Source organism: Falco cherrug, chromosome 16 (genome assembly GCF_023634085.1).
Source record: "Falco cherrug isolate bFalChe1 chromosome 16, bFalChe1.pri, whole genome shotgun sequence".
NCBI classification, from domain to species: domain Eukaryota; kingdom Metazoa; phylum Chordata; class Aves; order Falconiformes; family Falconidae; genus Falco; species Falco cherrug.
Genome location: NC_073712.1, coordinates 5,563,915 through 5,838,325, shown reverse-complemented (window position 1 = coordinate 5,838,325; position 274,411 = coordinate 5,563,915). Strand labels below are relative to the sequence as shown.

Sequence of the window (274,411 nt, the reverse complement as noted above, 5' to 3'; positions counted from 1 at the left end):
TGGGGAGGAGCTGGCTGACCTGCTGGAGGATCCCCTCGTGGACTGCTCCTGCTGCAGTAGGGATACAGGGGACACACAGCAGGGGGTGGCTGGGACCCCGAGGTGCCACAGTGGGTTTCAGGTGCCACATCACCCATCAACAGGGATGCCCCTGTGAAGACGGTGTTCAAAGCATCACTTCCAATACCCGTCTGTTTTCCCATCCTGCCATGGAGACGCCTCCTTACGTAAACCCTGTTAAGTAGGACGGCCTTTTATATCTCTTTCTGCCATCACTGCCGGTGGCTGTGGAGGCTCCAGGCCTTCAAACCATCCCCACTGCCTGCTTGGCAGCCAAGGAGAAAAGCGATCAGAGTGCAGGCAGCTGGTCTGCCCTCAGGGCTGGCTCTGTGCCGTGATGTGCCAGGGCTGGAAGGGGCTGCACCCAGCCCAGGCACCAGCCACGGGCGCCGTCTGGATGTATCCAGCACCGTGGTGGGTCCCGGAGGGTGCTGGGGTGGCTTTGAGCCAGGAGCAAGGGATGGGGAATTAATGGAAGTGGCTGAGTTCATGCAATGCCCTCCCTGGGGCAGGGTTTGTTGTACAAGCACAGATGGAAGGGGAAAGCATGAGATGGTGGCACCATCATGCTCAGATGCCTTTTGATACCCCTGTGCTCAGCAAGGAGGGCTCCACCACTGGGGCAGCCCCCTGCCCAGGCCAGCAGCTGCCCACAGACCATGGCATCCCCTAATTCACCATCATTTATGGCTCCCTCTGGCCAGAGCATCTCTTCCTTGCTGCCCTCTCCATGCCTCCCCACTGCCTTTTCTCCAGCCCTGTCAGACATCTAAAATGATGGCTTTAACAAGGGTAAATTTTTGATGAACAAGCTATAAAATATTTGTGGCTGTTGCATGAGCTTTCAATTATTCAGCATCAAAGTACAAGCAAGGTGTAGGCAGCTCTGGCAGCAGTGTCCTGAGCCGCCAGGCTCTCCTTGTGGCAGTGTGGCCACGTGGGATGGGGATGCTCTGGGGAGCTCAGGCAGAGCCAGCCAGAGACCTGCCACCCCGCAGTGTGGGGAAAAACCTCCAGGGTTGAAGGTTTGGACACTTGTCCCTCCAGGGATGATGGATGATTTTTGTTTCACTGGCAAAATCATAGAATCATTTAGGTTGGAAAAGATCTTTGAGATCATCAGGTCCAACCGTGAACCCAGCGTGGCCAAGTCCATCACTAAAACATGTTGCTCAGCACCACATCTACGTGTTTTTTAAACACCTCCAGGGATGGTGATTCCACCACCTCCCTGGGCAGCCTGTTCCAATGCAATCATTTTAATTCCCCTGAAAACTCTCCCAGGGATCAAGAGGCCACTCAAGCCAGCTGAAGCCTTGCTAGGGTGGAGGCAATGCTCTGACATCTTGCTGCAAACGTAAATTTGCTGCCTGGTTTCCCCCGCTCCTTGGATTTGTTGCTTTGGCCATGGAGTTGCTCCTGGCAGCAGAGCTCTGGGCTCACAGTGTGTCCTCAGCCCCAAGGCTTGCTTGGAGTGGGATCTGCGGGGATCAGTCCCCCTGCTCCCAAGGCTGGTCAAGGTGAAGATTTCCACTGCTCTCATCTCTGGGCCAGTCCTGCAGAGCTGGCAGGCTGGGCAGGGGTCTGAGCTGTCTACGAGGAGAGGACGGACATCCCTGCTCATCTCCTGCCTGGGGGAGGTTTGGGAAAGGCAGGAAAAGCAGCAACATGCTGGACCCTCGGAGGATGCTCGTCACGTGCTCTGGATGCCCAGGGCCATGGTGACAGGGGCCACAGCCTCGTCGGGGCACTGGCAGAAGCTGTCTCTGCCCCTCTGGCTCCTTCCTGCGCTGGTGGGATGGGGTCTGGCCAGGCACACGTGTGGCTGGCTGGTGTCACCCGCCGAGATGGCACCGGGCAGGTCGCGGAGGGATGCACCTCAGGCCATCCTCAGGATGCCAGCAGCTCTGTTGGGTTCCCAGCTGACAATCAAACCCTGAGCATTGTTTGAATCAAAATCACATTTTCAAATGCCATCGTTTCCCACAACAGAGCGATGCGGAGCTGCGACCAGCTTGAGCATGGGAACACCCCAGCGCCGCATTGTTTGCAGAGGCAGGGGCATCCCACCCCGCCTTGGCCATGCTCCAGCTTGGGTGTTTCTTATTTCCCTACTGAAGCTGCTGCTAGCATTTCATTCCTGTTTGCAGCAACACCACCGAAGCATATTTAACAGCTCCTGGGTCTCACCCCTCCTCTGCGCTTCCAGCTTTCAGCAGAAGGGGGTCAGCATCCATGGGGAGCACCGGGGAGGTGCAGAGCACCCCCAGTCCCCCCATCCCTTGCTGCAGCCTGCAGTGCTGGGGAGAACTGCTGCTGCTGCAGGTTTGGCTGCATGATGGAGGGAGCTCATTCTTGCACTGAGGCTCCATCAGGATGCTGGTTTGTGAGCTGACATCGGGTGCAGGGACACCACCCAAACCTGCACCCTGCCAAACCTGGGTATCCGCTGTCGCGGGGCTGCTCCTGCTCGGTGCTTTGCAGCCAGCCAGTCTTGGAACATACCTGAGGGAAGCAGCCAAGAGGCATAAAATCTCTGCTGAGCCTCTGCCAGCCAGAGGAGCAGCAATTAAAACAAAATGATTAATCACAAACAGTGAGTGGCTATAAAACTTTCCAGTAATAGGAGTGCGAGTGGGATAAGCAGCTCGGGAGCTGTAGCAGGGGAGCAGTGCTGTTCCCTGCAGGGTTTAGGAGATAAGCACCTCTCCTGCCGAGCGGAGGGACGGTCCCCAGTTGCTCACAAAGTGCTGAGTTCCCTTTTGGCTGCAGAGAAAGACGAGCTGCTTGGCTGGAGCTATCCCCTTGGCCAGGAGACGGCGATGCTTGCTGGGCTGGATGCTCTTCACCACGGCACCCACGACATTGCCGTCTGCTCGTGCTGGGGCTGCTCTCCTTTGGCTGGGGCAAGGGGGAAGGCCAAGGGCAGGATTTGCCCAGGGTTTTGTTTTCCACCGATAGCAGATGCTTGGGCACGATGTATTTTGGATCGCATTTCCCCAAGTATCACGTTGGCTGCAGCCACCTCCAAACTGCATCCCTGCTTGTGGTCTGCTCGGAGCCTGGGGTCGCATCTAGAGCTTAACCCTGGTGCTGCGCCCGCCTGTCCCCCTCTGTGGTGGGGAAGGCAGGGATGCAGACAGGGATGTAGTGCAAATAAATAACTAGTGATCACAAAAGGAGGATCACCCACCACCACATGGCAAAGGAGACCAGAAGCAAGGTGCCCTCCCGCTCCTCAGGATGGATTCGGTTTGCATTTACTCCAGCGTGTACGTGCGTGGGAGGGCTGGCAGCCAAGAGAGCCAGCATCCCGCCGGGCTGCTCATGCCTGCAGTCAGGTATGCAAACTTTCTTCCCTTTGAAGAAAGGAAACCCAAGGATTAGCCAGGCTTTTTCATTGCCATGACAACCCTAAAACATTTATCAGAGATAATTGCTGAGGGGCTGGATCCTGATCTACTCCGGGCACAACGCTGCGGCAGGTTGCCTTCTTGCCCGACTGCTCCTCTTGTCTTTGAAACCTGCATCTTTTGAGCATCGCCACCTTGGTGCAGCTGGGCTGGAAACTGCACGCAGAGGCTGAGGACGGTGTCCCCAAGACCCTCCTGTCCCCAGGAGGGGCTCCTGAGGGAGAGGGGTGCTCTTTCCATTTGACACACTGAGTTATTCATTCTCCCTGAGAGCCTGCCCCTGGCAATCGAGCCGCATCACCATGGTGGGAAGGAGAATCCATTTCCAACACTTTATTATTCTTATTAATAATAATTTTAAAACTTGACTTAAAATGGCGGTGCTGACCTTGGCACAAAGTGTGTGCTGGGACTCAGCACTAGCTGGGGTAAATGGGATTTCTGGATTCGTCTCAAGTCACTAACTCCTCCCAGCCAGTCATTAATCCCCAGGAAATGCCCTGCGACTTGGCTCATTGCTGCTTAATTAATACAAACTCCCATCCTCATGAGCCCGGGGCCAAATCCTGAAGTCATTCTGGGCAAAGCTTCCCCTTGGCTGCAGGAGATGCTCCCCAAGCCCACGGTGGCTGTGGTGCCAGCAAGAGCCAAGCTGGTGCTGAGGGATGTGGGTGCTGTGGGATGCGGGTACTGCGGATGCTGGTGGGGCCAGCAGAAAATTACCCGCAGACTGGGGCCTGGGATAACGTTTTGTTGGGGGGTTGTACAACACCAAGCACCACACCATGGCCAGACAACCTCTCTGGGGCATGAGCTTGACCCTGAGCAGTGTAATATACTGTCTTAATAATGCAGAGTTGTACAGTAAGCCTTCACGCACACTCGTGTTCCCTCCATCCCCAGCAAGGGATATGCAGGGAACACTTGTTTCTTCCCCTCTCTCCTCCAACAGCTCTCATGCAATTAGCTTTATCCCCTTCAACGTGTCAAAAATAGAAAATGCAACACCTCCTCTTCGCTGCTCTCCCCTGCCCTGGTCTTTCATGATGCGTCTTCTTAAAAGAGAAGTAAAACCCCATTCATCACAATAATGATTTTTATTTCCAGGCGTTGCTGGTGATTTATGGACCTGCTTCCCGAAGCTGGTCTCTCCCACTGCAGAAACACAGATGAATGTGTTTAGGGATGAGCTGGGGGTGCCAGTGGGGGAAGGGGGACATGGAGACACCGTGGGCGAGCATGTGCCAGTGAGTCCCATGGCAGCACGAGCTGGAAAAAAGGCTTAAAATAAAAGAGGTGGTCTGCTAGGAAAGGAAGGTGTCACCCACCCAACAGCATGAAACGAGCCCCTGGTGCCATGCGGAATGCAGGAGCATCACAGGATGCAGCAGCCCGTGCTCTCCTGGCCATGCCCTGCGGCACATGGCACGGGCTGGGCAGCATTGCCCGACCCCGCTGGCATTTGAGGTGGTGGTGACAAACCAACGTAAAAGCCTGAGTGATGCGGGGCCATAAATCCCATGCGCACATCCAGGTAGGAGTGATGCAGAGTGCGCTGAGGAAGGTCATGCTGCCTGGCATTTTCCACCGCAGCGATTACTGGTGGGCAGAGGTGATGCGGGGTTGAAATATCAGCAGGATTTCGGTCGTGGAGTAGCCGCAGTGCTGGGCAGCTGGGCAAAATCCCACCAACCCCATCCCGCAGCTAGTGCCACTGCTGGTCCTCAGCCCCCAGGGCCACGGGAAAGCCTTTTGAGAAGCCCCTTTTCCAGCCCCGTTGCAGATTCCTTCAAACCCAGACCCTTCCCAAGAATCACTAGTAGCTTTGCAAATTTAGGCTGCCTGTATACTTATTTTTGCCTGCATTTATTTGCCTGCATCTCTCTTTTTTTTTTTTCTGTTTGTCTGAAGTTATGGCTCAATTTCAGGAGTTAAAGAAAACTCAGTTTATAAATAGTTTGCTCAAAGCGCTGCTTTCCAGAAATGACAGAAATCAGCTCCCAGTGAAATCTGCTTCCCCAGGGGAGGGTCACCTCAAGGGAGGGGGGGGGGGATTTTCCTCTTTCCCACATCATCTCCACAAACAACCTCTAACCTTCCTGAGAAAAATGGTGAGAGTATTTTGGGTGGCTGCTCCCCAGTGCCGGTGTCGCAGCCAGGACATTTCCCTGCTCCGAGAGTGCCGGCAGGGCTGTGGTGGCTGGGGACAGCCCCCCCAGAGCAGCACCGTCCCTGCTCTGTGCAGGTCACATCGCCCTGCTTCGAGCAGGGGACATGTCCCCCAGCCGGCACATGATGCTGATGTTGGGAAAGAGATGGTGAAAGGAGGAAATTTTTGGGGAATTGTCGCTGTTGGAGCGTCCTTGCTTTTCCTCCCAGCATGGTGCTCCTACTTGAGCCTGAGCCGGTCACACGAAGGCCAGGCTGCTGCTCCTGTCACCCCTTTTAAGGCTGTCACTGTTGTCCCCGGAGCTCCCGTGCTGCAGGGCTGGGACCCGCTCCAGGCGGCTGGAGGAGGGAGGCTGCGTGCCCACCGCTCCAGCTGAGCCCGAGCCGCAGAGCCAGCCGCTGATGAAGTGCAATGCTGGCCGCAGCGAGACGCCCTCCATACCCTTGGGCAAAGCCTCCCCTAGACCCAGCGAGACTAAAGCACCCCCAGATGCTGCAGGAGAGTGAGTTGGGGTGGAGGAGCCTGGCTTGCTGCTGCCTGCATCCCAGCCAGTCCCTTGCAAAGGGTGAGGAGTGATGCAGCTGGACACCAGCCTCCCAAGGAGGCAGTTTCTTGCAGGACGGAGTTTTTGGGTAGCCTTTGGAAATGAGCATCTCCAGCCAGACTATGTCATCACACCATGTGCTGCTTCTTGAAGCCATTCCGAAGGATTTGGCATTGGGAGGCTGGGATCCATCCCACTGCCCCCACTAAGTGTGCAGGCAGGGTCGCCCAGCTCCTGGAGCCCTTTAGGGACAAGCCAGCAGCGGCACGGCTGCTCTTTACCCTCTTTTATTTCTTTTCCCCCTTCATGGGCTAAAAAGCAAAAGCAGGTGCATCATTTTAAATTACTGGGAGGGCGGGCTGTGGAAAAGTCACATCATTTGGATGGGGTTTTAGGGACACGAGTCATCAGGGCTGTGCAAAGTTGATGAGAAACATATAGCGTTTTGTCAAAGAATTTATGTCAGTGTGACTAATGGGAGCAATAACGAGGGTGTTTGGGATGAATCATTTAGCAGAAGCAGGACGGAGGGCATTGCTAATAGGAGGAACCTAGAGCTGAGTTTTTGGGAAGAACAGGTTCATCAGAAAAGCTGATTGACACTGGAGAAAGACAGGCAGATCCAGACAGCCCGGTGCTCTGCCAGCCTCTCGGCTGCTGTCCCGGTGTGCCAGGACACCAGCACTACTTGTACAGCCCAGTTTTCCTTCTGACCCCTTTTCCCTTCCTTAAACTTACTGAATTTCTAGGGGCCAGGCTGGCATTTCTCTGGGCTGAGGACCCCAGAGGCATCACAAGAGCAGCAGCAGTGACGGGCAGATGCTAGCATTGCAGCTGGTTTTATGTGAGCCAGTGAGGTGACCTCAATTTGACTTAGCTTTTTTTTTTTTTTTTTTTTTTTTTTTTTTTTTGTAGATGCTGTTAATGGGCACATCTGCACCAGAAAACCACCCAACAAACTCACTGAATAGGGTTATAACGTCAAAAAAATGAGGGTCAAGGAACCAAGCTCTGTGAGGTGCCCTGGAGCAAGCTGTTCCCTGGGGGACTGGCTCATCACTTCGGTGCGTGGAGAGCCAGCACTGTGGGACAAGGACCGCCACCCCCGCACGCATCCAGAGCCTTTCTCCGTGCGGCTCTTGATTCATTGGGACCTCTGGTTCCTACTACGGTGTGGGAAATAGTGCTGCTGATAACCAGGACTACTGCTTTCCAGGCAGCAGAGATCACTCCCCAGCATCCTACAGGGCCCCGGACCCTCCCGCGCACCCCTCGGTGCACCCCTGCCTCCAGGCAAGCACAGGATGCTGCAGGGCAAGCAGGATGCAAAAAACCCTGGATCTGAACATCTCTCCCTTCCTGTGCAAAGCTTCAGAGCGTCTGGCAGGTCTCAGCTGATTTCCCAGCCCCAAAGGCAGCACCTGATGCCTGTCCCTCCTCAGCCAGGGCTTCACTGCAGCCCCAGCTCCCAGCATCTTGAAGCTTCATGGGGACCTTCAGCCTTTAAACCACATTTCTGGCTCTCTGGCCATTGAAGCAAGCAAGCCAGGAAACTCACACACACCAGACAGACAAGAAAACCCCCCAAACACCCATATTTCAAGGTGCTGAACACAGGAGAGCCAGCGGTGGGCAGCCGGCAGTGCCAGGGCACGTTCTCACGGCAGGGCAGGATGGCTCCCAGCACCCCTCGCACAACCGTCCCGCGCAGCAATTAAATACACAAATATTTGCTGCAATCTGTTTTCTATCTCCGCGTCCCTCCTGGGCTCAGCTTGCCCCTCCCGGCCCGAGGAACGCAGGCATCTGCTCCTGCTTAAAACACACTTCTGCAAACTTGCTGGCTTGTTCCAAAAAGGAGGGAGATGGGGGAAAGACAGTGCTCGGCTTTGCTGGCTTTTGTTTTTTGTTAGGGTTTTTTTTTTGTTGTTGTTGTTATTGTTGGGGTTTTTTAAAGGAGGATTCGTTCCTTCTCTCTCTTTCTGTTCCTGCTCAGTATGGAAAGTTTTGCTTCAGCTCGCCCTTGTGACTGGAAAAAGAGCCAGTTCATTGCAGCAGAACAAGGGGGCTGTTTCTTCTTTCTTTTTTTTATTCCAGAGTTCTTAGGAAAGCGTTTTTGCAGAGAGGCTGCTGGGGAAAGGCAGGAGCGAGGGCTCTGGGGAAACCCCTGACAACAACCCGGGCTCAAGAAATGACGAGAACCAAGATGTGGTGGGGTTTGGGATCGGCAGGTTTGGGGGGTACGTGGGAGACAGAAAAGTGCCTGGGAGAGGGGGACAGAGCCACCGTGGAGGGGAGCAGCATCCCCCCAGCTGCGGCAGGACCACTGCCCTCCCCAGCAAAACCCAGCGCTGGGGCTGGCGCCAGGGATGCTCTGCCTGGTGGGGGGGCCTGGATCAGTCCCTGGAGTGTGGGTCCCACACAGAACTGCCAGGAGGTGATTGCGGGTGTCCCTGGGTGTTTGCTCATGTGTGGGAGCCCATGGTCTGACACAGGCTGTGTCAGAGCTGGAGCAGCTGCTCCGTCTGCTGAGATCTGGTGCAAGGCTTTAACCCTGGCTCCATGTTTCTTCCCTTGGATTTCCCAGGATCGCCCGTGGAAAGGTGACGTGCCCTGGTCTTTCTGCACCCAACATTCCTGCTTTGTCTCCATCCCGGGGCTGCAGGCAACCCTGGCAAAACCCAGGGAGAGGCAAGCTTTGCAGCAGGACCAAACCGCCACGCTTCCAGCACCTCGCTTCGTGCTGATGGGGGGGTGTCTAAGGGAGAAGGCAGAACCAGCATGTTCTCCCCCACCTCCCCTGAGCCCTCCGGGGCCAGGTAGAGATGTCCATCCCCAGGACAGGACCACAGCCCTTCCCAGGGCAGCCGGGGCTCATGACCAGCCAGCTTCCCACTGCGGGCACAGACGCTCCGGCCCCAGGTGCCTGCGCTTGCGGAGTCAGAGACTGTCACGACGGCAGGAGCTGGCACAAGCTGCTATATGGGGACCCCGGGGGACGGTGACACATCTGCGTCACGGATGACAACACTGAACAGCCTCAGCATCACTGCTCAGGTCCTCCCCGCCCCCAGAAAATATCCCAGCGGCTACTAGAGGCCACTTGAGCCCTGTCAGGTTGCCAACGCTTCCCCTCGCTCTGCGAAGGCAGGAGGAAGGGGAAACCAGGGAGCACAACGGGATGCTTGTAAAACTCTGGGCTTTGTCCTTAATAGACTCTGCCCCTTCTTCCAGCTGCCTCCCAAGTGCCGAGCATCTTTGTCCCCCAACATCAGACTCCCCTCCATGCCCCTGAGGGCAGGGATGCATCAAGCCTCCTCTCCCAGCTGTAGGAGACCCGACTCGCTGTGGGTGCACAGAGGCACGGAGCAAGACAGCATTTTTCCAGCGAGGCGGCAGAAAGCCAGCGTGCTGCAATTATCAAATCCGACAGCTATCACTGAAAAGCAGCAGAAGGACGTGGCAGAGTCTGCCAGGGCTCTGCTCAATGAACCAGCCCGTCGCTCTGAGCGGGATGCGTTTGTGCCCACTCCTCTTCCTTCCCCCTGCAGCCACTTTAGCATCAAAGGGATTTCCCTGCACGGGGCAGGGTGACGATCTGCTCTCGTGCTGCGTGCTCCGAGCATCGCTGGCACAGCTCCCTGTAAAGCATTTGTCAGCACTCAAGTTGGAGCAGCAGGAGGAAGGGGGTGGCACAGGGACCTGAAATAGCTCCTGGCTCTTCCCTGCATCCCTCCACCCTCCTCAAACCTTCCCCGGCTAGGAACTGGATATCCCACTGCCAACCCATCGTAGGCTCTAAGAGATGCATTTGTGGGCTTGTTATAATTTTAGGTCTCCATTTGATTGCAAGGGAGGCATCAGACCCAAAGCCACTGACGGCCACGTGGACACCAAAACCCAGCCCTAGGTCAGCTGCAAAGGGCCCATCCCCATCCTCCTGCAGGCTCCAAGTGCCACCAGGCTCGGCAAGGAGGGGATGTCCCCTCTCTGTGCCCCTGCACTTTGCTGTAAATCCCTGCACTGCTCCAGCCAGGATCCAGCCCAAACACCCCTGAGCCTGGCCGCTGGCTTTGATTCCCTTTTGTCTCAAAAAGGAAAAAAAAAAAAAAAAAGCTTGGAGCACACTTGGAGCCTGAAGAAGTTTGCAAACAACCCAGCCACGTTCTCCAAATCCTTTCCAGCACTATGAGGCATTGAAACATGTATGTAAAGTTGTTGCATGAGCTTTGAGTAAAGAGTTGCATGAGCTCTGCAAGCAGATATAATAAAAGAGAAAATCAGGTCAGATTTTGGCCACTCCCAAGGAAAATCACCGCAGTGCTGGGGCTCTTGGCGTGCCCTGGGCTTGCCACACCAGAGGCTGCATTTCCAACCCACAATTGCAATGCCTCGGATAAGACTCAGACTCGTATGGATGGAGGTGGTCCCTATCTGAGATGTCATCCCGTGCCTCATTGAAGGGAATTACTGCTGGATCAGTGCAACAACAAAATCTTCCAGCGGTCTGGCCACAAAGCATCACATTTGGTACCAGAGAAATGCCTGCAGTGGACCAAACCACCCACCAGCATCCTCTGGCTGACCAAAGCCAGTAAAAAAGCTGCAGAAGTAGGGTGAATGAGAGAAAAACAGCACAAAAATGAGCTATTCTGCCCTCGTGTAGGGTCCCTTGCCAGCCCTTAATATTTGATGCCTATAGATGAAGCAATTTCCACACCAGGAAGGAATTGCTGGTATTAAGCATCCTACAGCAGGCTGAAAAACCATCGTCGGAAAGAAAGGAAGAAGGACATTGTTTGAAAATCCAGACCCCAGGCTGGAATGAGTTAATCCCAGTCTGTCGCTGAGATCCTCCCCAACCATTTCAGTAGGATTTCAGCCCCCTTTCAAAAGGGGATTTTGCAATACATTTACTTACATTGCAAAATGAAAAGTAATTTGGAGCTGAGAAATGGATTATGCTCTGCCGAGAAAGTGTTCAACTGGGGTCTTTTGACAATTTGGAAAGCTTTCCTTTTTCTTCTAAAAAACATGTTGAAACAGAAATCTGTTGAAACCAATGTTTTTCTATAAACATGCCGGGTTTCAACAGACCTCCATTTTTCAAGCAAAACCAATTTGTCTAAAAATTACCAACGGGTTCTTCCTGGGACTGGTCTCATTCCCATGGCACGAGGTTGGATATTGCCCCCAAAACGTGCACAGCCCCCTGAAGCTCCATCACACCATGCCCCTGAAGGCATTTCCATGGCCATAGGCTTGCAGCAGGGCTTGGCCAGCAGCTTTTTGGGTGTTTTTTTTGCAGTCAGAGGGGACGAGGCAGCCACCATGGGCAGGGAGCATCACCCCAGCTTCTCAGGAAAGTCCCAGCAGAGAGGCAAAAGCATCCCTCCTGCAAAGCATGTGCTCAGCCCCATGGCTTCCCCAGTCCATCCCCCCACCGCTACTGTGGTGCTACTCTACTTCGCATTTATTTAAGGGAAAATTCCCCAGTTTTCACCCGAAATGTGAATTTAATACCCCCAGCTGCTGGAACTCTCTCATTTGTGACCATGAAAACTGATCAAAGCGCAGCGGAGAGCCGCAGCGGCGGAGCCACAGATCGATGGGGCCACAATTACATATTGATTTTTATTCTTTTCCTAGGCAGCTACTTTAATGCCACTGGCCTTCCCCTCCCTCCCGGCCCTTGCCACCCTCTCTCTGCAAGACAAATCGGCAGGATGGGTCGGAGCAGGAATTTCCCTTGCCTGACAACCTCTCCTTTAAATTTTCTCTAAGCTTTGGGGCAGGATAAGCAATCCCCCTGGCTGCACCCAGCCCTGGCCCCTCTCCCACGCTGGGGACACATATTTCCAAAGACCCAATAATTAATGTTGCAAAGCCAAGTTTCCAAGCCGGGGCACACAAGGCATGACGGCAGCAAGAAGCGGGGGTTCTGCTGATGTTGGCAAACAGCAAGAGAGCTGTAGTCCCTGCTGCGGCTCCAGCTGATCGAAGCAGATTCGTGGCATTACCATATTAGCAGCCCCGCGCTCTCTCCCCTATTTGTTATCCTAATGGGGGTTATTATACTTATTACAGTCTCGGCCGCCAATGCTTATTGATTTTGACACTGCAGTGGTTTTAATCAGGGATCTGAAACATGCTATTATTGGTGCCATAGGGTCATCAACGTGCAAACAGAGCCACGGTGACAAGGACAGAAATCAACCCCCGGCAGAAGGCGATGCTGGGTGGACGGGGAGCTAGCTGGCAAGGGGGACAGCCAAGTGTCCCCAGGTCAGGGTGCCGGTGGTGACGTCGGGGAGGGCAGTGGAGGGGTGGGTGGGTGGGAGGGAGGTTTGCTCAAGAGCAAGCTGCAAAGCACGGAGCACCTGAGCGGCTGATTTTCACACCTCACACGCGCGCAGGCGCAGCCGGCCGCCTCCGAGCCACCGTTCGCCTCTCTCCCCCCAAACCTGGTGAGTCACCAAGAGGTTCTTATGCAATTGTGGGGAAAAAAGCTCTAATTGCAGAGATAATGCCATGGGAGTGACACATGCCAGCACCGAGAGCTGTGGTGTTCGATTAGAAATTACCCGCATACATATTTATAGAGCCTGCCTCTGATTCAACCTCTTCCAGCACAGAGCCGAGAGGATCGGCCCTTTCCAACACGCCCCCCTCCAAAAAGCAGCAGCCCCCTCCCCATAGCATGCTCACACCAAGCCCCTTTCGTGGAAATCACCTGCTCTCTGGGAACAAATATGCAAAATAAATAAAACACAAATAAACAGAGATGCAGAAGGCGCTGCAGCAGCACATCGCTGGCCCTTCCTGCGCTCCCACTGCTGGTGTTCATTAGCAATACAGCATGCACGGGGCAGGCTGCATCGATCTGCTCAGCGATCATTAATTCATAAACAGAACCATCGATTTTTGCGCATGTCCTCATGCAAGTTTTATCAGCGGAGCCATGTGAGCACTCGCCAGGTCCGGGCATCGCCGCGCACGGTGCCAGCAGCGGCGTGTGGAGCAGCCGACCAGGGAAGGGCAAACCCAGCTCTGCTGCCCTGGGGATCCTCCCAGCCTAATTAGCCTCTTGGCAAAGCCACCTAATGACCTGCTGGAGACCAGCTCCCTCTGCTTCTCCTTCTCCACCTGCTTACCTAAGAGATGCCCCGCTGCAGTCCCATCCGTCTGTCTGAGATATCCCTCTGTCCCCAGTCACCAGCGTGTGTGTCCTCTGTCTCGTCAGCAGACCCGGGGCATCTGGATCCAGGCAGCAGGTTTGCAGACAAATGGAATAATTTGTGTTTGAGCAGGCAGAGGAGCATTTAAGATGCTGAGTGGCCCCCTGACCCAAGTCATCCCACCCCTGCTCCACAGCCCCCACCCATGGAGGACTCTGGCATCCCCAAACCCCTGTGTAAGGCTCTCCATCCCTCTGCAGAGCCACAGTTCACTGTGGATGATTTCCTGGTCTGTGGGGAAACTGAGGCCACAGAGGTGTGCAAGGGACTGGTGTCCTCACCCACGGCTCCTTGAGTCCTTGGGAGATGCCTCTTTCCCTCTGTGCCTCAGTTTCCCTCACCTATGGAGCCCTCACCCCCTCTTTGCCACAAGCACTCAGAGCTGGGGCGAGGGGGACCAGCGTCTGCAGCCGCAGGTCTGGGTGCGTGACCAGTACATCTCGGACCCCTTTCAGAATCCAATTCTTCTTTCACTAACAAGAAGGTAAATCAGAATAATCTCTTATTGGAGCTGAAGGAAACTGCCACAAGATAAAAGCCCCCTCCCCAGTTCCCCCCCAAGCCCCAGGGCTGCCCCACACCCCTGCAGGCAGGGCAATCCCTTTTACAAATGCCTCTACCTTCTGCAACTGAGCCCACTGTGCCATCACGGCTGTTCCTTCCCCCTCCACAGACAGAGGCTCTGGGAGGTGACAAGTCCCTGGTCCTCACAGAAGGGACCGTCTAGCATCCCTTGTGGAGCCACTTGAGATGCAGAGTCCATCCCTGCTCTCACCAGGGTAATTTTTTTTTCTCCCCTCTCCGCTCGGCTGGCCCGTGCAGACACTTGTCACCCAACTCCAACCACAGCGCCTGTCTGCTGCCTGTCCCCAGGGGGACAGCGAGGGCGTGCAGCCCACCTGCTTCACCTGGAGCCGATGGTCCAGCCTGGTGGGTCTGGGGTGGGGACAGAGCTGTCCACTGCAGCCAACTGGGGGGAACCGTCCCTGGTGACCCTCATCACTGGGGTGACACTGGGAGGGCAGAGCTGGCACAGAGTGGCCCTGGCCATGCTGGGGAGGGGACAAGTATGGAGACAGCCGGTGAGTGCAGGAAGGTGGAGGAGAGAACGCAGGCAATCGGTTGCGATGTGCATCGATTCCTAATGTGCCCGGTAGCCTGCCTAGCTCTTCGGGGAAGCATTAGGAGACGATGCTTAGAAAAGCTATCCACGGCCCACTGCAGTAAAACCCTCTATTACCTCACTGCCATGGCACGGAGCCCAGGGGGACAGGGACAGTGGGCACGGGGCTGGGCGTCCCCAGCAGCCAGCATCCCTCCAAGTGCCACCCATCCCAGGGATGGGCATGGGGGGGGGGGGGAAGGTCAGCATCCTGGCTGCTTGCAGGAGTCTCTCCACAGGTCCCTGCTACCCAAGGGGATGCTGCCCCCTCTGCAAGGGTGAAGACATCCTGGAAGCGGTGACCCAAATCCCCTTCCCCTGGTCTGCCTGCCTGGGTGCAACTATGGTTGCAGAAAGTGATGTCTGACAGCCCCCACCCACGGAAAAAGGCAGCAAAAGGGCAGCTCCGGGGCTGGGGTGGGACAGCAGCGAGCCCCAAAGCCTTGCAGGTAAGTGCCCTCCCAGGGGCAGGGCTGGCTCAGCTCTTCGGAGAACCCAGCAGCGCTGCACAATGGCTTTGGCTCTTAAGCAAAAAGGCAAGGGAAAGTAAAACCTCTCCATCCAGCCGAAAACACCAGGGGAGTGACAGGTAGGTAGAAATAATTACTCAAATTGGAATTTGGGATAACTACATTCTACGTTCCTGCAATTTGCCCTGTGGGGAAGCCTTTTCACAACCCCCTGATAAAACAGATTTATCATCGACTGAACACCAGGTCCTTTCCCGGCAATCTTCAAACTCAAACATATATTTCTCTGATCATAAATTAGCAATACTTGCACTCGCTCTCTCAAAGCTGTTTCTCTCTTCCCCCTCTCCAGGTTTTCCACATCCTACAGAAATGGAAGATCCAGGCTTCAGCTGGTTATTTTAAAAGACGGCGATCAATCAGGCATGCCAAGCTCAGCTCTCCTCCCCCTGCTCGGGGTCCACAGCACACTGAAATGCTGGTTGCTGCTGCACCCAGCTCCTCCTCAGGGATGCATCACCCTAAACCAGCGTGTGCCCCCCCCCAATCCACCCTTGAAACAGTTTGGCTTAAGGTAATTTAAAAACAAAATAATCTGAAGCAGAGTGGGGAAACCCTGAGGTGGGGAATGAATCCCCACTGGGGGAGACCCGCACGCCCAGCAGGGTGCTGGTCCTTGTCCCAGCAGTCCTGGAAAAGCCTGGCTCGCAGCATGGAAGAGCCATGCTTATTGGCATTTTTCTCCATCATTTCTCCCTGGTCAGACGGTTTGGCATCCTCAGATGGCGGACGGGAGACGTTTGCAGGAACAGTGTCACCTTGGAAATGATGCTGGAGAAACTCTTCCCTCTGCAGCAACAGGCCAGGACTGCTCAGGGGGGGAGCATCCAGGTGCCCTGAGGATGGGAGCCGCATCAGGGTGGAAATGTCCCCATTCCGGGGAGACACCAAGCAGCTTTCACCCCCCCAAGGAGATGACACTGTCACCCCTGGCTGCAACAAGGGCATCAGCTCACATGCCACAGGCTCAAGCATCCTCCAGACCAACCACATCTCCCAGGGGAGCACTCCCCCTCCTTGGCTCCATCACCCCCAGCCCCCCCCCAAAAACCCAGGTCCCTCTGAGCTCTTCCCTCTGCAGGAACTGGGTTAAGCTGGGGGGGGGGGCTTGCAGAGGACACATGCCTCCCATCACAGAGCCTTTCCCAGGCGGCAGGGCTCCTGCTGACAAGACCTAACACAACGTTGCTAATAATAGCTGTATCTTGGGCGCATCTCCCATCCTGGAGCAGCTCACGGCAAGGAGTCCCGCTCGCCCCGGAGTGTGGTGGAGGAGGAGAGACGGGAAAGCCCCAGGGTGCTGCAGTGCCTCCAGAGCCCCACAGTGTGCTGCAGGGAAAGGGTTGATTTTCTAGATTATTTTTATGCTAAACATTCACAATTGGGGGGGGTGGGGGGGTGTAAAGAGGGAAAGAGTGTTTTTTCTTCCTTCTCTTCCTTTTGCTGTGTTTTTCCTTCTCCTTTTTCCAGTGGCAAAGTGGAAAATGTGGAGAAGAAAAGCCCAAGCAGCCCCCCCCCCCCCTCCCCCCACCCCCACCTCCATTTCCATTGTTGAGTTTCCCTGAAGGGGCCGGGGCAGCTGTCTGCACCCCCGTGATAATTCATGAACAACGCTTTCATCTCCAGAGCCCTTGCAGCTCCCATCTAATGAATCCCAGCACTGGGATCCTTCAGAAAAAGAGGACAGATCTGGAAATTGAGCAGCAACGCAGCTGTCCCCGGGTGGCTGCTATTAATTACTCCATTAGCGTTAGGGATGTACAGCCTCTCAGACCCTAAAGGTACCCACCAGGATTTCTCCAGGTGAGATGCTGTATAAATATAGGCAGGAAAAATGAGTTTCTGGTCAGTCTGGGGGAGCCTGGCCCTGCTCCAGCTGCCTGGGTTGGGGACAGGGAACGGGACACGTTGAAGCCAGGGAAATTCCTGCCCCAGTGCCGGGTGGTGGGAGCTCGCCGAGGGCTTCGGCGGGGCTGGGCGAGAGCTCCAGCCATGAGCTGCACAAACAGCCGCCCTAAACGATCGCATGCTAAGCACAAATCGGTGCCTTGAGCCAACAGCCAGTTAAGTGCTATAAATAAAGCTGTTATCATCCATGCCTCACTCGCTGAGCAAGCCGGGCCACAGCGCTTCCTCCCCAGCAGTGTTTAAGGGTAATTTCTAGCCTGGAGGAGGCCTGGAGCTTGTCAGCATCCACAGTTCAGTGGCCTTTTTCCATCCCATCATTGATTTTGTGCTTGGCCAATATATCCACTGGTTGCCTGCCCTGGGCACAGGTGGGGGACAGAGCTGGCAGACACAGCCACTGTCCCAGACAGGGAGACCTGTGTCATCTCTGTGGCCTTTTCCCAGCTTTCCTGGGTTCCAGGAGGGCTAAAAGCTTCCATCCTTCTCCTGCCCCGATTCCTGTGCCAGGTCCCTGAGCCCAGCCACCACCGCTCAGCTCCTGACCTGGTCTCCCACCCCTGCAGCAAGCTGCCTGCGCTGCTCTGCCTGAGAAGGTGTGAAAGGACAGAAAAGGATGGCTCTGTCCCCAGGTGGTGGCCAAGAGACATGGCCCAGCATGGCACAGGTTGCTCTTGGTCATGCTGGTGGGAGGAGAACAGAGAAGAAACCCGGGTGAGGGTTGGGGGGAAGCAGGAAGGGGGATGGACTGATTTTCAACCGGGGAATGAGGACCTGCAGGAGGAAGCTCAAGCAGAAGAGGATGCACGCAGCTCACGGACAGGCATAGCAGCATCCCGAGTCCCTGCAAGGACATCACAGGCTGCCCCAGCTCCTCCTAAATCAATCCAAGGGAAGGAACATGCTCATGTCATGGTCCCCAGGAGACAGAGAGGCAGAGGAGGGAGAAGGCTGCTGCTCTCCAGGGCTGGAGGACATTGCCGTCTCTGTTTTGGTGCTGGTTAATGATGCATGGCCGGAGCTGGGAAGAAAGCGTGGAGGGGGAGGGCAGGATGGAGGAGGAGGGGGGCCCATATGGAGATGCTTCTCTCAGAGAGCAGCAAGATGCTGAGCTGGCGTGAGATCGGGAGCTCACCGAGACGTTGGCTGTTAGAGCCAAGCAATCAATATGTGAAAATCCAGCCCAGGCGAGGAAGGTGACCTTGAGCAGCAGAGAGACGGAGGGAGGAGAGCTGCATGAATTACACACAGAGATGCTCTCTGGGTGAGGGAGGAGGGATGGAGGGGAACGAGAGGGACAGGCAGGATGCAAGCCCTCTGCCTGGCTGCTGCAGAGCCTGCTGTGTGCCTGGGGAGAGAGGCTAGTGCCTGGAGTTAGTCTGCTCATCCCTGTCCATCCCTGCACATCCCGTACCGGGGGGTGCACAGCTCCCTGACATCTCTAAAGCAAAACAGTCTGGGAGCAGCCGCCTGCCTCACCAATCCCCTCCAGCCAGGGCTGCCCCCCGGTGCTCCCCCTGCCCCGCATCATTTTACCATCTCCAGCAACAGGGATGCCACTGTTTCTCGTCAGAGATACTCTGAAGCCCTGCAGCTCCTGCTGTTACTCAGCAAATGCTCCCGAGATCAGAGCGGTGCTTTGCTCGTGCATAGCTCCAGCTCACGGCTTCGAACACGGGCCCTGCACTAATTCCTCCCTCTGGCTGCTCTGCTCCTTCCCCTGCTGCCGCCTGGCCTTGCGTGCCTGCGGCAGGTCTGCTCCTCTGCTGTCTGCTGGCCCCCTTGGCCGGGCTCAGGCGGTGCCCGTGGCAGGCTGGCAGGAGCAGCACATGGATCTCAACAGGGATGCGCAGTCCCTTACACGCACGGGACAGGCTGTGCGAGCCGATAAAGCCTCCGCCACAGAAATGGCTTACAGTGCAGGCAGGTCCCCGAGGGCAGGCAGTGACCCTGGCCCTCAGCAGCAGCGTGAGCAGAGGCATCAGCTGGGTAGAGCTGCAGACATCAGGGGATGGAGAGGAGCCAGCACTCCCAGCTACCCAGCCACAGCCTAAGGGACACGGGGCAGCAAGGGTGACAGAGGCGGGGGCCAGGTCTCAGGTACGCCACCAAGCCAGGCTGAACTGGGACAGGATCGTCCTGCTGGCAGGTGGGCTCAGGAGAGCCCCTCTAACCCTGCTGCCATCTCCTGCCCCTGGGAAGGCTCTGTGCCTCCACACTGCTCCGTGACAGGCTCCATCCAGCCCCTCTGGGACGCTCAGGGAGATGCCTGTCCCCACGGAGGGGATGAGGCACGTCAGCAGGGTGGGAAAGGGCCGTAGGGCCAGCAGCGAAGAGGGTTGCTGCACCCTGCACCCTACTGCAAAGACAAGCATTCCCCCCCCGCCACCAGCAGCACCAAGGACACGAGAGCATAGTTAATATCAACACCAGCAGAACAGTGGGGCTGAGCCCCCAGCAGCCCCCTCCCAAAGACAGCCCCAGCCTGGCCCCCTCCAGGGCTTTGGGGAACAGGACGTGCTGCCCCAGCCGCCCCCTCCTCCCCGTGGGTCTGAGAGCCAGGCAAGACAAGGCAGCACTGCTGAATCCCCACTCTCCCCCAGCAAAGCCCCCCCTCATCACTCTTCGAAAAGTTGGGGCTCTGCAAAGCCAGCAGCCCCATCTCCCCCGGAGGCATCCCTCCACCTACCTCACTCTCATCCCCAAGGAGCAAACCCTTCTCCCCTCTGCAGCTCCTTTTAATCCTTCCTTGGCCAACACCCAGCACCTGGGCTATTGCCCAGCTGCCTGGGCATGCCCGTGAGAGGACCAAGCCACCCCAGAAGGGAGGTAAACAGCAGCGAGGGAGTTTGTGGTCCAAAGTTAAGGTCAGGCGTTTCCAAACACTCTGCCTTGCCATCTAGTGGGACGAATGCGAAGGACCGGGGCTCGCTGTTGGGAAAAGTTGGCCAACACCATCCCGCTGGAGCCAAGCCTGGTTTGCAGCAATACTTCATCCCACGGGAGCAGATGAGATCACCAGGGATAAAGGATGGTGTGAGGATGTCGGAAGGATGGATAGGGAAGGAGGAGAGCTATGTGGATAGACAGGGGATAGATAGATGGATACAGCTGTTTCAAGGATGACATGACAACAGTAGTGATAAATCCTGTCATTTTAGATCTAGCCTGAATGGAAAGGCTGGAATAGCTCCAAATTCCCATTTACCAAGGGCCCTGGCTTTTGGATCAATATAATCTATGTCTGAGTCGGGCTTTGCATGGAAAAGGAAGGCAAGGGGAGAGAGGCGGTGCACACACGTGCTCTGTGCCACCGGCACGCTTGTGCCCGTGCTATGCCAACGAGGCAGGCTCGCAAGCATGAGCGCCCAGCGGCGCTTGCAGTGTGCCTGCGGATGGGAAGCTGGATCTTCTTGCAAGGTTTTCTCCAGCCGCCTCAGTTTGCCTCCCTGGGCCTGGAGGATGTGGGCTGAGCTCAGTGGTTTCAGTTCAGGATTTTGGATTCTCCAGGGATGTGTCATCCCTCTCACGGTATGCGTGTTTGTTACATGTGTATAAAAATAAAAGACGATGAATACATTATATTTAAAATATCTCACCACTGGGCAGCTCTTTTTGGGTGTTGAAAGCTGGGATGAGACAAGATATTTTAACTCCCTCCAAGTGACTCTCCCCTGCTGGACCTGGGGCCCTTTGGCTCGGAGGCTCCGCTGGTGCCCCAGGCTTTCCCTGCAGCTGAAGCAGACCCAAACCCAGGGACACCCTCCCTCTGGGCACAGCTCGTGCTAGAGACCACCCCCCCACAGGGCTAGGACAGCACCCAGTCCCAGAGCAGGGTCACGGGACTGCAGTGGGTCTGAGGTGGGGCGGTGGAGGACTCCAGTTGCCCTGTGCTGTCGTTTCCTATTGCATCCCCTTTTGGAGCACACAGGGACAGCCCAGCTGTGGCCATAGCTCCACAGACCCACCTGAAGGACCTGGGGACTGCCTGATCAGGTAGGTCAAACCTGATGTGGCCAAAGCATCACCTCTCTGGAGCAATGCAGCTCACAATCTCCTGGAAATTCTGAAAGCAAACACAGAGGGGTGCTCCCAAGGCCCCAGGAGGGAACTGGGGAAGAAGTGGGACACAAGGAAGCCCCCATCTTTGCGAACAGCATCATTCACAGTGCAGCTTCTGGGCTGGGGCTGGGTGAGGACTTTCTGCTGCTCTCGCTGTTTAGAACGTGACACTGAATGCATTTTTGAAGTCTTCATTTTATTAGAGCTGCCCATCCCCTGCGCTGGTTGCCCCAGAGCTGAGTTCACCCTACATGGAAGCTCAGCTCACACCAGGGTTAAATGCATCTGCTTTAATCCCATATTTTCCATGGGGCAGCAGGGTCCCAGGGGGTCTGGGGTAGGGGAATGGTGGGTCCAGGAACACTCGCCCTCGTTTCCCAGCGCTGGGGCCGTGGGGCTCAGAAGAAGCGGCCTGTGGGCAGGCGAGGCAGGCAGAAATAGGCGTTGGGGAAGAGGCTGAGGTTGATGGGGTTGCCATCAAGGCGGATGTCCTCCAGCGCCCTGCGGATCTGGCTGTGGTCTCGGCTGTCGCAGAACGTGTCCTCGTGCATGGTCTGGATGTTATTGTTCTGGCCAGGGAGGCAAAGGGCAAAATCAGATTCAAAGGGATGGGGAGGAGGAGGAGATGGTGAGCTCTGCTAGACACAGGTACAGACCCGGGCTTGTCTCACCTGGAGGTGCAGGGAGCGCAGGCTCTCGGGCAGGGGTGCCGGGATATAGTCCAGCTGGTTATCGGACAGATGGAGAAACTGCAGCTGCTTCAGGTCCTGCGGGAAGAGGGGAGAGGTGAACCTCCCTGCTCCCAGCCCTGCTCCGGCCCTCTGCACCGTCCCTGCTACCCCTTGGCACAGCAGGTCTGGGTTAAAGCCAGCCTGGATTCAGCCACCAGGCTGGTAGCCCCAGCACCCAGCACGCACCTGGAAAGCTTCAGGCCGGAGGCCAGTGCTGGGGATCCTGTTGAGACGGGCATCCAGCCGGACGATGCTGTGGGGCAGGTCAGGCAGCGCCGTCAGCCTGTTCTCGGGCAGGATGAGCTCCTGCAGGCTGGGCAGCCGGCGGAAGGCATCCACGTCCGCCCAGGAGATGAAATTGCTGGTCAGGTCTATTCGCTTCAGCTTCTCTGGTGGGAGAGGAGGGAGGAGATGAACAGGGACCCACGCAGAACTACTTAGTGCCCGCCATGCCCCATTGCGGAGCCTGACCCTTCCCTTGCCTGGACGTACTCAGCCCTGTGAAATCGCTGGCCCGGATCGTGCCGATGCGGTTGAAGCGGGCATAGAGGTAGGTGGTGTCTGGCGGCAGCGGTGGGATGTGCTCCAGGTCAGCATCGTCGCAATAAACAGAGATGCCAATACACAGGCAGAGCAGGCAGCTGGGCAAGCCTGGGGGTGTACAGGCAACCCTTGGCATGGCATGGCATGGCATGGCATGGCATGGCACAGCTCCCCGGCCCCCCCCCAGTACCCCAGTGTGCAGGGAGATGGGAGGATGTGCCCACCCCTGCCCACGCTGTGGGTACATGAAATCTTTAGCATCCAGAGCTGCCACGGCCCCAGCACCTTCATCAGTGAAACAGCCCAGGCCACCTCATCAGGGGAAGCGCCAGAAACTCCCAGCCAAGGGAGCTGCTAATAAATGAAGCTCCTCAGGGCCAAATACCTCCTGTGGGAGAGGGCGAGATGTAAGGTTGCCAAACACAGCAGTGTTACACCCAGAGCTCACTTGGCCCCCTTAGTTTTTCCACAGAAGGAAACAGAGCAAAGGATAACAGTTTTGCATCGAGGAAAACATCTGTCTCGGCTGGGTGAGGGTCCTGGCAAGCTGGCCAGGGGTGGCAGGAGGGGTAAAGCCATGTGTCCCCCTCCACGTGCTCCCTCTCCTCTCCCCCAGCGCCCGCGAGACACAGCATCCATTAGTGGGGGAGTTCAAAGCAGCAAGGCAACAATTTCCCTTTGCCTCCCACTTAATTTGTCCCAGTCCAGAGTGACAGAAAATGAATAAAGATATTTATCCCTCGCTACAGGATTTTAATTGTCACTAATCTAATTGCTACTCTGTCCGACTGTCACAATGCCTCTGCTCATTAAAGTGTTGCTGCTTTGCTGGAGCTCTTGTTTCCCAGAAATGTCTCGCTGCAGCCCTTCTGCCTGCTGTGTGATAATACGCACCCCCAATACCCCATCTCCTCGCTGCCCAGGCAGAGCAAATAACTGCTGCTGTCTGCTGGTGGCAAAAGGATTTGCTTCCTTTTCTCCAAAGCATCAGCCCTGCCACCCCTTGGGACACGGGGCTGCATCCCATGGGAACCAAACCCCGCTGACTGCACCTCTGCGCTGCACCCAGGGGTCCACACTCACCCTGCGCGGGGATGGGTGCTGGGTGGATGGGGCTGGCAATGGTTGGAGGTTTCAGCTCCGGGGTTTCAGCCGTGGCACCCAGATTTGGGAGAGCTGCGGGGTCCTTGGGGCGAGGAGCCAGGGTGCCGACCTCAATCTGCAAACACAGCGTGGGCCTGAGGTCTGGGGTGGCCAAGCATGTCCTCCCAGTCCCCTCCAGAGTGGGCAGCACTGGTCAAGGGGCCAAGGGCAGTTGGGTAGGTCTTATTGAAAAGCCAGCTCCTCCTTGGAGAGCTCTCCTAGCTCAGCATTTCAGAAATCCGCCTGCCTGTTTGCCCAGAGGGATGCAAGAAGCCTCATATCCTGGCTTCCTGCAGTGATGCTCTGGCCAGGAGCTGGCAGGGGACAAGGAAGCTGGCGGAGGTCAGGGTCGGGTAAAGCTTTTCCCACCACCAGCAAGAGTGGTGGAGGAGCCACCAGGGCTTGTAGGCTTGTGCCAGAGGCTGGTTCTCCAGCTGTGCCCCATCCATCCCTTGGACCGAGCCCCTTTCTCAGGACGCACCCAAGGAAGACCTGCCCCGTGTGCCGGCTGCTCTCCTGCATCCCCCTCACCTTCGGAGCAAGGTCACCGTAGTCATAGAGCTCCTCATAGTTACTCAGGTCAAGGATCTCACCATAGTTGTCCAACGTCAGGTCATAGTTGTCCAGGTCCAGGTTTTCGTAGAGTGCAAGATCAGCTCTTGGCTTCTCTGCCTTCCTCCTTTCCTCCTTGGCTGGGACAGCCCAGGCTCCCCCCAGACACAGGCTGGTGATGGCCAGCCAGGCCAGGGTCTTCATCCTGCACCCAGCCGGGGTCACTACTCTGAGGGCAGCACTGGGGACCACAGTCCCGAGGCGCACAGGGCTCTGACAGGGCCAGCAGCGCAGGTCAGGATGGGGCCAGGTGCCCTGAAATGGTTGCAAAGTATTGAAAGCAGAGAGGGATGGGACGGCAGGACTGGCACGCTGGCTGTGGCCAGCCCCGCTCTGCAGCTGTGGTGGGGACTGTGGCCACCGTGGGGGACAAACAGCCTCCACCCCCAGCCCGAGGAGCATTATGCCGTCCCTTTTCTTTTCAACACATTTCACGCTCGGCTGGACGGCTGTGCAGGAGAGGCCCCGCGGCCATGCCGGGCTGCCCTTGCTTCCCGGCCTTCCCAGCCCCAAGGAGGCAGTGAGGGGGTCGGGAGGTGGTGGGAGGCTCAAGGTGACGGGTGAAGCTGGTCACTGGCCCAAATAAACCCATCAGCCAAGCAGAAATGACCCCAGGAGCCCTGGCACTCTGCTGCTCTCCCCTTCGGTCTTCCTCACTCCTACACCCACGTTTAGAGCCCAGGATGCTGTTTCTCAGCCTGCAGCATCCTGATCCAGCTGGTGCTGAGGGCACCAGAAGCCACAGGGACCCTGTGACCCAGCCCTGAGCACAGGGGCTGCCTGCACGGGGACACCCCTGGATCTTCAGCCCAGGCAGGGTGCATGTGGCAGCCCCGCACCCAAACCCGCCGGGGTCCATTCCCGAAGGGAGCTCACTCCCACCTGCAGCTGGCCCCGTGCATGGGTCCCCAGCACCCACCATGCACCCTCGGCTGCAGCATCGCCCACCCATCGGGCTGCACGCCCACGCGTGCACCCACGGCAGAGCAGGTGGAGGGGCGCAGCACCCAGCAGCCTCCCGCACGTCTTTCCCAAACCAAATGCAAAAGCAACAACCCACCCCAGAGTTTTTGTACCCCAGGCTGAGGATGCTGCTCCCTAATTTCTGCTGGTTTCACTCATCTCAAGCCTTTACCAGTGCAGTGAGCCCCTCGCACCCATTGCCAGCCCCTGATCCTCCCAGCCCCACAGCTCACCCCAGCCCAGTGGGGCTCTGTTTGGTGCTGCAGCAGCAGAAAGATGATGGCATGGACGTACCCCCTTTCCCCTGCTCCTTGCTGTGGGAGAGCCCCACTCCGGTCCCACGGACTGGTGCACTGGCCAGGGAAGGGCTGCTGAGCTTTTAATGCACAGAGGAGGGGGGTGGGGGGTGGCTGCAAGAGGGGCTTGGCATGGCTTCTGCTGAGGGGAGAGGCAGGATGCGGCCAATCAAGCCAGCAGCCCCCCACTGGGACCTTATATTGTCCCCAGGGGTGAGCCAGCCCCAACGGTGGCTGTCCTCCAACAGCCCTGGCTTGTGTCTGGGGCTGTGGGGGCTGGAATGGGATGGGCCAGGATGGAGCTCCCTGCCCTGCTGTCCCCATGGGCGATGGGGACACACAACTCTGGGCAGAGGGGACAGAGCCAGCTCCATCCCTGCCCTGACCAGCCCAGGTCCTGCCAAGCTAGACAGCGATTTCCAGCTGTGGCCATCCCTGGGGATGCAGAAATGGCAAAACACCAGGTGCAGCCCCCTTGCTGGTCTGGATCTCAACTGGGGGGGGACCCTGGGGCCCAGTGAGCATCCCAGCCCTGGTGAGGGTGTGGAGGGACCCACTGCCCCCCAGAGTTTGGGGGTCTACACAGGCCCACCTCAGCAGCCAGATGGCTGGTGATACTTGGCTCGTCCACCCCAACTTGCCTCCTACGGGGCTCAGTGCCACTGACCCCTCTGGACACCATCGCTTTGGAAATGTGGGGGTCGTTTGGGGGTGGGGGGACAGGTGTGGGCGTGGCAGGGGACAGCGCTGCTCCCCTCACCTAGGGTAGGATGGGAAACATCCTGCATCTCCCCCTGTGTGCATCCACATGCTCTGGGGCAAGGGGGCTGCTTGATACCCCCCATGTAGGGTTCAGCTCCCCTGCTTCATCCTCTGGGGGGGGAAAGTCATTGCCAGGGATGTGTGCTATGGGGCTGGGACACCCCAGGATGGGCAGGGTGTGCACGGCAGCCCCACGGGCTCCTCGCAGCGCTGGGCAGCCTTGTGCACACACAGCCACCCACTGCTGTAAAAATGTTCTTCTCTCTCACAGGCAGATCGCAGCCCACGCACTCACCCACCCGAGACATCACACCCATCTGCTGGTGCTTGCTGGGCAGGCAGGGACACCCTGGCAGCACCCCCACCAGTGGGCACGAGCCTTGTCCATGCACCCACAGTCCCCTGGCCCCCAGCCCCCAGCACCCGTCCTGCCAGGGCAGCCCCAGCCCCGCTCAGCATGGAGCAGTTAATCTTTGTTAAGCCCCTCATTAGGCAGCTTGGCAGCCACCGTGATGGAGGTGATGTGGCAGCTGTGGGGGGACATTACCCGGTGCCTTTGCTGCTTGGAGGGGCTGCAGGCGCCTGTCCAGGGTTGGCTGCTGAGTCCCCCCTCCCCAGGGACCTGGGGCTTTGGTTCAGCATGGCCAGAGGGGACACAGCCTTGGGATGGCACCTTCTGCCTCAGCTAGGGGGGACCAGGGGCAGCCCAGCGTGGGGGGAACTGATGCAGAGTAAAGCCTGGGATGAGGGTCCCCAGGGCAACAGGGTCCCTGGGGCAGCCGGTTTTCTGCCCTGGTGTCTGTCCTTGTCCCCCCTTCTTCCCTTGTCCCCAGAGGCAGCGGCAGTTGCACGGCATCGCCCCAAGGGTGGGGGCAAACCCTCACAGCAGGGGGGGTCCCTGCTCAGGCACCCACGGCTGGGCTGGGGGAGTCCCCATCTGCAAGGGGGCTTGATCCAAGCAGTAACTCATCCTGCTCCAAACCCCCTCTTGCTGCATTCAGCAGCCGCTCCCCAGTGGGCCCGCAGCCCCCTCCCCGGCACCGGGAAGATCATCACCCCCCATGCTGAGGAGCCCCCTTTGATGCCCACCCAAGCAGCCCCACTCTGCCCCCACTAACAAGGGGTTTCCAGCTTTCCCTGTGATCCCACAGCACAGGCGGTGAGGGGAAGGCTTCCCTCGCCGATGGATGGCCCGGGTCCTACTCCCCACGTGGCACAGTGACTGAGGAAGAAATGAGCCCCCCCCCCCCCCCCAATTCTTTTTCAGTGCTCAGCTCCCCCAGGAGACAGGGCTGACTTGCCCGGGGAGGCAGGCAGTGAATGCCCACCCAGGAGTGCATGATTCACACCCCAATGACAAAATACAGCGATTTTCTTCTCCGGCACAAAACCAGAAGGGGAGCTCGCTCTGCGCACACACACGCACACGCATCCCCTCCTGCCAGCGTGCACGCTCCCGTGAGCAGCCCCACGCCGCAGCCCATGCGTTCGCACCCGCGCCCACAGCCGTCCTCCCTCTCCGCTCATGATTCACGTGGGGAGGGAGAGCAGCAGCGAGAGGAGATTTTGGAAGCTGCAGCGACGGGCAGAAGGAGAAGTCGCTGCCTACACCCATTCTGCTGGTGTGAAAACACGCGCGCACCCAGCACGGCCGCAGCCCTGGGGATGGACCTGGGTGCGTTGGTGGGGGTGGGAGACTCTCCTTCCCCTCCAGCTGCCCCATGCATGCCCCGTGCGTGCCCTGAGGCTGCTCCGTGCAGCTCCCCAGGGGCAAACTCACCCTGGGGACATTCATCCACCTTCCCCGGGCGCATGGAGGTGACGCGGGGGCAGCTCAGCCCAAGTTCACGCAGCCGTTGGCTTCTCCCAGCTGGCTCGCAGGGACAATAACACCCATCAGCTGCAGCCACAGCCCTGGGAGCTGCAGCTCAGGTCAGGCTTTCTTAATTAGCAGCGGTGCTCATTAAGACAGGCACATGCTCCATAGGGCTGCCCGCCGCTGCTCTGCAGGCATGCCTGCTGCTTTGACACTGGTGCTGCTTTGCCAGCCCAGCCCAACCCCAGTTCAAACCAGGGCACGCCACAAACAACCCCTGAGCCTGCCAGCCCGCCGCTGCGGGGACCCCCGGGGTCTCCTGACCTCCAGCTGTTGGGAAAGTTGGCCTGGAGGAAATGTGGCTCTGAATGAAGCAGCAGCTGCAGCGCAGTGAGGAAGATGAAGATGGATCAGGGGGAGGCAGGTCCGACTGCAGCTCTGGGTCCCTTGTGAATCATTTTATTTTCACTGCTGTGGAGAGTAGGAGTGAAAATACCATTAAGTTGAAATCAGTTGAGAACTACATATGTTTCTAGATATATCTGTACAGTCTACCAGTATATATACACATTATATATAAATATATACATAGGGTCTCCGGGTTTAAGGTTGAAACCTGTTGAACCCAATAAAGCCCACTGGAGGAAGATTTGGAGAAGGGACTTTTTATCATAAGAAAACAAGCCTGAATTAGCACAGGGGTTTAATGAACCTTCCAGCACTGGAAAGCGGGGAGCACCCAGCCCATAGGGTCACCGCTGTGTCCCCAGGCTGCCGGGAGCATCGCTATCCCATTCCCAGGGAGCAGGGCACGGTGCCTGACCATGCCCATCTCGGAGAAGGGTCAGTTTTGGTGGCTGAACGCAAAGGAGGTAATGGGTGGTTTCTTTGGTTTAGTGCTTTAATGTTTATTTGAGTTATTTGGTTGTTTGGGTTTTTTTTTTTTCCCCTCTAATGCTCAGCCTTAAATCTAAATCCTGAGAATCAGGAAGAAAAAAATGAGAATAACCCCCCCTAAACCCGGACACCCTATATATGCAGGTACAGCTATCAGAGAGGGAAGTGATACATGTGAAAACAGGGAGAAGGGGGGATAAAAAATAGCTTTTCCAAAAGAGTAATTCTTCGCTTTTCTTTTTTCTTTCCTTTTCTCTAAAAAAAAAGGCAAACCCAGTCATGTGTGCTTGGTTCAAGAAAGCACCCGAGAATAAAATTTCTAGGAGGTGGGAGTCAAGGCAGGAGGACAGAGGGACGGAGAGCACAGTGGAGATCTCACGGGTCAAGCCAGCCCCAGCAGAGCCCAGGTTTACACCCACATCAGGATCTGGCCCCAGATACCTAAATACGGGGGCGAGCATCCCACTGGCATTGCTGCCAAGGCTGCTGGCATGGGGGTCCCGCAGGCTTGGGGTCCTGCCTGCAGCGGGGAGGGCAGGGTGTGCTGGGAGCAGTGGAGTGCGGCCGATGCATTGAGCCCTGCATCTCCCGTCACAGGGCAGGGGGAGGATGCGGGATGCTGGGATGGGGACCACGGACTGATGCTGCCGGGGGATGGGGGAGCTTGGGAGGGGTGAAAGTCAGGGAGGGGGCTGGTCTTGCAAAGGAGGGTGCCTGACGTATGGCTGTGGGGAAGGTGCAACCCACACAGGGCACAGGAGAGCCCAGCTCCGGCCGCAGGGGCTGGACACCCTCCCCGCTCCCTCCTGCCAAATTCACACCACCGTAAGGGAATAAGCCCCTCGGCCTCCAGAGCGATGCGGAGCTAAGGCTAAAGCCCCCCGGGAGGGTCCAGGCGGGAGGAGCGTGTCCCTCACCCAGGTCCCTAGGACATGACTCTGGCCATGAGGTGCCGTCGCCTGTCCCAGCCACCCTCCTGCACACATCCTGCTCCCCCAGCCACCCGCTGCCGCTACGCATCGCCCTGCACCCCAAGGCTGCGGGGTGGCCATCTGCACCCTTGGCATGCCAGCCCAGGACATCCCTGCTCCACCTCCATCACAGGGGATTTTTCCCTAAGGACATCACGGGCTCTCTGGGTGCAACCACCTGGAGCAATGATGTGACCCAAGTCCTGCAGCGAGGTGGCCCCTGGGCTCCCTCATTAGCTCCATCCAGAGATGCTTGTGGCTGGGACCGAATCCAACCTCCTGAAACTCTGCTGGGTGGAAGGGGAGAGGCAGAGACAGCTCCAGGGCTGGCCTGGATGAGGGCAGGGAAGGCAGAGCCCACAGGCAGGGAACTGGGGTGAGCGTGGCTGCTCCCCCCAGGCTAGTGCTGCAACCTGGGATGGCTGCTGTGATGTGGTGCTGTCCTGCAGACAGTGGTCCCCAAGGATGCACATGCCACGTGTGTCCACGGCTGCTGCAGAGGAGGAAAAGGGGGAGAGAGGGATGGAGGTGAGGTGTGAGCAGGGGGAGAGGGAAGCAAAGAGGGTCCCACGTGTCAAACACTGATGGGGGTCAAGTCTCTGTGCAAAGCCAAGTCCTGGGAGAGGCACGCTCTAGAAAACCACGGACTGCAGGAGGCGGAAACACATCATCAGGTCCAAAGGGATGGGGGGTTTCAGGAGGTTCCCGTCCAGCCGCAGGTACCGGAGCCGGGGCACGCTGTCCAGGTCGGAGGGGGAAAAGTCCTGGATGGACATCAGCGAGGTGGGGCAGATCTGCGTCCCATTGATCTCTGCAGGGAGGGGAGGACAAGCGGGGTGCAGGTTAGAGGACGGGGAAGGCAGAAAGGGATGCTTGAGACCCCCCCTCCCCGCCTGCCTGTCTGTTGAACCCCAAAATGGGGTTGCTTTGCCACTGAGGGGAGGAATCCCCAGCCTCTTCCAGCTAGACAGAGCAGCCCCAGTGAGAGGAAAATCTTGGTTTTGATCAGAAATGAAGTAGGTCACGTTCAGCCAAAACACGGTGAGGGATGCAGTGTCATTCGAAAGAGAAAAGGGAACATTTTCAAAGATGAAACCTGCCGACCCAGCCCTAAGCCTTCAAAGAAACATCAAGGAAACATGCTCCAGCACCGTTACGCTGGAGATAACGTCAGTAACCAGCTCGTAGCTCACTTCTGGAGTTCCACGTGTTTCTCCCCACCCCAGGGCCTGCATTACCGAGAATAAACCTGAGGATTCTGATGTTGTTACCCAAAGCAGGGACTGAAACCTTACAAAAGCTGGGTGCAATAGGCAAAGGGAAAGCTGGGACATGATGCGCACGGCCAGGGGAGCATCCCTCCATGGAAAGCCCTTAGCAGGGCGTGGGTACCCATGCCTGTGAAGCCAGCAGCAGTCACCATTGTCACCCCAAGGTCCCTCTTGGCTCCAGTTTGTTGGTGTTTAAATAAAATGCAGGTTAGCCAGCGTTTGAACCAGGCATTAATCGCTGCATCATTATTCCCTGGGAGCCGACTCTGGCGATGCCCTGAGAGAAGGGACGTGGCTTGGTGAGGGTTTTGTCCCCCTCCCTGGCATCGTGACCCACAACACTGTTAAGGCTTGCCTGCAAGGAGCAGCTTTCTTGCTCGTCCCTTCCTGGCTCATGCTCAGTGCCATGTCTGGGCAGGAGCTGGGATTTTACACCCCCTCTTCAGCCCCCGATCGCTTTTGCAGATAAAGCCACACACCAGCACTGCACGATCAATACCGCAGCGTGCAAGTGTTTGTGTCACACACCCCTTGTGGGGACCAGCGGTTGCTTCACAGGTGAGTAATGCCCTGGGTGGGTCCTGCAGCCCCCATACCCCCCACCACAGCCAGAAATAGGGGAGCCCAGCGTGCTTTTCCCAGAGCACATGGAGGGTTTCTGGCAGGAGCGCCGCATTCTTGCTTCCCCGTGGATAGCAAGGACAGCAGGTTGCTGGACCTCTAATAGCAGAAACATCTGGAGTGACCAAGAATGGGTCCCTGTCTTCTTCTCGAATGTGCGAGCTGTGTTTACACGTTTCACAGGCCAGCACCTCTCCCCTGAAATTGCAGCACTCTGCCTGGAATGGTGTGAAACTGCCCCAGTTGGTTTGCCAAGGCAACCTCCATCACAGCCTTGTTCTTCTCCCTGTTCCTTCCCCTGTGAGGCTCAGCTCAAGAGCTGAGCTGGGTTATTTCTAACCATCTTGCCTGCGTTCTTGGCATCTGTTCTTAAAATATGTGCACAGACTCTCCCTTTTCAATGGCCCTATCTCTGAGCCCGGCTGGGGAAGGAACTATTTGGATGGCAGGTGGCCCCAAAGAAGAGCTGCCCATGACAACCGACAAGAAAAGCCCTGCAGCACCAGGGGGATTTTAGCTCTGCTCCTCAGCTGAGATGTGAGCCATCCTTCCCCACACACAAATTCATCCCCCTGACAGCCTTCTTCACCTACAAGGAGCTCCCAGCTCATCTCACCGCTGCATTTCCCTTTGAAGGGTTCACATCCCACTGGGCAAAAAACGACCTTTTCCAACAAAACACCACCCTCACGCCTGTCTGCTCCCCGCCACCCCAAGACCTCCCCCCAGCCTCCCAACCGGGCAGTGCAACTCACTTTCAATGGAGTTATTATTCAGGTAGAGGTGCTCCAGCTTGGGGCTGATGAAAGGAACGTTGGTGAGCTTGTTGTGGGCCAGGTGCAACACCAGCAAGTTGGTGAGGTTGAAGGAGTTCTTGGGGAGCCCCTTGTCAGAGATTTGGTTGTAGTTGAGCCGGATGAACGCCAGGTTGGGGAACTCCTTGAAGTAGTCACTGGGGATGTCCTCAATGTTGTTCCTGTCCAGGAAGAGCTGATGGATGGCATTGGGTACCCCGGGGGGCATTTTCCTCAGGATGTTGTGGGCAAGGTTGAGTTGCATGAGGTTCTTGAGTCCCTTGAAGGTGTTTTTGTTGAAGACCCCATCGCTTAGCTTGTTGTGGTGCAGATCCAAGAGCACCAGGTTCTCCAGCTTGTTGAAGACCCCAGCAGGGATTTTGGAGATCTGGTTCCTGCTCAGGCGCAGCTGCTCCAGGTTGGGTGGCAGGAAGGAAGGGACCTCCTTGAGCTGGTTCTTCTCCATGTAGAGGAAGATGAGGTTTTCCAGCTTCTCCAGAACACGCCTGTCCACCTTCCGGATGCGATTGTTGTCTAGGTTGACCCATTTCAGCTCTGTGGCATTCCTGAAGGACTCCTCTGGGAGGTCATCGATGAAGTTGTTCTGGAGGTAGAGGTAGTGGATGCGGGACGGGATGATGGGGACCTTCCGCAGGTTGCGGCTGTCACAGTAGAGGGCAGAGGGGAAGTCTGGAGGGCAGTAGCATTCCCGGGGGCAGTCCGGGAAGATGGAAGGGGGACCCGGTGGTAGGGGCGGAGGCAGCTCTGTGGGCTCAACAGGCTCAATGAACTCAGGAGGCGGGCGGGTGGGTTTCCGGGGAGGCTTCCTCCGCTGCCCGCTCACCTCTGAGATCAGCACAAGAACAAGCGGGAGAAGCAATCTGAAGGCCACCTTCATGGTCCAGATGTTTGCCTGAGGGAGGCAACAAGAAGAGCTGGGTTAGGATGTGCCTGATTTAGGTACCGCCTCATCTCCCATCTCCCCCATCACTGACAGGCAGGAATTTACCCCATGTCCCTGCCAGCAAGCTGCTGTTATCCCTCCTTCCCCTTGGATGTTATCTTTAAATCCAACCCCTCTCTAGAGCATGAGTCACTGAGGTCCCCTCTCTCTGGTTCAGTGTTACGCCAAGGGGGTGGTGGAGGTTCATTTGTCTGGGAGTTTTCTGGGGACCATGACACCTCCAGCACTGCCCTGCAGAGCCTGGACCCACCGGGACCCCAACACCACTGTGCCCTCTCCCTGAAGGATGGATTGCCCCTTCAGAGACCTTGATGGATTAGGCTTAATTTTGCACTTGAGCCAAAAAAATCAATGATTCAGTAGCAAATTGGCTGAGCAACAGTATCGGGAAGCCAGCGGCAGTTGGCAGGGCAGCAAAGAGGACAGCCCATTTGCAAGGCCGTGTGATAAAAAGGGCATTTGCAAGATTATGCATGGGCAATACCGAATGTTTATGGCTATATGGCTCCTCGTGCTGCCCAGATAACCGATCCATCACCTCCAGCCCCACTGCACTGGGCTGAGCTGCTGATTTGGGGAGAGTCCCAGTAGAAGTGGGAGACCTGGAGGGCTCAGGAGAGGTCTCTGCTTGCCCCTAGCTAGAGTGTTTCTCCTGGACACCAGCCCAACACCTTACACACACCACCTCTCCCTCTTCTCTGGGTTGTTATCACCCGTGAAGGCTGCCTGTCTCATCTCTGCCCTCCCTGCTGCTGCCTGGAACAGCAGCCGTCCTCCTTCAGAGAGTGTTGCTGGTAACTCTCCAGCTGATGTCTTGGAGGATGGAGGGATCCAGCTTGTTGCAGACAAGCTCCCCAGAAAGCCCGGTGCAGAAGGTGCTTTGGATGCTCTGACACTCCCCGGGGCCAGCTGGAGCAGCCCAGGCTGTGGGCTTCCTGGGCAGATACCTGAGGGTGTTCGCCAGGCTTTTCCCGGCGGCATTTGTCACCCCAGCAGGAACAGAGCCGAGCTGCAGGCACAGCGAGGCAGATGGAGGAGCTCGGCAGAGGCAGGGTGGGAAAGAGAATCAAGTGAGATGAGACAGGGAAGAAGACAGGGAGGAAGATGAGGAGACTCAGAGGAAGATGCATCTCCTGGGGAAACAGTATCTGCTGTGGGAGCTGGCACTGCTGGGACTGGAGTGTGGGGCAGGAACCTTTGGTGACGGATGTTGGAGAGAAATTGAGCTCTCCCAGCTCATTGCTCTCTCCCACACAACAGGACGGAGCGGAGCTTGCGGTGCTGGCACGGCCGCAGGGGCCAGGGCATCGGCACAGCGGGCACAGCCACCCCGCTCAGCTCAGCACCCCGGCTGAGCCGGGCACATGGTGTTTGCCTTCAGGCAGCAGCAGGGAAACGTCCCCAGCCCCCACCTGAGCAGCAAGCAGCACGAACCCACACTGCTGGGGTAGCCCCCCGCCACATCAACCCCCTTTTCCTTACACTTCTCACCAGGGTCCACATCCCACCCTGGGATGCTCTGCGGGCCCCTCAATGGGCCACCGCTCCCTTTGAAGCCATCCCACGCATTCCTGGGGCTCCAAGTAATTGACTTTCTCCAAGAAAAGATCCTGTTCTCGTCCCCCCCCTCCAGGCCCAGGCTGTTACTTTCCTTTTTGTCTCGCCCTGCTCCCATCTGGCTCTGTTTAACCCTACGAGCCTCTCATGCCTGCTGTTTTCAATCAGAGCTCTGGCATCTCACTGGGGGAAGGGAGGAACAGGGAAAAGCGACGGGGTCCAAATGCTGCCAGATACTCAGCTCAGCAGTGCTGCAGCAAGTCCCCATCGGGGATGTACGTGCGTGCTTCTGTGTTGTAAGAGTTCAGATTCAATGGTGAGCTGCAGAGAACGGGCAAATTCGTGACAGGGAGCTGCTGTACGTGCAGTCCCCTTCTTGGCCTCACAACACCCCACGCCTTTCGCAGCCACGTCTCCCCCTGCACATGGATCTCCCCCCCAACCTTGTCCCAGACCTTGCCATGAGATTTTGTCTGGGCTCCAAAGCACAGACCTGGATTTTAACGCCCACAACGCCCAGGGAGGCGGCAGGGGCTGAGGTCTGCAGCTGGCCCCTCGCAGAGGGGAGGAGGCAGCTGGGACACGATATTCCAGCCAGCACACGCTGCGGTCCGAGTGTTTGGCTCCCTCCGCTCGCAGGGAAACGATCAGCTTGGGCCACCCGGCCGCTGCCCTGGGCAATGTCACATAGAGGGTGGGGGACAGGGCAGAGCTGTCACCCCATTGGGCTGGGGAGCTGTCTGAGCTCTCAGCCCTTCCAGGAACGACCTGACCCTGCACAGCCTGCGCCAGCCCCTCCGCATGAGGCTCCAACACTGCAGATGTTTAGAGACTCGGCGTATAGCAGAAATAGTCAGCGAGCCAGAAATTCAGGCTGGAGAGCAGCAGCATCATGTGGCATTTGTCAGCACAGAAGGAAAGTGTCAGGAGGCAGATGCAGCCCCTTTTATCCACTGTACCACCTGCAACCTGCTGGCATGTCCCCATGGGACTGCCACAGCCCCTCTGTCCATCGCAGCCAGGCAGAGCCAGCACTGCCACGACCCTTCCCCACCACCCATCCCCACCAGCCTCTCCCTGCAAAGCTGCAGCTCCCCGCGGAGGCTCTGCCCGGGGAAAGCAGGACCCACTTCCAAACAATCTGCAGGAAACCAGCTCACAGCCCGTGGTCCCCACAACAGCCCTTCATCCAGAATAATGGGGATGCAATGAGCCTGAGGCCACCACAAGCTTTACAATTGCCTCCAACATGCTGGAAGGTTCAAAGCCAGCTCTCCCTGGACCCGCCACAGTCAGCAGTCTGTTCTCCATCCAGTTTCATGCAGTTGAATTTACTGGCACGAATGCAAGAAACTGAATTTCCAAATCCCACACCCTGATTCTACATGGGCACCAGCTGTCAAATCCGTGGCCAGAGCCACAGCAAAGCGCCTGCTCTGCAAATGCCTCGACCTTTCTCACCACTCCCTGACGGACAGGACAGCTCGGATCCCGGGTACCCACAAGGAATCCATGCAACTGGAATAAAGTTAAATCATGAAGCAATGAATGCATTCAGGAAACCAACCGCCTGGTGGGCAGAAAAGGCTCGATTCACGGACAAAAGCAATTCTGACACCTCCTGAGCTGCGGGCTGGGCCAGCCAGCTTGGCCTGGGTGCGGGATGAAGGCACCCAACAGATGCCAGCCCAGAGTTTTTCCCAGAATGAGACAGCTGCTCCCTCAGTCATCCCATTACAACTGACAAAAATTCAGCACCACAGCTGGAAATTCCAGCCCCAAATGCCACTGGTGTTTGCTTTCCAAATAGTTTATCATTCTGCATCTCACTAACCCACAGCTCCCAAGCAGTGCTCGCTGTCAGCCCAGCGACTGGTGCCAAGGGCAGGCAAAAATCACAACCTCCAAGGCAAGAGTGAGCATGCAAAGGTCACAGGGGGATTTGTCATGGGCAGAAGTCCCAGCGCTCTCCCTCGGGTGCCTCCTGCCCTCCCCATCTCTTCTTGCAGCCGTTTGACATGCAGAGACCAGCAGCTGGCTCTGGCCAGCTAGCACCGATATATCCGGGACCCCCGCGCATGTCAAGGGGCTGGGAGGGATAAAAGGAGCTTTTAACACCAGGAGGAGAGGGGAAAGCTGAGATGGCTGGACCAGGGATCCTTTCCAGCCCATTGCCCATAGCCCTGCTAGCTCCCTTCTCAGCTTTCCCGCTGGGACCCCCACTTCCCATCATCCCTGCAGCCCCCCAGGCTGGAAAATGCTCCCACCCAGCCTGGGAACCCGCACATTGGAGCAAACCAAGGAGGGCAAGCTAAAAATAACCGAAAGGAGCCAGCAAAGCTCCCTCGTCAGCCTCCTTCGCATCCAACCACTGCAACAGCTTGTTCGTGTCTCTGCAAGAGTCTGGGTCGGATCAGCTGTGACCGAAACAGGGAGCTCTTTATCCAGCTGCGCCGGAGAGCTGGGAACGGCGGAAAAGGGCTAAATTCAGTGCAAGCCTGTCCTCCGAGGGGAGGGCAGACACGCCGTCACCCAGGCGTCCCCAGGGTCCCCTGGGGAGCAGAGCCTTGATGCAATGACCTGCTCTTGTCGCCCTTTCCCAGCCCTTTCCCAGCGAGGCGGAGGCGCTGGGGCTGGCACAGCACCGGGGTGGCCGCAGGGGCTCAGCCCCACTGCAGCGCTTCTTGCAGGGATAGTGCTGTGTCCGGGCAGGGGGTGGGTGTCTCAGGAGACCCTGATAGAGAGCAGCTCAGACACGCTCCTAGGCTCTCAAGCAACACTTTTGGGTCAGCCCGAGGACTGGGAGACGTGGGGACAGCAGAGCATGCCTCCCGCATCCCTCTGCGTGCCAGCAGCATTTCCTCACTGTACTACAGTCACCAGACTCATTGCGAAAAGCTCGTTTGTGTTCACTGCTCCCTCCAGCAACCTCCTCCCGCAGCAGGGTCCGTGGGAAGGCAGCCTTGGAAGAAAACACCTTTCTTCTGCCTTCTCTGTGTCAGCAATTCCTCCCTCCTTCTCCTTCTCCCTCACTGCATGTCCCGACCCTTCCCAGGGCTGCTCCTGGCTCAGCCCGCCCGCAGATCTCTCTGCCACACACAGTGGAACTGGCTGGGCACAGACAAAAGCAAAATGTGGGAGAAAATATTGCCAAAGCGACTTCAGCCTACCCCCGTGCCTGCCCCCCACGCACACCCTGCTCCCCTCCAAGCCGATACCTTGCCTTGGTCCCCCCAGCTCTGCTTTCTCTAAGGGTGGGAAACCGCTCTGATGGCTCATCCCTGCCTTCCAGCTGCTTCCCGAGGGCAGAGGAAACTTCCCACAGCTACATTTTTGTCTCTTCCCAGGTGAAAACACTCAGCCTCTCGCCCTCCCCCTTCCCCAGGGGAGCAGGGACACCCAGCACCCTGCGTTTCTGCTCCGCGCTGCCTGTCCCGGGCTGGCCAAGGAAAGGGTGCTTCCCGGGAAGCATCGCAGGATGCCGCCGGCTGAGCACCACATAAGGCAGGCCCTCCATCGCAGGCTCCCAGGAAAGTTTCCAAGCTCTCATGTGCGACATGCTTTGCATTCAGCTGCCAAGGGGATGAATTTCCACTTTCTGCCCAGTAGATGCTTTTCCTAAAATTTTAAAACAGGCGGGGAAGGGCAGGTTTGGGATGAGCCTCTTTCACACAACAAAACCCTTTCCCCAGGACTTCAGCGAACATCGCTGCCCTGTTGCTTTCTCCCATCATCTGCCGGAGCAGAGACAAAGAGCCGGCTCCAGACAGGACCCACACGGCAGCAATCCAGGCAGTGGGGTGCAGGAGGGGGGTGCAGGAGGGGGCTGCACCTCTCTGCCTGCCTGGAGCCGGGCTGGCTCACATCTCTGATGGAGGCAGCAGAAGTGGTGTTACATGCCCTGGGAAGGGTCTGTGTGATCCAGGCAGGGCAGGAGGTAAGGGCTTTCCCACCTACATTTTAGGCAGAAAACCAGCTTGCTGGAAAGTGCCCCTGCAGCACTGGGGTGCTGCTTGGCTGCTCCCTCTCCCCTCAATCCCCCACACAGGGCAGGGAACCCCCTGCTCCCCGCTCCGGCATGGGGGCGAGGGGCTGCACGCAGCCCCCGTCCCACAGGAGCTGGACCCCCCAGCCCCCCCCCGGCTGTTTCCCCAGCCCCATTTGATGGACCTTATGCTGAGCACAGTGTTACCGGAGGCTCCCTGGTAGCAGTCCTAGCTCCAGAGGTGTCTGCTCCCCTCTCAGCCTCTCCCCGCTCCTTGCACGCTTTCCCTGCTGCTTTCCAAGGCAGGGGGCTGTCCTGGGCATGACTGGGGTTGTGCACCCCCCCTCCGACACCCCCAGCTCTGCCCCCCTGGCTGCAGAGCCAGAGCCGAGCGTGCAAGGGGTTGTGAGCGTGTAAGAGCACAGGTTGGAGGGGGGGCACACACAAGGGGGCCCTTGCTTACCCCCACAGAAAGCGCCTGGCAGCAGCTGCGGGTACTATCACACACAGGACTTTCTTCTGACTTTGCAGCCTCAAGTTCCCCCACCACACCCCCCAGCCTGCCCCATGCTGAGAAAAACTCTTGCAACAAGAGGAAAGGGAAGGAACAAAGACTCCAGCTGCTGAAGAACAGGAGAAGAAAAAAAAAAAAACCAACAAGAGGAGAAGGGGAAAAAAAGGAAGAGCAGATGCTGCTTTGCATGTAAGGGAGGCTGGAGAGGGCAGGAGCATCATGGACCAGTGCAGTGTCCTGAAGGCGAGAAGAGCCTGGGGGAAAGCACCTGCCCACAGCTTACCTGTGTGCACCTCTCCCTCCTCCTGCCTCTTATTAATCCCCAAGACAAGTTTCTCTCTGGCTGTCTCCCTCCTCCTCCTCCTCCTCCTCCACCTCCTCCTCCTCCTCTCGGCACCACCAGGAGCCTGGGCCGAGCGCGGGGGTTTTGTTCCTGGGATCCGCTGGCCGTGGGTGGGTGGGAGCCGTGGGTGGGTGGGAGCAGGCGGAGGGCTGGGACGAAGGCACGATGACAACAATAACGTCTTTATCTGGCAGCCAAGCGCTGCGGGCTCCGCCGCGCACACATGGCCTGCCTGCCGGAGGGCTGGCGTTTAATAACAATTCCTTCTGCTGCGGAGGCTGCTCAGAGCCCGTGTTTAAAAACAAAGCTAATTAATAATTTAAATAAGTCCTTCCCTTGCCACGGCCCCTGTTTTCCAGAAGCGTGTGTTTGGGATGGTGCTTTCCAACCACGGGGGCTTGGCGTGTGGCATCAGACAGCCTGTCCCCAGGGCTGTCCCCCCCGGGTCGCCCCCCCTGCTCCACAGAGTGACTTCCAGCTGCCCCCCACCCCGCTGAAGGGACCCAGCCCTGAGCTGGGGTCTCTGCTCCTGCCTGGCAGATGGCACCCCGTCAAACATGATGCAGGGTTCGTTTGCTCCCAGCTGGTGACAAGCTTTAATTTAAATCCTGATGGCACTTAATAAAGAGAAGGGAGGGGAGCCACGGCGGTGCCACGCCACGGGCAGGGGGCCACTGCGTTTTACATGGAGCCTCAGCCAGGTCCTGGGCTGGAAAACCACTGTGTACCAAGGGGACACAGCCAAGGGACCCCCAGGGCTCTGGGGTGCCTGCTGGGGCAGGCATGATGGGGGATGCTCAGGGGGGACATCTGTGCTCCAAGGAGCTCAGGGACAGCCTGAGACCTGTTGCATATTCACAGCTTTTAGACACAGCCCACGAGCGTGGAGTCCTGGGGGGCACAGCACTTATGGGAATCTCCCTCCTACAGGCATCCCCATCCCGGGCATCCCTGGGCTGCAGGGTTCAGGGGGGGTCCTGTCCCTCCCTTTGAGCCATCCTCTCTCCAGCCAAGCTGATCTGCAGCAGGGACCAGGAAACCTGAGCGGCTTTGGCTCATGGAAAATCCAGTCCAAACCCTACCACAGGCTGGCAGCTATCCAGCAGGGTCCAAACCTGAACTTCCACACTCGGCTGACGGTGGCTACCAACAGCGGGTTCAAATAGCCGGCATCAGAGCCTCCCCCAAAATTCCCACCTGCTGGACTCCCCCATTTTGCCCCAGGCTCCTCACAACCCTTAAATATAGTTGTTCCCAACACGGTGCCCTTCCCTTTCCCCCAAAACTGGAGTATTGCTGGTGAGTGCTGCTCGCTGACTGGTGGGAGCAGGATGGTCCGAGGATACAGCCCTCACCCTGCCGCGAGCTGGGGCACTCGGATGCCTGAAAACCAGCAGGTAGCTCAAGTGCAAGCCAGGAAAAGGAACAGACAGAAACCACATCGGCATTTCACGTCGTTTAAACAAAGGGTCTAGGTAGGGACATGTGTTTGCCAGCTGGAGAAGGATCAGAATCAATAAAGAAAGAATATGCTGTTTGGAGAGTCTTGCCAATCACTTTAAAAACTAGTCAAAAGTCCCCAAATCCATGGGGATGTGTTTCATGTGTTGTTTTTTTTTTTTTTTCCTGCTACCTAACATGCTCAGCTGGGCACTGAAAGAGGCGGTTGCTTGCACAAAAGCCACCCTGCAATGGCAGGCATGGAAAGGTCTCATATCCTACACCTTACCCACCATGCTGCCCGACCCACGAAGCTGCTAACACAGCTCCCGTTGCTGGGAAGCACGAAAACCTTCAGCAAATTTGGTGAATATAAATTTTGCTCTCAGCCAAGGGACTTTGTTTGTTGAATTTTCTTCCTGCAGGAATTTCTTTCGGTGTCCAAGTTTCGAATCCACCTTCAAAGGCATCCTTTTTAATTTTCTAGACGCCACAGGCTGCAGCCTTGAACGTGGCTCTGGGCACCACGCGCTCGGTTTATTCTACGTCTGGAGCAAAATCTGGCCCCGCTTTTGTGGGCGAAGGGGGTGAGGGAGGGTGGCCATGGAGCAAAGCTGCACTCATGGCTTTTTTTTCCTTGGGAAGATCCCAGCTTCAGTGCCCCTGCTGTGGGCTAGCAGCATCCCGGCCATCCCTGGTCCCCCAGTGCCATGCCCCTTCAGTTTATCCCTTTTCCCAGCGATGGTCTGTTTGTTCTGCAGAGGTTTGTAACAGAAATACCGCTTTGGTCTGGCGGAGGTAGGAGAGGAAATGTTTGAGCGTGAAAGCACCAGAACACAGAGCCAGGGCTGCAAGAACGGCCTGTCTCGACCAAGGGCAACATAAGGGACAGCTGTAGAGTGGGTAAACACGGAGGAATGTGGTCCCCGGTGAGCCCGGAGGCTGTGTCCCACCAGCCCATCAGGCACAGTGAGGTTCTGGCACCCAGCCATGCCCTGGTCACTCCGGCCATCCCGACAGGGAGTCAATGGCAGCCGTACAGACACCCCAAATGAGGCAACACGGACTGGAGGCAGCAGAAGGTTTAAGGGAAAAAAAGCCACCCCGTTATAACCCCCATCATCTCCAGCTGGGAAACGTTAGGCACAGCGAGCACCCTCATCCCTCATTCTCCCACACCCACCCAGGCAGACCCCTCAGGCACCACCTCGGTGCCCATGTGTGCAAGTGGTTCATACTGGGTATGGTTAAAATAAGCATCTCCTTCCCCTGGCAGAAAGTCCCACGCTGAACCTTATCACACCGATTTCCAACAGTGCAGCCTCCCCTGGCTGTTTGCAGCTCAGGCTCCCCCAGCATCTCCCTTTCCTCCTGGCCAGGGGCAACACGGAGGGGGACAGTCCAGGGGACATCACAGCACACCAAGGGCTGGCGGTCCCAGCCCCAGGGGTTTCAAGAAGGAGAATTTTGCAGAGCAAAGCAGTGCAGGCGGCTTCTCAAACACAGCTGAGCAAAGGGCTGTCCTCAAGCCAGGCTCCCCTTCCTCACACCACGAGCTCCTCATCACCAGCAGCTTAAAATGTTTATTTGGCCAGAGGGAGATGCTTATTCTTTACGTTATCCCAGCATCAGCCCCCCCTTCCCAAGCCGAGCCTCCACTGTGCTCCGTGCTGTACAAACATAGCTGATTTACAGTGCAGAGGTTCTTTCTGACAGCCAGACCTTAAAGCTCCCTTTGGAGAGTTAAAAATTTAATTTCAGAAAGGAGATGGGGGGGTGGGGGGGGAAGCAGCAAGAAACCTGAGATGCTCCTGTGGCCCTTGGTCAGAGCAGCGTTCGCTCTATGCAAAATGTCAAATCTCAGGCATCGCAGCAAAGGCTCCCAAGCCAGCCGTGCTCTCCACCAGCAGCCACCAGTGTCATGGAAAGGGACCACTGAGCAGGGCCAAGGAGAGCCCAGGGGTCCCCCAAAAATGACAGCTGGCAGTTTGGGATGGACCCATTCCCCTGGGAGCACGGTGGAATGGTGCTGTGCTGCCCTTCAGGGGAGCCACAGCTCTCCCAGGGCTCCACGCGCCTCCCCAGCACGGGCTGTTCCCACTGGTGTTGGGTGGCCACCAGCCTGGAAAATTAAACGCCGCTTCCCCCAAAACTTGCTGGGAGCTGCGGGATGCTCCTGCCCATCCCAGCCCCCTCCACCCTGGGGGGAAGCTCACAGCAGCCTCCGCACAAGAGCCAGTGAGTGGGAGAGCATCACTGTGAGCCTGGGAGAAACACTCGGCTCCCAGCAAAGCTCCGGGGGGGGGCGGGGGGGGAAGTGAGCGAAGGGGAAAAGTATGTTGCTTTGTAATGCATAGATGCTGCTCTCATGTTGCTGAGACCTGCATGATGTGCTTCCTCCCACCCCCCTGGCTGCAGAGCATGCCTCCTCCATGCCCATGTTTCCATCTCCAGCAAACATCTGAAAACACCTGGGAAGGTGCGCCATGAGAGGGGACATGTGGAAGGTGCTTGAAGCCCCCCCTTAAACAAAACAGCCCCCAGAGGCACGAGGATGTGTGGGTTCAGCTCAGCGCTTGGTCGGGGAGGGTGTCGGTATCACTTGGGTCACCCCAGTACACAGCAAGGGACAGAGGCGAGAGGAGGAGGAGGACGACTGCATCCCTTCTGTGCAGATATGCTCACACCAAATACCTGTTCCTGCTCCCCAGGCATGGCCTGGCCTCTGAATCCCCGAGCATCTTGCACTGCTTGAACGAGGGGAGCAAAACCCCCATGGACCAGGACACGCAGCTTCACCAGTCCAGATGGAGAGGGAAAGGGCCAGGGTGGAAAGAACGAGCTGCACTCGCTCCCAAGTAAGAAACACAGCTGAAAAAGCAGCTGACCTCTGCCCCGGCCAGGTGTTTAAAAGCAAAGAGAGGGAAAACAAGAAATAACCCCTGTTTTGAGCACAGCTGCTGCTTTGGTCATTAAACCTATGGGCAAATGTCCCCTGGAGAAGAGCCTCATGTGTTGGGTGCCCAAGCCCAGGCACTGCAGCAGCCAGGGAAGGGTTAGGGAATGGAAAACACTTCTCCGGCTCCTGGTGCAGATGCAGGGGAGGAAGGCAAACCCCGCCGCAGCGCCTCAGCTTCCCACCCGCAGCCATAAACCCCTTTCTGCTCGGGTTTTGCCAGAGACGTGACGCCGTGTGAGGAGCCAGCAAGCGCCACGAGCCAGCCTGGATCAGGATGGTCCCAGCGGCTCCTGCCCCAGAGCCAGGCACGGCTGGTCCTGCCCCCCATCACGGTCTGAGCTGAGGATACAGGCAGGGGAGAAAGGGGAAACCGCATCCCCCATCATCTGCAGGGGAAACTGAGGCAGAAGGGAGCTCTGTGCTTGCAGGGCCACGGAGCCAGCTGCCTTTTTCTGTTCAGACAACCCGTAGTATTTTCAGCGTCATGCAAAGCTTTTATTTTTATTCTTTTTCAGCCTTGGCATGGAGAGGTTGACGCACACGAGCCTGAGCACTGGGCTGACAGCACTTGCATCTCAGCCCTGAGGATTGTCCACACCCCCTCCCCAGCCTGATGGGACCCACTCCATCACCCCCATCCTCACAGGAAAGAGGCCAAACTGGAAGCAATGACCTTCCCATAGGGAAGCAGCAGTCCTTCCAGGAAGGGCTGAAACCCAGCAAACTCCTTGCCGGGGGGAGCCTTGGTCCCTGCCACGCGAAGGGCAAAGCAGAGAGAGGGGGCTGGAGCTCTTGGCCACAGGGACCAGCCCCGTCATGGGGAACTGGCATCGTGGGACACAGGGACCCCATCCCCACTGCCTGTCACAGATGGGGTGACAGCAGGGCAGACCCTGTCCACAGGGATAGCTGCAGCATGGCTGCCAGCTCCACTCACCCTGGGCCACAGCCCCCGAGCCCCCCAGCATGCCCCCAGCCCCTTCCCCCCTCACGTCCCACCTCCTGTGCTATACTCGTGGCTGCTTTAAGCACAGGGAGGGGATACAGAATTCATCAAACCTCACATTTCTCAAGGATTAAATCATCCAACGCATTGCTCAGAGGGAGAGAAGTCCAAACCCCCCCCCTTTTTTTTTTTTCCCCTGCAAGACTCAGCAGCCACTTATTAGCTCTTGGCAGTGGGGCCAAGGGCTGCTCAGCACTTCAGCTCACGGTCACAGAGCTGGGGCTGAGCGTCACAGTGGGGTCCTGGGAACCAGGGACCCCTTCTTCCCTGGGGGTACCCCCCCAGCACAGCCCCTGCCCTCTCTGCCAGGCTGTAGCCCCCAAACTCGGAGGCACCAGCACCCAGCGACACCCAGACTGGCTTCTTGCACCACATGCCCCCTGCACCCCCAGAGAAAACAGCCCCCCATTATTCCCCAGATGGGCACTCCGGGCACAGTACGGAGATGCTGGGAGAAGTCCTGGCTCTCTACTCACATAACGTTAGGGCTGACATTTTAAATAAGCAAAAATAAAGTGATTCCAAGCTCAGGCTGTCCAGGGAGGCTCCCAGGGTTTGTATTTCACTGTGGGGCTGTTCTCTAGGAAGCAGCTATTTGTACCCTCCCCTGGGAACGCTGCTCCGTGTCGGAGGTCACAGCCCATCTACTGACCACAAAGCTGCCTCCAGCACCCTGCCACCTACTTTGAGGAGGGGGAAACTGAGGCACGTGCCCAGGGAACAGATTTGGGAGGGAAGAATAGGCCTCCTGTGCCCACCCTCCCCCAGACTCTGCAAGGAACCCAGCAAGGCTCCAGCCACATGCAGTTCTCCCAGCTCCAGCTGCTTTGCTCCAGCCCTTGGAAGGAGAGGACATCATCTCCCTGCTCCTTACTAGCTCCAGCAGTCAGACCTGTCACTGAACCAGCTCCTGTCGGTGCTGGGTTTAGCAGCACATCACGTTAGGAACAAAACATTTTGGCACCAGGTGAAGGAGCTTTCCTGGCTGGCAGCTTCCCTTGCCCCAGCACGAAGCAGCAGCAGCATTACCCCATCCCCAGCATGGCCAGGGGTAGGGGACCCCCTGCTACCCTCCCTGTGGAGCTGGGGATGGGAGAGTAGCCAGGGCCAGCACATCCAGCACCTCCCAGCCAGGGGCTGCAGCTAGAGCAGGGCTGGGATTGCCTTTGTCCCCCTCTTTTTTCCAGCCACGGACCCCTCACACCCCCCAGGGGAGCAATTTACACCATGGGTAAACGGTGCCAATCCAGGGACCCACTCTGCCCCCCACTCCACCCTTCTCATGGCATGAGGATGGGACACAAGGGTGACACCCCCCCCCCCTTCCCCACACAGGGATGGGGCTGACAACATCCTCCAGCCAGCAGCTCCCCAGTGCCCCCCAAAATGAGGAGGACACCCCCTGCACAGAGCCCCACAAGGCTGGTGGAGAGGGGAAGAGCACACGCCATGCCACAGCCCCACGTGCTCTCTGCGATGCTGGGTTCACTTCTTGCAGCTGGCCCCGCACTGGCACCCCCCAAGCTCCACAGCTGGCTGCCCACCAGCAGCCACACTTTATTTAGCTTTCAGCAATAGCTAAAAGGCAGTTTTTCCCCCTCCTCCTCTATTTTCCCCTCTCTTTCTCCACTCTTCACACAGGACAAGGGGTAACGGCAGCCCCCCAGCATGTCCCCCACAGGCTCAGCCAGGCACGGCACGCTTTGGACCACTCTGTCCTCTGGGATGAAAGGATCTCGTGCCAGAAAGGCTTTCTCCAGCCACGACAGCACTTTTGCTGGTGGAAGGGTTCTTGGTGTCAGCTCAGCAGTGGGAAGAGCTGCCAGTGTTGGTTAAAAGAACAAGGGGGTGATTCAATGAAACTCTGAACGAAGGGCAATGGGATCCATGAAAGCAAATATTTTGAGTCAAACACACAATTAGCTGGGGGGACCCATCACCACAAGATGCCACTCAGGCCAAGGGTTTAGTAGGGTTTTAAATAAATACATAATAAAATACATGAAGGTCTGCCCACACGTAGGGAGAGTGGGGACATGGGGGTGACAAGAATCAATGAGGACAAAGACTTGGACAATGCAAAAAGCATCAGGACCACAAAAGAGAAGGAGTCACCAAGCTGTCACAGACATCTGCCCTGCCTCCCTGGGTGACACGTGTCTGCCACTGCTGGCTGGGGCTTGCTGCGCCCCTGGGGAGCCCTTGTGGGGTGGAAGCAGGGGGTGCCACACAGATGTCCCCCAAGCCCTCTGGATCCCTGGCCGCTGCAGCAGTGCCCTGAGCCGATGGCCTCCATCACCTCCCTCGCACTGTCTGGGCTTCGCCGCCGAGCTGCTGCTTGCAATGGAAACACCTAAGCAGTGTCTAGTCCTCCCTTGGGTTTGGCCTTCATCCTTGCCTCCTCCTCCTTCTGGTCCAGTATTTTTCCTCTCCAAATGCAGGAGCCAGCCGGACGCTTTCCTTGCATGACATCAGCTGCCTCAGGAGCCCGACTGCTCCCTGGGCAGGGGGTACCCACCACACCACAGCCCCGGGGGCTACTCCGTCTCTCAGGGGCTGCTTTCCCTTGGATAAATTAATTGGGGTGCTCCTATTTAGAGCTAACAGACCACTATGTCAAAGCCAGCCCCATCCTGGCCAGCAGCCCCCACTGGGGAAAGCATGGTTGTGGAGACCCTGTAATTGCTCTTTTCTATTAATAAATATTTTCCTCCTGTACAAGAGTGAAACAACATGGAGAAACTTCTCCAGCAAGGTCATAATAACAGGGCGTTATCCTGGTGGAAACACAACGCTGTCCCTTCAGCCACAGGAACGCTTACAGTGAGCCTCTTGCCTGCTCAGCTGTCCCCAGGAAAACCTCAGCCTGGGGACAGTCACCTCCAAAGGCATTCCAGCCACAGCTGCCACAAGCACTCGAGATGTCCCGAGCTGCAGACGGAGCTACGCCTCGGCTGGGGAGTTCTCCTACGTGGAGATCGTGGAGCTCGCACTGAGCAAGGGGCAGTGGCAGTCCCCAAGGTCCCTGTGCCCACATTGTCCTCTGCTCGTGATGGGGAGATGAAACTAGAGAGCTCAGAGGGGCCAGAGGGACCCAGGATGATGGATGCACAGGTCAGAACTGAGAAGGAACCTCCACAGCCCCGGTATATTATTACATATTGCACGCAGTGCAGATTTGCCTATATTGCTTGGCAGCACGCGAGCCGAGAACAGGCCCCTGTCAAAACCCCAGAGATATTCAGAAACTGCTCCAAATATTACAGCTATAAATTCAGCTCATTTTTCTATGAGCTGCCAGGGTCTTTGACTCAATCCATCTCTCCCCAACCTCTGTGCCAGACCCCTACAAACACCCGTCCCTCTGCAGTTGCCTGGAGCAGCACAGACCCTGCCTGCCCCTGTCCTGGGCAGCATCCCACCCCACCGAGGTTCCATCCGCACCTTCCAGGTATCCTCAGCCGCCAGGGTCTGCCCTCACCCATCCTGCAGAGTTCCCCCCTCCGTCCAGACCCACATCGCAGCACTGCTGGGGCTGCTCAAACACAGGCAGGCTGCAGCAGCCGGTCCCCAACTCCTTCTGCCTCCCTTGCTCTCACCACAAAACCAAAACCCATCTGCTCTGCCCAGCATCCCTTCTCCCCTGCAAGCAAACGATCCGTTTTCTCATCTCAGTGTCTTTCAAGGAATAAAAATCCCACGGGAAATGGGTCTTTTCCCTCCCCAAGAAACACCTGGTGGGGGTTTCCCCCTTCCCTGAGCCAGATTATTTCATTCTCATGCTTGGCCATGTCCCACCACTCAGAGTGCCCAAGCAGGAGCGGGGGCTAATCCAGCCCCCTCCCCTCCCCTGCAGCAGGATGCACAGTGCTTGCAGGGAAGAGTTAACTCTTCCTTGCAGGCGCTGCACATGGATCAGCTCTCAAGTAGGGAAGCCTCAGAGGCAGCATCAGATTTCCAAAACCATTCCAGGAGTGGTCCTCCAAGGGCTGTATCCTCACACCCCTCTCCCCATAAACACTTTTCTTCCACTGTGGGGAAGAGCAGGGCTCCAACTAACCCGGTATCATCTCCAGGGTTGGTAGTGCTGGGAATCATCCAGAACATGGACTCATCACCCAGCCCTTCCCCTGACTTTGTCTGGCCACTCATTACCCAAATATTTGAGGCTCGGTTGTGCAAAGAGCTCATTGTGCAAAGGGATGGAGCAGAAATCTGTGCAGCCATTTGCAGGGGGAGGTGGGCACCTAACTTCAGCCTAGAGGGGGGGTTCAACATCTCCCATGTAGGAGAATGGGCAGCACCAGGAGCGTTGCCTTCAGGTCTGGGACTCACTCCTCCCATTTCGGGGGCATGAGCCGGCAGCACCCCAGTAACAAAGGGGAAAAGTGGGAAGAAAAGTGCCTTTGCCTTGAAACGGGGCAGCAGCTTCAGGGGGACAGAGGTTGGCCAAGCCCCCCAAGCCCCCGCAGCACCCAGCGCGCATCACCCCGAGGAGCCCAGCACTGCAAAAACTATCAAGAGCAGGTAAAATCACATCCCCATAAACAGTCTCAATTTCCCATTAAGGACTTTACTGAAGGTAAAAATAGGAGTGAAATATTTTGATTGTACCGAAAAAAAAAAAGTAATGTTTCCTTCAACTGCAAGGGAGATTTTTCCAACAGTTCTGTTTTACTGGAAATGTCTTATTTTTGTTTTTATATTATTTTGGAGTGGAAAAAAAAGCAGAATATGGGGCCTTTCCAGTGAAACTGAAACCCCTGGCCCTGTCCAGCTCCACTCGCTACTCTCACTCTCTTTTTTTAAAGAGAGACCAACCAAGGCTCAGAAATGGAAAAGGCAAGGCACCAGGAAAGGCATCTCATCAATGAAAGTTGTCTTGGTAAAAATCCCAGCTTGGTTTAAACAAACTCCAGATGCCCCGATACAGTCAGGATTATCAATCACAGCTCAGGTCAGGCTCCAGGTTTGTTTTGCTGGTGATGGTTTTGCTCCGAATCTGTTTCGGTGTGGAGCTGGTCCAGCCATTGCACAAGTTTCAAGATAAACTCTTCACAAACCATGATGAAAATTGGAAGCAAAGGAGATGAAAGGGAACAGCAAATAAATCAAGCTCCTCCCGTACTTTCCACCTAGGCAACTCCATCCTTTATCGCCCCAGCTCTCCCCAGTTGCTCCCAGCCCTTTCCAGCCATTCCCTGGCACTGCTGCATAGGCACAGCCTTCACATTGCCTCCTGCAGCAGTTTCCCCCCTTCGCTAGAATATCCTTCCCCTCTTCCCTTTCCCGTTTTTCCAGGTGATTTGGGGTGAGATGGAGCAGAAAGTTCCTGATGCTGGTGTCCCTCCAGCCCTGGCCCTCCCACTCTGGGAACTGGGGGCATCAGAGCCTGTGCCCATCAGCGTCTCAGGCTCTGCCCCATCTTTTCAGGCCAGGTTAAGTGAGGGGGGAGGCAGTTCAGCCACTCTCCAACCAAGTAGCTCTGCACAGCAGCAGCCTGGTTCCAATTATTCCCCCAGACTGGTATAAAAGGACAAACCCGAGCCTGTGAAGGTTTAACCCCTTCAAGGAAGGGGAGCAGGGGAGGACGGGGGCTCTCCAGAGGCTGCACACAAGCCCTCCATCTCCAGAAGGCCTGGCGATGTGGAAGGCAGAACTGGGGCTGGGATAAAACAAGGGGGTTCCTGGAGCTTTGCAGGGAGGATCTGGGAAGGCAGACCCCCTGTGCAGCCTCTGGGTGACCCCCTGGGGCCACCCAACTCCAGGTAGCTCCCAGGGCTCTGGGGAGGCAGGTGAAGGGGCAAGTGAGGCACGTTTGCAGAATTTGGGAGCCGGCACTGCAGTGGCTGGAAGGGATGGACCTCATCCCTCCACCTCCATCCTCACCCCTCCACCTCTCCAGTCCTGGGGTCCCCGTGCAAACCCACCACGTGCCCTGTAAAGCTGGGGTGGCACCTGGAGCCTTCCTCACCTCGAAGAGGATGGGGGCCACCTGGCAGCCCCTTGCCATGCCCCTGCACAGGCAAGAAGCCGGAGCAGCCACCTCCCTGCATTCCGCCAGCGGTCTGCCAGCACAGCCCGACATCCAGGGGTTAAATCCCCAGGCTGGTGAGTCAGAAAATCTTTGATGCAGCCAGAAGGAGCTGAGTAATTTGTGTATCTGCAGAGGTCACATTGCCTCCTCTCTTTTTACGTCTGTTACTCATGCTGCTCCTTCCCACTCTCCCTCCACAGCCCGGACTCTCCTCTTCTTTCTCCCTTTTCAACTCACCAGCTCTTTTTACTATTAATTATGGATATTAGAGGAGCCCCTGGCAGCCCCTGCCCATTCCCATCGAAGGCAGAGCTGCGGTCAGTGCCAGAGCCTCTGCTCCTTTCATCTCCCTCGCTCCTCCCGGGATATCCGTCGCTCTGTGGTTGCAGCTCAGGCCCGCATGGCAGCATTTCTATAGGAGAAACCCTGCCACCAGCTCTGGAGCTTATTTTCCACAGTGTCACTTAACCCCCGAGCTACGAGCCGCCCCAGGCTGAGAGGCACAGACTTTTGCACCTCTGGTTTCAAGCGCATCGCCTTGGCTGGGCACAGAGGCACACGCCTGGGGCTCTCCCACACTCCTACGAGCCAAGTGACAACCACCCACCACAGCAATTAACCACTGCAAAAATCAGAACCGAGCTATAGTTAACAAGGCGCATCTTAAAGCGCCTCATCTCCCCAGTAACAGTTTCAATAAACCCAGGTTGCTACAGAGCACCAGGGCAGCCAGAAAGACTTCCCTGCGTTTAATCAAATCACTTCATTAGGTTGTTTAATAAGCAAGGGAGCTCTGGGAACACCGGGGTTTCACTGCTCTCAAACAGCATTTGGAGAAGGAATGTATGGCAGAGCTATTAAGGCCCAATAAATCTGCCTTTAATCCTCTCACAGCATCCACCCCGTGTATGGCTTCCCTGGTCCCACCGCCCCGGCTGATGCTCGGACTGCTCCGCTTCCCTGGGAGCTGCTTAATGGGATGGAGATGGTCCAGGCACATCGTTTAGTGTACAGTTCCCCAGTCCCACCGCCCCAGGTGATGCTCGGACTGCTCCGCTTCCCTGGGAGCTGCTTAATGGGATGGAGATGGTCCAGGCACATCGTTTAGTGTACAGTTCCCCAGTCCCACCGCCCCAGGTGATGCTCAGACTGCTCCGCTTCCCTGGGAGCTGCTTAATGGGATGGAGATGGTCCAGGCACATCATTTCACCATCCCCACCACCAGCACCTCACCAAGCAACAGCAGGGTCAGGAGGTCCTGCACATGAACCGGGGACTCTGCAGCACATGAGGGATCGGGGAGGAGGAGTGCTGAGCCCCGTGGGATGCTAGGGCAGTGGAAAGGGTGATACATCATAAACCACAGGAGCATGTCCCGCACACCCAGGTATTTGGGCTTTTGCCCAGGGTGCCAGTGCAAGAGCAGGTCCCCCCTGCTATCCCCACCGCCAAGAGCCGGTTATTTTGCCATATCATTTCACTGCACGACTATCACCCACGGTCCCTGCCCCTCGTACTGTGGCACTGTGGGCCAGTTCCAGCAGTTTAGCAGGGGGATGGTGATGGACAGGCAGCAATCACACCCGAGGCACCAGCGAGGTGCCTCTGTGGTCCCAGGGCTGGGCTGGGAGCCCAGGGATGGCACACCACAGCTGAAGGGAGCGCGTTCGGCCCGGGGATTGCAATCCCAGCCGGCGCCCGTGGGATAAAGCAGATACAAGAGCACAAGGCTGTGGCCAGAGACCTGGGTCAGCTCGAGGGGCTCCTGCCAGCCACCGCTCACTGGTCTTGCCGAGAGCTCAGCGCTTGCTAAGCCACAGGCATTGCCAGAAGCTTGGCTCAGGCGGGAGCTGAGCTGTTTGGACAGCCTGACTAGCAGGGATTAAAGCTAACAAAGCCCCTCTGAGCTCCTTCCTAAAAAAAGGAGGGACACTTGAGCAGGCACCTTCTGGATGCTTTTCCCAGCTCTGCTGCCCTGAAGAGCTCACAGCATCCATGACATGCTGCTGCCATTGCCCCGTCCCCTCCAGATGGATTTGCTTTGCATTTTCCAAATTGGACCTTTGTGTTTCCTGCAGATTTTTCTAACCTCTCTGTCCTCTCTGGTATTTGCAAATCCTCCCAGTTCTGCATCCTTAGAGGATTTTGTGCATGTGTTATTTCCTCCCTCATCCAGAGTGCTCCCAAAGCCCAGTAAACACAGCCAGTCCCCACAGACCACCACCGGACCTGCACTTTCAATCTTCTCTGACTCGCAGAGCCCTGAAAACCCTCAGATGAAGACACAAACATTTCCACAGCAAATTCAAGCCCATGAACCCCAAACATCTGCCTGGCACAGCTCAAAACCTCTGTGCAAGACACCAAAGCCCACCTGATGCAGTCCACCATGGGCCCAAGCCACCCCGTGGCTCCCAGCGGCCAGTGTGGTGTGGAAGCGTGACCTTCACCGGCTCATTCCCCAGCACCTCCGTAGATTCCCCAGGCTTGAAAACCAGCTGGAATTACTGGCTGAAGGTGCAGACTTTCATTCCTCCATCCAGAAGTAACTGAGCTACTGCTAGCAGCTCAGGGCATTTGATAACTCCCAGGCCAATGCAATCACTTGCACTCAGTAATTACAGCTGCTTCTCATCCCGCACCTGGGAAGACCCGAGAAATCGCTCGGAGGTCAGGTGTTCGCAGGCAATACCAGCTCCAGGTATCACTGTGCCTTTCCTTTGATGTGTCAGACCGCAGCCTGATGTGTCAGCAGCTCACATCCCTTTTCCCAGCCCCCTGCTACCCTCCCTCACCCCCTTCCCCTCTCCCAGCATCGCGCCAGGTGATGGGAACCCCCATCCCCAGGGAGGGTTTGTTCCCACGGCCCTCAGCCTCCAAAGGAAACGTTGGGAAGCTGTCAAAGCAACACGCCTCAGCCTCATCTCGTTTCTTCCATTTCTTTTTTGCCTGCTCAAGGGACAGTCCCTGCAGTGGCCGTCTCAGCCTGCAGCCTCTCCTGGAGGAGCCGGGCAGGATCTGGCTGGAGGCATCTGCCCTGTCCCGGTGTGCACCGTGGCTGGCGAGCTGTGGCCGCAGAGCCCTGCCAGGCCTTCCACCCCGACAAGCACCAACATTTCATAATAAATACAGAGCTCAGGGCTGGAAAATAAACGTCTTTCTGTTTCTTTCTGCCTGGGGAGTTCGGCTCTGATACTTTAAAATTGCACATTTATTCTGATTGAAGCAGAAGCGGACAGAAGGCTGAGCCAAGCTGCCAGCACTGTAAAATCAGCTGTCAGGAGCCTTCCCAGAAGCTGCCGTCCTCTGGCCATGCCCAAGATCGTGTTTTCTGCGGAGGGACAGGCTGGAGCTGAGCCAGAGCAAAGCACAGGCAGCTCTGGAGGGCAGGGGGGCTGCCCTGAGGCACATCACCCCCCCTCCCCCCCCAACATCTTCTTGCTGCAACAGCATCGTCTGGAAGGACTGCCTTCTGTTTGCAAGGGTGGGTGCTAAATTGCAGCATGACTAAAAAACAATGAACCCCAAAACGGTGAAAATTCACAGCCCTCGGGGGTCTCTGCTGGAGCTGAGCTGCAGCCCATGAAGGACCAGCACGACGGGCACGGCTGCCCCCATGGAGGCGTCCCCCTGGGGAATTCGGGCTCAGGGAAGGAGGCTGGGCTGGGATCCAGAGCCAGGCAGCTCAGCTCTGCCCCTCCAAAGCCTGGTGTGTTGCAACAGATCAACTGCACAAAGCTTTCACCCCTTGCCCAGAGACCTCTCCCGTGGGTGACACATCCCATGGTACCCATCAGAGCCATTGGCAATGGGTGCTGAGGACCCACCAACTCAGTGCACCCATGGAGCCGGTTCCCAGCAGGCCAGCCACATATCCTGGGCTGCAGACAACCCACCCAGGTCTGGTCCGGGATAAACAGCCAGTTCCCCGGACAACAGCCTGGGATGGCTCCGGCTCCGCTCCAGGCTCTCTCCCGGAGCCAGCGCTGCCCCACGCCACCGCTTCACGCCATTCGGCATGATGAGCAGCGTGTGTAATGGTGTAATGGCTCCGATTAAGAGAGCCGGAAAGCTCCAGAGAGATGCGGCTCTGCTTTCCCAAATGTCAGGTGGAGGTGGAGCGGCAGAGGAAGTGTTTTCATCTCGAAGGCATCTGCGCCGCTGCTTCCAGCTGAGGCAGATGCTCTGGTAGCTGCTCCCATAGCCTCTGAGGATGGAGGCTGCAGATGCGGGGGGACTGAGAGCTCCAGGCCCTTTCCTGCCACCCCCAGCATCTTCCCAACATGGCAAGGGGACAGGGCAGCCTGGAAAAGCGTCGCTAGTTCCTCCTTTTTGAGCCACCTCCAAACCTTGCCCGAAACAAGGAAGGTTCCTGGGAGGGAAGGGGAGGCACAGGGCAGCAAACGGTGCTGGCCCGGCGGGTGTCTGCAGCAGACGCTGTCCCTCAGCCCCCGGGGAGGGAATTCAGAATCTCTACCCTGAGCCGACCCCAGCAGCGGAGGCCGGGGGGCAGCGGGGGCCGGGGGGCAGCGGGAGAAGAGGGGAGAAGGTGGCTGCATCCCGCACAGCCTGTTTATTTTTGAGCGCAAACCGGAGCTTTGCTGGAGCTGGAGGAATTCATCTTGCTGAAAGAGCCTTGTTTTTCACGGAGGAAATGAGACAACGTGCTTTTAATAGGAAATAAAAACACATAAAATAAAGAGAAACTGAGACACAGGCCTGGAAAAAAGCGGAGCCATCCAGCTGCGTCTCGCCAGCAGCACGGCCCCTGCCAGCAACCCCAGCGGCTGCACTGGTGTGCACAGCATGGCCACAGCCACACCACGCTTGCACCCCCAGCCCCTCGCTCCCCTCACCCGTCCCAGTGGGTGATGAGTGCATCCAACCAGCGCATCCTGCAGATCTCCATCATCTCCATGTGGAGCCACCTCCTGCCCTGCCCCTGTGCCCTCCTCCTGCACACGCAGGGTAGCAGGGGTTGCTTGGGGGGGCTCTGGGTGGATGCATGAGTGGGTGGATGGATGGATGGGTGGGTGGGTGGATGGATGGATGGATGGTTGGGTCCATGGAAGGGTGGGTAGATGGATGGATGGATGGTTGGGTCCATGGATGGGTGGGTAGATGGATGGTTGGATGGGTGGATAGTTGGGTGCAGGGATGCGTGGATAGATGGATGGGTAGATGGATGGCCATATCAATAGATCCAGCTGTTGTCCTCCAGGGAAATCATTGATGCTTCACAAGCAACATCCCTGACATTTGCAACAATGAACCGTTCAATAAAGCCCCGAAGGGTTGACTCTTGCAAACGTGCCACCAGGATTCAGTAGGTTTCATGCAGGAAATTCACATTGATACAGCTCAGCAGTGAAAGTTGGGGGTGTTCAAGCCTGGCCAACCCACCAAACATGAGCAGGGGCAGTGTGCACGACAGAAACAATACACAGAAATAGTTATGAAAGGTGTGCCCAGCAAGGAGTGCAGGGAATGGACCGTGCAGCACCCGTGGCTCTGGGCAGGGTGGAAGCTAAGGACATCGGTGGGAGGCAGGTGAGGGCAGAGCCGCACCGCCGTGAGGCTTGCACAGAAGAAAAAGCCCTGATGATTTTCCAGCTGATGGGGGCACCCAGTGCCCTGAGTCATGCGCTCCAACGCTCCCAGGAGAGCTCGGCCAGCCACCCTGTCATGGGTGGGATTGCCGGCACCCTGCGGACAGACGGAGAGCCCCCCCAGCAGGTACAGCCTGCCTCCCAGAGGTGGGCAGCATGTGCTTCAGCAAACGCACAAGGAAAACCAGCCAAAGGCTGGGAAAGAGTTTTTCCAGCTGCATGTTTTACAGGGATTTGCGCCGGGATCAGAGACCACTCATGGCTCGTAACTCATTTGCATTGATTAAGTGAGGCAATTAAACAGCAAGGGAAGGGCTTGGTGGTGGGAGATGGTGGCAGTGCAAGGGAAGAGGCTGGGGAATAGCCCTGGAACCATCGCCAAGAGCAGTTCACAGCTTTACAGTCTCACAGTAAATATCGGATTAAATAGGAATGAAATGCACATCTGGAGGTGGCGCTGGGGAGCATCTGTCCTCCTCTGCCTGGGAGCCCGGGGCCTCATCCTGACAGCATCGCGCTGCCCCATGTCCCTCGGACCTGTGCCAGAACTGTCCCACCTCGGCCAGCACGGGCAGCAGGACATCCCAGCCTGGTGGCTCCTTGGACCATCCGCCAAGCCACTGCTGGGGCTGGCACCATCCTCTGCTCAGCAGCTGGGAATTGTCCCCGGGGCCCAAGATGGACCATCCTGAGCAGCAGCTTTACAGCCTGCAAATGCAGGCTCCTCTCCGAGCAGGCAGCCGGTGGCCAAGCAAACCACGAGCCACACGCACCGGGTCAGAGCTGCCGAATTCAAGGCTGAGCGTTCCCCATCGCTCCGGCGTTGCTCACACACCCGCCCAGCTACTGCCCGGTTTCTTTCCATCAGACACCATCCTGACGTATGAAATCAAAACTCCTCCTTACGTTGCTGTTGGCTGTTGATGAAAATAGCCGTAGCTACGGATGCAAACAAGTGATGTTTCCATACGGAGCTGGCTCCAGCCTTGTCCTGGTTGTCTGCAGAGAGCCGCACCCAGGGCTCGAGCCATGCACGAAGGGCTGGGAAATTTGGTGGCCCTGACCTGGCATTTCTTAAAAACCTGGGGACAACGGTGCCTTGGGCTGTGCTGTCCCCATGCCTGGGTCCCTCTGGCTGCTTGCAGCCACCCCAGAGCTCCAGCAGCTCCCGGCAGCAGCACGGAGCCCGTATCAGAGAGTGGTTAAAGCCTTTGAAACCACTGCTCAGAGGCAACCTGCCGGGGATTTCTGAAGCTGCAGACACTTCAAGACAACCTCACTCGGAAACATTTAATTGGGAGGGCTGGGAGGGAGAGAGGAGGGAGCCCAGGGCATATGTGGCCCGCAGGGAGCGGGGAGAAAAGCTGGGAAGGAGTTTGCAGCGCAGGGGCTTGGCCTCCTGATACCTGGATGCTCCCTTGAGCCATGCGGGCTGCAGCCGTGGGGCACAGCTGTAAATCCCCCAGGATCATCTTTGCCAGCCAGGGAAAGGTTGGGAGAAGGAGGCAGGAAGAGAAACCTGGAAGGAGTTTTCAAATGACTCTTGCAGTCGTTTCCCCAACAAAAGCCCCTTCAGTCCCAGGGTGGCCAGCCCCGCGCGTGCAGCCAAGGGTAACATTTGTGCATGCGGAGCTATATGGAAACGTGTTTATTTTTCAGCACATTTACTGAAACGCTGCATGCTCGAGCGGGGGAGAGGCAGCGACCCAGGGGCCAGCTCCTCTGCTGGTGGGAGCAGGCAGAGCTTTCCCTGGGTCAGTGGGACCGGTGCCAGCTTACAGCTCCAAAACCCAGCCCGGAGCTCCTGCGTGATCCCGTCCTCTCCCCCATGACACCCGCACCCCTTCTCCCACAGCGATGGCTGCGCACCAAGCGCTCCATCCGTTCACAGCCGCACCAAAGTCAGCCGGGAGCAGGGGCGGTGGGAGCATCCCTGGCGCCTGTGCCAATCTGCTGAAAAGCCCACGGTACATCCCCTCCCGGGGAGCACCAGGAGTGGGAAGACGAGTGGGGGTCCCCACCACACCCCCCCGGGGCCGTGTCCGCTAGAGGGAGAGCATGGCAGCTGGTTCCCATCTCCAGCACCGCTCAGCACCCTGGCAGAGCCGTGGGGTGCCCCTGCAGCCCCCAGGAGCCGGGATCCCCCCGCATGCAACCCTCCATCTCCGGCCACGCATGCACTGCCCACCCAAGCCCTCCCACCCCCGTGGCCCCCGGTAGCCCCGTGCTGTGGGGCAGTGGGTGCTGTCCTGCTTGGGCTGCAGAGTGCTGGGCGGGATGCTGAGCTGGGGGTCTGTGGAGGAGGCGGGGGTCTGCTGGAGGGGTCGGGAGGGCCCCCCCCATGCACCCGCCACGTGAGGCTGCAGCTGCTTCCTGGCGAAGGGTATGTGTAATCACTACCAGACCTCGTTGCGCTCCTTGCTAATCAACCCCAGGCTGCTGCGGTTTTCCCTGCAAGACCCCCAGCCCGTTGGCTCGGGGGGGCAGAGCTGTGGCAGCTGCTGCAGAAGCCCCCTCCGTACCCCCAGCGCTTGCGAGGTTAAACAGGGAAGTGAGGGGAGCTGGGGGGGGGGGGGGGGCGGGCAGCAGCAAAGCCTGGGAGCAAACAGCACGACCCCCCCTGGAGTCAGACTAACACTGCCCCTGGCACCATACATGGGGTCAAAGCTTTTGTTGAGTTTAAAACCAAATAAACACGTTCCCACCCCTCCCGTGTGGCAGCTCAGGGAAGGACCCCGCTGGGATCAAGGCCATCTTTGGGGCTGAGTCCCATTTAAATACCTGGGGGGGCTCCTGGAGGTTGCACCAGCAGTGACAGTGTTTGCTCATGGTTTGCTGTTAAACACACCTGAATGGAGACATTTACTTAGGATTTCACATTATTAACAGCCACAGCAGGAAAAGGTCGGGGAAAGAAAAAGCCGATGTTATTTCCCCAAGGAAATGCTTGGTGAGAGGATGCTGCCGGAGTTTCCTCCAGCACCTCCATAGCAAAGGGGAATTTTCTCCTTTAAAACACCCAGAGAAAGAAGCATCCAAAAAAATTGCTGGAGGGAAACCCCCTCGAGGTGACCAGGATGCCAGTTGCTGGGACTGGGATGCCCCGGAGCCAACACCGGGTACCGCTGGCAGCCCAAACTGTGCAGAACCATTCATCACCAGCCCTCGGGGGCGTTCCATGAGAGGATTAATTAAATTTTACACACAGAACTTAGCGCAGGGCTGGGTGTGATCATGCATTATTCATACGTTCAATAACACAGCTGATTTATTAATGAAAAGGTCAGACTCCCTGGAAGTGAAGGCTTGTTGTAAAATTGCTTTGAGCTGGGATGTTTCGGAGAAGCTGCTGGAGCACTGCCGGCATGGGGCTCGGGCTGGGACCGCGACGGCACGGTGAGAGCTGCCCTGTTCCTCACAGCCCATTAATCCCTACGGAAGCACGTTCCCACTCCAGCGCAGGCAGACAGCAGTGGAAATGTATATGCAGGAACCTGGAGGAGTATAGCAGCATCTATAGGGGTGGCTGCCCGGCTGTCTCCTCCCCGCAGCCGCTGCTTCAGCCATGGAGGACCTGGGGAGCCAAAGAGACCCAGAGCTTACACATCAGCATCTCGGTCTTGCAGGGAAAAGGGAGAAAAAGCCACAGGCAGCCAACCCCTCCCTCCAGCGCGGTGCGGGCCGGGAGGGAGCTGGCTGGCGGCAGGGAGAGCAGAGGCAGGAGCCATCTCCAAAAAAAAAAAAAAAAAACGCAAAAAGGAAGGAAATCCTTATAGCAGGAGCTGTTTCCCCTGGGATTACTCTTGGGGACTAATAGGCCATCTACCCCTCAGCCCCGTATTTAGCTTCGGGCACCCTATTTCTTCTCCTCACCTCTCTTGAGGAGGGCAGCAAACGCGGTGCTTGGGGCTGAGCTGTGACCAGCCTGGCTCTTCCCAGGGTAATACAGGAACCAAGAACGTCTCCAGCGTTTTCACGCCCCCGGTGCTGTCCTGTGTCCCTGACACGGTGCGGTGCTCACACGATGTGCTTGCATGTCATGGCCAAGAGGATGGGTGCCTGCAAACAGCAAAGGGGGCAGACTGTGGGAGTGCAGAGACACCCCCAAAACTGGGTCCGTGGCTCAGGCTCAGCCCTTCCCATCGCTGCTGAAGGCACCAGCTGCCCCCTTTCCCTGCACCCCCTGCACGGTCCGGCAGCAGCTGGGGCCAGCTGTCAGGCTCAGCTCAGCAGCAGTTTCCTTCTGTCTTTGAAGGCAGAGACAAAACCGAGCCCCAGAGCCAGGGAGAGGTCCCGGGGCTCCCAGACACAATGTGCTCCATTGTGCAATGGCGAAGGGAAGGATGAAGAGGAAAAAAGGGGGGAGAAAAACACCCCGGGGGCTCGGGGGGCCGTGCAGGTAGGGACGCAGCCAAGGTGCAAGCCCTAAGCCCTAAGGAGTGGAGAGGGTCAGAGGCGAGCAAGGAAATTGCTGGAACCAGTTGGGGGGGGGACGGGGCTTTTCCAGATGCCTCTGCTCGGTGGGCTGAGGCTGGGAGGAGGCCAGGAGCACTGGGCAGGCATTTGCCACGGATTCCTGCTTGTTTCTGCAGAGCTGAAACCCCCGGACACCCCCGGAGCCTCCGCAGGGGAGAGGTGCTGGGTCCAGTAACCAGCTTTTCCCAGGGCAAACAGGCGCCCCGAGGGCAGGAGGAGAAGCCACTGGTGCCTCCGCTGGGGACGATGGAGTGGAGGCAGCTGGCAGCCGTCCCTGCTGCGATCAGCCCTCACACACTGTCCTCAGAGACGGCCAGCGGAAAAACGAAGGAAAACAAAGCAAGAATTTATCAAACCACATGTAGCGCGGCTGGGGCACATCTCATCCAGCCCTCCCGCTGCCGGCACCGCCGAGGAGGGGAACGCAGCAGGGCACGGGAGCAGAGGTCTGCCAGCCCCTGACATGAGCACAGGGGGTTCGTGCCAGCTCCGGGCAGTGACACATGCCGCTGGGATAACCCGGGTGAGAGCCTGCGGCAGGGACACGGGTGCCCCAGCTGTGGGGACAGCCCCAGCTGGGTGCAGGAGGGGTCGAATCTCAGGCTGGGGTGGCTCAGCAGCTGCACCATCACACTTCTCAGCCTGCTCCTGTCCCCGAGGAGCTGCCAGACTCCCTGTCTGCCTTCACTCTCTCTTCTCGACTTGCAGAGATGCAGTGATGGAGACCTGGTGGCTGCCAGGCTGGACGCAGAGCTCCCCCATGCTCTGCACACCGGTGGCCCGCGCACAGCTCTGCCCATGGCAACACTCACCCCCAGCCCCCCAGAAGTCACCCCACTGCTTCTGGGGGTGCTGGGGGCAGCTCAGCCCCAGCAGATACCTGCCTGCACCAGGCACTTGCCCACAGACAGGAGCGGGTGTTGTTTTCTCCCTGCCAGCAGCCAGAACGCTCGCCGAGATTTCCAAGCATCCGTATTCAGGGCTGTCGGGAAGAAGCCGCTTTGATCATTGCTAATTATTGCTCACGGGCTGACAGCACCCGCATGAGCTCTGCAGCACCCAGCCCACCCCCAACTCTGCCGCATCTGCCCACGGACCCCCGGCAGCCCCTCGCCACCTTGGCCCCTGCCTGTCCCACTCCATGGGGCCGTAGCACCATGCCCAGATTATCCACATCCCAGCGCCCACCCTCTGGGGCAGAGGTGACCAGGGATGTGCCCCAGCACCCAGGGCATGGAGAGAGGGGCACTGCCACCCCAAACCCAGGGGGTTGGTCCTCTCCCTCCAACGCCACCTCCTTCTAAATGCTCTTTTTATTCCCATAAATTGCAAAGGTGCTGCCAGGACCCCAAGTTTCCCCCAAACAACTCAATTCAGCTGAACAGCAAGTGAAAGCAGTGAACGCCCACGCCCTGCTTCTTGCTCCTGTTTATCTCCAAAGCTTTTTTTTTGCCTTTTTTTTTTTTCTTTTATAAAAAAGAAAGCCATGCCTGCCCTTAATCTGGAGGAGTGTTTGCAGCTCGGCAGAAGGCTTGGAGCGCGGTGATGGGAGCCAGGGCAGGGGAGGGCAGGGGCTCGCTGCAGTGACCCCTGGCAGGGCGCAGCTCTGCTCTGGGAGAAGCGATGCCAGGGCAAAGAGGCTTTGAGCACCAGGACAACTTGATTTGTTTGCTAGCGCAGGAAGCCAGGTGGCAGGAGCAGGCAGGAACGCTAATGGGTTTCCCAGGCAGCTGATGTTTCGCTTTTCTTTTTTTTCTTTCTTTTTTTTTTCTTTTTTCTATTTTTTTTTTTTCATATTTCAGATGCTTTAGAGAGAAAAACAGCCCGCGCACCATTTGGACAGGGAGCTCAGTGCCATGACCTTCCCAGAGCTGGGGGTACCTGGGAATCTGGAGGGACCCACGAGGCACTGGGGAAGGGCTGAGCGTGCCATGGGATGGCCAGGCTGGGGGGCTCATCACAGGGCTGTGAGGATGCACCTGGCTGCAGAGGGCACAGCGGGACAGGATCAGGCCCTGCCTTCCCCCCCTGCCCACCAGCTCTGCCACCCCCACCCCAGGACTGGCTGCATTTCACTAACGGGAGTAGATTTGGGAGGCTGTGTATTTTAAGACCATCAGCATCATTTAATAGTGATGATAGACGTGTGGTTTTAAAGGCACCCTGGGACAGGGATATTCACCCTGCTCCGCTCTGATGGTCCCTGCTGAGCCAGGAGGGACCCCCAGCAGCTTGATTCTGTGTGCCAGGACCCCCTCCCTGTTCGCTGCCTGGTGCAGCTCAGACTGCTGGTTATAATTTATTAATCTCTACACAGGTTTATATTTGGCTCCCAGTGTGTCTGCAAATCTGTTTGCGGAGAGGTTTGGGTACCAAGCACGCCTTGGGGGAGGAACCCTCCAAGCTGCAGAGGAGAGGCTTGGGGCTGGGGAAGGGGGTTGGGGACAGGTTTGGGGACAGGCAGAGATGGGACCCTTGGGCTCAGCGCTCTGCAAGAGGGCTCTGAAGCTCCCTGCTTGTAGGAAACATGACATGAGATTTTCCCCATCCAGGAGCCTCAGTCAATGGGCTGGAATGAACCTGTTCCCTCCTGCTGTTTGTTCAGGAGAGCTGGGAGGCTTCGGAGAGGAGCCAAGCGTTCAAAGGGCCTTTGAAAATGTGAATTGAAGGCTCTGAGCAAGGAATTGCTGCATTTTTCGCCTTTTGCTCCTTGGACAGCTGCAGCCAGTGCCTGGCAGCCTTCAGAGCTACCTTGATGCCATGGTGGGGACAGAAGGGGAGAGGCAGCTTGGTCCCGACAGGCCACCTTGCTCAGCCACAAAGCACAGAGCAATCACCACCAGCAAATGTCCTGGGGCTTCCCATGCCCCTGTCCCCTCCTAAGATCCAGCAAGGGGCAGAGAGCTGCTGCCACGTCCCAGTGGAGCTTCTCCGTCCCGTGGTGGTGAGCACAGGGGCTCTGGGTTTGGACATCCATCACCCTGGGGGGCAGGGGCAGGTCCTGTGCCAGGCTGATGCAGATCAGGGTACAGCAGTCCCACAGATGGGGCTGGGAAGATGTCAGAATCCTGCCGGGTTTGGTCCCGACACCACGTGATAGCCACAAGCAGAACTGAATGATGCCCACGCAGCCGTGGGCAAACATCTGCGTCAAAAGCCTGGGCACAGGCAATAAATCACGGCAGCAGAAGAGCCTGTGACACCTGATGGGACTTGGTGATCTTTGCAGCTGGCAGCTCCCTCGCTGGCCTCCCGAGTGGATTTGCACTTGGCTAATTTTGCATGAACTGGTCTCCTGGCTCCCCTGCAAAACCCAGAGGCTCTCAAATGTATTTCACTGCGTGCTTGTAACCAGCCTCCGTTAGCCGTGGAGATGTTAGCAGTGTAAAGCACACATCCAGGGACAGGCGAGGGAGCGACGGGATGAGGAAACGCTTCATAGTTTCCAGCTCTGTTCCAAATTAAGCACTTAACCTTTTTAAACACATTTTACAGTGGTTGTAATAAGCTCTGACCCTCTTTGTGCTGAGACATCTTCTCCCGGCACAGCCCAGGGTACCAGCCACGCTGCGAGGGGGGAGGCACTGGAGCCCGTGGATGGAGATTTCAGAAATCCAGCATCTTGAGCTTGCAGGGAGGGTGATGAGAGCACACACACTGAGACACTGGGTATCCAGAGCCACGTCTGTGGGACTGGGAGCTGTGGAATAGGCTGCAGGGACATTCCTGGGTGTGGGTGCTGGGATGCTTGAGTCCACCCCATAATAACCCGCAGGCCCTGAGAGACCGGGGAGCTATTACATGAGACTCCAGAGCCCCAAAGGCAGCCTGTAATTACAGTGGGATGGGGCAAAGGCTTCCCCAGCCAAATCAGTATTTCCCAGTGCCGGCAGCCGTGCCAAGCCAGCAGTTGGGGTGGGTAAGGGGCAGTTTGGGGTCTGCTTTCCTCCTCTGTCCCCCACCGCCACCCCCCCAGGAGACCTGGAAGCCACTGCCGGACCACGATGGGATGGACAAGCGAGGACGGGGGCTGCAGGGCTGCTCTGCCCAGTGCAAAGGCAGGTGGCACTTGGGGGTGGCACTGGGTACACGTAGTGTGCCCAGGACAGGGGACAGAGCAGCAGCAAGGGGGCATGGATGGGGGCCGGCAGCTGGCAACCCCCTTATTTTTGGTGCAGGCATTTTTTTGGAGCCCCATGGCACGGAGCATCTGGGGCTGGGGCATGGGATGCGAGCGAGGGGGGGCTGCAGCCGGCCACCGATTCCACGACGCTGGGTATCCCACAGGAGGAAGAGGAGGGGAACGGGCGGAGGGCGAGGATTCCCAGCCGAGGGCTGCCTGTCATCCCCTTTCTCGCCAGGGAGAGCCTGGGCTGAGCCCTTGCAGCTGGTTGCAGGCAAAGGAAGCGTTGAAGCACCTCCCGTGGAAATTGGGTGACCCCGGGAGCCCCAGGAGCATTGGACGGCGCTGACACACGGGAGCCGCGGCGTGAGCATCGCCCCAACAGCCCGCGCCCCACTCAGGGGTTCCAGCAGAGTCCCCCCGGGCTCGCTCAGCAGTCCCGCCGTCTCCAAGTGACCAGCTCCCTCCGGATTGCCTCAAATCTCGATTCAAGAATGTTGTTTGGGCTGAAGAATGTATCGCTAAAAAAGAAAAAAAGGGAAAAGGGAGGCCCGGGGCGAGAAGGGAGGTGGAGGGAGGGTTCACCCTGCCCTTCCGCACTGACCTTTGTGTTTTCGGGGGGGGGGGGGGAGGGGGGGCTCCAGCCGCTCGGTGTAGATGTTTGCCAGATGTTGAGCACCTTCCCCCCACCCAGCTGAGCCCATCACCCCTGTTCCCCCCTACCCTGCTGCCTGCACCCCCTAAGGACCCCACCTGCCTGCCTGCTCGTCTTGCAGCCACCCTCAGAAATCAGGTGGGGGCTTTTAGGTGAGTTTGTTCTCGGCAGAGCCCTTTGAAAAGGAGCAGCACAGCCCTGGTGGGGGCATCCAAGATGATAACGGCTCTGAAAGTCACAGAGCTGCTCCTGCAAGCAGAGGAGAGCCTCAGGCACCCTGCAGACACCAGCACTCCCACTTTGGGGTGCAGCCAGAGGAAGGAGAGGGCTCCGGGCACGGCACAGCGGGATGGAGCCATGCAGAGGTACCTGGAGAAGGGCACTCGCTGCCAGTGCCCACACGAGCAGTTTCTCTGCGTTTCACAAAGGCTGGAAGGAGCCAGGACTAGTGAGGAAGAGGAGATTTAGGTTGCAAACATCCAGAAAGACGGTGCAAACCTGGGAGCCGCGGACCTCCGGGCACTGGCTCCAGAGCCTTTCTGCTCAGGTGTTTGTAGTCTGAGCCTTGTCAGGAAGCCTGATGCAAAGAAGGGGCTCTGGATCACGGCTTCATGGGTCACTCCACCACGCAGGCTCTGCCCCACACATTTCCACACACACCCCTGCCTGAGCAAGGCTGGAGATGCCAAGGGACAAGGTCTCCTTGGCTCCTACTTGGACTCTTGTCACTGGAGTCCCTTAAAAGAGCAGCTGGGACCTTCACCCTTCAGGGATCTGCCTTTAAAGCCAAGGTCTAGGAGGGGACCTGAAGGACTTTCCAGGCAGCCAGGGCAGGGCATGGTGAGGTTGCTACACAAGCAGCCCTGTCTTCAAGCACCCTGAGCCCAGCGGGGCTGGTAACCCCCTCCCAGGACAGGGAGGGCCATGGAAATTAAAGAAAATAGCATGAGTGGGAGGACAGAGCAGCCAACAGCTCCAGCAGAGCTGAAACTTCTTGGAAATGTAGAAGAGGCAGAAATAACATTTCCATGAGTAAAAAGGGAAGCTGCTCTAGAAGTAGCCACGCTTATGACAGCCACTGGTTTTGGATGCCCACGGTAGGTTTAATAGTTCGTCCAGGCAGAACGAGCTTTAGCCTTAGCAGGAGCATCAGAGAGTTTTGTTTCTTCGTTATGCTGTGCAGCGTTTGGTCCCCCTGCCAAAAGCATCCTGATAAACCCGTGTCCATCCCCGAAGAAGACAACACTCCCGGCTCCAAGCGCAGGATTTGCAAATTAAAGGCAAACTCGGGCCAGATTCAGTGGTTTCAAATACAAAGCTCAAGAGTATTTGATCAAAACAACTGGAACAAACCCAACCAAAATAGACACTGTTCACATCAGTTTGATTTAGAAAACCAAAGCAAACCAATACAGGCATCTGTCTGGCCCTGATGAGACGCAGACTGTGACCGCTGGAATAACTGCTCCGGATGAGATTATGCAGCGATAGGGACAATTGGCTTCGAGCAAACAGGACGGCATGTTCCCAGCTCCTGTCACCAGTTCAGGGCTTTCTCTGAACCGTCAGCAATAGGGAAGAGGTGTTTATAGGAGGAGACAGTGAAAAAGTTTAATGGAAGTCACTTGGGAGAGAGAGAGGAGCTGGTTTGCACTGAGGTCTTAGCAACACACCAGGCACATGGACCACACCAGAGAGCCCCACTTGCAGCTTGGGAGGTGCCAGACACGTGGAGCATGGGATTTCGAGGTTGGATGGAGAAAAAGAGACATATGTGGTTCTTTAGACAGTAAAGTTTCACTTCCCTGAGATAGTCCGAACCAGCTCATCCCAGGATGAGATTAAACAGAAAGTCCTGGTGGCTGTGGGCAACACACGAACTGAGCTTAAGCACGTTGTTATTTTCTGGTTTAGGCTGGGAAAGGGGGATGTGGCCATGGGGATTGGCACCACGGGAGCCAGCTCATGTGGGGAGGGGTCCTCAGCATCTCCTGGGGGACCCCCAACCCCGGCACCCCCAGCAGGGCCTGACCCCAGCAGGCACTGGGGGACAGCCTCCCCCAAAGGGACCATGTCCTGGGTCATGAATATTTTTAATTTCTGGAGGATGGAGAGGCCACACTCCTTATCTAACCTAGCTGGGGACAATTTGCTTTTCCAGAGAAACATCCAAGCCCTGTGAAAGCCTCCGAGCTGCTGGCCACCAGGACACCTCGAGCTGCCAGAGATGTGACGCTGGTTGACACCATCCAAGCGCCGAGCAGCAGATGTTACTGGCTGCCACTACCCTCCCCACCATTCTCCCCTGGAACGGAGCTCCCTGGCAGTGGGAACAGATCCCTCCAAGCAGGGTCATTCTCAGCATCAGCTCAGAGCCTTGAACCACCTCCCTGCCTGTGGTGAGAGCCCTTCTCCAGCCGCCCCGCGCCACTGCAAGCTGCCGTGGCAATGCTCGATGGGGAAGAAAAGATGCTACCAGCCACATGGGAGACCCCCACCCCACTTTACCAGGGTTTTGCCTCCTTTTGGACAGCACTACCCGCCCCCCCGTCCTCTTTTCCCACTCAAAGGCAAGGCTTTCTCTGAATCCTCTCCTTGCAGATCCCGGCCCCGTGCTGTGGTGCAACGCGCTGCGCTTTCCAGGCACACTCTTCCTTCCCAACTAAACCGCCTTTCTGGCAAAGTCCCCACTGTACAGCGTGTCCCTCGCAACCCCGGCCACCAACCGCCCCGCACATTCCTCCTCCTTACAAACAGGACCTTCGGAGCAGAGCGATAAGGATCTTTGCAAGGCTCCCCAGGGGAAGAGGATGTTTTGGCTGGGAAATTTCAATGAAAAGCAAGGAGAAAGAGAGCCTGGAGGGAGTCTGGCACCTGCTGAGCTTCACTAAGTAATTCCAGGCTCCTAGGAGGACCTGGGCGTGTTGCTGGAGCCGGGCATGGGGATGCCGATGGGCGGTCAGGGCTCCTCCTTTCCTTGTGGGAGGAAATGCTTCGACAGCCCTGGAAGAGCTGTCTCCAAAGTTAAAATGCAGAGAAAGCCAGGATGGGGACCAGGGGGGCCGTGACAGCACCCACTGCTCCCTTGCTCTGCAGGGCCCCCCAGGGCAAGGCTGGCACCGGGAGGCGATGAGCCTTGTGACAGGGAGAGCTGCGAGCTCTCGTGTCTCTGCACAAGCACGGTCACCCTCAGCACACGCACCCCTGCCCCATCCCCTCGCACCCACCCGTGGGGTATGGGGACACCCCTCATCCCAGGCGGGTGGGCACAGCCTGCAGAAATGCCAGCTTGGCATCTCTCTCTCCTGCCAAGCTGAAGACAAATTCCTGCTGTCACAGTGGCCCTTTGGTAGGCAATTTATTTACCTTGGATGCTGAAGCCTTATCGTTCATGGAAATGTTTATCCTAAATATTTAATAGCAGGACTGCATAAACTGAGGCTTCCTGGGGAAGAAGCCCAGGCTGTAGTTGGAGCAAGCACTAATGTCTCTTCTCCTAGTATTGCAAAAGTTAAAAGATAATTTCTTGCTTCTCCCTAAAAATCACATCCTCAGCGCCTCAAAATTAGATATTTTTTAATCTGGCCGGAGGCCTCCTCATCGCTTCCTGATGAGAAACACAGGAGACCTAACAACACCCCTTTTAAAAACAACATCCCTGATTCCACTAACTCGTTAAACAGAAAGAGCCTGAAAAGTGCCAACACTCCTATGAGAAAAGACGGGAGAGAGAGAGAGAGAGAGAGACAGAGAGAGAGAGGGAGGAAAGAAAAAGCAGGTTATTTATAACGCCAGGCAGCATTAGGGTCTCTTCAGTCTCTCCTGCAAACTGGCTGCTGCTGGGAGGTCACTCCCCAAAAAACCTGCTGAGCCCGTGACCTGCAAGCACAATATTTGATCTGGGATCTGGGGCGGGCACCAGCCTTTGCAAATTGGGAGACACACTCACATGCTGCTTGACGCACGGGAGATCCCAGAGAAGAGCAGCGAGGCTTTGGAAAGGAGGCTTTTAGCTTGGTAAGTCCGTCTCTATATTTATTATGATTTTTTTTTTTTTTTTTAAGCCTGATTTCCATACCCCTGCCTCGGCGGGCGGGCAGCTGCCACGCAAAGCACATGCCAGCGACACGGGTGGCACAGCTTGAAAGCCAGCGCTCCCAAGCCACGGCAGTGGGGAAGCCCTCTCCTGCGACCCACAGCTCTCGCCCCTCTGGCAGCTCCTTGCCCCCTGGGCTGGGAGCTGGACACCTACAACCATCGACACCCAGGTGCAGGCAGTGCTGCCTCCCTGCCCATCCCGGCTCTGCCCGTCCCGTCTGACGGGATGCAGGGAAGCCGGTTTCATGCCTGGCACAGCAGCAACGGGCCAAGCCCATGGATGGCCACAGACCATCCCCTTTGGAGAAGTCCCTTTCTCCAAAACCTGCTCCCTCCTGGAGTGAGGGGCTGGCCCCACTATCCCAGCAGCCTCTGGCACGGGAGCATGGGTACCAGGAGATGACACGGATCTCGTGGCCGGCACGCTCAGCTCAGATCCCACCCCAAAATCAGGGCTGAAGCCCACCGGGGAGGGGACAAGCAACCTTCAAAAGAAGCGGTGGGCAGCGGTGTCTCCTGAGGACAGACTCTGGGGTTACCAGTACACTGAAGGGGACCACTAGGAAAAGTGGAGGGACCCCACGGGTCGGTCCTGCCCTGCAGAGAGGGCCCCCCTGGGAGGGGGCTGCCAAGCAGCTCTGCACGGGTGGAGAAGCCCCTGCGCAGAGCAGGGCGGCTCTGGTATTTCAGCAGGCAGAGAGCCCTGGAGCAGAATGGAGGAGGAGAAGAAACTCCTCTGTGACTGCCAAGCTCCCCCATTGCACACAGCATCCCGGAGGACCACATCTGATCTGCCCTCGGCCACACGAGCGCACGGAGGGGGAAGGAGGGAGAGCAGGAGAAAGCCAGGGAGCCATGCCTGCCCGCCGCCACCTCAATCCCTCTTTTCTTCCAAGCACGAGCAGCCTGCCAGTTTGCCTCGGTGGCAGGGCGGCCGCCGGCTGGGAGCAGACTGTGCCCTCTTTGTCTGCCAGGCGAGACATCCCCTCCTCGCTGTGGGGTGGGGACGTGGTGGGGTTCCATTGGGACACCCCGCGGCCACCCCCTGGCACGGTGAGGAGGGACAGTGGCCCATGCCCGAGCATCACCCGCAGCACGGCTGCCGGCGCGGAGCTGGCAGGGATGCACCAGCAGCTCCGCGCTCCCAGACACGCGTACAGGAGCCAGCAGGCAGGAGCGACTCCTCTCCCCCTCCGAACAGCCCGCGTATTTCCTGGAGGCATTTCAAGCTGCTCTGTGTGCTCATTTCGCCCCGAGATGAGGCGTCAGGATGAACTGCCCGGGCTGGAGTCCTCCAGCGCCAGCGCCGCGGTGTGCCGGCACGCTGCCCTGGGCATGGCATGGGGCAGCGGTGAAGTCCACGTCAAGCCAAGGGGCTCGGGGACAGGCCTGCCTTGCTCCGAGCCCTCAGCCCTGCTCTCCTCCTGGCTGTCAGCCCTCGGCCGGCTGGATTTCATAAGCAGGGTCCAAGCACCAGGTGACAGCTCCCTCTCTCCCTGGTCACACTGGCCTCGAGGGGCCGGTGGATGCTGCCGCTTTTCACGTCGGGGCTGAGCTCAGGGAAATCGAAGCTTGAAAGTGATTTCATTTAAAAAAATAAGCCAGAATGTGTTTACCAGGATTTACATCAGTCCTAAGCAGCATGAGCATCCTGCGTTTCTGTGGGGGAAGGGAGAGCTGGATGAAACCCACAGCGTATCATGTAGCCAGCGAGTGTAGCATAAATATAGCTCCATTGAAACATGCCTTGAGCTCCATCAACCTGTTCCCACAGCCATGGCTCCCTGCTTGGCCAGAGAGTGTCCGTGTCCCTTCTCCTCCCTCCGTGCAGGGCCGGCGCAGGCACATCCCAGGCACCCTGGAGCAGAGCTGCGTGCCCTGACACAAATTCAGACCATGCATCCCATATCTCCATCCTCTACACAGTTGTAAGAGAAATACCCATAAGTAAAGATTTTGCAAGCAGATATCCGCTGGGATGGAGGTTTCTAGCAGGCCTGAGGTGGAAAGGGGACTGACCAGCTACCTGCAGGCAGGGGACATGTGTTCAGCCACAATTTTTTGGGTAGGATTCACCCAGGTCCCCTGGTTCTCCAGCTCTGCTGCCAAGTGCCACCAACCCCACGCAGGGCTGCTGCCACATCCACCCCCACCGGGTGCCCAGGCCACGGGGTGCAGCTCGCCTGCCTCCAGCTCTTCCATCAGGCCTGACTCTGCTGATGGTTTCCTCCCCATTTCTCCCCCACCCAGGTCCCTCCAGCATCGGCACCATGCGTTGGGCCACCGTCCTGATCATCGCTGGGCTCTGCGGAGCCTCGCTGGGCCAGTACAATGAAGAAGAAGACATGGCTTGGTTACAATACTACATACGGCAGTCCCGTATGTCCTCCTACAACTACATGCCCTACTACGAGGATGACAACACCCCTTACGTGTACTCTTACCTCCCAGCCCCAGACACAGAGGCAGAGCCCGGCCCTGAACCTCAGCAAGCCCTTTCCTGGCAGTGTCCCCAGGAGTGTGATTGCCCCCCTAACTTCTCATCAGCCATGTACTGTGACACCCGTAACCTGAGGTACCTGCCCTTCGTGCCTTCCCGCATGAAATACGTCTACTTCCAGAACAACCAGATCACCGCCATCCAAGAGGGAGCTTTCGACAACGCCACGGAGCTGGAATGGCTCGCGCTGCACAACAACCAGATCAACAGTGAGAAGATGGGCAAGAGGGTCTTTGCCAAACTCAAAAACCTGGAGAGGTTGTACATGAACAACAACAACCTAACCAAGATGCCCAGCCCCTTGCCCCGGTCCCTGAGAGAGCTCCACTTGTCTTACAACCAGATCTCCAGGGTCCCCTCCAACGCTCTGGAGGGTCTGGAGAACCTCACAGCCTTGTACCTCAGCCACAACTACATTTTTGAGATGGGAGCATCCCTCAAAGGACTCAAGTCCTTGATCCTTGCTGATCTGAGCTACAACCACCTCAGGAAAGTCCCCGATGGGCTCCCAATGGCTTTGGAACAGCTCTACCTAGAGTACAACTACATCAACACCATCCCTGATGACTATTTCAAGGTCTCTCCCAAGCTGCTCTATGTACGGATGTCCCACAACAGCCTAACGAATCAAGGTCTCTCTACCAACACTTTCAACAGCAGCAGCATCCTCGAGCTGGACCTCTCTTACAACAGGCTCCAGAAGATCCCCCGGGTCAGCACCAACCTCGAGAACCTCTACCTTCAAGGGAACCAAATCAACGGTGAGTAGGAACTCATCAACCAAAGTGCGGTGGTGCAGGGGATGGTGGTGCAACAGAGGGATGGGGAGATGAGGATGCAGAACCTCCTGTGGGAGGCTACCTGGGGTAGTGGTTTGAGTAGGAAGCTGGAATTTGGCAGCTTCTAGGTGGCCCTCAGCAAGGCAGGAATGGGGCCTGTTGTGTCCCAGCACAGCTGGAGCTGAGAGGCTCCCAGCCCTGAACGCTCCCGTGTGACCCACAGAGCCATCACACTGGTTTTACTGAGCATTTATCCAAAGCCTGAGCATCTTCTGGTTAGAGATGCCAGAAATCAGCTGTGGGTAGAAGCACAACCTGGGAAGGGGACTACAGCCATAGCCCAGCATTGCACACAGGCTGAGGGGTCACCAGTAGAGAGACAGAGGTGGGGGGTCCCCACAACCACAGTCATTGCACGTGGGAACACGCATCACCCCCGCCAGCACTAACGCAGGGGACAGGGATGTACCCCGTGATACCCAGTGGTCTGCAGCGCTCAGTACCAGTGCAGCCCCCTTTGCCCACCTCCCACCCCACCTTGCAGGGCACCAGCACAGCCCAGGCACAGTCCATGGCCCCAAAGCCCCCCCCAGGGTCACGGTCTGCAGCCGAGGGGTGCATCCTTGCCAGGGCTGGGACAGACGGGAGCTCTTAGTTATTGAAGCCATCAACGCAGCATCTTCTGCCAGGACTAAAATTCACTCCACACAAATAAATAAAAGGAACAGATTGTTCTGGGGCTGCTATTTATAAAAATAAACTAGGGGGAAAAAAAACCCCAAGCATTCTCCTGGAAAAATCCAGGCTTGCTCCTCTCACCTGCCAGGCCCTGAGGGCAGGACCCTCCCGGAGCGGTGCTGGAGCCCCTGAGCAAGCCTGGGATGGGGACAGGGATGCATCCGTGCAGCCATCCGCTGTTGCATAGGAAACACGCAACCCCGCACCCGGGAACCAACTGAAACACAAAAACAAGAACAGATTCCCAACTGTTTGCTTTCAACATTTGTAGCTGTTAACGTCTGCCCACAAATGCCACGAAACCTCCGCAGAGCTGCGCAGGCTTTACAACAGCTTTTCCTCCAGCTGCGGTTTTTGCCTCTGACCTTTAAAGCATCCCCAGAAACAAGGGGGCTGCGGGTCCAGGGGTGCAGCACCAGCCTCGGGGGTGGGGGGCACATCCCACCCCATGGGGCATCAGCACTGGGGTCGTGCCCCACCAGCCACACAAGAGGCCCCCACTTGCCTCCCCACACACCACAGGGCTTGCAGCCCCCCCCCCCCAGCCCCAGCCTGGGGGCACAGGGGTCCCCCAGCACCCAGCTGAGCTCCCCAGCAGCAGCCTGGCCTGGAGCTTTGCTGCCCTCTAGTCCCAAATCCTGCACAGAATTTTTGGAGTTTGCTCCATCTCCTCCCTTCCAAACTGGACCCGAGTTTCCCTGCCTGGCACTGACAGCAGCCTGTGGCAGTTGAACAGGGAGGGGGTGTCTGCAGGCGTGGGATGGGGACAGGGACAGGGATGGGGATGGGGATGTCCGCCCTCCTGGACACGCTGCCTGGGTGGTCCTGTGGTAGCTGGGGAGAGCTGGGGCTGAAGGCTGTGGTGTACGAAGCCTCACAAAAGAGGCTGCAAAGGCAATTCCTGATAAAAAGCGGTGTTTTCCCTGTCTCCACCCGGCGTTTTCCCTACAAACATCCCAGCCAGGCTGGGCAAAGGCAGCCGAGTGTGGGCACCAGCACTGCTTCCAAACCCTTGAGCAGGCACAAACTCACGGGCTGCCTCCGAATATGGCAAGGAGCATCAGTTACCCTTTTATCTTGAGAGGGGAGGGTGTCAAGACCAAATTTGCGGGAATAATTGGTAATTGCTTTCCTTTTTTTCCTGCCTACCTTAACATAAACCAGCTCTTGGAGGTCGGTACCCACAAACCCATCCCCAGAGCAGCCCCACTTGACATTTCTCACATCACTCCCCAAGATCAGTCACATCATGAAGGTCAGAGCTGGGGCTCAGCTCTCTGTCTCCTCTCCCCCCGCAGAGTTCTCCATCAGCAGCTTCTGCACCGTGGTGGACGTCATGAACTACTCCAGGCTCCAGGTCTTGCGGCTCGACGGGAACGAGATCAAGCGAAACGCGGTGCCCCCCGATGCCCCGCTATGCCTGCGGCGTGCCACCATCATTGAGATCTAGCCTGGCCCTCCCCGGCCCCCACCCCATCCTCTGGACTTGGCTCCCCCATTCCTGGGGAGACACTCATGCCCATTTTAATGCAGCTTGACAGTTTGATTTGGCTTCCGCAATAGTGCAGTAAGGGTACTCCAGCGGCAGCCCACGTGGGTGGGCAGGAGCCATTCTTCCCCCAATGCTCCTTCTTCCCAGCTCTCCGGCCACGCAGGGTGGGACAGTCCTGGTACCATTCCCCCTCTTACCCCACCACAGCCACCCCCCAAAGTGCTGCATCCCCATTCATCCTTTCCCCAGGTTTGGGGAGGGATGCAGCAGGGATGGGGGAGAGCTCATCCTGCCTCCCAAACGTGGCACTGAGCACCTGAGCCCAGCAGGGAGGGGTTCAGGTGTGGGTCCCACACCTGAAGAACCAGCAGATCCAAACCCACCCACCCTGGGCCAGGTTCCAGCATTCACTGGGAGGGACACCCAGGAGGCTGGAAGCTGCATCAGTAAAGGGTTAAAGATGCTCTGGCTGCCAGCATCCCTCAGTCTAGGATGGGGAAGAGCGAGCACATCCACACTTGCCCCTCGGTTTTTTCCCCCCTTCCATCAGCCTCCTGCGCCAGAGAGAAAGGAGAGAAACCTTTCCTGCTGCTGCCGAGTGGCTGTCAGCTGCTGAGGTTAGAGACAAACACCCTGAGAAACAGCCTGTCTGGGGCCACGGCCGAGGTGGGTCTCACATTTTCCTCCTGGACCACTGGTTCGGGGCAGCGCTGGGATGGAGGGATGGGGCAGTTCCCAGTGCTGCCACCCCCAGCTGCCTGGGGACCCCCGCACACCTGGCTCCATCCCACCCCCCAGCCTGGCCTCAAGCTCCCTCCCTGCCCAGGCAACCAGGGTCTTCCAATTGGAAAAAAAAATAATAATATCAGTGTGACCTGTGCATCTGCAGCGCATTTGAATTTGCCAAAAGCCAAAACCACCCAGCTTGGTTCCTTGGACAGTTTAGTTTGAGAACCAAAAGGGGCAGCTGAGCTTTGGAGATGACCTGCGAAGCTGAAGAGGTCATCCAGACCCTCCGCATTTCCACTGCATGCCAACACTATAGCAACAAAAACCCAAAAAAACCTGTACTCTCACTGACGCATGAACTGTAGATATCGTACCAACGAATAAAGCCCTTTCTGTAACTGCACGAAACGTGTCTGAGGAATCCCAAACGCAGAGACCAGGGTCCCAGCATCTGGGTGCTTGGAGCCGTAACCTCCCCTCTCGCACACCAGATCTTTCTGCAGACATAATCCGGGCTGGATTTGCCGTCTAGTGGTTGTACCAGACACGACATGTGTGTACACCGCCTTCCAATGCTCCAGCATATCCCAGATGGGGTCCTGGACGTTTATAGAAGGAAAAAATGCACATGGAAAAGCAGCATCAGTTGAGAGGGAAGGGATGGCGGTGCCACTGGCACAGTACTCCCAGTTGTTATTTTCCGGATGCTTTCATATTCTCCAGCCTTCAGCCCTGCTTATTTTTAACAGCTAAGCTGGAGGATGCTTAAAAAGAGATATATTTCACATAAGCAGGATTTTGATAGCTCTGGAGTTGCACAGAAAGTGCCACTTCCCCGCCTGCGGGCCCCTGCGTGCACCAGGGGCTCGCCTGGTGCGGGGCTGGGGGCAGAGACTGCAGGCACTCTGGGGGGGGGGGGCAGGAGCTGGGCTCCCCCAAACAGCCCCCCCAGCTCCACCCGAGGCTCAGGAGGCAAGAAGACCCCGCTCAGGCCACCCCCTTACTCATCCTCTCCTGCATCCCAGGGATGCACACATCCTCATCACAGCCTCCCACAGCCAAACCCCATTCCCAGCAGAGATGCAACCCCCCGGCAGCGGGCTGGGGGACCCCCAGCTGAGGGGATCCCACTGCCCACCCAGCTGGCTGATGACTCCAGGGCTGTCACTAGATATCAGCATCCACACCCCCTCCCGAACCAACACCCGGCTTGGGGGGTCCACAGGGGTCTGTGCCCCATGACCACAGTGGGGGGGCTTTAGGGTCTGGCAGCAACCAAGCAAAACCCTGGGGAAGCTGCCACTGCTGCTTTATCCACACAGGGCGATCAGGATTGCTGATTTACACCAGCCGGGGCACTGGCTCTGCATCTGGCAGGGGTAAAGGTGAGGGGGTAGAGGGCCATTGAAACTCGCTACCCTCCTTTTCCCTCTCCTCCCCAAAAAAGGGGGGGGTGAGGAGACCCTATAGGGCCTGGTTGAGGCTACGAGTGCCCAGTCACTGCCTTGTTGTTGTGGGGATAGCAGGGATGGGGGCTTGCACCCCCTCCTCATTCTCCTCCTCCTCCTGTTGCTGGCAGGAGGTGCAGGGTCCAGTGTGCCCCAGCAGCCTGTATCGCACGATGAGGAAGAGGAGGAGGAGGAGACAAAGACACCCCACTGCTCCTGCCAGACCTTCTTTCCCCCACCATCACCCCACGTCTGCAGGGGGGCTCAGGCCACGGGCATTGGATCGGGACACCCACCTTGGGGCTGTCCCTGCATGACACCCTAAAAACCAGCAGCTCCCACAGCGTGCCCCATGGGGACAGGCAGGATTCCTCCGGAGCTCCCCTGGAAACCCCCAAACTCTGTCTCCACTTCTCTCCAGCCTCTTCCCCCAGATTCTTTTCCCCTCCTCCTTTTTTTTTTTTTTTTTAAATTTTTATTTTCCCATTGCAGCATCCCTCAGCGCAAACGCTTCCCAGCCTGTTTGCAAACATCCCTTTAGGAGAATGTTTCCCCAGGAAGTGCGGGATTTATGTTTAAAAACAACCACTCCAAATATTTTCCTTCGGAGAAGTACACAGGAAAGCGGGGAGGCTGCGGGCAATGGGTTTGACCCAACGCTGCCCCAAACGTGGCTGGAGGAGCCCGGGGTGGGTAAGAGCCACCACCCAGTGCAGGGACGTGAGCCACGGGCACGACATCGTCTCTGGGCTTCAAATCCAGCATGCAACCATTTGCAGAGCTGATGCAAGTCACGGCCGAGGGAAGTGTAACCCGGTGTCACGTCCTTCAGCGCTTCCCTTTGCTCAATTCTTCTCAGGCTCAACCTAAAACCTTTAACTGAGCGGAGGAGTTGTGAGGACAAAAGGATCGGTGGCCAGGTCACGGCTCCCACTGCCACGCCTGGCCATCTGCAGACGTGCTTACGATGTGACGAGCAATAAAAGTTGATTATTAATAAGCTGCTCGGATCCGTCCTGCAGCAGCTGCGACGTTGCTGGGAAGAGATAAGAAAACTGCAGAGGCAGCAGGAAAAAACACCGGGAGGGGGACACAGGAGATGGCCAGGACCCCTCGCCTCCCTGGACGAGCTGGGGTCCCCGCTTCACAGAGGAGCAGACTGAGGCTGGAAGGAATGGGGGGGTCCTGCTCTCGCAGCTCCACATCAGGAGTAAAATGGAGATGGGATTTTGGTGCTTGGGAATTTGGCTCTCGGGATTTTGGCTCTCTCCACCCGGCTCTGGAAGGATGCAGAGCTTGGGGGATAAAGCAGTTTGTGGGGTCAGACCCTGCCAAGGGAACAAACACTTTGGGGGGACCACTGGGGCAAGGCAGTCCCGCTCCCCGCATGCCCCCAGCAGAGTTTGGGCATGGGGGAGAGGGACGGGCAGGAAATTCCCAATCTGTTCAGCTCCCATTCTTGCCTCCCCTTTTGTTTCACTCGCCATCTGTCCCACAGCCCCGCACGCCCCGCGCTCCCACTGCACGTGCCGTAAATATCAAGACGGGCTTTGTCTCTTCTTCAAAAGGCAGCGTGGACCCCGCACCCCAGCCCTGCCACAGCCCACAGCCCCCCCAGCAGCGGCTGATGCCAGTCTTCAAGCTGCTGAAGGCTGGCACAGGCATGGTGGGGGGCCATGCTCGCTGTCAGGGGGTCTGGGTTTGGGGGGGGGGCAGGCTCAGCACCGCTTTTTGCCCCCCTCCTGCCCCAGCAGGCATTTGGGGCAGCGCTAGGAGGGGGTGCCTTGCTCTGACACCACAACCATCTGCAGGAACCAGAGGCACAGCCTTGGGGCTGGAGCTGAACCTCCTCACCAAAGTCACCCCAAAGGGGAAAAGGAAGAAAAAGGGAAGCTGAGCCCCCTGCATGCTGGCAGAGACCCCCGGCAGGCTCCACATCACTGGACTAAGCAGGGTTGCGGCCCAAGACAATGCCAGGGTCTGTGCTGACAGCCCGGAGGGGAATTTGCTGGGGCAGATCCCAGCCGGTCCCTCTGCAGAATCCCCGCACAGGGGCTGGGAAGGGGGCAACGAGCCCTCAAGCTTTAAGGGAGAACCACAGCCAGTGTCTCAGCCCCGATCCAGCCTTTTAACTCACAACAAAGCAGCGAACAAGTCAGCAAGGGCAGCTGCTCCGCTCCAGCCCCATCCTTTCCCTTTTCTGTTTTATCCGGTGCTGTAATAGAAATAAACTCCCTGGTAAAAGGGCATTGTCAGAGGGAAAACGGGCCTCGCCCTTTGTCTGGCAGCTGGGAATGCCGAGACACACAGGGCTTAGGGATGTTGTTGCCTCCAGCCGGTTCCCAGTAACACATTTCCCGGAGGTTCCCCAGAGGAGCGGGTGTTGCATTCACACGGCTGTTGCATCCCCCAGCAGTGACACGAGAGTTTCCCCTTCCCTGCAGGGCCAGGAAGGACCCGCAGGGACGAGTGGCCCTTGCAGAGGGGATGGGGCAGGTACCAGCCCTGTGAGAGATGCCCTAACACATCCCAACACGAGCTGGCGGGTCCTGGGGCACAGACCCCAACATCACCCTTAAATCCTTCTCCTTCTGCCTTGTTGCTGCAGGCTGGGATGTGAGGCTGGCAGGGTAGTAGCCACGGGTTCTGGGAGAGATGTGCAAGGGGGACACAGCACCTTGCACGCTACCTGCGTATTTCGGATACGGCCCGCGAGACACTCCTGGGTCAGTGCCACTGGTGTGGAAACGTGGTGAAGGGGGGAGTCCCACGAGCCTTCGTCCCTCCTCCAGTGCTCCCCAGAGCTGGGAAACACGCTGCCCCGGACACGTAGGGCTCGTCCCAGCTACCAGCCAAGATGTGACGCGGCAGATGATGAGCAAAGCGAGTATCTCAAAGCCTGAACAAAACACAGGCAGCTGGTGAGACTCACACACCCGGCTGGAACCTGCCCCGAGCTCTGCCCTCCTGTCCCAGACACAGACGCTGCTCCAGGAGGATGCACAAACTGCCCCGGGGCAGCAAATGCAGCCTTTCGGTGCTCCCACCTTCCCAGCTGCCTGTGCCCTGCCCTCTCCTCACTGCCACTGGCAGGGCATGGGATCTCTCAGGGATGCACATACAGCATCACCTGGGGACATGGGGCATGGTGGCCCCTGGAGACAGGGGCATGGAATCCTTGGAGATGGGGGCACAGCATCTCTTAGTGAGAGAGCCACACTGTCCTGTGGGGACAAGGGCACAGCATCCCTCAGGGATGGCTGGGCACCGCTGTCACTCCAGGGCCACACAGCCTCGGGTCCCTGAGGGATGCACCCCACTCGCATCAGCAGCTGCGGCACAGGACATGTTGAGGCACCTCACTCTGCCCAGCGAGCTCGCAGGGTGCAGCACGGCGGGGGGAGGATGGAGGGGTTCAGCACCACATTGCCCAACACTGACAGACTTGCCAAATAACAATAATTACTATTATAATATATAATAAGAATCGTATGCAACCCCCCTGGTGAGCTGAGCGAGCTCTGCTCTGACCCACACGGCACAGAGGCCTCTTTTCTCCCCAGCTCTCAGCCCTTCTCTGGGAAACAAAAGGTGCAAAGTTTAGTGGTGCATGAAAGGAGAAACAAAACCCCGGCCCCGGCTCGGCCCTGGCCCCGCCACGGCCCCCCCGCCCCACCAGACAGATGGCAACAGTTGTCCCCGCACACCAGTTGCTCGCTGCCGCCAACAAGCCCCTTTTATCCCCCAACAGGTCATAAATGAGAGCGTTGGAGCTGGCCCCAGCGCAGGGGAGCAGCCGCTGCTGAGGGGGCTGGGATGGGGATGGGGACAGCTTTTCCCATGGGATGCTCAGTGGAAAACAAAAAAGCAGCTGAAAGTGGCTCCTCTCCCCAAGCCCATCTGTCCCAGCCTCAGGAGCCCCTCGCCCAGGCACTCACAGCAGGGGGGGTGGCCAGGACAAGTTGGCCCCTGGGACCCCCAAGTCTCTCAGTGACACCGCAGGAGTATGGACTGTCCCTCTCCAGACCCCACTTTTTTCCCATGCGAGCTGCTCACCTCGATGGGGAATCACCCCTTCCAGGGCCATGGGACATGCCCACTCTCAGAGCACCAGCAGCAGACCCCCCACTCCCCTTTGGGGACCCCCTTTTTCCTCCCCACTGTAATTTTTAATGAACTAGGGGTCTGCGCAGCACCCACTCCGTGTGCGCTCCTGCCCGAAAGCTGGCACGGGAGGAAGGGGGCAGGCAGGGAGCGGAGACAGGGCTGGGGCTGAGCCTGCCAGCAGGTTTTGTGGTTGGTTGGGGGTAATTTTTTTCGTTTCGAGTTAACATTAAGCAGTGCCGCAGCCTGCCCCATCTGCTGCTGGAGTCTCTCCAAGCACAGCGAGCCGCGAGCGCTGAGACGGTTACTGCGCCTCGCAGGGGGGAGGCGAGTGGGCGTGCGGCGGCTGCGGCACACGCGCTTGCATCTGCCCGTGACCTTTTTGGAGGAAGGAGGGTTTTTTTTCCACCAGGTGGTACGGTTTTGAGCAAGGATTGGAAAGGCAGAGCAGCGCTTTCCCCACTGGTTGGGGGGCCCTGGGTGTGTGCGAGGCTGTTGGGGTGCTCGGAGATGTACAAGCAGAGAAAAGATGGGTCGTGGCTGGGCAGAGCTCAAGGTCTGGCCGCAACCACCGGGCAGATGCAGAGGCCAGAGAGCTGGAGGAGGGAGGAGGAGGGAGAGGAAGGTCTGTCAGGACAAAGGGCAGGCAGGGAGCGTGGTCCCCAGCCAGGAATCACGCTGCCATCCCAGCCAGGGGACAGAAACCAACAGGAGCCCACGCGCCAAACCCAACCCTGGACCCGAAGGGTTTGGCTCATGCCTGGGGCAGGGCTTGCGTGGGGGCTCCACCACGGCAGCAATTGCTGGCAGCGCCGGAGTTTGCTGCTACAAAACAGTGGCGATGCCAGCGATGGCCAGTGCAAGCAGCAGCGATGCCGGAGTCTGCCGGAGGGCTGCAGCCCCAAGCGCCATGGGCTTGGCACAGCACCAACCCCTCCAAACCCTGCGAACCATCTGCCCGTTGCTGGGCCACGTGAATTCAGAGTTTCTACAGCTCCGGCAGATCCTGGGAAGATCACCCAGGCTCCGGAGCACCGCAGACAACGGAGCGCCCCGGGGCCCGTGCCTCCCCCTTTTCCCAGGGCTGGGGCTGGGTGCTGCCAGCTGCATCTCCCCAGATACAGGCGAGCGCGGCTGCACCCACACGAGTGCCTGATTGGCCTCAGCCAAGCCGAAATAGCCGGTGGCTTCCCATCGCCCCGTCGGCAAACAGAGGGCAGGAAGCACCTGGCAGAGGCTGAGCCCTGCGTGAAGGTGCTGGCATGGGGAGGAGGTTGAGCAGCGCCCGCCTGCGCTTCTGTCCCTCCTGCAGCTGCAGAGGCAAGGAACGGAGAGCGCAGAGCCTCCGCTGCTGCGCTGCTGCTGTCCCCATCCCCGCTCACCTTCTTCTTTTCCGAGCAACCTATCCCATTTGCCACATTTCAAAGGGGTCCACCTCTCTTCAGGGTGGGAAGGGGTAAAAGCGCTTCAAGGGACGGTAATACCAGGTCTGGCTTCTGTGGGAAGGGCAGAAATAACCCCAACAAGCACTTTTGCATCCTAAATACTGATGTTGCTTTTCTGACAGAACTGAGAAACGCCCAATTTCTGCGAAAGGAACCCCCAGGAAAGAGGAGCACACAAAAAAAATCAAACAAATATTTCACCATGAATCAAGCAAAACATCCTCATCACCCCAGGGACGTTGAAGTCCACCCACCTTTTTACTCTAAACACCCTTCCAGACGGCTGGGACAGGAGCATTTTCCCCTGGGACCCAGCATTGTGCCACCCTCCCTCCCTGCAGCGGGGTTTTTGCGGGGGTAACTCATTTCCAGGTGGGTGTCACGCAGAGGGAGACCCTCTGCGTTTAAGCCCTGGCCGGTGCTGTGCCGGCAGAGCTCCTCTCTCCCGCGGGAAGCAGGCAGGCGAGCAGGCAGGGCCACCAGGCAAAGGGCTGAGCTCTCACCCAGGACACGTCAAAGGCAAATGCTCTTTTACGCAACACACCGATCTCTGATTACTGAGGACGACGTTTGACCCAGGGTCCTTGAACTGGGCATTTCCCTGCCCCACCTGAATAAAAAATCCCAACGGAAACTCAGCGAAAGGCTCAGCGGAAAACAAGTCCAGGTTTCAACAGGCAGGAGGCGGGCAGCAGTGGGCGAGTATGGTTTGAGTTACTTTCGGTCTTTTTCAGAGCTTCTTCAAGCACACCGGGGGGGCAGCTGGGTCCCCCAGGCATGGTCGGGCTGTGCCTCCACACCCCCTTCCTCTGGTGCTGGTCCTGCGACGTGCTCGGGGATCTCACAATGAGAAAATCTGCAGTTCAGCTCAAAAGGGCTTTGGCGGGGGTGGGTGGCAGATAAAGCTGCACCCCTAAGCTAACCCAGCTTGTACATCAGATATCACAGTCCTACCAGAAGAAAAACGATGAGCAAAATAAAAATAGTAGATGAGTCAGCTATCGAAAGGCTAGCAGGGGGATCTGGTTGCGGTGCGGGTAGCATCAACTCCTCAATAAAAACTCTATGGTGTAAGAGCTGTATTTTTATCTTGGCTGTGAGCAAAAAAAATTTTAGATGATCTTGGCTCTGCCTGCTGGGGCTCAAATGCCAGCCACAGGCCACAAGACGCAGGACCACACCAGGCTGGCCACGGCACGGACTGTGCCAGCCTGAAAATGGGCCACGGAGCACAGCACACAGGTCCAGGCCAACCACACTGGTCCGGACAAGCCGGAGGGAGGAAGGCTGCCATCACCTGACTTCACCAAGCCTTTGAACCTGGATGACTCCCCAGCTAACCAGCAACCGACTGGGACGCCCATTCCTCCCCAACAGCTCTGTTTCACAAGCAGCAGCAATTTGGGTGTGTTTATGGAAACTAATAAAAGGATGAGTTCAAAAAGGAGTGGCTTTGACAGAGCACCAAAATCAGCCCACAACTTGTTTTCGTCTTAGAGGTGGTGTGTTATGGTAAAAGCTGGAGGGGAGGAAGCTGGGCTGCAGGGAAAGCAGTGGAACCAGGCCTGTACCCCCCCCACCATCACCACTGCCAGGAGGGCACAGGTTGGGGTGGGTCACAAGGATCCCGACAACTCAAGCCCTCCTGAAAAACAGCGTTTTGGACTAAAACTAGCACAAGCCAATTTATCTAGGGTCAGCTCAAAGATGAGCGCAGACAGGGGTTAGGTTAAACACAAGCTAGACACCCCCATCCTGGGGAGCAGGGTTACAGCTCCATGCCCCCATCACCAGCCTGGCCACAGCCAAAACAGGATCTCCTGTGCATCCAGCCCAGCTGCCTTTATCATGACAGGCCCAGAGCATCCTCCGCATGCCTGAACATTTCGATCCCATGATCTCTCACCCTTCCTCCTCCGCTGGCTCACTCACTCCTGGAAGGCCAGTGGGGGCAGGGAGGCTTAACCAGGAACTGCCCCATGCCTCGCTCTTCCAAGGCTTCCTTTATGCTATTCCTAGGGTTGGATAATGCAGTTGACTGCCAGATCTCTTAACACCTTCATATCCTGGCAGGACACACTTTCTACAGTCCTGCATGGACTAAATCCCCTACTGCATAAGCCAGAACCCAGCATGGGGAAGGAGAGGGCAGGACACCCACAGCCCTGCATTAGTCATCAAACCAATTCCCAGCCTTAATTCCTCAGGTTTAGAGGGTTAGGCTTAGAGTCAGCATGTTGACTAAGCAGCTTTTTCCTAAACCTCCTCCTTGCCACAGCTGGATAATAAGTCATCCAACATTTTAACCAAGCCCACAGCATTCAGCGTGGGATTTAGGTTGCAATCCCAACCCTCACCCTCTTTGCAAGCATACAACAGCTCCCAGCAAAAAAACAGGGCTCATTTATTCTGCTACATTTTTATTAAAGTAACAAAAGCATACATCTGTCAAAGGATCTGTACATTCTGTATATAAAAAGACTACTATACAATTAGTAACCATCCACTCCCTCCTCCGAGTGTAGCTTACAAACTTTCTACCATTTTCACCAAATACGAAAAGCAGGTCCCGTTCAACAGTCCAGCTTGTTAAAAAAAATTACAGGAAACCCCTCAAATACACTGTCTCAAAATACACACCATTCCGCTCATCAGGCTTTTAGACAGAAGGCAACAGAGCACACTAATTCACAGCTTTTACATGTAACCAGCTAAGAGAGAGAAATGGATTATACCCAAGTTTGGCTGGTTTTGAAGCTAAAAAAAAAAGACACCTTTAACATTAGTCTCCTCCACACCAGGGACAAAAAAAGAATAAGACTTGGCTATTTTGGTTCTGGAAGTGGGGGCATGTGAAGGGCAATTATAGTGTGTTCCTTTGGTGTAGGCTGTTGTTCCTGAAAAAATTTTCTGGTAAGAGGGAGGGAACAGAGTAAAAGCAGGAGGTGTGTATGTGTTAAATCTTAAGACTGCTTTGATCGTGACAAATTACAACTCAAGGAAGTACCAGCCTTCAGGAAACTCCACATCCAGCCAAGGAGTCCAGCAAAACAAACACTGCTCATCCTGGATGCAGTTCTCATCACAGGCTTTCCACACAAACAGGTTAATCAAGGACTCCAAGAAGCACTCAGATCCCTTTTCCTTGAAAAGGGAATCGGCTTTTTGGAAATTCCCAAGTACTCCCCTCTTGGTGAGGTCACCTATTGCACAAGTTCACCAAGGGAAAAGCCCCAGTGCTTCATTTCAGCTTCTGTTTGCTGACATAAATTCAAGTGATGCAGAGGGAAGTGATGCAACTTCAGAGCCAGTCTGCTATTACTGTGCAAGGACAAACAACTTGCCAAAACCTAGCCATTTTAAAAGGATCTAATAACTGAGGGCATTTTTCCAGTTCTGGAATTCATTATTTGAAGCTTACAATAATCTGAACTTACTTTTTCACATTAGTAGACAAGAGCTGGGGAGCTGTGCTGATTTTTAAATATACTTTTAAAAAAGCTAAGAACTGTGGCAGATGGGAAGCTTCCTTCCTCTCCCAGAGCACCCAAGATTTGGAAACATATTGCACAAATGTCTGAGAACTTGATTCATCAAAGGCTGGGCAAGAACTACTCTGGTTATGCCAGTCAGAAAAAGAGGAAGGTAAAAAAAGTGTGCTGAGACAAATGTGGGAAAGTTTCACTGCAAACAACTATGTCAATGCCCTGCTTTTCCAATCACTTCTCCCAGGATCACTGGAGGAACACCAGCTGGTTAGTAAGAAGGCAATGGACATACAACACCCTGGTAAAGGCTCATTCCCAACAGGAAGGCGAAGTTCTTGGGGCAGCACTTTCAGCTCCCACCCCATTTGTGGTTTGCCAGAGCAGTTTTAAGGGCCAAATGCTGAACACCATTTGGGCAAAGTCTCCCCAAATACAAGTACCATTGGGACTCCAGGAGAAGTTTTGCTTGGACAGAACAGAGAACCAGGGCACGACTTGTGCCAAACAACTGTGTACCAAGACAGAACCAAACAATGCCCCTTACCGAGGTATCAGTGGAGACAGCTCTCAGGGACAGCTACATGCTGATCACCCAGAGGAGGAAGAGAGGGAAGAAGTGCTGTGACCTTAAAAGCAACATTAGGACACCAAAGCAACCCACACACATGGAGAAGAGACCCCCAATACTTCTGATTTTAAGAGACAGGGCAAAGGGAATTCTCACACACCGACCTCTATGGCACAAGGTGAGTTGCTTCAGCTCTTCTGGAGAAGTGACACAGCAAGTCATCAGCACCGCATTAGGCAACTTATGCAAGCAAGAGGCCAGACTCCACCCTTGGAGCACAGAGAGGCCACACAAGAGCAGGTCACAGGTCATGTTTAAGCCACACATAGCAGAAAGACTTGGTAGTTCACAGCTGTTCAGTGCTGGTTTCATGGTCTGAGTACCCTTCTCTGTGCGCAGCAAGAAGCGGGTAATAGCCAGGTATGGGGAGCACCAGGAACAAACAGTATTCCCGTGCCACCACAGGAGCTGCAATATTAATCTGGGGCACCTTCTCTGCACAGCCTGACACCCAGCACATCTCTGCCTTGCTCCACATCACAGGACACAGATACCCATGTGGCCCCCTTTTAGTCCAGCAGATAGGAAAGATGGAGGGGCTGGAAACAGGCCATGCTTCCCCTCATTTTGTGCTGGGAGTAGGGCAGAGCAGAGCTGCAACTCTCACAGCACAAGTAGGTCCAAAAGAAGTGTGTGAGAGCAAAGGAGAGTGATCCCAGGGTCCCCCAGCATCACCCAGCCCTGAGACTAGGTTGCCCCAAACAGCACATCCAGGCCCCAGAGATCAGACCAGCTGGGGAGTAAAGAAGGTAGTGGAAGACAGACAGCAACTCCCTCATCCCTTCTCCAACAGTATTGCAATACAGCAATAGTGTTGGGTAGCAGGATTGTGAGGAGGTGACAGACATCTCCCACCACCAAGCCACACTTCCCAGCCTGGCTCTTCCCCTCATCCTCCATTCCAAGCTGCCCAAGCGAGCAAGCCAGCCCAGAATTGCCATCCAACACTAATTAGGTAGATATCGGCTTCATAATAAAAACTCATAAGCTTGCAACAGCTTTAAAAAAGGCACCAAGAACACTGCTTCTGTTCAAAGCAGTGCCCAATATTTTAATTTTGGATTTTCTTGGATTTTTTTAAAAAATATAAATAGCTCTTCATCTTAAAAATAGATCCTCAGGTGAGGTATACAGTAGCCTGTGTCTTGGCAGTGTGAGGACAAGAGGAATATTTAGCTGGAGACAGTCATGATGTAGTTTTTGGAAGGACTGGTGCGACCTAACATCATCTGGTTCTTACAAGTAAGCATCCCATAGGAGCTCACAGGTTTCGATGCAGTTGCTTCATATAAGACACAGATGGAGCCATCCTCACCGATGCGGTATGAGACCTCATAGGGGTCCACCCAGAGCGTGAGCTCGCTGGGCAGGAGCTGGTAGAGCTGTGGTAGGCTGAGTCCGATCTGGCTAGCTGCCTTGCTGATAATGGGGTCCATTTTGTGATTGATCCGGATGCAACGATACCCAGAGCCTTTGAACGGTTTCTCAGGAAACCAGTGATGTTTGTAGTGCTCTGCAAGGGAAGCGAGAAGGGAAGAGCTGTGAGCAGGCGTGCAACAGCTGCAAGGAGGTCTGTGTCCTACTGCAGTCCCAAGGAGGTCCCACGCCACACTGCAGTCAGAGGAAACTAGTCCTCCTTCGGCTGCCTCCAGAGCCCAGTGCTCAACTATACAGTTGCTCCAAGGCAGGGGAGGTCCCAGAAACCCCAGGCAGAACAGTGCCACGGGGAGTTGCAGTGATGGGACCACACCACCTCCTCACTCCAACCCCTGGGGTGGCTGGAGTAGATACCGTATCACCAAGAACAAAACACCACAGTCACAGACTAACATCCAGGTCAATTCTCTAAGTTCAGGGGCATGTTGCTACCCCTTATCTCAGCACAGCGGCAAACAAACCATCCCTTCTTAGGGCTGATAACACAAAGCTATGTTCAGTTGGGAGGAGACCCTTGAAACACCCAGCTAATGCTGAGCCCCGGACACATTTGTGGGGAGGGGAGTGCCAAACTCCACTGGCACAGGGCCAAGCACTTCTTTCTCAGGATAGGGCACTCAGACTAGCTTTGGATCATCTATACCAAGCTCCAGCAAGGATAGCTTCAAGCAGATGGGCTGCACAAAACCCTCAGAGGATAAGGCAAGGGATATGCTTACTTTCAGGGCTGAGGCAGCCATTTGCCCCAGACCCCACACGGACACAGGTGGGTGCCCAGGAAGGCACACATACCTGCCAGTGCCCAGACACGGGTAGGCACCCAGGCAAAGGCACAAATAGGTATCCAACATCAGGGATGACACAGCTAGGCATCTGGGAAGGACACAGATAGGTGCCCAACCCAAGAAGACACAGATGGGCACCCAGGGAGGGACACTAAGCCGCAAAAGCAACACGGGATGCACCGAAGAAGGACACCAGTGGGCATCCGACCCCCAAGCGGAAAGCAAGAGGACAGGCACGAGTGGGTTCTTCTCACCCCGCGCCTTCACCCCCACAAAGCCGACCTCTTCGCGGAGCCGCGCCTCACCTGCGAGCGCCTCCCGTAGCGCCCCGCTGAAGACCCGCAGCTGCTGCTCGCTGACGCAGCCCCGTGTCCGCAAGAGGCCGGAGACGAAGCCCACGGCGGCGGCAATCTCGGGCACCATGTCGGCCCGCGGGCCGCCGCGGCGCTGGCTCTGGCGCTGGCTCATGCTAGTCTGCAGCAAGATAGACCTGTCCGCCGCGACCACCCGAGCGCGCTCTGCGCCGCCGGCGCCGGGCCGCCCTTAAATAGCGCCGCCCGCGGAGGCGTCACCGGCGCGGCCGCGCCCATTGGCCGAGGGGCGCCGTATGCTAATAGCGCCTGACCTCAGCGCGCTGGAAGGAGTGACGTCACCGCCGCCGATGACAACGGCGGGGGGGGCACTTACGGGAGCGCTATTTTTGGGGCTGACCTGGGAGGAAGAGGAGGAGGAGGAAGGGGGGGCGGAGAGCCCACCCCAGCTCTCCACAACCCTCCTAGCTCTCCGCAGCACCCCCGCCACGGCAGAGGGCCCCTGGGCGCCGGGGTCCGCCCCTTGGGCGCCGAGGGTCCCTCCCGGCAGCTGACTGTGGTCAAGGTGACCCAGGGGAGGTGGCAGCCATGGAGACCAAGCCCAGGCCTCCCTGGCCTCCGGGTGAGCGGTGGAGAACCCCTCCAGATCCCTGATCGGCCCAGGTGCCCTTTGCCGCGCCGGGGCCCCTCCAGCTGGAGTGTGTCTCTGGGGTGCTGGTGGCCTGCAAGAAGCTGGCCCCATCCCAGCCTGCCTGGCCCGTGGGAGGGAACCCCGGAGCGGGTACTCCCAGGGTCAGGCTCCCACCCGCCTCACCAGTGGGTCAGCCACTACTGCCGGGGCATTGGTCCCACATGGGCACTCGGTGCTGGATCGGTGTCGGGGCGTTCTCGGCATCGATGGAGCAGCGATTCTGCTGACCTGGAATGACACGGATCAGTCACCCAGGGCAGTCAGTGACAGTGACCCATCCCTGATGTCTAGCCCTTCCTACACGCCTGTCTTCAGTACAGGGTGGGATCTGACCCCCTACACAGGGGTCTCCTCTCCCCAGCAGCGTACAGGCAGGTTTCCATCACCAAATTTCCTTCCCTGAGAGAAATGTGCAGATCCTTGTTCCCTGGACAAGGCCGAATCCTTTCCAGAGGATCCCTGAAGCACACAGGGAGAACTTGCCATCACGTGCACTGTCCCAGACAGGTGAGGGAGAAGAGGGGAAACACTGCCATAACCATTTTCAAAGGCCTGAGGAGCATTTGAGGTGAGGAGTAAGGGCAGACACCCCAGGACTTGGTGCCTCCCTCCAGGCAAAAGCCAGGCTGGAGGAAGAGCAGGATCCAGGAGGAGGTGGCTGCAGCACAGAGGACATGTCCGATCATGGAGCAGGGAGAGCAAGCCAAGGCAAGCACAGAGCAGAACTGAGCGTCCTTGGCTGCCTCCGTCCAGCCCGGCAGGAGGGGAGAGGAGAACCGGTGCAAGCGGTGCACAGCCCTGATGCTTAGTGAGATGCAAGCAGCACCTTAAAGCCACTACAAAACGGGGAGCTGCACCAGCTGGCCCAGCTGCCAACCACACTGCCCAGGATAAAGGCACTGGCCCAGCTTCTGCTGAAACTGGCCTGAAGCTAAAGCAACAGTAGGAAGCCAAGCTCTTTTCTTGCCTTCGCTTTGATCAACCATGAGAGAGTTAGTATCAAAACGGGATGGGATTTCTGAATGAATATTCCCTGGCAGAGAACCGGGATGGTTTCAAGCCATTGTCTCACAGCCCCAAATGCCTCCCTTGGTGTGTACCGGGGGAGGATCTGAAGCCACAGCTCTGATGTGATCCCCAGTGAAAATGCGTTCTCCTCCCATGGCTGGGGCCTCATTTGACATCTCCACAAGCAGTGGGTGCAGCTGGAGAAAACCGAGGCAGGGAATTAGATCATCTGGGTTTGTCTCTGCCCGAGGAGCAGCCTCGCGGAGGCTGAGCCATCGCCGGTTCCCACAGTGCCACTCCCGGCGCTGGCACAGCGCTTTTGCCGCGGCGCTCCCTGATAAGGAGGAGCATGCGCTTGCCAGCACACAGCCTGCCAGCGCGGCTCCACCTTATCGCCACTCTTATCAAACTGCTCGGGGTCCTGTCCCATTTGGGCACTGCTCTTTGCAAGGGGGTAGCGACAGCAGCACCAACTTGCCTGTCCCCCTCAAAAGAGGGTATTTCATGCAGCAGGACAGGGGGAGCCCTTCCGGCACCTCGTTGTACAGCAGGTCTCAAAACTCCAATTATTTCCCGTGACCAAGGGTATAATAGGATTTTTTGAGGCCTTTTGCTTCCAGAGTCTGCAACTCATTTTTTTCGCACCTCTGTCATTCCTGCGTGCACACACTATACATGGGATTTCACACCTTCTGAAGCACAAGGGTATGGCTATGTAGCAATGCGTAACCAACAAGCCAGAGCAAAGATTAAGAAAATAGCTTTTGAAATCACAGAAGAGGAGGATATAACAGATAGTGCCCGAGCAGAGGTCTGTACTGACCTCTTTTCATGTTCTGTGCAGCTTAAAAGAAAACGCTTTGGGCAGCAGGCACAGAAGTAGGGTCAAGCTAGCAAGAAGATAGAGCCAAGGGGTCCCTGAGTCCTCCCCTCCCCGCTCCATCTGCCACTCCATTCATCTGCAGAGCACAAGGAATCAAGTAAATCTCTTGCTATAAACCAGATTTGCCTCTGGAAGCTTTGAAATAAACCCAAGGATTAAAGTCTAAGGAATTTTTTTTTTTTTTAAGTCAGCAACACACATGAAAGAGCACATGGGGGCATGTGAAACCCAGAGCACAGCACAATGGCAGGGGGACGTTATTTATAATGTAGCAGCAGCCAGAGGCCCCTGGAAGAGGCTACACAAACACACAACCCGAGCCTGTCCACACACAGCTTCATTACTTTAAACACACCTGTATTGTCAGCTAGCAGACACGCTAACAACGCGTGGGTACAGTCATAATCAGCAGAAAATTAGGAAGCACGCAAAACCTTCCTGGTAGAAGATACCTTTAAAAAAATATATCAGTAAAAGCCAAAGCAAAAATAAACCCTCAGCTTTTCTACCATAGTAAAGCACAGGAGGTCTGAGCAGAGCTTGCCATCAAACCAGACTAGCTGAGCGCAGGGAGAAGGGCTTGTTTCTCCCATCCAACAGAAGGATCACATTAAGAAGTACTTGGATGGTATCATCCAGTCCTGAGTCACTGGACAGCAATTGTAGCAAGAGGTCTTCTGTCCTCCAGCCTGCCAAGAATAGCACTAATAGCAAGTGGAGGTTTATTTGCCATTAGGGCTAACAGTGTTCATGAAGTGCTGATGATGATCTAACCTTGGCAAGCAGGTTCCCCTGGTCCCCCCTGCTCTGCAAGCGGATGAAGTAAGTGGTGGCACCATTCTCCAAATTCACATCTTCCATTTATTCTTAATCATCGTCTTTCTACAGGCTCCCTTTGCACAGCTTAAGGCCTTTGTCTTGTGTGTGTTCATATGGTCAGGCACAGGCCCTGGTCTCCGAAATCTGATTGTCTTCGTTAAGCCCTTCCAATAAGAGATTTCCTGTGGAGCTCAAGGACCTCTAAGTGGGTTATGTGCCCATAATTTCTGGCCCTGTTACAAGAAGACTGCAGTCTTAAAGACAGGGCATTAAGACTTAATACATGCTTTCCAATTGCTTTGAGGAGTTACAAAGTAAACAAACAATTAGTAAATAAAATTCATTTCTAAAAGAGAAGTTAGAGCTGGTTTTAATGCTGTTCTGGCTAGATTAGTTTCTGCCCTGTGTTAAGCTGGAAACGTCTGAGAGCATTTAGATTTCAATTACAAAAAAAAAAAACAAAAAAACAACACAAGAAAAAACAATAAACTTCTCCATAGCAATTGGCCAGACTAGATTTGTAACTGGTTTGACAGGAATTAGAAGTTCAGATAGGCTTTCAAACACTCTGGCCCTGTTTATCCAAATGAGGTTCAAAACCAGTTGAGCTGGAAATTTTACAATAAAAGGGGAACATCTGGCTTTCAATCAAGGGTTAAAACTCAGCATGGACAGACCAAGCTGCTCAGCAGACTTGGCTTTTCAAGAGTCAGCAACTCACAGTGTTTTATGTGCACCTAAAAGGCAACCATTCCCACGCTACGCTTTGACTTGTTATGTTTTTTGGGGGGTGACGACAGGTTTTTTAGTCAGCTGGCCTTAAGTTCATGAGACATGAGACACAAAACCCAATTTCAAGTTGTCCTTGAATACCATTAGAGTCAGCTGCCAGTCAAACAGCCACAGTGTGAATCTGCACCCCCAGTTATCAGCAGTAAAATAGTTACACAGAATTAACATTCAAATCCTCCTGATTAGACATGTCCCACAGACTGCCAAATTAGCTGTCACTTCTCCCAGCTAGGTCTCTCCCAATCACCCTAGCATTTAAGAAAGATTTTTAAGGTTATCTATGGAGATTTGGGAAGCCAAGGGCTGGCTTTCTTTATGTTATGGAAAAAAAAACCTGGAAAAAATCTCTGGGAACAGTTCAGAGCTGTAAAAATAATAGATGTACTGGCCCGGTTCAAATCTCATTATCTGGCACTGCTGGAGAAGGCACAGACAATTGTGACGGCAGTGCCAGCAGCCACCTGGTTGCTAACACCAGTTAAGCACAATCACTGGGAATTTAAGGGGAAAAAAGCCCAGGGGTAAGCTGGGCTAGTATGTTTAATCACAGCTGTAATTGGTAACCTGGGTCTGACCCCAGAAACAGGCCTAGCAGGCAAGGTAAACAATAAAGCAAGAGACTTAAGCCCAGCCTACACTTAGAGCTAATAAGTCCTTTCAAAACACACAGTTGTGAAATAAGTCTGTGACTGAACCGTGTGAAATGCAACAGGGGGGGGAAGAAGGAGGACATGGACAGAAAACAAAGCCTTTTTAACCTGTTAGCTGCTAGATGAGACCATGTTTTACAGCACGTAATAATTCCTGGCAGTTTAGAGCAGTCAGGACAAGCATGTAGCATCTTCTAGGCAGGCCGAACTCCTAGAAGTTTATCGTCCCGCATGACTCCATGGTGCTGGGCTCTGCTCAGCACCTCACCACCTATTTTGGTGCCTGAATGTTTGTTGTCAGCTTGGTCCTTTGTCAGGTCTCTGTCGCCTGTAACCTGAGTCCCCGTGCCACCTCCAAGTGCCTTGGGATTTGTGGATGGGACATGTCAGGACACGTTTTGGACATGTCTGGGCCGTTTCATTTGTAGACTATCGGCGACCTTTAAATATTCCCCTCTGCTTCTGAGCGTACTGCTACGTGGACTGAGAGCTGGATGCTTTTCCCCACAGCATTTGAACATGCTGGCTTTTGTAGCCCAAGCCCAAGGCTTCAGTGAGGGATCACAGAGTTCCTAGGAGCAGTCTTTTGCAGAACAGCCTCCCTCTGATCCACTTTCCTTACTGTATGCCATGTTTCCTCATGGAAAACAACCTATCTGACCCATGCGAATGTCACATCTGTTCAGAAGTATTTTGGGAAGCAAACATTGCTGTACTCAAGGGAGTCGCAAGCAGAAAGAATTGCTTTTTCTTCAAACTCCTTAGGACTTTGGACCTAGTTTTCCAACGGTCCTGAACACTAGCTGGCTCCAGCTGCCTTCAGCGCACTCTGGGGTTTTCTCCTTGGCCTTACTAGCTTCTTGCTGAACCCCTGTTGACAGTGTCTTGTGTAAGAAGACATTTATTCAAAGCTCAATATTATCGGCCAGAGATGAAGCCTCAAACTACAGTTCCTCATGAAGCTGCCTCGTTGGGGAAGGTGTATAGATGACCTCACGCTGATTTCGGAGATGGTTTCCTGTTCTTTGCATTTGGTTATTGTTTCTTTCCACATCCTCTTTGCAGGATGCAACTGCCTCCGCCTACCTCTGTTCCCGTCAAACAAAGCTTGAGAGGGTAGAAAGGGGACAACAGAAAAGGTCCGTAGGAGCGCTCACCAAGGCAGCAGACCCAGAGCAGTGTGGGGAAGGAGGTGTTTGCACAGCCGTGTCAGAGAAAGTTGTCAGCTGTAAAGCCTGGAACGGGCTTGTTAGTTTATGAGATAAAAAGAGTCCAGAGCCCTGTCTTTATCGCAGAAATGGAGCAGGGAGCCGCAGGACTCTGGGAGTAAGGCACTGCAGTAAGACGTGCCCCTAGACAGCCCCTTGTCCTGCTCCACCCTTTCTGCCCTTCACCAGCCCTTGGTGATAAAATCTCCCCCTAGTCCTCACCTCCAGCACAAGGTAAACAGCACGTGTAAGACACAGATGTGTGCAAAGGCAAATTGCCCCTCGGTAATTCTCCCTTATCGCAGCACGCTGGGGTGTGTCTGCCTACCTGGGCTTTGCTCTTTTCCCCTCTCGAAAGTCCCTGAGTGGCTGGCTCCAGTCAAAACATGATTTCCATCCTGGTAACTGGGAACAGGTAAACCCACCACTAACTCTGATGGTGAACCCACCAATAACACAGGACACCGGAGCCAAATCCTCCTCAGCACCACAAAGACACATATGAACAACCACAAGCTGAGGAGTTAAGGTCTAACATGGGAGAGACAGACAACCAGCACGGCAGGAAACTGAGCCTAAGAGATGCCACATCTTGTTCCAAGCCACAAAGCACAGGCAAAATACAGGGTGCTTCCCATGAGCTGTGCCGTGCCGGTGCTGCAGCCCGTGGGGTAAGGGGCCAGCATTCCTCCCCCCAGCCAGCGCTTTTCCAGGCAAATCCCCCTCCTTGGGTCTTTCTCACACCTCTCCTTCTAAGGGAGGCTACAGGGTTATATATAGGGATTTCACACTTCACTGACATGCAGCCATGCTACGAAAAAAGGAATTTTCTTTTCTTAGAAATAAGAAGTTAAAAAAAAACAACCCTCTGGCTGAAACCACAAGACAGGATTTTTTAGGTGGTGAGAATATGGCTTGTCTGCCAAACTCCAGCTCAGGCAGGGAGCAACGCTGTGACGCGCTGCCAAAGCAGCACATTGCCGAAATCTGCATTTATTGCTTATAAAGCATTAATGCAGAGTAACATGTGTTGCAGCACCATAGCAACCCCAATCATCGGCAAAAAAAAAGAAGGGCAAGAGCACCAAAGGCACTGTTGCTGTAGCAGCTGGTAAGTGAATTTACTGACCCTGTTCTGAGCTGCCGGTCTCATATGCCTGATGTCTCAGCACTGAGTGGGGGTTTTTGCTGGGCTTGAATGTGTTTTTTGAAAGCTTGTGAAGAGCAGTTTATTTACCCACACTTTGGAGGTGAAGAGCGGAGACAGTTATAGACAGAAGTGATTTCTATTGCGGCATCGGAGCTGAGCTACCACCACAGCACCCTTTGCTTGAGTGTTTTATACGACATACAGTGTGAAAGAAAATATGGGATCTTTCTGGGACGTTCTGTGTTTTCCCACAAGGCTGAAGAGATCAAGCCAGTCCCATACAGACTTCGAAGACTCAGTGTAGCAGGTGCTGGGTGACAAAAGAGAAGGCAAGTAGCTCTAGGACTTCCAGATTTCGGCCTACTCTATGGCAAGCTGACCTGGTTAGGGCTAAAACTCCAGAATCTCATTACCATCACAGGCTACGGATCTGGCCATATGGATCTGGCTTCCCCTCTTCTCCCTCCCCACCAGCCCTCTTCTTGTTCCGCAGCTCAATTCCACAGCATGGATTATGTCAGGCATAATCTATAGCTGCTATACTGACAAAGCTCTGCCCAATCCACCCTTCTCGCTGCTGGTCTCTATATTCCCAGACTGCAAATCCACAGGGGGACTTGTGTCTTACAGCCAGCAAGAGCTGAAACGTGTGGATGGTCCCAGCTCCAGCGTGGGAGAGAAGGGACACTGGGAGAAGGTCCTTGGGGTTCTTCTCAGGCTACACCCACAAATATGAAAGAAGCCATTGCTTCCCAGAGCCCAGCAAACCTCCCAGCCCCTGCAAACATCAATTAGTGCACAAAGCCAGCCCAGATAAAGCTGGGCAACACCCTACAAGAGCTTAGATCTGGGTGGTGCCCTTTCCCAAGAGGCAGGCTGATCCCTGCTCGGAGAGATACCTCCTGGGTAGCAGGTGGACTCTGCAGGACTGCTCTAGGCTGTTCCCAAGGATTCCTCTCCTTCCCTGGCAAAGCCAGCTAATTGATTTTTGGTGGGGTGCTGCACCTGGGCAGGGGGAGGCAGGTGCAGGGTGTACCACATGCATCCACCCGCCAGTGCTTTGCAAATCTCCTCACAAAACGCAATTTTACATGCGAACAGCACGCTCTCCCTAACCACTCCTTTGTAGCTAACACCAAAGGCCAGCTGAGCATCTATCAGCGTTCATGCATTTGCTTGCTGTCTTGCAGACTCCTGCCGAAGAAGCAGATGTGGTTTTCTTTACTCTGCCTGTTGCAGAAGTCCCACAGAAAGTTCTGTTATTCCAGAAAGTCAGGGAGGCCAGAGCTGAACAGGTATCTGGCTTCAGAGCTGGAACTCGTCCCGCACTGCCGGGGTGTGTGCAACCAGGAAGGGAGGGAGGGAAGGAGTTGGTTAGTTATTAAAGTAGGGGTCATTTACTCAAAAATCTGGGTTTAGGCATGGCTTTCGATTGCATGTAGAGTTCATCTGAGTTTGGATCTGAAATTTCAGGGTAGAGCCACATCTGTTATTCACAGAAGCAGCACATAAACTCTGTCTTCATATTTCAGCATTTCAGCAACAACCAAGGCTTTAGCAGAGTCTCTGGAGGCATTTTTCCACTCATATTTAGAGGAATTAAGAGTCACGATTTTATCTGTGTACATTTGAGGAGAGGAGGTGTGGGCTGGACTCCTGAGCCATTTTCAGGTCAGACCTTGGTGCCTGTCCAAGACCTTGATCTATTACTCAATTTCTGCTCAGAACTTTGAGTTTGCTTTATGAAAACCCAGGAGCTTCACGTAGAAGCTAGGTTTTCAATGAAAGAGGCACATTTAAACCTGATTAAGCTAAACATGACTTCAATATCCTGTAAACAGTCTCCAGGAGGCTGCCCTGAGGTATGCCAGGGATGTGAAGGTCAAAGACCTGGCCCAAATAGGGCACAGATGATCCTGAGAGACCAGCCACTCTGGCCCAGGTTGCTCCAGTCCACCTCTGCTGACCAGTGTTCCCCACAGCTCCTTGGAGTGATTGTCCTCCACATGCTCATCACCAGCTCACACTATAATTAATGCTTTTGGGAACCCAGTTATACCCCAGCCCTGCCCCACCCCACCCACCAGTAATGGCAGGGATGGTCCCACTCCCCTCCCAGACTGCGATGTCCCTGTCTCCCACAGGGAGGTCAGCGAAGCTGTCTGGGATCTCAGCACCTCTGGAATTTGAGCAGGCACCAAAAAACAAGCATGGTGGCTAAGACATGACAAGAATAATGACTGGAAATCCAGAGCTTGGACACTGTCTCCCACGAGGTGACAGACAAAAAGATGTGCAAAGGAAACACTGAGATCTGTGATAGCCAGTGTGGGAGGATGGAGTGTGGAGTGAGCTGTGTCACAAGGGGAATAACTACTCGGTTGTAAAAGAAACAACATGCAGCTCACTTGCTGGCATACATCCCCCGTGGGGCACAGCAGCCCCAAGGAAGGCCTGCCGACAGAGCAGGACTCTCAAGTGAGGCTTTGGCAGCAGCGCTTTGCAGCCACATTCCTTAGAAAACAAAAGGAGGCTTGCAAAAACAGTAACAACATTAACCCACTTTCCCCTTCTTGTACTGAGCCTTGGCTGAGGCCATGCTGAGTGAATTATACACGGGGCTGTGTCAGGAAACCTTCCTCACAGCTGGGAAAGCACAACCCGACCTGCCAAGACATCAGCACAGGGCAGGGAAGGGGACAGAGGTACCAGGCAGGGACTGGAGCCCCTCTGTTAGAGCAGGATGCATCCTGCTGCTTCCCCTCACAGCCAGTACCACCCTGCCTGGGCACCGTGGGATCAGCAATTCATCCCCACCTGTGCAGGATATCTCAAGGCCTTCAAGACTGAAACTTCTTTAGTATAGCTATTCCCCAACATTAGCCCACAAAGCAGGGTGCTATTTCTTCTCCCCTGTTTCCCAGAAGGTAAACTGAGTCACAGGAAAGCAGAACGGCATGCCTGGAGCAGGCCAGCGGTTTTGCGATGGAGCCAGGAATCGAACTGAGATGTGCCCCCAAAATTCAGATTCCTAACCACTAAGTCACACATGTATTGTTAGCAGCATTCCCAGCAGCTCCAGTACAAGGTGAGCCCCGTCTGCTGTGTCAGAGCCGTGCAGAGGCACAGCATCTCTGCAGCTAAGATCTGTCTACATTCTAGCTGTCTGCTCACCCTGACCAGACTCAGGTCCAGATGCTAAATCTTGTTGGGTAGCCCAAGATTTGAAAGTTAATATTCACGGCTAAAGAGCTGCCCAAAACTGTGTCTTAGATCACCAGCATCTGGGAAATCTGGACCTCAGTGTTGGAGCTGTTATGGCAGTGTAAAACGAGGGTTATAGCTCACATGCTTCTGCAAGCTTCAAGTATGGAACTCTGTGGACATTTATCAAGGTTTTCCACTCTGATGCAGCAGCCTGTTGGAGGCTCACAGAGTTCAGAAGCTAACTACATCTCTGCTACCCACCTCAAGGTGTGAAGCCAGGTTGAAATCCATTTCTGTCCCGCTCCGCTGTGTGCACTTAGGATCGCGTTCCTCCCAGCTGGCCTGAAAAGCAGCTGAACAAGCACAATAGGGTTGATCCTGCTGCTGGCATCTGCCTGCTCTGTATTTGCAAAAGCAACTCACTTTTTCTGTGTGTGCCTCAGTTTCCTGATGCACATGGAGGCTCACTTCCCATTATAAAATCACCTGGAGACTTATGAACCTGAAAAGGTGCATTTCTAATGAGTGGAAGGAGCTGGGAATGTAGCTGTGAGGCAACCCCCTGCTAGAAAGAGGATGAATGCCTTGAAGGTCTCCCCACAGAAAACACTACGCAAGAGGGGAAGGGAGGAGAAAATTGCCTTCCAGTTTCCCTGTAGCAACAAGTCATACAAAAAAACAAGGCCCAGGACTGTTTTCTTATGGTCTCTGCAGAGGGGCCGTTCCCAACCCAGATCACGGACACTCAGTACGGAAATTGCCCAGTGGAGCAGGAAAACATTCCCATGTGATACATTAGTCCTGGCTGACAGAGCTCCAGGGATCTCCACTCCCTCCCGCGCCTGCAGCTCTCACCGTGATAACCATTTCAGATTTGCCTCATATACATGCCCTTGAAATCTGCGGAGGCTGGAAGAGTAAACAGACCTTAAAAGGGTCTCAAATTCCTGCCTTCCACTCCCTCATTCTCAAGAGTACTCCTAAGTGAAGCAGCTTTTGCAGAGACCAGGCAACTGAAGGTCCTCTTAACCATACAAAGCAGCTAATAATAACTCAGGCAGCCTTCACTCTGCCTGCTCCAGAGCCCAGGAGGGCCCTTGCTTGGTGATTGTACACATTTGTCTGCCATAAATGGCTGTTTTCCTTCTTTCTAGCAAGGCCACATTGTGCTCAAACTCTTCTGTTCCACCATTAGAAATTCCAGCTCAAAGTTGCCAATACTCAAGATCTCATCACAAGTCTTCTCATGTTTGAAGCTTTTTCTTTCCCTCCTGCAAGGGATGAGCTTTTAATTAAAAAATGGTTATTGCTAAGAAGAAAACTGAAAACATGAACTGGCTCTGCAGATCTGTGTTAAGGTCTGAAACACAGGAGTCAGCTAAGGGAAGCTGAGAAAAAGAATAAAGAATAAAATAAAAAGTCAGTTTTGGATGTTGATGCGTGTTTTGGGGCAGGGAGAGAGTAGAAGACCCACTGTGATTTTAAACATCTCAGAAGCTCCTGAAATAATTAAATTAACTGACTTTTCTGGAGCTGCCTTGGATGAACACCAATGCAGCAGAACACTAGCCCTGGTGAGCCACACAGAAAATATCCCAGATGTACACGTATGTGCTGCTTCTGGCAGGCTAGAGAAGGATCTGGTCCACCCAAAGAGCAAGCAGGTATCCTGTGGGCAGCTCTGCTGCCTCCAAGACGAGTTCTTTTGTGCTCATGACGCCCCCTCCTCCAAGCACAAACAGCACACAGCAAGAAGGGCTCTTCCTGGCTAGTGGGGGTGGGCAATGACGTAATTTTTTCCAACCTACCACTTCCTACAGACTCTGGATCTTAACACTGTCCTTCCTAATGCTCAGGCGACTCTCTGCCTTCTGTATCTGGGGCTGACATTCAATTATCATGGGCAGATACTGGCTTGTATTTTTCTGGGTGAGGATGAAGTGACTCCAGATTTAGAGCTGACATGCACATTAGGATATGGCTTGCCTCCGGCATTTTGCTGCTTGAGCAGAGGCCAATTGTCAGGCAGGGCAGGGACAAGATGGTTTTCAAGAACCCAGTAAAAAGGTAGAAGAAAGAAGTGACCTGACTTTTGTTTCAAAAGAACAGGATCTAAAGAAGGAACTTCATGGTATTTGCAGGAGAACTGACATACCCTTCCACAACCAACAAAACACTGCAAGGAAGATTTTTCATGTCAGCACCATTTTGTTAGGAAGTTTTCTCAGAAGCAGGCTGGAATTTCTCATCAAAAAGCAAGACAGGAAGACAGCAAGCCAGCCTCTGCCTAGACTAACCAACCTTCTCCCTGTGGAGTAACAGCTCTCAAAGTCAAGCCCTACTTCTGGCGGGTCACACCTGAATCTGGGTCACTCACATCCAGAGTCTCAGTTTCAGTCTGCTTCAGAACAGAAACAAGATATGAAACTCCATTTTTTCAAGAAGAAAGAAAGGAAAAAAAAGAGCCCTACTTCTCCAGCCAGCTGTTTCTCAGCAGGAGCAGAACAATAATGTCCATTTCAAAGATGTCACCTAAGACACACCTAAGATGAGTGCTTTAGAGACATGTAAGCAGGTAAATCATTTGAAGAGCCACCTTGGTCCCTATAAATGCCCCTGGGTATGCTAAAAATTGGCCACAATTACTCTGTGGGGTGCTTACCTTACATAATTGTCTTAATTATATGGGGCTGCCTAATTACACTTTATGCAGCTTTAACTATGCAAAGAAAGGCATCACACATGGGATAGAAAAGATTCTGACCACATCTTGACCAACATGAGAAAAACAGAAGTATTCCTGATGGACCCACTTTGCATCTTGCTCCATGACCCTGCTGAACAGGTTTCCACCGCTGCCCGATAAGATTAAAGACCTGGGTGTGATCCTTACTTATGGCACCATAGCCCTCAAACCAGGCGGGAGTGCCGGGAGGCCCCGGGTCAGGCTGGACTCGGGGGTTAAAGGGACTTTCCAGCTGAGCAGAGTATCCCACAATGGCAGCACTGTAATTGTCCTTCATTTTGGGCTGTTTACCAGGGGTAGAAAAATGCTCTCAGATTAACTATCTCCTCCTCACAGCTCTGTAACCTTGGTAGCCTGATTTCTTTATTTATTTTTTTCTCAACTACACCACGTAGGCGCAGAACAGAGCTGTCTTATCTCACAACCACCCACATGAAAGGAGGAACTTTGCAGCGTACAGCCCGTATCAGAGCTGCAGGGAAGGCAGAGAAAGCAAAGCCTTGCCAGGCAGGTACAACGTGTGTGCTGGGGAAAGGTGCCTTGCTATGGGTTTTGTGTCTAGTTTGGGGTTTTCCCAGAAGGTGAGGAGCAATCAGGTGGGGATTTGACTTAAGCTTTAAAGACTTGTTGTAAATTGTCCACATTTCCAAATATGTGCGCATATATATAACCTACTCTGAATAACACACCACTTTAAGCATGCTCTGATCCAGGGCTGTTTTGTCCCCACTTTTCCAGGCACTTGAAAGCCCCCCCAGTTCTCTTTCTCTGCACACACTGCCTTTTTGAACCCTCAAAAGCACCCCAGTTCAGGTGCTGCCTCAGGACATGAAACTACTAAGTTTTACGAAAGGGAAACGATCGTTTCCATTTCAAGAAGCACAGCAATACAGCTGCGTTAGGGAGGTTGGAATGGGAGAGCGCCATCAGAGAAAATCTAAATATAACTCTGGAAAAGCATTCCACTCAATTATCAGCAGAGAAATAAGATTTTTTAAAAGAGAAAATATTGTGCTGAGCTGAGAAAAAAAGAGGGAGGTCTGCCAGCCCTGGAGTGTGTTTATCCTGGGTATTGTTTAAGCTCTTAGTGCTAAATTACTGACAGAGCCCAGCTGTTCCTGAACCTCAGCCCTCCTCTGTGCTGGGGCCAACAGACTTTGGTCTAGTCTGCACCCAAAAAAGGGCTGTATTTCCCTTCCCGGCCGTGCCTGAGGTGGCCTGCTCTGCAGACGTCAGCAGGATCAGCTCCTCAGCAGGAAGCTGGCGAGAGCTTCTCAAAAACATGTGACGTAGGAGACAGCCACACAGCACGGTTAAACCCTCGGCACAGAGGGCAGAGAGGAGTGGGGATGTGGAGCAGAGCCACGCTTCCAAAGAAGGAAAGCCCGCACGCTGCTTGCCTTGGCAACAAAAGCACAGTAACGGCCTCCGGAGCCTGCTGCGTGGCTGCCAGCAGTGCCAGGGGTTGTGGTATTGTTGTGGGCACCGGCAGATTTTAAAGTTTTTATAGAGATTGGCATGACAACAAAGGGCTCCCAGTGAGAAGCACATTCAGCATGTCTGGACGGTTGGAGTGACTGCATCCAGCCTGTAAGTGAGGAAGGAAAGGAAGAGAGGCACAGAGAGCATCTCGGGTCTGCGCAGAGAGGTGGCTATGTTCCAGCCACTGATGGGACCAGGGTGTGCTCATTTCCCTGCGGGTATAACAAAGGGTTAGCAAATTGAAGGGAAGCCCCTTCACGCACCCCCTCACCATGTCTGATCAATGAGGAGAAACGACTGCTGTTTCAAGAGACTACTATACAGATGCTCCTACTTCCACATTCTCCTCTACCCCCCAAACAACCCTGGCAGCCCTTCAAGGCTCTCTCTGCCCTAGATCAGCCCCAGGAGAGTCCCCATACTGAAAGATATGAATACAAGATTAAACCCGGGACAATGCCCTTACTCCAACTTCCCCACTCCCACGCCCCACTGAACATGCCAGCGTGCAAGCGCTGAGCAGAAATGTATTCAAATGCTAGAAACCCAGTGCTTCCTTCCCTGCAGCGTGTCCCTGAGTGAAGTAAGTAATTGGTAGTTTCTTTGATGAATTTTCACTTTTATGACTTTCAAGTTAGCCACAGTCCTCAGCCTACCTGGGTTTTCTCTCATGTCTGCAATATTAAGAATTATTTGCTGAATCTGCTCTGAGTGACACCAGTCAGCACAGACGGGGGGGTGTGAAATTCAAGCTGTCTTCAGATACAACCAGGCAGACAGCAGGCTGCACTAGCTGTTTCAGTTCCTGGACTAAAGTACAACTCCTACATTGTAAGCAAAAGTTGAGAGCATACCAAGCTGGAAGCAATGTACCCTGATGAGGCACCCAGCCTCCTGTCCCCAGGGCACACAGATTCTCCCATAACCTGCTGACAGCAACGCTACAAACCACACCAGATCCCTGCCGCTCAGCACCGCAGTCCGAACAGCAGAGAACCTGCACAAAGTAGGCAAAAGCTGGAGTGTCAGCCATGTTCCCTTGGAATTGAAACTCAAGCTCTGAGCAGGGAGATAATCAGGCTGACAGCCTACACCGTCAGAGGGAAAAAGTTACTAATGCAAATGATGATTGGAGAGATCTTGACCGGTCTGCACCGGGGACAGGAGTCTCCTGGAGTCATTAGCTAAGGGAAGTGAGTGCTCTTTCAAGGGTGTTGGTGTAGGTCTGTGTGTTTAACTACACCAGCAGCTTGGAACACATGTGGAAGAGGGGGAGAGCCGATCCCCTCTCCCTCCTCAGCTAGCTCCAAACTAACTTCATACAAGCAGCAACTTGCCAGCCAGCACGGAGGTACCTGTGCTGCTGGTTCTGCCCTAGGCTTAAGACCACAATGTGCATGCCCTCGATGCGTGTACGCCCTCCATGTGTGCACGCCCTCCATGTGCTCACGCTCCCCGTGTGTACCCCCCGCCTGTGCACGCTCCTGCCCTGGCTGCGCACTCCCTCGGCTTCCGCACGCCAGGGGGGTTCGGGGCGGCGCGGCCCGCGGCGGGGCTTGTGGCGCCCCCCCGTGGCTCCCCGCGGGATTGACCGGCAAGGGGCCAGTCCCTGCTGTCCCCCGAATTCTCTGCTGTCCCGCAAGGGCCCTCAGGGCCCCCAAGGTCCCTCACGTCCCCCAAGGTCCCTGCTGCCCACCGAGGCCCCTAAGGTCCTCCAAGGTCCCTGCTGCCCACTAAAGCCCCTGACGTTCCCCAAGGTCCCTGCTGTCCCCTGAGCTCTCTGCTGTCCCCTAAAGCCCCGCAGGTCCCCCAGAGTCCCTGCTGTCCCCCAAAGCCCCCCAGGTCCCCCGAGTTCTCTGCTGTCCCCCAAGGTCCCTGCTGTCCTCCAAGGCCCTTCAGGTCCCTCAAAGTCCCTGCTGTCCCCCCAGGTCCCCCAAGGCCCCTGCTGTCCCCTGAGGCCCCTCAGGTCCCCCAGGCCTTGGCGAAGTTCACTCAAAGCTCAGAAGATTTCTGCCCCAGTTGTTTGTGTGTTGCCTCGGTGCTGAGGGAGCAGAGGAGTCACCCTCTCCCCTTTGGTGGCCCCTTAAACTCTTTACACCCTTACAAGCGATTATCTGCCAGCCCCCACCCCGGACTGGGAGGCAGACTTAAACATTTGCCAACGCCCTGGCTTCATTCCTGAGACACATCAGTTTTCCGAAAGGTTTTTAGGCAGGACCTCACCCCCCTGCTGCCACTCATTGCTGTTGGGGGAATGGGATATATGGGCAAAGGATCGTGTTCTCTGTGCTGCCCCAGAGATGGAAACCTTGAGTGGGAAAAAGGACAGAGGCACTCTGCGAGATAAAACCCCATCCGAGCAAAATTTTGGAACAAAAATGCTCTTTCAAAACAAGGACAGTAACTGATGAAGTGTGGGGACAAAGATAATGTCTCTGCCTAGGATTAACGACGCGTTTCACCCTGTTCGGGAAAGCTGAACTGGGGGTCAGACTGACTTCTGAGCTATTTTAAGCATTTGAGGTTAAAGGGCATCAGAGCTGCTGCTTAAGTAATGAATGTTTTATTTAAAGGCTATTTGGTTGCTACAACTTCCACGGCTCAGAATGCTATTGAATTATTTTAAAAGTCTTTATCATACTAATGTAGCAAGAACATTCATGGATGTGAGTGAGAGGAGCACATACCCTTTTGGGGGTGCATGATGGTTCACATACATTTTTAGACCCATATATTTTTCTCGTTCGATTACAGCGTGGCAGTTAAGAGGCGCAGGGTCAGCAACTTCCCTGCACGCAGACACCCCACCTGGGTTGTCTCAGCAACTGTTGCTTCAGTACTCTCTTGTTGTGTCCTGTAAATGTTTAATGGGAAGCTTATCTCTCTTACCTATACAGATGGCTCAGGTTATTGAGCTTGTGAACAAGGATTAATTGGAAATGGGCAGATGTCGGCTAACCAGAAAAAGAGCTTAGTAAGTAATGAGATGAGCTGGGATGCTGTTGTGGGGGCAGAGCCTCCCCTGAAGGGTTCGGAGGAAAAAGGCCAAGCCTGAAAGGAAGTTCCTGTAACCCTGGTAGAAGTTACTGGTAACAACTAGGTCTCATGACCGCTGGATGTAAATGCACGACACTGGTGGCAACGTCAGTGCCTGGCTGGGTGGCGGCTGCAGCGTGCAGTGATGGATTAGCACCCCAATGCTCTCAGCTAGTCTCAGCTGGCAATCCAGGGCATCTGGTTCTTTCCTCACAGATAATGGGGATTGTCAGGGTGAGATGGATGGGGAAACCAGGTCATGTTACATGGAGCAGCCTGATTGAACCTGCCACTTTGAATCCTGACTGTAAGAAGTTCAAGATCTGCATGCTTGGAGCTGATATTTTCCTAAATAATAGATTACAAAAGTTTAGGCTGTAATATGCATTATCAATCTTAAGTGGATTTTTGAAGATTACATGCCTTAATAAATCCAATTTTTAAAAGATCAGGCTATAAAAAATGTTCATCTAACACAAGGTGCGTAAAAATAGAGAAAGAAAAATCCAGAGCAGCTGAAACAAAGCATTCTTCATGTGGTATTTCCTTAGCTAAAATAACACCCATGTGCATGTTCATTCATGCATATATAACTTTTTTGCAGTACGTTTTGCCCACCTGCACACACCTGCATTAGTGCACAGATATTTATGTGCAAGCAAGCAATTTGTGAATCTGTATCATACGCACACATGCCCTTTTTCAAAGGCCTGTTCTCACTTGCTAACAGACCAGGAAATAGACCTGGGACTTACACTTGGATACAAGGCTACGTGAAAGAATCCACAGCCTGGTCCTAGGCAGAGAGCACCCTGCTCACTGGAGTTCACCACCACCCCAGAGAGCTGGTGAACTCACTGCCTCAATCCTGATCACCAGGGAATGTTAGTAAGATGCCTGCAGTGCAGAGTCAAGGTTTATTTGAGGAACAGGATGGTCAGAAATCAACTCTGAGAGTTTCACAACGTCAGAGGAGCTTGAGATTTGTTTACAGAGCCTAATTATAGCAGTATAGTGCCAACAGAGAACAAGTAAAGATGAAAGATGTGCTATAAGGGAAGAATATGCAATGGGTGATTGCAGTACTGCATCAAATTCCTCATATAAAGAACTCTTCTAAGTCCTTATAAAATATACCTGGGGACAAAAGGTGAATAAACGATGACACTCAGTAGAAGTAGCGGGGGAAATGGCTTCAGCATTTCGTAATCAGAGTGAGTCAGAGATGATATTTCTGGGAACGTACATGCAGAAGGCAAGAATTTCCCCGGGGAGGTAGGGAATGGTTGGTATCTGAAAATCAGCAGTACTCAATGAGCTGTGGAGAAAAGAGAAATCAAATGCCAGAGGAAGATGGCGTGAAGCAGAACAGATCCAGCCTTTGTAACAAGGAGTTAGTACTGGGGAAAGTAGGCTTAAAAATCAAGACCTTTAAACAAATGAACTGCTGTCATAAGAATGAAAGAGATAAGAGTCTCTCCTGGCTGTCTGTACAGGCAAAGTGCCCTGATGCCTGTCCGCACAAAGTCCTTGCCGGGGACCTACACGGTGTGATTATCTTTTGGAGGAGGGAATTTGAGGAGCTTTAAAGCTCTAATTTCTTTCCATGAGTCTGAACAGGAACAGATGCCAGACGTTTCCTGTGCATCCTGTGCAGACTGTGTTGCACTGCAGGTAACGGTGCTGGCTCTTCAGCCTGGGCTTCCCACAGGATGGTTCTCATGGCAGCAGCAACATGAGTCTTTCAGCTATACCAAGTGATCGCTTTAGAACAGAGAGATTTGGGGCAGGACACCTCCCAGATCACTCTGAAAGCTCTCTGTCAGGCAGCTGAGCAGATGCCAGACCCGTAGGCATTCCAGCTGCCTCCTCGTTGCACAGATACTATTACACCAGCCTCTCGTGTGCTGCACAGCGAAGGACACGTCCAAGGGTTATGTGACTTAGAGGCAGAAGATACCCTCTTTCATTACTCCATTTACAGGCATCAGATTATACTGGCAGTTACTTAAGCAAGTGTATACAGACCAAATTGGATGCGGACCCAGATTTTCATGTTTGGCCACTGATTCTGTGGCCGTATTTTTTTCAGTTCTCTGTCAGACTCCTGAAGAGTGGGACAGTTTTTCCGAGAAGGTCAGCAGCCCTCAAGTACAGCTCAGTTATTAAAAGCTGTTAAGCCACTGAGAAACTAGCAGTATCATCAAAGTTTTTGATAAGAGACCCAGATAGATCTTTCAATATGGTCCGTGCATCCCTAATTGAGTTTCAGCTTGCAGAGTCTATTCCTTCCCCTGTGTCCAGCTCAACTCCAACCTCAGGATGTGCAGAACATTAAAGTTCAGGTAAAGATGTTCCCAGTCATTCTCTTAGGTCCAAGATGGCCAGAATCTTGATACTTTTCAAGCTGCTTTCAAAAGGAAGAAACTCCACCGTTCCTGTATCTAAAGCAGAAACCAAAGGAAGACAAGAAGAGGTTATCTCCTAACACTTCCCAGATTGGGCGTTGGAAGCAACACAACTGAAAGTAAGAGTCAGTGATTTGTTGATATTCCTTCCTTAGAATTTAAACCAAGTCAAGCAGGGAAGCCTTTGGCAAGATGGCACAGTAAAAACTAAGACCTTGTAAGAAATAAACCCACCATTAAGTCAAGCTGTCCTGATCATGACACAACAGCTCTCTCACTTTTATCAAAGTGAAAATAAAGCATTACTTTTTGCTGCAGGCATTTATGCATGAAGGGGTCGTTGATTTTGTTCTGCTTGCTCTTTGCTGCTCCCAAAGGTTTGATATTTGACACGGTGCAGTTTAGGCAGAGCTATGGTATAGGCCATTGACATGTGCTGGCAGCAGAAGTCTTTTACAGGCCCTGGAGCATGAGCTGAATTCCAAAAGGATCAAGCATTGGGTAGGAGTTTGAAGCTGCTTACTATAACCAGGAAGGAGATGGCTGCATTTAGATGTAGTTTGCCAGGAAGGAGTAGATAACATTGCTCTGATCTTCATGACAAGATGCTTATTAAGCATATAGAGCTTTGAGCAAAACCAGGCAGTTGTTAGGAGAACCTGCCGAACTGCTGTCAGGATGCAACATTTATCATTGAAGTCACTAATGTGGTGCGACTGCTTTGTCTCATGTTTTGCCAGTGTGAAAACCAAGGTTTGCTCCACAGCAAAAAAGTGCCCAATATAAAGGAAAGGTTTGGGAATGATGAACACATCAGAGATGGTTCAAAATCTCCTTTTCCTAACAAATTAACAAAGGACATATGCCAAGGTTGCACGCAATTTAGGCATGCTTCACCCAAAGCCACCTGAATAAAACTAGGCATATTACAAATACTGTAGATGCATAATATGGACCCAGGAAAATTGGAGTTTCTATCTTTAAACTGACTACTCAAACCCATTCTCCTCTACAATAAATACTATGCTGGTAAGGAAATGCAGAAGAGTCAGAAAGTAAGACTAAATTCTTTGTTAGAGATATAAGCAGGTGACTTAAACATTTGAGACAGCCAAAAAGCATAGATTTATCAGTACTCTGCCAAGGCACTGGGATGCTCTTCTATAGGGGATGCAATTCCTGGGCATATCAACAGAATGACTAATGTCTTAATAGGCATCCTGACTTGTTGCAAGGTTAGGCTAATTTTTGCACAGATGTGTTTAATAGCCCCTCTTTCACTCTAAGGTAGTCATGTCTTATGTAGGTTATACAGCTCTGGAGAAATGAACTGAACAAAGACTAGCTTTTATCCTGTTATTTTGCTATAGCAAGAATGAAGCACTCAGTTTCTATTTGAAAGTGCAAAAAAAGGTCCTGTTAACCTCAGATGCCTACTTGTGATTAAACAAAGAGGAGCAGCAACTAAACCTTCTGGCCTGCAAGCACATTTCTTCTTGAAATGTTATCAAAAGGCTGCTAGAAAAACAGTCCATCTCCAGGACTGGGAAGAGCAAGCAACATTGACACCTACTGTTGAATATTTTAATTGCTGATAGTACCCAGCCACCGAGTACAAGACCCTTGTAAAGCCAGAGGAAGATGCTCTCCTTAGTCAAAACTGCATGCTAATAGTTTTATTTTGCTTTTATTTTGTCTCCCGCAGTGCTTTCAAGGTGCACTTAATTGCAAACCGAGAAGCTGCATGTGCAGGGAAACGTCTTCCTTTAACTCAGTTTCTTCCTTCATTTAATTAACGGGATTAGATTATTTTTTTAGAGTGATATTTTTTTATGAGGCTAGCTGATAAAAATGAAAGAGCTGAAAACAAATGCTGCTAGTATCAGAGAAGGCTGTACTGTATACTAAGTGAGAGAGCATGCTGATTTCTCAGGAGACTCAACCCTTCAAGCTCATAAGGCAATGAGGTTCCCATACCAACCTCTCAGAGCACATCAGAAAGCGCTACCCAGCCAAATATACATTCGAATTTTATGAATATTACAATGAAATATACATTGAGGTTTGAAGGAAAGAGCTTATCACATTTTACCATAGTGCCAGATCATATTTAACACCCTTAAAGTGCTTCACACTAAAAAGTTAATCCTCCTGATTCCTTCATGCACAGCTTTTTTTTGCCCCACCCCAGTAAAGAGAATTTAAGCATAGAATGAAATTACTTTCCCAAGAGGCAAAGGAAAAATGTAGCAAACTGGCAGAAAGAGCTTACCTCTATGTCTTCCCTCCAAATATTACCCTTTTCCTCCTCAGAAACTTTCGGCAAACTAGCTTCAACAGACTTTCCACGATTCTGAATAGCTTCCTATTGTTCATGTTAACAATTTCTGAAAAGAGATGAAAGAAAAAGACTCCAGAGCTGGAAACGTAACCACGATTAAAGAGAAAAAAAGCCTGATAAAACCCTTGTAAACCACCTTGGTTTGGCAGTGCCTAACACCTCCAGGTACACACAATGACAGCGCAAGGTTGAAGACTTCAGGCATCTCTCACAGCTGAATCATGAGCCAATGTCGACACAAAACCTCTTGCAATAAAAAAAAATTACCAAAAATAAAACCTATCTAATCTTGTTCTTAAATTACCCTCGCAGCACCAGGACATGGCACAGTTTGATATACTGGTATCTCCAGCTGGATAAGGCCCATTATACTGGTATCATTTGTTTGTGATACTGATCTTCCCTAAGTTTTGTAATGTTTGTTCATCTTTGTTGATGCAAGACTGGTGTGAAGTGTGGGAAGTGTATAAAAGTGAGAAACAGTCTGCAGCAGATCAGTTGTGGTCAAGATGGCCAAGCTCACTCTGCTTACCGGTAAGTCCCACTTCAAAACTTTTCTCTACCTTTATGACAATTACTTGTGGCTCTTTCACTGTTATACTGGGTGGCTATACAGGGGACTTTGGGGGATTAAAATGCTGCAATCTCTTTTCTGTCAAATATATAGCAGTTTACTTTCAGGAGGGATAGTTATATGTTTTTAGTACTGCTGGAAGGGGTATGTTATGTTTTGAAAAAAAAAAAAATTAATTCATAGCTGTTTGAGATTAAAATGCGCTTTTTGAACAAAAATTTAGAAATCAAAATACTGGATTGTCACTTGTTTGGTTTCTTTTCTATGTTTGTACCTGAAATCAGTTGACAGATTTTACCCACTTCCATATGGACACTCAGCTGACCCATGCTTGAGAAACACAGATTCTTGTGTGGTTTTTATAGAAAACAGTGATCACAAGACACGGTTATATTTGCTTCAGTCCAGTTCTGCACAAGAACTTTGTATTCTTAAGTACAAACTCTAAAACCTTTGTTCTTCAATTTTTTCTTTAAAGGTCTGGTCCTCCTGCTGAATGCCCAGATAGGTATGTGCTTTCTTCCAAATAACAACTCTACCAAACCCTTTTCAGCATCAGCATATACAGGCAGGTCAAACAGGTGGCCCAGCAAACACGCAAAGAGCCTCCCACCTTCCAGGCACTTCACCAAAGATCCCTGCTGCCTCTGTTCTTCCTTACGTGGCAGCAAAAGGGAAAGATTCAGTTTAGGGAAGAGACCCTGATTCATAAATTTAAGGGTACAAGAGTCTCCTAGACTGACTCATCTACTGAAACAAAGCAGGCAAGGAAGAAATCCATTATTTTCCTGGAGAGTGAGTTCTGAGAGGGATAACCAACACTACTTCACTTTCTCTGAACCCCTTACCCTGCAAGGAAACACGACTCAATCATTTCTCATCAGATCTAGTTATGATACTCGTTTAGTTACTAGTATCTCTTCAGTGCAGTCCAGGTCTACCCCACCTCCTCTGTTCCTCTGCAGGCACTGCCTATGTGCTGTCATGTTACTTCACCAACTGGGCCCAGTATAGGCCTGGCCTTGGAAGATTCATGCCTGACAACATCGACCCGTACCTGTGCAACCACCTGATCTACGCCTTTGCTGGGATGTCCAACAATCAGATCACGACTTATGAATGGAACGATGAGACCCTTTACAGATCCTTCAACGGCTTGAAGAACCAGTACGTACCAACAGCAAAGGGCATCACATGTTCTCTCTCTCAGGTCCTGCCCCACTATTCAGCATCAGTTCTCTGCACAATGGCAGCACAATCCATTGTTGAGGGATGCCAAGAGGAAGAACCAAATGCTGGTGGGGAGGGCAGGGCAGGCTGCCAGCACTGGCCCTCTGAGCGTGGTGACAGTGACTCAGTGCACTGCTGACTTGCTCTTCAGGTTTCACACCAAATGATCATGGGCTACAAAGGCAGCTACACCAAACACTTGCAGTAAAACATGTTCCTGTCCCTTCCTTTGCAGGAACAGTAATCTGAAGACCCTCCTGTCGGTTGGAGGATGGAATTTTGGGACACAGAAGTAAGTTCAAACCATCTCCTTCTCATAACGGCTTTGTGAAAAGGGAGGAAGTGAGGGAAAGAGGCACCAGCCAAACCCCAACTCTCTCCTGCTCTGCTTCCCTAGGTTCTCCACAATGGTTTCCACTCCACAGAACCGCCAGACCTTCATCAATTCCGTCATCAGATTCCTACGCCAGTATCAATTCGATGGACTGGACATTGACTGGGAGTACCCTGGGTCCAGGGGCAGCCCAGCCCAGGACAAGACTCTCTTTACCGTCCTGATTAAGGTAGGTTTTGGTCAAGCCCTCTGCTCTGCACAGCTCTGCTTGCAAAGCCTGAGCCCAAAGACTCCACGTGAGACACGTTTCTTGGCATCCCTCAGGAAATGCTGGCAGCCTTTGAGCAGGAAGCCGCCCAGGTCAACAAGCCCCGTCTCATGATCACCGCGGCTGTTGCTGCAGGAATTTCCAACATTCAGGCTGGCTACGACATTCCCGAGATCGGACAGTGAGTAGCAAACCCTCGGGTATCATTTTGGTGACTTCAGTGGTCTTTCTTCAAGCAGTTAAGTGAAACTCTGCCATTATCCAGCAGAAACCATCCTCATTGCATGTGGGGTCCCTACTCTTGTGTAAGGCAAGAATGCTACGAGTGGTGATTGTTTGGTGGGGAAGGGGACACCTCGGGAAGGCAAGCGTAACAGCAGGCTGGCTCCAGCCACTCAATGCCATCGGGGAACAGCTCTTTGCTCCCAGCATACCAGTACAATTCCCACTCTGCTTTGACCTCCACCTTCCCCTTCTGGAGGAGAGAACTGGCTCCAGCACTCACAAGGCCAGCTCAAAAAGGTCTTGAACAAACCAGAATTGCAGAAAGTGGGGACATGGCCAGGGATGTGCTGGGGTAAACAGCAGCACTAAAAGAATGATCAGGTCTGGGTGATCGAGCTGGCCAGGAGACGGATGTGCAACATGTTCTCTATAGGTACTTGGACTACATCCATGTGATGACCTACGACTTCTATGGCTCCTGGGAAGGATACACTGGGGAGAACAGCCCTCTGTATGGTGGCAGTAATACCGACCTCAGTGTTGTAAGTATATTTTGGGAGCCTCTGTCACAGAAGTCATCTTTCTGCCTATAAAAGCTGGCACAGACTTGAACTGTGATGGTTATTTTTTGTAGGAATATGCTATGAACTACTGGAAGAACAACGGTGCTCCAGCTCAGAAGCTCCTTGTTGGATTCCCAACCTATGGACATAACTTCAACCTTCAAAACCCATCTAACACTGCTGTTGGGGCACCAGCATCAGGACCTGGGCCAGCTGGACCTTACACAAGGCAGGCTGGGCTTTTGGCTTACTATGAGGTATGTGTGTTCCCTCACACCTGGGCCACCAAGAACAGCATAAACATTCCTCAGACTTCCCAGCAAGGCATTTGTAACCCATGCAATATGCCGACCATCCCTTTTTGTAGGACACTTGTTAACCTCTCCCTCTCTGCCTTTTTTTTCCTAGATCTGCACATTCCTGGGCTCTGGAGCCACCCAGGCTTGGGATGCCCCCCAGGATGTGCCCTATGCCTACAAGGGCAGCGAATGGGTTGGCTATGATAACATCAAGAGCTTCAGCATCAAGGTACAGTGGGATGTGTGGCTGTGCCAATAATAAGACAGGAGCCCTTCTGCAGTAGCAGGTCCTAGGCACTAACTGGGATTTCTCCCCTGGCACTGAACAGGTTGACTGGTTAAAGAACAACAACTTTGGAGGTGCTATGGTTTGGGCCCTTGATATGGATGACTTCACTGGCTCTTTTTGCAATCAGGGCAAATATCCCCTGATCACCACCCTGAGTAACGGCCTTGGTCTGTAAAGCTGTGGTGAGTAGCTTGAGTAACATGGGGTTTGCGGTTATTTACATCAGCTATAAAAAGCTGGTGTGCTCATAATGCCATGGGACCATGGAGGGAGGGTAGGGGGGAGAGTCCATTATAAATATAATCCCTTCCCAAAGGAAAACTGCTTTCTGCTTTCATTTTAAGCTTAGAGTCCTGTAGCTCCTAAACATGAAGTGAAAGTGGGAGTGCAGGCATGAGCTACAGTAACAATTCAAGATGACTATGATGAGAGTGCTTTCTGTGCTGGCAAAGCCATCCAGACTCAACCAACCAATGCAGCTTTTACTAATGTCTGAACATCAAATCTTGTTTCAGAATCGCCACGATGATCTTGCCTATAATACCAGCTGCTCCTGCTACAATTGGCCACGAAGATACTAGTCCTATTACAGCTAACAGACCCGCCTGATCTTATTGCCTAGAATAACAATGATTAAATAAAGTGTTCTTCATAAGCAACAATCCTCACTGTTTCGACTCATTTCACTTTTACTATTTTGATGGTCCTAGATTCTTTTGTGATACTTACACTTATGTTCAGGGAAGAGCCTGAGTCCACAAGCTGTGTTTTAAACAGCCATAAACGGGTATTTTCCAGGGCTTTCTTGCTGTGCCAGTGGGGCAGTCACTGAGAGGGGAAAAAAAGCAGAAGGAAAGGGCAAGGAAGATCAGGCTGTGCCATCAGAGAGTTCACAAAGAACAGTCACAGTGGTACAAACAGGACACTGACTCCCCACAGAGCAAGGTCTGTGCATTTGACCAGGGAAAAGCATTCTCCTCCTGGAAAAGCTACCTTCCAAGGGGACCAGTCTTCATTACTCCCTGCTGCAGGAATGGTTCAGCTGAGCATGTATCAATTCACAGGCAGACTCCTGATGTGTTCAAGAGCCCCAAAAGTCCTCTCCATGGTCTGAGCAGCAAGGGACCCTCATGCCCCACTGCAACAGCCTAAGGGTGGAGTTGCAAAACTGTTCCTCCTCTCCCAACAAAGGTTCACTTAAAAAACATCGGCTCAGAGAAGAGAAATGAATGGGAGCGATCTTTTGTGCGGCTAAGGCACTACTGCCCTTCCCCTAATGCAAAGGGTGTCTTAAAAATATCAGCAAGAGTATTCTGCTTTTAAATGACAGGGAATCAGTCTCAGATACTCCCTGGAAAAGAAACAACAGAGCAAGAAAGGCTTTGTGATAGCAGCAACAGCAGCCCAGTGTTTCTTACCAGACCCACAAGAAAAGCAAGTCTCAAAGCGGCAGAGCTGCAGCTTTGCAAGAATTCGTAGGCTGTTCCCACCACAGATTATCAGTTTTGATCACATGTGCTGGGGGTGCAGTTCACTTGCACACAGCACTCCAGCTCCACGGAACACTTCAGACCCCACTGAGAAGCAGAACTGAAATGACGCAGGTCCTGTGGGGACCTGCCCAAGGGCAAGCGTCAGCCTCCACTGCCCATCAGCACGCTCGGCTTTCCGTACAGCTCCGGCCGATGTGCAGAAGCGCAGAAAAGTCACTCAAGAGTCTTCCATCACCTGCATGCATCAGCTGCTCCAGATTTTTGTCCTCACCTTCATTGATCATGAATCATTTTTTCAGAAACAGACCCTGTTTGCAAAGCAGAGAGAGAGAGCTGGAAAAGCAGTAGGCTTTTAGGTGGTGGTGGCTGTAGTACACAGGCAAACGCAGACCAGTCTCAGAGTGTAGGTAGTCACAGATCTCCATACACATAGCCTAGCAGCAGGAAAATCCTTGTACTAAGCCTAGGGCTTCATGACTCATCATATGAGCTCTAGCAACGTAGGCTATATATATATACATATATGCAGACGTATCTGGGGTATAAACCCCTAGGAAAATGCCCAAGGGATTTCCAAGAACACCACTCCACACTAAGGAGGACCATTCTGGCAACAGGATGTGTCCATGGAGGTAGTAAGCTATGTGCCTGAAGTGAAGAACATCAGATCAGCAGCCCAAAACAGGCATAGCTCGCCCCAGGGTTTTTTTGTCAGAGTCCCATAGCTTTTCATATTCAAAAAATGAACCCAGAATGCATTTAAGCTAGCTCAACAGCATCTTTGCAGCCTTGCTTCACATGGAAATCCAAAGCCGGATCTTGCCAAGGGCCTATCTACCTAATATGTCTCTGCATTGCTACATGAACCTTGGCTGTCATAAAAGACATCAGCACAAATGCCTGTATCAGCTGTCAGCTCCAATGTCTCCATACCAGGAGTCCGATACCTGTACCTCTGCATCCAGATAAGGGTTAGGATAGGGCTTTCCAAAACACCTGGCACCATTGCATTGACCTTCGCATTTCTCCACATTTTAGCCTTCCACAGTGACCTGCCTAACCTCTACAGCAAGGGCAAGGAGAACAAAAAAACCTCTCTAAAGCAATGGCTCCTGTACACTGAGGCTGCAAGGCCAGCTAAGGTCTTGGGGGAAAAGAGCATTTATTAGAGGCTTTGCTGAGTGTCAGTTGTCAGACACATCTCGCAGGAGATGGGTGAAAGGCTGTGTAAGCGTCATGCCTGAATGTGACATATCTCTGGCCCTGACAAGAGGAGAAAGCTTAAGGAACCATCCTGGAAGTCCACACCAGGAAAGGAACACCTGGGCACTGCTCAGCTGGAGACAACATGAAAATCAGGGTCTCCTTTCCATGATCCATCAGAAAAGAGCCCAGGCCATTGAAGGGCAGAGACATTTAGTCCTAGCATAGTCACAGAATCAATATAGTGACAATTTTTGTTGGTACATGGAGTGAAGATAAAGCAGAAACAATTCAGATTGGTGGATCTCTCTGAAACCAAACATTTCAGCTACAGAAATAATGTGCAAGGCCTCTGCCTCCATACTCAACTCTTTTAACTTGAATCCTTTCAGTGAGGACCAATTCTTCTGCCCTTGCTTAAGGCCTAGAACCACTTCCTCAGGAACTGATGGCAAACAACATTTCTTATGACAGAAAGAAGGCAGAAAACCTCCTGAAGAAAAACTCCAGTATTTGACCAACTGACATTTGTTACCACCACATGCAGACAAATTAGTGTCCTTGATACTTCCCCAAATGCTTTCCTTCTTACACCAAAACATACTTCTACAGATAACAGACCTGCAAGGCTCCAGAGGTCATGGAGGGTAGGATTTTCCAGATCTATTCCAGTTGAGTTTGCACTGTGTTACTTTATCGACCAAAAAATACACTGGAAAAATACTCCTTGAAGATGGTTGTCTCTTTCATTATCTGCCATATCTCATCGAGTGCATACACAGAACTTGAAGGGTTGGTCTAATACATTTTAATCTGCAGGTCAGTGACTTCACATGATATGGACAACTTTGAGACTGTTTTCCAGGCTCCCATCCAACCAAGTCTGGGTGACCTACTGGAAATTCACCTTCACATCATCTTAACATGAATTAAGCAGCATCTCAGTGCAAAGCAACTGCCCACTGTGTCCTACTCCAACATTTGCACTAGCCCTGACAGTGCCTAGTGTGCAAAAGGAAAGAAACCACATAAAAGTCCCATAAGTCCCGACAGACAGTTTGACTACAGCAAGTGAGCCTCGTTTCTGTGTCATCCAAAAAGCCCATTGCTGAGACCAAGGCCTACTCAGTCCTGTCCCACTGACTGCCCCAGCCAAGGAGACAAAACCCTTGTAAACCACCTTGGTTTGGCAGTGCCTAACACCTCCGGGCATACACAATGACAGCGCGAGTTTGAACACTTCAGCCATCTCTCACTGCATAATCGCCAGTGTTGACACAAAGCCTCCTGCAATAAAAAAAAATTCCAAAAATAAAACCTATCTAATCTTGCTCTTCAACTACCCTCGCAGCACCAGGACATGGCACAGCTTGATATACTGGTATCTCCAGCTGGAGTGTTAAGGCCCATTGTACTGGTATCATTTGTTTGTGGTACTGATCTTTCCCAAGTTTTGTAATATTTGTCCATCTTTGTTGATGCAAGACTGGCATGAAATGAGAGAAGCATGCAAAAGTGAGAAACAGTCTGCACCAGATTCCAGGTCAAAGATGGCCAAGCTCACTTTGATTACCAATAAGTCCCACTTCAAAACTTAGCTCTCTACCTTTATAACAATTACTTGTGGCTCTTTCACTGTTCTACTGGGTGGCTATACAGGGGGCTTTGAGGGATTAAAATGCTGCACATTCTTCTGACAAAGGAAAATATATAGCAGTTATTTTCGGGGTGATTATATGTTGCACTACTTTTGCAGTTGATTTCTTTTAACTGTGCAAATTCCTGATTTAATTGCTTTATTACATTGAAAAACTATCATGGACTAAGAAAAGGACACTCTAAGGAGGAAAACTGGCCATTCTGATAGAAAGGCTATTACTGTCTCCATAGCAGAGTATATTCCAAAAGGCTTCTGCTATTTTAGCCATGCTTACAGGCATCAAGATCACCTGTTGCCCAACCCTGGCTGAAAGAACCAGCAGAACTTTGAGCTGTTAATGACCATGAGCTACCCTGTGTGCCCCCTTGGATCAGAAAGAATTGTAACCTGGAAGACAGGTTATGTTGGGTTCAGACAGATCTTCATGAAGAAGAGAAAAAATAGGCCCATTGACAGAAGCAATTTTATTGTCTGCATTACAGGATATATACCAGAGTTTCTACAAGTTCATAATCCCACACCTTTTTTCTGTAAAGGTCTAGCCCTCCTGCTGAATGCCCGGATGGGTATGTGCTTTCTACCCCAAAACCAATTCTACCAAACCCTTCTCAGTTATGGCACATGCAGGGAAATGGAACAGACTTGTATAAAAAAATTCTTTTATAAACCACGGAGGAGGAAGGAGAGGCAGACAGGCACACAGCAATGATGTCTCTGAAGACAAAAGATTGATGAAGCATGGCATGCTCAATCTAAAGTGCAAATATGTTGCTTGCTCTCATGTAAGCTTCCTCTTTAGCAGCTCCTTCCTGCTCAGCTTGAATGAAGCACAAGCACAGCCACTTGCTAGGTCTTTGCAGAAGCTTTCAAAGGCAGGTCAAACAGGTGGCCCAGCAAACTCGCAAAGAGCCTCCTACCTTCCAGGCACTTCACCAAAGATCCCTGCTGCCTCCATTCTTCCTTACGTGGCAGCAAAGGGGAAAGATTCAGTTTAGGGAAGAGACCCAGCCTTCAGAACCACCAACCCATGAGTTTAAGGGTGCAATACTCCTACACTGACTCATCTACTGAAACAAAGTAGGAAGGAAAGAAATCCATTATTATCCTTGGAGGGTCAGTTCTGAGACGGATAACTAACCCTACCTCACTTTCTCTGAATACCTTATCCTGCAAGGAAACATGGCCCAATCATTTCTGATTATATCTGCCTCATGCAGTTACTAACTCCTAAGTGCAGCCCAGGGTAACGTTCCCTTTCCTGTGTGACTGGACATTGGCTGGGAGTACCCTGGGTCCAGGGGCAGCCCAGCCCAGGACAAGACCCTCTTTACCGTCCTGATTAAGGTAGGTTTTGGTCAAGCCCTCTGCTCTGCACAGCTCTGCTTGCAAAGCCTGAGCCCAAAGACTCCACGTGAGACACGTTTCTTGGCATCCCTCAGGAAATGCTGGCAGCCTTTGAGCAGGAAGCCGCCCAGGTCAACAAGCCCCGTCTCATGATCACCGCGGCTGTTGCTGCAGGAATTTCCGACATTCAGGCTGGCTACGAGATTCCCGAGATCGGACAGTGAGTAGCAAACCCTCGGGTATCATTTTGGTGACTTCAGTGGTCTTCTGCAGGCAGTTTGCAGGGGTTACTCACTGCCCTGCCTTAACAGACAGGTACAGGGAAAAAGACAGGGAGGAGACAATAGGGCAGATCAGGTCATGCCACAAGAATCATCACAGAGAAGGGTCTTGCTGGCACGATCTATAGACTGCTTCCCCAGAGATCTCTCCCCTACTGACTGACGGTGCGAACACAGCAGCTCCTCGGACTAGGAGCCAGCACAGCACAATCCACAGGGCTGATATTATTCATCCTTTCTTTCCTTGCCCTCTTCAGGCACTGCCGTCACCAGCATTCCCTCCAGCGCTCCCCCCTCCGTGTCTATGGCAACCGGAGTACACACACACACACACCCCCACACACACACACCCTGACAGCTGACAGGGCAGCATGGCAGCGGAGTGGCAGCGGAGAGGTGAGCCATGGGAGACAGGGGTGTGGGCACAAGGGCTTTCCTTCTTTTGCAGCTCCCCAGTGGCGTTGGGCTTCCCCAGCAACCTTCCCCACAACTGGGCTGCTAGGCTACTCTTTGCTCAGGCTGGGGAAAAAGAAACCTTCGTGGCAGGAGGGAACAGGTATCCAAAGGGCAGACCTCCTGAAATATCCAGGGTCAAGGAAAATTCCCATCTGGGAGATAAGGGGAAGGTTGGCCTCAGGCAGGGAGCAGCAGACACTTAAGAAGGAAAAACAGTGGCAAGTGGTCACCACACTGGTGGCGTTTCCTCTCCTGATCTCACAGATGGACGGAAGCGGATCTCTTTTGGGTCATGTCAAGAGCGGAAAATGTTCCCTCTCCACCATGCCCCAGACAGGCTGGCAATCCAGCTCATACCCATCAGGGGAGACCCTTCGCTTGGGCCAGGCTGTTACTTGAGTCACGAGGTAAGTTACTCAGTTTTTGTGCTCAGAGCTTTTCCTTCACAGAAGACGCACAGTACAGGAGCAACAGGACCATGGCCAGCCAGGCACAGAGTCCCCCACACCTACCCTGCCAACCCATCGTACGAGGTCTCCACATATACGTAGAAAAAGAAATGCCCTTCCCCTTCCAAACATACCAGTCCTCAAAGCTCTAGCTGCCCTAACACTCTACGTTAGCAAGAAATTAGAGGAATTAACAGGAATAGTGTCTGCTGCTCATGTACTTCTGCCCTTCCCCTGATGGAAATGGTGTCTTAAAAATGTCAGTAAGAGACTTCTGCTTTTGAATTGCAGAGCGGCAGCCTTAGATACTCTTTGGAAAACAAACCCTTGAGCAAGAAAGGCTATGTGATAGGAGCGAGAACAGCCCAGCGTTTCATACCAGAGCCACAGGTAAGAAAAGCGCACTTCACAGCGGCAGGGCTGAAGCTTTGCAAGAATTTGTAGGCTGTTCCCAACACAGACCATCAGTTTCGATCACGTTTGCTGGGGCTGCCTCCAACTTAATGTATCTGGTACCTACAGAACTCCTTACACATATTCTAGTGGGAGGTGTTGAGCCTAGAGACCCAAGACTCATATGAGCTCTAACAACATCAACACATGCATCTCTATATATACATACCTTTGTATCATATACACACACATGTAAATGTACACATAGAGGCAAAATCAGCTATACTACCTGAACAAACACGCTACGTTTTCTGGCCCAGCTTCTCTAGAATAACAATATAGTAGCAGAAACATCACAGGCCTCACTGGGTAAGGAGTAGGGAGTGCATATTGACTTATTCTGATTTTTTTACTCTATCAGAGTAGCCAAAGCATACATTGAACAGCAGTCGGCAATACCCAGCTGGCTGCGCATTGGAGCATGTAGGAATGATTTGCAGAAAAAAGATCTTCCTTACAGAAATTTTCTCTCTTGCAGACTGTGACTCCCAGCCCAGCAACGTACCAGTCATTCTGGAATAAAGAGGGAAAATGCCAGCCTGCCTATGCTCCATTTTCCACTAGGACACCACGATTTCCAGATAAGCCTTCAGATAAAAATTTCCCTGGGTAATGTAACTCATTTTCTTACACTTTTAATAAGAAGCAGGAGTACTAGCGCAAAGAAATACTAAGACACAAATGGGAGATAGGTAACTGAGTTCCCAGTAATGCTTTTATCTTCAAAAAGCTCCCCTGTTTTAGTCTTAGCATGATGACATGAATACCACAACATGCATTTCTCCCATGGATCAAGGCAAGGCTGGTAAATTCTAGTATTACAAATGTCATACACTAGCTCCAGAGATGAGGTATTTTGTGACTTTTTTCTTTAGACCTGGAGCTTACAACGCAGACAAGCCATTACACAAAAAAATCACTTGGCCAATGAAGTTTGGGTCTCCAGACTGGTCTTTAGTGCCAATGCCAGCGAAGAGGATGCTAAAAATGGAGGTACAGAAGGTAAGGACAGGGATAAAGGGATGTTATTCCTGGTTCAAGGGTTGTGACAAATGAAAATGTATGATTATTTCAATGCATTTGGACTATGTTTTGTCATCCTTCCCTCACTGGCCTGCTGGATACATGGCTCTACTAGCCTGGGGCACAAGAAACAAAGTGATTTTCTATCAGAAAATGCTGGTTTGCAAACACAGTTACAGTCCTTCAAAAAAACCTTACATTAAGAAATTTGCTCTGGAAGTTTCCATCCACAAAACGAGAGAACCAGAGTGCAGACTTTCCATGTAATTCTGCTGAAAATAAAACCTTCTTGCACCTTCCCGCACTTTTCTGAAGTGCTTGTCATTGCTAATATCTAACCGATAGTAGCTGTCTCTTAGCTGACCATAGACAAAGAACTCTGGAAACACCGGAATCGAGTGGCCTACCTGAGTTTATACTACAGCTGAGGAGCCAGGGCCGTCGCCACACGTCCTCTCTGCCGGCAGCGCAGCTCAGGCCTCGCGCCACCCATGGAGGTGTTCATCCGCACTACCCAGCCTCTCCAAAATAAAACAAAGAGGGATTTCTTGCTGCAAGTTGTGCTTACCTGGGATTGGGACATGTGTCTGCTGCCTGTGTAGGTGTTGGGGTGCCGCTGGGGCCCGCGCGCAGCACCCCTCAGCCCTGCTTCCCTCAGCCCTCGGCCCAGGCAGGGCTGGCGGCCATTTTGTGTCGGTCACCACAGAAACACCTGACCTCCCCAACATGGCTTCCCTCAGCGCAGGGGCCTTCTCCCCAAAAAATCCAGTCCTCCCTGGCACCGGAAAGAAGCCAAATTAACACAGCTACAGGGCAGCCGGGCTGCTGCCCCGTCTCCTCAGCACTGGGAGCAGACACTACCATCTTCCCCGCAGCCACCACCTGCCTTCCCCAGCCTCCTCACCACCATCTCCTCATCCCCAGCAAATGCTCCAGGCCGGGCCCAGGGGTTCACCCACAGCCTGAGGAGAGCTGACAAAACATGGGGGTGCACATCGTACTACACTGCCCTCAGGTATGTTCAGGAAGGGTATAATGGCTTTGTGCACAGCCAGCTGCTATATTAAAGCAGCACACAGCAAACTTCCTAGGGAAGGAGGCTGTGCTGGGACAGGTTAGACCAGACGGCCTGCAAGACTTAATTTTGCATTACTAGCTTTTCCCCTGCTGACACAAAGAAGATATTCTCAAGCAACGAGCAAGCCACATGCTTCTAATTAAGAATCTGGCCATGATAATAAATTCAGTCTGAAACAGAAAGGTTCTGGTGCTCATCATCGGTTGTTCCTGTAATGTACAACTCAGACCCTAGGGATTTCTATAAATGTTTACAAACCTTCACACAGCGACTTGATCTGTGTGATCACAGCCTTGATTCAATCTCAGGGGAAAACTAAGAGCAGGCAACATTCATTCTTGATATAACTACCAGTTGCAACGCAGGCTTTCAAATTTTCAGGGTCTGTTTACCTGTTTCTGTAGCAAATTCCCCCTGTAGCCCAATTTCAGCTGTAAAACCACAATATATTCTTCCAGTTTCCCACTTTTGGTCTTCCAGTGCTCTCATATATGCACTGCAACAGCATGGCCAGTCTTCTCTAGGCACACCAGCCCCTGCCCTCCCTACCACAAGAGCCTGCTTTGTAGTTGCAGCTGCTAAAAAGGGATGTCCTTGCTGATGTGCAGTTGCTCCTTTTGGTGCAATCTTTTGAAGGTGGGGGTATGACTCACGGGAAATTGTACTGTCCTAAGACCTGGGGTTTATGGCTGTTTAAGGCTTCACCTTTGTATTCGTGGCTGATACTGCACACTTCACCTCCATCTGTCCTGGTTTTCTAATCAGGAGAAAAATACATGGGTAAAAGACGGTGTAAAAGAAAGTAAGCAGTATCTATGATTCTGCAGTCCTTAACCACGTTCCACCTGTGAGAAGTGGAGAAACCTACCAAAGCTTTTGCAAAACTGATGGTATTTCAAAAGGCACTTTGTCCTCACTGAGCATATTTCTAATGAACCAGAGTTTTTGTTGGAAAATTCCCAACCTTCTCAGCTATCAAGTGTTGCTGTGAAGAAAGGAAGAGATGCAGAGGGAAGGACAAGACTTCCTACTGCTTGTAGACCCCACTGAAAGCACACTCGGGCTCCATTCAGGTGCTTTTCCACTCCTGAAACTTAAAAGATTCAGCCAGTTTTGCTTGTAGGAGATAAAATTTCTTTTATTATGAACATAAAAATTACTATTTTCATTCTACATTTTTCCCCTACCCAGCGAGGGATTTTCTCATTATGAAAAATGCTTAATCCAAGTAAAAAAAAGATATAAATTTATATATATATACACACATACACAATGTCTCTGTACATTTGTTATTCTGTACAACCAAGGCACCAGCACACGTGGCAACAGCACATGCAGGGCTTTTTTGCTAGAGATCTAATTTCAGATTGTTTGGCAGGAACACCTCCATGCTCACCGAAACAATTACTCCTTTTTATCTTCCTCCTCCCTGGGTGACAGGGGAAGAGGGAGGCCTGGAAGGATGCCTTAACTGAATGGAGAGGAACACGTACACGCACAACTCTGATCTCCCTGGTGACTGCAACAGATTCCTTGCTGCTACTCTAGGAAACTGTGAGCTGCCTGGAAGTCTGTAGCACACAGTCTCGGCTGCCTCTTCCAGCACCACATTTTCATCTGGAAGAGATGCTTGGGAGACTGGACCAAACTACAGGAGTCTTTTGTCAAAGAAATGTAGCCCATATTTTGCCTAAGAAAACGTTGGAAGGAAAATTAAAGCAAAGCCGTACTAGAATCAGCTAATAATTACAATAATCCCATCACCAGTCATTTTCACTGCTGAAATAAAGTCTTCTACTCTTGGGGGAATAAAGGGGAGGGGGGAGCAACTTCCATTAATAAATGCCTGGATTTGAAAATGGATGAAAAAAGTGCGATCAATAGCATGGCCTTGTGGACTGCAACCAATACAGCTTTATTCTGTATTCCAAGTTTTTCAGCCCAGCATCTTTCAAACCAACTAGTGAAGGCATGAACTCTCCAAGGAGTTGTGCTGTGTTGAAACTAACAATAAAACTGAAAAATAGCCTGAAGCAGCTGTTAAATTGTGCCATTCATACTGCTAGAAAATTATCTCAAAGCAGAACAGGGTAAACACCACACTTACTGCTTTTAAGTGAGAAGTCCAGCTGCAGTCACAAAAGTGAGAATAAAATTCCATCTCAGCTCTGTATTTACACTTCACTCTCTTACCAACACATCAGATGCCTTTAGTTTATAAAAGAAAAGTCTGTTTGCTTTTAACTGCCAAGAATCCAAAGAAACCTCTCTGGGACTTTTTTGTCTGTGTTAAAACATGCTTCTCAGACTAGAAGGCCAGGCAGCATTGACTGCAGACATTTCTTTTCTAGCCTGCCAGCCAGCCATAAACGAATTATGCCTTTGTATTCTGCACAGCCTGCTGGGAAGCACTGAGCAGCAAGAACCTTCATGTCCCTCGTCTCTTCAGAAAGTAAATCCTGCCAACAGTGAGAACAAAGCAAAGTAAACGAGACCATTCCCGTCTGTAACCCGATGGCCTTCAACGCTTTTAAGGCAATTGACCATTGACCATTCCAAGTCAGCAGGAGAGCAGAGGGGAAAGTGCGAGCACTGCAAACCAGGATGGAGAGTGTAGTTCACTAGGCAGAGACAGATCATTCTTCTGCTTCTGCCACTTAGCTGGATTGTCTCTCCTGTCTTGCTCCATGCCTTTCACCCACAGCAGCGGAGGTGAAACCCCTGGGTTTCTCTGAGCAGTGGGCTGGCGACACCTCACTTCTTTCTGCGGATCTTGGGCTTTTTCACTGGCCGGAGGTAGGGATTGTCTATCACATTTTCCTCCCCGTTCCGACTGCCTGACAGGGATGTGTTCTGCTGTAACACTGAAGCGTTCTCCTTTTCAGGTCCTGAATCATCCTGCCACATTAAATAAAAAGCATAAGCATAAACAACCAAAGTTAGGCTAAACAAGGCTTAGAAGTTTAGACCACATAACCTATGGCCAAATTAGATATAATCAACAGCCAAGATAAACAGCAGCACACAAGGAGCTGCATTAAAGGTGTGGACTCCTGATTTCTAACACAAGAAGATCCCCTTTGGGAACAGTGTGGGATCCAACGACAATCCTCTCTCCCCTAACACTGAGATGAAGGTTGTACCGAAAGCTCATGATTCAACCTCAGCTTGCATTGCACCCTGCAGGAAGTTAAAGAACCATGACAATGTTCAGGCCTTTACACCTGGTAAAATGCAACCCACTGCCATTTTCCACCCACTGTGCCCAGCTGCAAGGAAGACAGGCAAAGAACCAGGTTTCGTTAAGAAACTGGGCCCAAGAGACCTTGATCTTTCAGGCTGGGCGTACCGTGCTCATGTGCAGGGGAAGGTTCTCAGTGTCTGTCTGGTCGTCTTGCTCAGATGAATCTGTTTCTTCCATTTGCTGCATTTCCAGCTCAGAGGGGAGAAGAGCAGTCAGGTAGGGTACGGTGAAAGGCCTGGCAGCAATCACTAGGGTTAGGGAAAAGGACCCAGTCAGCAAGCTGGGAGAAGACTCCTCAACTCCGAGGATAGGAAGCAAAAACCCAACCAGTTATTTAGAGACCAAACGCTTTCCACTGGTTCTGGTTTTAAACACACAGACTCTTTCCCTGCTGCTCCCAGAGACCAGGAATTAAATACGCTGTCCCTAAAAGATGGCAGTCTCTTAATTTCATATTTTCTGGAGCCCCCTTATTTTTCCAGCCACAGACACAGCATTATACTAACACAAAAAATCCTTCCTGACCTCCATAAAGGTTCAATTATCTCACAGGCTGAAGCATCACTTAGGCCCCCTTAAGATAACACTGACATTTGTGCTGTCAGTGAGCCTTGGGCAGATTCTCATCACTGCTTTGCAGGCAGAAGAACAGGAAAACCTCCACTCTCTCCCATAAAAATATGAGAGAGAAGAAATTACTTATTCAGAAGCTACAGAGGGGCGGAGACAGGATTGGGATGAGCTTTGCATTTAGCACCTATCAGCCAAGGCCTTCTCCACCAGCAGAAGAAAGTGAGCTTTTGGTGAGGGTGGAAGGCTACCATTTGGCTTCGATTCTGTTTTTCATCCCCATTTTGAAAAGACAACCCTCACTTCCCAGCCTTCCAGTGTCTCAGAAGGGCAAACACACTGTGATCATTCACTGCTCACCTCCTGCAGTAGCAAGAACTCTAATGGAGTGTATACCCAGCTAGGCAGCTGTCATTTACAGCACAAAGTGTCCCAGGTAACTCACGTGGGAAAGTGCTAACATCATCTTTGAAAAGACTCTGGGTTTCTCCTGTCTTAGCCATGAAACGTGTGAGAGCCCTTTCTACATCGCGCCGTTGAGATGCTGCCTTTTCCCGTAGGACTTGATAATCAGATACTGGCTCCCGGTATGTCTGTGCAGCAGGAAGTTAAAAAAAAAAAAAAGAACACGGTTAGTGGATGCAACGCAGACAGCTGAAGCTCAAAACACTACTAGGAGGCAGATGCTACAGGCAAGCATTGACCTTCACATTCACAGATTTTCAGAGCTCTCAACAGCCAGAAGTCTACAGCAAGGGCAACCCACAACCAGCAAGCGAGATATTAAGCCAGGAGAAGCAACATTGTGGATAAACAGTACCTGCACTGCAGTAAAAATACACCACTCCTGGTGTCACTGACTTCAGACAGACCCCAAATGGCATTAAAAAAAATTAATATCTTTTTTCACTCACTGGTGTCTTGATGTAAGTGTGAGGATCTGGAAACTCAGGAAAATGGCCAGGAATGTGGGATGGATGTGGCTTGTTCTGTCCAGCTGTCAGGGCTTTGGGAGTCACAGGCTGGTTTGTCACAGGAGCTACAGTTAAAAAACATGCACACACATAAATCAGCCAGCTTCATTCTGCCAAGAGTTAGGCATGAAGTGCTAGCTCGTACTGAACTGCAACCCATGTCTCCAGGTCCTACAAAAGGGACAGAGCACATCCCAAGAGCAGTAATTTCAGATTGTGTTTGGCATTCCAAAAAGGAATAAGGATTACTTGACCCCTCCCTCCTACACAAGGAGAACAAAACTATCTTGAGGATTCTCATGTGCAATAAAGATGCTGAGGCAAAGGCAACCAGTTTGGCAGAGGGTACCTATTACACAGTCAATTACAGGATTTCTTAAGACAAACTGCACTTCCAGGGGCACTGGACTGCATCATCCATCAGGAAAGCAGGAGCCCTCTGGATGCCAGCACATAGGAATGCCAAATTATTTCCAATTTCCTGCGTAAGAAGAGAATTTCCCACATACGGGCCGTGATGACCATCCTCTGGGAGCGCTTGGCATACGCAGGAAGCGTTTCAACATTGAACCCTGAAATACAAAACAGGAAACAGAAATCACACCCAGAGTTTACCCCATCAAAAATCCCTTCTCTCAGCCTTCTCCAGAATAATTTTATGTGAAAGAAAATCACGCACTCTGTATATATTTATACTGCATTTGTGCAACGATATCTGAGTGCCCACACGAAGCCCAGAACTGTGGGCATCACACACCTATCAGAAACACAACGGACAGGTTTTCCTACCAACACAGCACACTCAGATCTTCTGCAATGCGGGCAGCTGGAATTAATGGGACCAGTCTACTACTCACCCATTTCCACGAGAGTAACCACTATATCAGAGAGCGTAGGCTGCGTCCTGGCTGTATGTTCACAGTAGGACTTCGCACTCCTTCCAATTTCAGAAATATCTGGAGGGGAAAAAAAAAGTATCAGCCCAATCCTAGTGAATTTTTAGCAAATTTAGCAAGGAATGAAAAACAGCTCCCGGAATCCAGCATCTTACAACCTGTGTATTTGAAATTAAAGCACATGCACACACGAAGTATGGAGACACTAAAGATCAAAGAGTCAGATGTTTTCTGCAAATGCAAAAAGCAAATCTGCATCACAAGCATGAAAAAATACAAAACTTGATCAAATTTTGATTTCAGAAAAATACGGAACCCGAGATCCTAGGCACATCACCCAGCAAAGCAGGAGTAGAGCTGCCAGATACAGGCACTTCTGCAGCCTTAACTAACCAAATGTCTGGAACTTTGTTACTTCGCTACTTATTCTGCCAGCATCTCAGTATGTGGAGCTTATTAGGACACCTAATGAGCATCTAATGAGTACTCAGTGAGTAACATAAGTACTTTTGAGTTCGGACAAGCATTTCACGCTCACAGAAGTCTGTGACTCCGGGGCTGTGCTCTAGCCACTGGTCAACCCTTCTGCTTTTGCAAACATTATTAACACAAGATAATAAAAATTTGAAAACAGAGAACCAAGGCACTTCAGGGGACCAGTGTGACTGGGCACTGACAAAGCTTGGATACTCACAGCTTTGTAACATCTCCGTCAGCGTCTCCACCGCGGCCTTCTCAGCGCTCTCAAAGCCGGCTTCGGTGAGCAAGGAGCTGACCACCACCTGCAGCGTCCTCCTCCGGGCCAGGTAGTAGTTATCGGCCGGCGTGGTGGCATGCTTGCTGCCCGACCTCTGCAGACACAGCCCCCCGCCCCAAACGAGAGCTCAGAGAAATGAAGCCACCTCCAGACCCCAGGAAGAGCAGCAAGGCCCGAGCCCGGCTGGCCCCAGGAAGGGCGAGGGCACTGATCCTGCCCTGGGACCCCCGGGCTGGGACCCCCAGGCTGTGGACGCGGCCAGGTGACAGGCTCTGTGACACGCCAGGGGCTGGCAGGCAGGGTGGCACACGTGCTGCCCGTGCTCAAGGGTCATGGGCCAGCCTCCTGCTGCATGCAGGCACACACACACATGTACACACATGTACACACATGTACATAAGCACACACATACAGATGTATATACACACACAATCTATAGTAGACATCTACGCACACATGCACATATTCAGACACACATACAAGCACATGTACTTATGCACATATATACATACATACACACAATCTATACACATACATGCACACATATACATACACACACATACCTGGACAGGTACATATGCACACACATATACACGTAATCTATACATATACTCTACACAGCCATGCACACACACATATACATAGACACACTTATGTGCACATGTACATATGCACACACATATACACACAATCTATACATACAATCTATGCACATGTATACACACACATACGTGCACATGTATACATGCACACACATATATACACAATCTACACATATGCATATACACCCTCATATACATACACACAATCTATACGTATACATCTACACACCCACGCATGCACACATGTATATAGGCACACACATACGTGCACGCACGCATATATGCAGACACACACATACAGACACAGTGCTACAGGCACCACGCAAAGCAGAAGGCCCTTTGGGCCGCGGCCCCTTTAAAAAAGCCGCCCCACAGGCAGCCCCGCCCCGCTGCTCCCACGCCGGCCAATCCGAGTAGAAAAACTTAAGCCAATCAAGTGCCACTGCGTAGCCCCGCCTCCCACCGGCCATTCAGCCAATCAGCGCCTCCCTCCCCTCAGCCTTCGCCTCAAAGCCCCCCGGGCAGGCCGCAGGCGTCTCAGGCGCATGGGGGGGCGGGCAGACCGCTTTCGTTCTGCCTGCCCGCCGCGGCAGCCGCCCGCCACAACGGCCTCGTGTCCTGGCGAGGAGCCGCCGTTACCGTGCTGGAGCCACCGGACGCTGTGTCGGCCATCTTGGAGCCATATGGAGCTGTGCGCACGCGCCAGGTGCGGCGGAGGGGGGTGTACGTCGTGCTTCGCGCGGGGCGTTGTGGGATTTGTAGTGTGGGAGGGAGGGAGCGCGGCGGGGTTTGCCTGGGCTGCCCCGGGCCCGCTGCTGGGCCCGTCCGTGGCGCTCCCAGCGCCGGCTGCAGCCCGTAGAGCGCCCCTTTCATCTCCTGAGGGGTGGCGGAGCTTGTGGCTCCAACAGGAGCAAAGCCTCCTGTAATGCCGTTGCGCTTGCTTTAGCAGTGTTCCCGTGAAAAAATTACTTAATTCAAAAACTATTGACTTAAAAACCCTTGAAGAGCACCAGCGGTGTGCCAGGAACCCTGTAACCATGGAGGCACTTCTGGTTTTCCTGTTGTAAGCAATATGTACTCTTAGCTGAACCTCGGTGTACCAGCTCGTGTTCTTAGATCTTTTGATCAAAGCTTTGGTGTCAGTTCAGTGTTTCAGAAAGACAGAACAGGAAACCCCAGGCTACAACTCCCACCCCTTGCTTCCTGTGTAAGTACATGTGTGGGAGAGCAAGAACATTATAAGAACCAATTACTGTGTGTGTGGGGGGGTGGGGTGGTGTGAAAAAAAGTGATGTAAACAACAGGTGCCACGCTGGAAATTAAAGGTCCTGATCGCATTTGGTTTGTATGGCGACACAGCTTCTATGTGCTGCTGGCTTATCAACAATAGCAGCAAGTTCTGCTAATGAATAGGGAAAGCGAGGAGGTAGAGGAAGGTGGAGGCTGGATTGTTCAAAGCAAACACGCCTGCAGAAGCCAATTTCTTGATCATCAAAGGTAGGAGGCAACATAGTTTCAGAGACTGAAAATGTGATATAGAGGGCAATCTTAATGTCTTATGTACTCCGGGATGTGCAAAACAGTTGGCAGAGGACTGGTGGAGTATAATTGCTCTGAGGACGTTAAAAGTAGCTTGAAATGATTGTGCGTGAGGGGGTTGGTACTAACAGGATCTTGCTGCAGTTTGCCTATGTGAATTCCCAGGGTGTCAGTATTCTGCTGAACCATGAGGCAGCTGCTTTGCCATCCCTCAGTGGGGATGTCTGTCTCTGCCAGGGCTTTGTAGTGGAGGTGAGGCAGGCTCTCAGCCTCCTAGCATGTTAAGAAGAGATGTAGAGCTGTGTTAGCAGAGATGCTGAGCCCTTGTGGCTTCCAGCTGATGAGCTTCTGGAGGTCTGCATACTAGTGAGTAAGCTGGCATTGTAGATGAAGCTAAAAGAGGGGAAGATGTGAGCGCCTAATTTTGGTACGTTGCAGTTTTCTGGGTAACTCTTGAAGTGTCTGACCCCAGTTGTTTGGATGGGAAGGGACGTGAACTCTGGCAGGTCTGGACTGAAAACATTCATGCAGTGCTGCTGCAGAAACGGGCTTGGGCTAAGCCAGAAATGTCTATGGGAGCGCTGGCGGGATTTCGGACTGGTTGGTACTATGAGAAGAACTATGCCTCTTAGTCTCAGCTTGCCATTGATTTTATTCAATTGATTTACACATTGCTCTTGTAGCAAATCCAGAGGATGAGTAAATGGGGAAGAAAGTGTAGACAGGTGCTTCTGCTGATGAACATTGTGTACATTAGAGTACTGAGTAAGGCAGCATTTTCTTTCCATAATGTATCAGTCATAACATTCATCAGCAGGGGGGAAGAAAAGTAAATTGTGACTAGTGGTATGGCGCTAGATGCTGAAATCTTTTGGACAGGAGAGATATCCATGTAGGGGTCCAGTGCAGCAAAGGAGCAGCATGCACATGTCTGAGATGTGTGCAGGTCAGGACCTCAGTCTGCTGTTATCTCTGCTACTGACTTGCCTAAGTCTTTCCTTTGCTCCCCTGTCTATGCAGTGAGGAGGATGAGGACATTATTTAGCTGAGTTCCCTTACTGAGATTGTGAAGGGTGCAATATAAATACAGCATGTGATAATTGAGCCATAACTTCTGGTTGTTTTATTGCATGAGGACAGTCTCTTCTTCATCTCTTGTTTCAAGTACTTGTAATGTCGCTTTTCAGTGTGTTATTTACAGCCCTTGCCTAGAATGAAGCAAACCTGACTTTCAGTCCCTGCCTTCAGGACTGTTTATGCACTGAACTGCTTTGTGGGGAAAAAAAACCCAAAAAAACCCCAGACACAATCCTGAAGAACAGACTAAGACACAGCATCCTTCTCCTACTCTGGAGGATTAACCACTGATGTGTAGAGGCACTCAGCTTCCCTCTGTGCCAGTTGACTCAGAGTTTTTGTTGGTGTTTTTTTCTGCACAATGATTGTTTCCATCCATGTGGGTGCAGGGCATCCAGTGCCTTCCTGAGCTGACCTGGAGTATCTTTCTGGGACCTGGAAAGTGGAGAGGCCAAGCAGTTACTGAGAACATGGGCACAGTCTTTCTTCCTTCAGCTTTTGTAGGAAAGGAGCCTTGCAGAGGCAAGATTTCAAACCCCTGCATCTTTTGTTAATTCCCAGCTAGTTATTTTAGGATTCTGAAATGCCCAGCTTCTACCCAAGCAATGTTGAGGGAGCCTTGCCTAATCTAGCCTGTATTCCCATCAGGAATCAGATGTCCCACAGGACAATTCAGGCTGGAGGGGACTTCTATCAGGAGGTCTCTACTCCAGACTCCTGATAGAATTGGGCTCAGCTAAGCCAGATGAGGCTACCAAATGTAAACCTTCCTGTGCCCACTTGCATCCTGCAAGCTCCTTCTGCAGCTGAGGAATCTGCCAGGACAGAGGCAGGCCAGTGCAGTGCCTTCCTTCACACAGTGTCACACAAGCGTGTGTACCCAGGCAGGGTCCCACTGCTCATGTGTGTATGAAATTCCAGAACAAGCATGTGTTTCCTGCTCTAGTTGAGCTGCTTGGCCTGACTTGTGGATGCTCCTCTGCGTTTGATACCTTTTGTTGATTCTTTCCTTGTTACATACTATGTTGCCTGATTTATTCATGTGTGAGAGCTATTGTGTAGATATGTGTACTTCATAGCCCTGTGCTGCCCATTTTTCACTCTCTTGGGAATATTCTTTTTTCCTCCTTCACAAAACTTCATGGACAAGTTTCAGAAGACAAAACTGTTTTAAGTCTTGAGCTCTTTGTACTTCAGAGGCTTTGGTTTGGAAAGGGTGGTGGGAGAAGTCCTGCAGTGAGGGATGCTAGGGGAGGCTGGGCATTGCATGGTATTATTCTGGGCTGTAGTCCTGGCTCTGCATCCAGCCTGCTCAGTAACCATAGGCAAGTTCTGCTCCTCTGCATTTCATTTTCTCATCTGTTAGGTACTGGCATGCCTTGTGAGATGCTTTCAGAGCTGATAAAAAGCAGCATATGACATCAAAATATTCTTGTCAGTGGCACTGTATGCTTGGAAAGCTCTTTCCAGAGCAGTGTAGTCCATGTTGGACTCATCATGAGCAGAGTATCCAGAGCCTGGCAGAAATCCAGTAGTCCACAGATTCATAGACAGTCCTAAAACTATGGGTACAACATCCCTCTTTGTGGTGTGGGTACATAATTCTTCCCTTAAACATAGCTCCCCTCTGATGGGGTGGGAATAGAAAACTTCCATAAAGATCTAGTTACTCAGTGATTTAAGAGTTTCTTGCATGTCTTAAGCACTGACTGCTCGGAAGTAGATGCTAGCAGCCGCTAGAGGAGACTAGCCAGCTGAGACAAGAGGAGACTAGCAAAAAAGGAGTGCTTCAGTGCCATGCTAAAAGATGTTGCCAGGGATCCGATTTGAAAGGGACAGAATTTGGAAGCAGAACCCTGCTGGCAGTTTGTGGCTGTAGGTGGAGAGCAGCATCTTTATTTTGGAGCCCATGTGAAGTGGGAAATGATGCTGCCACTGGAAGAATTTGCCAATTTAATGTGCCAGTTTCCTCTGCAGCACTGTGAAATCGGTCATCTGGCAGCAAAACAAAAAAAATGCAGGATGGCAATAGTCTGCGTGCCTTTCTGGGCATGTTGTGTTTTCCCAGAGATTGGAACCTTTCCTCTTGTTTTCCACTTTTAGCAACAACAAATACTTTCACATTGGTGTCAGACTGAGAAAGGAAGCAAGTTCATGTGTTTTTACTCTGAATTGCATGCAGATTGTTCTAAGAGATAGGAGTTAGGCTTCCCAGGTGGATTGGCACTAAACAGTTCTGTGGCCCCAAACAAGAAGAATATTAACCTTTTTGAATTACAGCTGATATTTCTAATATGTACAATCCCAGAAGGAAGGTTGTAAAGCTTGTTGAAATTCATATTTGAAAAGAAGAATGGGAACTGACAACTCTGGACTCTTTGGCTAGGGAAAGCCCAAGCCTTTGCAATTTTTTGAGCCTGGGAGGTGCTCAGTGTAGCAGAAGGCTGCCTGTCTGACCTCGATGTTTTAAAATAACAACCTTGTGAGAGGTGGTTAGTCAGATGGAAATGACTGAACTCAACGTAGGGGTGAAATTTTGCAGCATGTGTTAAGACAGAAAGCCAGGCCAAGTGATCTAATGTCCCTGTGTGCTCCTAAATTTCGTTATGCTTCTGCCTTGCCAGAGAGATGTGCCTTGGACTGGCCCAGAGCAGAGGACTGAGCTGCTGCAGGTTGGTTTCCTTGCCTCACCCAGCCCTGAAAGGAGGCAGCTGCCACCTGCATGGTCTGAGTGCCCCAAGCCACCCCAGCACCGTTGCCACCAGAGGGCACATTGCGACCAATATGCGCTTATTGCTGAGCAACTTAATTCACTGCTGGCATTTTGGTACTGAATTAACTTGGCTGCTTACACCCCTTAGCTTCGAGGATGCCACCAAAATCCTTCCTGCACCCATTTGTTGCTGAAAAGCTCCTGTGAGGTCCCCAAATTCCTTGACTGACCAGCTCTGTGGGGTTTTGTCATGCAGTTTATCAGTGACAAATGCTTGATATGCAGAGGAAGCCGCTACTGGGCAAGGAAGGAATAAACTGCATGTCTGAGAGTGTTTTGGGGTGTTTATTCCCCCTAATGACATTGGCTTGTGCCTTGCAGAAATGAAAACTCAAATACAGAGAGCTTATAGCCGTGTTGCTGCTGTTGTGTTTTATTATTTGGGGAGATATTATTTGTTAGTGTTGTTATCCTCTTCTCTAAAACAGCAGTGGTGTTATTGTTGGCAATATACATGTGTGTTAATTAAAGCTTCTTGAAGTAAACCCCTTGCAGATTTCTTGCTGGTTGTGTTATGTGGTGGAGGAGGCTGATCCTTGGCAGAAAGCACCACCCTGCCTGGCTCATACTGAGGTGTGGGGATGCGGATGAGCTCTCCAGGTAGTGCTGAGGGGTCACATCTGGGATTTCCATTCACCTTCCAAAGAGGTGTAACATCCACAGGGGCCGGAGAAGACTTTCCAGAATGCAAAATGCATCTCTGTGTGCAAGTTAGGTGTTCCAACTGTGGAGTTTTTCCAGAGTAAAGCTTGAAGCTGTTTAGTCAAACCTATAAATAACCACACGGGGAGAAGGTGTCTGGTGGTAGAGAGCTCTTTGATCTAAGAATCGTAATAAGATCCAGGTGCTGAAGTGCAGGTCAGCACAGTTAAAACGGGAAATAAGGTGAATCTCTTCATAGGGGAATGTAATTGGGCTCCTCAAGGGTGCAGTGTGCTCCCAGACATAGCAAGGCTCCCAGTCAGGACTGCCTGCCTTTCTAGATGATAATGCTGTAGTTCATCTGCAGGCTGCTGAGCTAGACAGAGAAACTGGGTGTTTATAGCCAGCTCTTAAGCGGGCAGGCAGAGCTAGTATCCCTTCTGAGGTTATACTATATGGAATTACATGCTGGAATTAACCCTGAAGGGTCCCTGGCTTTCCTCCTCTGCCACTCAGGCAGGCTCCCCCCACCCCATGTCTCCCTTTGCAAGTTTGGCTCCTTAAGGATGAGCCTGCAATAGCAAGAAGGCCCCAGGAGGTCTGTTTGGCCAAACTGGAATACCATAGCATCTTTACTGCTTGAAGTGGGGCTGGGGTGATTGATGCTTGCTGGGCCTTTTGTTTCCACGCTAGTCAGTGGATGTAAAAACTGTTCATTCCCATTCTACCAGCTCATAGCTATGTTTCTGAGTCAGTGCCATGTCTAATCCACCAAGCATGTAAACCCACACCTCCAGGCTGTCCGGAGTCTCTGCTGCCGAGAACTGTTGCAGAGCTCTGGTCAGCTTGTCCTGCCTCATCAGTGACTCAGTAGATGCTCTTCTCCATTTTGTCCCTCTGTTTGCCTGAAGCTTTAGGGTCCAAAGGTGATGAGGTGGGTTAAGTCTGCTTTTGTGCAACCAGTTAGATGTGAACTTTATTTTCCGAGGAACAGCAGATATTAGTTTCAGATGACAGGCGGAGGAACACTGCCAGGTTTGGGGGATGCTCTCTAGTGCAGATTCTTACAGACAATGCAAATGGTCCTCACCTTCCCTCTGGCACTGGAGAGGATAACAAGTTCTCTGACCAATCTTATTGGCAAGCTGTCATTCTGATTTCCCATCTTTGCTTTGGGCAGACTGTTTGCAGCTGCTTTGGATGTGCCAGATGCTGGATGTAACAGCCACTGATGCAGTCCCTTGGTATCAGGGATGCTGTAAATCAAAATATCCCCAGCGGTCTCGGGGAGAGCCAATGGCATGTTCAGCCTCTCTCCTGTCTTGTCAAGAGATGATGACAATGATTTGGCTGCTAGGGATCCTTAAAACCAACAAGAGGGACTCTGAGGCATGTGGCCTCTGCCTTCTCCCTAGCATGGATGGTCAGTCAGAGCCACATATCTGATGCTAAACTTTTTCAAATCTTGAATCATCCTCTTCCTGCTCATCCTTGACCAAGAAGTGGCAAATGCGATGTGTAATTGCAGCAAAACCAGAATTATCCCTATTTTCTGACCCCTGTGTCCACATTTGGCATATCTTGCCTTGGGCCATGAGCCCATTCCTCACCTCAAGTATCTGTCTGACTTTTAAAGGTCATCTTCAGAGGATAAGACCTTCAGGCTGTCAGAGGAAGTACTGCACAGCAAGGTGGGCACCCTCTCTGTGGTACAGCAGATGTCAGCATTAAAGCTGGGCCAGGACAACGTCTGTCTCCTGCATGTTTTTTGCAGACTTCCTTCTGTGGCTGACAGCTTGCCAGATGAAGCCATCTCTGCTCCGAGCCAGAGCTGCATCGCATGTGTCTTTGATATTCTGCAAAGAGTAAGGTGTTGCTGCTGGCCCCACAGGGTGACAGCCTTACTCCGGAGCACAAGCACCAGCACCTCTCAACTCAGAAGAGGCCACTTACCACATCTGGGTTTCTCACTGCTGCCTCCAACAAATATTGCTATCATTTCAGGAAACCGCACAGCGGGTGTTGTATTTTCAGGGGAGGGGTGGGGGAGGGAATCCTGCTCCTCCGTGCACAGGCCCAGGGATGGAGATGGGGTGGTGGGATACCTCTGCTCTCCAGGACAGGCTGCAGATCAGAGCAGGGCAAAGCTGCTCACGTTCCTCCTGGTAGGGAGCATCCAAGGCCAGCATGAGTAATTCCTGCAGCAGATCATGGGCTGTGCTGTGAGTGGGCTGACCTGGCTTTGCTTTAGAGTAGAACATGAAAGTTTGGAAAATTCTTCTGAGCTGTGGTAGCGTGACATTGCCTATGCCAGCTAGATTTGGGGTCCTGTTTTGAGCACTTCCCATTTCTGAAGGACGAGGAAGCTGTTTGAATGGGTTCTGAAGCGCCTCAGCTGGTTCTCATGCATGGACATGGCTTGCTAAAATTCTTCCAGGTTGCACGCTGGGGTTTTACTAGCTTTTGGAGATGCTTCCCACAGTAATAGGTTATGTAGTACAGACTTCTGTGTGCTGCTGGGGCGCAATGACTAGAATACCAGCCTTGGAGGGCCTGGTTCTGCCTCTGCTCTTGCTCTTTGTATATAGCAACAAGCTTCCCTCTCTGTGCTTGTTTTTTGCCCATCTTTAAAATGGGGTGGGGGGAAATAGCTTAAGAAACATCAGCGATTTGACTGGAGGAGTTGCAAAGTTAGGCAGCTGCTTACTGTTACAAGAGCGGGCGGCAATAATAGGGTTGAGAGGGACTGCTGCCACCTTTACTTGCCCATTAAATCTGTCATTTTAAGCACAGTGGTCTTTCTTAGCAAAGCACTTTCAGCAAATGCCTATGTCTGTAAATTTGAGCTGAGAGTCTGATGAAAGTCCCTTTTTTCTTCCCAGTGAGATCCTGGAAATACAGAAGCAGCAGCAATGAATGAAATATATGAACTTCTGTGAACTTAACCAGACTTTCTCAACCGGCTCAAGCTGAGTTTAGAGTTTGGGTTTGGACTAATTCTTCTTTGATCAAATCCAGCTCCCTGTCCCTCTTTACAGATGAAACAAAAATTGTCGCTATCGGGGCAAGAAGCTGATAAAAGATTTTTCCTAAGAACAAAACCTGAAGTTTATACATCTGTGCTCAAAAAAGGATCTTCAGGGAAGGGGGAGGCTTCTTGGGAAGAAATCCTGAAATAGGCTGTTGGGAGAGGGAGGAGAGGGAGGCTTGCTAAATCCCTTGAATAGCATCACTTTTCTTTCAAGTACTTCCCCCTCCCCAAAGAAGCTGGTTCTTTTATGGCCTTTCTTTATGTTGTTTAGTATCTAAAAATCATATATGCTTCAAAAAGTGTTTCCTTTGCTAGCACAGAGGCATATTCAAGCTGGAATTAGATGCTTAAGTATCTTTGAACATGGGTGGAGAGACCTAGTCGACGATGTCTGTACATACCTGTGCCCATGGAAAAATCTCATTGCCTAGGTGGAATGTGCAGCCAGGCTATCTTCACACTAGCTGGTCCATGAAAAGTCTCAGGTGTTCAAAAAACCTCCCTAACCTTTCCTTGAGAGGAAAGAAGCTCCAGATCATGTCACAACATAAGCCTGAGCTGAGAAAACTTTTTTTCTCCAAATGGCTCTTCCCATAGGAGCCTGACCCAAAGGCGGTTCGTCTATGGAAGTCTTGAATCAGTCAGACCTAATGGGAACTCAAAACTGAATCCCACCAGACATCTGCCCTCCTCTAGACTTGTGGTGCACTGTCGCTCCTCAAGCCCTTCATGTTAGCCAGGCAGAGCGGTTTGTTTCTCTGGGGGCTTCAGAAGCAGCAGTGAGACACAAGGGGTGAGGCAGAGATAGAGGGTGGCAGCAGCTGTTCAGGACGTGTTGCTGATTCTGTGACATTTCCCACCCTTTTTGGAATTTGCGCGTTTGGAGCAAGACAGAAAGAAAGAAGAAACAGCCACTGATAAAGCTTCACATAGATGACAGCCCTATCCTCAATGGGCTGTGACCCACAGCTTGTCTCCTGGGCTCTGCGGCAGCTGGGAGGCAACGATAGGCTTTGCTGCTTACTCTGTCTGTTCACCTCCCTGCTCTGAGCATGGGGACGGATATCATCTCCCTTCCTCCTTCCTCCCTCATGTCTCTGTCTCTTCCTCTCTTAAGGCTGCAGTTTTCTCCATAACCTCAGTTAACTTGCCCTGGCAGAGTTTCTGGCTTGGCTCTGCTTGCTGACCTTCTGTTGTGCAACTCCCCAGGGACTTGTAGCCTTGTTCCCTTTGAGAGTCCCACCTAGTGATGGTGGGCTGGGAAATCCCAGAGTATTCTCTGTCCCAGGAAATGCAATTTAGGAGAGGAAAAAAAATATAGTGAAGAAAAAGTTTGTTGCTAGAAACTGTTGACACTGGACCATGTTCCCTGGACAAAGTTTTCCTCGGAACATGACTGTGCCAGTTTAGGTTTGTCTGAGGACCTCCATCAAACCTGGAGGATGCTGGTGTCACCCCAAGAACTATTCTTCCCAGGGAAGGTGGCAATAAGACACCTACTAAAAAGTTGTGGAGAGGGTATTTGCTGGAACTCGGGGTGATACACTTGTGTGGCAGAGAAGTCACTTGGGCTGGGAGCAAGGGAGGCTGCTCCAGGGGCAGATGTGGAACAAGTTTTCTGTGGCTGTGAAAACAGTTTGGCTGGAGGGAATGGGGATTTCAGAGAGCAGCCAGACTTCTGCTGGTCTGTGGAAATGGGGAGGAGTGGGTCTGTGGTGGAGAAGGGTCCTTGGGCAAGGAGAGCTGAGCTCTGCACTGCCTCTGGAGGGAGGGTGGGTTGTATGGGAGGGCACATGGAGTCTGGTAAAGCATGCATTTCCTCAGCCTCACTGACAGCAGGGTCTATTTTGGGGTAAATGTTGAAGACCGGGTCTCTGAAGCTCTGATAAATGGAGTTTCCCACAGCCCGAGCAAAGATCCTGTGGCTTCAGGGTATAGGGAGGGCTCCAGGCCGTGTTTCACATGCAGACAACTGTCACCACATGTAACTTTCTTTCCTTTCTTTTTTTTTCTATAACAAATGAAGGGGGTCCCCACATCTGGTTGTGGCAGTTAAACAGGCTTGATTTAATCACAGACTGATATAGGACACATTAAAAAGAGGAGAAAAGGGTGAGATACACAAAGCACCTGCTTTACCCCCAGGCAGCGTGCCCTGTTGTGGGTCAGGCCGCGCATGCGGGAGGGCCAGGAAATCCACAGCTGGTAGTGAGGGTGCAGGAGGAAGTGAGTTGCCCAGATCCTGCCTGGGTGGAAAGTCAGATGGCTGGGACCTTTTGCAAAGGTTGTTTTTTTTTTTTTTTTTTTGCAACATACAGCTGGGTGGAGTGGAAGAATGACAGGGACATTGCAAAGGGGCCGCGGGTGGTAGGAAGGGTTTGTGCAGATTCATTGCGTGGCAGGAGGCTTCCAAAGGGACATTTGCAGCAGTATGATGTGTGTGTTGAGAGGAGACAAGTCTTATTCCTCAGCTGCCTCCCAGAAACCAGGAAATCCCTTCTTCCTGAGACCAGGTTGCTCCCTATCTGTATAGTAAAGTTAGCTTTTAAACTTGAGCAGCAGGAGCAGCTCAAGTGCAGAGAATTGCCAGCTGAGCTGGTGGTCATCGTGTTCTGGCTGCTGCAGTTGTCTTTGCTGTACCCCCAGTGTCAAGGGGAGCACCATCTTTCTGGACCAGGGCAGCAAAGGAGGTGGGAGGGAAAGAATAAAGCTGAAAACTGCTCTCTTCTAGTGGCATTTTCCATAGCTAGTGGGAAGAATGCTAAAACTGTGACTTCCCAAACTGAAGCCCCCTGGCCAAATCTTTTCCATCCAGTCTTCAAAGAGCTACGGCACTGTTGATCCTCTGAGTAAATGGGAGGTGTCGGTTCTCTGGGATGTCCTGTGTGTTAAGTGGTTTCTTGAGCATGGATCAGGGGGTTCCCTGCTGAACTCGGGTGTTGAACTGCACCTCTCTAGCCCTATGCTGGTAGGGTATGGATATATAGGGTCACTGTGTATCCGTTCCCAGCTGCAGGAGTGATTCCCAGTTAAACTGGCAAGCAGGAATGTCCCAGCTGGGTGGAAAATACACAAGGTCCAAAAGAGAGGTGAAACTTGGCTCTTCTGTGAGGAGTCCCTTGGAATCAGGATTCTTGGGGCTGGGACCCAGAATTGGGAAAGCCCATGCAATCACTGAGGAGCTGGATCATCCTACTAGAAGCCAAGTGTTTTCCTGAGAGGGTGATGGGTTTTGCCATCCATCCTAGCACTGGGTTTCTTTTCCCACCCCGCTCAATTTTTTCAGTAGGTGAGCATGTTAACTGAGACAGCAGTTTTTCCTACCCTCCCCTGCTTTCCTCCCTCCCCTCCACCCTCCAACCTGCTTATTGATGAAAGCGGATTTGGCATGTGATAGGTCCCAAGATAAAAGCAATGTTACAAGAGAATGTAAGCAACAGTTGGGGGGGTGGGGGGGAAGCCCCCAAAGAGTTGAGCAAGGCATGACCAGGGTATCTGGTGTCAGCCCCAGCCGTTCCTCGGCCCCAGGTGCAGCTGGGAAGAGGCTTGCCTTCTGGAAAGGGTTAATGCCAGGACTGCTGCTAGGCTTTGGAGCCCCTTTTGACAGTGGTTTTGAAATCTGATTTTCTTTTTGCAACTAAGTGAGGTTTTTATCAACTTCCTATTTCAGAGCAGAAGTCGGAGGTGCTGCAGGAAGGCTGGTGAAGTGCTGCCTTGTGTCCTTCTGCCCTGTGCCCTTGCATTTAGTTGAGGTAACCAGTGCGCTGGCAATGCAAGAACCACAGCTTGGGCAAATGGGAGATCAAGGGTAGAGAACAGCCGCAGATTCAGTGAGATAAAGGGTCCAGTTTTAGTCTTTGCATCACACCACTGGCCAGCCATGCTGCATGTGCCGCTTGCTCCCTGGTTGCTTGCTGCAGCATTGTAGATTCTCTTCTCACCTGTGTGCAGGGTTCAGCTGTCCGTGGCTGGTGGCCTGTGTCAAACTCCTTGTGCAAAGTGGCAAAATAACTGTTTGTGCTTCTGCCTGTAATGCCCGGGTGCTGAGACGTGCATGAGTGCCTGAACTCCAAGACTGGATGAAGCCCAAAGCGGCTCTGTTGTGGGCTTGCAGCCTAACACCAGCTATATCACCATCATGAGGGGCGAGGAGCAACATACCCCTGTGCATGTGGCTCAGTCCTGCATATTTTTATTTGCAGCCGTGACACAGTTGTTGCTGGCAGGCATTTTGCTGGCACAAGGCGGGCAGAGTGGAGCAGGTCTCCTGCTTCATGCAGTCATACACAAATCCACTTGCTGTAACCCAGGAGTTGTTTGCACGGTTTGTGTTAGTCCTTGCCATAGGCGGATGGGGCTTTCTCTTGCAAGGGCCTTTCATTTGAAAACAGGCTGTTCAAAACTCAAGTATTTAGGGACTTGTGTTCTTTAGGACAGCTCAGGTTTCTATATGCACATGTTTTATCGGGGAGCTGGGCCCGGGCAAGCACAGATGGACTCCAGGCTTATGGAAAGTACCTTTCAAACCAGCCCTGTTTAGATTTCTAGCCTGAGCCAGAAAACAAAGAAATAAATATGGGAGGTCTGCCTTTTTTTTTTTTCCCCTGATGTGTTTAATTGCATTGACAATGAGAGCCCGGGTCAGCCTCTCTATCGGAAATACCCCAAAAAGTCTCAGATTTTGCACAGATTTCCCCAAATTCTTCATCGGGGGAGATGACACTTCTCATCTTTACCCAGAAACTCTCTCAGCATTTTTCTGTTACCTTGCACAGGACAGAGCCTGCGGTGGCTGTTCAGGCCACCTCTCTAGCCCTGGCTTGGTAGGGTATAGATATATAGGTTACTTGCCCTATGTTGTGTGGCTTGGCCAACGCAGGGAAGGATGCAATCCCAATATTGCTTGTGATACACCAAATTACAAATGCCATCAGAGCAAGCATGGAGCTCAGCAGAGGTGCTGCTGACATGGAGTATGAGGACAGTGGTGACAGCGCCCAGAAGTGGCAGGATCTTACGTGATCGTAGCTGTGACAGCGTGTGCAGGGAGGCTGCTGCTGAGATAGGTTGTGTGATATTCATGCTGCTGTTTCTCTTCAAAGATTTTTGTGCCACGTTTATTTTCTGCCTCACTTGCAGTTGTTTTTCAACTCTAGTGCAACTGTTAAAGCTGTTTGAAAGAGTCAGCTTGCAAAGCTGAAGGGTTAAACATAGGATGTGGAGTGGGCCTAAATACAGCAGGCTTCTTTGGTGGCTAGGACTGCCACCATCATCTGTGCTCTCAAAATGGTCTCTCTGCTGTACAGCAGTGGTTTGCAGTTTTAGCTTAAAGCATCACCCACGTGTGCAACTAGACGTCTTCCTTAGGCACCTCACTGTGCCGGCAAGGGCTTGGCTGAGCCAGATCTGCAGGTGCAAGAAGTGACAAGAGATGGGAAGTGGAAACTGGTCTGTCTTTAGGGCACCATTGTAGTTTTCAGCTGTGCATCCAACCATCAATCTCTGCAGGTGAGCAAAGATCGTTGCTGAGCATCTATTTTCTCCTTCTTAACTTTTACTGTGCAGGAAGTAAATAAACACTTACACATACTTTTAACATATTTGTCAGGTAAAAATAGGTTTAAGTATTGTGGGGCTAAATGGGCTGAGCGCTGCTTCATATTGCACATGGGAGCCCATTGAAATCAATGGGGTCTCAAGGGTATAACTGATGGCAAACATCAGCCCTGTCGTTAAATCTTTTGTATCTCGCTGTCTCAGCTGCTGGCACACAGGAACGGTACCCTGCAGCCCTGCCATCATTAGTCATAGGCTAACCTTCCTGCTCTTGGGGGTGCAGGGGCTCGGGGCGCTCTTACTGACATCGGGGAAGGAATCCTCCAGAATTTTCATGGTTACAGTTGCAAAAGATAGGAGTCTGGTCTTTGTCTTACAGCATCTCCTAACCCCATCTAGTAGGAGAGCCCTGTCAGGTTCAGAAGGACGAATGCGTTGTCCCTGGTTTACAGTTTATTACTAATTAGGATCAACTGTAATCTCAAGCAGTGTATGCCTGAAATAAAATCTACTGTTTCCATGGACATCAAATTGGTATACAGAGCTGACTAAATCTACTGACCCAAGCAGGAGTTTCCAGGGCACATTGTTAGTTTCTGGTGCCTCTGGTTGATGTGTTCACAGTAATAGCTGACACTTAGATGAATGTGTCTCCCCTCTCAGATAGATCATAATCTCTGTCCTGAAACAATTCATGCAGACACTTGGCATCACTTCATAACAACCCAGTATCAGGGAACAGTGATACAGAGGAGAGCATGGCTGTAGGAGAAGGGAGCTGCCCTGGCAGGAGACAGGAGTCGCTACAAAAAAAGGTGCAAACATTAATACTGGATGTTATTGCAGATCGTTACTTGCTGTTACAGCCCCAGGCCTGAGCAGCATGGCTGTCCAAAACACTGTACACACAAACAATAAGGCAGAATGGATTTCTTAGAGGAATGTAGGGGGCTAACGCAAAAGATCATGCATCCATTTTAAAGCAAAAAGATTAGGGATTTGTTGATTTACACAGGCTTTTGCGCTTAAACCAACTGTCTCGAGTCCTACCTCAGCCTTTGGCACCAGCCTTTCTCCTGGGAGCAGAGGGGGACTGGATATTTCAGTGTTTTCTGTAGGTTGTGGTATAGCAGTTTTATACAGTGGTGAGGTGCTCTGTGTAGTAGGATGTTTTCCATCAGCACTTACACATGCTGATTTCCTCCTTTGCATTGTGCATTAGGTCGGATAACCAAGATTTTTAACCTGATCACCACCTTACTAAGCAAAACCATAGTGCCTGCATTTCCTGTTAATTTGGTACCTTTTGTTTCTTCAACAAATCTAGCATGGCAGAAGGGAGAAGCAGCGTGTCCAGCTCACTCTGAGAAAATTGTAGCAAGGGCAGAAAGAAGTGGTCGCCTAACAGCTCGCAGCCATACTGTACAAGAGATTTTTGGATAGGAAGTGAAGAGCAACTTTTCCCATGGGAACTACAGGGGGAGGCAAACTGAACTGAATGGAGACCTCATAAATCAAAGACATACGCCTTTGACTTTCTGCACTATAGCCTTGGGCAGCTGGTATTTATATGCCCAGTCAAGAATAAAAAAAAAAAAAGCTACAAAATCACAAATTATAAAAAATGCTGGGTTCTGTGAATGTCTTTCCATCAGCTTCAAAGTACTACAGAAGGGGAAACTGAGGCCTGGTGCATGGAGTCCGTTTGCCACTGAGGGTCATGCAGAACCTCAGCCCTACAGGGAAGCTGGTTCTTAGACATTAATGCTCCTCACCTGCACTCTTGGTGAGAGGGGAAGGGGTCAGGCAGTATGACTGGCAGGGAACATCTCTGTTTCATTCCAGTTACAAGCTAAACACTTATCCCACGTGTTTTCTTCATCCAAAAGCAGCAGCAGTATTTGCACTGCCTGCTTGCGAAATCTACATCATCAAAGCACTTTGCAGGTATTAACTAATTCATTGTTGTTAAACTGCAGTGATGGGATTTTCCAAAGCTGCCATTATTGGCCTAAACTGGGAGCAAAATTCACAGCACCTGTGATGGAAAAGTTAAGCACACTTTAAAATACACAGGCCTAGGGAGATGTGATTCAGTAGGTATGAGCTTCTCCATCCACCCTCATCCAAGAACCTTCTCACTTATCACTGACTGAAAGCAGGAGGTTATTTTCACTCCGTTCAGCAATCACTTCACAGACTCCTCCAGTACAGTCTCCCTGATAACTGCCACCCCCCTACCCCTCCAGCTTAGAGCCAACAATCGGCAATAGATATTTTTCTGTGCCTTAGCCTAGACACTAGCTCAGTGTCTCGTCCCTTTTATCCATCACCAACCTCAGTTCAGGGTGTGGAGGTAAGTCTGAGGCTTTGTTGCTTAGCTCTCTGTACTGGCATGATTCTTACCCTCTTGAAATGCTCCTTTTGCTCAGAACTTTCCTGCCAGCCTGCAGTTTGCAGCAGTTGAAGTGCACTAGTGCAATGCATCTCTACCTCTTACAGGCAGCGAGTGGATTCCCTTGTGGCTGTAGGTATCTTCCTATGCAAGCTGATGGGCTGCTTGGCCTGCAAGTTTGATTGCACAGCTACCTCTGAAATGCAATCAGCTCTTTCCCCCCACCTTGCTGCCCTTGGTTTTCTCTGTGTGTAGGGTTATGAGCCGGCCAATACCTTAGGGCAACCTCTCCCTCTTGCCTGGGCATTAAAAGACAGTGCTGGGGCTTACTGAAGCACTATCAGGCACTGTCCCCATACAGTTGTTTGTCATCTTTCTCTTTTTGAGGGCAGCTGGATTCTAAGAAACCCAGACAGGGGGCTACAGGCAGGGAAACGGGAGCACAAAAGGACCTTTTGCTTATCTCTGACCTTTCTGGCATGGATGCCTGTAGCAGGGTGGCTTCCAGGGCCCAGATAATGCAAAAGCTGGGATGCACGATTAGGCATTGAGACATGGTCTGCAAAGATCTGGTAAAGACCTGTGAGGGGGCAGTGAAGAGAGGGGAAAAAAAGGAAGTCTCCTCTGCAAAGCATGGTAAAAAGCTGGGGTGGAGGGATGTGGTGGGGTAGTGCCCTGGTCCAGGGAGCTGGAGTGGTTTTGCCAAAGGGTCAAGGAAGTGTTTGTAGCTTTTGCAGGTTTCTTGCTGGTGATGGGTTCAATGAGCTGGATGCTGGAGAAGAGCGGTCCCGGACCAGTGCCCTGCTCTATGCAAAACCCTGCTCCACCAGCTGCAGGCAGCGGTGAACAGCCCCCTCCTGCTCTCTGTATCTGTACTAGAGCTGGCTAACACTCCCCAGTGCAAACATTTGGAGGAGAATGCCGATTTTTCTTCACCTGCTTGGAAGTGTATTAGAATGAGAGAAAGTGTGACCCTGCCGCACTGGCTGTAGCCACCCTCTTGGGGCACAGACTAAGAACTGGGGCCAGGAGAAAGCAAGTCTTGGACCTGAGCTTTGTCTTCCCACATCCCAGGTCATGCCACAGTGTGGCAGAGCTTTCCAGACATTATTGCCTGGAATATTTGTCAGAAACTACAGGCACAGCTGGTTTCTGACAAAACTGAAGCTCCTGTGTGCGTTATCTGGTGTCTGCAAAAGACTGAATTTATTTCTCAGTGGATGTGTAGTTTGAGTGTCTCTTCTCCTGAGCTTGTGTGAGACTTTTGGGAATGTAATTGCTGGCACATTTACCTGATCAAGTCAGTCAGACTTGGTTGAAATTGGCCAAAGGATTAAGAATTTATGGGAAACACAGGACAGAAACACGCAGCAGGATTGCATATGGCTTGTTTCTTCAGAAAACAAGGCTAAGAAGTGCTGAAAGGTCTTGGGTTCATCCTGATGCAGAACAGGAAGATTTTTGTGGGATGGGAAAAATGTTTCCTGCCCAGTTCCAGTCCGTGCCGCAGCGTAGGGAGACCCATTGTGGTAAGCCTGGGCTGCAGCGATGGGGCCTGGACAGACAGAGGGGGACCACAGGGTGTGTTTATGTCCAGCAGCCTCAGTAAAAATTCCCCTTTATGGTATCCCAGCCAAATCCTCCTTCTTCCACTCCAAAATGGACAGGCAGTACAGCATAACCCTGAGGTAAACAAGCAGAGCGCGGTTAACTGGGCAGAATGTAACATGTATATTTTCAGGTAGAAAAATCACTTTCCCAAGCCTCTTTGGAGAAAAACATCCTCTAAAGCTTCTTGTTTTGCTGAGGCTTCTCGTGAGTGTTTCCAGCCGCGGAGGGACAGATCCCCAGTACAGATGCTGGCAGCCCCACCCTGCCAGCGAGGAGTTGCACTTTCAGTAGCCATGTACCAGGGTGACTTGGGGTCAGCTGGGGTGTAGCCGGTGATAGTTATCTTTGTGATGCCTTGAGAATACTGTTATTTTCCCCCCACCCCCCGTTTAGGCTGTAGTGACCCAGCTCTGATTTCCTCTTAATTAATTGCAGTAGTCTCGGTTTCTGTGTTTCATGTAGTAATGAGCATTTCCTTTATTACGGCTATCACTTAGGCAGCATATCTGTCTGCCCTAGTAACCACTGGGGCTCAGCAGATGTAGGTCTAGTCCGTGCTTCACCAATATAAATTGTTCCTGAGCTGGGGGAGGTTCATTTGCCAGCATAATTAGAGCACTAGATGCTCTTATACAAATATGGGCATACTTTACATTATCACAGTTTATTTTACGTATATACTAATTTAAATGTAGTTACGCTTAAATGGGTTTGCCACCACAATATCCTTTGCATGGTGGAAAGAGTAAAGCTTTCATCTGGATGGAGCAAATGGAGAAGCCCACCTGATTCTGAGATAGTGGACCTAAATCCCTCCTGGGCACAGCTTTCCTGTCTTCACTTGCCCATTTGGTAACGCAGCTCTGCAGCCAGCCAGGTCTTGTCCCTGGTCTGGCAAGGTTTAACCCAGTCAGAACACGGCAGCCAGCACAAAGACCAGCCTCCGTGCAAGGAAGGGAGCAAGACTGGCACCAGGCAGGGGGAGAACAGGACAGCCCCTTTGGCACCAGCCTGGGCTGCAGGGGTTTCACCCAGGAAACCAGATCCCAGATTGTCCTTGCTTTCCCTGTGCAACCCAGGAAACCAGATCCCAGATTGTCCTTGCTTTCCCTGTGCAGTTGGTTTCTCATGCAGCTCCTTTGTCCACCTTATCTAGCAAGGTTGGCACCTTCTCGGTCTCCCCTGGTGTGCGTGGGGCCTGAAAAGCCCCAATTTTGGGGTGCAGGGTGCTTTTTTACCCATTGTAAGGCAAATAATAGCTTTGGTTCCTGAGTCCCAGAGCCTGTACCACCACTTCAGGCAGGCAGGTCACTTCCAAGTGTGTTCTGGGAGTTGTCACTACAAAAGCTAGCACTCAGCTATTGAAGTCTCTAAATCCTGACCAAAGTGGATTAATTTACACCAAGTTAATTACTAGGTCTCTTTCCAAGGGTCTGATGCAGTTGTTCTATTGCATGATGTCATTTTCAGGGAGAATGAAAGCCTTTGTTTACATGTTTATAGTGTTGTTTTGAAGATAAGATCTTGGGCCATCTTTCACCTGGGGATTTTCCACCATCTTGAAGGCCTTTGACACCATTAATAAACAAACATCATTAATGATTAATCATCTAAATATGGAGTAGGCTTAGTGACAGGTAAGTGCAGAATAAATGCATTTGCTGGAGTTCTACTTGCACACATATCAGAGGGTTCTGGCCACAGTTCTCCTGAATTCCGTGGAGACCTACATACCTCCTTTATCTTATTTGTCTGGAGGGAAACTGAGGCATGTAGCAGCTAAGTTGTCTGCCTAGGCCACCAAGCAAGGCAGAAAAGAGCTAGGAAATTAATCCCCAAGCCCTGACACTTCCTGGCTCTTTCCAATATGTACTTTTTCTTTCCACTGTCAACATGTATTAAATATTTTTATTGTACGTCATATTATCTGGGTGAGGGAAATAATGCTCCTTGTTCTCTCTGGGAAACTTGTTAAGATCCTAGAAAATAGAAATAGCTGTGCTGGTGAAACCTAAGGCTTATTCAACAGTCTCCTCTCTCCAAGAGGCCGGTATTAGCTGACTCAGAGGAAGACAGAAGAACCCTGCACAAGCAGACTAGGGATAATTTGCAAGAACCGTTAATGGTGTTGACTCTGAAGCATGTGGTTTAGCATCTCCTCTCATGCATTTTAGAATACAAGATAGTCTTGATATCCAGAGAATACCCAAGCTCTTTCTGGCTTGTAATCTTGCTTAGGAATCGCAAGAACTTGGCATTGTAGGCTCAAAAGGAAGTGGCAGGAGCCAGGACTGGTTGTTAGCTGTCAAATCCCAAAAGGTCATGCTTAGGTTGGTGCACTGAGAAGAACGAGGTAGGAGTGCTGTTGCAAATGGAAAACATTTCCATGCACTGCGCTGTTGTCTCTAGGAAACCTTTCAAGCACTCCCAGGCCCAGCAGTTTGCTAAGAAGACCCAGATCTCGTTCCTTTCATTACTGTTGCCAGCAGAAAGGGTTTGGGTTTTGTTTTTTAATTCAAGCAGAATCTGCTCCTGGCTCCACTGAAGCTGGTCACAGCTTTTGTTCAAAAATTAAGCCCTTCCGTATTCAGCTGTGCTTTGTGCAGTAAGACATCACCTGATCCTTGCCTGAGTACGAGTGAGCTCCTGCTCACCCTGCATGCTTGGGAGGGGGCTGACTGATTCCCCCGAGTGACCAAACAGCTGCATCTTGAACCAGGCAGCCAAGTGGTAACTGCAAATAGTGCATACAACCCTTCTGCCCCAGAGCGTGACCGCAGGAGGGGGGCTCCGTCCAAAATGCAAGTGATGCGTTGATGCCTTTCAGCAGCTCCAGGCGAGCCAACGGATTTCAAGGGGGCACCTCAGGCCTCAGCTAGGGGGGGTGGGGGGTGGCAAGGGCTGGGGGAGACTCCCAGGGTCTCCTTATTGCTTGTGTATGTACTGGGCACAGCCAGTGTGGAGGAAACATTCTTCCCAAGTGGGTACTGAAGGAGGGTCTTGCCTTCTCTCGTGTCATGGGGTGCAATCCCAGCATCTCCCAAGAGGCTGTTCCCAACATCAGGCAGGTCCCTCTTTCAGTAGCTGCTTCCTGAGAGGGATTCACAGGACCGGGGATAACTCCAGTTTCCTTTGCTAAGGCCCTGGAACTGCAGGGCATACCAGAAATTTTAGTAGCAGTGAGGTCAAACTGTCATCTCCCATCACCTCCAACTTGTTTGCATCTCTCTAGGGCCTCCTGTCTTTCCTCCTCTGTAGCTATTAAGGGTTTATTCTTTTCTGGCAAGGAAAAGGCAAGATCCCAGCTGACCTGGAGTCTTTTGATAACTTTTGGAGGCAGCTGCGAACTGACTGTACTCCCCAGCCTCGATGAGGTCAAGACAGGAGCTGAACTCATCAGTCACCATTTCCCAGGAATTGGCTGCTGTGCTTTGTGTTCGACTCTCTCCCAAGTTTTCAGACCATTATTGAAAGGCTGGCTCAGCCAGTCTCTGTGTCTTTACACTCACTTTTTGCACTAGAAGGTCTGTCAGCTGCCAAACAGGGTAGGACAGTGGTGTTTGTACAGTGAAGGCCATAACTGAGAGGCCAGGTCCTCCGGAAGATGATGGCCAAGTCGCTTCAGAGCACACCGGGCTTGGCATGCTTTCCCAGGTGGCTGCTTGAAGAGGGGTGGTGAGTCTCTTGCAGCCTCTGTTCAGACATCCAGACCTGTGCTTACATCCACAACCACAGGATTATACTTTAAATCAAACAGTTCTCATCTCTGTGAAATTCTAATCATAGGCACGGAAGGGGAGGGGGCAGGTTTCTAAAAAAGCTCAGCTTTTGCTGAGAATATTCCAGACCCTGCTTCTTCCACTGCCTGAAGAACAAAAAGATTTGCTGGCTGCTGAGTGCCTTTGAAAATTCAGCCCTTGATCTAGCTTTTATTTTTCTCTCCTTATCCTCCCTTTTCTTTCTCTTTCTGGCTCTCTAAGCATGCATGCATCTTCCCAGTTTCTGTCTGTCTCTGGGCTGAGAAGTCAAACTCTTGTGCCAATTTGACGTTTGCCTTTTCTGAGTGCAAGAAGCCCCTGGAGCTCAGGTGGGAGGAGAAACAAGTCACTACTTTCCATCATGTGTGCTTCTCAGAGCTCAGCCTGGGAAATGAAAGTTCCTTGGCCGAGTCTGACCGGTCGTCTCCTCTTGGCACTTTGCCAGCTGAGCCTCACACATTTGTCACAGAATGAGCATAGCAATGCAGCTCATCTTCCCTGCTTTGCCCAGTTCTCTGTGTGCTTCCTCCACTTGCTGTTTGCAGCTCTCCACCTATTCAGTTCTCGCCTGCTTGCCCTCCTGTGCTGGGTGGTGAAGGTGTATCTCCTTTTCTTCTCCCTAGGGTCATGTTAACAAGTTCAGCTTGGCCAGGGGACCATGCTGGTCCAAAAGAGAAGGAAAAGCCAAAGGAGAGACTCCAGAGATCTCTGTTCCAAAGTCACGCTTGCAGAACAAAGGCAGGGGCATTCCAGGTCAAGGAACAGCAAAGCTAACACCGCTCACCTGCCAGGCCATGACGACCTGTGTGTCCTTGTCCCCATGTTCCTCGTGTGTTCATCTGTCACACGCTCCTGGTTCCCTCATAGGTTTTAGCAGGCAAGGACCATGGCTTCCCAGAGAGGTCACTTCCCTTGGCACTGCTCAGTAATCCCTGTAATGCCCCTGTGACAGCCATTTATTTGGCCCTGTAACACCTTACAGGTATGAACCAGCATCTCCAATTCCAGCATCTCCAGCTGTTTCTAAAGCTGCTGGGCCAGCATCCTTCAGCTGTTTGCAATGGGCTTTGGCTCAAATGCATTAGGAAGGAGGGGATGTTTTTATGGTAATGGCAGTTCCTAGTAGGTCTGGCAAACCCTCCACTCCTTACTGCCTGAGCCAAGCTGTGCAGATAATCAGTGGCTCCGATGATGGGGCTGGTCAGCAGTTCTGCACTTATCATTGCCCTGAGCCTGGACGGGGACTGGCAAGGTGGCTGTGCAGCAGGGAGTCTCCCCCACCAAGGAGGTGAAGAGCCAACAACAGTTGCGAGGTCCTCTTGTTTGCTGGGCTATGGAAAGTCACCCAGGGAGGAGCTACTGCTCAGCGCCTTTACAGCCCTACATCGCAGAGCAGTGGAAAGTACGTGCAAGTGGGTGCCATACGGATCAGTGCCTGGGGGAGAGAGCTGCGTCACCAACACCAAGCACACCAGAGCGTGCCTGAGCAGGACGTGGTACTGATGTTGTGCACGCGACCACTTTGATTGTGGTGGGTCTCAGGCACAGCATCACGCTGGGATCTGGAAGTTTCAGACTCCCGTCTAGGCCTGGCACTCATCTGCTGGGGAATGATGAATCGGTCATTTCACTGGCCCAGTTTCCCCGTCAGTAAGTGGGTATGTTCCTGCGTTCCTTGTAGGTCTGCTAAGCACTGCCATCCCCTCATCTTTCCTCCATCACTAGCAGCTTATGTTGCACAGTTTCAAAACAGTGGTAGCAAGACAGGGTTGTGCAGTGTGGACCAGATACCATGGATTCATCCCTGTGTCGGCAGCCACAGAGTAAAGCGTATATCCAGCTGGATTTCAGGTCCTCCACCCCTGAAATCGGGCTGGCCCAGCCCCTAACTCCCACAGCAGGTTGTTTGCTGCCCCAACGTTAACACTTGTTTTGGGGACATGGTCTGCCAGCTTGCCTTGTAAATAATGCTGAAGAGCTACAAAAATAAACTCAGAAGCACTCATGCCTGATTGCAGGAACCTCTTTGTTTGTCAGTTTGCAGTGGGAAGGAAGTTAGTCTTTTAATTGCTACAGACAGTATCCTGGTCAGAGGCTGGCTGGTGCTGCACTGCAGTAGATCTGATTCCCTTCTGCTCAGGCTGTTGTAGTCCAGTGAGAAGGACAGTATTCCTGCTCACACATACAGGGCAGGAGCATTAGCTGCAGACTTGCTTTTGGCACGCCTAGCTGGGGTGGCTGAAGCCTGGCTTTGTAGTAGGAGTAGCTGAATAGGACACGATACCATTTTTTCTAACTCAGTCAGCCATATAAACCACTGCTGATTTCAGCTGATGTGTTCCTCACTGCTGTGGTGCTAGGAGGGGGCAGAGTGGACCGGCAGGAACAGCATCTTCTGTGCTGTAAGGCTCAGAGCAAATGCAAAGCAGCAGGTTAGTGTTGGAAGTAATGGTTAATGTATTGGGCAAATACTGGAATCACTCCACCAAAAAGCTGCCTAAATACAGTGGGAATACCGCTTGCCCAGTGATGTGTGTGCATTCACAGAGTGTATCTCATTAGCATGTTGTTAATGTCAGTAATTATTGATGATATGAATGCAGAAGCATATGTAGATAATATAAAACTACCAGAACTGCTGGGAGAAATGCATCCGTATTTTATTACAGATACTGGCATCTCAATGAATTTGATCTGTATACGTCTGCGGGGATATACAGAGGTACCTGGCTGTGACAATCATAAGAAATAGTGACACTTGTGCCTCTTCAGGGAGAGCTGTTCTGGGAGCATAGTGTAATATTTAGAGAAGATTTGCCTTCAAAGCTGCAGGTTCCCTGAACAATGCCCGTGGTGCTCTGTGGATTGTATTTTATTTTCATTTATTAACACAAGGGTGTGACGTTCCTCTTCACCTGTACTTAATCACCGTGGTTTGTAGATCCTTAAAATTTTCCTTTTCTGGCTTTGCAGTTTGAACTGGAGGGGCGAGCATTCTTCACTGCCTAGGTGGGGGAAGACACATATGCTACGCATGCATGGGCTCAGTGCGGCAAAGCGAGGTTGACAGCAAAGACGGTGGGCTTTGGGGCGGTCCCTGGGGTGTCAGAGTGGAGGGTCTGCCACGCACAGACACAGCTGCTCTGCTGGACGTGAGAGCGGCTCAGCGTGGTGCTTGCTGGCTGCGTAGGCATATGCTGGCTGATGTGGGGTTGGTACAAGATGTTTCCTTTCAGTTACACCAAAGGTGAACCGACTGCAGCTAGCAAGCTCCTAGTAAAGGCTTCTTGCCTGCAAGGTCTGCCTCTAGTTCAAAGCCCTTGTAGCCTATACTCAGCCTGTGCTGGAAGGTGACAGCAAGCCAGGTGCACCACAAGTTGGGGGGAGTCAGTGGGGTATCAATTGGTTTCTGTCTACCCCAAAAAACACTCATACAGCGGAGTTCTCCCTCCCTCCAAGGAACAAAACCTAGCACAGACCTGACTGATCTGATGAGATTCCTGCCCACTCCAGGGCTCGGTCCCGCTGTATTTCCACTGCAACGCTGGCAGCGGGGTAGCGCACCCACTCTGAGCCCACCATCCTGTCCTGACGTGATCCCTTGTCAGGGGAACGATCCTCCTAGTCCAGACTTGGCCAAAGACCTACCCAGTCTCCATCCCCATTTCCCACCTGGCCAAGCCAAGATTAAAATCCAGCCATCCCGCGTGCCAGTCCAGTGCTTGGTCTATCACACACCGTTCCCTCGGGAGGGCCGGCTGGCTCCAGCCCTGCTGCCATGATTCTGCTGCCTGCTTTGCTTTGTGGGGTCCTGGAAAACGTGGCTAAGCGCTACCGGGCAGCAAACGGCTGGGACGCAGGCTCGTGGTGCTGCAAACACCCTCATCCCAGAACAGACTCCACTTCTTGCAGCAGGAGCATCAAGCCCACCTTTGAAGGATCTTCCTTTCTCACTGCTCCTGTTCCAGTTGGACCAGTCTCCCCCATCACTTCACCAGGTGGGACTGGTCCTTCTTCCAGCACAAATCTTTGCTGTACATGCTGCTGAAAAGCCTTGAGCTGGCTCTGACTCGCTGACTGGCAGTTTGCATTGGCAAACGGGCGCTAGGTGCTGGGCTTGCCACATCAAATAAAAATACAATGTAACCAAAAATTCTTAGAAAAACCTAAACGCATCTGATCTACGGGATGGGGTGTGCAAGATGTAGGCAACAAGATCAATTCAGGGCAGGAAAAGGCAGGAAGGATGGACAAGGGAAGGGTGTTGCAAAAAAAAAAAAATTATATGTAAAATTTCAGGGCAGTATTTTTTAACAATTTGCATAATTGGCAACCACAGATAATCCCCTGAAATGAACTAAATATATCACAGCTGGGGGCTTTCCAAGCCTAGTTTGCTTTCTGAAATTGATTGGTTTCAGCTTTGCAATTTTTTTTCTATGGTTTTTCTTTCTGTCTTTACCAGCTGAATTTGGCTGGTTTCTAAAATGCTGATTTGGGAGCAAAACTGAACATTCACCTGGGGATGGCTTGCTATGGTATGAGTTTGAGTCAATGAAAATGTGACTTAATTTTAGATTTCGTTAGGAAAAGGGAACTAAGGCAGAAAACAGCTGCTAAAATGACAGATGAAGACCAACTGGTCCTGATGCTTTTCATAAAAAGTCAGGTGAAACTACATTTAAGTCTCTGCTAGCCTAAACTGTTAGCTGAGGCAAACTGGGCTGGCTCCACTGGAGTCAAATCTGGCCCAACTGCTCCAAAATTGAGACACTCCAAAGCCATAACCACTTTGGAAATTTTCTCCTGAATGATTTGCTGAAAGTGAATTGCTTGCTAAATACATGTTTACAAATGAATCTCTTTTCATCCATTTATACCTCTTTCCAATCGCTTCTTTGTGATTCTCCTAAAAGAAGGGCTTCCCTACACCCAACTTTTTCTTTCCATTAATAATCCTGGTTAAGGAGCTCATATTATTAAATTGATATATATCCCAGGAGCAGGTATGCTCAGATGCAGACATGAGAGATATAGCATAAACCCAAACGGTATCAACAGTCACGCTTTTATGTTTGTTTAAATAGACAATTGGTCCAAACTGTACCAAAAGCTGTTCTAACAAGGGGATTTAAGTCAATGAAAAAACTGCATTTTGGCCTTTGAAGCAGCAAACTTCAGAATTCCTGTGTATATCACTACTGGCTACATCTAAGCATTGCTGAGGTTCAGTGTTCAGATGATTCCACTCAGAATTAATTAGTTGTACTCAGAAGTCTGACCAAGTCAGAGGAAAGGGAATGCAGTGGTTGCCAGTAATGGGAAAGATATTAGGAAAGACATCCCCTGGGTTAAATGTTAAACTAGTACTCAACCAAACTTCCCTTCAATTCAGTGAAAGCATTCTTCCTACGTTAAGAATGAATGAGATACAAGAAAGGAGAGAGAGGCAGCTACGGGCAGGGGAGGCGGCAGCCTTGTGTTTAAGCATGGGACCGAGACCAGGAAATCCTCGGCTCTCCTGCCCGCTGGACCAGGGAATGGCTGAACGAGCGGGGAAGATGCCTCAGCTCCCTGTGCCTGCAAGCTCCGATTCCTGTGTGCCGGAGCAAACATCTGCGATGGGCCCGTGAGCCACCTCCCTGCAGCGGTCTGCCCTGTTGCTGCCGTATCAGCAGACGAAGCTGTGCATCCCACAGCCTGACCTGCTAGTATCAGTCCATCTTTAGCAGTGCTTTAAGCGCGTGTGATGGACCATAAACTGGGCCATCTCCTTGTAAAGCAGCAGGGACTTCTGGCAAACACAGACGCGTGACACCAAACTGCCACGGTGCACTTTGCTAGCCCTTGTGTGCTGCAGCCCTTGTTCTTTCCTGCTGGGAATAGTTACGCTCTGTCCCTTTAGGGAAAACTGGATGTAAAATATAACAGAGCAGGACATTTGAAGTGCTTTGAAATCCTCAAACCAGAAAGTGTGAAATACTGTCCTCACTCTTTCTCACACATGCACAACATGGTACCTGTTTTTCATTCTATTTGGGGGATTTCCTACAGCAAATTAGATAGTTATTTGCTCATTGGATTTGGTTCTCAAGTCCTTCATGTAAGTTAGGCAGTTTCATTTTGATGTCACTGATGATGCTGTAGTTGCAGTATGACCGAGGAAGAAAATGGTTTAGCTCTTGGTAGATCAAAACTGGACGGAAGGTAGATATAAAATAGAAGGCACACAGAAACCAGTGTAGAAAAGGTACTGATCATGTTTGTTGACAGCCTTTAGGGCCAGGTCTGCTTCTTATGCAAAGTGACAGAGATAACAACTTTCTGCAGCAAAGGGCTTACGGACATGTCCCTGTAGAATGACCATCCCGATAAATGGCATTAGCCTCCATCCAAGGCCACGTGTGACACCGGCTGCCAATCGGAAACAGACCTGCATCTGCACTGCCTCTTTAAAAGCTCCAGCTGCTGGTTACTTGTTTTAATTCATCATCAACATACCAAAAAAATGACCCCCCTTTATGATTCAGCAAAGAATAACATTGCTGGTTCGAGATCCTGGAAGTCTGGAAGCCATCAGGTCTTTTAATTTTTACTCTGAAGGAATTTCCTTTTTTAATGTTGCTGTGCTCTCTCTTGCCAAAGCCAGGAAGCTGACTATCTCTGGACAACACTGACCAAAATTTGGTTTTCCTGGAATTTTCTCTTTTCCCTCCGCACACCCACACAATAGGCTTTTTAGAACGCCTGCAGTCTGTAATTTGCCTTTCTAGCCTGATAATGTGGCTTGCAGAGGCATCAGTTTTGCCAAGTCATCATCTGGAAGGAACGCTTTCTTATGCAACAGGCTTCATTTTCCCCCTCCGTGTCCTATGGCCCACGGTTGCCACCAAGCCCAGCTCCAGCCGAACGGGCTGTTTCAGAACCGCCGTGCAGACACTGGGAAACAGGAGAAAGACCATGAAGTCTGGGAAAGGGCCTGAAACTTTCAATTTCAAAAGGCATAGCCCAGAAACCAGAAGGACCAAGAACCCAGTGCTGTGGTTTCCCTTTGCCTGACTAAAGAAAATAGCTGCTGTCTATTTTTACTAAAAATGTGGGACATGGGGCCCTTCTCTTCCCCTGCACAAATGGGGGATGCTGCTCACAATGAAAGAGTGGGGGAGTGGAGAAGGGGGGTCATCCCGGATTAAAACCAGCTGACTCGTCCACAGAAATCTCTCCCATAGATTGTTCAAATATTTTTTGCCCACACCACTGGAAGATTTATTTGTAAGGTAAAAGAAAGTTAGTCGGGAAAGGGATTTGGGAATCTCATCTCACCTACAAAAATTCCTCTTTTTCATTTGAAGGCAGGGATGGGATTGATCTGATTCCCCCCTCCCCCCTTCTTTTCTCCAGTTCCGCATTACTGTGCTGTATGGTGTTCTCAGGGCATTCAGCACAACAAATCAATGCTGATAGCATCATTAAAAATTTGCAATGTATCGTATACCTTGCAGAAAATGAAAGCCATCTGTACAAGTGTGGAAATGGGATTCCAGCACGTGAAATGTGTGTTATGTATGTGACCTTTGTGTTCACTGTCATGAGCAGTATTTTGAACCTCTAAAACTCTGATCAAAAAGATGTTTTTCATTTTCAACAACAACAAAAAAATCCTGAGAAGGGAGAACAAAGACTTCAGTCTTGTTTTACTTACACTTATTAACTTCGTGTGTTTTTTCTTCATTAAAAGGCTCTTTTTAGATGACTGAAAATACAAAAAAGTACTAAATGTGTCAAAATGACACACTCTGAAGTGACTTGTCGGGAAGGGAGGGGAGTAGCTATTGTGACACATCACTGCTTTGGTTCTTTGTTCCTTAGGCTAAAAATCCATACAAGTGTATATACTGAGAAATATTCCAGCAGAACTGGTCGGAGGTGCTTCATCTGAGTCCCCTTGGATGATACTGCATCCCCAATGTCCTTGATTTCTACAAATTCCACTTCTCCTTCTGCACAGGAGCAGCTTTCTCACCAGGACTGCAGATACAGATTATTGCTGCAAGTTGAATTTGGGCTTCTCGATCCCATTCCCTGTACAACGTTCTCAACCCAGCACTGTGCAGCGGAATACACTGCCCTGTGCAATGAGGTGTTAGAGGAGTGCATGCTGCTGTGGGGCTGCGTTTCAGGTGGTAAGGCAGTCAGAATTGGCTGATGTCATCTAGCAGAGCAAGAGATGCTGGTGGAATGTATTACCCACCCCTTGTGTTTGTGATTATCATCGTTTGGTTCCAACTGCTGCTGCAAATGCCATGTCACGGCACCGTTCCAGTGGCAGAGGGGCTTATACAAGGCAGGTCATCCCACTCAGGCATGTTGCCTTTGCAAACGATGTTGGCAGCTTTCATTGAAAATGGGCCTCCTGAGCTAATTCTCTCAACTCAGTGAGGAGCTTTTAGTGTGCAAATGTGAAGGCAATCCATTCCCCCTTCCAATTACAGACTCTTGCATGCTTTATGCCAGTTTTCTGACCTTTCCCATTGGCACTAGCAAAGTCAAGGTGCTGCAGTTTTTGTAGACAGTGACAAACATCAGAGAGCCAATGTGGCTAGTAGTACAGTGCCTTGTCTTCAGCTTCCCATACCAGAAAGCAATTCTTGCTGGGTCAAGTAGAAGCAGACTGAAGGTACCAGTGCAGAAGCGGTACTGTGCAAGTATCCGTACAAACTTATTCGAAAGACTTTGAAATTCCTCGAGTAAGCAGCCGTGCAGTGTACAATTGCAAAGGTGTTTCCAAACAATTTGTTAATTATTTGGAAAAACCAGCCAAGCCTGACAAACCCTTATCTCGGCAGACACTGAGGTTGCTATCTGCCGCGGAGCTGCACCAGTAGTAACATGAGGGTAACTTTTGGAGGACAGCAGGCTCGGTGTGGACCAGCTCCAAGCATGTGCACAGCTGATTATTTTCATAGCCTTGAAGGGCTTTGGTCAGACGCACACGAAAATTAGAAGGTATGGGGCTAAATACTGAAAAAAAATTGCTCAGAAATTTGTAAATGGGGGTGACTGAAGATTCCCTGCAAACTGGGGGGCTGCCCCTCTGCAGCCTGGCAGGCCTGCAGAGAGCTCAGCAGCGCCCGGGCAGCGGGGATGGCGCCTGGTAGCAAAGGGGGTGCCGCAGCGGAGGGCCGGGGCCAGCCCCTGGGGGTCCGGCCCGCCACCCCCACCCCGCTCCAACATGGCAGCAGCGCCCCGCGGCCGCCCCACGTGCTGTCAGCCCGCCGGCGCGCCTCTGGCCCCGCCCAATAGAGGCGTGGTCACCGCCCGGTTTCGGCGCGTCGCTGCCGGTCGGCCCGCGGATTGGCTGGAGGCGGCGGTGGCGCCGCCCCTCGGCTGCCCAGGTTTGGCGGGTCGCCCTGGGGCGGGCGGCGGCCCCGCCCCCTGGGAGCGCCGCCAGTTCCCGGCGTCCCGCGGCGGCTGCAGCGGAGCCGGCGGGGTGCCTGCCTGCGCTGCCCGCACTGCCTGCACTGGCCGCACTGCTTGCACTGCCCGCACTGCCCGCGCCCATGGAGCTGCTGTGCGTGGAAGCCGTTCCCCGTGTGCCCCGCGCCGGGCGCGACCCGCAGCTGCTGGGGGACCGGCGGGTGCTGCAGAACCTGCTGAGCCAGGAGGAGCGATACAGCCCCAGCGTCTCCTACTTCCACTGCGTGCAGCGGGAGATCAAGCCCTACATGCGGAAGATGTTGGCCTTCTGGATGCTGGAGGTACGGGAACCTCCGCTGCCGCCTCTCCCCGCCGCAGCTCCGGTTCCCTGCCCGGCCACCGGCGCCGGTCCTTGCCCGCCGGCCGCGCTTGCAAGCGTGCGCGCTGCTGCTGCGGGGGGAGGGAGCTGGCGGCGGGGGAGGCACGGGGCAGGAGCACCCGGCCCCTGTTGGCTGGGGGGTGCAGGGGGATCGCCTCGTGCAGTGGTGCAAGGGGCGACCCAGGGGACAGGAAAGCCCTCAAGTCCCCTTGGGATGCGCCGGAGGTCAGGTCTGCGGCATGGGGGGGGCTGTGCCGGTGGGGAGGAAGGGGGGTGCAGTTTGTAGTGGCTCTGCGGGTGCTGGCTGTGCTAGAAGCTGTGGTGGCCTCACGCAAGAGGAGCAGATCCCTTCCCAAACCCACCACCTGTGTGCACCCCACATCGGCCCCCCTGATCACCCCCTGCCCCCCAAAAGTTCTGGGCAGAGCGCTCAGCCGCACAGCCGGCAGGCTGACGGCTTGCCTTTCCCGAATGGGGCTGCAAATGCCTGCTTAAAGGGGGAATATAATATTGCTACCATTTACTTCCCTAAATTAAAAATGAATGCGGCTCTGTGGGATACAGTTCAGTGGGGAAAATCTCATGGGCCTCTTCATGAGATGGCCAGAACGAACAGTCTCAATAGAGAAAAAAAGAACAGATTCTGCAAAGGACAAATGACGCTGGGATCGAGCCTGCCTGCTCTCCACCCTGGCTGCTGTTGCAAGAAGCTGCCTGCTTCTGTCAAAAGAAATAATGAACATCTTGCTTTTTAAATTTATTCCCCCCCTCCCCCTGCTATTATTGTTCTGTTTCTGCAATTCCCTTTCTGAGAAGGGTAGTTAGATAAATGCTGCTTTGGAGCCTGTTCCTGTGAAGCCCTAAAGGCAGTCAAGAAGCAGATGACACTTGGCAGTTGTCGTGACCGTGCGTGTTGGTGTCCCTGGCGCTGTGACAGTCTGTGCAGGAGGAGGCAGTTGCTGCTGGAAGGAGGATGGTGGTGGTTGCTGCTACATGAGGAGAAACCTCAATATTTTGATGGTTGTGTTTAAAGAAGGAAGTTAAATATGACAAGTGTTTTGATACTGGTGGAGAGATAAGAGCAGAGGACTGAAATTCGGAGCTCCCAGCTTCTGTTCGTGGCTGTGGTACACGTGTGACTGAGGGAGGAGGACTTTCGGGCTCGGCCATTGATTTGGGCTCTGCCATTGATTCTGCTGGTGTCTCTGGACCACTTCAGGTGGGATTGCCAGCAGTGGTTGTGGATCCTGCCCTATTAGGTCTCCAGCTGGAGATCTGCTGGAACTGCTCATTTTCTCCAGAGGTCCCCACAGAGCAGAAAATGGCAGCTTTGCTGTACAGCTGGCTGGAGACATCCCCAACAGGAGAAATTAGAAAAGGGGCCAAATAAAGCAGTTTCCTTTTTCCGCAGGAAGGTGGAGGCTTAAGGCATTGGTCAAATTTGTTGGTGGTGTAATCCCACCGACGTTGCAGGCTTAACGCCTGTAGGTAATTTACTCCTTAGCGCCGAGGTGTCTTCAAAGCCCTGCGGATAAGTGTGAAACACCATCATGCCCAGAAGCTTTGAAGCTGCAGTGCAGGCAGGGTCTGGGGAGTCCTGTGCTGTTTAAAACTTCCTTTTATTTTTTTTTATTTTTGTAATTGGGTTTTGTCAGGTGTGTGAGGAGCAGAAGTGTGAAGAAGAGGTCTTCCCCTTGGCCATGAATTACGTGGATCGCTACCTGTCGTCAGTCTCCACACGGAAAAGTCACTTGCAGCTTCTGGGAGCTGTCTGCATGCTCCTGGCTTCCAAGCTGCGAGAAACCATGCCGCTGACTGTGGAGAAACTCTGCATTTACACAGACAACTCCATCACGCCTCAGCAGCTCCTGGTAACCACCCCTATCTCAAAAAGCCCTCTACCTCCTCCCCGGCTCTCTTATCTCCCGCATCCTGCTCCTTGGCAGCATACCTGCCTCCGTGTCTCCTCCTGTTCTCTTTCTCCCATTTCTTTGCCTTCCTTTGCATTCCGTAACCAGCCTTCTCTCCTCCTTGCCCTGCTGGGTGTGATGTCTGTTGGTGGGGACCTTTCCACCCTCGCTGTTGTGGAAGCAGAATTGTCACCTCCAGGTTACAGAGAATGTTCCTTGTGCCTGAAGCGCTCGTTGCCAGTGCCGAGCTGTCATGCTGAGCTCGCGCTCAGGCGCTGGGTCGCTCTCAGTGACGGCTCTGGAGAACAAAGGCTCCTGCCTGCGCAGCTGGCGGGGCACAAGGCGGGGGCTGCCGCTGGGGCGTGCGGCTCTGACTTGCCCTGGTTGCACAGGGGCGTGACATAGGAGATGCAATTCCACACCAGCAGGAAAAATGAAGCTTTCCGTGGAGATTTAACCAGTAAAATGGGTGGGAGCTTTTCTGACCAGGGATCCAGCTGGCCGGGTTGTGCCATCGAGGCTGACGGTGCTGCCAAGGTGATGGAAACAAGTGGGACCTTGCTGCTACCCAGGTCCTGCTCCACGCTTCAAGCGGGGCTACTTCAGCTCTCCCATTGTACACTCGGGCAGAAGCTGTGTAGGCTTTGAAAGGCAAAGCATTTTCACGTCTGATAAAAGTTCAAAGCAAAGATCCAAACCTCTGAGTTCAACTTTGCCAATGGGGGAGGAAGTTGGAGAACCCCTCTTCTTGGGGGCCTTCCGTGCTGGCAGGTCAGAGCCCTCGGGAGGAAACGGCCACCTCACTTCGAGTAACAACCATCCCTGGAGACAGTTTGCCTTATGAAAATTTCTCAGGGTTAGTCATCACCTTATTAAATACCTGTTTTTTTGGGCTGGGGTGGGTGAGATGATCTGAGTATGATTTGTCCCCAGGGTGGGGAGTGAACCCACAAAACTTTCAGGTGTGAATCGGAAGACGGTTCTGGTAACTGGGGAACTCTGATATGAACATGGTTTTTCCAAGTGCCAGTGAAGCCTGGGGAAAATCCCCTTGCCTCCATACCTCTCTCCCTGCAGTCATTTGTGGGTGGCTGTTGCCTTAAAGTAGCACTTGTGGAAAAAAGTATGTGGATCGTTACCATGAATAGTGGTGAGAAGTGGGAACGAACAGAGGAAGCACAAGTGCTTGTTGCTTCTCTGGATGCTGAGCTGTGGTCGCGCTGCGGCATCCTGCTGTGGGGGGCTGAGACAAAATCTCTGTGTGCAAAGGCTTTGTCAGTAAAACTTCACCCTTGAGAGCACCTTCTCATCCAGCGATGGATTCTGCATGGCTCTCTTCCCAGGAGTGGGATCCATCACATGAAGCTAATCCCAGCCTGTAACGGGAGGGTTCCTGTTGGCCCTGTGATAATGAGGGGGGGTTAACACTGAGCTGGAAAAAAAGGCGGGGGGGGAATGGGAGTTGGTTTGCATTCGCTCTTCTGCTGGGCTGGCAAAAGCGGCCTCTGTTGCAGAGGCAACAACAAGCTGAGCAGAAGGTACCTCAGGGTCTTCTTGTGGGCAAGCAGGCTGCACTTCAAAGCATGGACTGTGCTCTCCGTGCCCTCAAGAACGTGAAGTTGATCAAAATGCACCTTGTGGGCCAGTGTCAGATTTCTGTCCCTTCAGAGTGATGGATAAGCTCTGTGTCCAACAGGAATATGGGTTGCAGGAAGGTGAATTTATTGCCGTGCTTCACCGCTGTCTCCCTCTCTAGCGATTTCTGCAGCATGGACCTTGGGCTACAAGTGGTTGCTCTTGGTGGGCACCTTATGCGTATCTCCTGTGGATCCCAGTTGTATTTCATTCTGATTTATTAGGTCATTTATTCTCGGTGAGGATTTGCTTTTTTTCAGTTGTATCTTGAGCTGTGCTTGTAGCAAGCTCCTTCCAAAGGAGAACCGTTAGGAGATGTGCAGGTGGGTAGTGAGCAGGGCGTGCGTGACACACCCTTGGAGGCTTTCCTTCACTCTTGCATTCAGATGTGAATGCATCCTCACTCAGAGTCTTTTTTATTTCTTCCCCCCAGAGATTTCTCAGCGGGAAGCTGTGGCTAAGCGGTGCCACAGTGCTCATCTTCCCTTCTCCTTCCTCCTGGCAGCATTGGGGTGGAGATGGAGGAAGGTGCTGGCTGCTGCCTCTTGCTCGCTTTTGTTTGTGCAGGTCCCTGCACTCTTTTTCTCCTTCCCTGCACCCTTTTTCTGTTGCTCTCAGTGCAACAGGAGGCACAGGGGATGGTCGGCACAGATCTGTCATCATTATGCTCCAGAATCAGTATGCAGTTGAGATGGACAAGAATGGCTTCATTTTGGGAGTCAAAAGTCCTTTCTTGGAATAGCCAAAGATAGCTTTTTCAGGAAAATAGGGTCCCTTTTCTCTTTCCCAAGGAGATGGCTGGGATCGTGGAGCAGTGCAGGGGTTTATTCCTGGTAACCAGTGCTAGTCAAAGAGCTGAGCAGAAGGCATCGCAAACCAGCCACAGCCCTTAGGGAGAGGTGCTGTGGCATCTGCAGATACCTGGGCAGGAGATGCTCTGTAGTCCGTGATCTGGTGATGGTCTTTCTCTGCCCACCACAAGACTTGCTCTCCAGAGATGTTTAACCCTGTTTGGAGCAAATCCTGCTTCAGTCTCCCATTGCTCCCTGCTGTAAAGAGGGAGTGGAGGTAACATCTGAAGATACGTAAAGGCATTGTTTTTGCTTGGGGACCTGACAAGAGTTAATACCCTGATTACAAAACCGGGGCGAGCTGCTGTTTTCCTCCTCTGTGCTAATTGCGGTAATGACTTCTCTTTCACAATCTTTGCAGTGGAAGAGGGTGGGGAGGGGAAGGGGAGCTTCTTCATCAAGGTTTGGACAATGCTGCATCCTGGCCTCTTCTCATGGATCGGTGCCATGTCAGCTTCCAGCGTGTCCTCCCCAGCCTTTCAGAGGAAGCTGGCTCACTTTCCCAGTAGGTTTGCTTCCTTCTCTCCGGGATGCTTGGCACCAGCTCAGCAGTTTAGAAAAGACACATTTGAAACAAAATCTTGATGAAGTTATTCTAGGGAGAAGGAAATGATGCAACGAGGGACTCGTCCATTTGGAGGAAGTTGGATTTCCGTCAAAAGGCGTTATCTAACCTACCTTTATTTATTTATTTATTAAATAGAGGCTTTTCTGGCCTGTGCAGGAGGGTGTTCAGCTGCCTGAAGATTGGGGAGAGCAGCTGTAGGTCACCGTCATCTGCCTGGCCTGCTCCCAGTAACTTGGCTTTCTTCTGAAATCTTTGACCTAAGGTCAGTTTTGCAAACTGCCAGGTATTTCCTAGCAAAGACCGTAAGCGGGGTCAAGCCACTAGGTAGATAATGAAGGGAGCAGCCGTGACAGCAGGCCATGAGCAGTGAAAAGAAGGGGGATAACAGCTGAGTAGAAAGGGATGCTCACTTGTGGTAGAACACTGACTTTCCAGAAGGTGTGCTTGTGTTTTACTGTCTTCCCTTCTGCTTGTTGCATGGGTCGGATAGATGTGGCCGTTTCTGCATCTGAAGCTGGCACCTTTCCCCTTGACATCCAGACCTGAACTCTAATCAGGGAATGGAAACAAACGTTGCCCCCAGATTTCCTATTTGCAAATGGACTTTCATGGCCGCTCATTTCTGTAGCGGTGCCTCAGCTACTGGGTGGGGTGGGTGGCCAGCAGCAACATCAGCAGCTCTTTTCACCCTCTCTTTGAGTCAGCTTGCGAGCACGATATGGTGCAGGCTGCTCCTGCTTTGCTCATCAAGCCTGTGATACTGTAAAGTGGTACCTTAGCAACTTGAGTGACAAAATTTGAGTGCAACTTCCTTTTCTCCTGCAGGCAGGGCTGCTGCAGAGGGGAGCTGGGCGCCCTGCTCCTTGCTCAGCCTCGCCAGCTGGGTTTACACAGGCTCCGTGTAGGCACAGCAGGTGTGTGGGTGTTGCTGAGGGTAGAGTTTGGTGTACGGAGCGACTGTCACTGCATGAAAAGGAGAGAAGCTGGTGTGACTGTCGCATCCCAGACTGAGTTTGCAGAGCTGTAAACTGAGTAAAACAGTCTCTGCTTGGTGACTTGGGTCTGTCCTAGTGAGGGTGCGGAGGCAGCAGCCAGGGGCTTGAGGCTGTTTCACTGCAGCAGGACAGTGCTCTGAGATCACCTTGGCAGAGCAGGGGAGGCAATGGGAAATGGTTGCTGCTTTCCTTCCTCCTTTATTTTTTATTTTTTCTTGCGGGATGCAGCCAGGAGGGATCGAGGGAGCAAGCTTGTGGAGGGGAAACTCAGCTGCTGTGCAATTTCCACCCCTAGAGATGCTGGCCAGGCACGGCGAGCTGTGCTCTGGGGGATCTTGCAGAAGAGGGACCTGATGCATTCGCAGTGATGGGATGCTCGGTGGGCAGTGCTGGCAGCCTGCAGAGCCCTTCCATGAGGGTGGGCTCTGCAGGCGGGAGAAACAAAGAAACATTTTCCACTTTTTTCCTCTCTTTCACTAGCCAGGCAGAGACTGATTCAATTAGGTGCAAAACAAAATGCCAGGAAAAGGATGTTTGCTATACTGAGCGGTGCTGCTGTCGCAAACCTGCTTGTCTATCTCTTGCAGCCTTTTGTTCTGCTTCTTCCACAGATAAAATGATTCAGAGATTCTGACATGCTGCTCTGAGAGCAGGAAGTCCCCAGGGTGAGCAGGAGAGAAGCAAGGAGCAGGGTGGTTTGGCAGGAGAGAGGCTTCCCTGAGCTAAATCGTGTGAGCTGGTGACAGTCCTTGGCGCCTGTTGCCTTCAGCTGGCATCTAGAGTGCCGGCTGGGTCTTGGGATCAGGCCTTTTGTAACAACGAGGGCTTGGAGAAGATGACGAACCTGCGTGCTAGCTGGAAAAGAGCTGCTCTTGAGCATTGCAAACGGGCAGGCTGTTGTCCCAGGTCAGTCCTGGCGTGGCAGGAGCCAGCTTGATCCAGGTGAGGTCTCACGGCTGAGCCTGTCTGCACCCTGGATCTTCTCCTTAGGACAAAACGTGTCCCAGCAGGGGCAGGTGCTCTGCCCCACCAGTGTGGACATCGTGTGCCTCTGGTGACTCCCAGTAGCTGGCTTGCAGCTCTGGGAGGAAAGGCAAGGAACAAGAGCCTGGATGATGCTGGGCCGATGTCCCCTCTGTGCTCAGGAGCTCCCTTCAGGTGTAGTGACCCCTTTGGGGTTTGCTTCATGAGCAGCAATCTCCAGGTCCTCCTTTTGACCTTCCTGGGTCTGCAAAGGGGCCGTGCTTGTGTGGAGAGACTGGGCTGGAGCTGCCCTGGCCTCCCACCCTCGGGGCAGTGGCTGCTGAAGGCGTCAGCAGTGTCCTGTGCCCCTTCCCAAGGAGCTGGGCTGACGCACGAGCAAGCAGCCGGCTTTTTGGTGGATTCCAGGTGAGCAACAGGTAGGGACAGAGCACAAGAGCTCTCCATCTCCAGCAGCTCTTTGCTTGCGTCACCTTGCTGTGTTGCTGCAGTTTAACCAGTGACCAGCGCTGCTGTTTTTTCTTTTTACCCAAGCCTGATCTTTCCCCTCTGTTCTAATCCCCACCTTGAACCAGGCACTGTCAGTGACCTGTGCTGCACTGTCCAGGCCCTGGAGCTCATTGCTAGTTTCCTTCTTGCTTTTATCCTGTGGATTTGGCTTAAAAATATAGACAAAAGACTTGCAGGCTGACCGTCCGTATGGGAGAGCAGCGAGCGTGCGCTCATGAAACGCTGCTTTCTGGTTGGAAAAGCACAGGCTGTGAAATGGCAAACGGCACGTTTGGCCTCATGGGGGATTTGGAGCAGGTTGAGCAATGCTGCTCATTTAAGCAACTCAAAACTGGTATTGTTGTGTAAGGGGAAAGAGTGGATTTAAAAAAAAAAAAGGGCAAAAAAAAAAGAAAATCGCCTTTATGAAAAAAATCTCACTTCTTCAAATCCATCTGCTCTGGCAGCCCTTTGGCACGTCTGTGAGCAGCATTGACCCGGTAATCCTAGACTACTTGGAAAAAGAATAGATATTCTGCTGGGTGGGACTAGGTCCTGCAATGGAGATACCTGATACAAATCCCAGTTCAGCTCTGTCCTTCCAGACCTGGAGCTTCAGCCCCCGCAGGGTGTTTTCCTTTCCCAGCACATCCGCAGGGCCACTGTCACCCCCCTGGTAGCAGTGAGGGGGGACGTGGGGGCATGTTCTGGCCTTCCTGGCACACCTGGACCCGGTTGCCAAGACCAGGTTTGCTGCTGATCCAGAGGATAAGAGAAACTGGGAGCCAGAGATCTTTATCATGGCTCAGGACACGGGGGAATCCGGGAGAGGCTGGGGGGGCTGGGTGTGGGATGGGATGGGATGGGACGGGACGGCAGACATTGCTGCTGGGATGGGAAGGGAAATGATCCTGGGAAGACGCCACTTGTGCCTCTCGGGACTGCTCTGTCAGTGGCATAGTTGTACCCAGATGTAACATCAAAACCGCCCAGCCCAGTGAGACCAGTACGTGTATGGTCTCTGGGTTTGATTCAGCTGCTGCTCTGAGTCAGTCACGGAGACCTTGGCATTGATGGCGCAGCAGGGGACTGAATGCAGGGGGCCCAGATTCTGTGCTGTGGCTCCACTCATGGGGCTCCCCTTGCTTAGATCTTGCTGGATGGGTGCTTTGGTACCACTGGTGACACCAGGGCTTGCTGGGTGGTGGCTCTGTCACACGCTTGCCCGTCGCTGCTCTGCCCTTTGGTTTCCTTGCTGGCGTTAGGACCGATGCCCAGGGTTGGAAGAGCCTGCGAGAGGCTGAGCAGATGAGAGGAGCAGCCTGGGCTCCAGCTGAAATCCACGGGGGGCGTCCGGCCTTCCCACCATCTGGTCCCCAGCTTGCAGAGGCTGGCTTGTGGAAGATACTGGAGAAATCTCTGGTAGAGGTTTAGAGGGAGCACCACAACATGGGATGGGGACGTTGGCAGCCACCTGGCGTGTAACTGGGAAGCACTGGTGAGCCATTGCTCATATGTCAGCGGGAGAGGTGGGGTCAGCGTGGCTGTTCAGTGCGTCTTCCCCCCCGAGAAGCTGCCGAGGATGCTCTGCTGAGCGTGCCTGGAGGCTCTCTTAGAGAAGAGGTGTGCTGAGTAGGGGAGGTTCTGCCAAAATGCTGGTGCCCAACCTGGTTCCTCCTCCGTAGGGCTGCATGCCCGGTGTTTGCTGGGCTGAAGACCTCAGCACCTGGTCACAGCCCCTGAGCTCTGTAGCGACTGAAGGTCCCGTACAGGCGCTTGGGTTGTCTGGATGCAGCCCTGAAAGCTCAGCCGTGTTTCTCCCCCCTTCCCTTGCTTCAGTGTGCTGTGCAGAGGGGCAGGCTGCAGAGCAGCCGTTGCCCCCTGCGGTTCGCCCACCCACCAAGGAGCCACTGTAGGAGGGAGTCAACACACTGGCCGGCTCCGAGGGGCGTGCAGAGCGGTGACGTTCTCTGTTCCCTCTGCTGCAGTGGCGTTAGCCTCAAGCTGGATTGCTCCTGGGAGCCTGGACGGCAGCTTCTCCTTTCGGGAGCGGAGAAGGAATGTGGGAACAGTGTGCCTGCTGCTCCTTGCTCAGGTTTTTCCTCTGCATGCTGCAGCAACCTTGAAAAGCAGAGAAGTGTCGGAGGGAGGCTAATCCGGCTGCACCTTGGAAAGAAGAAACCACATTTATCGCTTCCTCTTCTGATCTTTACTCCCAGCTTTGCAGCAGCGCAAGGCTGGATTTGTGCCATAATCGCAGAGCAGGGGATGGTCCCTCTTTTCTTCCCTGTCTTGTGGATTGTACTGTTCTACTGTCCCTTCCCCAAGCGCTGCCCTTTTCTGCCCTTGAATCCGCTGAGTTTTTCTGCCTGGCGTAGCCCTGCTGAATAACGTGCTGTCTGTCTGACTCCGCAGGACTGGGAGGTTCTAGTCCTGGAGAAGCTAAAGTGGGACCTGGTCTCAGTGATAGCAAATGATTTCTTGGCTCACATCCTCCACCGCCTCCCGCTGCCTAAGGACAAGATGGAGCTGGTGAAGAAACACGCACAGACCTTTATCGCCCTGTGTGCCACAGGTGGGTGCCTGCTCCTGGTGCAGCCATCCGCCGGGATGCTGCGGGGGCTGGGCTGGCTGCTGCAGGCAGGGCGGCCTGGGCTTGAGCCGGGCTTGCTGAGTAACCTGGGGCTGGTCTCCCAACGCCCTGGTTTCTGGGGAGCTGCACGCCTGCCTTCATCCACATCAGAGCGTTTTGCTGCTCAGGAACAGGTTTGTTATCCCTGACAAAGTGGGATAACGGTCCCGCAGGCTCTCAGTGGGTGTCTGAAGGATGCCAGGAGAGAGCACAACCAGCGTGCCACCGCTGTTGCTGCACGGGCTGCGACTGCGGGAGGGTGTCCAGGGTGAAGGCAGGGCTGAGGCTGAGCTTTTGTCAGCCTTGCTCGAAGTCGCTACGTCCTCATCTTCAGGATTTCTTTGGTGAGACAGACCCAGAGAAACAGCTTGACGAAGCTCGCTGCCCTGATGCCTAGGCTGTTCGCTGTTACGGCACCCCTCTTTCTCTCTGCTAAGCTGGGTGGACCCCTCTGGCCCTCTCTAGTTTTTCAGGGAAAGAACTTACCGTGTGCATCCTTGCTAACGGTTTCTTCTTTTTGCTCCTTGTGTCCCTCTCCCGGCTCTAGACTACACTTTTGCCATGTACCCCCCCTCCATGATTGCAACGGGCAGCATTGGAGCGGCGATCCATGGTCTGACGGTCTCGGTGAACGATTTCACCAGCGAGGCGATCACCGAGCTGCTGGCCAGCATCACTGGCACGGAGGTGGTGAGTGTTCGGGGGGGAACAGCAAAGCGGTTTTGCTGTTGGATCTGGTGGAAACGCTTCCTCCTTCTGCTGCTCGCTCTTTTTAGAGGGAGAGGGAACGGGCTGTTGGTAATGATGCTGACCTTGGTTTGAGGAGGGTTAGAGGTAAGGGAGCATCTCGGAACGCAGCAGCTTTCGTCAGTCCCGTGGCTGCAGTGGGCTCCTGGCTGCCGAGCGCTGGCCAGCTCGGGAGCCTTTGAAAAGCAGCACAAAGGGGAGCGGCTGTTCCCCGCGCAGGCAGGTGTTGGTGGGATCGGGTTGACAAGGTGGGATGGGGCAGCGGGAGAAGCCGGCTCGGCATCTGCTGACCTCCCCGGTGTCTGGTTGCAGGTGCCCAGGCTCAGCTGGGAAGGGGGTCAGGGGCACGAGGCGTTTCAGGGCGCTGGCACAGCGGCTTTGCTGGGGGCGTTGGGATGGGGAGGGGGGTCTGCCTGCCCCTCCGCTGCCCTTTGAATGGGGAAGGGGGACGCTGTCAGGCTCCCCGTTTCCAGGTGACTTTGGAAGCGCTCGGCAGCCTTTCTTCTGCCCGGGGCCCCTTTTGATCTTTTCTTCTGCCCGAGCGCTAATGCCGGCAGCCGGGAGCGGGCTTAGTTACAGTCCCCTGACAGCAGCACCGGGAATTGAAGAGGTGCCGGTGCCGCAGCGGGTGGGAGGCTGTGCCGAGGCTTTGTCCAGGCAGGGAGGGGACTGGGCAGGGGGGTGTCCTGATCTATTTGTGTGGCTTTATTATTTTTTTTTGTTTGTTTGCCGGAGCTTTTTTAAGGAGAGTCAGTGCAGCCAGCTGCTCTCAAGCTGCTGCGGTGAGTGGGGCAGGGGCTGAAACCTGCTCCGGGTCATGGCTGGTGGAAGGAACAGGTGGGAAGCAGGGGGGCACCGCTGAGGGAGGGAGCTGAAATTGGGCCCAGCGCACCTCGTGCTACCCTCCAGCCCGGAGAGGGCATCCATTCAGTCCCCCAGCCTGCCCGATGCGAGGGGCTGCACAAACAGCCCAGGCAGGACCACGGCAGCTCCTGTGGCAGAAGGAAACCCTGGGGCTGTCCCCGCGGCGTTGCAGGGCTCCTGGAGGATGCGCTCAGCCTCCGTGTTTGTGCTGTTGATGCCTCTCCCTAAATCTGGCCTCGCAGTGTCCCCGGGCTGTGGCTCGGTCTGCCCTTTGGCACCAAGCCGGGGGAGCGATCCCCTTCCCGCAGCTGCTGAGGCTCAGCTGGGCAGTGCCGGAGGTGCGGGGAGTCCGTGGGGACGGAGCGGGGGGACGATGGCACAGGGCCGTGCCAGCTCCACGGCCAGCGGGAGCCGCACCGCCGCGCTGAGGCTGGCTCGTCGCGGGCTGTGCCGCCGCTTCAGGTGCCACTCGGAGCTGCTCCGAACCAGCCCTCATCCTTCACGGAGCACAGCTGGGACCCGCCGGGTGTCTGAGCCAGAGCCCCAGGGCACCGCCGCTCCGCAGAGTGGGGAGCACAGCCAAGGGCTGCAAACCCCCAAGGCTTCGCCAGGCAGCAGGAGAGCCTGGCTGAGCGTGGCCAGGCTGGCGTTTAGCATCTCTGCCGAACCTGCCGATGGAGAGATGGAGAGCCCGGCTGCGGCGAGCCCTGCGACCGGCTGGCCGTGGCACCAGGCCCTGCAGCGAGCTCGCCCTGGGGCTGCGGGCAGGCGAGGGGCCGGAGGCTGCGCTGACGGGAAGCGGGTGGGGAAGAGGAGGTGGGCGTTGCTATTTTCGCTCCCCACATCCTCTGTCAGTTTCTAAGAACCGCCAGCAGATTCCTGGTAAGAGATTTTGACGTGTGGCAGGACCCAGCGCGCGGCGTCCAGCTCCGCTCCAGCCGCGAGGTGCCAAATGCCACCTCTTACCCTGGCGAGAGCCGAGCCGCGGTGTGGGAGCTGGGCCGGGTGCGCCCGTTGGCGTTGCCCCCCGCAGCTCTCCATCTGTCACACTGCTCCGGTGTCAAAGTGGAGGAGTTTGAGTGACGGCTCGCATGGGGAGGTGACGTGGTGGAGTTTGCTTTTATTGCAAGTGATGTGCCACTGCGTGCAGTCCCCTCTGCCTCCCTGTTTGTGGGGCTGGTGTGTCCCACGGCACTGGCTTCCCTGGGTCCCGGGGAGGTGCGGAGAGCACCGGGGGGCTCCCGAGGGGATGACAGGCTGTGAGCAGCTCTGCGGCCGCAGCATCGTTTTCAGAACAGCCCAGCATCCACAGCGCGTGGCGGAGGGAATGCTGGGTGGGAATGCGTGGCCGGGACGGCTGGTGGGTCTGGATGGTCGGGTCCAGCCGCCTTGGAGATCGCCGGAGTGATCCAGCGTGCGTCAGCCGGGGCACCCGGCAGGGACTCACCTTGTCCTGGCTCGGCCACGGGCAGGGACAGGATGAGGCAGAGCTGTGGCACAGCTTCTCCGCAGCGGGTGGGTGACTGCAGAAGTGCAGGATCGCGCTGGGGGACCTGGGTTGTGGGGCCTGGGGGAGGCAGGTGGGTCCCCGTGCGCGCCCGTGCTGCTGCACACCCGCTGTCACTCACAGGGCTGGGGAGTTTGGGGTTGTAAAGGCTGATGCCAGCCCACGCAGAGCTGTTCTGCTCTGCCCTCCCGATCGTCAGCGGCGTCTGACTGTCGTGATGCTGAAATCTCACACTGCGTCCAGGCACGAGCCTGGATGCTTTGGGAAGCTCTGACAGGCACAACGTCCGTTCCTCAAGGAGGTGGTGGAGCAGAGAGGTGGGGAGAAGACAACCAGAGCATGGGGCTTGTTCTGGGGAGGGGCCTGAAGCACAGACAAGCTGGAGCTGCCCCTTGTTGGAGAAAGGCTTCTTTGTCTGGCATGTTTAGATGCTCCGGGGGCCAGAGATGTAGCCCGGCAGCTGCTCAGAGCTATTTATAAGGCTCCCACCTCCGAGCAGCAGAGAACTGAGGCCTCTTGTCTCGCTCCCTCTCCCGCAGGACTGCCTGAAAGCCTGTCAGGAGCAGATTGAGGCAGCCTTAGCCGAGAGCCTGAAACAGGCATCCCAAACCCAACAGGAATACAGCACCGCCAAGACTGCTGCTTACTCAGCCAGCCAGCCCACCAGCACACCTACAGACGTCACGGACATCAACCTGTGACCAGCCTCCCCTTCCCGAGAGCTGCCTGGCCCTGCCACAGCAGGACCTCGCCCTGGACACCGAAAGGTCGCTGCATCCCCACTACCCGTCCGCCAGCCCCCTCCATCTGATGCCTGCTGAGGATTTGTTCCGCTCGCCAGGATTGCGGAGCAGGATCTGCGCTCGTCCCGAGCGGTCAGGCTGGCGGAGCTTGATGCTGCTCATCAGCTTCTGTAGGTGGCCGGGGTGAAGCGACCGTTCTCATGGTGGCAGGGCACGAGAATTGCTGGGGAAGGGGGAGCAGGACCCAAAACAAAGTTGTAAAATGTTTCTCAGTTCGTGTTCCTTGTAGCCCGACTGGCCACTGTTCACCGTCTCCTCGGGGGTGTTTACCGTGACGACTTCCAGCCCCGCGTGGGCCATCAATCATGGATAGAGCCTCTTACCCTGACCTGCGTGACCAAAATCCTTAGAGCCCCCCATCCTCCCTCCCCGGGCTGGGTGCTACGTGCCCATGCAGCTCAACATGAGAGCACGGGGTGTCCGGGAGGAGGGAGCAGGTGCTCGTTGGCCCCTCGGTCCCCATCGCTTCGTGCCAGGCTGCTGTGGCTCCTGGGGGGGTGGCGTGGCTGCTTCTGCTTGGAGGGGAAAACGTGCGGCTTTTTTCTTGTTGCTGTTAAATTTGGGATTTGTGGGGTTTTTGGCTTGCTTGGGGGATGTGCTCCCCGTCCGCGGGGGCAGCAGAAAAGCCCTCGCCTTGGGGGAGCAGCCGTTCGGGCGCAATCCCCTTGGCTTTCCGCTGGCCCGCTGAGGCTGCTTAATTTATTGTTAACTGCTGGGAAATGGGGAGGGAGGAAGACCTTGTCGTCCCTCGGTGTGGGGCCTGGATGCTGGTCTCCTCTCCTTCCGAAAGAGTGCCTTCACCCTCCATCCCCTTCCCTAGCTCCCTGGGCAACGGGAGACTCTCACTTGGAAGCTGGTTGTTGGTTTTTTGGGGTTTTTTGGGGTTGTTTTTTTTTTTTAGGTAGCTTAGACATCAGACTAGTTGGAAGAAATACATTTGAATGTGCTGCTATAGTCTGTAATGCATCTTCACTCCTCCAAGGCAGGGATCTCGGATCGCGTTCCGGAGGGGGCTGCGTTGCATTTATATCCACGTGGGTCCGAGTCGTATCCTTACAAGGGTGTAAAAATCTGCTGCGCACTTGAGTTGAAAAGCGATTACTGCATTTTTTGTATTGTTGTTGTTGATCCTGTTAGTTTTTATAAAAAGTGTTTAAAAAAAAAAATAATGCTGCTTTTCTAAGAGAAAACCATTAAATAGTAGAATTGTATTAACCAGGAGAAGCCAGAGAGACTCTGCAGGGATGGGAGGCAGACTGTTGCTGCTGGGTGACCTCTGGATGTGTGGAGCTGTGGCTGTTGTCCTCCCGTGGGGGATGGGGAAAAGGAGGTTGAAATCTTCTTTTTTGGATGCCACTAGAAACAAAAGTCTTATCAGGTGGAGAAAGATGGGGCTGCTGTTCTTCCACTCGCTCGACTCGTCAAAGAAGAGCCATCTGCCGCTGACTCCTGCTAGCAGGAGGGCTGGGGGGCGTGCAGAGCCTGTCTGTACAAAAAGAAAAAAATTTTTTTTTATATATAAAGGAGTTTTAATTTAAGAGTAAACTGGTTTGGTTTCAGATGCAAAAGTCCCGCTGCTGGGACAATCAGAGGACCGTATGATGTTGCAATAAAGTATTTTAAAGAAATCTGAAGGCCTTGAGCGTTTCCCTCTGCGATCTGAATTGTGCTGGGGTGGGAGCCCAGCCGCTGGGGGATCCCCCCGCGCTGCTCCCAAGGGCTGTGAGAGCAGGAGGGGAGAGGGAGCCAGGCGGGCAGACACCGTGAGGCGGAGGGGAGATGCTGTGGTGGCCGAGGGCCACGTTGCACAGAACAGGCGAGGTGCTGGCTGCTGGAGAGGAGGCAGCGACCGTGCTTCCAGCAGCTTTGAAGCCTCCCCTCACCAATGCGCTGCGGGAGCCGGGGCGCTCTCTCGCGCTCACCAGCTTCTGGCTTCTTTTAAAAAAAGAAGAGAAAATCAGGAAGCCAAGGAAAAAGCGCTGCGGTGTGCAACCAGCCTGGGCAGCTGGGCTTTCTGTGCTGCTCCGCTTCACATGGCTTCTGCTCCCACCACCGCTGCTGTCACGGGAGAAGGTGCCAAGTCCCAAGAGAAGCAGGCAGGAGACGGCTGTCGGCAGCCCCGCTGCTGCGGGAAGCTGTGGGAAGCTGCAGGAGCTTGTCTCCACGGGCCGGACCCGCAGGAATCGGTGCCGGTTCCAGGGCCAAGGCCAGGTACTCAACGCACAAACCTTGCGGCCACGCAGCGTCACCATCAGCAGTTCCCCAGGGTAAGTGCGGTGCCTCGTGGAACACGGAAGGAAAAGCCCCTGCTGGGTTTTCCAGGAGGAAAAGCTCCCACTGGGGGTTCCAGAAGGGCCACGTGTGTGTGTGGGCAGGCTGCTGTGAGCAGCACGTGGCCTCGACGGCTGGACGAGGGCAGCAGCCCCGCGGCTTTGCCAGCCTCGCCGAGCAGAGGTAAAGCCGGCTGGTGGCTGGGGAGGGGAGTGTTGCGGGAAAATCCCTGGGGAAGGGACGGGAAAATCCCTGGGGAAGGGACGTGGCTGGCGTTTTGGAGGCAGGGTGGCAGTGGTGAGGCTGGTGACGGCACCAGGCAGAAGGGCCCAGGCCATGGAAGAAGGTGCCTGAAGGCTGCCCCCTGCCCCAGCCACTGCCAGCCCCCGCAAGGAGAGGGGCTCTCGGGGAGGGATTTCCCCCCTGTGCTGCCCCCCAGGGCTTTCCCCTCTGCTCCCAGCACCATGGCGGCCCAGCTCAGGCCCTGGTGACAACCAAGTGCTTGAGAAACCCTCAGGCACCTACAGGATTCCACCCCCCCCACCCCCAACCCCAGCGTGGTTTTGGGCTCTGGGAACAGTCTGGGGGTCCCAGCCCTGTCCCCCCGCCCTTTGCCCAACCACGCAGGGGCTGCCCAGGGCACAGGGAGGAGGGGGGGGTGCAGGGGTCCCTTCTCCCTGTGCAACCTGGGGGCAGCCCCGGCAGCGCGGTCTCCACCTGCAGCTCTGCCAGAAGCCCGGGGCTGGTGGCTTTGCTCTGCCACCTGCTGGGGACAGGACACGGTGGGACTGGGACAGGGCAGCGCGGCGCAGGGATGCGACCGCAGAGGTGCAGCTGCGGGGCAGAACCACCCTGACCGAGGGACGCGGCTCAGGTTTTATTTTCCAATACAGGAAAGAAGCCAAACTCTCCCCGGTGCTGGTGGCACCAGGTTCCTGGGTGGGACAGGGGCTGCCCTGCCCCGCCGCCAGCAGCGCAGGGAGCACGGTCCAGCTCTACAGGCACAGCCTTCCCGCAGCGCCCGCCTGGAGCGGCAGGAGCCTGGGCCGGGTGCTCTGTGCCTCCCCACAGCTTTGCTCATGCAGCAGGCTCCAGCTGCAGCCAGCAGCATCCCGGGCACGGGTCCGGCTGCAGCTTTTCCTGCTCACTCCATGGCCACAGGCTGCAACACCTCCACATCCCGCGTCTTGGAGTTCATCAGTTCCCTCCGGATCTCCAGGGAGATCTGCGGGTGGCTGTGGAACTTGAGCAGCTCAAGCAAAGCCTCCTTCTGCTCCGAGGAGAGGTCCTCCTTGTAGCGCTGCGCGAAGGCCAGGAAGCTCTGGTGCCACAGCACGGGCAGGACCCGCTGGTCCGTGCGGAAGGCCAGGAAATGGAAGACGAGGGCATCCACCACACGGAAGGGCAGGGCGTACTTCTTGTCGATGAGCAGGCGGAGGAAGATGCTGTTGGCGCCGCTGTACTGCATCTCGGCAATCTTCAGCATGGCCGCGCTGCGGGGGGGGGAGGGGAACACGGAGGTGAGGGCAGGGCAGGCAGGAGCCACGGGGCACCCAGCACCCAGACACAAAGATGATAAACCCGGCAATACCCCCACCCCAGCGATACCGGAGAGGCCGAGAGACAGAGCTGAGGCGTGGCACTGGTGTCCCTAAGGGAGAATCTCTGCCCCCACCAGCCTTTCAGCACGTTACCTGGAGTGGAGGACAGGGATGGAGCACTTGGTGAGGATGCTGCCGATGATGATGGCCTCCCGCAGCGTGCAGGTCCCCGACTCGCACAGGGGGATGAGGATCCCTGTAGAGGGAGGAAGAGTCAGGCATGGCCCGTCCTCACGGCAGCAGGCAGAACCCTGTGATTAAGTCCCTTCCCCTGTCGTGGGACATATCTGACCCTGGGGTAAACTCCTGGAATAAACTTCCAGGGGTCACAGCATCTCCCTGCCACGCAACTCGACTCAAGTTGCCAGACAAGACTGAGATCAGACCCACGACAGCTCATAACCTGCTATCAACCTCCAAAAGAACCCAAATACCTGCTGGCACTCAGCAGCAGCACCTGCATAAGCCTACAGGCTTCCACCCTGAACACCACAAAAGGGCTCTGCTGAAGGGGATTCCTGGCATCTTCCACATCTCCTTCCCACTAAGCCCGCAGGGCCACACCACGCTGGGGACAGTGCTGTCACACTGGGCAGCGGTGTGCAAGGCACCCCTGCTGAGCTTCCTAGCTGCCACAGATGGCGAGAGGCTCCCCGGCAGGAACGGCAGCGCCGCAGGGAGTCCCTACCTTTGAACCAGGCTGCTGGCTTGAACAGAGCCTTCTTCAAAGCCATGTAGAGGTGAAAATTGAGGCGCTTATACTCAGCAATGTCATCCCTGACCCGCGGCAGCAGCACCAGGTTGTAGAACCGCTGGGCCATCCTCTCTTTCAGGTTGGATGAAAATATCCTGGGCAAAGCAAAGCACGAAGTGAGGTGTGGAGAAAGGAGGCCAAGCGGGGGACAGGTTGGTGTTTTGTAAATTTGGTTCCAGTTATGGAAAGAAAAAGCAAAAAAATCCCACATCAGCAGCTCCCAGAGATGATCTTACCTGGTGGCTTGGTACATGGCAGCTGCCGTCCACGTCTCCGGCTCTGTGATGTAGAGGATCTGCTCCCAGTTGGACAAGGCAGGAATGATTTTAAATGCCTTGGGGAGTTTCCCGCTCCTGTATTTGGACAGCACCTTCAAAGACATGGACAGAGGCCAGGCCGTGACATATGGGCACTGACAGCAGGGCTGTGGGGCTTGTCTCATGACAATGAGAAAGCTGTCCCTTAGCATCTCTGGTGAGAAAGGACTATCCAGGTCCAAAGACAGGACCGTCCCAGGACCATCCTGAGCATGGCACTCAGGTGACTGTCACTCAGAAACATTCTGGGCCATTCAGTGCCTGATACTACACAAATCGCAGCTGATCCACAGAAATGCCTACGCAGAGTGAGTGTGGGGACAGGCCCTGAGAAGGAGCGCGGGCACAAGGGCAGCGGCTGTGGGGCTCAGCGTGGCACCCCTGCGCCCTGGGGCCCAGCCTCACCTCTCTGACGCCCCTGTAGACCTCCAGGACACGGGGATCGAGCTGGGGCATGGGGCAGCCCGATATCTCCGACAGCGCCGTCTCCACCTCCGTCTGCTTCTCCGTGATCTTCTCCATGATGATGTCCGCCAGCGTGCGCCTGGGGCCGGGGCAGGAGGGCTATGAGTCGGGGGACCCCGGCCCAGCCCCCCCCTCCCGCCGCCGCCGCCTCCTCACCTCAGCGGCGGGTTCTTGTTCATGAACATCTCGATGGCCGCCTCGTCCTCGGGGTCCACGGTCACCTCGCCGCCGTACTCCCCGCTCCGGCCGGCCGCCGCCGCCGCCTTCTCCAGCGAGGGCCACTCCTCATCGTCCTCCGAGTCGGAGCCGGGGCCGCGCCCCGGGCCTGCGGGGGAGCGGCGCTGGCTGAGCCCGGGGCCTCGCACCCTGGACGCCCGGGGGTGCGCGGGGGGCGAAGCGAGGGCTCACCCAGCGCCGTGATGCGCTGCCTGGGGGCGGCGGGCGCGCCGGGGCCGTGCTCAGCCTCCAGCTCCTCCTGCTGCCGCCGCGCCTGCTCCAGGATGCGCCGGGACAGCCGGGCGTCCACATAGGCCTCGCCGCCCGCCGCCTCCTCGGCCTGGCCGCGCCGCTTCCCCCGCGCCGTGGGCCGCGGCGCCGCCTCCTGCAGGATCTGCTCGGCCAGCGGCAACAGGGGCCCGGGGGCCCGCGCCCGCCGCGCCTTGGGCATGGCGGAGGGGCTGGGGGGCGGCGGGGCTGGGGAAGGGACGAGAAGGCCCGGACGCCGCCGCCTCTCCGCCACCGGCCGCGCGTGCGCTCTGGCCCCGCCTCTTCCGGCGGAAGGGAGACCACGCCCCTTCCGGCGGCACGGCGGGCCTGGGGCGGGCGGGTGCAGCATGGGGGTCACCTGGTAAGTGCGGCGGCGGGGGCTCCTGGGGGGGAGGTGGAGGCGAAGGTGACTGGGGGGCTCCCTGGCGGGGGAGGAGGAGGAGGAGGAGGAGGCGGCGGCGGCGGCGGCGGCGGCGGCGGCGGCGGACGCTGGCGCTGCCCGGTGGGAAGGAGGAGGAGGAGGAGCAGGGCGGCGGGGGAGGCTCCCCCGTGGAGGGGAGGCGGCGAAGGGGACGCTGCCCGGTGAGGGGGGGGTAGGAGGCGGTGGCGGCGGTGGTGGGGGGGAGCTCCCCGGTGGGGGAGAGGTGGTGGCAGTGGGGGGCTCCCCTGTGGAGGGGAGACGGCGGCGGGGGGTCTCCCCGGTGGGGAGAAGGAGGCGGCGGGGGGGGCTCCCCGGTGGGGGGAGGGAGGAGACGGCGGCGGGGGGGAGGGGCTCCCCGGTGGGGCGGAGAGGGGGGGCTCCCCAGCCCGGTGCCCGCGGGCCCTGAGCGCTGTTGCAGCGTGGCGCAGGTGCCGGTGGCGGAGGGGAAGAGCGTGCAGCAGACGGTGGAGCTGCTGACGCGGAAGCTGGAGCTGCTGGGGGCCGAGAAGCAGGGCACCTTCTGCGTGGACTGCGAGACCTACCACACGGCCGCCTCCACCATCAGCAGCCAAGGTCAGCCCCGGGACCATCCCGGGACAATCCCGGGACACATCCAGCCCCTGAACGTGAGGTCTGGCCAAGCATGGTCTGGTCAGTGCAACCGCAGCACGGTTCTGCCGTGGGGCCAAGGCTTCTCCTGCGGGTGGTGGCAGCTGTTTGTCACAGGTGGCCCCGGGCTGCCCACAGCACGGCTGCGCTGCCCGCCTGCTGCTTCCCTCCTCCAGGAGACGGAGCATCCCTGTGCCCCGTGCTGGGGAGCCGGCAGGGTCGGTGCCAGGCAGGGGTGGGCTGCTCTGCCGGTGCCATTTGCCCCGTGCCCTGTGTGCCCCAGCGTTGCTGTGTGCTGGGGACGGCAGTGTCACCGGGGAGCCCAGCCTGGAGGTCTGCCACTCGAGCCTTAGGCGCCATGCTGGCTGTCTTTGCTGTCAGCGTGTTTTTCCTTGGAATTTCATAAAATCCTGCTGCTGAGGTGCTTTGGAGGCCGCGTCTTGCTCTGGAGGGGATGGGCGCAAGTCTCCTGGCAGCATCTGCCTGCTCTGCCCGCCTCCAAGGGGTGAGTGCTCATGGGCAGGCAGCAGCGGCCGAGCGGAGCGGAGCTTGGGGAGTGGGCAGTGGGGAGCAGCTTGAGGGGGCCTGAGGCATGAGATGACCCAGCTGTTTCCAGGGATGTGCTCAGAGGACCCCGAATCGCCTCTGGATTTAACATAAAACAGGCGCCCAGAGGCATGGCCTGCTCACCTGAGGGCTGCGCCAGCCTCTTTCTGTCTGTCTGTCTGTCTCCATTTACAATTTTGATATAATTTAAAAACACCAATGTGAGTGTCACCGTCCGCGGTGGCTGCAGAGGTCAGCACTGAGCCCCGCACAGCCTCAGGGCTCTGCACCACAATTTGCCCTGACAGATCCATTTGAAACTACCGGAGCAGCTTTTTGCTGCTTTTTGTGCAGCTGGAACCGGCAGGGCCACATTCGTGGAAAGGCTTTTTTGATCTCTGTGGATAAATGAGAATTGTTTCCAGCTTTTAAAGCATGGTATATGCCAGGCACATCCTCTCTGGACACCGTGTGTTCCTGAGTGTGTCCCAGCCCATTGTCCCCTGGCAGGACTGGTGGTGAGTGGGAGGAGAGGCAGAGCCCAGCCTTCCTCCATGACCTGGGGCAGGAGGATGTCAGCGGACACCCGGCTCTTGTCTTTGAGGATGGGAGGTGGGTGCTCTTTGCTGACCCCCCCACCAGTCTGCTGAGGATCTCATGTTCAGCTCGCCCTCTCGTCTCTCAGTTGTGCTGGTGTGTTATCCTTGGGCTGCAGAAGATTTTTTTTCCTTTTTAACTTTAAATCTTAAGAAGGAAATACAATCTATTCACTGAACGGCTGGATGACATGAAGCACGTGTGAGTGGTACAAAGACCCTGGAATTAAAGTGACTAAGAGGACAAAGGAAAAAACAGATGCTTCTTTAAAGCACATACAGGCGCAAAACTTACTGGTTTTACAGCCCAAATACCATTGCTCTTATTTCAGGGCAGACAGGCAAGCTGATGTATGTGATGCACAACTCCGAATACCCCCTCAGCTGCTTCGCTCTCTTTGAAAATGGTCCCTGCCTTATAGCAGATGCCAACTTTGATATCCTCATGGTGAAGTTGAAAGGCTTCTTCCAAAATGCCAAGGCAAACAAGATAGAGAGCCGGGGCACCCGCTACCAGTACTGTGACTTCTTGGTGAAGGTGGGCACGGTTACAATGGGGCCCAGTGCCCGTGGGATATCTGTGGAGGTAAGAATCGTCTTTGAAGGGTATGAAATACAACCAGAGACAGGGGAATTCGATGTTGGAGGCTAGATGAGAAATCCCCTGTCCCTTCAGTCTCTCGATTGTATTGCTCATTGCTGGTAGTTTGTACCAGATGTGTTCATGTATGCAGCAGGCAGGTTATTTCTCTCCTTTTCACAACGAGGTTTAATTCAGGCAGGTACTTTGGGGCTGAGCTGCAGCTACGCAAAAGCCTGTAGTTGAAGTGTCAAGCAAAACCCTGAAGGGGTGCCATCGAACTAAAAAGCTGCTTAAAGTCCTGATGTACAACACTAGTAGCACACTTCAGGTTCATAAGCATGCCGAGGGGACAAAACAACCTCTTCAGCTGCTAATTCTGTGCTGATTTGGATTTTGTTTTCTTTCTCCATCAAGAGCAGGGCCCTCTTGCCCCAGGTTCTGCTCACACGGTGGAGAGATGGTTCTCTCCTCACCAGAGAACTTTTGGCAGTGTCAGTCCTACTTTGTGGCATGCCGACCTGGATCACTGCGCCGTGGGCTCAAAGCCTGCCATCAGCTTCTGTTCTCTCCACTCCTGCTGCTGAGGCTCAAGAGCGTCAGTTGCCAGCTGCTGACAGATGTTTCATGGGGTGGAGGCTGAGCTGAAGCAAACTCTGAAGGGAGATCCTTCAGCACACGTGAAGGGGAGTGGGAGGATCTAGGAAGGTGTTTTAGGAGACCTTTGGCTGAGTGCAAGCAATGAGTCGAAGGCTCACAAGCTGTGGGTAAGCCTCAGCTGGGCTGAAAAACATCTTCGAAAAAGACAAGGAGCAGGGAGGGGTGGGATGGGAAGGGCAAAGTGGGGTAGGTCAGACTCCAGACATCTCAATATATGGATGCCTAACAGTCTTCAAGGTAGCTGAGAATTAAGATGCTTAGAAGTCCTTCAAAATCGGAGCTTGTGCTTTTCTAAACACACAAATCCTATTTGATACAGTGATCACGCTGCATCTACTCAGGCAGGTGTTCCTAGCCAGCAGGGATGAGGATTGAGAAACAGCTTATTTCTTCGCTGCAATAAACACAGATGTTGGAGCATTACTGTTGCTATTGATCAGAGTTAAACAGAAGCTTGTTTCAACCTCAACTTGAGTCCAGGACCAGGTTTGCCAGGCAGTCTGACTGCTTCTGGTTTAGTAGGTTTTTTCAGGGTTTTCATTAGGACCTACTGATTTGGGACCAGACTCATAGTTAGTAAAACACTTCAAGTCCTTAAGTCCCAAGGCTTTTTCCAGTACTCACCTGAAAGATGTCAGCCACACACGAGTCGTCGACCTGCCAGCATGTGGGAATGGATTTTGGGTTTGGATGGGGTAAAGTTTGAACCGATGTCCCAAGACCTCCACTATTGGAGATTTAATAAAAGTAATGCCCTTACAGGGGATGTTTTGCCTCCCCTTCCCTTTCGAAGGGATAGCTTGCATGTTCCCAGCATGTCCTGTTCATTCATATTTGTCCATCCTTACATGCTAAATATTCTCAGGTGTTTTCATGAAAAGCATTTCCTCTCTAGTTGCCTCCTGCATGGTTATTGCCCCTGCTGCGAGCTTCAGGGCTGTGTTTTCTGTTGTCAGGTGGAGTACTGTCCCTGCGTGATAGCCAACGACTGCTGGAACCTGCTCATGGAGTTCATGCAGAGCTTCATGGGGAACCACACTCCCGGTATCCCGTCCGTGTTCGGCACCAAGCACGACAGCATCTACAGCCCAGGAGACACGATGGTTCAGTACATGGAGCTGTTCAACAAGATCCGCAAGCAGCAGCAGGTGCCTGTAGCGGGGATCAGATGAAAGGACTCCCCTGGAGCCTGGTTTAGAGCAAGTGCATCCTCTTTTCTGCCTGCCCATCTGGATCAGGAGTTCCTCCAAAAAGTGGCACTGGAGGCAGCCCAAGGTTTATTTTTTCTTCTCAGTCTCTTTCCCCCTGTTTCAAAGCAAAGGTTTTGAACGCTGTGCATATTTCTTGTTGTTCTTCATGGTTTTGAGTATGTCTGGGATCGGGCCTGTGGTTCTGGCGGTTCTTTGTACCATGCTTCATGCAGGGGATTACTGTTCGTCAGCAGGAGGGAACAGCAGAATTTCCAGCCAAACACATGCAAGGGCAGAGTTTTCTTGACTGCAAACAGCTACATGAGAGATTTTTATTTTAAAAAAATTTTTAGATAGCCACGTGAAAGAGTCTTGTTATTTTTCATCAAAATAAAAAGCTGTATTTTGTGAGGAGATGGAGTCTTTCTGCACAGCAAGTGGTGTGCTGTTTTGTATTGTTTATTTACAGTTTTTGAAATTTTCTGTTGTGTGGAGACAATTATTCAGCAGAGTTTCATCTCTGATTTGGTTCAAGAGTTTTATACCCCTGAAGCAAACTAATTTCCCCGTGGCAAAATCTACAGGAATTCTTGCGTTTCTATTATGGGTATGTTCTTAGCTTGCCTTCATCTTTTATATCTGATGGGAGTATTAAAGTCTTCTACCTCTCGGATGATACCGATGAAGCCTCATGATAAATAAATAAATAAGCCTGGCAGGAGCCCTCTCATGCATTGAAAGAGAATACCAGCTGCTTTATCTTGCTGTTTGAAAGGTAGGTAATAAATGTCCTATCCCTGCACACCATTGCTCATTTGAGAAATCCTGGTGACTTTAGCAGATTTAATGGTGTAAGGAAGGATTTGGGGAACAAGAGCCAAAAAATTGTTATAAGACGATATCACTTGAATAATTTTTTTTTTTAGTGGCAATTTATTTTTACAGCAGGAAAACTAGATCCATTTTGAGCTATCTTCCCCCTTGGTTTTACTTGTTTAGTATCTTATCTGGCTTGTAGCTGTTATTTTTGTTTCTCTTCCCTGCTCCACCTCAGTCTTATGCAGAAACAGCCTTACTCAGCCACCAGCCTTTGCGCTGAGCTTCCTTCATGGTTCCTGGGTAGCAGAGTTCTGGCTTTGCAGCTCGTGTCCCAGACACAAAGGGTAGGTGTAGAGAAGGTCTAAGGACGTTTTTAAAAAGGGAGATTTGCAAAAAGGACAGTGGGTTCCTTGTGAAGAAGCGGTGTGCATCTTGTTTGCAGAAATATCCTTGGTTCCTTGCCAATACAGGAGTCTTGAAGAGTCTGAAGAGTGAGTAAAACAGAAATAGATTTCTCCTAAATGGATTTTTCCTTCTGAAGCAGTGGGGGAAGAGAAGCTGGTTTGTTACTTAATTTGCTGTCTGGTGGAGAACTAGTTATTTAGATGTGATCTCTTTGTGATTAGCATTTATACCTGTAAACCTAATTAACTATTCAAGTGCCTAGAGCTTTTAGTGTGGGCATTTAATAAATTTAATTGGTACTGGGTCCAGAAAGATCTGGTTAATGAGCCATAATAAATGGCATAATGTACCATAAGTGTGTTAGAAGTTCCAGCATGCTGAATGCACTGAATTTTAGCAACTCTTAGCTCAAGTTCATGACATGTGTGCTGACTTCAGTGGGACTATTAATTTCCAGTGATGAAAATTCAGTGAGAATCTGACCTGCTGTCGTTCCACACAGTTAAGTGCGGCTGGGAAAACTTAAGAAAACAAACTGTAGTCTTTGTAGGGATAGTTATTTCTGTTCTGCTTCCCATTTTAGGTCTTAAGGTTAAAAAAAATACTATTTAATGATCAGATTAGTCATGCTGAATATTGCTAATGCTTTATTAATTCCCAAAAGATGCGTTCTGTAACCAGAGATGTCAAAACTCTGGTCACGTCTAAAAAACATAAAATGTGTGCTGGAATCTCTGGGGACTTCTGTGCTTTTATTAATACATTGTACTGTTCCTAGAGTAATAAAATGGGACCCCTCGAGCTACATTCTGCCTTCAATTACACCATTACAGCCGCTGACGTCAGTAGGTTTCCACGTGTGTAAAGATGGGTAGGATTTAGCCCTTTATGTCTTAGCAAAAATGTCTGTTGCTGTAACTGCATTCGGTGAGCAAGGGGATCAGCTGCCCCACATGAGGGGCTCCTTTTACTCTGGGGCTTTTTACTTTCTTGATGGACAAAATGACTGGTTTTCAATCTTATTAGCTGCAGTAATCCTCCTTATTCTGGCCCCCCCAGCATCAGTATGGCAGGTTAACATGGCTTCGAACATGCTGGTCTGCATCTTAACAAGTCTTCAGGGGGCTTTCAATTGTGTTACATTAATGGATTGAGCCAGTGTAATTGAAAACCACCCTAATTTTGCCTGTCAGGGCATGGTCTGGAAGGTTGTTTTCCTGTTGCTCCCCAGTGTTTTTGCAGAGAATGCAAGATCTAGAGGGAGAGGTGGCCAAGCTGTAGTCCTGTACCACTGTGGATCCTATTTTCTGCTTCTGCACCTTTCAAAATCCCTGGCAGTGTTGTTGCTTTCCATGAGTGGAAGCCTGACGTACAGGGGACTGAGGATCTTGGGGATGGGGGTCTCACCCTTGCATCGTTACAGCTTTCCCCCCTCCTAGCTCTAAGTAGAGGCTGGGTGATGTTACTGGGGTCACTAACACTTCGGTGGCAGAGAGTCCAAGTCTCACTGCCACCCTGGGGATGCTGCTGGCTTTTGTTCTGTTTTGTGCTGTGGCATTTTTTATGAGGAAGTACTTACATAGCAGCTGCACCCTGCTAAGCTTTACAAAGAGAGTGAGGACGTAAGAGCCTTACTAATCTTCAGTTTTAATTCTTAGCAGACACTGCAAACTGAGGGCTCATTGCAGTGGGGAGCTGTTGAGTTGAGAGGTGTGTGACTGGATTTCTGTGCAGGTACGGGTTCAGAACAGACCAGGCACTGGTCAGAAAGGGAGGGTGTAGAGAAGGGACAGCAAAGCTCACAGGAAGTGGAATTTGTGGAAAGCCTGGCTGGTGAAGGAGCTCACAAGGAGACCACAAGGCTGTGGAGTGTCCTGTTCTGGCAGAAGAAAGCAGGCTCCTACCTGTCGCAGTAAATTGCAGTGCTTTGCCTCAAAACTTACTGGGACGAGACCAGGGGGTAACATTTGGTCCTGTGCAAAGGAATCGTGTCTGTGACACTGCTGACCTGTGCTTCATGTCATCAGTGCTGCATAGTCCACAACGCCTTGCTTGCAGCCTTGTCCTGGCTCAGCGCTGCCCGGAGAGCAGGACTCAGCACTCCCTGGCAGGTCCCTGATGGTCCCTCTGAACTGTGAGTTGTCCCAGTGAGTTGTCCCAGTGGGTGTGGGTGACTCCCAAGCATGGCTGCCCCTTGCTGGTGACAGGCATCTCCCCCCGGCCCCAGTGCTGAGACCCTTTGTCTCTAATAAAATGCGTTTTCATCCCCTCATGGCTCCTGCACTGTGGCGATGAGCGTGTGACCTAGGGGCCTTTGAGTGACCTCTGGCAAAGGCCAGCATGGCTCAGGGGCCCTTGTCTGTGTGCCATCCGTGGCCCTGTGGGGGGGGTGCCCCCCCCTCCCATCACCTCAGGGGCCCTGTGGGGTGCCCCCCCCCCCCCAGCCACCTCAGGGGCCCTGTGGGGTGCCCCCCTCAATCACCTCTGGGGTTGTGTGGGTTCGCCCCCCCCCCAAGGCACTTCAGGGGTCCTGTGGGGTGCCCCCCCTCAATCACCTCTGGGGTTGTGTGGGTTCGTCCCCCCCCAAGTCACTTCAGGGGTCCTGTGGGGTGCCCCCCCTCAATCACCTCTGGGGTTGTGTGGGTTTCCCCCCTCCCCCAGTCACCTCGGGGGCCCTGTGGGGTACCTCCCACCCCTCAGCCACCTCAGGGGCCCCGTGGGGTGTCCTCCTCCCCCTGTTACCTCAGGGGCCCCGTGGGGCATCTCCCACGCCCCGCAGCCACCTCAGGGGACCCGCGGGAACGCGCCACGTCCCGCGCTGCCCCTTTAAGAGTCTCTTTGTCTCCGAAACATCCTTATTTACCCTCCTGTGACTCAACCAAACTTCAGCCTGGGATTCACAAAGCCTGGTACGTCACCGGCCGGGGCCGGGGCCGGCCAGTCCCCGCCTCTCGGCTCTGCCCTCCCGCTACTCGACCGTGAGCCATTGAAGAGCTCTCCCTAGCGGCTACGCGAAGCTCGTAAGCTTCGCCAGAGCTCTGCCTGCGGCGGCGTAGGCTACGCAAAGGGCGTCCGTCGGTGCGCCAGCCGCACCTTTAGTGCCAAGCTCGGCTTTACGGAATTAGCGTAAGCAGCGGCGCTGGCTGGCGGCGCGGGCCGAGGGGGAGGGCAAGAGCGCTGTGTGGCGTGCTCTCCAGCCAATGGCGAGGCGGGGCGGGCCGCGGCGGGCGGCCAATGGGCGGGTAGGGGGCGTGGCCAGCGGCCGTTGGGGTGTCTGGCGCTGGGTGACAGCTCGCGCGTGCTGATGATGGCGGTAAATAAAGGGGCCGGGGGGGGTGGGGGGCGGCGAGCTGAGGGGGCGAGAGGGGCGGGGGGGCTGAGGGGGGTCACCCCGCTGTGAGGCGGGGGCTGAGGGGGGCTTTAGCTCCCCCTCCTCCGCCACACACATACACACCCCCCTTTAAGGCCCCCACTGTGCGGTTGGGGGGCGCGGGGGGGCTGAGGCGGCCCGCGACCCCCCCCTCGCCCCGGCGGCCGCCGCCTTTGTCTGCGGGCGGGAGCCCCGCGCCGGCCTCCCCGGCCCCGCAACTTTCCCTTTGTTGAGGCGCGGGAGCTGCGGGAGCGCCCCTCTTCACCCCCCCAGGATCGGGCCCTCCCGGGGGGCTTCGCTGCCGGGGGGGGGAGGCGGGGGGTGTCGCACAGCACCGGGGGTCGCGTCCCACCGCGGGCCGTGGCCTTACTGCTGAGGGGGAGAGCTCCCTAAAACTGCCCTCAGCCCCTCCGTGCTGTGCTGGAGTGGGGGAGAGGACACAAAACTGAGGAAAATCCGTGCCGATTCCTGTTTATTTTTTTAAAAAAATAAAAAAAATCTGTGTGGGTCTTGTGCCTTGCCTGCCTGCAAAGGTCAGGAGCAGAAGTTAACGGGGGGGCTGGGGGGGGGGCACCTTGGGTTTAGGTCCTGCCTCGGGGAGCAAAGTGTGCTTTAAAATCTTGCTTTAAACATCCCTGGAAGCCGAGGGGGTCGCAGCAGTTTATATTCCCCCCGGGGAACGCTCAGACAGCCCAAGAAAATAACTGCTTGTGCCTGTAAGCCCCCGCGGACGGGAGTCGGTTGTAGGAAAGCTGCTTATTTTAGGAAACGTGCCTGCTAATTGTGTTACGTGCAATTGTACGTAGGAAAAAGAAGCACGATCCGTGTGTCAGAACAGCTCCCGATCTCCAGGTACGGCCAGCGGGAGAATACGGACGCGTGATGAAAGCACCCCGTTATTTTGAAATACATTGAGGGAGGTGGGAAAAGTGTCTTTGCTTTTCAGAGCTACACTTGTACTTTTAGTCAGGGAAGGATGCTGCGAGCTCTTGAAGTCGCTGTGCTCGTCTGGTGCGAAATGTTTTGAAATTTGGTCCTTTTATCCACTGTTGCTTCAGAGGAGATGCTGGCTGGAAGCTGAGGAGCGTGCGGTGAAAGATGTGATAGGCGCTGCGGATTCCTCAGCTCCAGCAAAACTCTAATTGACTTCAGTGGGAGCTTCTCCTGAAGTAATATCAACCATTCTGGTGTGAAGGCAAGGCAAAAAATAGGGACCAGATTAAAAGGGATGATAGGGAGGTGGGACTGGAAGCAAAAATAAGGTGTCAGGAAGGGGGAGGAAGGGGTGCTGTTGGTGGGGATGAGATCCAAGCTGCTGCTCAAGAAAAGGAAACGCGTGGCTGGGACGTGAGAACGAGGACAGGAGCAAGAGCTGCAGGAGTGGGGAGGATGCAAGTGGGTAAATCTGTGGAATTGTGAATATAAAAACTCTTGTGTGGGTGTGAACGCTGTAGATTAAACTTGCCCTTGGATTAAATGAGTGTCGCTCTTGCCAGAAGTATCTGGAGTTGCACCCTGTCTATAGCCGGCAGTAAATGTAGGGCTGGGGTTTGCGCTGATTTTTTGCTGCTCTGCCTTTGGCAGCTGTGCTTGGGGGTTGCTGTTGTTTAACAATTGTCAGATATGTTGGTATGATGTTAAAAAAAAAACAAGAGAGGTCAGCGAAAGCATTTGGTGTTGGTTTTAATTGCTTTGAAAATAGGTTAGGTGCAAATATTTGAAAATTATGTGCCAAACATGAGCAGCATTTGAAGTCTCTGAGCTAGGCATGCTTTCAAACACCAGGCTGCAAATGGTAAATGCTTGTTTATTTTTCCCCTAATCATTCTCCCTATTAATATGAGCTGACTTCAAGTGAAAAGGGTGTTTTGAAGTTGGCAGCTTTTCAGGTCTGGAATAATTCTTGGGTCTTGCGCAAGTTCTGTTTGTTACAAAGAATTTTGCTTATTCAGGAGCAGGGCTTAACAATAGTCACATATGCAACGGTTTATAGACTGTTACAGCTAGTAAGTCAAAACTGGGGATTTATTTAGCTGTTGTGTGTCCAAAGATCGTTAGTAAAGAATCTGTCGCTGCAGTTCCCGCGGAGATTCAGATTGCATGTGGTACAAAGCCTTGTGGTCGACAAGACACGCTGAAGGCCTGTAAGAATGGAGAAATTGTGAATAAGCCTTATGTGCTGCGGCTTGCAAAATGAAACAGCGCTTGGTCTGATTTGTATTTGGATTGGTAAACTCCAAGGGAATGGCAAAGAATCTATCTTTCGTGTGTTGTAGTTAATCATGGAAATACTGCTGACGGGGAAAAAAAAGGGCACGTTTAGCTTGGTGTATCACCTCTCTGCTTCTGAGTGTGAAAGCCTTGAGTGCAGTTTTTTGCTGCAGTGGATTTCTTGTGACTAATCGTAATCCTTTGCTTGGTGTTTGCTTGTTTGCAGCATTCTGTCCACATCAGACATCACAGGTTGTTTCCTTCAGTCCTAAAATACACTTACTTGTTAATTGGGGTTTTTTGACAGTAGTTACTGTTTTGTCTCAGCTCCTAAGTACAAGTGACGAGAATCACTTTCTCTGGTGGCAAAGGTGCTATAAATTATGAATGTCTTTCAAAATCCTATTTTTATTGGCCTTTTTTTTTTTCTTTCATTAGCTATTTTTATACTGAAATTTCTTAGGACTTCTGCTGGGACTCATAAAGTGAAATTTAGTGTTTTCTCAGCCCTTAGAAGATGTTAGTGGATAGTTTTAAAGTAGCTAACAAATGAAAATACTGCAAAATTCAGTTTCTGTCTTACAAGGTCTGTGTGAATTCTTTCACATGCATTTTTTGCTTTGGGGAAGTGTGAAAGGGTTTCTGAAGTTGACTTCAGCTCTGAGTCAAAACAAAACTAAGGTTGTTTTGAAATTGCTCATTGGAAATTATTAGAGAGATACTAAGATAAGTTCTTTGAAAACTTTGCCTATAACTGGGTGTAGCAATTCAGATCAAAATGGGGGAGAAGGAAGCTGGGGTAGTTCTAGCGACAGCTCGCTCAGAGCTGCATGGTGGGACGTGCTCCCAAAGATCCCCCCAATCCTTTATTTTTGCAGGAATCCTCTCCAGTGGGTGAAAAACACTGGAAGTTTCTCACTTTGTTTAACAACCTTTGTGGTTTTCATCTTGAATATTTCATCAAGGGTTGGTTTTGTTGTTGGTTTGGTGTGTGTTTTTTTTTTTCCTTTGGGGAATGAAACCTTCAGAGATGTTCTCCTCTCAGCAGCCTGTTGTTAATTGCTCAGTGTATAAACACTTCACCTTTCCTAAACACTTAACCACAAGGAACAGGCTGTTGAGTTGATGCGGGTAGGTTGTATAGAAAAAAGCTCCCCCCCCCCCCCCCCCCCCCCTTCAGTGTCAGTGAATGGAAGACCATCCTCGTTAGCATGAAACCCTTTAACGAATCATTGCTCTGGAGTATACTGAGCGAATTCAACAAACTGTTTAACAGAAACCACTACCATTTTAAACCCCGATGTATAGATCAGAATGTCTCAGTTGTTTGTTCGCATCTCCGTGTACACTAATGCTAATGCTCTTCACTTTTGTTTTTATTAGACTTTAGATCAAAGATGGCTCATGCGAGGCTGTTAAGTCGTATGTGGCTTGTGAGCCATTGAATTACAGCCCCAGCATGCAGGCTTCATCACGTAACTGGCAGCAGAGCTACGGAGCAGCTATAACATGCCACTGAAACAAAAAAGATTAAAGTGGGAGTAAGGGGAGAGAAGGTAAAAATGGAGGTGGAGATTCTGTCCTTTGCCAGCGTTGCAGGGAAATAATTTCTAAGTGCTCTAAATCTAATTATTTGTATATTTGCAGTAATACGTATCATCGTGTATTGAGGAAAATGCAGATTAAAATGCGCACTCTATTACACTGCATTCTGCAGGTTTTGAAAGGAAAAAAATCCCTTTTACTTTTTGCAGCAGGTTAAGAAGTGAGTTAGTATCTTTACAGATGTAACATAGGTAGAAAAAAATAGACTTGGCTGCTTTGTGCTAAGTGTTGTTATTTAGCTTTTTGCTTATGAGATGGTAATGAGTGTGCATTAACTATTACACCTCCAATACATTACAAAGATCAGTATGAAATCTCAAAAAATGGCAAACTTGTTGGGGCATACCTTGAGATTTTTTTAAAGAAGGCTCACTAGGTAGGTTCCTTTAATTCGGTAATTATAATGTAATTCACTGAGGAGGTTGTCCTTTTAAGAACTTTACTGAGAAAGTAGAAGAAAAATACAGGCAGCTATCTGAAAAACAGTTTTTTTTTCCTTGTTCCTCCCCACAGTGTGCACACTTGCTTTCTTACCTCGCTGCCTTGGCTGTATAATTCAGCTGCATTTTCAAATGAAGACAGAAAACTTGAATGCGTGAATCTGACAGCTCAAAGTTAGTATGAGTGCATTTGAAATCTATCCTCCGTAGCATGTCAGTCATGACTAATATACTCTTTAAAAAAAAAAAAAATCTAAGGAGATGCTTTTTCAACATTTTGTAACTTTGCTAGCTGAAATGCAAAAGGGTGCTTTAGCCAGAGCAAAAATCACATACTCAGACACAAGAATCCCTGCAGAAGGTTGGAATTACTAAATAACGTGCTCCATTTTGGTCTTTAAAAGAAAATAATAGTTTGGTCTATTATAGTATACTTTGCTGTGTAGTATATGTCACAAAAACTTTTACACTCAACCTCTAACCAAGCATACTGAAAAAGAAACTACAAACACACACCCCTGGTGAAGCCAGTGACGGTTTTGAAAGAACCAATTTAATGGAGAAAAGCTTTAGTGCATTTATGTTCTTTTCAGGCTTTTCAGTCAAACCATGGAAGATCAAGTCAAGAGTTATGGGCCACAGCTGTGTTCCTCCATTGAGATCTTCTATAGGACATCAGCTGAGCTGATTAAGAAATGGTGACCACAGCTCCATTCCCTTATTCGCTCTGAAAAGCAAATCCGTCCACTTGATTGAGAAGCATTGCCTTGCAACCATATTTTCCCATTCACTTTCAGTGGGCGGCTTAGATTTGATTAAGAAATACTGTCCTATAATTACATTCTGTCCCTCTCTCTCATGCTATGAAAAGCCTCTGAAGACAATTCAAGGTTTTGAACTTTAAATAAAAACGGTACAGGAGGAGGGTCTTTGCAGCCTGGCTAGGTGGGTATGCAGATGAAGTGGTAAGTAGCTTTTAGCTGGAAATACTAAGAGTATCCTAAGAAGGGCAGTCAATGCAGGCCTGTGTTTCTGTACTGCTGCGGCTTTGTTCCCCACTTTCCTGGAAAGGATCAGTGTCTTTAAGCCTGACTCCGTTCCAGTAAGTTTGTCACAAGCGTGCTTTCCTTTTCTTCAAACAGAGAAACTGTATTTTATTTAAATCCTTTCTTTCTTTTGGTGTGATGGGGACCCATTTCATCTCTTGCCTGGTGCTGAAGCTAACTTTACTCACTAATGTTAGATAGTTTAGAATCTCACATTATGTTGTATATTAAATGTGTTCCAGCTGAATAACAAGTGCCTTGTGTATTAAGAAGATACAGAGATTTGTGGCTGACTTCTAGCTTGAACGTTATCTGCATAAATATTGAACTATAGTTGATCAGGACAAATGATTTTTTTCATACGCTAAACTTTAGCAAATGCAGTTCAGCATGAATGCCTGCCCCCCCCCCCCCCCCCGCCCCTGCAGATCTGCATAGCTTGGTGAAATGAGGAGCTAATGTCTTTGACTAATTGGGGATTGCATTTATGTTGGCTGTGGAGTTTTAATACTTGACAATAGTTGGTTTTTCTGGGTGGAGGCAGAGATCTAAGGATTGGTTTAGACAGACGTGTATTGCCTGTATCTATAGATGTCTTGCTAGAACCAGACAACATGATTTGCTTTTGGGTGCTTATGGGTTTTCCAGTCATTAACAGTGAAAAATGATACGTTCTGGTTTGGAGATTGCAGCTGTAGTGTGATCCAGAGGGCTGCTTAAAGATGAATTAACAGAAACTTGGATTGTGTGTTACTTAAAAAGAAAAAACCCGTCATCTGATGGGGATGTAAATCGGCGGTTGGCTGCTTGGGCTGGGGATCCAAGGAGATCTGTTGCCTGTAGCTGTCAGAGTGCAACTAAACTGTATAATTTCAGTGTCACGCTCCTGGAGGAGTGATGCCTCCAGCTCTTCCACCCAGTGACCTTTGTTAGTAGTTGCAGGGTGGTTTTGGTTTTGCTTCTTAGGGGGAACTTTCTTTCCCCCCTGTCCCATCATTATCTCCCCTCATGGAAACACAGAAGGCAAAAGCAATGAATTAAGGCAGCTCGTTGAATCAAGCTGGCTCCCATCTAATTAAATGGGGAGAGTGATGGCTAAAGATCTCCACCCTCTGCCAAGAAACAAAAGTATGGGGAAAGACTGCTCCTTGCTTTCCCTACTGATGCTGCCGAAGGGAATGTCAGGAGCAGGACATGAAAGGATGCCTCTTCAGATACCTGCGTAGTGGCTTCTTCTGTGTTAACTTTGTTGGTGTGTAGTAAAACTGCTGATGGCATGGAAATGGTCAGTGTCATATTTGGAATATTTCATGTAAGAACACACCATGCTTAAATGTATGATTGCTGCTGTATGGGAGGGCTTCACTGCTTGTCTCTGGAATTGGTGGTGTTTTTGGCACCTGGAGAAATGTAACGGGAACAGAAGCATCACACTGGGTACAAAGGAGCAGGTTGATCTGGGTAGCTGTTTCTCTCTAAAGAGAAAAAAGGGCTGGGGTTTTTTGATGTGCTTAAACCCCACACAAACATGAAAAACGTGTTTTAATTTTAAGGACAAGTATTTTAGACTTATTAATCGTTCTGGGAAAAAATCCATGTAAAACTCTGCTGTTCTTTAAAAAAAAGAAAAAGTTAAATCAGCGAACTGTTTATTCACTGGAGTTGTGAGAAAGAGCCCTTAGTTTGGATTTAATGATGTTTAATCATTCTTTCAAAAATACAAAGGAGGTACTAAAAGCTGTTCAGCTAAGCTTTAAAGAACTAATAGCTGTAACTCAGATTCAAAAGTGATTTAGTTCCAGAGGTAAGTCTATAATCCTACCAGTCATGAGTTAATCTGTCATCAGACTAAGACTAGAAGCAAATCTGTTTAACTAAGAATAGTTAATTCACCTGAATGAGAGCAAGGATGATGATCATTCTCACAAGAGTTAGTTTATTTTGAGAAAATGTAATATTCGTGATTGTGAAAATAGCAAGTGTTTTTCAAAGGTAGACTGAAAAATTCTGCTTTGACATTTGCGCTGCTCTTTTTTTTCTGAACTTTTCAGGATGGTTCAGTAGTGTGGCTGCCTGACCTGCCTTAACCCACAGTTTTTGGACACTGTGGAAGTGAGTGAGTCAGTGCGTAAGAAAGATAATATCCCGTTTATTGTAGCATTGGAAGGTTTTAGGACTAGCTTTTTGAGGCACAGGTTTGTGGCGTCAAAACCAAATTCACCTCTCCCTTTTCTCTTTGCTTGTTCTGTTGTCGTTTTGTCTCAAGACAAATTGATGTGATGAACTCTAACCTCTTAGTAGGATAACTTATTAAAATAACAGATGCTATAGAATTGGGCCTGAGTTGATCTTCAGTTCTTAAGGAAGATTAACAACCTGATATTTTGCAAATCGAGTTCCCATTTCCTACCTCGTTCTGTTACGTCGCTATGTTGTGGTGAGGACAAAGGCACTACTCAGATATTGCCTGTAATTTCTCAAAAAGGATTTCAGCCAGAACAGGATTCATAATATGCAAATTAGGAATAATTCCGGTGGGGAAGGTGCATTTGAGCAAGTGAAATTGTTCCTTACATACCAGAGAATAGAGGCTTGTGAGTCAGCTGGCAGGCTGGACGTAGGGAAGGTTGAGGCTGAAAATACTCTTCTTTAGTGTTATTAGTGCTACTTTTTAGATCTCCTTTTGCACACCTAGCAAGAGGAGGGTTTGCTGTACAGGTTTTTACGCAGGCACAAAACAGGCACATCAGTTGAGCAGAGGAAGGGGACATGTAAATCTCTAATTCTTTGTTGACAAGAAAACGGAGAAGACCTTGGTCGAGCCCAGCAGCCCAAGGGAAGGCTGGCTCAGATCGTTTGCTGCTCCTAGAGCTGAGGACATGGCAGCACCCTCCCATACAGGGGTGTGGGCATGCTTATGGGTCTTATACAGACAAATACTGTTGAGCATCTTAGGCTGATGTCTGGTTTTTGTTGGTTAGACAAATAAAAAGACAGAAGTCCTTGCTGCATTTGAATAAATTGGTCGCTGTGATTTACTCTGTTTACCAGTCAACAGCGTTTATTAAAACCCATAGACAATTTTCTAGCTGCTGTTCAGTTTCACTCGCTTGGGGTTTTAAAAGACCTCGGAGTGCTTGATTGGCAAGTGAAGGAAAAGAAAATGATGGAGAAGTGTGCCGAAACCCTTCGTTATTTTCGTCTTGTTGTAATCTCTGCTCCTCAAACGTATCGAAGGCACCTTTCCTGCTTAAAACATAGCAAAATGTGACTGTGGAATACTGTACTTACATTTAATACTATTTGCCTATTCATTATGGCTGTGAAGATAATAAGCCACAGCCTGCTGGGGTTGTCTTGTTCTTTATTGCTTCAGTAGATGGCACTGACATGTTCATTTGACTGATTGCTTTATGTGTTGTATCAGCTGTGATGTTGTTTTAGATTAGTTAATAGTCTGTCTAAGATTTTGCCAAGATGAATATGAATTAAAATGGGGGAGGAAGAACAGCAGAGGACTACCCATAACTTAACAAGTATTCACTCTCTGGTATAATCCGTCTTTGTGTCTGTCACAAAGAGATTCTCGAAGAGGCTGTTAGTCTGCTGCTGGGTACCAGGGCTGTTAAATTGATCTCTGCTGCAGCCGGCAGTTTTGTGTGCCTGAGCAGCGGCAGGAGGATTTTCTGATGTGCTGGAGCTAGAAAACTTCACCTCATACCTGTGCAGTGAAAGGCTTTGGGTTTGGTTTGTTCTATTAAAATTGCGTGTCTTTTGATCAAGAGTAATCAGTTTTTGCAAATGAGGGGGGAACGGAGCAAGGTACTATCAGTCAAGATGTAACCGGTTCTGACCTTGCTAAATGAAGCTCTTTGCCAGCAGTGGAAAGTTATGTTTAATTTTGTTGATGTTATTGTGAAGGCAGGTGGAAATTGTGTAGAATCTTCCCTAGCAGATGTTGAGTGTGGCTTTTAATGTTTTTAATGCATAACGTCTGAACTGTTGCTGTGAACCTCAACTCTGAATGTGTTGTTTACGTGACAGTTGATGATAAATGTGATATACACTGAATGTAAAAAATGATGCTTCAAAAGCATGGTCAAAAGAAATATTGGCATTCTGAAAAAATGTTGCTTTTTGGCTGCATTGTAGTAGGCCACAATTAAAAGGAATAATAAGGCAGGGAAAGTAGGGACACAAGATCATCTCCTCTATTCCTGCTTTGTTAGGCCACGTTGAAATATAACGTGGCTTGTTTTGTTTAACATGTACCTTGTTAATTATTCTTAGACTGCCTTGTTCACTTGTGCGCAGGTCCTGACCCGTGAATACGTAAGCACGTACACTATCCATTTGAGCAGTCTTACTAAACTTGAATGCGTGCCGAATTGGGCAGTGGTAAGTGTGAAAGGAAATAAAACAGACATCAGTTTAGTATGAATCCCACCAGTTTGGGGATGGTGTGGTATAAAAAACTGAATTTGCAGATAGTGGATATTGATGTAGCACTCTGGTGGCTACATCTGCCACTAATTTTGCACCCATTAAAGCTCTTTTACTGTCTGCGCTGGCAGGGAGGGTTTTCAGGGGCAATGTTCAGGGGCAAATGTGTAGAAAGACTTTAAAACACTATGGCACGTCCCTGATGTTGGCACAACTATGGAAATAGGATTCATTGGGAATTCATGGATTCTATAAAGCTGGTTGCTTGACCCATAAAGTGAAATTATTACTTTATATTGGGCAGTTAGCATCTACTTTCAGACTGTCCTAATGCAAAACATTTTTTCCTGTTTGGTAAGTCAAATTGTATGCGTTTACTGTAATTGCTTCAGGCTTCTACAGTTGTAAGTACCAGTGGAATTACTGCGTTGACTCTTTCCCTTTTGGAATGGTTCACTAGGACTAGAGGAAATGCTGTGAGTTGTTTTAATGTAGAGCAAGTGCCTCTTTTATACAGGGCTTCCATATCGTGTTTCCTAGCTTATTAACACTTCAAAAAGCCAAACCAAATATAAAACTCGGAAGCCTATGAAAAGAAAGGGGAGGGCGGGATTTTATGTGTTGCAGTAAATGAAGAAACATTAACTTCTAGAAGGCCATGAACTAAGAAGTATATAGCATTTTAATAATGCTTTTTAACATCCAGGGTCATTACATAGTAACTTACCACATTTTCAGGGAACTGTAGGATGTGTATCTCTGTTTGTTTGTCTTACAGTGACCTTAAAGAATAAATAGTATTGGTTGTGTTGCATATTGAAAAGTTACTGTTAAAGCTAAGGTCGGAAGGTGGAAATTGAGAATACAGGTAGCCAGGGGCTTTACCTGAGGTTTTAGTCACTTATTTTTATTCATCTCTTGCACTTAGGTGAGAAACAGTGTGAGTTTAGCTTAATAAGAATATTCATATTTCATCTTTAAAATACTTTAAATTTTAAAAACTTCCAAGTTTAAACTTGCATGGCTGGAGAATTTGAATGGCAGTGTAAATAATGGAATAGCTAGTTTCTAAGGAAGGCTGTATTAAAATGCTTTGTGAACTGAAGAATTTAACCTTCTTTTTGCCTTTCTGTGATTATTTTCAAATCATAAACTGCTGGATCCATTCCGGCTGAACACTCTCTTGTTTAAGAGGATCTTCATCGGGAAGGAATGTGGATAAAAGACACATGCACATTTGCAACTATTTGTTGGCCTGTATAAAGTTGAATTATTGCTCTTTGAGGATGCAGGCAGTGTGAAGTCTTTTGTTTTAGTCATAAATTTATTCTAACCAAACAAAAGGAGTTTGGTGGTTTTTCTGACTTCTTGGAGTTTGCCAGCGAGCCTCTCTGGTAAGTAGAGAGAGCATGTATCTGCAGAAAGGTTGGTTTGGATAGTATAGCTAAACCAGATCACCACACACAGTAAGCTGTAACAGCAAAAAAAAGGTAGGATGAGGTTATTTTATCTGTTCCAGGCATTGACTAGCTTTAGGAATAGGGACTGGGGAACATTGCACGTTCTTTCCAGTTTTGATCAGTATAGACAGGTTAACAGCACGTTTCAGTTTATGTGAGGCCTTAAATCTAAGTCCACCGGTCATATTTAAAGCAGTCTCGGAGATGTTAAAACTTTTTTCTAAAGTACTCAAAATTCCAGAGTTTCAGGAAAAAGAGAAGTTTTTTCATCCTTGCTCCTTGCCTGGGGCTCCATTCCCTGAGCACTGAATTCAGCTTGAGCAATTTATCTGATTAATTTGGCGGTTAGATTGCTAGCCTGTAAATGTCTCCCCCCCGCACCCCACCCCCCTTCTCCTACTTGTAGCTGCCTGTGCATTGTGGTAATGGGATCTTAACACCTCTAATTCATAGGTTTGGGACATTTACATCTGTCAGCTGATGCAAAACATGAAGCAATTGCTTGTCTTCTCTCAGTTATCCCCCTGAATCTGTGAACTGAACTTCATAGGGAGGGTGAGCGGTTTTTGCAGGTGGGTTAGTGTTAGGGAAAAATTGGGGCCTGGTGAAACCTTGGGGTTTTTGCTGTTGAGTATGAAATGTTTGAAGCTAATTGCAATCAATACATTGTAGTGTCTGTGCTCTTTGTTGTACTCTAAAATAAGATAAAGACCCACACCCACCAACTTTCATGTTGCTTCCCAAGATGATTCAGAGAACCAAGTCCTGCAGAAGTCACGTTTAGTCCCATTGAGGATGCCAGTGCAGGAAATAGGATTTTCTTAATCCTCGTGCTTTTGAGTACTTTGGGTTTTTTGAGGTTTTGGGGTTTGGTTGGTTTGGGTTTTTTTTTTGCAATGACTGACTATTTGAAAACTGATTCCTGAGATTCTGGGTATGAGCCTAGAGCAAATTTTTTTACAGCACAGTGTGAGCTCCCAGAAACAGTTCAACATTGACATAGTTATAATTAACTTAAAGGAGTTAGTAAAACAGAACTTGCTGTGGAAGTTGGCAGGAAAGTCACATTTTCGTCAGGCTCCTTTGTGATTATAGCTTCAGAGTCAAGAGCATGGTGGGGTGTGTGGGGTCCTCCAGCGCCTGTACTGAACGGCTGAAGCCAGCTGAAGTCCTTTGAGCTTGTTATGACTCCTGCAGGACACCGGCCACCTTCCAGGCACGTGCGAGTGGGATGTTTCAGGGTTTGGTAAGCTTTGCATTCAGGTGGAGCATTTTGGTGTGTCAGAGCTCTGGCTGGGTGGGGAGGTTGATGCTCGAGGAGTGGGCTGGCCAGGAGGGAGGTGGGATTGTGACCACTTTTGCTGTCACCGCTCAAGTCTCCTGTCTTATTTGTCGGTCTTTTTCAGTCATGGCTTATTCACGTATTCGCAGTCACTATTTAATTTGTTGCTTTGCTTGCCTTTTCAAAGAAACACGGAATCCTGAATCATCTGTAACTCTTCCTTGTGTGTTTTCCTTTTTTTTTTTTTTTTTTTTTTTTTCCCCTTTGTCAGCTGTGTTAATTTGCCTGTAACTAACTTGATAGTATGTCATCCTGGATAGAGGGAATCCAGCAATTGTAGGATATAAAGCTGACAGTTTTCAAGAAAATATGCTTTCAGAATAATTGAAAAAAAAAATCTCTAGGGCTGTTGTTACTCTTTGGAGATGCAATTTGAAAGTCTAAAACCAGCAGGGTTTGCACTAGAGGAGTAAAGGGGGAAACCCATTGCTGCCTGAGCAAGCCACTGGCTCTTTGGAGAAAGAGGAACAGAAAGAGCTTCTTGTGTGTTTTCCTGCGTTCTTTGCTCCCGTTACTGAGTGAGTAGTTCTGGACCGTGCAGTGACATTGTGAGGACAGAGGGGAGGGTACCTGTGACGTGGTAGCGTGTGTGGTGACATTCGCTCGTTTGTGCAGCAATTCCTTTTCTCTAACAGAATATCAATTGCAGGAGGTTTTCTGTTGGAATAAGCACCGTTGCTAGTGGCTTTGAGAAGCAAATACAGGGTTGTGCTGGGAGTACGTACACGGACGGCTCTTGCTTGCAGAGGAACGTGAATGTCTTGAGCAGGAAATTTTTTTCACCATCTTCTGTGTAGCTCAGATTACTTGTTTTCATTAGACATCTGGTTGAATAATTGTTTCCTCACAAATAAGTACATTAAAATAATCGGAGGAATAAAGTTTTTTAGGAGTTCTATGCAATTTTTAGATATATATTCCTCTCTGCTATCTCCTTATTTGCATTTTTGAGTATTTGCAGCAGGATAGAAATTCTACTCTAGAGCTGCACGTAACAAATGAATTATTAGGAGAGTGGAAGGTGCTTGCTTTTTTGCATCCAAGGTTTTTAAACCTATTTGATCAAATGCAGTATATTTGTGGAGGATACGTAGTTTTGATGGAAACCAAGAGTATCTAAGGATATTGGGTTTTCCTACAGTGTTTTAAAACAAAATGAGAAGGAGGGGGGGAAGCAGCAAACATGCTTTATTTAAAGTAGTACCAGTTCCCAACGGACTGGTGAAATGCTGCTGTGTTTCACTTTCGCCACTCGCAGGAGAGGAAGGAGTGAATGAAAGAATCATTCAGTCTGAGCTTCCCACCTGTCCCTAAAGATGATTTCCAGACTGCAGCTAAAGGAGTTTGTGTCAGTACTGAAGATACTTGTTCTGGAATCAACTCTTGGACAGATGAAAGATGTATCTAGTTTCCAAGGCTAAACATCTAACACCTTTCTTGATCCCTGAACTTTTCTTTCTGCTTTGTGCACATTTATTTAGAAAAAGAAAGTAGCTAGTGTCAACAGATCTGTACAGATGTCTTTAATCAGTTTCCAAATGTGTAACAATGGTACAAAGAAACATAATAAAGTCATGTGTTTTATTTTAACACTCTTTTAGTGTCAAGAGCCAAATTGTTTCTGCTGCATTTGGTTCTTGAAGCTGTTATAGGATCTTGCCATAAGTTTTTTCAGAATTATGAGCCATGCAAGGAAAGAAAGTAGGATTTAACCCAGTGTTTAAACATTGAGTGATTTGCAAGAAGAGAATTTTTCAAATTGTCTCTAAAACAGTATTGGCTAAACTAGTGTCTTTATTTTCATTTTATTCCCTATTATTTTATTTCAGTTTTCACTCCTCTTTCATTGCATTGCAATGCAGCTCCACACTTCTGGTACTTCTTCTTCATGCAGAGCGATTAAGTTGTTCCTCTTCCCCTCTTTTCCTTCCCCCACCCCTTATCTGGAAAAGAAAATATCTATGTATGTGCGAAAGGACGAGTTTATAGATACTTCTTAAAATGAGATCTACCTGGATGGAAAAAGAAAAATTGTCAAATCAAGAAATAAACCTGATACACTGTAATTGCAAGGGGAACAGGTCTGTTTGTTTCCAAGACCTTAAAATGTAACGTGTTAATTCTCCATCATTAAACTCTCTTGTTGCTCATGGCTTGTCACATCAACCACATAAACTTGTCTTTAGTTGTTGCAGTATCTTAAATAGCTGCAGCCTTGTAATCTTTGCAAGGTTTGTTTTCCTCCTTGTGCAACTGTTTACAGGTTCTGACTCATCTTTGTGTTTTCCTTTAATCATAGCTTTGTAATTTCTCCTGTTAGAGTGTTCTTTTTATTCCTGCTAGTAGGTTGTGGCAAGGTATTTGTTCACGTATGTAAAAGAGAGAAACAAATTTTGTTCTTAGTCATGTGCATATCTTTTGATGACTTATTTAGTAGTCTGTTTGAGTGTGGGGTGTCAGGGCTGAACCTCCAGCTGCCTTTTAGTACATGTGTTGCATAATGTGAGAGAACTGATTTTAATTTATTTTTTTTTAATGGAAGGGCTCAAAAACGTGAGTCAGTAACAGGCATCTTTCATGTGGAGAAGCTCCGCTGGTGCAGCAGCCAGGTGCATGGAGGGCGAGCTTACTGCGCGCTGTCATGAGCGATGCTGATACTCCGGCAGCCTGCTCTGCCTTCTCGGCTTTTGACATGAAAACCATGCTGATGAAAAGCAAGAGATCTTATTTGAGGAAGTTGAAAAGATGTATCATTTAAGCAGTTTGGGTTAAATAAACACCATTTCTTTCTAATTTGCAGAGCAGCCGAATGTGTATGGTATTAGAGCTTAGATATGCAAGGGAAGTATCCATAGATACCTAAGGAGAAACAGGTGGGGAATATCACATGCAGTATCAAAGATGCTTTTGTGCTGAGAATTACTGAATTAAGGTGTAACAAAGCTGCTTTGTTAACTGACCAGCATTGTTAAAATCTCTTTCCTTTTTCAAACAGGAAATCTTGCTGGCCCACACAGGAAAAGCAAAAGCAGTTGACAAAAGGCTTGTAATTTATATACTGACAGCCTACTTCATTGTTAAACACGATTCTTTAATGCACTGTATCTGGTGTGTGATTGATTTCCTTGTAGCCTGTTACCCAGCTGAAACTAGCAACGTACAGCATTGTTTCTTCTTCCTTGGAAATTGGGGATAAATTCAGTGTTCTTTGAAAAGTATTGTGTCTTAAGACCTGGCAGAGCTGGTGAGCAACTGCACTTGGCAGCTGTTTAATTGATCTCTAGAAAATTGTATTTATAAGGCCCACTTTTTGTTACATGGTACAAATCTCAGATATGCTGGTGAGACTCAAGGGTTAAATTCCCAACACTGTCGCATATGGCAGTGAGCAGAATCACAGATGTTGATGATACAACATAATTAGTATTCTTTTATGTAAATGAAGGCTGTCAATGTTACCATAGTGTCTATACTCTTTCAAGCTGGAATCTACGCCACTTGGTCTCACCAAAGCTAGACAGGATTATTCCACAATTTGCTATCAAGACCTGAGCAGAAAAATAAAGAAGAGGGGAAAAAAGGTCAGGGAGGAAGGTGAGAGGAAGGTGGGAAGGGGTGTTTGCAATGTGGAAAGAGGAGATCAAATGAGTCCTTTGTTTAGTGTAGGATTTCCGAAAGTGCCTTTCCAGGTCCTGGGATTTGTGAGTGAGCGAACACAGCCCAAAGGAGAAGTGTAGTGATTTTTGAACTGGTTTAAGTATACGACTAAAACAGTTTTTTCAACACTGCAGAATCGCTCTGTGGAGATGAATTCTGAAGTGGCCACTTGTGTTTTAATCTGAAGTAGAGAAGAGTTAAAGAACAGGAGAGCTTTGATTTTTTTTTTGTTAATGAATTCCATCTTTAGCAGGAATGTCACTGGAAAAAGATAGCGATTAAAGTAAATTAACATAATTTGGGGGCCACTAAAAATATGCTTTCTTAGCCTGGTCAGATAGGTTTTCTGCATACCAGTCAGAGGCAACTGTTCAATACCTATCTTAGAGCTCTGGGAAGGCGTGCCATGCCTTCGTTGTGTTAAACTTTGCCCCTTGTAAAATGATTTTTTTAACTAAATATTCTGTATGCCAGACCCAGCACTCTCTGTGGCATCTGTAACTACTTTGTGCCTCTTATTGCTGTCCCTTCTATCGCTACTTTGTGTTGTATTCAAGTACTGTAATCGTAGATGTGTAAGCAGGTTAATTTAGCCTTTCTAGGATTATTACAATAGATATGTTTGTACAATCTTTTCTGCCTTTGGCAAAATGCAGGTTTTTCCTATTTTTCTTTCCTCTGTAGTTCTTAGTTTGTTGCAGTTCGCACTCGACAGCTATTCATTACTTCATTTTTATTGTTTGAGGAATCATCTAGAAATGAAATTTAATTCAGGACAGATTTATTATTTTTTTTCCCCCATCTCCTCCCTGCTTCTTTCACCAGGTTATCGAAGTGGCCAAAATTGAAGTGATCACAGGAGGCGCACGTTTTCGCTCAATTTTTTTTTAACTCAGATTTTTTTCTCTGCCATATGTTGGGTCATCCACTACAAAAGACTTGTGATGGAGAGGCTACATGTGATCAGCAGATTTATAGATTATCAGAAAATGAAAGCAGAAGAATGAAATTCCAGAGAGCCTCTTCCATGTGATGTTTCTTAACATCTAAGTATTTGGGTTCCTAGGTACATTTATGCTTTGACTTCCGGATAATTCTGTTCTCTGTAATAAATGTGTTCTCTGCAGTAGCTCTCGCACTGAGGGGATTAATCGCATTCTAAAGCAACCCTGCCAGCATTCTTAGTTTGTTTATGTGCATCACAAGAATATTCTCTCTCTAGGGCTTTGAAGCTGTGCTGCCTTACAATGAAGACTTAAGTAGTAATTAAATTCTAGAAGAACCGCCAAGACTCCTTTGGCTGAAATGGGGATGTTCCGCACCCTGGATGCTGCGTCGCGGAGGAAAGGATGTTTAAACATGACTCCGTGAGTAGCGCATGGGAGCGAGTGGGTCTGGATGCTGTTTCTGCACCTTGATCTCTTTCCATTGGATCAGGGCAGTGGAGGGATTGTACAAAAACCACAGTGCTGGCACGCAGTATTTCAGTTGTGCTTTTTGTACAGCTGAGTATCTTTTGTAAAACGTGTGGGTGCAGGACACGGAGTGAAAGCTTTTTGCACCTTCTAGTATCCCTGCTTTGATTCCTCTTCAGTTACAGTATAGTAATTCAGTAAATCAGTTGCTTTTTCTGTTTATGTGTACTCATGCAAACATGTCCATGTGCAGATGTTCCTTTAGGTTTACTATAACATGGTGTTTCACAGTTCAGTTTCATTTCCCTGCTGTTTTTTTAAAACATTTCAATGTTTGGGAGGCTGTGAGGAATCGGAGAATTCGAGGGTAGAATTCAAAGCCTGTGGACTTGCAAATGCTCTGGTTATGACAATTATCTGATATTTTTGTGGCTTCTGTGAGAAGTTGGTAACCTCAGTCTAGTTCCTGATAACATGCATGCCAATTCCAAATTCATTTTGTATGTATCAATTTCAAGAGGGCAGCTAAAGATCAAACGTATGTGTGGACTGAATTAATCTTTTTCTCCTTGGAAGTGAGCCATTCAGTTTGGGTAAGGTATGCTGGCAGCTGTCTGGGCTGTCCTTAGTAGACAGTTTTATTCTGTAGACCTTGTCAATCCAGTATCTTTCACTTGTACTAAAATCTGCTTTAAAAAAAAAAATAATGCAGGCAGAAATAATGTAGTCTGTTGAGGGAAAACTGCTGTTGGGACTGACAAGATGCGACATCTGTATCTTTATAGGTCTTTACAGCTGGTACAAAAGAGTTCATTTTAAGTATGTGTCGTGGCTCTAAAATGCTTTTCTTTCTGTTCTTTGCCGTCCAAGGTCAAAGCAGCGAAGACTTCTGTAAGACATGGATAGATGCAAACATGTTGGGCGGCTACGACTCGCCCAGGACCACTCTATCCTGAACCCCCAGAAGTGGCACTGCGTGGATTGCCAGACAACTGAATCTATCTGGGCTTGTCTGAAGTGTTCCCACGTAGCTTGTGGGAGGTACATCGAGGAGCATGCACTTAAACACTTTGAAGAAACCCGGCATCCATTGGCAATGGAAGTTAATGATCTGTACGTCTTTTGTTATCTTTGTGAAGATTATGTCTTGAATGATAACCCGGAGGGTGATTTGAAATTGCTGAGAAGTTCTCTGTCAGCAATTAAAAGTCAAAAACATGATCCATCAACAAGAACTGGCAGGACATTGCGATCAATGGCTTTGGGAGAGGACATGTGCAGCCATCAAAGGAGCCCTCAGGGACAATCTCAGATGCTTACAGCTCTCTGGCACAGGCGCCAGACCTTGCTTGCGAAGGCGCTGCGGACCTGGTTTGATAAGAGCTCTAGAGGCCAGCTAAAATTAAAACAAAAGAAACAAATGGAGGAGTTGGAGAAAAAGAAGGAGGCAGCTAGGCAGCGGCGGCAGGAGATGAAGAGGCAACTGCTGGAGGAGCTGGCAAACACTCCTCCGCGGAAGAGTGCAAGGCTGTTATCTCATGTGCACAGAGAAAACTTGATTCCAAGGAAATTCAGGGAGGTGGCGACCGCTTCCCCTACCTCAAGGCAGATGCAGAGCAGCAGATTCAAACAGTTTTATTCCATCCGGCGTAAGCCTCTGATGACTCCCGGGGTAACGGGTCTAAGGAACCTGGGAAACACATGTTATATGAATTCTATTCTGCAAGTGCTAAGTCACCTCCAGAAATTTAGAGAATGTTTTTTGACACTTGATCTCTGTGAAACAGAAGAACTCTTAGCTAAAACTGTGAATGGGAAGTCTAGGATGCCTGGCAAATTGGCAAATGGGTCTGCTGCTAATGAGTCAGGGAAGACTGACAAAGTGGGATCATATGGCACGCAGAGCTTGCCAGCTGGCTTAAATGGTAGCTCCTCAATAAGCAGGAGTTTAGAACTAATACAACCCAAGGAACCGAGTTCAAAGCACATCTCCCTCTGTCACGAATTGCACACCCTCTTCAGAGTGATGTGGTCTGGCAAGTGGGCGCTCGTGTCCCCCTTTGCCATGCTGCACTCTGTGTGGAGTCTGATCCCGGCATTTCGAGGTTACGATCAGCAGGACGCTCAGGAATTTCTCTGCGAGTTGTTGGATAAAGTACAGCAGGAGCTGGAGTCAGAAGGAACAAAGCGCAGGATCCTCATCCCGTTCTCGCAGAGGAAGCTCACCAAGCAGGTCCTGAAGGTGGTGAACACCATTTTTCATGGGCAGTTGCTTAGTCAGGTATGCACCTGCTTTTGCACAGAAATCAATTGGAGCCAGGGCTCCAAGAAGCCAGGGCTCTGTTTCTTGAGGAGCCACCAGATACGTAAGAGGAGTTGCTTAGGAGCACCTCCTGAGAAAGAAATCTGTTGGGTTGCTGTGCAGGTTGTCAGCATTTTTGATACTTGTCACATGTATTGTAAATCCAGTTGACTTCTGCCACCTCAGAATGAAATCTGCATAAGTACAGAAGTTCTGAGCCCTTAGTTTTAAGTTTTTGCCATGTTTTTAAAGTGTCGTTGTAAATTGTTTTGTCCCTTCCTGGTTTTGTTTTTGTGGCTAGAAAGAATATGATGAAGGACAGAGAAAGCAGTCGTCTTGTACTATAAAAAATAAGCTGTCTGTGACAATTTTTTTTTTTGTAGGCATATGAAAGTCATCTTGAGATACTGAGCATGCTTAACATACGTTTCTGTAGGAGATGAAAGTGCCTGTTGTGCTGCTCGGTCTCTTATTCTTGTGCTGTTCTCTTGTCTGAAATGTATTATTCCCCACAAGGGAGACCCTGAGAGCCCAGTGCATTTTGAAAGTCGTCAACTGCCTTTGCTTTCCAGGAGAAATGAAATGTGTGCATAACTTGACACTCAGGGGTTTGCAAGATCAGACCACGAAGTGTATTATATGTGTGCGATCTCATTACTATTTATATCGTCCTTCTCTGTGCCCTGCCATTCATAAGAACTTGTGTGCACGTTAAAGATTAAAAGCTGTATTTTTCAAGTTGAAAGCTTTTGGCTTTCAGGGAAAGGATGCTTGAAGTCGTGGTTTGTTTGAATCATCTGCAGTGCGTGAACTTCTTGTGGACTTCTTAACTAAATGTTCTTCGTTCAGTTGTGTCTCTTGGCTCTGGACGACGGTGTGTTGTGGCTTGGGTCAGTGTTCCATGCTACCTGTTAACAGTGTGAAGGTGTTCACAGATCAGTGTCATTTATCTGCTACTATGATACGCTACAAATAACTTGTTGAGCTATTTATTCTATTTATGTGATTCTTGTGTACCCATACTGTATTTAATTTCAACACCCCTCTCTGCACAGAAGACTTCCTTCCATCTTGAAGTTACTGGTGCCTTCAGTGCATGAAGCTGCAAGGTTAGAAGTTGGTTTCTGGCGGATGGTTCTCACAATAACACAGAGTCTGACCAAATCGGCTTTCTGGTTTTGTTACCTCCTCGTGTTCTCACTTTCTGCCTCTGATTTTAATTGAAAGCTTTTCTGCTGTTATTTATAATACTCTGGGATGACCTAAGAAAATGAGCGCATCTGAAATTTGTCCTTTCATGCTCCATTCATGAATTATTTTTATATAGTTAACAGATGAAACTTTAAAGGAGTTATACACTTTGAAACATGCAAGGCAAGTAGAGAAGCTATGGAAGGAAGATCGCATGATAAATGCTAACATGTACTTTTTGTAGTAGAAAACAGATCCAAGGTGCTTGTTGCCCAACGGTGAATTGGTACTATTCTGGCAATGGTATTTATCTGAGGAAGTAAATCCCATAAAGGTGAACATTGTCTCCAGTGTTTTTGAAAATTAGCATAGTAGTTTAAACTGTTTGCTCAAGACAGACTTAGCTTTCAGACTGGAAATAAGTAGTGTTTCTCTTGACTCACAGACCATCTTTATGCCTGTGAAACTGCACTGCCTGTTGGGCATGAACTTGCTCTTCAGATGTGAATGTAAATGCCAGTCTGCGGGTGGCCATGTACATAACTTCGTTTATGTGTACACATTTCATTCCCAGGTCACCTGTATAACATGCAACTACAAATCCAACACCGTTGAGCCCTTTTGGGATCTTTCCCTGGAATTCCCTGAGCGCTATCACTCTATCGAGAAAGGGATCATCCCTGTTAATCAGGCAGAGTGCATGCTGACAGAAATGTTGGCCAAGTTCACCGAGACAGAAGCTCTGGAAGGAAGGATATACGCGTGCGACCAGTGCAACAGTAAGTCAGATGATGCTGCTGCCTCTGCCGTTAGAGGCACAGTCTGGTTTTCCGAGTGAGAGGTTTCTGAATGCGTGTTTTGGGTGTCTGAAAACATGTATTGTGGCCTATATGTATAGGAAAACTTGTTCTTCCTTGCTGTTTTGTTCTTCTGTGTTGGTTGCTTCTGCTCCTATGGGCACCAGTTTGGATCTGATACATCCTTTTTCTCTCATCTCCACCATTCAGCAGCGCAGTTTACTAAGGGTTTAATACAACTGTGCTCAGACCTGCTCTTGCCGCTTGTGTTGCGGGGGAAGGCATCCTCAAGGACCTTTTGGGTGAGGGGGGAATGGATTTAGAGACAAAAGAAGGAACGTTATCCCCTATCGTATGCTCATCTCATCATGGCAGGAAAGCTTTTGTAACGACTCAGCTATGGTTTTGGTTGAATCCTTTAACCAGAAATGACAAATGCAGAGTTCTCAAGGTGTGCTGCCAGGGTAGAGTCTCCATCTCCCTGTAGGCTGTCAGGAAGCAATAAACTGACATTCTGGGAGTCTCTCTAATGCATTATCTGTTATATGAATGCATGTGTTCTGCAGCACTCAGCTAGAAGATGACTTCTGCTTTCCTGTAGTAAGTCTGGAGTGTAAGGTCATTACGTGCCTGAAAATAATTTTAGCCCTGTGTATAAACATGCAGCTCAGCTACTCTGATAAGCTGGATTTGAAATTTTTTTTTCATGCAAGTATTTATGGTGAATGTTCATCCCCTTGGGAGGAAAATGCCAATAATTTGACTTACATTGCAACTAAGCAGCTGAAGTAGCAAATATTTGTAGAGATCCATTCTCTATCAACTTGCAAATCTGTTACCAAACATCTCTACAGAGCGTTAGGAAATACCGGTTGACTAGATGTTCTTGAAACAAAGCCAAATACAATTTCAGTAGATTCTGATTCACAAATAATGTTCACCAAGTGTCAGTGTGGATGAGTACAGCTTCACCTTAACTCTGTTTTCTTTGATTCTTTGTGAAAGCCTGAATTTTAACAGTTACTTCAGAGTTAAATGGCTAAGGAAACATTAACCAGCTGAAAAAAGTCAGGGAAAGGCAACCAGCCTGCGTCTAGGTGCCAAAAACTATTGGGGGCACTGCTTGCTTGCCACACGTGATGGAGGAGGAGCAACTCATCTGTTCTGAACTGGTGCAGTGAGGTGCAGAAATCTAATTAACAGGTACATTTCTTATTGGAAGCTCTGAAAGCCACCTGTCTTCCTCCTGGTATAGTTGTATGTTCAGTGTCCTGGAAAGAGTAATGACTGGAAGAGGAACCTTTTTCCCTCTTCTCCAGTTTCGGTTCAGAGGCAGTTTTCTGTTCTTGGGCAGGCAGAAACCCTGCAAGAAGTGGAACCTTGCTTGGGAGCCTTTTCCTCTGACTTGTATTAATTTTCTCGAGCTAGTAAAGCTTGCTACTACAAGCCTTATTCTAGTGGTATAAGAGGATCAAAGTAGTAGGCAGAATACAATGTCAAATAGTATTATTTGTGTGCTGGTAGTTCACCTGTTGAAACTGCTACAGCCCTAGATGTCTTTGGTTGCAGCTCTGTCTTAATACTTCTGGTGGATTTCTCAGAGCAATAGGTCAGCATGAGCAACTTGAAGGTGATAACTGATTGTGTGATTATGAGCGTCACAAAAATGAAAAAGTTTAAATATTTTTAAACTTTGGAGTTTTGATTGTAGAGACATTCCTGCTCCATGAAGGAATTTGTAAGAAAAGTTTACTTGTGTGTCCATCCTGAGTGCATGTGAGCTGGACTACTGCTACTGGAAAAAAAAGAGTTTATAATGTGCTTTTTTCCCCTTTTGAAAATTAATTGTGCCTAACAATCTTTGCCTTAATTTTTTTTTTTTTTTTTTGGCAGGCAAACGGCGAAAGTCTTCTCCTAAACCTCTTGTTCTGAGTGAAGCTAAAAAGCAGTTAATGATCTACAGACTACCTCAGGTCCTCCGACTGCACCTTAAACGATTCAGGTGAGTAGGGCGCACTGCATGGGGTCAGGCAAGCGATTTGCCTTTAATTTTTTTGGCAAGAAGTAATTAGTGTGGGCCTGTAACTTCCCTTGCTTTCTGGTAAATGCATGTGTACAAACATTTTACAGAAACCGCGTATGGGATACCCTCCTAGAGTACTACTTACGTTACAATCAGTAGCCAGTTTACAGCATGTTTTCTACTATATGCACAATGTAATGTGTTGTAAATATTAATACCGACTTCCTTTAATTGTACTTAATGGTATTCGTCCGAGTTTGCAGACAACTTGAAAGAGTGGCTGTGAGGTAGATGAGCTGCTAAGTGGAGCGTAAGATTTGTTGAAGCTGGAAACCTGTGGTAGTTGAATGCCAATATTATGTATTTACCTGTTGAAAAAAACATAGAAGACAAAGCTCAAAATACTATGAAAAGTTTCTGAAATAGTTAGCCCAGGCAGTTGAGGTGTGTGGGTTTTATGGTTACATAACTGAGTATTTTAAATGCAGTTTGACTGTCATGGTAGATGTTTTGTCTTGCTTTGTGTTTGGCTGTGGCAAATCTCAACAAGATCCTAATGATAACAACTGGGTGTCAATGAGATGTAGGCAAAAGATGACGGTAGTAGATGTTAAGAGTGAAAACAGATGGAAAAAAATTACATGACACCTACTTAACCCTACCACAGAAAGCTCTTCAGAGTTGTTTAGCAGTGGCTACTTTTGTGTGCATCTTCCCACAGCCCTGCACCGCTGGTGAGAAGCACGATCCCAAGTCTTTGATTCGTGCCCTTGTGTTTGCAGGTGGTCTGAACGTAATCACCGTGAGAAGATTGGGGTCCATGTCCTCTTTGACCAGGTATTAAACATGGAACCTTACTGCTGCAGGGACTCTCTCTCCTCTCTTGACAAAGAGACCTTTGTCTATGACCTCTCCGCTGTGGTGATGCATCACGGGAAAGGGTTTGGCTCAGGACACTACACAGCATATTGCTACAACACAGAGGGAGGTGCGTGTGCCTTATTATGGGGGAAACAAATTCAAGTAACTCGGGTTTTATTCCATAGGCGTAGTGCGTTGTAAAGCTTTATGATCAAAGTTGTTTGGAATCAAATTTCCTGACATTGAGGAGTTTGTTTCCCAGAATGCATTGCTAGTAGCATGTTTGCTTTTTTGTTTTGTTTTGGGTTGGTTGGTTTTTTTTTGGCGGGGGGGGGGGCAGTGCATAAAGCCACAGATTGCTGCTCTTTGCTTTGCAGCCCTTTGGGATGCCTTTTATTGCTTGCTGCTAACAGCATGAATGCTTCATTTTCTCATGCAATGTAACTCCATGGAGCTGCTCCAGCTGGGTGTCTTTTCTCAGTATCCTTGGGATGATGAGATAAACAGAAAGTGTTTTGAAACTGGACAGGAACTATTCATGAATAACATCCGCAGGGTTTTTGTGAATTTCCAGCAGTCTCTTTCTGCAGCTGAATTAGTATTGACTCTGCCTTCTGACTTGTGGAGAAAGAGTTACAAATTGGCTATCTTCAGGGAATTTTTATTTCCCTAATTGAGTTTTTGCGCTGTAACATATGATTGGTTAAATTATGACTTGGTATTTCTAAACTCTGTTAATAGCACAGAAAGGATCAAAATTTTTCCAGACTAGAAACTCCTTTCCAAAGCATCTGTAGAGGAAAAGATAGAGATGCCTTTCCTCCTACGTTGTCCTTTTTCTCTGTGGATGTTTCCTACGAACAGTTCCAAAATGCATTCAGAAGGAATTATGCCTCCTTTCCTAATGCCCGCTTTCTCACTTTGATTCCTAGGTTTTTGGGTCCACTGCAATGACTCCAAACTGAATGTATGTAGTGTGGAGGAGGTGTGCAAAACCCAGGCCTACATTCTTTTTTACACTCAAAGAACAGTGCAGGACAAAGCAAGAATCTCAGAAAAACAACTCCAAGCTCAGGTGCCGTCCAAAAATAGCGATAAGGACAGAAGACTGACATTCCCATGATGGGGAGCTCTGTAACTCCATCAACAGTCTCAGTTTGGTTTGGTTTTTTATTTTTTTAAACATTGGCGTTCACATCTTCCCTCTTTGTAGGAACAAAGGCTCGCTGCAGGAAGGGGATCAGATCATGATGTTTGCCACCCAGGGTGTGGAAAAGCGTATCAAGCTGTGCAATTCTGACGTGTGAGATTGTAGTCAGAATCTTGTTTTTTAAAGCATCTCGTTGTTAAATTATGCTCACAAAATGAAATTAGAAAGTTTGATGCTGTATATCATTCATCTCATATCAAAAAGGAATTGCGTAAGGCGCGTAACAAATGAGCACAACCAGGCAATAGCAGCATTCCACTGTCTTCAAAAACATTCAGTTCCTAGTAATGCTGATGAAACTCCAAAAGGAACAGGTATAGTACCCTCCCCTTTAATTGCCATTCAGATTTCCAGGGTTTGAATCACACAGTCACCCAGGTATTTATTCAAACAGTTGTTGGGATAGATGGAGTTGATTGTCGCAAGAGCTATTCTTGCTGGAGAAATGTTTTACTTTCTTCTAGCAGAGAAAATACTCCCCCACGCCTTAGCTATCTCTCTGATAGCAATGTATTTGCCATCAGTTGAAGGCAAACCCATGGCTGGCAAGGTCTGTCAACAGCTCTTCTCGGTGTTACTGGGGCTGTGTGCACACTTGGTGGTTTCTTCTCTGGGCTGAATTGAACAAGCAGCTAAATTCACTAGGAATGTGATTTTAAAACAGTTCTGCTCTGGAGAAAGTGTGTTTAAAAACAAAAGCAAAACCCTGAAATAAAACAGGAATGTACCCGTGTGTCGTATCTGTTTACAGTGGCGGCAAAAACAAAGCCTATACTACAGGCTTCTGCTGGCATAACTTTGTCATCGGGATTTTAAACAAGTCTGAACCCTGGCTTGCACGGCTGTGACAGCAGAAGCAGGTAGTGTGGAGGCATCTTAACACTGGCAAACTAGCACTTTTTTACAAGTGTGACTTGTTTTCCTCAGGGTGGTGGTTATACCACAGCGGTGGGGGACAGAGCTAGCTTCTGTTACTGCTTCTGTAATGGAAATATTCATTAATTGCAGTTGTCACACAAGGCCCAGACTAACGGGAGGCCGCGAGGTTGCACAGGTGTAGTGCACAGAATTCAGCCTGTGAAGTCTGTTTCTGCTGGGCCATAAAGAGAAGGAATGTAGTTAAATCTCCAGTTCCCCTATTGAGTTTGGAAAGGCTACCAAAATGTCTGTATCTGTAATCATCTTGATTTTACAATTCTATGACAAACACAGGGCCTTAGTTGACTATTCATAGTCACTTCTCAACCTACAGTTGCACCTCAGGTGTGTTTTTACTATTTAGGGTTTCGCTGTTCACGTTTCATGTTTTAATCAATCTGAATATGTAACTGCAAAGAGACATGACCTCTTTCAGTCTTGATGCTTTGGTTTGTTTTTTGAAATGGTTAAACGTGAAGTAATCTGAATTACGAGTTCTTCAAAAAAATTGGTTCTGTTTTCAGACAGAAGTTCTGAAAGCGTGTTTCTCTTCCCCCCTACTTCTCCTTTTGTTCTTGTCAGCATTTGCCCATCAGACACACACTGACAACCTTATGTTGTTGTTGGAGGGGGTGAAGAGGTAAGTCTCCCAAATACCATTCCTCGCTTTCCACTGGTGTTACTGTGACTTTTAATCTCCTGTCCTATGGGCAAATCGGTCTCCCTTGCTTTGGCTGCTGTTAATCGCTTCAGCTATGCAGAGAGGAGCACAGCAAGCAAGGGACTGTTACTGTGCTCTGAGCGCAGTGTCACGCTAGGTCTCCTCCACCCTTAAAGTTTCCCATTTCCTCTATGTCTGAGCAACGTGCTGCTTTTTGAACCTACAAAACCTGACTTTTTGACAATTAAGTATAATTTTGAGATCATGTGCTCTTATTTTTTTTGGAAATGAGACGGTTTGAAACGGTCCTAAGTTTCAGTTTTGGTTCCTCTAAATGTAGCAGAGTCTGGAAGGATTTCTTATGAATGTCTGTATATCTTCGTATTTACTAGGTAGGGAATTTTTTTGTGCTACCAGTAAATAAAATTAATTAAGAATGCAATAGGCCAAATTGATATCTGATAAAAGTAAATGTGACTGCTGATTAAGGGGAAGCTGAGTTGGGTTCAGCACAGGTAGAAGTTGACATTCCTGAAAGAATCAAAACCAAGTGCTTGTAATTATCAGATACATGATGGATTCTTTTCTAGAGCAAAACATACGCTCTGTGAAGACTGTGTGTCTCAAAAAGAAAATGAAAGGAGAAATAGGGATTAACGTTGCCTTTTTAATCTGAAAGGTGGAAGGGAAGACTGGTATTTTTCCCATGCATCTGTCCTTCCAGGCCTGTCCACCCCTTAACAGGATTATATTCTTCTAAATGAGTCATGGTTTGCTATGACTACCAAATGGTACGTTCACTTTCTGAATCCCTTAGCTGTACTGGCCCTGTTTGTATAAAAATGCGATAGAAAGGCAAACTGTAACGCAGCATTGGCTGTTCCTGCAGCGAGCTGAGACTCTTTGCTATGAATGCTCATCTTTTGACTGAGTGTTTTGCATTAATATTTGAATTCAGGTAGTAATACAGTTGTCATGTGGATCGAGTGGGTTGCAGAGGGGTGTGGGGAGCTGGGAGTGTACCTGTAGCCGTTGCTGCATCTGATTGCCCAAGCAGATTTTGTAGCATTTGCTGGTGACATCTTTTGACATTAGTGGCCTCTCCATGTGATGTTAGCTTAGTTGTGCTGAGATGTGGAGATACTGCAGTCAGAAAAAAATGATTGCCCTGATAGGGAAAGAATGAATTATACTTCAAAGTAAATAAGCTTGCTTTTTCCAACACTGTGAGGTTTCTGTAATATTTAGCTTTTATTTGGAAGCGATAGCGTATAGCATTTTTTATGCTGTTTGGTTTATATTTGTCTACTGCAGGCTTCTTTATATAAGCATAGCCCAATGCTCCCTCCATGGTGGACACTGTTTTATAGTGTCCTGTTTGCCAGAAATCCTGATTGGAAGTTACCTCTCTGCATCAGGAAATGAAAATACTATTTGCAATTATAGTGACGCCCACTTAAGTGCATGCCTGACAAAGGGTAGCCTGTAAAGCGAACTCTGTCCCTCCTCTAACAGTTTGGCTCCAAGTCCCACCGATACACTGATGCGTATTTAGTATAATTCCAAGTTTAGGCTCTGCTTTTGTAAATACACAGACGGATGATGTGACTTAACTCCTGTGTGGAGTTCAGTGGTCACACTAAGTTGCAAGCGAAGTGGCTGCAACATAAAAACCTTCAAAAATGAAGGTACAGCTGGGAGCAGAATTGGTTTCTCTCTGTGTTGGGATTCCTATACTGGAGTTCCATTCTGTAGCAAGGAGTTAGTCGGCTCGAGATGCTCAGAGCAAGTGTGAGGTTCTTGGCACCTTGCAGGTTATTGTCTCAAGGTGTAGGAAGCCATCATACGCCGGCAGAGAGACCCTCAGGCTCCAGACTGTGCAGCCTTTGGGATGGGACTGTTCCCGGTATATCCTTATTCCATTCCAACTTGTGAGTAAATTGGCATTCCTTAATTTTTTGTTTTTAAGAATGAAGGATCTTGATGAATCCATGGCCAGGTATGATACAGCATCTACTGTGGTTGTTGGAAACCACTTTATTTTAGCTAACTTTATTCCACTAGCAAGTTAGTTACATAAATTTGCCTTTACATATAATTTTATCCTTTGACTGCATGTATTCCCAAGTTAAACTATGCATACTGCAAGAACAGTTTCTGTGCAAAGGACTGAAAAAAGCAATCTTTTTTCCCCGTAAGTTCTGACCAGAAGAGTTTTCTGGTCTGGCTTTGAAGTTGTTAATGTGAAGCAGCAAATGGAGTAATGGATATTAAATGCTTGACACCCGCCTTTTCTGGGTGGCAGTACCACTCCCACTTAGGAACTTCCAGATGGTTTTTGTAGGGTGTAGAAATAAAATCGGAAATTGTAAAAGCATTAAGTGTGTCCTATGGACTCGCCATCAGGAGGGGTTTTTTTGCTTTTAGAAGGCAAGGCTTCCAGCATAAATATTGTCTTGGTGGTAATTTATAACTCTCTTATTGATTGTATCATCCCCAGGCCTCAATGTGCTTAATTGCAGCCCAATGAGAGAGACTAATGAAGCTTCTGGCTGTTGTCAGATTACCCCAGGATGAGCTCCAGTGGGTCAGTGGTGTTGCAGATCGAGAACTACATAAGCAAGAGAGAGGGAGATTAGTGTTACCTGACAATACAGTTTTGTGAACTAATTTTGTATGATTCCTTAGAGCTGGTGCCTTGTATCCAATAATATTTTGCATGGGACAGAAATGTTGGGAAATAAGTTGTGAATTCCCCCCTCCTGGCTGATGCAGCAGACAGATTTGTGTGTTTTTACAAATACTCAGTATCACCAACGGTTTTACATTTCGTATCTGTACACAACTGAAGTTTGCCAGCAAGCTCAGAAGCTGGGATTTTAGTGGTACATGTTTGAAATCTCTGTATTTTTAATAATTCAAATAACAGCTTGTTCAAAGGTGGATTAGATTTGGCTTTTTAGATTTTCTTAGCATCATCCAGGCCCCTCCAGTCAGGTCAGTAAGTTGTCATCTGTCAGAGCATGTAGTATAGAGCAACAAATAAAAAATCCGGTGGGTTTTTTGGTAGAGCAGCTGTAGCTTTGGGAAGCACCTTCTGTTACAAACCTAATGCTTATTGCCAGTTTAGAAAAGATAAAAAGTACAGATCCCATTGGCATGGCAGTGTTTGCACAGGTTTCCTCTTAGCAGCCTAGCACACGCTTCCACACGTGAGCAAAAGCATGTGCTGGTAATTTCTGCATAAATTTAACAGGCAATAGATACAGTTGTGTAAGGTGGCCAAGTGTCCCTTCTTCAAATTAAATAGTAAAACCCAAGCACCGGCTCTGAACACTACTTTCTTGTGTGTGTCTAATCCCTTCAGCAGGTTTGAGATCGGATAGGGCGGACTTAGGTTGAGAATTTATTGCCTGTGGGAATATAAAACCTCAATTCAGTGGCTTTTTGGTGTCTGTTACATTAATATTGATACCTGTTTATTGCAGATGGGAATGTGAAGCATTCTAGCAAGCTTCTGAATTTATAAAACCACGTTTAAATGATTGAAAGCTACATACCTTAGTTACCTGTACCAACTAGTGATTATTTGCCCCAGTTGATTTCAGGGATATGCCTTTAGGCTGCTCCTTCTGTTGTACTTATTTTTATTTTGTGCATGCGTGTATGGGTTGTGCTTGTTTAGAGGATGGTGGGGCCAAAATTCTTTCAAAAGAGTTCTTAAGTCTTAAAAATGAGCTTTGCAATGTACATTTCCAAAGCGGGGGGGCGGGGGTGAGAAAAAGAAAGAAAAGGACCAGCCTAAAGGGCCCATGATCAACTTTAACCACTGTTAACTATTTATTGCTGTGAAGTTTGTGCATGATAACAAAATGCATTGCAGTTACAGCAAAGTGCTATACCCTTAGGGTTCTTCTACTACTGATTTTGTCCAGGCTGGGGTAGGGAAGGGGTTGGGATGAATGAGATCAGCAGTAAGCTGTGATCTAAATTTAGAAGAGACAGGAAGCATCTGATAAGGGGACCTTGTGTACTAGAGGATTGCATGTTTTACAGACAGAGACATTAACGAAATGCAAACGCAGTCTCGTTTACAGCAATTTCCTGTTTTTGTGGCAAGAACTTCTCTGATCAGTAGCCTCGTACTGGCAAAACAAATGGTGCTTTTCCATTAGATATTACAGTTCCTAAGGAACAGTACCCCACATTCTCAAGTTTTTATAAAGGAGCTACCTAATTAAAGCCCACAATGTCACAGTAAATGCTTTGCATAACTGGAAGAGAGAAAGGAGATAAAAGTTGATGACTTTATCTATTTAATTTGTAATTTTTAGTCTTGATAACGTGCTTCCCATAGAGGTGGCAGGTGGTGAATTTGATCCCCCACCCCGTGCTGAAGTGCTGTGCCCTGACTTGTCAAACTAGGACTTGGCGGAATCTGGAGTAAAAGCCTCCTCTTCTTTTTGTGGCTTTAGAGCCACTTTCTGCTGTGTCACTCAAGACTGAGCACATCTTTTTTTGGGAGCGTGGGGCTTCTGAATGTTGCTCCTGCTAAAGAGGAACAACAGCTTCCCTTCAACGTGGGCAGGGTGAAGTGTAAAGTACTTAGGCTAGCCTTGCTTCCTCAGATAACCATGTACCATGGGGATAATTTGTACTGATACAACTGTGTTAGGACCAATCTGTGCCACGTTGGTGGCTAGACGAGGTTAAAGAATGTACGGTAACACGGGCAGGCTAGAGCTCGTGGTGCACCGCCAAACAGAATCGGTAGCTGAGAGATTAGGGTAGCCACCTGTGAGGCTCCTCTTCTGCACAGTTAGCATAGTGTCTGGACCGCCTAACTCCACCTGATTTACAAATAGCATTTTCATAGCAAGTGTCATCTTCACTCTCCCTACATTTATTAAATAACGTTTTTAGGCCTGGCCCTTAAGGCTGTTTCCTACTGCTACAAGGCGAACAGCATATTCCCAGGTGAAAACCAAGTTTTCGCTTAGCTTATCAATGTGTAAACCACTTCCCACTGGCAACCTAGAGCCCATGTAAAAGAGAATTGGGTCTTGTTTTTTTCCCTGCTTAACTTCAGCTTTGGTTAGGCAGTCACAAACTCTTGAGTCACAGCCTCCTAGACATCCAATGAGCAGTTTATAGGAAAGGAACAAGTGGTTAAGTTTGTTTCCAGTAAAATTTTTTTTTGTTAAACGTCTGCCTTTCCATAAGAGAACCTTAAACACAGCTTAGAAAGTTCCAACAGCTTCTTGGGGAGGAGTGCTGCCCAGGCAGTCTCCCTTAAGGCATGGTGGGCTCGGGCAGGACGCAGCTAGGGGAGACCCCACTTCTGCTAATGCCCTGGAAGCTTCGCTGTTGACTTGAGGAAGGGCAGAATTAAAGCTAATCTTCAGCACTTTAAGAAAAGTTAATCCCACTCCAAGTTAAGGTTGCTGGAAGGGTGCTGTTGGCAGAGGGTTGATGGAAGATGAGCCGTTTTCCCTTGGTATGAAATCCCCTGGCGGCCCTTGTGAAAGCAGGAGCAAAATGCTGTGCTGCTTTCTTGGGTGAGGAGCCAAGCTGGAGCTTGGGTGGGTTTCCTGATGTTTTCAAGGGCTTTCGTGGGGGCTTTTAAGTCAGAACAGCCTCTAGTTTCTGCTTCAAGTTTGTTACGTACGTCACTAATGACTTAAGCTGATGTATGCCATGCTGTGCTCGTGAATGAGACTGCCTTTGCTTCAAGGACACTCCCAGGCAGCAGCAAGTGACGAGAGAATCCAATTAATTACTGAATGTTTCTGGCAATCTGTCCAGCTGTCTGGCAGCTCGGTGCGAGCACACTGCTCCTAATCGCAGGTTCAGCAGCTTTTATTTTATTTGAGGTTTGTTAAAGACAACATCCAGTCAAGTCACCTATGGCAGCCTTATGTACTTAACTGCATGAACTGCCCCCTGCCTGAACCCAGGCCTCAGAGGAGATTAGTGTGTTCTAAATCAAAACTAAGATTAACTATAAAATGACTTAAATGTTCTAATTAATCCCCTTTTCCTGCAGAAACTGTTTCTGCATAACTTGGATTATCTGTACTTCAGAAGAACTTCATGTCTTTACAGGATGTTAAAAATACCTGCTTTGAAAACAGCGTTTTTAAGAATCTTATCAGTAGTGGAATGAGTTTCTCTCTGGGGCAGGTAAAGGGGGCAGTTCTCTGTCACAGAATGTGGAGGCAGCACTACTAGTACTAGTAAGTATGCCTAGTAAGTACTAGTAAGAATGTCTTAAACTAAAAACCCATGCATAACTGTCCAAAGAATGTGAAGCCATGTTGCGGTCCTACTGCCATAATGCTCAGAGCTGGGAAGTTACTCTGCTCTACGAAATAGCACCTTTGAGGAGCCGTTGTGTAACGCAGCCGAGTGAATCACAGCCGCAGCTCCCACGTGGTGCTTCCGCTGTCCCCCAAACAGCTTCACCATCCACAGCTGGTCTTTAAAGTTGGTAACGGCGAGCTGTACAGCCTCAGTCCTGGGCACTAAAATGCTATGCAACACCAAATGGCTTCTTCTTCCCACACACACAGTTGTCTTTCCTTTACAGTAAGTGTCCCAGCTTTATCTCATCCAGACATTACCCAGGAAACCTGGTGGCTGGAGTTTACCGAGGGCTTCAAAAACTGAAAAGTTTCAGTTTTCCTTTGAAAAAGTAGCTGATGGGTCCTGCTTACAACCCAGGACTGGACCTGTTCCTTTTGTCTTTCGGGTGTGAAATATAAATCATGTTTTTATGATTTTTTTGTAAATCTTTACTCTTTTTACACCTTGTTTTTGTAAGCTGAAGTTTCTTATTAAAAAAATGAAATTCCAGTGGGTGATGTTGTTATTCTACAGACTTTAATAAACATGTGTATGGGGGTACAAAAGAAAATTCCATGCGCAATGGCTTCACATCCTTGAGAAAACTATTCTCCTTGTGCCTTGCAGAATAAATTGGAAATAAATGCTCCACACACTTAAACGCTTCACCCCCTTGTCACCGCTTCAAGCGTGACAGCTTTGAAGCGCGAGCAGCAGCTCTGCAGAGGACAGCAGGTACTTCCCGTGAACGTACTGCAACTGGGAACGGCTGAAGGCATCTCTCCTGGTGCTGGGGCGCGGGGAGGGCAGGTGGGCTCCGCTCCTTTCCTAGGGCGGCAATGAAGCAGCGTTAGGCAGGGCTGTTCCCAGCCCGTCTGCAGGCATGCGGCGCTTTCACCCAGCGCTGCAGCTCTCTCCGAAGCGGCTGGCGGCGGCTTTGACGCTCCCGCTCGCTTCAGCCCCTCTTGTAGCTCGGTTAGCTTGGATCTGGTCACCGCGCAGGGGCCGTCCCCTTCCCGGGGGGGCTCTGCCAGCACCGGTGAGCAGTCGGGGCACCAGCAGCTGGAGGCAGGTTTGGCAGGTAAGGGTGGCAGCTCCCGGTGGCCCCTTGTCCCCCCGCCGCCCCTCGGGGACTCACCGCCGCTACGGGACGGGCTGCGGGGCCATCAGGTCGATGTCCGTCAGGTTGCGGGCGACCCAGACCCCCGCGGCGAAGAGCCCCAGGTTCACCAGCAGGTTCCTGCAAGAGACACCGGCAGCGCTGGCTCCCGCGCTGGCTCCCGCCCCGCCCCGCCCCGGCCCCGGCCCCGGCCCCGGCCCGCCCCGCCCCGACCTGCGGAAGTCGTTCCGGTCGGTGGCGAAGCGGTAGGCCCTCCGCAGCCACCCGCGCAGCCCCTGCGGCGCGGCCCCGGGCCCACCCGCCGCCGCCACGGCTGCCGCCGCCGCCGCCATGCCGCCGCCTGGCCCGCCCCGCCCCGCCGCGCCGCCGCGCGATGCCGTCACTTCCGGCGCGCGGCGGGGGAACGGCGCGCACAGCGCCTCCGCGTGCCAGCCGCGTGGCCCGCCGGGCGGCCCTCGTGCTGCCGGCCGCGGGCAGGGGGCTGCGTGCAAAGGGCGGCGTGCCGGGTGCAAAGGGCAGCGTGCCGGGTGCAAAGGGCAGCGTGCCGGGTGCAAGGTGCGGCGTGCCACGCAGCGTGCAACAAGCCGCGTGCGGCGTGCAACCGTGTGCGCCGGGTGCAGTGTGCAAGGTGCGCAGTGCTGGGTGTGCAAGGTGCTGCGTGCCACGTGCAAGAGGCTGCGTGCAAGGCGCAGCATGCTGCACGCATGGTGCAACGTGCCAGGTGCCACGTGCAAGGTGCAGTGTGCCGTGTGTGATACTGTATGAACTCACGCTAGGATAGAATGAATGTTGTAGTTAAAATGTAATGAATATAAGATACATGACATCCCCTGCGTGTTGTGTCTGCCAACATCTTGCGAGGCTGTCGACATCCTGTTACCTGTCGGCATCCTAAGCTAAAACACACCCGAGGAGGAAAGACAGATAGCAGGAGCTGGTTGAAACTGGTAACTCACCCAACTCAGCATTTTCTGGCAAAAGGTGAAAAGTACACCATGTACGGCCTTCCTCCCAAAGACCACCGCCCACGTCCCGAGGACCCCTGCCCACAGTTCTTGGAAGATTTGCGCAAACACAAAAGACTGATAAGCTAATTAACATACGAAGCGAGAGTAGGCGGGTTTAGGTAATGACTATGTCTAGGCGTTAATTGAATATTCATTGTATTATGGTATAAATACAAAGTAGTTAGTTACTTTAGACATGCACGTTAGGCAGAAGGATCCCCCGTGCATCCAGCGCTGCCAATAAAGGATACTTAGTCACTTAGAAATTTTGACTTCGTTCTTTAAATCACGTGCCAGGTACAGTATGCCATATGCAAGGTGAAATGTGTTCATCTGATTCATGTCAATATGGAACAATGCTGGGGCCGCATGGTGACATGTAACCTTCTGTCTTACACACCCTTGTGTAACCACATGTCTGTGATAAATAACTTAGTCCCAAAATAGGATTACAATTAAATTTTGCAATTTATTAAGCAAATAGAAGCAAGCAAACGGCGCTGGGTGCGCTGGGAGTCTCCGCTTCACCAAGACGTGCCCTGTACAAAATTTATTTTTGGTTTATATTTCCTAAACTAATACATATTCATAGCTATTTCTAAGAAAGGGTTGGTTTATGTGAAATGTGTTCATTTGATTCGTGTCGATATAGAACAATGCTAGGACCGCATGATGAAATGTAACCTTCTGTCTTACATACCCTTGTATAACCACATGCTTAAGAAAACAGAGTCATCAACGTATATAGTTCCTGCATCTTGCAAAGAACATCTGGCTACATACCTAGTTCCTGTATCTTGCAAAGAACATCTGGTTACACACCCTGATATGCAGGCTGAGCTGCTAACAGCACAGTGTTAAGTAAGAGAAGTTTACAGGGCGCATGCATAAAATCTGGGGTCATCCTAAGGGTGAGCCGAGGAAGACTGCTGACTTCATCCATCGACCACCAGATAGGGGTTAAGAAGACCCTAGGAGATAGAAAGAGCATGCGCCACGACGTACATGCCTATTCCAAGGATCCATTTACATAAACCAACCCTTTCTTAGAAATAGTTACGAATGTGTATTAGTTTAGGAAATATAAACCAAAAATAAATTTTGTACAGCGCGCGTCTTGGTGGAGCGGAGACTCCCGGCGCACCCAGCGCTGTTTCCTTGCCTCTATTTGCTTAATAAATTGCAAACTTTGATTGTAATCCTATTTTGGGACTAAATTATTTATCACAATTGGGGGCTCGTCCAGGATGGCTTTGGTTCCTGAATTCTGACTTGATCAAGGAAGGGCACCCCACCGATTGGTGGCTCCTGTTCGAGTCAGGTCGGGACTGTAATGGTTGTCTGTACTGGAATGAAGGAAAGTGCGGTTGTAATTCGTGTTTGCACAATCAAGTGGAAAATTGCGGTTGTAAAGATTGCGAAGCTGTTCACCAAAGTGTGTACAGTGGGTTTTGCAGGTATGCTAAATAAAGACAAAGAAATCAACGACAGGATATGCGATTCAAGAATCAGCCACGTATACGTTCCCCTCATCCCAAGATCACCAAAGGAGGACAAACGACCCCTAGTAACAGGTAAGAGCATGCGCAATATACCGAAGTTTATGCAAAACCCAGGAAATGGAGCAAGGAGGGGTTTTCTCAGAAATCAAAAGAAGAACGTATAAAAAGGAAAGCTGCAAACCTGCAAATTGAGAACCGTTGGTGGAGCACTGACTCCCCGGCCGCCCAGCACTGCTTTGCTTGCTAATCTCAGTAAATTAACCGTTCAAATTGCAAATTGACTCTAGTTCATTTTTATAACAGGACTAACGCCATCCTGAACCTGAATAAAGGCAAGCAAAGAATTTGATTTTTTTTTTATGAGCTCCCTTGCCAGCTGCAGCACTATATTTTGCCCATAATTCTGCACGTGAAGATCCGAATGAGGACGACGGAGCTGTAAGTATTTAAGGCGTATACCGTTCGGTTGGGTGTGTAGGAGTGTGACCGGGACGGAACTTTGTTCCAAAGCAATTGTGGAGGTCTTCTATCTGCCGTTCCAATCTCCCGCGAGGGACTTGGCCGGTGAAGGACCGAAGAAATTCCTATAGGATTTGTGGGTGGGTGATGGGTCCTAAACCCCCTGCAAGACACTCCTACTAAGGTCACCAAGGACTGTAGGAATTGCCACAGTAAAATTCCTAGATGGGCCAGACAAAATCGAAGACCAAGGACCAGGAGAAAGGGAGCAAATTACCAACATACCACCAGCAAGTCCATTAGGAATAATGATTAGAAATTGGAACGATAGGGGCCCCAGAAAAGGAAAAAAGTAAATTAAAAATGGTCCAGGATTGTATGGTAGAATGACCAAAGGAACCTTTAAGACCACATGTCTTTTGGCCTGGTTTTGGATCCTTTGAAGACTGGATTTGCCAGGCCTTAAATATAGATGTTAATTCGAAGGAACCTTTTAGTCAGGGGGAAAGTGATTATGTAGGATTATGGATCAGGATTTCATGTCCTTTTCCAGCCTCAATCCTTACACTAAAAGCAGATGAGAAGTTTGAAGAAGAAGGAAAACAAGAAAAAGATGACAAATGGGAGCCACTGGATAACCTACCACCTCCATATCCTAATAATCCACCTCCGGCGGCAGCTCCACCAGTGGTATCTCCACCAGTACCACCAGTGCCTCCACCACCAACAGCACCAGAATTAGACCGACCTCCAGCTGCGTGTACGAGGAGTAGGACCGCCGTATCTGAGGGAGCTTCCTTATATCCCTTACGAGAGGTACCCCTCGGAGGCAATCAGGGAGGCATCGGGTTTGTGGCAGTCCTGTAAAATACCACAGATGTGAGAAATGTCAAGAAAGAAATGGGGACCTTGTTAGATGATCCCCTTGGAGTAGCTGAAGAACTGGACCAATTCCTAGGCCCCAATACTTAGACCTGGGAAGAAATACAGTCCGTTTTAGGGATCTTATTTACTGCTGAGGAGAAGGGAATGATTAGGCAAGCTGGAATGAGAATGTGGGGAAGACAGAATCAGGTAGGACCCCCCAGGAGATCAAAAATGGCCAAATGTGGATCCCCACAGGGATCATCAACAACCCCAAGGAAGACAGAATATGAGGGACTTGAGAACATTAATCATACAGGGAATAAGGGAAGAGGTTCCCCGAGGGCAAAACATTAATAAAGCATTTAATGAACAACAAGGGAAAGATGAATCTCCAATGGTATGGTTGGAGAGATTAAGGAAAAGCCTACAAATGTATTCTGGAATTGACCCGAACACAGTGGCCGGAACCGCACTCCTTAGAACACAATTTGTGGCTAAATCCTGGGGAGACATAAGAAGGAAATTAGAAAAGCTGGAAGACTGGCAAGAGAGAGGATTAGAAGAGTTACTTAGGGAGGCACAGAAAGTATATGTTAGGAGAGATGAGGAAAAGCAAAAAAGCAAAAGCCAAAGTCTTTGTAAAAACAGTAAGAGAAAGTCAGAAAAATAAGATCCCGTCCAGAGAGAGGGGGGAAAAATAGAGAAAACACCCAGGGGACAATCTTATCGAGAAAGATCCACAGTTCCCATCTGTTACTATTGCAACAAGAAGGGACGTGTTCAGAAGAACTGTCGTAAGCAGGAACAAGATGAAAAAATATTCAAAGAATAGGGGTGTGTTGGAAGAAGGGTTCGCCGGAGTCCAGAAGACGCTCAGTATGAGTTATGCATCTTGCTCAACTTGATTAGTTTCTAACACTACTTATATAGAACCGATACACGTGCCTATTTGTAAAGCAGAAATATAATTGGTTAGTAGTCTCTAAACACGTGCGGTTCTCACACCCCTAATGGTCATGACTAAAATAAGCATTCTATCCATGTAGCTAATTGTGTTGCTGTGCTTCAGCCTTGTAGGTTGTTCCTCCCTATTTTCCCGTACTGGTCCCTATCTTTCTTGGCCCTGCACCTGCTTTCCCAGCAGCTGTAGCTTGTTACAGCCACGGCCTGTTGGCACAACGTAATTACTTGGTCTCAGGATTCGAGAATAGCTCAAGGCTACCTTTCTTGTTAACTTCAGCACAGCAACTTCAGTACAATTCTGATTACAGGCCTATTCTAATACCAGGCCTGGATTGTGCAGGTCTTCAGAGATTCTAAGGCCACGCTTCTGCAGCCATTCTTCTACAGGGGTGTCAGGGGCTATATCTTCTGGGGACTTCAGCATCAACGGAGCCCCTGATAAAATTATCAATTGGTCCCCATAAAGAGGTAGTTTTATTTTTAGTGGACACAGGGGCTGAAAAATCCACCATTCAAAAACTTCCAAGGGCAGAGTTATATGTCAGTAGTAGGGGCAAAAGGAGAGCCTTTTAAAGTACCTGTCTGGAAAGATGTAGAAGTAAAAACAGAAGAAAATTTACCTTAATGATTTACTTTCACTCCCTGAAGCGGAGTACAATTTATTAGGAAGGGATTTGATTTTGAAAAAAACTTGAACATTCAGAGTCGAGGGGACAAATTGCACATTAAATTATACACTTTAACACAAGAGGATGAAGAAGCCATTAACCCTTCGGTATGGTATAAGGAGGGGGAAACTGGAAAGATAAAAATGGACCCCATAAAATGGATTCGCCTCATCCAATTAGAGTCAAACAATACCCTATACCAATGGAGGGAAAAAAGGGATTAAAACCTGTAGTTGACAAACTTCTGGAAAAAGGAACTTTAGAACCATGTGTGTCACCTCATAATCCACCCGTCCTCCCTGTAAAGAAATCTGATGGGTCATACAGGATGGTACAGGACCTGAGAGCTGTAAATCAGCGAACAATCACTAAATTTCCCTGTCTATCTCCCAAACATACTTGGTATAGTGTAATAGATTTGAAAGATGCTTTTTGGGTCAGCCCTCTGGATGAGGGATCCAGAGATTATTTTGCCTTTGAGTGGGAGGACCCCGAAACAGGATGAAAACAACAATTAAGATGGACTGTGCTACCACAGGGGTTTACAGAGTCACCAAATCTATTTGGACAAACTTTGGAGAAAAATCTTACAAGATTTCACATTACCCAGGGGGGGTAAAATTATTACAATATGTGGAGATCTATTAGTAGCAGGAGAAACTGAAAAGGGAACCTGAGAAGCTACTATTAAAATTGTTAAATTTTCTAGGAGAAAAGGAATTGCAGGTGTCTCGATCAAAATTACAGTTTGTAGAGCAAAAAGTAAAATACTTAGGGCATTGGCTGAGTAAGGGAAGAAATAAATTTGATCCTGACAGGGTATCTGGGATCCTATCCTTAAGACCCCCACAAACTAAAAAGGAAATTCAGCAAATATTGGGATTATTAGGGTATTGTAGACCATGGCTGGAAAGCTACAGCAAAAAGGTCAAGTTCTTATATGAGAAATTAACTAATAACCAACTTAAGTGGCTCACCGAAGATGATCAGAAATTCGAGGAAATAAAAAGGGCATTAATACAAGTGCCTGTATTGAGCCTCCCAGATGTGGGAAAACCTTTTTATCTTTTTGTGAATACATCAAACCAGACAGCATATGGAGTCCTTACTCAAGACTGGGCAGAAATTAGGAAACCCGTGGGGTTTGGTCTAAGTTACTTGATCCAGTAAGTAGAGGATGGCCTGCTTGTCTCCAAGCTTTGGTCGCTACAACATTATTAATAGAGGAAATTAGGAAGATGACCTTTAGTGCTCCTTTAAAGGTGTATGCTCCACACAATGTCAGAAGTGTTTTGCAACAGAAAGCGGAAAAATGGTTAACAGATAGCCGGATCCTAAAGGATGAAACGATACTGATTGACTCCCCTGACTTAGAACCGAGGGTAACCTCTGCTCAGAGTCCAGCACAGGGTTTTTTTGGAGAGCCATCGGAGAAATTACAACGCAACTGTTTCGAGGTAATTAAGACCTGGACTAAGGTGAGACCAGATTTAAGGGATACCGAGTTGGAGAAAGGAGAAGCACTGTTTGTAGATGGCTCCTCCCGAGTGGTGGAAGGAAAAAGATAATCAGGATGTGCAATAATTAATAAGGGCCTAGAACCTGTGAAAAAAGAAAATCAGGATATGAAATAATTAATAAGGACCTAGAACCTGTGGAATCAGGACCTTTGAGTCCATCATGATCAGCTCAGGCTTGTGAGCTGTATGCCCTGTGTAGGGCCCTGGAATTATTAAAGGGGAAAAGTGGGACTATATTTACAGATTCTAAATATTCATATGGGGTGGTCCACACTTTTGGAAAAATTTGGGAAGAAAGAGGTTTAATTAATACTCAAGGGAGGAATCTTATACATCAGGAATTAATAGTAAGAATTTTAAGGACATTAAGAAAACCAAGGGAGAGGGCAGTGGTACATGTAAGAGGACACCAAAAGGGATTAGATTACCGAACCAGAGGAAATAATTTAGCAGATAAAGAAGCCCAGGAAGCAGCCTTGAGGACTCAGGTCATTAAAATTAATGTAGTACAGGAGGAAGAAAGATGAGAGGAAGGAGAAAAGAAGTTTACCCCTGAGGAACAAACAAAATTGGAGAAAATAGGGGCTAAGTTAGAACAAGGAAAATGGACACTGCCTGGCGGGCGAGAGATGTTAAAAAAAAGCCTGTGCTAGGAAATATTGGAACATCTGCATGCATAAACACATTGGGGTACAAAGGCGTTAAGTGATCATTTCCTTAAACAATTTGGCTATATTGGGATTTTTGAAATAAAACAAATTACACAAGGTTGCTTAACTTGTCAGAAGATAAGAAAGTGTTTCGACAAGTAGCTACGGGAGGGAAAAACACAACTTACAAACCTTTTGAGAAAATACAAGTTGATTTCACTGAATTGCCCGAGGCAGGGAGGATAAAATATCTATTGGTAATAGTAAATCATTTAACACAATGGGTAAAAACTTATCCTGTAACATGAGGTACGACACAAACGGTGGTAAAAATTTAGAGAAGGAGCAATCCTGCAAGAGAAGTATAACTGCCAGGTAAGTTCCTTCATCCTTAGTTCTGCAATTCTTTATTAGAGCATTTGATACCTAGATATGGGATAATCCAGTACATTGATTCTGATCAGGGCACACACTTTACTTCCAAAATAATAAAATTATTATGTCAATCATTAGGTATTCAGTGGGAATACCAGTGTGCCGCGTGCCAGGTGCCACATGCGAGGTACAGTATGCCACGTGCAAGGTGCAGCGTGCTGCATGCAAGGTGACATGTGCCACATGCAAGGTGCCAGGTGCCACATGCAAGGTGCAGCGTGCAAGGTGCCGCATGCGAGGTGCAGCATGCCACGTGTAAGGTGCAGCGTGCTACATGCAAGGTGCAGCGTGCCACGTGTAAGGTGCAGCATGCTGCATGCAAGGTGCAGTGTGCAAGGTGCAGTGTGCAGCGTGCCACATGCCACATGCAAGGTGCAGCGTGCCACGTGTAAGGTGCAGCATGCTGCATGCAAGGTGCAGTGTGCAAGGTGCAGTGTGCAGCGTGCCACATGCCACATGCAAGGTGCAGCGTGCCACGTGTAAGGTGCAGCATGCTGCGTGCAAGGTGCAAGGTGCAGTGTGCAGCGTGCCACATGCAAGGTGCAGCGTGCCACGTGCCACGTGCCGCGTGCAACGTGCTCGCGTGCTGCATGCAGCCCGGCAGGGTGGCCTTGCATAAAGTGTGTGGCTTCCCACGGCCACTGGTGCACCATGTGTGTGTCAGGGGGGTGGCTGCAGGGGGACACCAGCCAGCGAAGCCCCCCACTGGCACCCCTGCCTTGCACGCTCGCAGGGGGCCCTTGCACACCTGGGCTCTGCACTGGGGGTCCTTGGTGGGTGCCGCCAGCTCAGGAGGGTCCCCATGTGTCCCCCACCGTGCAACCGGGTGAACCTGTGGGGAGCCGGGTTTGCACGGGCGCTGATGGGGGGTGGCGAGGAGGGAAGGTATGGGAGGAATGTGTGGAAAGGGAGGGAAGGGCTGGAGCGCTGCGTGGGCCGTGGCCGTGCCGCTCAGACTGTGCGTTCCCGCTGCAGGTGGGGGATCCCAAAAATGTCTCCTCCTGCTCCCCCCGTCCCTCCCTGCCTGCGCCCAAACCCTCGCCCTGTTCCCTGCTCCCAAATTCTCCCGTTTCCCTGCAACTCCTCCCTGCTCCTTCCCTCCATTTTGCATATGGTGAACCCCCAACCTCAGCCCCCCGCTCCAGCACCCCCACCCCCACCCCAGCTTTTGCAGCTTTTTGGAGAAAAAAAATTCTCTCTGCCAGCTCGGGCATTACCACCTTTCCCAGGAGATTCCTGCTTCCATCGGGATGGGACTTCCCGCCAGCCAAACTCACTTCATTAGTGTCATTAAGCCTTGCCCACGTGCCTGGTGCCAGGGCACCGTGCACCGATGCTTTCCCGGGCATCCCTCCCCTTGCCCTGCTGCCAACCCCGCTGGCGCTGCCGCCGTCCCTGCCCCGAGTTCCATGCTCTGTGAAGGTTTTATAGATGACCACGTCCATGTGGTGTCACATCAAACAAGCCAGGATGGAGCAACTGGGATCACCGTGCCGGCTGGTGACCGGCTGGATGCGGAGTTTGCTAGGACCAGACCAGTGCACTGAGGTGGGACCTGTGTCCCACACTGGCTCTGGTGGTCTCCTCCTCCTCTTGTGCCTGGAAAAAGCAGCTGGTGGGACTGAGAGCGGCTGAAGGCACCAGCCCGAGCAGGGGTGATCCTGCGGACCCCCAACACACTGCGGTTGGCCCCTTTCTGGGGTGCACTAGGGGTCACCCACTTGCGGGGATGCTCCAGGTCTGTTTAAGGATCCTTTGTGCAATGAGAACTGGCCACAGGGCTGCAATTACACTACTATTCTATAAAGATTTTAGCTTATCCTCACGCAGAATTTCTAGCAATTAGCATCGCTTTCCTATTACTCCCCTTTCCCTGCTCCCCAAGAGCCAGTTCTGCTCTTTGGGGACACCCGGGTCACCCAGCCAGGCTCCAGCGTGGCGAGGACCCTCTCCGTGACACCACCCATCCAGGCTGCAGCCACATTTGTCCCTGCTGCTCTCTTCCAACCCCAAATCCCAAAGAGCTAATTGATCCACCCAGTTAGTTAATTGATTTATAGCTATTAGAGCCTCTAATTAACCGACCAGCTGGAAAGCTGTGTGTTATCTGCCCGGTGGGAGCAGCCTTGAGAATCAGCCAGCTCCGAGGGGCCGTGGGCTGACCCGTCCCCGCGATCGGCACCACTCGTTCACCGACTTTGAAGGATTTTATTCCACCTCAAGCTTTGGCTTTTCCCTTTTATCTCCGTCCTTGCTAACGTTTAGCACCAGTGAACTCCCTCGGAGCCTCCCTGTTCCCTTTTATTTCTTCCCACGTTCTTGCAAGGTCACAAACTCCTCTTCCCCTGCCGTGTTGGTGTAGCGCTGAGCAGCCCAGTTCAGACCAGTTTGTTATCGCCGTGTTCCCAGCCAGCAGCGAAACCTCCCGCTGCTGTCAGCACCTGACACAATCCAGATGTTTGTTAAGCATCGGGAAGGTGATGCATCCCACCGCGGGGCCAGGCGAGATGTCTGTACCTTGTACTGGCACATCTGGCCGGTGCTGAGGGGCTCCCTGGGGTGCCGTTCCCTGTGGGAATGCGGGGAATTAAGGAGTAGGAGATGCTGGAGGTGCCTGGCAGAGGTGCTCAGTGCCTGGCTGCTCCTGTCACCAAAATCAGGAATAAACCCTCTTAACACCAATGCAGGCTGAAGAAGCAGGCACTGCGTTATTGCAGCGCTGGGGACGTGGGGGATGGCTCCGAGCATCAAAATTCCAGAGTTTTTATACACTTTTTCAGTCAAGTCATTGTTCTTTTGAACATATTTGTTTTGAACCTATTTGAACATATGAACAAAAGAAAAACAGGTTCTTTTACATAAAAATGCATACTATGCTCGCTCTTCAATTTACCCTTTACATTGGGTGGTTTCACCCATCGCACGATCCCATCGATATTGCAATCTTACTATATTTTACATATATATATACACATCTAATATATATATATTAAAACTTGCAATCATTGGTCAAATCTGCGTAGCTCTACTGATTGGCGTCCTTGATATTCAAATCAAGACAGAAGGGTAACGGGATTTCCAAGCAGCGTAACTGGTGTCCATTGTACGTAACTAGTATCCATGACAGTCTCCTTAACAATCCTATAGTTACAACTCCATGGTTAATTATTTGAAATATTTAACTCTATAGATACTAAAGCAGAACATATTGTTTCTATAGTTAGCCAAAACACACCACACCTGCTATTGCTGTACCCGTTCTATCACACTTAGCTTCTTATATTTCTATATTAAATCTCATTTGATTTCAAATATTTGTAACACCCTGGGGATGCAGGGGGTCCCCTTGCATGGGGGTCCGTGCCCTGGGGATGCAGGGGGTCCCCTTGCATAGGGGCTCTGTGCCCTGGGGATGCAGGGGGTCCCCTTGCAGGGGGCTCCGTGCCTTGGGGATGTAGGGTGACCCCCTAGCATGGGGGCTTCTTGTCCCGGGGATGCAGAGAGCCCCCTTGCATGGGGGCTTCATGCCCTGGGGATGCAGGCCCCCCTCCTTGCACAGGGGCTCTGCCCTGGGGAAGCAGGGGGTCCCCTTGCATGGGGGCTCCGTGCCTTGGGGATGCAGGGGGTCCCCATGCAGAGGGGCTCCGTGCCCTGGGGAAGCAGGGTGTCCCCTTGCATGGGGGCTCCGTGCCTTGGGGATGCAGGGGGTCCCCATGCAGAGGGGCTCCGTGCCCTGGGGATGCAGGGGGTCCCCTTGCACGGGGGCTGCAGAGGTGGGGATGGAGCAGGATCGGGAGCAGCGCCCAGAGGCTGATGCAATGCAGATCTTCAGGTCTCGAATCAAAGGGCTTTAAACCAGGTTTGCTGAGAGGTCGGAGATAACCGCAGGAATTTGGCTGGCCCTGGTGATCAGAGGCTGACGGCAGAAGGGGTGCTGCCCTCAGAAAATGAGGCGGGGGGTGTCTGCCCCGTCCGTGCCCCCAGCTAGCCAGGGTTTGTTCCCAGCAGCTGGAATTCGGTGTAAGGAGCTGCAAACGCAAACAGGAGGGAAAAGCTTCCAGGATTAGGGCAGGGTGGCTTTCTAGGAAAGGCAATCAATGCTGGGGAGGCCCTGGGGGAGCTCCCTGGGGTGGAACTGGCACCTGGCTGCCCTCGGCGATCGCCGGCTGATGGTTTGCACAAAGCACACGTGGGGTGGGGGTGGGGGTGGGGGTGGGGGCGATCTGGCGGCCCCGCTGGGAGAGGCTGCCGGAGCTGAGCTGGGGGCGGGGGGCTCTCCGGCACTCCCCCTCGTTGCTTCAGCTCTTCGGCGGGGCAAGCTGCTCTCCAGGGCCACCTGGGACTGATCTGCCAGGTAAACCCCTCAATTTGGAGAGAAAAGTGTCGTTATTATTCTCTCTTTTACTCTGGTGCTGTCCCTGCTGACCTGCGAGCGGTGCCTGTGCTGCCATTAACCCCTGCTAGCCTGGGGAGGGGGTGGCCAGTCCTAACTGGGAGCCCAGTGCCCCAGCCGGGCTGGGATCAGTGGGTTTTGGGGCAGAGCATCCCCTGCTCACCGCGGCCGCATCTCTTGCCGTGAGCCCTGCTCCCTGACCCCACAGCCTGGCAGCGGGGAAGCCCCAAAGGCCACCCCAGGGAGCCCTTTGCATCTGCAGGGTTTGAGCCCCGAGCCCCTATGGGGAGCCCAAACCGTGTCCCATGGGAGCAGCACAGGGGCGGGGATGCAGCCTGGAGTGGGGCTTGCACCCCGCTCCGGTGCGGGCTGCCCAGGGGCACCCAGCGGGCAGGTTGCCCAAGCCCAGTGGGGCGATGCAGGCGAGGGCGAGCGGCTGGGCCAGGATCCCGTGGGACAATAGTGGGGTGGTGCCGCTGGGTGCTGTGACCCGTGGGGCTGGCACAGGGCGATTGAAACGTGGCTGCAAGCAAGTGGAGGCTTCGGGCGAGTTGCAGGCGTGCCAGTGCCAAGGGAGCCACCGTGGCATTGCCAGGTCCCATGTCTCCTCCCAAAATGGGGAGCGGGTCCATGTGGCCCCCAGCTGATGCATCTCCTGCGGGTCCTCGCTGGTGGTGGTGCCCTGTGGCGCTGGAGGTGACCCAACGCTTGGCAGAGCTGGGAGCACCACAGGTGGCACCGGACAGGCAGCTGTCCCCCAGCTGGCAGTGTTGTCCTACGGGATGTGTTCACCCCTGTGTAAGAAACTATGGACTAGGGTATTGTTTATTAAGATTTATGTTAAACCCAATGTAAAGGTTAGGCAACAAAAGATATGAAATCGCTTATGCAAACAGCCACCAGACACCGCTTGTGTAAGATAGGACAACCGCAATCAACTAAACCAGATACCGCTTGTGCAAGATAAGATAACCACCAGATATCCAGGAACCGACAGAAACAGGACAAACAACCCCATATAAGGACATATGAGTGAGGGGTCAACTATGGGATGAAGGAGGAAGACTTCTTACTTCGGCCTCAACGACCACCAGGAGGCAGAAAACGACCCCCTAACAACAACTGAAGCATGCGCAGAGTACCTCCACTACTTCATGAACACGGAAGTAAAGATGTATAAAAAGGGACTGTTTGAACTGCTCAGGACGGCAGTTGGCAGAGCGCAGACTCCCCTGTCGTCCAGCGCTGGTTTTGCTCATATTCTACTTGCTATAATTAATAAAATTTTAGTTGGATTATGATCTGTTGTGGTCTCAATTTATAACACCTGCCTCTCCCTTTGCAGCTGGGTGCTGACCGGGGCCCTTCTCCTCGCTGGGACTGGGGCCAGGACGAGCTTTTGGGAAAATGTTCTCACTGGTGGGCAGGCAGACGAACTTCAGCGGGAAGGTAGGTGGTTTTGCAACCCTCCTGCTGCCACACAGCTGTGGTTTGCGATGGAGGAGCAGGGATGGGTGCTGGCTCTCCATCGCTTGGGATGTTAAGGAGCTGGGAGAGCATCACTGTGGTATGGGGAGTCATCTGGGACCTCAGCCGGGAAAGGAGGGTGAATGGGCTTCTGGCTCCCCATCCTTGGTTAGCATCCAGCTGATATAAGGGTAAAGGTGAGGGTCTCATCCTGCTTTCATCTCCCTGTGCCCTCTCTATACCTCGGTCCATGGCAGGCTGGATCCCTGTCGCCCTGTGCGTATGGCCTGCAGCACAGGAGGGGCAGATGTGCCCAGTAAGTGGCGAGCAGCCCTGCGGCAAGGGTTGGTGGCACTGGGGGGTTCACCTGCACATCCAGGGTGGTCAGAATTCAGGGGCTCTGCCAGGAGCAGGAGAGGCAGAAGGAGCTGGGGGCTGTGGTGGGGAGGGGGAACCACGGCAAAGCCAAAACAACTCAGCGAGCTGCTGTCCTCACCGGTGGCAATTTGTCATTGCAGTCCGGCCCCAGGGACCCCAGACAATTCCATGGCCCTTGGGACGAGAACAGGAGACAGGAACCCTCAGACTGTCCCCCGCCACCCCCTTGGGATGACAGAGAAGGCAACCGAGGACCTGAGGGCTGCTTCGGAGAGGTGAGGCAGGCGGTGAGGGGGAGATGGGTCCGATGGTGGCGGCTGGTGGCTGTCCCTCGCATGCCACTATTGTCACTGGTGGTGATTTGCCATTGCAGTTCGGCCCCCAGGCCCCCAGACCCTTCCATGGCCCTGCCAGTGTTCCTTGGGACAAGGAGGACAGGACACGGGGACCCCATGACTGTCCCCCAGCACCCGACTGGGATGACAGAGAAGGCAACCGAGGACCTGAGGGCTGCTTCGGAGAGGTGAGGCAGGTGGTTAGGGGGAGATAGGTCTGGTGGTGGCGGCTGGTGGCTGTCCCTCGCATGCCACTATTGTCACTGGTGGTGATTTGCCATTGCAGTTCGGCCCCCAGGCCCCCAGACCCTTCCATGGCCCTGCCAATGTTCCTTGGGACAAGGAGGACAGGAGACGGGGACCCCATGACTGTCCCCCAGCACCCCCTTGGGATGACAGAGAAGGCAACCGAGGACCTGAGGGCTGCTTCGGAGAGGTGAGGCAGGCGGTGAGGGGGAGATGGGTCCGATGGTGGCAGCTGGTGGCTGTCCCTCGCATGCCACTATTGTCACTGGTGGTGATTTGCCATTGCAGTTCGGCCCCCAGGCCCCCAGACCCTTCCATGGCCCTGCCAATGTTCCTTGGGACAAGGAGGACAGGAGACGGGGACCCCATGACTGTCCCCCAGCACCCCCTTGGGATGACAGAGAAGGCAACCGAGGACCTGAGGGCTGCTTCGGAGAGGTGAGGCAGGCGGTGAGGGGGAGATGGGTCTGGTGGTGGCGGCTGGTGGCTGTCCCTCGCATGCCACTATTGTCACTGGTGGTGATTTGCCATTGCAGTGCGGCCCCTGGGACCCCAGACCCTTCCATGGCCCTGCCAATGTTCCGTGGGACAAGGAGGACAGGAGACGGGGACCCCATGACTGTCCCCCAGCACCCGATTGGGATGACAGAGAAGGCAACCGAGGACCTGAGGGCTGCTTCGGAGAGGTGAGGCAGGCGGTGAGGGGGAGATGGGTCTGGTGGTGGCGGCTGGTGGCTGTCCCTCGCATGCCACTATTGTCACTGGTGGTGATTTGCCATTGCAGTGCGGCCCCTGGGACCCCAGACCCTTCCATGGCCCTGCCAATGTTCCGTGGGACAAGGAGGACAGGAGACGGGGACCCCATGACTGTCCCCCAGCACCCGATTGGGATGACAGAGAAGGCAACCGAGGACCTGAGGGCTGCTTCGGAGAGGTGAGGCAGGCGGTGAGGGGGAGATGGGTCTGGTGGTGGCGGCTGGTGGCTGTCCCTCGCATGCCACTATTGTCACTGGTGGTGATTTGCCATTGCAGTGCGGCCCCTGGGACCCCAGACCCTTCCATGGCCCTGCCAATGTTCCGTGGGACAAGGAGGACAGGAGACGGGGACCCCATGACTGTCCCCCAGCACCCCCTTGGGATGACAGAGAAGGCAACCGAGGACCTGAGGGCTGCTTCGGAGAGGTGAGGCAGTCGGTGAGGGGGTGGTGGGCTGCAGGGGGTGGTAGCAGTAGTGGGACTGAGGGCAGGGAGTGGGTGAAATGGGGCAGGGGCCATTCACTGCCCTGGTGGCAAGGACAGTGCATGGGGACAGGTTTGCCTGCACAGTGCTGGCAGCAGCAGCAGCCTGGCTTCTCTGCTCTGCAGCTGCAGCGTCCCCTGTACTGCTCAGTGCCTTCAAACCACCCCCTTCCCCGCAGGAGCCACAGATGCCTGACCCCAACTGCATTGCCTGGCCTGAATTCCCGGACAAGATGCAGCACCCACCCAGGCACCCCGCCAGCCTGCCATGGTGGGTGCCCATGCCAAGGGTGGGGGGCGCGGGGGGACTGTGCAGCGGTGGGGTGGCAAGCAGGGGCACTGGGGCCATGCTCTGCAGCGGTGCACAGCCAAGGGGTGATGCGGCGTTGAAGCTGGCTGTGCTCAGGGTAGGGGGGCTGCACCAGAGACCCCTTCCAGCCTAAATCCCCCACCCTGGGGCTGCCTTTGCTCCTGCAGGAGGCGAGGCGGCTTCAGGGGTGGCTGGCTGCTCAGGGGCTCTCGTGGCCGTGCTAAGGCATGCAGCCAACTCCTTCACCTTCAGCACCAAAAGCGCAGCAATTTCCAGCACCTGCAGTGTACCTGGCCCTCCAGAGGTTTGTGCCAACCCTGTACCAGCTGCTCAGGGCTGTGAGGGGCCCCACGCAGCGGCAGCATCTCCACGGTGCTCACCAGCATCTCCTGGGGCAGAGCAAGGAGCCGCTCCCATTGTGTTTCTTGCTTTGCAGGGAATAAACCATCCCCAAGGTCCTTCTCTGGGATGAGCAATTGGAGGGTCAGTAACCCACAGCACCGTGGTCCTCCTAAGTCATGTAACAGCAGGAAACAGAAGGCTCAAGTTGTAGGTTTTCACATGCTCCATCCCAGCACCCAGCAGTGACCCAAGTTTGCACGGTCTTGAGCCCTGCACGGTGCCCCCATGCCCCCAACCAGTGTGGTCTCCCCCAGGGCCCGCCAGCAGTGAGCAGCAAGGTCCCTGAGCCCCCCACACCGGCCAGCACCCCTCAGAGGAGCCCAGCTGCTGATCCTCAGGCTGCGACGACAGAGGCTGTGGAGCCGGAGCAGGCAGCAGGAGCGATGCTGGTAGGACAGCATCCTTCTGCTGGGGGCAGGCAGGGATGCTCGTGCCCCTTGGAGGTGCCTGGCTTGGGTGTCTCTTCGGCCAGCGTAACATCTTCCTTCTCTCTCATCCAGCCTTTTCGCTTTTCACCTTGCTGTCTCTTTGCCAGGCACGGAAATTTTCCTGACTCTTCTCTGGGGCTGCAAAGCCCCATGGTTCCCTTTGGGTTTTAGCACCCCATCTGTCCCCTCTCCCAGCTCTTCTTCCCAGAACAGACCTGTGTCCCAGTCTCACACCATTGCATCTCCCCAGGTTGAGTCGGAAACCAAGGAGAAACCTGCGGGCAGCCACAGCCAGGGCCCCTCTGCTTTGGAAATGGAGCCAGCCCCCCTGGAGGAGAGCTCTGCTGAGACAGAGAAGCACCCTGAGGTACCAGCTAATGCGTCTGCTCTTCCCACCTAAAAGCGGTGCCCAGGGGTGGTGGGAGCTTGCAGTCCCCTTTGCAACCCCTTTTTCCCCATGGACCCCGCAGTGCATCTGTAATCCTTTGAACAGGTAAAGCCGTGCAGCCAAAGTGTCCCTGAGGCTGGCACCGGTGGCGGGTCACATCCCTCGGATCCCACAGACCCTCTGGAGCCTGTCCCCAAGGACAGCACAGCAGCCAGCTCCGTGGGAGAGGTCGGTGCTGAGCTGCATCCGCGTTCCCAGGGATGGCAGCATCTGCAGAGCAGAGCTGGGGAAACCGAGGCACACGCTGCCGGCGATGGGGTGGGTTGCCCACCCTGGGTGGGAGCCCATCAGGGCACTGCTGCAGGCAGGGGGTGTGTGGGCAGCGCTGCCTGTGTCCCCCAGCCCCATTCTCTCCCGCAGCATCTTGGAGGTGTTCAGCCATCCGAAAACTCGCAGGTCCCGACAGGAGCTGCCGCAGAGCCCGATGCACAGCCCAGCCAGGCTTCCTTGGACACCTGCACCACACCAGAGACCTCAACGCCGAGCTTGCACCCTCCTGGGTCCAGTGCGATGGAGCCAGTAAGGGGCTCAGGGTGCCTCTGCTCCCTCGCGCTCACCCTGAGGCAGGTGCCCAGGGCTCAGGGATACTGCCACAGCCCAGGAGCAGTGGAGTGGGATCCCTCATATCCCTCTGGCCTCCCTGTTTGCAGGATTATGGGCTGGGGTTAAAGTGCTGCTTTGAGCCTGTAGCTGGCTGCACCGGAGATGCTGATAAACGGGAGACAGCTGGGAGAAAGGCCAAAAAAATAACTAGAGGCTTGAGAGCGTGCTGGAGCGTGAACGACCCCGGGACTCAAGCTTTAACGAAGCAAATGAGAGCATTGCAGAGCAGCTTAATTACTGCCTAATGGGGAAGAGAAATGGCTGGTGGGGCTCTCGGTGGTCATGCTGCCAGGGCTGGGCGGAGGGGAGAGCTGGGGGCAGCTCTCGCGCCCGAGGGAAGGGTGGCAAACCAGCACCCCAGGGAGCCAAGGTCCCAGCGGGTTCCCCCGCAGGGTGACCGGTCCCTGGCTAGTAATCGGTATGGGCAGCCCCTGTTTGGCCCCAACCTTGCCCAGTCCCTCTCCCCTTCAAAGCATCTGACCCTTCCTCACCTTTTCCACCACGCAGGATGCAGGTGACCAGCAGAAGCTCTGCTCCACGCTCCCAACACCCTCCCCAGCCAGCATGGACCTCCGCTCCGCCGCCATCCTCGCCAGGAAGGAGGAGATCGAGCTGGTGAGTCCCGGTGGCCCCTGGCCGAGGAGTGCAGGGGTCTGGGGCTAGCTGCAGTGGGGGGGAGCTCACCCAAGGACCCTTTGAACTGCGGTGGGAGAAGCAGTGTTGGGTGATGGGGGGACATGAATTTGGCATCTTTGGGGTCGCTGAGGAGAAACCCCTCCTGGTGATGGTGGGTGCAGGGGAAGGTGCTCATGGGCAAGGAGTTTGCAGGGGCTCAGATGCTGTCAGAGGGTTCATGAACCCACCTCAGAGGGAAAAATATCCCTGGACGGGGCTGCATGCTGCTGGCTGGGAGGTTTTGGGGTGCCCTGTGCTGACCTCGTGCCGTTCCCCTGCAGTCCTACCAGCAGTTTAGCCTGACCATCGCGGTGGTGGCCACAATGTTGCTGCACAAAGAGCCCTCCATGGAGGCGGCGCTGGGGCTGGCACTGAGGGCCAACCTCCGCCAGGGCCGGATCCATCACCTCCAGGAGCTGGAGGACTTCATCAACAACTACGACTCATCCACCCTCAGCCACTGAGGGGGTGGCCAGGGCAAGCGGACAGACACCCCCTCTCACCAGCCAGGGCTGGGGGGGTGATGGGGGGCCGTGTTGGTGCATAGGGGTGCTTGTGATGGTGTTGAACCCTCGGGGCAAGGTACTATGGACATGCTGGTGTGGTCCCACCATCCCTCTTGGAGATGGAGGAGGAGGGGGGGGGGGGGGGGATGCTTAGTTTTAGCCCTGCCCAGACCTGTATGGGCAGCAAAAGGGGGAGCTGGTTTGACTGGAGGGTGGTGGGAGGGAGAGCGGCTGCAGGGAGCTCCCAGCCACCCTGGCTCCACGCTCTGTTCCTGGTTCACAGGGATGTGCCCAGAAACCCTGGGGGTTGTTCTTGGCTTTAAATCTAATAATAAACTGGCTGTGATCTTTGCAGCCCTTGTTTTGCTGTCGTTCTGGTCTCGCTCTCCTGGGGCCGGTGAGGGAGGGGTCCCACAGTGAACCCACCGTGGGGGACCCCTGGTTGTGACAGAGGGCAGCGGCCACCCCTGGGGCTCATGCTGCTCTGGTGGCACGGTCAGTGCCGCGGTGACCCTGGGATGAGGAGGAAGGGGCAGACGTGTGGTGGCTCTCCTGCGTTGGGATTTCAGCCAAACTTTATTGGAGCATCGCCCCTGGTCCCCTCCCCGTGGTGGCTGCAGGACACGGTGCCACCAGGGATGGAGAGCATCTGGCAGTGTTGCTCATCCTTCAAGGAGGTGTCTGAGGGAAGGATCCGAGCCTGGTGGCCAGCACCCCTCCTGTCGCCATGGGTCCTCAGCAGCAGCCCCCCAGCGGGACGATGCAGGCAGCTGCCTTTGTCTTAAGCACCCGGCCGCCCTCCCCTGCGTGCGGCTGCTCTCCGGGGCTGCCGCCGTGTCTGAGATGGGAGCCCTGGCCCGGGCTGCCGGCTCTCTGCTCCCTACCTGCTTTACCAGTTCCTAATTGCGGGAGAGGCCGGCAGGAATTGCAGGCTGTGCTTTGCCAGCAGCTGCCGGGGGGAAGGATCCCAGCAGCTTCTCCCCACTAGCCTTGGGCTGCGTCCAAAACGCACGTGGAACCTGTTAAGACTATGGCAGCGGCTGGCAGGACCCGGCAGGGACCGGTGGGACGGCAGTGCCAGCCAAGGGCCCCCGGGTCCCCACTGCTAGGATACACTGCAGTGCTTGCTGCTGCCCCACAGCTTTGCCGTCCTGCCCCCAGCCCTCCCCGGGGGCTCCCTGCCCAGGGAACTCATCCCGGGCTTGGGAATGGGCTTCCCAAAGAAGAAACCCTCTTCCTCCGAGTCTGAGTCCGAAGATGAAGAGCAGGTGGGACACCAGGAGTCGTCCTCCTCCGTGATGTCCTGCAGGTCGATGTCCTCTGGCCGTGGGCTGTGCCTGGCAGGGGGTGTGCCCGCTTGGAACTGCGGGGTTCCATTGCCTGTGGGTGTTCGGGGGTCAGGGACCCCTGAAACTGGGTGGCCCAAGGCTCCAGGCTCGTTGGGACCCTCTGCGCTGGGCTGGGGGGCGGAGGGGTGGCCGGCTGGTGGCCCCAGCATCCCTGTGTGCGCAGCATCCCTGCTCCGCTCCTTAGCAGCTGCTCCACAGTCCTCCAGGCTCCTGAATGCAGGATGCACAGGGGCCTGATCCAAAAAAGCCTCTGGAAGAAAGAAAGCAAGGATGGGTGAGGAAGAGGAAGGCTGAGCCTGCCCTGCACAGCCCCTCACACAGCGCTTCAGGCTGCAACAGAGGGTTGTACCAACCAAACCGCAGCCCCCAGCACTCGCCCTGCTGTGGGAGGTGGGCTGGGGGCTCGTGGCTGCTGCTCCAGCCCTGAGTTGGGCTGCACCCATGCGACATAACCCATAAACCACCCCAGAGCCTGGCTTTGCTCCCGCTCCCCTCGTGCCACGTGGCAAGTGGAGCAGCAGGATCCCTACCAGCCCCTTCCACCCGCTGCCTGCAGCCCCCGGCCGCCGAGGTGCTGCCCGTCCCCGGCGTGGTCCTGCTGCCGGGGCTGGCTCTGGACAGGGGTGTCGAGTCAGGGGACGGAGCCGAGGCGAAAGCGGAGTCGGAGGAGTCGGAGGCGGTGGAGGATGCATCCTGCCCCAGGCTGCAGGTCTCGGAGCAGAAGAGCCGGCCGCGGCGGGAGGTGAGGGGCTGCCCACGCAGCGGCTTTCGGCAGAGGCTGCAGCAGAAGCAGGCGGCTCGGGCATGCCAGTGGAGCCCTTGGTGGGTGGCCTCCTCGCTGTCGGCACCTGAGGGGCAACCATGGGTGAGGGGGAGGCTCTTCCCATGGTTGTGTGCCAAACCCCATCCTCCGCGCCAAGCCGAGCCGCGGGGCTCTGGCTCTGCAGCCCTCCCAGCCCAGGTGCTGCCTGCCCGGGCAGGGAAGCCCCAGCGCACCCTGCCCAGGGTTTGGGGGGGACAGGGGCCATACCGATGGGGTCTCCACAGGCTTGGCATGGCTCGGCAAAGAGGCTCTCAAAGCAGCCGCAGCAGCAGGGCCGGCCACTCTTCATCACGTAGCGCTGCCCACGCAGGGGCACGTCACACTCCAGGCAGCAGAAGTGCTCCAGGTGCCAGCGCCGGCCCTCCGCCTCGATGCACTCCTCCATGAAGATCAGCTGGAGGATGAAAAAAAACCCCATCCCCTAAGCACCCAGATAGAAAACCCACAGCCCGGAGGGTGCTTTGCTGTGCCGAGGAGCGAGGAGGAGCCCCCACGCCTTGGCATGGGCATGGGGCTCGCTGCAAGGCTGAGGAAGGAGCCTTTCCTCCTGCCCATCAGTGGTTCTTTCAGCGTGTGCAGCAACAGCAGCACAAGGGATGTAAAAGCCTCTCCCCTGCCCGGCACTCACCTGGTCGCAGGAGGCACAGCGGGGCCGGAATAGCTCAGCATGGTGCCTGCCGCAGTAGATCCTCCCGTCCTGCTGGAAGTAGATGAGGTCCACCAGCGGCTGGTGGCAGAAATGGCAGGAGAAGCAGGACGGGTGCCAGAACTGGTCCCCCAGCCGAGATGCTGAAACCCCCGGGTCCCCTTTGTTCAGCTTCCTGCCGCACTGCAAGGCAGAGGGACGCGGGGTTTGGGGCCAGGCTGGCTTCTGGGGACAGGTCCCCGCCGGGGAATGGGTGCTGGGGGGATGCCTCACCTTCTTGCAGGGACAGCCATGGCAAGGACCCGGCACGGGACATGCCAGCCCCTGCCCCAGCGCCTCCCGTCTCCGTCGGGCGCTGAAGGCTCGTAGCTGCCTCCTCTCCTCCTCCGCGAGGTCAGGGCAGTACCGCTCCTGCACGGGGAGGTGGAGGTGAGGTGGTGCACGGTGGGTGAAGCCCGGGGTGGGCAGCACCCAACAAATAGGTGTCTTACATCGCAGTCCTGAGGCGGCAGCTGCTGCAGGAGGGCTCTGGCACGGAGCTGGATCCTGTCGGCAGGAGAGGCAGGCGGCGGCGAGCAGGTGCCGAAGCACAGCGGGACCTTGGGATGTGGCACGGGAGAAACACAAGCAGATTTTTTAGGGCGATCAAGCTGCGTTGCTCCAAGCTGCTAAAACCTATTTCATCCCGGGGCTGGGGATGCTCTGCTGTGGGTACCACCCCTGGATGGCACCCGCAGGGCTTGAGGAGGGTGGGGAGCAGAGGGAGCCCAGGGAGAGCCGGGGTGCTGCCCACCTCAGGGGGCACGGGGTCCGCGGGGGGCTCCAGGTACTCTTCCAGGGCACAACCGGAGTCGCTGTCGGACGAGGCCGGCGGCAGCCCGGTGGCGGTGCTGCAGGGGGGAGGCTCGTCCCGCTGGGGCCATGCGGGGCTCGGCAGGGACATGAGCTGGGGAGAGAGGAGCAGAGCTGGTGAGACCCCCGGCGAGGCAGGGGGCAGGGGGCCATCCCCAGGACATGTATCATCCCACCTGCCCAGTGCGGACCTGTCTCCACGTGGCAGCAGGATGAGCAGCCCCTCAGCCCAGGGAGGGACCCCAGGGCAGGTCCAGCCAGGATGATGCTCAGCACTACCACGACCTCAGGACCCTTGGCTGAACCCCTGCAGAATTCCAAGGGCTTTTGGGGGCTGCTCCTTTCTCTGCAGGGGTTATAAGCAAGCCCACACCGAGGGCATGGGTGCTTGGCAGGGCTGGGGCTTTCTCTGCCAAGCAGGAGGCGCCGATAGGATGTTGATGGGCTGAAGCTGAGCTGGGAAGACCCTGGGTTCTCCAGCTAGAACAGGTTTTGGAAAACGGCACAACAGGTTTTGGGAAATAGCACTGGCCGTTCGCTCACTCACAGCAGGAGATTCTCCCTGGCTGCCACCAGTCCTTTGCTGGCAACAGCTAATCCCTGGTCTAGTGGCCTGGCCCTCAGTGGGACAGTGGGAGGAGACGGAGGTCTAGTGCAGTTCAGTGGAAAATAATTTATTCCCCTCGGGCTGCTATTGTTCTGCCCCGAGTGGCTGTTCCTGCCTGGGCGGCCAGCTCGCCCGGCCGCCACCACCTCGCCGGGCTGATGGTTACGCAGTGGAAACCCATCGGCTCCCGTCCCCTCCTCCCCACGCACTGCTCTTCTCTGCTCGCTTCCTTCCTGGCTTGGCTTTCCAAAACAAAGGCGAGATGGTGTTTGGTGGCTCCTGGGGCTCCCTGGACACCAGCCTGGAGCCTGACACCCTGTGCCCACGCTTACTGCCCCGGCATGGGGAGCAAGGGTGGGATGTGGGTGGGATGGACTGAGCTGCTGCTCTGGGGGCAAGTCCCGGTGTTGTGACCAAACAGCGCCAGGGATTCACTCTGTGCAGTGCCCACCCTGGATTGATCAGCTGCTCTGGAAAGCATTTTACACAGCAAGTGGCTTGGCACAGGCTCAGGGTTGAGGGGCGATAACCCCCAGGCCATGCACCTAGGTCTTCCTGCATCACTGCCACCGTGAGGACCGGTTCACTCCACAACGGGATGCTACTTCTGCACATCTACTTTATCCCCCACTGCCAGCCCATGCTGTCAGGGCCATCCTGCCCAGCACCAGCATCCCCACTTGTCCCACTAACAGCTTCAACACCCCCAGCTCAGCCCCTGCTCCCAGTGTGCTCCTTCCACCACAGCTGCCCCTTCCTCTGTAGCATCATGGGGTGCTGGGGATGTTGCACCCAAAGTAGCCAGCTCTGCAGCTGGAAGCAGGTGGCATCAGCCTGGGGCAGCTCAAGTTTCCCTGCCTGCACCTGGGTCAATGATTAACGCCACAGATTGACTCATCAGCAGGATAAAACAAAAGGGCTGCTTGCTCTTTGTTGGGGTTTGGGGTCTGTTGGTCCTGGGGTTAGCTCAGAAAGTCTGCAGGGCTGGTTGCATGGTGCTGCTCCTCAAAGCTGTGTACAGCTCTGGAGGGGATGGGGATGAAATAATCTGACTCAACTCTGTGTATTTGCAGCTCAAAGACAGTCCTGGCCTTGCTGACTTGTTGAAGGACCACTGTACCACTGCTGCTGTTGGGCCAGTAAGCAGCCCCAGCTCTACAGCTGTGCAGGAGGACTGCATGTATCCATGTGGATGCTGAGTGAGGGTAACACACCTCTCTGGGTAACATGCATCTCTGCTTTTCCTTCCCCATGGGAGGTGGATGGCAGTCCTGGGCTGTGCTTGCCTTATTAAGCCTCTAAGCTGCATTTGTCTAATCTGTTGGGGCTTTGCTGTAAACAGACCCCTCGGATGCTCCGTGGATGCAGCGGCGCTGGTGGTGCTTGTGTGGCCCCAGCCCCGTGGCAGGATGCACAGGGCTGTCAGCAGGGAGCCCAGCAGGGTGATGATGGGGGACAGTAGGGAGGGCAGGGCTCCTGCCCGCTGTGAATCCATGGGGATGTGCTGCAGAGCCCAGCCCAGTTTGATGTGATTACACCGGCTGGCAGCTGTCTGGGCCGTAGACAAGTCCCTGTAATTAGCCCCAGACAGTGACAGAGGTACGCGCCTCCCATGCTAAGGAGCCAGGCAGCCCCGACAGGTCTGTCTCCTCTGCTCCCTGTCCCCTCTTCCTTCCTGCCCTCCCTTGCTGCCTCCGGGCAGTCCTGCAAAGGATACCGGGATGCTCCCAGCCTGTCTCTGCTCTCAAGCAGTGGCAGGAAAGTCTGGACCAGGCATCGGAAGAGATGGCAGGAGGGCACTTTGGGGGAGCTGCTCCTCCCTGCCAGCACAGACCCAAGCGCTGGAGGTGCATCCCCCAGGAAGGGACGTGTGATGAGCCAGCTGAGCAGGCCTGAGTGCCACCGGCATTCATTTACCTTTGCTTTAAAAGCCTCTTGTCCTGCCTGTGGAAGCTCCTCCAGACTGATTGCTCTGCTCCCTGGTGCTCTCTGAAGGATGGGCAATGTCCCCACCATGCTCCCCTGCCTTTCTGTGTTAGCACGGCTGCAAGCAGCCATGGAGGCTCCGCAGGACTCCCCTGACTGCTCTGAGCATGTTCCCCACAGTAGCTACAGCCCTTTGCGAAGCAGTCACAGCTCCCTGGGTAGGAGAAGCTAAAATGCATGGAAATATTAATCTTATTTGGCTCCCCAGGAGCAGCCCTGTCTCCAGCTGGCCATGGGAGCATGTGCAGGCTCCCAGCCCTCTCCTGCCAAGGTCACACATTAACTTGCAGTGCAGCCACCCTGGCCCATTCGCATTCAGCACAGGCTCCCCCTTCCCAGCGTGGCCAGGGGCTGATCTGCATCTCTGCCCCAGCTTTTGGTTTTCTAAAGTCACCCCTTCATCTCAGCAGACCCACCTTCAGACCCCTCTAGCCTATTTTTCAGAAGCACCCAACACTCCCTAGCTCCGCCACCCTGAGGAAACACAACAGCTTGCCATCACCAAAAAGATCGGATCCCCTTTCAAGCACCCAAAACCCCTGGCAGCTTTCAGAGGCATAGTTCTGTATTCACCACCTCACCCACAGGATAACCTGTTTTTGTTTGAGCTCCTGTCAACACAGCTGCAACGAAGGTACATGGAAATAAAGATGCAGAACAATAAAGATGCATCTTTTTCTGGGGTGAGATAAGCTGATGATGGCTGGCAAGGCAAGCCAGAGCAGCTAATCCTGCAACGCAGCCCCAGCCAGGCTGCCTGAGCTGGAGCCTGTCTCACAAAGGAGCCAGGGGTGGCTTTTGGACCTGTGATGGCACGAGGTGGAGCAACGCTTGGGTGCTGCTGGCGGAGCAACGCTTGGGTGCTGCTGGCCGGGCACAGCAGTCTCATGGGCCAGCAGTGTGGAGGGACAGGGGCTGTGCAGCCCCCCCGAATGATAGGGGGGTGTCTCAGCATCCCACTCCGCCATATGGCACCATGTCCTCCACATCACCGGAGGGGACCATGGCCAACGTCATGGCCTATTTGCTCTCCAGGGGGATGTGCCAGTGCTGCAAAAGGCTTTTCTTCGTGTGTTTTCCCCCCTCGTGAGAGCACAGGCACGGCTGGCTGCCCTGGGTACCCATTAACCCACCGTAACTCAGCCATTCGTACACCCGCTGGTCCGAACCCAGCCCCCGAGCCCCCCGCCGCCACCGGATTTCATCCCGGCATGTCGGTGTGTGATGGGGCCCAGCCCCCTCCAGTGAAAACCTCCATCGCCAAGCCCAAAACATCCCATTCCCGCTGAATCCCGGGTGGAGGAGGGATGGCGGAGCCAGCACACCTTGGTGGAGACCCTGGTCCCCTGGGTGGCCGAGGGAGGTGGGCAGCCCTGGCAGCTCCCTGCCCACGCACCTGTCCGCACGGCCCGGGGTGGCAGAGTCTGGTGATGGAGTGGACATCGTCTCCTGCTCTCAGGGGACATTTTCCCCCCAAAAAAGCCCACGGGGGGAGCAATACCATTCCCCTTCCCTTAGTTATTTCTCCCAAAGAACAGCCAAAACCCCCTCCCTCTCCCCTCCTTCGCCTCCCCTTCCCCTGCAACAATTCCCGGACGGAGACTCTCCCGCTGCCCCCCCAACTCCAGCCCAACACGTAACCCACCCCAGGACCCCCCCCCCCGCCCCCAGCCTCACCTACCTGCCCCCTCCCGGCGCTCCGGTCCCCGGGCTCCGCCGCTGCGCGCTCCGCCGCCCGCTCCAGCCCCGCCGCCGCCGGCCCGCCCCGCTCCGGCGGAGGGGAGGGAATGGAGGCTGAGCCGGGAAAACTTTGCAAAGCGAAAGGAAAACATCCAAGCTCAGGCAGGGAAACAATTTTTTTTTCTTCTCTCTCTCTCTCTTTTTTTTTTTTTTTTTTTTTTTTTTTTTTTAATCTGCTCTGCCCAGGAAACTGGATCTGTGTCAGCCGGGGTCCTAATTACAGGCTTTTTAGCCTAAACCTACAGAGACAGCCAATGGCTGGGAATCACGGGCAGGGAGGGGAAGAGCAAAGGATGGCGAAGGGGGGAGTGAACATTAACCCTACAGGGGAAAGAGCTCCAGATGACAGCTATTTTTCTCTCCACCTCTCATTTTCCGAGCGTCCGCGCCCTTCCCTCCATCTGCGGCTCAGTTCACCCCGGGTTGCCGTTTTGATGACTTTTATGATCCGCGCGGTGAATTATTTTCCTACTTAGATCAGAAAGAGGTGAAGCTTCGTGAAAGAGGGGGGGCAAGTGTCATTACACCCCAATTTAGAGGTGGAGAACCTTTGGCTGGGCTCTCACAAAGGAGTTAGCCAGAGGCAAGTCAGGATGTCCTAGTTTTCACAAGCCCTGAACACCTGACGAGTCTCCTAAAAGCCATTTAGTCCGGCTTCAGCTCTGGCAACAGTCAGGGTAAAATTTATCAGAGTCTCTGACGTGAGGCAAAGCGTCTTTGTTGTATTTCTGCGTTACTTCTTACATGCCATAAGGCTTTCCTGCCTGCCGATGTGACTTCGGGGATGGGCACCAACGCAGCATCCCACCTCTGCGTGGACTGGACCAGACCCCTGCTACCCGTGTAGTCCAAGCACCTCGCTGCCCAGGGGCTGTGTCTTGTTTTGGGGCTCCATCGGGAGCCCTGAGGGGTGCAGGTGGCTCCTGCATTAGGTAGGTCTCTGGGAACAGGGTCAGGACAGCAGTGGAAATCCATAGTGATGGCAATTTGTCAGAGGAGGTGGCCAGGCTCCACCACAAGCTGGTGGCGGTGCTGGGAGAGGCCGTGTTGGTGCACAGGTTATTGCACCGGTGGTTTCTATCTCTGCAAAATCATTCGGGTGGGGAAAGAAGCAGGAGGAAAAGGAGAAGGGGCAGGGGAGCATCTCTGCAGGCTGCCATGCTCTGCATCCCCACACAGGGGGTCCTAGCAGTGCTGGTGAACCAGTGCCGCAGCTCCCCAGAGGCCCTTTAAGGTCTCAGCTCCGCGCCCAGGGAAGTGAATCCCTGTTTGGCTTTGGCAGGAGGTTGGTCTCCGCAGCTTTATCTTGAGTTTGCTGCTATGGACTTTGTACCCCTGGGTGGTGGCGGCGGGTCCCCCCTCCTCCCCCCCCCCCAGCTCCCCAGCCCGAGCTGCAGAGCGGCTGCTGCCTGTGCTCCCCATGCTCCCCCATCCCTCTGCACGGTGGAAAGATTAATGGGCAAAGTGCTCGTTAGGAGACCAGCCGGACACCACGATTCAGACTCGACGGATCACTCAGGGCTTTCCGAGGTGGGACCTCTCCAACAAAGCCACCACCCTGCAAATGCCACAAGGTCCCCCACGGTGCTGGGCGAGCATGCACCGGCGACATGGTGAGTGTGATGGGCAGGATGGTGGCCCGACAGGCTTCCCTGCTGCCAAAGGACCGCGGCGTGCAGCCAGCAGCATCCCCACAGCAAGGGCTGCGGAGGCACGGCTTGGTGACCCGGCGCTGGAGCAGACCAGGAGTGCTCACACGTCACATCCGAAGAGTGGCAGCCCCTGTCACCCTTCCAAAGCCACCGCTGATGTCCAACAGCTCCACGCCTTACCAGCGCCGATGGGATTGTCATTGCAGAGCAACTACAATTGTCAAAATTGACTTGGTAAAAATTGTAATTGTAAAATTGGTAGCCCAGCCTAACCCTCCCTGTGGCCTCCTGTTGTCCTGCGTGTGGGGCAGCCCCCTGAGCCCTCCCATAGCCCCCCCAGTTGCATGGTCCCGGGTGGTAGGATTTAGCCCATCACACCAGCAGTGCCGGGGCTGAGCCAGGACCCTGTGCAGCCCGACCCTGGCGAGGTGCTGCAGGGGTGCAGCTGCCTGTGGGGCCCCAGCACCGAGCTGCCATTGCCTGTGCTGGTTTAGTGCCCTGATACTGGTGGAACTGGGGTAGGCGGCGTGTGTGTATGCTCTGAATGAGACGGCTGGGTGCAGAGCGCACTGGCCAGCACCCCAAATCCCCCTCCACTGACCCCCCCAGCACCCTCTCCTGCCTCAGAACCCCCAAATCCCCCTCTACTGACCCCCTGAGAGCATCTCCCTGCTCAAGACACTCCAAACCCTGCCTCCACTGACACCCCCTGCACCTCTTCTGCACCAGACTCCCCAGTCCCCCCCCACTGACACCCCTCCAACCTCCTGCCCCAGACCCCCCCAATCCTCTCCCCACTGACCCCCCCAGCATTCCTTCCTGCCCCGGACCCCCCCAGTGCCCCTCCACTGACCCCCCCAGCATTCCTTCCTGCCCCGGACCCCCCCAGTGCCCCTCCACTGACCCCCCCAGCATTCCTTCCTGCCCCGGACCCCCCCAGTGCCCCTCCACTGACCCCCCCAGCATTCCTTCCTGCCCCAGACCCCCCCAATGCACCTCCACTGACACCCTCCCCAACCTACTGCCTCAGATCCCCCCAATCCCCCCCCACTGACCCCCCCAGCATTCCCTCCTGCCCCGGACCCCCCCAATCCCCCTCCACTGACCCCCCCCCAGCATTCCCTCCTGCCCCGGACCCCCCCAATCCCCCTCCACTGACCCCCCCCCAGCATTCCCTCCTGCCCCGGACCCCCCCAATCCCCCTCCACTGACCCCCCCCCAGCATTCCCTCCTGCCCCGGACCCCCCCAATCCCCCTCCACTGACCCCCCCCCCCAGCATTCCCTCCAGCCCCAGACCCCCCCCAATCCCCCTCCACGGACACCCCCGCAACCTCCTGCCTCCCAGCCCCCCCGCAGCCCCCAGCCCCGCCCCTCACCGTGACCACGCCCCCTCCCTGACCCCGCCCCCGCGGCCGTGGCGCCGCGGAGCCAGCCCGCCCCCTGGCGGCCGAGCGCCTGCCTGGCCGGGTCCTCCCAGCCCGCGACACTCTAGGCGGCGGCCGGTTGGACTCGCTGCTCCCGGCGGGCCCGGCCCGGGCTGGGGGGACGCGGCGCTGGCGGGGCTCGACCCGCACCCGGTCCCCGAGCCCCAGCCCGGACCCGCCGGGCCGGGCAGGGGCCGGGCCGGGCCGGGGGCCGGCTGGCAGCGGGGGCCCGGGCCTCAGCTCCCGGACGGCGGAGCCGGGCAGCGCCTCAGGTACCGACCCGCGCCGGGGCCTTCCCGCGGCACCTCGCTGGGGCCGCCCGCCTAGCCCCCGGCCTCCCTCCCGCCCCCTGTGCCCCCTCCCTGTTGTGTCCCCCGCTGTCCCCTCGTACCCCCTCCGCCCCCCCCAGCCACCCCCTTGCACCCTCTTCTCCGTCCCCCCCCTCCCTGGGACTCGCCCCTTCCCCTTGTCCCGTCCCCGTTCCCCCCCCACGGGCGGTGCAGGCTCCTTCCTCCTCCCTCCATCCCCCTCGCCATGCCAGCAGCCCCCCAGTGCCCCCTGCAGCCCCTCTCCTCCCTCCCAGGCTGGTGGGGGGCTAGGGGGGGCCATGCTGCTTGTCCTGGGGGGGTTGGTGTGGGGCCATATCCATTTCCACACCAGGTGTCCGTGTGCGGGTCCCGGTGGTGCTGGGCTGCCCTGGGCCTGTGTGGGTGAAGTGGTCCTGGGGCTCGGGGAATGGCTTGGAGGGGGGCAAAGGAGTGAGGGGAGGGTCTTCTGCAGGCTGGGGGGGGGTGTCTGGATGGAGCTTCCTTGGGAGCAGAGCGAGCCAGGTGGTCTTGGGGCTCAGGGAATGGCTTGGAGGGGGGCAAAGGCATGGGGGTCTTCTGCAGGCTGGGGGGCGGTCTGGATGGAGCTTCCTTGGGAGGAGGGTGAGCCAGGTGGTCCTGGGGCTCAGGGAATGGTTTGGAAGGGGGCAAAGGCATGAGGGGGGGTCTTCTGCAGGCTGGGGGGGTCCGGACGGAGCTTCCTTGGGAGGAGGGTGAGCCATCCAGCTGTGGAATCGGGAGAGGTGAGCTGCGCTCTGGAGCCAAGGAGGGCTGCCAAGGTTTCAGGAGGATTCAGGTTTGGTTCCTGGGATGAGGGGAGGCTGGGGATGCTGCTCTTAGGGGGCACGTGTTGCGGCTCCTGGGGGAGCGTGTTGTACCCTCAGAGCGGTGGGTTCAGCTGGTTGAGGCTCTGAACTGGTAAACAGCCGTTGGAAAGGTGGGTGTCGAAAAAGGCTGGAGCCTTGCGAGTCTCAGTGTCTGCCTGAAAGGGATGCTACTAAAATATTTAACAGCGAGGAGTTGTGGGAAGCACCGAGGGAGCGTTAGGGATCTAACAATGTGGGGTTTTTTTCTTTTTTTTTTTTTTTTTTCCAGTTCTGACCATAATAACTGTTGAAGGTAGGCGAGGACACTTCAACCGCCCCCCCTCGCAGGTTAGACAGGCACAGGTGGAGGGAGCACCAGAGGGGGAGAGAATAAAGAAGAAAGAGGGGGCAAAGGTAATGTTTTCTACAAGGTTGTTTTATTTTTACTGAGGGAATTGATGATTTGGGAGCAGGAGACAGTAGAAGACAAGGCCCCTAGTGACCAGATTAGATGAAGCGGAGGGGTATCTGTTGCTAAATTACTGATCAAAGTCTGTAAGGTCAGTGGGGAGTATATCTGTACTGAGCCTAGAAAAACAAATAGGATGGTTTGAGTGGGATGCGGTGTTGAAAAGGGAGTGTGTGGCGTTATTACTGTTAGGGGTGACGGGTATGTGCAGGAGGGCAGGTGGCACCTTGCTTGACTTGTGCCCGAGCTCCTTCAGCTTGCCCAAAAGGAAGCATTCCTCTTCTGGGGGACTTTGCAGGGTTAGGATGTGGTAAAGAATTCTTCAGGGGTCAAAGCTAAGGCATGGGGTCGCAGTGGAAGGTGATTTAAGTTCTGTTCTGATGTAAAAAATGAAATGGGACCCCTTGGGCAGCTCACCGCTCGCTCTTCCCCCTCCCTCCACACCGCTCTGCACCACGAGGGAGCCTGAGGGCAGCTGTGCAACGTGGTTTTGCACAGAGATGCAACTCTGTGATTCATTGTTTAATTTGGAGCGACTGTTGAGGCAGATTCTGGCATGGCAGAGTGAGAGGTGTCCAATAGCCTTTTCATTTTATTTAGTGCTCTAGTGCCAGGCTGGTTATCCGTATGGCTTTATTCTCTCACGCCTCAGATGGAGAGATTGTTAGCTGTTCTCGCCAAATAAAACATGGCTCCCTTTCTTGCTAGCTGCTGCTGAATCCCCTGCCCTGAGGTGGATGTCGAGTCCTTAAAGTTTGCATCAAAGATAGCAGTTATTTCTCACTACTAGTGCATGTAACTCACGCCTGCTTGATACTTGTGATTGCTGACTCTTGTCAGATAGTGGAGGTTTTGTGTTTTCTGGCATTTGTTACGTTTCATAGTCCAAAGTAGAACGAACAGCTGTTGTGTTCGTTTGCTTTTAAGGCTGCTGGTTCTCTCACCCTTGAAGACCTTCCACTGAATGAAGGTGCCTTCACATTCCGAAGCAGCAGATGTGTGTGATTCCTCATACCCTCACCACCCTCACCATTCAGTATCACTGTTGCGTTTTATTTGCACTACAGTAGCTCTGATAACCCCCACTCCTCTGTAGGATCCCAAAGCCAAGAAATAAAGTATCTCTTAGGTTTAGGATTTTTTAGCTGTAGACTGTAATTTTGGTTTTGTTTTGTTGGTTGGTTTTTTTTTTTTTTTTTTAGAAATCACAGGAGTGGTCTGTGCAGAATTATTTTCTATATTCTTAGAAATGCAGGTAGTTAATTTAACAAAAAAGTGCATCTGCCTTCGTTGTGATATTTGAAGGGAACTTCAGTCACAAACACCTCCCCCCTCCTTTTCAATGTTCTCTGTTTTTTTAATTTGTTGTGTTCTCCTTCTCAGGTGGGAGATGGGACCATTTCCCTTGTGTTTTAGGTGACTCTGAAACCTGCTTACCATGAAGTCCCGAAGGAGATAGAGGGACAGTAGTGGGAATTTCTTCCCACTTCTTCAAAAAAATCCAACAGTTGCCTAATGGTAAGAAAGCTGTTATTTTTAATTAGCCTTATATTGTATGATATCCATTAATTGAGGAACACATTGAAGAGTTTGAGATCCAAACCCACTGGGCCACGTGGAGGGGGATCAAGGAGGATACAGACTGTAAATGCTGCATGTTTGGAGAGGGTGGGAGGAGTTGGTTTGAAAATATGATTGTCCTCTGTTTTGTGTCCTCTCCCCAGGGATTGCCTCTTATGCTGCCATCATGGGGAGCTGCTGCAGTTGTCTGTGCAGAGACAGCATCCCAGACAACCATCCCACCAAATTTAAGGTAAATATTGCTCCTTCATCCCCGTCAGAGAGTCTGTGACAGCGCTGACTACTAGCAAAGCCCAGCATGGGTTGGACTCCGGTCGTGAAGGGAAAGAAAACCTCTGCTCTTGCAGAGAAGTCTTTCACTTGATAAGATTTTCAACTATGCTACTGTTTCAGTTTGATTTTTTTTTTTTTTTTTTCCTTTTCTTAAGCAACCTCTGCTGGAAACACGTTTGTATTTGCAGCAGAAATTGCCTCTGCACTGAGATTCAGCCTGAGCAGGGAAATGGGGAACTGGAGAGAAACCTTTTATTGCTCGGGGCTGTGTTCCAGTGTCTGTGCTGAGACACTTCGGCTGAACTGCCAAGCACACAGTCTCCAGGGCTGCTGGCTTGGCGCCTTCTGCCAGCAATGAATTCATGCTCTCAGCTGAGAAAAAGGCATCTTAGTAAATGAAGGGGGAATCCACAGGGATTATCCACAGTATCTTCGTGGGTGGGCATTTTTTTTAATTTTTTATTTTTAATACCGATGTGCTGAGTTTCCTGATGTAAGCTCTGTGGCCTCTGCAGGTGACGAACGTGGATGATGAAGGTAACGAGCTGGGATCTGGGATTATGGAGCTGACACAGACGGAGCTCATCTTGCACACTCACAAGCGAGATGCTGTCAGGTGGCCCTACCTCTGCCTGCGCCGCTATGGCTATGACTCCAACCTCTTCTCCTTTGAGAGCGGTCGTCGCTGCCAGACAGGGCAGGGTGAGTGTGGAGGTTCCTGGCGGAAGGAACGCCGAGGTTTCTGTTCCCAGGCAGCTGGAGTGCGCTGATGTTTGTGTCTTCCCATATTCCTGCATCTAATGAATCAACAGGTTCTTTTGCAGCCTCTGTTCCCCCAGAATACCGGAGTGTACATGCACGTACAGTTAATACTCCTGATTAAAACACTGATGAGAACGATGTCGTGGCTCAGGACCCAGGCATAAATCTAATGGTCTCATTTTGCTAGTGCATCGGGGCTCATGAGGTAATTGGCGAAGCAGGCTTGAGCGCTAGACAGGGCGTGTTTAATGTCAGAGAGGATGCTGGTTACGCTGTCAGCTCTGTGCTTCAGTACCAAGCGATGCACAGCTGTGGTAGGAAGGTTGATGGACTTCTTTCCTTAGGAGCTAGAAAGTACTTTTTGCAAGACTGAAGCTTTGTTAGGCATGTTTTAACTCTGGGGGTAAAGCAAAAGAGCATCACCTGCACCTCTTCCCTGGTCCCTCTTAGGGTTCGCTTATTCCGCAGAGCTGCCGAATGTGTGTCAGTAGCAACAGTTGTTTGAGCACATCTTGTTTTTCTGGGTGCATTCTCTCTGCCTCCATTAGAGCTGGTTCTTCTTAGTGCTTTGCATTTTGTGTCTGGCAGCACTTTGTAACGTAGAGGGGAGTTTTACGTTGTACTGATTTTATGCACGGGGATGCTCTGCATAGAGGAGGGAAGTGAGTCACCCAGGAGTACTTGCCAAGTCATCAGGAGTGCTGGGAATAGACTCCAGATTTATAATGGTGCCTGTTAGTTCCTTTACCAGTCTGTCTCTCTCGCTTTTAGAGCGCTGAACATTTTCTTGGCATCTGCATCCCCAGAGGGAAAAAAAAAAAAAGTTTGTCTCCTCATTCTATTAATATGTTTGTAAACTCCTTCTTATCCAAAAGGCCTCTGCGTAACTGTTCAGTGTCTGTGTAAAACACTGCGCAAATCTGTAGTGCCGTATGCTCCTCTTTAATATTTATATGAGTGGGGTTTTCCTTTCCTGGAGTCTTGTGCTTGTCAGTTGCCAGCGATGGGAATTGCTCGCCTTTGGTTTCTGTTTTGCCTTTTGCAGGATGCAAACCAGTGATTAAAATTCTGCCCTCTGTGCATTTTGCTTTTGTTTAGGTCCAGATAGTGGCGATAAAGCAGAGCCGCTTGCTCTTCATGTATGACAGATTTTTTAGCAGACACGTACTTACTCATCAGTCTTAAAGCAGACAGAAATGAGAGGGATGGTGGTGTGTTTTGATGAGTTTTCTCCCTTCCTTGTAGGATTTCATTTGGAGGACTCCTTCCTGATGCTGCTCCCCACCTTATATAAGGCAGATACAGCTTTTTTTTTTGCTTCTTCTTCTTTTTTTTTGTTTGTTTGTTTTTTGTTTTTTATTTTTTTGCCAAAATTTTAAAAACCTTATTCTTTGGGGTAGCAGCCGTCGTTGCCATGCTGTTCTCGTTGCTATGGCTCTTGTGCGTGCCAGCTTGGGATTGGTTAGCTCTGCACACACCAGCTCTGGTTTGGGCTGCTCGTTTGGGGAGACACTGTTTAATTCCATACATATTTTTTTTAAAGATGACATTCTTGTCCCTCCCTTGCGTGCACGCTCCACAGGGCCCAGTTCAGCTTTGAGAAGTCACTGGGTAGGCTTTCCCCTGGCAGTGAGAATTGGACTGGGTGCCAAGTGAGTTAAGATAGAAGATTAGAGATGAAACGAGAGCGGTTAGCTTGTCCCTTTCACACCTCTCCTCTGTGTGGGATTGATCGTTGTAGGATAACTGGGATGCTCACTGTTTTTCTTGTAATAATGCACCGTTTGGTCAGATTGGCGGTCACGGCATTGTATTTCTGTTGATGTAATAATCCACCAAATTGTTGGTTGTTTTCCTGTGGCTGTGGGTTGATTGCGTTAAACGCAGCAAAAGAAATCAGAATTGCCCATTTGTTTAGAGCCAGGAATTACATATACTCCTGTTAAAGCCGGATCGCTTTCTTGCTTTTCTGACCCTCCTCTTCCTTACTGTGCAGGGATTTTTGCCTTCAAGTGTTCCAGAGCAGAGGAGATCTTTAACCTGCTTCAAGACCTGATGCAGTGTAACAGTATCAACGTAGTGGAAGAGCCTGTTGTCATCACCAGGAACAGTCACCCCACGGAGCGGGAGCTCTCCCGGACCCCCCAGGCACCCAACAGTAAGGCTCCTCCAGTGACCGGGGAGAAGAGGAGGGAGCACAGAGACGTGGCTGACGTCTGCAGTTGCTTACGTGAAACTGCCCTTTGCAGCCCGTGGATCTCTCCCTTGTGCTGCCTCGCTGCTGACCCGTATCTTTATGTCCATATGTACCCCTTGCAGCATGTTTATTTTAAGGCCCCGCCTGTCTGCGAAGTGGTATTTTGTTTCCAAGGAAACAGCAATAAAAAGCCATTCAAATAGTCAGCCGGGTTGTCATCCTTCAGTTGGTTTTCATCTGCCCGCTGCCAAGTGGCCTTTTTTAAATAACACCTACAAGGATGAGGTGGTTCCTAGAGGAAACTGCATCTGGGAGGATTCAATTTGCTCAATTCCCGCCTCCGTTAGGAGCGATTTAAAGATTTAAATAAGAGGGCCTAGCCCTTGCATGTGTACTAGGTCCTTCTTCGTAGGGATCTTCCCCAGACAGGCTGGTTGTGACTTACAGGGTGCAGTTAAGAGGCTAGCTCACTGTGAGAGTGAAGTCAACTCTATCTTGTGCCAAACGATGCTCTAATGCTTACCTGTCCTGATTCTCTCCCAGGTCTGGGGTACACCGTTCCAGGATTTCCCAACGGATTTCCCAGCTTCCCTGGAGAAACCCTATCATACTCCACAGCCCGCCACCCCTCCGTGAGCAGCCTGAGGCATTCCTCTGTGGGTGAAGACTCTACTCATGCCCTTATTGGGCCTGATGAGCAGGTAAACCTGGATGTCCTAAATTCTGCTGTTTGCAAGCAGTGAACAAGCAGCTTGTTTTGCCTCACAGTCCTGTGCAATTCTGCGTTTCTCTTACTCAGCAAAGTTCAGGGGATCCTCATACCTTGTCATCCTTTTTTTCTCTTTTGCTTCATTTTGCCATTGGAGACTCCTCTGTGACACTTCACTGGAACAGGCATTCTATCAAGGCTGGCTTGAGTTGGCTTCCTTAAACCACTGGTATTTGTGTGGCAGTTATTTAACAGCAGCACTCAGCTTTTGTGAGCCCAAGTCATACTGCCCTGTCTGTCAGCTGTTGCTGCAACCCCTAAACTGATGTGCAGATGCATACCCAAGTTCAGACTCTTTTTATTTTTGATTCTCAGCTCTTTGTTCTCAGTTTGAGAATTTAAGATTTTCCCCCACAAAATCCAGCTTGTCTCAACCATTATCAGAGAAGGCTAGGTAGGTGTGAGTGCTGCCATAACACCAGCGTAAGCCACTCAAGGAAATATTTTGCAAGTGGCTTTGCTTTTAGTTCTGTTGCCATATGCATTGAGTGTGGAAGAGATGACGTGTATCTTCTGCCGTTGGACTCCTTGTGGTCTCTCCTTCAGCCCACAAATCCAGGAACGGCTTTTGTGTTTTGCTTCCCAAAACCTTTTCAACTTCTGAAATTCTTTCATCTCCTCCTGCTTCTTCAGCCACCGGAAAATTTTCCATTCCTGTTGGTTTCTCAGCTGCTGACAGCTGCTTTGCTCTTGTCTCGTCTCTTTTCCTTTCACTGTCCCTCTGCTTCTCTCCTTGCAGTCCCACACCTACGTCAACACGGCCAATGGTGATCAGGAGCTGAGGGGCCAACACTGCATGCACTCCTTGCCTGAAGTCCACCCTCCTTTCCCCCCTAGGAACCGCAGCTGCTCCCTTGAAGACCGCAATCCCCAGGTCTTTCTGCAGCCAGGGGAGGTTAAGTTTGTGTTGGGTCCCACATCCAACTTCAGGCGCGTCTGTCGGCACCACCGGGAGTGCAGGACGCACTTCTGCCCCCCCAACAACAACAACAACGAGTGCGAGGAGGAGTGCCCTTCGCCCCAGTGCACCTACGAGAACGTCAATGGCTTGCTGCCCCCCAGCACCTCCTCTCTCTGCCGAAGCGGGCGCTTGAAACTCACCCGGGAGGATGCGGGCTTACCCGGCTGCTCCCATCGCAGGACGGCGTTGCTGCACTATGAGAACTTGCCGTCGCTGCCGCCGGTGTGGGAGTGCCAGCCGCTCCGGCAGGGCGAGGAGGACGTGGGCGCTGGGGACATGCTGACGCCTTCCCCCAGTGGCTACTCCGAGACCGGTGAAGAAGTTCCCCTGCAGAACTACGTGAACTCAGAGAACACCGCGCTGCACGGGGGCAGCAGCCAGCGGCGCAGCGGCTTTCTGCCAAAGCCTCGTCGCAGCTGCGTGCCCAGCGTCTTCAGCTTCGACTTCCCCCGGCCCTGTCCCGAGCAGCCACGGCAACTCAACTACATCCAGGTGGAACTGGAGGCTGAGCCGTGCAAGGGACATCAGAACACACCGGTCCCCCGTGTCCCACCTCCTGCCACCCATGAAGCCCGCCGGACGGACTCCTATGCGGTCATTGACCTAAAAAAGACAGCGGCCATGTCCAGTTTGCAAAGGGCCCTGCCGAGAGATGATGGGACTTCACGGAAAACTCGACATAACAGCACTGACCTGCCTCTGTAAGGGGGAACGCCAAGTGCAAGCACTGTGTCGTGGCTTTGGTGCCTGCCCTCCAGTCCATTGCCCGGTGTGACTTCCATTCGCCATTGCCTTCTGCTTCCCTGTTTGCCCCATTACCTGGTGTCACGGGATGGCTCCTACAGCTGATGTTGAGGCTAATCTGTCTGTCCATCTTCCCCTCGCCGTCTCTCTTGTGTAGTCAATTCGGAACGCCTTTTGGGATATTTCACCACACCGTTTGAAGGTTAAATCTCTGGCAAGAGGGGCAGGAGGTGCCAGCGATAGTTCCGGCACTGTGTGAATACAGCCTTGAATCGGGTTAGCTCTCCTGATTGCCCGGCAGCTCCGTGAGCGGTGCCAGCAGCCTGGCTGCAGAGGAAAGGCAGTAGCATGGTGGAGGCGTGTTTCCAAAAGCGAGTTGCTTTAGGAGCTCCACTGCAAATCAAGCCCGTTTCCCGTAGATTTCATGCCTTGCGGCTCCAGGCCAGCTCTGCAGCCGGGCCACTCCAAAGTCAGGTTTTGCCTTGTGGTTTCGCTGGTCCCAGGTGACGTGGGAGCTCATGCTGCGGTCTTTCCCTCCACCCCCAACTCGCTCCTTTCTGCCCTCTGCACTGTTACCTATTCTCTTGAAGCTTGTAGAATCTTTTTATACTTCTGTCCCTTTCTCAGATTGAATTTAAATTGGGCAGCTCTAGGAATTGATAGAGGAGGGCAGACAGTCATGGGCACAGACACTGTGATCACATAAACCTGATTTCCTAAAGAAGAGTCCCTGCTTTAAAAGAGGAGGGGAAGACCGCAACTATGAGAGAGATTTGAGGTTTGGTGTAGAAAATGTCAATTGTACTGTACCCTGTTTTGGTTTTTAAGGTTCTTTTTGGTGGCTGTTCAGAACTGTTGTTGATTGATTTATTTATTTACTTATTTATTAAATGTTCTTTTGCATCCCAGTGGTAATTGCCAAGACCGGTGCCAATATGGAATGTGTACTTGCTGTGGCTCACTCCTGTCTGGGGGACAGAACTTGGAAGAGGTTGGTGGCTTTGCTGAGCTGCACTTGGGCAAAAAGAGGAGCTGTGAATCCAAAAAATTTTAACTGGGATTGACCGTCACAGAGTGGGTGGGAAATGGTATTGGAGGTGTGGGAGTGCGAGCAGAGCTGCCAGGCAGCTGAGCTTGGAGTTGTATCAAAGTCGTTGCCTACACCCATGTGCCTGGTTGGGTCCATGAGAAATATTTGATCAGTGTTTTGAGTGAATGTGCAGTTTGTTTCCTACAACTATGGACTTGGAAGGGCTAAATTTCAGCTCTCGGGGAAATTTGTGGCCTTTGATCTGGATTTTTCTCTTGATACCAGGGCTGAGTCTAAGCTGGGCTGTCAGGCTTCTGTGTGAGGTACTGTGTAGGGTCTCTGCTCCTTCCCCATCGCGGGATGTTCCACCACCCCTCTCTGCTGCAGCTTAATCCCTCCCTGGATTACTCTTTGCCATTATTGGCTGCTGCAATGAGACAGAAGTACTCTGGGTTAGTCTGGAGCGCTACCTTTCTGCTGTCTGTATTATTCACCGTCCTCTCAGGGATAGGACGTGAGAGATCCAGTGCTCTGCGAGGTGTCCTGCTGCCAGAAACGTTGCCAAACCTTGCTGTGTTCTCCCTGTCCCTGATGTATGTCGAAGTCAGTGAGCCTCTGGTGTGAAAGAGGAGAGGAGCTGATCATCACCCGGCTGCAACCTGCTTCTGAGGTCCACAAACTTGATTTCCAGATTTTTGAAGTTCAGCCTTTTTGGTTGTGGTGCTGTCATGTCATATTGCAATGTGACCCTTCTGGGAGGGAGGACATGTGCCGTGCAGTTCAGAAAAAGTGATCAAAAGTGTGAGTAATGCCATGCTTGTGTTGGCAGAACATGGATTTCTTGGCTTGCTGTTGCACTATAAATTCAAGGTGCACCACGTGCTTAAGTTCACTGGGTTTTTTTCTGTTGTTGTGTCTTGTGGGTTTTTTTTGGAAGTCTTTGTGCTTGCCTTCCATTCTTTTCTCCACCCCAGCCCTTGTGTGATCTATAACCGAAAAGAAGCCCAAGTAATATATTTTTATACGTATACCAAATGACTTTATTTGAAGGGGGAGGGGAAGACAAGTAATGTATCCCCCTAAATCTAACTTTCATTTAGGGAAGTGAGAGAAGAAATTGTTTATATATCTATCTATATATATAAAGTTAAGTGCGTTAGACTTTAAATAAACTATCTAAATAAAGAGTTTATCTGAGCTCTATGTGTCACCCTCTGGGATAGCACAGCAACTCCCACATGCCAGCACAGGGCCATGCCCCCACAGGAACCTGCCTTGCCCCTGCCTGAGCTGAGAAATGCGAAATACATATTCTCCTTTTCCCCCCAGAAAGGGAAAAAAGGATGAAATGTTTTATGTTTACACAGAGGAAGAGGTGAGGGCCCTTTCCCACCCGCACAGGAGGTTTGCAGGTTGGTGAAATGCAAGGGAAGATGCTGCTGGGTGGCAGCTTGTGTCTTGGGAGGAAGCGGCTGAAGCCCGGGGCTGCTGCTGGGGTGCTCCCCGTGGCCACCAGCCTGGCTGCTGGTCTCTGACGGGTGGGATGAGGCTGCTGGGAGGGTCTGCAGGCATCGTGAGCTCCGGGGATCAGGGAAAGCACAGTGGTGCTGGTGCTTCCTTGGAAAGGCTGGGCTCCCCTCGAGCCCCGGCCGCAATCCCATTTAGGTGGCTCTAAATGGGCTTTGCTTTGGGAAAGCTGCCTTTGACCTTGTGAACTGCTGACTTTCACGTCCTCCAGACAAGCCGGGCTGTCTGATTTGTGCCTCCCTCTCCTCTTCAATGGATCTGATGCTCCCCTACCTCCCGAGGATGCTGAAAGCAGCAGGGATAAGGAGACCACCGTGCAATTGCTGTGTGCTCCGACAGCAAATAAGTTACCGCTGTTCCCTGATGACATTCTTTATCCTGTTCATAGTGGAGGATGCTGCACCTGTTTGAAGAAGGAGAAGAAGAATTTCCTTGAGCTTAAAGATGAGAAAATATAGGCTGCACCATGATCTGGCGGGTGCCTTGCTGCGCCGTCCTCTGCTTTTACATCCCATTGTGTTCTCTGTGGGGGCCACGGGTCGGGGAGCAGCCCTGCTGGCTCAGCAGGCTTCGCTCGGGTGGGATCGCAAGCTCCCCAGAAAGCTTTGGGAATGAAAAGCCGGTCACAGCTCATTGTTTGCAGTGAGTTTGTTTAATGTTTAAGCAATTAAATGGGAAATGCCATGCAGGCAGGCAGGAAACCAGTTGTCGTTTACAGCTTTCAGGGTGCACATCAGCTTCACCTCCCAGTGATTTTCTTGCTTTTTTGGCTTTTCTGGAAAACTTTGCAAGAGCAATGTCCGCATTAAGTAGCCAGGATATGTTGAGAACTTCTTAGTATTCAGTTTTTCAGGTGGTGTGGAAGTGCGAGGAAAGACCGGAGTGGTGGTTGAACACCGAGGCTGTAGTTCTTGGAGCACCTGAGCTGGAATGTCACTGTGTTGGATTTCTCCCAGTGCTACAGTGCTCACCAGTGTCGCAGCTTCCTCTAGTGGCCACGCTTGAGATGGTTGCAGAGGAGAAACCAGTATGGGGTTGAAAGGCGACGAGGACATCTGGGTTGGGGTTTTCTCATTCCTTCAGTTCTTCGATCTGGGTGATGGGCAGGAGGGATCCCTTCCCGTAACTCTCTGGAGGCTTACCTTGTTCCTGGTTTCTTCTCTTTGAAGATTCTGTTTATGCAATATGTTGTATCTTTATGGCACCTTGTAAAGATGGGTCTCACAGATTTTGCTTTGGGCCTTACGTGCAAGTCCGTTGGACTTTTCCAGCGGTTGCATACTAATATGTGCGTGTGTGCATGCTTGGATGGGAAACTAAACGAGGGCTACTCGATGATTCCTCCTGTCCCTTCAACCCTGGAACAGCCCCCACAGTAAAGACCACCTCCACACCGCAGCATACCTCACACTTTGTGGCTGCGTCCATAAATCCAGTTTGGAGTTTGAGGGATTCATCCAGGGCTCTGTGCATCCAGCTGGTGCCACACGGGTGACTAGGAGGAAACGAACGAGCCCGCGGACGTCTGACACCTGCTCTGGAGTTAGTCCCTAAGCGGAGTAGAAGCGGTGACATCTCTTACTCCCTCAAGCTCGCTTCTGCCAGCCGGGTGGTTCGCCTCGACGTTTTGTCTGTGAACTGGTAACTTGGAAAAAGGAGCTATGTTCAGTCAACTATCATGTTTGCTGAGACGCTGTTTGGTTCTGAAAAAAAGGGTTTAGGCAGCAAAATGAAGCCAGCCTGGGTAAGGGCTAAGACCCGGCAGCAGGAGCGTGGCTGTTGGTTTACGTACTTTGCGGCGGAGCGGGGTCGTGGAGTCCCCGCTGGGGGCTGTGTGACATCTTTGCTGGTCCCCTTCCTCTGCCTGTGAGGTCGAAGTCCAAGGGGTGGCTTGGTAAGCAGCCGTGTGCTATGCAGAGAGGATTTGACCATCTTAACCTTTTAAAGTGGCTCTTGTTTGACTTTGGAGTTAATCAATCGGACTTCTTCCCCTGGTACTTCTTCCCCTGGTATTTCTTCCCTGGTGAATGCGTAAATGGATGTTTTACCCTTCCCTTTCCTGAGAACCTGTCGGGAGAAATACAGCTTCTCCTGGCACTCGGTTGTCTTTTTATTGTGGGAGAATTTTGGGATTTGTTTTTGCTTTTAACCTATTTTCTGTGCCTGCTTTTCCTCCAGGGAAGGAGGATGGAATGTCTGTGAGCTGTACCTGCCTTATGGGGAGAGGATGGCAAAGGAGAGACTGGATTTTGAAGGTTAAAGGATCAATATTTCTGCAAAGAGACTCAAGTGTGTTAGTTATTACGGAAGTATTGTTATTTTTATTACCTAAGCCATGCTGTTTACTGGGAGAAAAACCAAACCAGAGCCTGGTATTACAGCCGTCTGTTCTCTCAGCCATTTTCTCCCAAAGTCTTTCCTCTCTCCCTCCCTTTGATGCTGCTTAGCCCTCTCGGGTGGTATCTTGACTGTGAAGTGTCATTAAGGAATGATCATTAATGAACGCATTGCCTAAATTCAGCTTCTGGGAGGGCTGCCATCGGGCTTTCTGGGAAGTTTGTCTTTCCCCCAAACTTGGCTCGTCTTGAAATGCCGTGCACAGGTAGAAGAACAGGTTTAGATTCCTGTTACCGAACAGGACGGGAGGTGAATACATTAGTGGAAATCTGGAGAGCTTTGAAGTTGGCAATTACAGGCCAGGGTATGGAAAAGGCTAATTGTGAAGAAGGAATCTAATTTATTTTTCTTCCATAAGTCAATGTGAATTTACAGTTGAAAGGCCCAGATGCATCTGTGTTATTTCAAGCTCTCCCATGCGATTCTCCTTGTTGTTACTCGTACCGGTGTCTTTGATACAAAACATTTTGGATACGGCAGAAAAACAAAGGTGCTTCGGGGCTCTGGCCACCGGGGATTCAGTTGCTCTGACCAGAGGGGTTGATCTTGCTGTGTAATTGCTTCTTCAGGTTATTTCTGTGGATATCCAGTCAGTCCCTCTTCTTTATAGCTCAGCCGGGTGTAACCTTAGAGGTGAAGAACAAGAGCAGCGCGATGGGACCTGAGGAGTGCTCATGTCTTACGTTAACGTGCACTACGAATGTATACAGAATAAATGGGATATGACAATTAGCCGGTGGTCCTGTCTTCTGTGTGTGGTGCAGAGAAACGATGGTCACATTTAAAAGTGAACTTTACCTTTCATTTAAAATCGAAAGCCTGGCCAAAATTCACCCACAATTCAAGTGGGA

At 52.3% G+C, this 274,411-nt stretch overlaps 15 protein-coding genes and 3 long non-coding RNA genes across 39 annotated transcripts; 8 read left to right on the top strand and 10 right to left on the bottom strand.

Moving 5' to 3' along the window:
* Nucleotides 1-21,288: 21,288 nt before the first annotated feature.
* Nucleotides 21,289-24,804, bottom strand: OPTC (opticin). The gene is made up of 6 exons (XM_027816554.2): nt 24,033-24,804; nt 23,442-23,577; nt 22,308-22,466; nt 22,002-22,204; nt 21,756-21,851; nt 21,289-21,653 (listed from the first exon to the last, which is right to left on the bottom strand). Exons 1-6 carry the CDS (start codon nt 24,513-24,515, stop codon nt 21,483-21,485), a joined length of 1,248 nt encoding a protein of 415 aa, XP_027672355.2. The 5' UTR covers nt 24,516-24,804; the 3' UTR covers nt 21,289-21,482.
* A 3,583-nt stretch (nt 24,805-28,387) lies between these two features.
* On the bottom strand, nt 28,388-39,932 carry PRELP (proline and arginine rich end leucine rich repeat protein). Its single transcript, XM_005447062.3, has 3 exons — nt 39,808-39,932; nt 32,466-33,417; nt 28,388-30,629 (listed from the first exon to the last, which is right to left on the bottom strand). The coding sequence occupies exons 2-3, from the start codon at nt 33,400-33,402 to the stop codon at nt 30,451-30,453; spliced, it is 1,116 nt and encodes a 371-aa protein (XP_005447119.2). The 5' UTR covers nt 33,403-33,417; nt 39,808-39,932; the 3' UTR covers nt 28,388-30,450.
* Nucleotides 39,933-60,141: 20,209 nt separating this feature from the next.
* Nucleotides 60,142-66,138, bottom strand: LOC129737520 (uncharacterized). The gene is made up of 2 exons (XR_008735411.1): nt 60,745-66,138; nt 60,142-60,492 (listed from the first exon to the last, which is right to left on the bottom strand). It is a non-coding gene; the product is annotated as an uncharacterized LOC129737520 (long non-coding RNA).
* A 161-nt stretch (nt 66,139-66,299) lies between these two features.
* Nucleotides 66,300-77,804, top strand: FMOD (fibromodulin). The gene is made up of 3 exons (XM_005447061.4): nt 66,300-70,189; nt 72,521-73,531; nt 75,586-77,804. The coding sequence occupies exons 2-3, from the start codon at nt 72,541-72,543 to the stop codon at nt 75,735-75,737; spliced, it is 1,143 nt and encodes a 380-aa protein (XP_005447118.1). The 5' UTR covers nt 66,300-70,189; nt 72,521-72,540; the 3' UTR covers nt 75,738-77,804.
* Nucleotides 77,805-85,905: 8,101 nt separating this feature from the next.
* Nucleotides 85,906-90,377, bottom strand: BTG2 (BTG anti-proliferation factor 2). The gene is made up of 2 exons (XM_005447060.4): nt 90,149-90,377; nt 85,906-89,134 (listed from the first exon to the last, which is right to left on the bottom strand). Exons 1-2 carry the CDS (start codon nt 90,309-90,311, stop codon nt 88,794-88,796), a joined length of 504 nt encoding a protein of 167 aa, XP_005447117.2. The 5' UTR covers nt 90,312-90,377; the 3' UTR covers nt 85,906-88,793.
* Nucleotides 90,378-106,776: 16,399 nt separating this feature from the next.
* LOC129737519 (uncharacterized) lies at nt 106,777-117,213 on the bottom strand. The gene is made up of 3 exons (XR_008735410.1): nt 117,087-117,213; nt 112,507-112,621; nt 106,777-110,270 (listed from the first exon to the last, which is right to left on the bottom strand). It is a non-coding gene; the product is annotated as an uncharacterized LOC129737519 (long non-coding RNA).
* LOC102049211 (acidic mammalian chitinase) lies at nt 112,997-117,019 on the top strand. The gene is made up of 11 exons (XM_055728398.1): nt 112,997-113,109; nt 113,628-113,657; nt 114,115-114,316; nt 114,615-114,671; nt 114,777-114,942; nt 115,038-115,162; nt 115,640-115,748; nt 115,841-116,026; nt 116,178-116,297; nt 116,398-116,539; nt 116,873-117,019. The coding sequence occupies exons 1-10, from the start codon at nt 113,085-113,087 to the stop codon at nt 116,530-116,532; spliced, it is 1,155 nt and encodes a 384-aa protein (XP_055584373.1). The 5' UTR covers nt 112,997-113,084; the 3' UTR covers nt 116,533-116,539; nt 116,873-117,019.
* A 5,496-nt stretch (nt 117,214-122,709) lies between the features above and the next one.
* PIFO (primary cilia formation) lies at nt 122,710-125,147 on the top strand. Its single transcript, XM_005447165.1, has 6 exons — nt 122,710-122,734; nt 123,059-123,201; nt 123,535-123,633; nt 124,175-124,305; nt 124,572-124,698; nt 125,079-125,147. The coding sequence occupies exons 1-6, from the start codon at nt 122,710-122,712 to the stop codon at nt 125,145-125,147; spliced, it is 594 nt and encodes a 197-aa protein (XP_005447222.1).
* A 1,873-nt stretch (nt 125,148-127,020) lies between these two features.
* TAF8 (TATA-box binding protein associated factor 8) lies at nt 127,021-133,279 on the bottom strand. Its single transcript, XM_027816623.2, has 7 exons — nt 132,176-133,279; nt 131,443-131,541; nt 131,095-131,157; nt 130,526-130,650; nt 130,057-130,204; nt 129,147-129,289; nt 127,021-128,695 (listed from the first exon to the last, which is right to left on the bottom strand). Exons 1-7 carry the CDS (start codon nt 132,186-132,188, stop codon nt 128,552-128,554), a joined length of 735 nt encoding a protein of 244 aa, XP_027672424.1. The 5' UTR covers nt 132,189-133,279; the 3' UTR covers nt 127,021-128,551.
* Nucleotides 133,280-133,394: 115 nt separating this feature from the next.
* Nucleotides 133,395-180,149, top strand: CCND3 (cyclin D3). 4 transcript variants are annotated; one of them, XM_005447058.4, is made up of 5 exons: nt 133,395-133,546; nt 166,674-166,889; nt 174,863-175,022; nt 175,627-175,769; nt 178,737-180,149. In XM_005447058.4, exons 2-5 carry the CDS (start codon nt 166,719-166,721, stop codon nt 178,896-178,898), a joined length of 636 nt encoding a protein of 211 aa, XP_005447115.3. In that variant the 5' UTR covers nt 133,395-133,546; nt 166,674-166,718; the 3' UTR covers nt 178,899-180,149. The 4 variants fall into 4 exon arrangements, with proteins under 4 accessions (XP_005447115.3, XP_027672423.1, XP_055583827.1 ...); XM_027816622.2 differs by lacking the exon at nt 133,395-133,546 and adding an exon at nt 134,151-134,337; XM_055727852.1 differs by lacking the exon at nt 133,395-133,546 and adding an exon at nt 163,413-164,228.
* Nucleotides 180,150-182,129: 1,980 nt separating this feature from the next.
* On the bottom strand, nt 182,130-185,075 carry BYSL (bystin like). Its single transcript, XM_055727850.1, has 7 exons — nt 184,817-185,075; nt 184,565-184,733; nt 184,349-184,487; nt 183,863-183,996; nt 183,561-183,721; nt 182,966-183,068; nt 182,130-182,764 (listed from the first exon to the last, which is right to left on the bottom strand). The coding sequence occupies exons 1-7, from the start codon at nt 185,073-185,075 to the stop codon at nt 182,416-182,418; spliced, it is 1,314 nt and encodes a 437-aa protein (XP_055583825.1). The 3' UTR covers nt 182,130-182,415.
* Nucleotides 185,074-189,910, top strand: MED20 (mediator complex subunit 20). Of its 4 annotated transcripts, none has more exons than XM_055727853.1 (4): nt 185,074-185,255; nt 185,734-185,888; nt 187,399-187,652; nt 189,263-189,910. In XM_055727853.1, exons 1-4 carry the CDS (start codon nt 185,074-185,076, stop codon nt 189,476-189,478), a joined length of 807 nt encoding a protein of 268 aa, XP_055583828.1. In that variant the 3' UTR covers nt 189,479-189,910. The 4 variants fall into 4 exon arrangements, with proteins under 4 accessions (XP_055583828.1, XP_055583830.1, XP_027672425.1 ...); XM_055727855.1 differs by having other exon boundaries at nt 185,238-185,255; nt 185,744-185,888; XM_027816624.2 differs by lacking the exons at nt 185,074-185,255; nt 185,734-185,888 and adding an exon at nt 186,007-186,429.
* Nucleotides 189,911-190,598: 688 nt separating this feature from the next.
* LOC114018079 (uncharacterized) lies at nt 190,599-193,630 on the bottom strand. The gene is made up of 3 exons (XR_008735326.1): nt 193,463-193,630; nt 192,729-193,003; nt 190,599-190,799 (listed from the first exon to the last, which is right to left on the bottom strand). It is a non-coding gene; the product is annotated as an uncharacterized LOC114018079 (long non-coding RNA).
* A 339-nt stretch (nt 193,631-193,969) lies between these two features.
* USP49 (ubiquitin specific peptidase 49) lies at nt 193,970-228,527 on the top strand. Of its 4 annotated transcripts, none has more exons than XM_055728448.1 (8): nt 193,979-194,033; nt 194,897-194,942; nt 211,517-211,661; nt 212,580-213,990; nt 215,777-215,981; nt 217,893-218,001; nt 218,805-218,859; nt 219,816-219,998. In XM_055728448.1, exons 4-8 carry the CDS (start codon nt 212,608-212,610, stop codon nt 219,846-219,848), a joined length of 1,785 nt encoding a protein of 594 aa, XP_055584423.1. In that variant the 5' UTR covers nt 193,979-194,033; nt 194,897-194,942; nt 211,517-211,661; nt 212,580-212,607; the 3' UTR covers nt 219,849-219,998. The 4 variants fall into 4 exon arrangements, with proteins under 4 accessions (XP_055584422.1, XP_055584423.1, XP_055584421.1 ...); XM_055728446.1 differs by having other exon boundaries at nt 193,986-194,033; nt 218,805-219,010; nt 219,816-228,527; XM_055728447.1 differs by lacking the exon at nt 194,897-194,942 and having other exon boundaries at nt 193,970-194,033; nt 218,805-219,010; nt 219,816-228,527.
* Nucleotides 221,591-248,992, top strand: LOC106631676 (collagen alpha-2(XI) chain-like). Of its 11 annotated transcripts, none has more exons than XM_055728434.1 (18): nt 221,591-221,651; nt 242,947-243,050; nt 243,587-243,733; nt 243,820-243,969; nt 244,068-244,229; nt 244,316-244,477; nt 244,564-244,725; nt 244,812-244,973; nt 245,060-245,209; nt 245,446-245,537; nt 245,744-245,880; nt 246,013-246,125; nt 246,233-246,367; nt 246,657-246,773; nt 246,900-247,112; nt 247,215-247,373; nt 247,965-248,072; nt 248,414-248,992. In XM_055728434.1, exons 2-18 carry the CDS (start codon nt 243,009-243,011, stop codon nt 248,594-248,596), a joined length of 2,394 nt encoding a protein of 797 aa, XP_055584409.1. In that variant the 5' UTR covers nt 221,591-221,651; nt 242,947-243,008; the 3' UTR covers nt 248,597-248,992. The 11 variants fall into 11 exon arrangements, with proteins under 11 accessions (XP_055584409.1, XP_055584420.1, XP_055584414.1 ...); XM_055728439.1 differs by lacking the exon at nt 221,591-221,651 and adding an exon at nt 230,671-232,084 and having other exon boundaries at nt 243,587-243,721; XM_055728440.1 differs by lacking the exon at nt 221,591-221,651 and adding an exon at nt 230,671-232,084 and having other exon boundaries at nt 244,564-244,713.
* On the bottom strand, nt 228,533-229,512 carry TOMM6 (translocase of outer mitochondrial membrane 6). The gene is made up of 3 exons (XM_055728449.1): nt 229,351-229,512; nt 229,156-229,257; nt 228,533-228,845 (listed from the first exon to the last, which is right to left on the bottom strand). Exons 1-2 carry the CDS (start codon nt 229,467-229,469, stop codon nt 229,161-229,163), a joined length of 216 nt encoding a protein of 71 aa, XP_055584424.1. The 5' UTR covers nt 229,470-229,512; the 3' UTR covers nt 228,533-228,845; nt 229,156-229,160.
* A 196-nt stretch (nt 248,993-249,188) lies between the features above and the next one.
* Nucleotides 249,189-256,785, bottom strand: PRICKLE4 (prickle planar cell polarity protein 4). Its single transcript, XM_055728400.1, has 8 exons — nt 256,583-256,785; nt 252,250-252,402; nt 251,948-252,055; nt 251,730-251,867; nt 251,439-251,639; nt 251,018-251,204; nt 250,518-250,835; nt 249,189-250,237 (listed from the first exon to the last, which is right to left on the bottom strand). Exons 2-8 carry the CDS (start codon nt 252,397-252,399, stop codon nt 249,744-249,746), a joined length of 1,596 nt encoding a protein of 531 aa, XP_055584375.1. The 5' UTR covers nt 252,400-252,402; nt 256,583-256,785; the 3' UTR covers nt 249,189-249,743.
* Nucleotides 256,786-259,779: 2,994 nt separating this feature from the next.
* Nucleotides 259,780-270,834, top strand: FRS3 (fibroblast growth factor receptor substrate 3). 3 transcript variants are annotated; one of them, XM_055728136.1, is made up of 8 exons: nt 259,780-259,990; nt 261,140-261,264; nt 262,703-262,837; nt 263,044-263,132; nt 263,689-263,875; nt 265,932-266,093; nt 266,676-266,833; nt 267,641-270,834. In XM_055728136.1, exons 4-8 carry the CDS (start codon nt 263,067-263,069, stop codon nt 268,565-268,567), a joined length of 1,500 nt encoding a protein of 499 aa, XP_055584111.1. In that variant the 5' UTR covers nt 259,780-259,990; nt 261,140-261,264; nt 262,703-262,837; nt 263,044-263,066; the 3' UTR covers nt 268,568-270,834. The 3 variants fall into 3 exon arrangements, with proteins under 3 accessions (XP_055584111.1, XP_027672335.1, XP_027672336.1); XM_027816534.2 differs by lacking the exon at nt 259,780-259,990 and adding an exon at nt 260,741-260,787; XM_027816535.2 differs by lacking the exons at nt 259,780-259,990; nt 261,140-261,264 and adding an exon at nt 261,273-262,316.
* The last annotated feature ends 3,577 nt before the right edge of the window (nt 270,835-274,411 follow it).

What these genes read in the sequence shown, in the direction of transcription:
- BTG2 (XM_005447060.4), bottom strand. Translation starts at nt 90,311, where the DNA reads ATGAGCCAGCGCCAGAGCCAGCGCCGCGGCGGCCCGCGGGCCGACATG. An exon ending in GCTACGGGAGGCGCTCGCAG is followed by an intron (nt 89,135 to 90,148) that starts GTGAGGCGCGGC and finishes CTTCCCTTGCAG; the next exon opens with AGCACTACAAACATCACTGG.
- LOC106631676 (XM_055728434.1), top strand. Translation starts at nt 243,009, where the DNA reads ATGTTCTCACTGGTGGGCAGGCAGACGAACTTCAGCGGGAAG. An exon ending in CTGAGGGCTGCTTCGGAGAG is followed by an intron (nt 243,970 to 244,067) that starts GTGAGGCAGGTG and finishes TTGCCATTGCAG; the next exon opens with TTCGGCCCCCAGGCCCCCAG. An exon ending in CACACGCTGCCGGCGATGGG is followed by an intron (nt 247,113 to 247,214) that starts GTGGGTTGCCCA and finishes TCTCTCCCGCAG; the next exon opens with CATCTTGGAGGTGTTCAGCC.
- PRICKLE4 (XM_055728400.1), bottom strand. Translation starts at nt 252,399, where the DNA reads ATGTCCCTGCCGAGCCCCGCATGGCCCCAGCGGGACGAGCCTCCCCCC. An exon ending in CGGACCCCGTGCCCCCTGAG is followed by an intron (nt 252,056 to 252,249) that starts GTGGGCAGCACC and finishes CCACATCCCAAG; the next exon opens with GTCCCGCTGTGCTTCGGCAC. An exon ending in GCAGCGGGTGGAAGGGGCTG is followed by an intron (nt 250,238 to 250,517) that starts GTAGGGATCCTG and finishes TCTTTCTTCCAG; the next exon opens with AGGCTTTTTTGGATCAGGCC.
- PIFO (XM_005447165.1), top strand. Translation starts at nt 122,710, where the DNA reads ATGGCAGCGGAGTGGCAGCGGAGAG. An exon ending in GTTTCATACCAGAGCCACAG is followed by an intron (nt 123,634 to 124,174) that starts GTAAGAAAAGCG and finishes TCTCTCTTGCAG; the next exon opens with ACTGTGACTCCCAGCCCAGC. An exon ending in TAAAAATGGAGGTACAGAAG is followed by an intron (nt 124,699 to 125,078) that starts GTAAGGACAGGG and finishes GCTGTCTCTTAG; the next exon opens with CTGACCATAGACAAAGAACT.
- USP49 (XM_055728447.1), top strand. Translation starts at nt 212,608, where the DNA reads ATGGATAGATGCAAACATGTTGGGCGGCTACGACTCGCCCAGGACCAC. An exon ending in CGCGTGCGACCAGTGCAACA is followed by an intron (nt 215,982 to 217,892) that starts GTAAGTCAGATG and finishes TTTTTTTGGCAG; the next exon opens with GCAAACGGCGAAAGTCTTCT. An exon ending in CTGCACCTTAAACGATTCAG is followed by an intron (nt 218,002 to 218,804) that starts GTGAGTAGGGCG and finishes TTGTGTTTGCAG; the next exon opens with GTGGTCTGAACGTAATCACC.
- PRELP (XM_005447062.3), bottom strand. Translation starts at nt 33,402, where the DNA reads ATGAAGGTGGCCTTCAGATTGCTTCTCCCGCTTGTTCTTGTGCTGATC. An exon ending in GAATAATAACTCCATTGAAA is followed by an intron (nt 30,630 to 32,465) that starts GTGAGTTGCACT and finishes CCCTCCCTGCAG; the next exon opens with AGATCAATGGGACGCAGATC.
- FRS3 (XM_055728136.1), top strand. Translation starts at nt 263,067, where the DNA reads ATGGGGAGCTGCTGCAGTTGTCTGTGCAGAGACAGCATCCCAGACAAC. An exon ending in ACCATCCCACCAAATTTAAG is followed by an intron (nt 263,133 to 263,688) that starts GTAAATATTGCT and finishes TGGCCTCTGCAG; the next exon opens with GTGACGAACGTGGATGATGA. An exon ending in GACCCCCCAGGCACCCAACA is followed by an intron (nt 266,094 to 266,675) that starts GTAAGGCTCCTC and finishes ATTCTCTCCCAG; the next exon opens with GTCTGGGGTACACCGTTCCA.
- TAF8 (XM_027816623.2), bottom strand. An exon ending in ACACTTACATCAAGACACCA is followed by an intron (nt 130,205 to 130,525) that starts GTGAGTGAAAAA and finishes CCTGCTGCACAG; the next exon opens with ACATACCGGGAGCCAGTATC. An exon ending in TGATGTTAGCACTTTCCCAC is followed by an intron (nt 129,290 to 130,056) that starts GTGAGTTACCTG and finishes CCCTAACCCTAG; the next exon opens with TGATTGCTGCCAGGCCTTTC.
- BYSL (XM_055727850.1), bottom strand. Translation starts at nt 185,075, where the DNA reads ATGCCCAAGGCGCGGCGGGCGCGGGCCCCCGGGCCCCTGTTGCCGCTG. An exon ending in GCAGCGCATCACGGCGCTGG is followed by an intron (nt 184,734 to 184,816) that starts GTGAGCCCTCGC and finishes GCTCCCCCGCAG; the next exon opens with GCCCGGGGCGCGGCCCCGGC. An exon ending in AACAAGAACCCGCCGCTGAG is followed by an intron (nt 184,488 to 184,564) that starts GTGAGGAGGCGG and finishes CCCCGGCCCCAG; the next exon opens with GCGCACGCTGGCGGACATCA.
- CCND3 (XM_055727851.1), top strand. Translation starts at nt 164,783, where the DNA reads ATGGAGCTGCTGTGCGTGGAAGCCGTTCCCCGTGTGCCCCGCGCCGGG. An exon ending in TGGCCTTCTGGATGCTGGAG is followed by an intron (nt 164,981 to 166,673) that starts GTACGGGAACCT and finishes GGGTTTTGTCAG; the next exon opens with GTGTGTGAGGAGCAGAAGTG. An exon ending in TATCGCCCTGTGTGCCACAG is followed by an intron (nt 175,023 to 175,626) that starts GTGGGTGCCTGC and finishes TCCCGGCTCTAG; the next exon opens with ACTACACTTTTGCCATGTAC.
- TOMM6 (XM_055728449.1), bottom strand. Translation starts at nt 229,469, where the DNA reads ATGGCGGCGGCGGCGGCAGCCGTGGCGGCGGCGGGTGGGCCCGGGGCC. An exon ending in GACCGGAACGACTTCCGCAG is followed by an intron (nt 229,258 to 229,350) that starts GTCGGGGCGGGG and finishes TGTCTCTTGCAG; the next exon opens with GAACCTGCTGGTGAACCTGG.
- OPTC (XM_027816554.2), bottom strand. Translation starts at nt 24,515, where the DNA reads ATGCTCCTCGGGCTGGGGGTGGAGGCTGTTTGTCCCCCACGGTGGCCA. An exon ending in CAGCGATTTCACAGGGCTGA is followed by an intron (nt 22,205 to 22,307) that starts GTACGTCCAGGC and finishes CTCTCCCACCAG; the next exon opens with AGAAGCTGAAGCGAATAGAC. An exon ending in TCCGGCCTGAAGCTTTCCAG is followed by an intron (nt 21,852 to 22,001) that starts GTGCGTGCTGGG and finishes CTCTTCCCGCAG; the next exon opens with GACCTGAAGCAGCTGCAGTT.
- FMOD (XM_005447061.4), top strand. Translation starts at nt 72,541, where the DNA reads ATGCGTTGGGCCACCGTCCTGATCATCGCTGGGCTCTGCGGAGCCTCG. An exon ending in TCAAGGGAACCAAATCAACG is followed by an intron (nt 73,532 to 75,585) that starts GTGAGTAGGAAC and finishes CTCCCCCCGCAG; the next exon opens with AGTTCTCCATCAGCAGCTTC.
- MED20 (XM_055727853.1), top strand. Translation starts at nt 185,074, where the DNA reads ATGGCGGAGGGGCTGGGGGGCGGCGGGGCTGGGGAAGGGACGAGAAGG. An exon ending in TGCAGCATGGGGGTCACCTG is followed by an intron (nt 185,256 to 185,733) that starts GTAAGTGCGGCG and finishes GCGCTGTTGCAG; the next exon opens with CGTGGCGCAGGTGCCGGTGG. An exon ending in CTCCACCATCAGCAGCCAAG is followed by an intron (nt 185,889 to 187,398) that starts GTCAGCCCCGGG and finishes CTCTTATTTCAG; the next exon opens with GGCAGACAGGCAAGCTGATG.
- LOC102049211 (XM_055728398.1), top strand. Translation starts at nt 113,085, where the DNA reads ATGGCCAAGCTCACTCTGCTTACCG. An exon ending in TTCAACGGCTTGAAGAACCA is followed by an intron (nt 114,317 to 114,614) that starts GTACGTACCAAC and finishes CTTCCTTTGCAG; the next exon opens with GAACAGTAATCTGAAGACCC. An exon ending in TCAAGAGCTTCAGCATCAAG is followed by an intron (nt 116,298 to 116,397) that starts GTACAGTGGGAT and finishes GGCACTGAACAG; the next exon opens with GTTGACTGGTTAAAGAACAA.